Source organism: Dipodomys spectabilis, unplaced genomic scaffold (genome assembly GCF_019054845.1).
Source record: "Dipodomys spectabilis isolate Male_0828 unplaced genomic scaffold, ASM1905484v1 ptg000067l, whole genome shotgun sequence".
In the NCBI taxonomy this organism is placed as follows: Eukaryota; Metazoa; Chordata; class Mammalia; order Rodentia; family Heteromyidae; genus Dipodomys; species Dipodomys spectabilis.
The window spans coordinates 4,801,025-5,081,870 of NW_024870744.1; the positions used below are offsets into that span (position 1 = coordinate 4,801,025).

The 280,846-nt window shown below is 49.6% G+C and overlaps 1 protein-coding gene across 1 annotated transcript; it reads right to left on the reverse strand.

The window, feature by feature from the left end:
• Positions 1–24,683: 24,683 nt before the first annotated feature.
• Positions 24,684–212,505, reverse strand: Med27 (mediator complex subunit 27). The gene is made up of 8 exons (XM_042681271.1): positions 212,280–212,505; positions 209,378–209,522; positions 146,955–147,085; positions 86,977–87,070; positions 47,901–48,008; positions 42,009–42,050; positions 26,515–26,592; positions 24,684–25,084 (listed from the first exon to the last, which is right to left on the reverse strand). The coding sequence occupies exons 1-8, from the start codon at positions 212,480–212,482 to the stop codon at positions 24,950–24,952; spliced, it is 936 nt and encodes a 311-aa protein (XP_042537205.1). The 5' UTR covers positions 212,483–212,505; the 3' UTR covers positions 24,684–24,949.
• Between the last annotated feature and the right edge of the window lie 68,341 nt (positions 212,506–280,846).

Here is a 280,846-nt window from a genome sequence, read left to right on the forward strand (position 1 = left end):
AGCACTGGGCAGGGGAGCCCTCTGCACACCCAGCAACCTAGGACTGTGGGAGGAGTGGAATTTTCCAGGCCCTGCAGGAGCCATGACCCTGGCCAATCTGTCACTCTGCAGGACACCCTTGCGCTGGCCCAATGGCGGCCTCCACACGGTCTTGGGCAGAGGCCCCGGTGCCAGCGGGGCTCCCCGGCCTCTGAGCTCCAGCTTCCCCACTCCGGCCTCCCCGACAAGGAATAGGGGGCTCAGGGCCCCCCAAGGCCACCAGAACCCCGCAAGGCAGAGCCTGACCTCGTGGCTAAAGAGGACGGGGAGGGGAGAGGCAGAGATGGAGAGAGAGACAGAGACAGATTCCGGAACAGAGACTGAGGGACACAGAGGCAGAGAGACAGAAACAGAGACTGACACAAGAAGAGACGAGACCAAGAGCTAGCTCGTGCTGCCCTGGCCGGGCTGAGGCTTTGTCCCCTGAAGTTCACCATGTGCCACCATGACCCAGGGAAGCCGCTTTCCCGGGGAAGCCTGGGCCTCCTCTCACTCCCTCAGCATCTCCCCTCCTCCCAGCCCTTCTTGGTGATTTGCTCCCTGACACTGATGACCGGGCAGGGAGAGGGCGGGCGGGATGAGGCCCGGATTCTCCCCTCCTCCCCAGCAGCCTACTCTTCATACCTCTCTCTGTGTGCCAGAGAGTTTGTGACCCAAGTTAGAACGGAGCCTGCGCTCCCCTCATTTACACACAGAACCGAGTTCAGAGCGAGCTCAACAACCCCAAGGAGCCATGGGTAATCAGGGGCAGAGCTGGGCCTGGAGCCCAGTGTGTGCTGGGAAATCCAGGGTTCCTCTGCCAGCCCAGGAGCCAGCTCCCACCAGTGGGTCTGCTGCCTGGAGCTCAGGGCTAGGAAGGATTTGGAAGCGGCACTGGGGCTCAGGGGAAGGAGCGGGATTGATTAGCAATGTCTACCCAGGGTGCAGGCGGAAAGCATCAGTGTCCCTCCATGTCTTGCTATCCTGCCCAACTGACTGAGGTTTCCTTCCAGAATCAAGGGTCTGGCAGCCAATCCACCCAGCACCAAGAATAATGCCCCCTCTGCCCCAGCCTGTCTCCATATGATGGGGCTCAGGCTGAGAGAAGCAGAGGTTGCTGGGATTTTAATAAGCTTTCCAGAGACCCTCGAGGAGCTGGTCCACCTTATCCTGGGAGATGTGGGAATGCACCGAGCCCTGACTGCAGGCGTCGGGACACTTTCCAGAGCCCTTGTCCCAAGAGCCACGTGGCCAGCATCCCTGCCCTGTGGTGTCCATGAGAGTACTGCAGGTCAGCCGTGGGAGGGACCGCGGCTCACCTTCAGAAACACCTTAAGAAAAAAAACCAAAGCTTGGGCCGGGAAGATGGCTCAGTGGTAGAGCGCCTGCCTTGCATGCATGAGGCCCTGGGTTTGATTCCTCAGCACCACATAAAACAGAAAAAGCCGAAAGTGGTGCTGTGGCTCAAGCGCTAGAGCGCTAGCCTTGAGCTGAAGAGCTGAGGGACAGCGCCTAGCAGCGCCCAGGCCCAGGATGCAGGCTGGCATGGCACCAGCTAAGTTCTCACTGGGGCCTCAGCCATGGCCAGGTCAGAAGAGAGGCGGGGAGTGCAGGCAAGGCCCAGCCACACCCCCGCCCCCCAGATTTACATTTTCTGTTCTTCAAATACAACTGTGACTAACAAGACCTAAGAATTTGGGGCCTGGTGTTGGTGGCTCACACCTGGAGGCCTGCTGTCCTCCCTCGGGAGGCTGAGATCTGAGAATCAGGGTTCAAAGCCAGCCTGGGCAGACAACTGGGGAGACATCTCCAAAGCTGGAAGCAGGGTATGACTCAAGAGGTAGAGCAGCAGCTGTGAGAGTGCAAGGCCCCGAGTTCAAGTCCCCTGCTTTGGGCGCAGCCCCTCTAGTCTAAACCCTTGTGGTTTGGGGGCAGGAGACCTGTAGTTAGTGACCTGGGTTTCACGGAGGCCCTGAGCCCTGTGGGGAGCCCAGGGCTGGGGAGCCCCTTCCTGGCGCTGATGGGGTGGCTGGGCCTGCTGCCTTCAGTCCCGGGGTGGGCGTGGGGGCAGGCTGGGGGCAGCAGGTTAATCAGGCCTTGTTAGGCCTGAGCCAGTCGGCCTGGCCTGGGTGCATGGGGCACGGGGATGGGGGGAGGGGACGGGGGCGTGGGGGGGAAGGTGGCGTGCGGGACCGACAGGAACCAGGACCAGGAAGTGGGAGCTGGAGGGGGAGCGGGAATGGAGGCGCACGAGGGGACAGGAGGGGGGGAGGGGAGCACAGGGGACCGGCACGCGTGGGGGCGGGACGGGTGGGGGCCAGACGGGTGGCGCGCGGGGAGGCGGGGGGGGGGGGGGGACGGGGGCGCGCGGGGGGGGACGGGGTGCTGGGCGGTGGGGGGGGAGACAGGCACGCGGGGGAGTCGGGGCGTGCATCAGGATGGACCGCGGGGAGGGGGGGGACGCGGGAGGGGGACGGGGGCGCGGGGGGGCGTGGACGGACCCGCGGGGACGGGCGCGGGGGGGGGGGACGGGGGCGCGGGGACGGGCGCGGGGGGGGGGGACGGGGGCGCGGGGGGGCGTGGACGGACCCGCGGGGACGGGCGCGGGGGGGGGGACGGGGGCGCGGGGACGGGCGCGGGGGGGGGGACGGGGGCGCGGGGACGGGCGCGGGGGGGGGGACGGGGGCGCGGGGGGGCGTGGACGGACCCGCGGGGACGGGCGCGGGGGGGGGGACGGGGGCGCGGGGACGGGCGCGGGGGGGGGGACGGGGGCGCGGGGACGGGCGCGGGGGGGGGACGGGGGCGCGGGGACGGGCGCGGGGGGGGGGGACGGGGGCGCGGGGACGGGCGCGGGGGGGGGGGGACGGGGGCGCGGGGGGGCGTGGAGGGACCCGCGGGGACGGGCGCGGGGGGGGGACGGGGGCGCGGGGACGGGCGCGGGGGGGGGGGACGGGGGTGCGGGGGGGCGTGGACGGACCCGCGGGGACGGGCGCGGGGGGGGGGAGACGGGGGCGCGAGGGGGGCGGGGACGGACCCGCGGGGCCGGGCGCGGGGGGGGGGGACGGGGGCGCGGGGGCGGGGACGGACCCGCGGGGATGGGGGCGCGGGGGGGGGACGGGGGCGAGGGGGGCGGGGACGGACCCGCGGGGCCGGGCGCGGGGGGGGGGGGGGGCGGGGACGGACCCGCGGGGCCGGGCGCGGGGGGGGGGGGGGCGGGGACGGACCCGCGGGGCCGGGCGCGGGGGGGGGGGGGGAGACGGGGGCGCGAGGGGGGCGGGGACGGACCCGCGGGGCCGGGCGCGGGGGGGGGGGCGGGGACGGACCCGCGGGGCCGGGCGCGGGGGGGGGGGCGGGAGGGCGGGTCGAGGGGCGGGAGGAGGTGATTGGCGGGGAGGCGGTGACGTCACGGGCCCGGCCCCGGCCCTTGGTCCCGCTGGCGCCCGGCCGGAGGCCCCAGGCCCTGGCCGGGGGTCCGGGCGGCGTCGCCGGTGACCCGCGTCAGGGCGACGGGAGCCGGTGCTGAGCGGCGGCCTGGAGGACGGGGAGGACGGCGGCTCGGCGTTGGCCGGCGCACAAGGCCTCGGGTTCGAGCCCCAGCGCCTTAAGCATGGGGGGATCAGGGCAAGGAGCTAAAAGCGGGCGCTTCGGGCGCAGCAGGGCTCCCGCGGGGCTGGGGCCGGGTGTGCGAACGGCTGTGCCCGGCCGCCCCGTGCAGCCCCGCCGGCCGCTTCCCCAGAACCCTGGGAACGGCCCTTCCAGGAGGGTCGGCAGCCACACCACCACCACGTTACACCCGCGAGGCGCGGCTGCGGAACCCCACACCCCAGTGCTGGGCCACACACACACCCCAGTGCTGGGCCGCACACACACCCCAGTGCTGGGACACACACACACACACACACACCCCAGTGCTGGGCCACACACACACACACACACCCCAGTGCTGGGCCACACACACACCCCAGTGCTGGGCCACACACACACCCCAGTGCTGGGCCGCACACACACCCCAGTGCTGGGCCGCACACACACACACACAAGTACTGGGACACACACACACACACACACACACACACAAGTACTGGTACACACACACACACACACACATCAGTGCTGGGACACACACACACACACACAAGTACTAGTACACACACACACACATCGGTACTGGGACACACACACACACTCACACACACACACACAAGTACTGGTACACACACACACACACACATCAGTGCTGGGACTTGAACTCAGGGCTCACGCACTGTCCCTTAGCATTTTTGCTCATGGCTGGTGCTCTACCGTCTGAGCCATAGTCCCACTTCAGGCTTTTTACTGTTTAAGTAGAGATGAAAGTCTGACAGACTTTCCTCCCTGGGCTGGCTACAAACCATGGTCCTCAGATTTCAGCCTCCCGAGCAGCTGGGATTACAGGCATGAGCCACCAGCACCCATCTTATACATATTTTTAAATGTTGAAAACATTCATATAGAGCAAAGCATGGGAAATAAGAAAACATTGATATATGTATTATTTTCGCAATTTGACAAAAATCTATACTATGAAGGAAAAAAAAAAAATCAATGTTCCAAGCCAAACAGAAATGTTGGAAAAAAGGAACAATCTAATTATTTGCAAAAATACCTCCAGCTGTGCTGTAGTTGGAAAAGCCCACAAACGGCAGCCTCCTGCCCCCCTCAGGACTGGATGGACCCCTGGCCCACATAGACCCCCGAATGCAAATTCTTGGGGAGCCCCAGGTGATGTCATTTTAAAGCTGTGGTTGGCAGGGTGCCACAGCATTACCCTGTAATCCCAGCTGTGTGGGAGACTGAGGTAGAATTGCTTGCACCCAAGGTTGAAGACTAGTTTGGACAATATAGTGAGATGTTGACTTAAAACAAACATGAAGAACAGAAGAAGCCACGTTACACCCGCGAGGCGCGGCTGCGGAACCCCACACCCCAGTACTGGGCCACACACACACACACCCCAGTGCTGGGCCACACACACACACACACACCAGTGCTGGGCCACACACACACACACACACACACCAGTGCTGGGCCACACACACACACACACACACACACACACACACACACACACACACCAGTGCTGGGACACACACACAAGTAATGGTACACACACCAGTGCTGGGACACACACACACAAGTACTGATACACACACACACCAGTGCTGGGACACACACACACACACACACACCAGTGTAACCCTATAATCCTAGGAACATGGGAGGCTGAAAATGGAGGGATTGTTGTTTGAAGCCAGTCTGGGCCAGAAAAATGTGAGAGACCTGGTCTCAACCCATGGCTGGCACAGCAACAGAGACCACGCATTCCACGCTTTGTGCAAGGCTGAGATTGGAGCTTCGTGGGCCGGGCTGGTCTGGCAGAAAGGTCCAGGGACGCTGGATGTCCTATGATGGTAGTGACAGAGGGAAGCCTGGCTAGGCGGATGGTGGCGCCCATTTGAGAAACCCGACCCTAAAAATAACCCGTGAAAAACAGGGCTGGAGGTGCAGCTAGAGTTACCATGCCCCACAGCAAACAGGAGGCATCAAGTTCAAATTGCAGTATTGCCAAGAAATAAAAAATAAAAGAAAGCCAATGAGGGAGGGATGGAGGAGGGAAGGGAAAGGAAAGAAGAAGGAAAGAGAAAAGGAAAGAAGTATGAAGGAAGAAAGAACTTATCTCAATGTTTATGTTTGCTTTAAATATGAGAACATGCTGGGGTCAGGGTGATTTGATTTCCTAATTGACAGCTCTCAGATCCTTTTTGGGTAAACAGTTTTTCTTTTTAATGCCAGTCCTGGGGCTTGAACTCAGGGCCAGAGCTCTACCACTTGAACCACAGCTCCACTTCTGGCTTTTTTGGTGGTTAATTGGCAACAAGAGTCTCATGGACTTTCCTGCTTAGCCTCGCTTCAAACCATGATCCTTAGATACCAGTCTCCTGAGTAGCTGGGATTACAGGCATGAGCCATCAGGGCCTGGCTCTGGGTAAACTCTCGAGGACCCTACAGCCATGAGCCCCTTGGCCAGTTTTCCTCTGGCAATGTAGTGGAAGCCTGAGATTGAAGATTGGTGAGGTCAGCCTGGCCACACCTAGGTAAGCTAAGTAAGCAATGGCCGGTTGGCTCTCTCTGTAGTCAGCTGGGAGCCGCCCTCTAGTGCTGCTCCCCACCCCTGTATTGTAACACTAGGCCGTAAAGTTTATCATTCATAGTGAGGCTGGGCTGGGTCCCAAAGAGGAGGGAGAGGCGGCAGCCAGAGCTATGAGGCGGCAGCCAGAGACGCCTAGAGAGTGTCTGGGGCAGGGTGAAGAGGAGCAGAGTAGAGCTGAAGGTGAGAAACTGGGCCTGTCAGCACGGGAGTTACCAGGAGCTGCCAAGCCTCAAGGGCTGAGCATCTTGGAGCCCCAAGAGCCGTGACACCAGGGGCTACAGGGAGCTGAGGGTTCTGCTGACTCAGGCTGGTACAGGAGGTGTCAGCTGCCGCCGCCGCCCATCTTCACCGCTGCTGTGGTGCGGGACGCTGCTGCCCCGTACCGAGGCTGCCGCCAGTTAGAGCCAAGACCAGCCAGCTTGTGACCCCCCTTCCTACAGCTACGTGTTCCTGGCTTCTGAAGTTCCTTGCTCTCAGTGGTGGGAGCTGTAAGTCTGCCCGTCCTCTGGCCTTGCGCACCCGAAGGCTTGGACTTTCTAGCACTGGGTGGATGGGGAGACTTCCCTTTGCCTAGCTGTGATTTCTATCCAGGCAGAGCAGAAAACCCCCATCAGCTGCTGTGTAGCCGAGAGCGGGCTTGGAGAGCCCAGGTGCCAGGCTGTCCTTACACTCTGCTGTTCTTTTTGGTTGCTCTGGGTCAGCCAGGGTTAGTGGGATGCAAGCAACAAGTGACTCGGGCTCACTGCAGAACTCGGGAGAAAAGCCTGGGCCTGCCAGCCGTGGGCACTGGCTCCAGGTTTTGGAGTCTAGCATCAGCCCCACACGAGGCTCAGCGTCAATGTCGGTCCAAGTTGGGGAACATGAGCAACACCTAGTTACCATGGCAACAGTGCCAGGGCTGCACATGGACTGAGGACTTACCGGTGCTTTAGACAGGAAGTTACAAGGGAAGATGGCGGACTGTGGTGGTCCCGGGGTGCGGTGAGGTGGGCCCAGCTTTCTGAGAGCGTAGAGGGCCTCAGGGTCCACTGCAGAGCACGGTCTCAGGCCCCAAGCCTCGGTGGCACTTTTCACCCTGTGCCAGGGTGGCCCCACCCCCAGCTGGGATGACCCAGCCTTGAGTTCCCACTGGCTGCTTTTGATGATCCCAGCTCGTCATGCTAAGTGACATTGGCTCCCAGACACGGCGATGGCTCCCCAGCCAAGCCATCCATCATCGCAGGCACGCGGCCAGCCTCTTAAAGGCCATGTTATGAGGAGATGTCGATACCTGCATCTACATCTGCCTGTCGCCCTGGCCGCCACTCCCGAGCAAGCTGCTGAACCCAGACTTTGTCCCCCCTCCCCCCCCCCCACGTCCGCTCCTCCGCCCATTCCTCCATGCTTTCTCCTTGCCGGCGCTCAGGCCAGCTTTGGGAGCCAGTCACTGGTGGGTATTTTTCCTAGTTTTCTGTATCAGGTTTAAGTAACCCAAGGTATGCATGACCCCTGTCAAATCACATCAAAATCGGCCTCTCTGCTGCATGAGGATACACGTCGGCATACATTATTGATTCGTCTTCATTCAGACTAATCTATCAATGACTTTGCCTGGCTGGGGGACCCGGGGGGGGGGGGGGGGAGCTTAGAGGCTTCAGTGCAAACAGCATTTCAAAGCTGTGCTTCCAAGTGAAGTGAGAGCCTTCAAAGGCATTCAGCAGCCAGTATGGGGCTGGACCTGAATCCTGAAAGCTTTCCTCTTTTCTCTAGCCCCAGCCCCACAGGGCCTACTCTGTGTCCTGTCTGGGTAGCAAGTTCCATCTGATCTCTACTTCTGGGGTCTATACAACGCAAGGCAGGGAGTAACAAAGACACACACAGACACACACACACACAGGACACGCAGAGATGAGTTAGGGCTGTGGTGCAGGTTCTGTAGAGAGAGTATTCCTGTAGTCATGGACTTCTCAGAATCATGCAGAGGTGTAAGGTTTAGGGGAATGAAAAGAAGATGGCAGCAGCAGCTTTAAACTGATCAACTTGAGAATTAGTTGGAAAATTTGAAAGAATATTTCATACAAAGCAGTCTATCTATAAAAGGAATTGAATCCCAAATCACAAAGTATATGACAAGGAGAGTTTCAGGCGTGTGATGTCACTGGTGAACCCTGCTGTACTGTGAGGAAGGAATCACCCTACTTGTGTGCTGCCTTTCCAGAGGTTACAGAAAGCAGACACTCCCAGAGCATTTTATGAGGTCAGTATGACCAGATGAAGAAGACCACGGGTCCACTGTTCTTGCAAGAGCAGATGTGAAAATTTGTAGCAAAATATTAGCAAATCAAATGAAGCAACATTACAACCAGGTAGGGTTATTACAGGAATGCAAGGATGGTTTCATGTTCAGATGCAATCAACCTAAAAGAGAAAAACGTGATTGTCTCCATAGATGCAGAAAAATGATTGGATAGAATTCAACACCATTCATGAAAAGATGACCTTAGGAAACCAGAAGTAGTGGGGGCTTTCTAAACGTGATAAGCAATATTGACTGGAGGTGTAGCTTAAGTGGTAGAGCAACCTGCCTAGTAAGTTAAAGGTCCTGGACTCAATTCCCTAGTACTGCTCCCACAAAAATGCATTTTCTCACAGTCCTAGAGGCTGAAGTCCGAGGTTCAAGGTGGGAGCAGACCAGTGTCCTCTGACGCTTCTCTCCTGAGCTTGCAGAGACCCAGATTCTCCCTGCATCCTTGCTGACCTATGTATTTATGTACCTGTCTACCCACCTGCCTGTCTACCCACCTGACTATCTATCTATCTCTCTAGCTGTCATCTTCATCTATCTATGCATCTACTCTCTATTCTCTCTGTATATTTATGTATCTATTATTTATGTATCTATCATATCTATGTGTCCATGTAGCTATGTATGCATCTATACACTTATATATCTATGTATCTACTTATGTAAGTTTATAGGTACATATGAATGTATGTATTTATTGATCTATCTATAGACATACCCTGTTTTTTTAAATAAGTGAATCTGTAGCTGTGCCAGGAAGGATTTGAATCATGATAATGTTTGTGCTTATCTTTGGGTGCTGTGATACTGAGGAATTTTTATTTTTTCCCTGTGTTATTCTTTATCTCTTGCTTTTTTAAAATCATGAACATGTATTATTGATGCAGTGATTTTTCATGAAAACCTATTAGAAGAAATTTTCAAGCACATTTTATAGCCCTGGGAATTCACTGGAGAACGCCACGATGAGCAGTTCCAGGCTCTGTCCTGACTCCTTATTTGTACACAGTGTGGTGCTTCCAGCTGACCTCAGCAGAAAAGGAGTTCGTTCCAAGGATGTTTGGGTGACCAGAGACCTGAGGCCCAGGGTCCAGCTCAAAGTGTGAGGCCCTGAGGCTGGAGGGAAGGGCCCAGACTGACAGGTGCTTTGCTGAGGTCACACCTTTGCTGCTGGACACTGCCACTGTCACTGCCGTGCCCGGCACTGGGTGGCCATCCTGTGGGTGGGTAGGACTGAGGTTTGAACTCCAGGCCCTCTGCCTCTTCAGTCACACTTCAACCCCTTCTATGCCTCCATTAGTCTTTAGTTATTGCTCAAATTTTCCCGGGGCTGACCTCACACCAAATTCCTTCTAACGCTACCTTCTGTGTAGCTGGGATCATGGGCGTGTGGCTCCACACCTGGCATGTTGTTGATTGAGATGGGGTCTTGTTCACTTTTTACCTATAATGACCTGGAACTTCCATCCTCCTGATTTTGCTTCCTGAGTGGCTGGAATTACAAGTGTGACCCACTGTGCTCAGCCCCTATTTTTTTTTTTTGTCAGTCATGGGGCTTGAACTCTGGGCCTGGGCACTGTCCCTGACCTCTTCAGCTCAAGGCGAGCGCTCTACCACTGAAGCCACAGCACCACTTCTGGTTTTCTGGTGATTTATTGGAGATAAGAGTCTCACGGACTTTCCTCCCCCCAGGGGAAGTGGGGAGGAGCCCCGGGAAGGCTTGAAAAGCCGCCTCTGGACACCTCCCCACCCGTGGGCGCTGCCCCCCTGAGCTGTGGGAACGGGAACCAGCCAGGCGTTGTGTTCCCAGGCACTGCAGCCTTGCTCACTCACCAGTGTGTAAAAGAACTTTCTGGGGAACAGCTGTGCCCTAGCTGGGAGCTGACTCAGGGTTCCCCAGGCCGTTCTCCCAGACTCCAGGCCCAGGCCTCCTCCCTCTCCCTCTCAGCCTTGCCCCTCCCCACTTTTCCTGCCTTGGTGTGTGTGTGTGTGTATATGTGTGTGTGTGTGTGTGTGTGTGTGTGCCAGTAATGGGGCTTGAACTCAGGGCCTGGGCACTGTTCCTTCATCTCTTTTGCTCAAGGCTGGTGCTTGAGCCGCCCCTCCACTTTTAGTGTTTTGGTGGTTAATTGAAGATAAGAGTCCCATGGACTTTCTTACCTGGGCTGGCTTTGAACCCCGATCTTCAGATCTCAGACTCTGGAGTAGCTAGGATTACAGATGTGAGCCACTGACATCTTTTTGGGGGGAGAGGGTGCAGTACTGGGATTTGAACTCAGGGACTTGTGCTTGCGAAGCAGGTACTTGGCCACTTGGACCACACGCTTTGTGTGGTGCTTATTTTCAAGATAGAGTCTGGCTGTGTGTCTGGCCTGGAAGGTCCTGTGATTCTCCATCTGTGTTTCTCTTTCTCACCAGGATGATGGACGGGCCTGGGGCCACTGATTCTTGCCATTGATTGAGACGGGCTCCTCCTAGTTTTTATTTCTGGGCTGGCCTTGAGCCACAGTCTCCCGATCTCTACCTCCCAAGTTAAATATCTAGAATTACAGGTACTGCCACCTTGCCCAGCTCCTGTCTTTGGTTTTTGAGGCAGAGTCTCACTGTGCAGCCCAGGCTGGTTCCAGAGTTCAATCCTCCTGCCTCTGCTTCCTGAGTGCTGGGATCACAGGCGAGTGCTACCACGCCTGGCTTGAACACTTTTTTTTTTGTTGTTGTTGGTGGTGGTCATGGGGCCTGAACTCTGGGCCTGGGCACTATCCCTCAGCTTTTCAGCTCAAGGATAGCGCTCTACCACTTGAGCCGCGGCACCGCTTCCAGATTTTTCTGCTTATGTGGTGCTGAGGAATTGAACCCAGGGCCTCATGCATGCAAGGCAAGTGCTCTACCACTGAGCCACCTTCCCAGCCCAGGGCATGCCCTTTTTCCTTTCCTAACAGAGAGCTCACCTGGCCAGCACCTTCCTGGGGGCCCAATCAGGGCTACCAGGGCCCCAGCCCCCTCCACCCCTGGCTCTGGCATCTTATGTGGAAAAGCGGGGAGTGGAGGTACGCAGGAAGAGCTTGGAATCTTTAGGAGAAGATGGCGGTGCCCAGGCTTGGCAGGGAAGCTGGGGTCACAGCCAGGCCTCCCCAGGAACCGCGGGGCATCTTGGGCTGGTGCTGTGGCTCCTGATCGTGTCAACTTGCTGGGGATCCCAAAGCCAGGTGGGGGTCCCCGACTGGTTAGGGGCGGGAGGAGGGCTGGGAGCCCTGTGCAGGTGTGCTCACATCCAGGCCACGTCCACACTGGTGACTGCTCGCCATGGTCCAGGCCAGCGGCCAATGTGGCCGAGTTTCCCGCACGCCCTCTCCCATCTCCAGAGCAACCGGCATCCCATGGCGAGCAGCGGGCGTTCTGCGGCGGTGGGAAAGCCGGGGCAGGGAGAGGCCTTTGCCAGTGCCGCCCCTCCATCATGGACTTCCAGTCTCGGGAGCCGCAGACTTCGGCCGATCGTAAGTGACGCGGTCCGTGCTGCTGTTACAGCAGCACCAAAGGACCGTGGCACCTCTGGACTTGGGCTCTGGGAGGACGGTGCTGTGTGGGCGCTTGGCCTGCCCAGCCTGAGCAGCGTCCGTCAGCCTTGACCATCGCCCCGCTGGCCCCCTGCCCGTCCCCGCGCACTGTCATCAGGCTGGAAGGCCAGATCAAGGGGACAGGCTTGGAGCCCGGTCCGCAGGCCTGTTGTGAGGGCCAGGGATCATCTCTCTCCAAGGCTGAACCTCCAAACGGGCCAGACTCATGGCGTGTGAGGCGCTGGCATCCAGGGAGCCAAGAAAAGCAAGAGTCACGGTCCCCACGTTCACGGCTCCAGCTCAGCACTGGGGGGGGGGGGGGCGGGGGACATTTGTGATGCTCACACGCCAGCTTCTTGCCTGGCACGTGTGTCCATGTCCCCTCCCAGCTCCCGGGGGGCAGGGTTTGGCCCCCGCATGAGTCAGGGCTGGCGGGAGGAGTCAGGCTGGGAGCAGAAGATCTTGGTATTTGGGTGTGATGAGGAAAGAAGAAGAGTTTGCAGCTAAAAGCCTGGTGAATGCTATTTAAAGGGGAGCAGCGGGAGGGCATGTGGGGGTAAAGTCTGCCCTGCGCCCCGTGAACCCCTTCAAATGGGCCTGGAAACCTTGCTGGACGATGATCAGAGCACACCGGCCCGGGTGTCGGGAGCAGGGAGGGCGGGGCTCAGGGAATGTGTTCAGATGGGAACCGTGGTCCTGGGGTGTCCCTGTGGGTGTGGGGGGGTCACCTGCGGAGGCTGATTTCCAGCTGTCTGGGGGGGCCGGCAGGCGTGTCCCTCTCGGTGTGAGCAGAGGCCTGCAGCCGGGCTCTGCCCCCCATGCTCAGCGAGTGGACGGCGGTCATCGAAAGCCGCTGGGCGACGGCGGGCAGGGGCCTGGGAGAGGACAGGGCAGCGACCTCCTGGCAGAAGCCGGAAGTGCTGGGCCTGCTGTGGCTCCTCATCTCCTCCGAGAGGGGGCTGGCCTCGCCCACAGACGCAGCATCCCACGGCATAGGGCACTTCCCTCCTGCCAGGCCCTGGAGGCTCCCATAGGTCCCCTGGAGCCCCCTTTCTCTGCCCTCCACTGTCTCCCCAGAGCCCGCAGGAGAGGGGGCTAGGCCGGACTCTGTAGTGTCTGCTCCTCTCCATGCTTCATCCAGAGACATTTCTGACTAGAGGCCTCTAGTTCTCACACTGCGACGGTTCCGAGTTTCTCACACCTGTGTGGGGACCCGCTCTCACCCTCCTGCACCCCAACACTGGAAGGGAGTTGGGGATGTCATACCCCTGCCCCCAGTGCCCGCCTGCCTCTCATTTATTACACCGAGGACAAGGCCCTTATCACGTGATCTGATGCAGGGCTCTCCAGCAGCTGCCCCCTCTTCCCCCCAGCACCCAGGGGCTGCTCCCCTTCTCCTCCCCTACAGACACCCGCTGGGGCTTTTCACCTGCTAAGGCCTCATCTGTCCTCATAGGACATACAGAGCCTGACAAGCCAGGCCCTGCCTCCACCCCGCCCCCTGCAGAGAAGCACTGGAGTCGTTCAGGGGATTGTGGGCAGTGAGCTGTGTTCTTACACACACACACACACACACACACACACACACACACACACACGCTACCACGTTCAAGAGTGACATATAGCTGGTGGCTCACACCTGTCATCCTAGCTACTTAAGAGCTTGAGATCTGAGGATCACAGTTCAAAGCCAACCCTGGGCAAAAAGTTTGTGAGATTTATTTCCAATTAACCACCAAAAAAGCCAGGTGCCGGTATCTCACACCTGTCATCCTAGCTACTCAGGAGGCTGAGATCTGAGGATCGCAGCTCAAAGCCAGCCCAGGCAGGAAAGTCCATGACACTCTTATCTCCAGTAAACCACTAGAAAACCAGAAGTGGCGCTGTGGCTCAAGTGGTAGAGCACTAGACTTGAGCTGAAGAGCTGAGGGACAGCGCCCAGACCCAGAGTTCAAGCCCCATGACCGACAAAAAAAAAAAAAAAAAAAGCCAGAAGCGGTGCTGTGAGTTGGGTGGTACAGCGCTAGCTTTGAGCAAAAAGAAGCGTAAGGACATCCCCCAGGTCCTGAGTTCAAGTCACTGGACTGCAAAACAAAAAATAGTGACATATACATATATATGTGTGTACGTTAATATATATCCACTCACATTTATGCATCTACACACCACACACACACGCACATTCATTCATCGCTCACGGGTACTTGGTCAATGTGGAGTGGTGTGGTGGGGATGGGAAGGCTGACGTTCCGTCTTCTGATCCCTCCACACTGACTTCCACAGTGCATTCCCGTCAGCAGCGTGCGAGCTCACATTTCCTGGGCCTGGCCAGTGTTCGGGGGGCAGGAGGGGGGCGTGGGGGGTGGCGAAGGCGGGGGGTGGCTTCACCAGTGGCTGCCATTCTGACTGGGGTGGGGTGAAATGCTTGTGTGGTGTCGACTTGCGTTTCCGTTATGGCTCAGGTGTTGACCTCACGTGTGTTAGCCGTTTGTATTTCTTCTGAGACGCATGCAATTTGCTTTCATTGGATTTTCTTCTCTTGCTGTTTAATGTGTTTGAGCTCCTGGTATATTCTCAATTCGAATCCTTATCTGTTGAAGAGTTGGCGGAGATCCCTCCTATTCCCTGGGTTGTCTTTGGTTCTGGAGACTGGTTCTTTCATCATGAAGATTATTTAATTTGACGTAGTCCCATTTGTCTTTTTTTCTTTTTTCTTTTTGTCAGTTCTAGGGCTTGAACTCAGGGCCTGGGCACTGTCCCTGAGCTTCTTTTGCTCAAGGCTAGCACTCTACCACTTGAGCACAGTGCCACCTCCGGCTTTTTCTGTTCATGGGTACTGAGCACTCAAACCCAGGGTTTCAAGCATGCTAGGCAAGCACTCTACCTCTAAGCCACCTTCCCAGCCTTCATTTGTCAATGTTTGCTTGCACCCTCTGAGTATCTGGAGTCCTACACAGAAGAATTCACCCATGTCAATGAGCTCTGGGGGTCCCCACTGTTTCCTGCAGTAGACTGCGTTCTTTTTTTTTTTTTTTATTTATTTATTTATTTTTATTGTAAAGCTACTATACAGAGGGTTACAGTTACATGAGTGAGGTTATGAGTACACTTCCTCTTGAACATTGTTACCCCCTCCATTGTTTTCCCCCTACCATCCCCTCCCTCCCTCCCTTCCCCGAGGTTCTTTTTTTTTTTTTTTTTTTGATTGTGATTAAGTGATTACATAATTTCAAAGTCACAAGTTCATTCTAACTTCCCTGGAGCAAATTGTCTACCACAGTCTGTAATATATAACAGTGTTCACATGTTATATACCATATTTGTGATCAGCAGCATGAGGATATTTAGTAGTGGTTCAACCAGATGAGCGGGAGTTCTTTGTTTCTTAAGTCCTGTTAGTTTTGTCGTATCACCTAACCTTTTGGATTTAGCATCCACTTATGAGGGAGACCATGTACCGTTTGTCTCTTCGTTCTTGGCTTACCTCGCTCAACATGATTCCTTCTAGCTCCATCCATTTCCCTGCAAATGCCATTATTTTGTCATTTCTAATGGCTGCATAATATTCCATTGTGTATAGATACCACAATTTTTGGATCCATTCATCTGTGGTGGGGCACCTAGGTTGTTTCCATATCCTAGCTATTGCGAACAGTGCTGCAATAAACATGGAGGTGCACGTGTCCTTGTATATTGGTTCCTGTTGTTCAGGGTAGATGCCTAGAAGTGGTATGACTGGGTCGTAAGGGAGGTCAATCTTTAGCTTTCTAAGGACCCTCCAGACTGCTTTCCAAAGTGGTTGTATAAGTGTACATTCCCACCAGCAGTGTAATAGGGTTCCTCTTTCTCCACATCCCCTCCAGCATTTGTCGTTGGCTGATTTGTGGATGTGGGACATTCTGACTGGGGTAAGGTGGTATCTCAGGGTTGTCTTTATTTGCATTTCCTTCACCACCAGGGATGATGAACATTTCCTCATGTGTTTCTTTGCCATTTTTATTTCTTCATTTGAGAAGTCCCTCTTTAGTTCCCTTGCCCATTTAGTAATTGGTTTGTTAGGTTTGGGAGGGATTAGTTTCTTGAGTTCCCTGTATATACAGGATGTTAACCCCTTGTCTGATATATTGCTGGTAAATATTTTTTCCCAATTAGTTGGTTGTCTTTCTAGCTTATTTGCGATAGATTTAGCTGTGCAGAAGCTTTTTATTTTAAGGTAGTCCCATTTGTCGAGTCTCTCTCCAACTTGTTGTGACCCTGGGACTCTGTTCAGGAAGTTCCTTCCTGTGCCTATTAGTTCAAGTGTCTCTCCTACTCTGTCCTGCAGTAGTTTCAGAGATTCAGGTTTAATGTTAAGGTCTTTAATCCATTTTGAGTTGATGTTGGTGCATGGTGATAGGCTGGGGTCCACTTTTAGTTTTCTGCATGTGGCTGCCCAGTTTTCCCAGCACCAGCGGTTGAAGAGGCTGTGTTTCTTCCATTGTATGTCTTTGGCTCCTTTGTCGAATATCAGCTGGCTGTAGGCCTGTGGATTTATATCTGGATCTTCTATTCTGTTCCATTGTAGACTGCGTTCTTACTTTTGAGTTCTTTGATTGAGGTAGAGCTGACTTTTGAACAAGGACTGATCGAATCCACTTCAGCCTCCTGCAGGGAGGAACTCAGTTTCCCCAGCATCATTTGTTGAAGCAGCTGACTTTTCTTTAGTGTATATTTTTGACTCATTTGTCAAAGATTAACTGGCTGTTACTGTGTGGTTTTATTCTAGCATCTTCCATACTGTTCCATTGGTCATCGGGTCTACTTTCGAGCTGGTACCATGCTGTTTTATTACTATGGTTTTGTATTTTAACTTGAAGTTTGATATTCAGAAACCTCCAACGTTGCTCTTTTTACTTGCTTTTGCTGATCAGGTCTTTTATGCTTCTGTGTGAAGTTTTGGATTGATTTTCCTATTTCTGTGAAGAATGACACTGGGACTGTGATGGGTATTTGCTTTTGGCCATTTCCCTGCTATTAATGAGATGCACATCTGGTGGTGGCCACGTGGGTGCCATTTAAGATGAGGTCCTGTGGCCAGTGAGATTTGGATGGCTCAAGTGACATCTGACAAGGACTTCGTGAGAGACTGAGGCCCGAGCTCCCCCCCCCCCCCCCCCACGCTGAACCCTGGTCAGCTTGTTGTGGTAGAGTGCTAAGTGCTGGCAGACTTGTTATGCAGCCACAGAGAACAAATCCTGAGTTTGATTTCATTCAGGTCTTTCAAAGAAGGGAAATTCTTGAAGTTGGATGTAGAAAGAAAACAAAACAAGAAGCCCCAGGGCGTCCTTCCTCGTCTGAGCCTGGCGGACAGCATGGAAATCAAGGACGCTGTTTCTCACCTTCTGATTTCCCAAACATTCGCAGGACAGGAGGGTGGGTGGAGAGGTTCGTGGGGGATTGTGGGAAACTCCCCTGCAGGCTGCAGCGCAAGCCAGGGAGCCGGCTCACTCAGAGGAGGGGAGCGAGGACCTGGGAGTTGATGCTTTAATCAGCAGGTCAATACTGTGCCATGGGCAGGCATGGTGGAGTGGTGATTGGAGATAAAAAACACAGGTGGGGGCAGGAAGATTTGGGAGGAGAAAGGAGAAAGCCGGATCAGCTATCTGCCCCGCCCCAGCGCCAGAGGAGAAGGGGAGCCCAGAGCAGATAGCACAGGCCACGGCGCAGCCGCAGAAACGCGCTCATGTCATTGCTTTCCTTGACTAAAGACGCATTCACTAACCTTCAGGAGGAACTGAAGTTCTGTGACTCTCAAAGGAGCTGGTGCGATTGGGGTGCTCCTGGCTGGGGAAGGCAGTCAGTGTGGCACAAGTAGTGGGGAGCTCCCAGCGCTGGCTGGGCCTGGGGTATAACAGGCAGAAGAATGAAACCAGGCATGGTGGTGCATGCCTGTAATCTCAGCTCTGGGGGGACTGAGACAGGAGGAGCGCAGGTTCAAGGCCAGCCTGGGTTACATACGGAGACCAAAGAACAAAAAGAGCAATTAGTTGGAATTGGGATCTATAGGAGTGTGAGCTCATGGTGGTCAAAAAGCCAACTGCCAGGGAACATCCTCGAGTGTATCAGGATCAGATGGGCTGAGTGAGAAAACCCTGAGAACGAGGGCGGCTTGAACAGGATAGTGTAGCTCCTCCCACAGGACAAGGAGGAAAGGGATGGGTGTCAAGCCTGTCAAACAGCGGGGCTCCTCGATCTCGCTGCCCTGCCTCCCTCCTGGAACAAAGCCTCAAGGTTCAGGATGGCTGCTGGAGTGCCACACTTCAGCCAGCACAATGCTTCCCTCCTCCACTCAGCCTTCCACAAGTCACGTAAAACCCAAGCCATACTTTGCGTGCTACTCCTTGCTGTAAAGGAGCTGGAAGTCTGGAGCCTGGAAGCTCTGTCAAGGACAAGACGGGCTGGGAGTGGGGCTCAGGGGTGGAGTGCTCTTGCCTAGCATACATGAGGGCCTGGGTTCGATTCCTTGATACCACATAAGCCAAAGATAAATTAATTTAAAAATAAGGTCAACAGGAAGTGTGGACGCTGGGAAGGGAGGCCGGCAGCTCTGCCTTGTCCTGCAGCTAGAATACAGGATGGAGTCTTAACTTAAAGTCAGGCATGGCTGCTCAGGCCTGTAATCCTAGCTACTTAGGAGGCTGAGATCTGAGAATCAGGGTTTGGAGCCAGCCTGGGCAGACCAAACTGAGACTCTTTATTGCCAATTAATCAGAAAAAAAACCCCGAGAAGTGGAGCTATGGCTCAAGTGGCAGAGCACCAGCTTTGAGCAAAGAAGTCAAGCAATGCCTTAAGTTTATGCCCCAGGATTCTCTCTCTCCCCCCTCCCTCCCTCCCTCTCTCTCTCTCTCTCTCTCTCTCTCTCTCTCTCTCTCTCTCTCACACACACACACACACACACACACAGGCACTGTTTGGCAAGCAGCAGTTGATGGTGAAAGAACATTAATGTTAATGCCCAGAGTGGGGAAGAGGAGGAGGGGTCAGAGCACATGGAGTTGCTGTGTCAATCGTGACCTTTAAATCAGGAAGTGAAGTAGGCACACATCCCAGTGACCACATCTGTGGTTGGCGTACCACCTGTCAGTCTGTGGGCCCCACCTCCCTGGGGGACCCTGGGAAGAGCCACAGAACCTACCACCTTCACCTCAGATCACTGTGGGAACGTCTCAAAGACCCGAGACCCTACCTGCAGCCGGCTCCAAGGCTGGGTCGCGAAAGACAAGACAGCTTCTCTCTGGCTCTCTGGAGGTGCCTGCCCAGGGCCAGCGCCATACAGTGAGGAAGCTCAAGCTGTCTGAGGAGGGGTTCAGGGGAGGAGCCAAGGCTGCCCCTCCAGCCTGTCAGAGCTCCTGGCTGAGGCCAGAGCCTGGGACTCAAATGGAGGGGATCCCCAGCCCCAAGCAAGCAGCCCCTTAGCTGATGCCATGGCAGAGGTGCCAGGGCTGGCCCTGGTCAGTCCTGCCGCACTGGAGGTTGGTGAGCAAAATACACGTGTGCTGTGATTTTCAGCCACAAAGTTCAACACGCATGTACACACATACACACCATTTTTAAATTTAGGAGTCTTTTTAGATTTACCAAAAAAATGGGGCAAAGATATTACCTAGACTTTCCATACAATATTGTGTCATTGTGTCTTGTAACGATTGTGATACATTTACTTTATTTAAGATAGCTCAGGGTGTGGTTTTCAAGAAACATCTATTAAAAGCAAGATATTAGAAGGGCAAAAGTCAAATAAGAAAAATAAAAATTAAAAAAAGAACACCAAAAGTAAGAAATGAGAAGTGCCACATTGCTATTAACTAGACCGGTGACTGATGGAACTTCTCCTGTTTCTCCCGGTGGCTGTGTTCTGCTCCAGGTCCCTTGCAGGGCCTGGGGCCCCGCTGGGTGGCGTCCTTGGTTCTCTCCACTCATCTGTGTCCTCCCTGGGCCTCCCTGGACCTGGGCACTTGGTGTGTTGTCCTGCAGGCATGCGCACGTTCTCCAGCCCAGATGGGATACAGATGTGGCAGGAGGTTCCCGTGCATCCCCGGCCACTTAGGTAAGGTGCAGGCAAGCAAGGTGGGGTCTCTGTCAGTGACTGTCTCCCCGTACACTTTCTCCAGCTGCAGGTAATGCAATGCCGACTGTGGCCAAAATCAAGGGCCCAGGATAGGGGACTGGAGACAGCTTAGCCACCCAGCCCACACTGGACCTGGACAGCAGTCACACGGGCTACTTGTGCCGGTATACTCCTACATCTCCGGATTATGGCTCCAGATCTTTCAAGAAAGCTGGGACGTTCCTGCCTGCCTCCTCTTTTATGCTCCAGAGTTTTCTTGAACTTTGCAGGTTAGCAAATGAGTGGAAAGAAACAGGAACGAGAACAAATTAACTGTGGCCTTTCGGCGATCATTAATTTGACCAACTACCCTTTGGAAATGAAAGGCCACAGCCAAGTCAAATACCAAACGCTTCAGCCGAAGGCAGTGGCGCTAATCAAGGCAGGAAGTCCCAGTTTGCTGGAAGACTAAATCTCAGGAAGGAGGAGCGGGAGTGAGGCTGTGACCATCGTCCTGAGGGCACGTCCTAACGCCCCACACTTTTTTTGTACCTGTACTGGTACTCAGGGCCTCACACCCTTTCTTGGCTTTTTCATGTAAGCTTGGTGCTCTGCCACTTGAGCCACAGCTCCACCTCCAGCTTTTTTTTTGCTGGTTCATGGAGATAAGAGTGTCATGGACTTTCCTGTGATCCTCAGGTCTCTCCCCCCTGAGCAGCGAGGATGGCAGTACCAGCAGCGGTCCATGCGGTGCGATGTCATGTTCTGGACAATGGCTGACACCAAACTGGCTCATAATGATCTCCAGCTTCTGAGAACCACGGGCAGGATTTGCTCTGTCTTGCTTAGTCACATGACCAAATTTTCTACAAAAAGGAAGATATGGGTCCCCTGCGCCCTGCCTCCGATTTCCCCTGAGACACAGCACAGTGGGGCCGCCCCGCCTGGGAGAGGCAGGGTGCAGATGAAGGCCCAACTCACCGGCCCCGAGTAGCCAAATGCAGCCTGTGTGGCTGGGGCGGTCTGTCCTGGCCGGAGCTCCCAGCCCACTTGGCTGAGGCCCCAGGGCCGGTTCCCAGGCAATGAATGGAAGGAAGGCTCCGAGACCCAGCTCTGCCCGGGAGATGCCTGTGAACTTGAAGCCACTGCAATTTATTTTTAGTTTTTAAAAATTTGTTGGTCGTGGGGCTTGAACTCTGGGCCTGGGCGCTGTCCCTCAGCTCTTCAGCTCAAGGCGAGCGCTCTACCACTTCTGGCTTTTTCTGCTTCTGTGGTGCTGAGGAATTGAACCCAGGGCCTCATGCATGCAAGGCAGGCACTCTACCACTGAGCCATCTTCCCAGCCCCAACCTGCAATTTAAAATTGGACTAGATGGGGGTTTCTGGGTGCTGGGGAGGGGGCGTGAGGACATGGGGGGAGGGGATGATGGCAGAGGCTGGGCCGTGTCCTTCCCGGTCCTGACGGCCGACCCCGCTCCGGAGGTGTGGACAGAGACCTGCTGGCTGGAGCCGTCCTTGCTTTCCTCACCAGCGATGACCTTCAAAGCGTCCCGATTTAGCACCAGGCCCACTCCCTGACACTCGAAACGCCAGGGTGCGTGTGCACATTCACACCCAAAGATCAGCATCCTGTGCCGTCCGAGGTGTGAAGTGTGGAAACATCACTCGATAACCAAAAGGCCAGTTCCCCATTTAGTTCAGGAAAAAAAAAATCCGGACAACCTTTCCCGGGCGCGCGGCTCCATCCTGTCAGCTCCTCACAGTGACAACGCCCTGGCGAGCTGGAAGCCCGGGGTGCAGACCAGGCCACAGGAGCCCGGCCGAGTCGCCCTCCACAGCCCTCCATGGCGCCCCTCCCCTGGTCCCCATCTGTAAAAACGGGGGGGGGGCACACCTCCACATGGGTGCAGTCAGATGACACAAGTCAACACTTGGCAGGGTGCTGATGCCCAGCCCTGCAGCCCCCCTGGGGCTGTGGACAGAAGACCCTTGGTCGGCCATGCCATGCTCTGAACAGACGCCACCCCCACAGGGCCAAGTTCCTTAGTGACAGGCATCAAAAAATGGCAACTGTCCAAAATCCACCCCCTTAGCACACCGATCCCTCCCCACTCCTACGGCCACACACACACACACACACACACACACACACACACACACACACACACACACGTCAGACTTTTACAGGCTATCCTTAGGCACAAGCAGCCAGGGGTTTTGGTGAGCAAGCCTGGCACAATCTGGGACTTCACTTCCTTCCAGTGATGCCTTGAAGTCTCCTCACACTCCCCTCCCTTCTCCCCCTTTTTTCTTTGCCAGTCCTAGGGCTTCAACTCTGGGCCTAGGCACTGTCCTTGAGCGTCTTTTGCTCAAGACTAGTGCTCTACCATTTGAGCCGTAGTACCTTTTCTGGTGGTTTATTGGAGATATCCCTGCCTGGGCTGACTTGGAACCACGATCTTCAGATCTCAGCCTCTGACTAGCCAGGATTACAGGCGTGAGCCACCCGCGCCTGGCATCTTTACTCCCTTTTAATTTTTGTTTACTTATTTTTACTTTTGCCAGTCCTGGGGCTTGAACTCAGCTCTGAGCACTGTCCCTGAGCTGCTTTTGCTCAAGGCTACTCTACCACTTGAGCCACAGCACCACTCCCAGCCTTTTCTGTGTATGCGGTGCTGAGGAATGGAACCCAGGGCTTCATGCATGCTAGGTGAGCACTCACTCTACCACTGAGCCACATCCCCAGTCCTCACTCCCTTTTAAAATAGGGAACGTTAGTCAGGTGCTGGTGGCTCCTGCCTGTAGCTCCTCAAGGGCAGAGTACCAGCCTTAAGTGAAAAAGGTAAGGCTCAGACCCTGGCTCTGAGTTCAAGCCTCAGTATTGGCACAAAAAAATAGAAAAGCAAAAGGGAAATGTTAAAAGACAGAAAAACAGGCATCACGTGTCTCCATCGTGGGCAGCTCCCCTCTGTCTCAAGTCACATCTGAGGGTCCCTCCCTCCCTCCCCGGGGAGCCTCAGCCCCGCCCCTCCCCCAAGATAATGTCTAAGCTCCCCTCACTGTCAGCAGATGGCGGGAGGGCAGGTCTTGGCTGTCACACAGGGTACTGAGCCCCCTCTCTCTACCTGTGCTATTCTGTCTGTGATGCCAAAGAAACCTGTTTCACAGGACTTTCCTAGCACCTTTGTAGATGAGAACCAGGCGGCACTTGCATCAACAGAAGGCATCTTGAAAAATGACTCAGAAACATCTCCATTAATTCTATGTAGGAAGTGAGGCCTGCCTTGGCTCCTGCCTGCTGGCTCTCTCTCTCACCCCTGCCGGGGCCCCTCGCCCTCTGTGGGGTGGGGGCGGTCAGAGCCTCAGCCCTGCTGGTTGCATTGGACTGGCTGCAATGCGGGGAGTCCAGCAGCTGAGACCCCCCCCTCCCGCAGCAGTGCTCTGGAGTGCCGGCTGCCCGGCTGGTCCAGTGTGAGCGTGTCTGAAGTCACCTTGTGCTGGTGGCAGTCAAGAAGTGCTTGTCATTCTTGGCACGTGCTCCACTTTGTCACCCTTCCTCAGTGTGTCGTGTGAGCCACTGGCACCGTGCGTCAGCCTGCACGCCATTTAAATGTCTTTGCAAAGCTGCGTGGCACTCACAGCAAATGTGAGCCCAGCCCCGCGGCCTCCGCCGGGCAGCTTGCAACGCAACCCACAGGCTCTCAGGGGAAGCCAAAAAAGGCAGTCGATGGGGCTGTGTCAGTCTGTGACCAGAAGTTGGGGCCAGGGTCTCTTACCACAGGCTGAACAAGACTTAGAACAGGAGAATTATCTACACCCCACCCTGAACAGAGGGAACAATGTTCAAAGCAAGGTGGGCTGCAGTGACACTGGCAGTGGATGCTGTTCTCTTCTGGGCTCACTAATGACGGTGTGCACCTGTAGGTGAGGACGACAGTGCATAACAGGAAATGTCCCGCTCTGGGCAGGGGCTGGAGCCTGCCTCATTGCTTCCTGGTCTGTTGGTGGCCCTGGGGTGGCCTGATATGTGCCAGTGGACTCCCAGGGCTGAAGATGTCGGAGGCCATGTGGAGTAGTGTCCTGTGCCCCCCCCACCCCTTTCACTGTGAAGGGGGACGGGCAGGACCAGGGAAGCACCCTGCCCACCCATCCTGGCCACAGTGAGAACTGCGGTGGATGGGAACGCCCCTCTTTCAGCCCTTCACAGAAGGCTGGTGGCTTTAGAAGCCGTTGGGGGTTGGGAGGGAGGGGGATGGGGAAGGTCTAGGCACCACTAGACCCAGCAGACGGGGCTGGAGGGGACTCAGCACACACCCAGGACCTGACATGGCCAATAGCTGCTGTGGGCTCCTGGTTTAGTGCAGAGACCCCTGCGTGCCTTTTCCCTCAGAACAAGCCAGTCCTCCTGTGACCAACACCTCTGAAGCCTGGAGTCCGCTCAGAGACGCCACCCTCCTCTCTCCGAGGGAAGGCATCCCTAGGAAGAACGCTTCAAGCCCAGTCCCTGCTTGTATGGCCACGGAGCGGAAGGCAGGAGGTGAGGCTGTGGCCTGGGTAGAAAAGGTTTAATGCTTACAAAAATAAGTTACAAAAACAAACACGTGAACACAAGGGGAATTTCAGCCCCAGTGCACAACCAACCAATCCTTCCTTCCCTTTCCTTCCTTCCTTCCTTCTTCCTCCCTCCCTCCCGCTCTGTCAAATGCCTGGTACCGCTCCAGAGTGGAGAGCCAGAGCAGCTGCAGACACCCGTGCGGGACTGGAGGTGCTGGCTGCGCATGCGTGCTGGGTGGGGGCGCGGGCTGGCCTGGGCTGGTCACTGCCGGCAGGTGTCGTGAAAGGCTTCCAGGGTCCGGAAGTCCCTCCACGTGGGGGGAAGGCCGTCTTGCAGAAACTTCCCACAGCGCTGGCACGGGGCCTGGAACAGCTTTATGTAGCTCCTCAACCAGGTCTGAAGGGAAGCGTAGAGACATGGGAGTGGGACAAGGGCACTTCCCAAATCACCCAAACGCAGTGCTCCCCACGATACCCGATCATCTCAAGAGGCTGCCAGCCTACGTGGCTCCCCGACTTCCGGTCTGCTTGTCTAGACCGGCCTGGCCCGCCGAGGGCGCGGCGGCGGTCATCTCCCAGAGCCTGTCCCAGGCCAGGCGGCTGGGGACAGCCGTGTCACCCACTAACCAAATAAGCAGCACGCGCTCGCTCGCCAGGTTCAGAGGGCAGCGCGCTGCGGATCATCCATAAGGATGAGGCTCGGGTAACTCAATTCTCAAAGTCAAGGAGGTTCGGTCGGCGGTGGCGGAGGGAGGGGGAGCCGGCGGGGCGCTGCACGTTCCGCGCCCTTCCGCCCTCACCCACGGCTCTGCCGCGAGCGGGGCGCGGCGGCCAGCGGGGCCCCCCACGGCGGGCCGGGGCGCGGCCCCCAGCGGGACCCCCCACGGCGGGCCGGGGCGCGGCGGCCTCCCTGGGCACGAGGCAGCACCCCCAGGACAGCTCCGACACCCGCCTGGCGTGGCGTGGCGTGGCGTGGCTGACTCTCCCAACACCACAGCCCATCAGCGAGCTGGGCCTCCATCTTCTGAGAACCACTGGCGAAGCTCCTCTGAGGGCGGGCTGGCCAGGCGACTGCGCATGCGAGCAGGTGGGCAGGCGCGCCGGCGGGTGACTGCGCATGCGGGCAGGCGGGCCGGGGTACAGGCAGGTGACTGCGCATGCGGGCAGGCGGGCCGGCGGGTGAGCCTGCAGCAGGGTTCCTCATGGCGGCCAGCTGGCTGCCTTCCTAGCACGAAGCTGAACGCTTCGCTGCCAGTGGAGGATGGCGCCCGGTGACGCCACAGCAGGCAGCTGTCGGGCCGAGGTCAGACGGCTAGCGGGCGTGTCCGGGAGGCCGCAGGCACGCCGGGGCGGGGCAGAGGTCCTGACGCAGAGCGCATGCCGATTTCCATGGTGCAGACACCCCTGCTAGGTTCCGCTTCAAGCTACCCATGGCTGAGCAACCTGCGAACAGCTCTCAAGAGCTGGCAGGTGCCGGGCCGCTCACCACTGAACAGCGGCGCGATGCCCCCACCTTGCGCTCAATCTGGGAATCTAAAGAAACATCTTGGGGAACTGCAAGCCGTTTCTTCACTTGCAAGATGACTTCTAGCTCTACACGACACAGGATTCACGATGGCAAGCTCAGCTAAGTATCTGCTCAATGCCAGGAACTTCTGGAGGATCTCCATCTCTGAATGCTTCCCATTCCCCCCCCCCCCACCCCAACCCCAGGGAAGCCCCGAAGCCGGAGGCACAGAGCTGCGCTGCGGACGTGCTCCCTGTGGACGTGCTCGCGTAATGCGTGCTGCAGCTTGGACGGGAGGCCTGGCTCCTGAAGCCACTTACCATGAAGGATCTGACCACGACATCTGGCATCTGGGGCAGCTGGTAGTGCAGCAGGGCCGTGGTGGCATGGTCTGTCACCTGGGGATGAAGGACAGTGACAGTGATCCAGGAAAGCCAGCAGGAAGAACACATGTCACTGTCAACAGCTCTGCTGTGGGCCCCGCCCTGCTGCCAGTCTCCGAGGAAAGGACATCTGAAATCAAATCTCAAGTAGGAAAATGAGTAGAGTTGGGGCCAAGAGGGGAGGAGGCATGCAGTAGCTGGGAAGGACAGAGGCAAGTGGAGTGCGGGAACATTCCAGCAACTGACCACCGCCCCCTCCCTCCCTTCCTTGGCTGGAGCCCTGTGGGAGAGGAGGGAACAGAGGAGGGCACACCCCCAAGAGCTTCCAGGCCTGAAGGGGGAGGGGTGGGGGGGGTGCTGAAATGGGTCTCCCACCTGTAATCCACCTCGGTGGTGGCCAGAACCATTCATTCTCCCAGCTGCAGAGTGGGTCCCCTCCTGCTTCTAACTCTCACTTCTGTCTCCTACTTTGTAGCTCCTGGCTTCATCAGGAGCTGGTCTTTCGATTTCACAGCTGCTACAATGCCTCTCTGAGGAGCCCCCTCCAGAAGGACCACCCTGTGACCAGCCCCCTCCAGAAGGACCACCCTGTGACCAGCTCTTGGGAGCACCAGCGTCTATCTGGCAGGCCACACCTGACTCCATGGGAGATCAGCCTCTCTGAGGCTCGAGGGCAGCTAGGCGACAGTGGCCCTGGGCTCAAGCCAGTGCTGTCCCCTGCCTCAGATTTGCTAGATCCCTGCAGTTCTGAAATGTGATGACACGAGATCCACTGATGCCTGCCATCCATCAGCAAATTAATAGATTATACTAATTTGATAGCTGTGTTCAAACTAATGGTTTATTTGATTGCACTCATTAGGGATTCTTGGCATTACAAATGTGGTGGTTTAAAAACAAAATAGAATACTCCAGATAAAATCATTAACTTGAGGACAGGAATCAGCACAGGTCTGACTTGTTCAGACCTGTTGGTGTTCTAGCCCCTACCAGCACGCAGCATGACATGCTGAACAGCCGGTGTGTGCGGGCTGCAGCTGCAGGCCCACGCTGCAGCGGCGTCGGAGGCTGTGTCACCCTGGAGGGCAGGTTCCACGGCCAGGGAAGCTGGTCCTGGCCCTAGCTGGATCCTCAGTTTCCCCTGGGCCAAATGGAGGCTGGAGTGATACCTACTGCTTCCTGAGGCTGCAATGGGCTGGGCTGAAGGCAGGCGCTCAGTGCAGTTCTGGCTCTCCAGCCCAGCTGCCTGCCCCATCTGCTGGAAACCCCATTACCACAGCTCTGCGGGGCGGGTGGTCGGGCTCAGCTGTGTCCAGAGGCCTAGCCTTGGTGTGTGTTTAGCTGAGAGCAACTCATCAAACGTGCACGCCGGAGCATGGTGAGGCTCTCCTGCAGAGGCGCCAACAGTGCACGGATCCCACACGGCTGAGGAATTCTTACTCGGGTGACTTTCAAGATAAACGGCACTTCTCTAAGTGCCAAGCGAGACTGCGTATATTTTAAGCATTTTGACAGATAGCTTTCTAAAATGAGCAATGAATTTCTTTTTTTTTTTTAAACAGTAGTAATGCTAACTTTGCATCATGGCTGGTGTTGTGGGCTGGGGTGAGGAACAGAGGCTGCCACTTTTCAAATGCCCGCCGGGCAGCTGCGTGTTCAGTATCTGCTGTTTTCCAGTTTTGGCAAACCCTCATTCTTAAAACAGGCACCGCCCATCTGCACACCTGCCCTGGGAGGAGGATGGGAGGGGTCGGGCAGGTGCGGTCCAGAGGCCGGGGCAGGGACACACGGCGGACAGTTGTAGCCGGTGCACGGGAAAGCGGACGTGGTATGTGCTGTCCAACACTAAGGAGGTGGCACTGGAGGCCCAGCCTGGGCGCCTGAGCTCTCCCAGTGACAGCATGTGTAGGGTGTCCTGTGCAGTCTGCATGGCACTTCACAGCAGTGCCTGGTCACCTAAGAATTCGCTTATAATCTGCCTTGTTGGCCCTCAGGGTGGGCTGGACTTCAGCTAGCTTCTTTTTTTGTCTGTCATGGGGCTTGAACTCTGGGCCTAGACACTGTCCTTGAGCTCTTCAGCTCAAGGTGAATGCTCTACCACTTGAGCTACAGCGCCACTTTGGTAGTGAACTGGAGATAAGAGTCTCACAGATTTTCTTTTCTTCTTTTTTTTTTTGTTTTGGGTCCGGTCGTGGGGCCTGAACTCTGGGCCTGGGCACTGTCCCTCAGCTCTTCAGCTCAAGGCTAGCACTCTACCACTTGAGCCACAGCGCCACTTCCGGCTTTTTTCCTTTTTGCTTATGTGGTGCTGAGGAATCGAACCCAGGGTCTCATGTATGCAAGGCAAGCGCTCTACCACTGAGCCACCTTCCCAGCCCCTCTCACAGATTTTCTTGCCTGGGCTGGCTTTGAACCATGATCCTCAGATCTCAGCCTCCTGAGTAGCTAGATGACAGACTTGAGCCACCAGCACCCGGCTTCAGCTAGCCTCTTCTTCGGGGCCTGCTAGCAACAATAAGAGAATGTGGTGAAGGACTCAAGGCCCCAGCGGCGAGCATCAAGGCTGGAGCACCTTCCGGGCCTGAGAGACAAGGGCAGACACTGATTGGGGCACAAAACCAGGGAGTCTAAACCAGGCAGTTTGTCTTTCTCGTGAATTCAAACACACGGAAGCCCCAGGATTTCAATTGGGTGCTGGGAGTGGTGGGGTCTTCAGTGTTGTGAGAGGCTGGAAGATGCCGACAGTGGCTAGGAGCAGCGGTGGCGGTGCCCGCATCCTGGAAGATAGCTTCTTCCGTCCAGGTGCACACAGGGGCCCGGGGCAGCATCTGCCCAGCCTCCCAGAGTGCTGAGCTCGGTCTCTGGAAAGCTGGAGTGTGTGCCAGGCACTGAGCAGAACTGTGAGCACGGGTGCCTAGTGTGGAACCGGCTTAGGTAACTAGAAATTGTCCTCTGGAGCGTCACCGTGCCAGGCCCCCTGATTTGGCACCCGGCTCTCAGCCGTCTCTAATTAGTCTTTCCATTGCCGAGCAATCTGGTCAGATCCGGCTCCCTTTCCACAGGGCTTGGTAGAAAGCATTTCCTTTACTTGGCAAATGCCTAGCACTGAGGTAATCATTTAGCTTCTCCAATTCTCCACCTCCAATCCCAGGAATCTTAACAGAAGACAACCAGCTAGCAGACGTGCTGACGGCTCTCCCTTCTTCCTACTTCCTCCACGGCTGGCTTTTGGACTGCCAGGCTAAATCCCAAGCATCAAGCAAGATGAGGCCATTGAGCACGGGAGACGTTTACCTACGATGATCTTTCTTTTTTTTTGTCAAAGCATTCCACCTTCAATACTTTTTGTTTTATACCTTGCAACAACAAAGTTGCTTTATGCTCAGCATCTAAGATGTGGCAAAAACAGACCTTGGGCAAAGAAAGACTGCTATTAACTAATTGAGTGGCAGCCCAGGTTCGGGTGCCATTGTGCAGTAAGCTAATGAGGCTCTGCTGGGAGATGAAAGCAGCCCTCCCGGGCACAGGAGGCCAGGGAAGGGCACTAATGCTCCCGAGAGAGGAGCTACAGGCAGGGGCAGCCACTAGTCGAGTGCTGGTGGGAAACAAAGCTTGTAAAAAGATCAAAGTGGACGGGGAGTCCGTGGGGTAATGGGAGGAGGTGATACAAGTAAGGGCACCGAGATGGGGGAGCAAAGGGGTTCATCTCACAGCGGAGGAGCGCTCAGGCGCCGGCCCAGCCCGGGACAGAGGGGGCAGCAGTGCAGGCCGTAGCTCACATGAGGTGGCAACGCCTGCACCATGGTGACAGAGCCCCGTGGCACAGGACCGCACCAAGCTGGCCATACCCAGGCTCCTGACCTTCAGCTCCGCACACTCCCAACCACTCAGGAAGCAGGGACCTTTCAGGAGACCTTGAAGCAGCTGCCAGTCAAGGCTGGAGAAGGAGCTGCCAGTCACAACAGTCTCCCCAGCGCAGATGGGCTCTGGAGCTATTTTCACTCCATCAGAAGTGAGAGCAGCGCTTTGTACCGGGCCACATGGCCCGGGGCTGGGCTGGGGAGGTCAGGTGCAGGAGCTGGGGACCCTGGCTGGGTTCCGCAGGCCAGAGGAGCCACAGAACCTGACAAAAGGTGCATGTCACCCAGGAGCCACTGAGGCTTACCTCACCAGCCACACCCACCTGGCGATGGAGGGCCAGGACAGCTACCTGCCCAAGCCAAGGAGATGCTGCAGGGTGGGGCGAGGCCCGCCGTGACCCCAGACCTGGGGTTCAGGACTCATCTGTCCCGGGAACAGCAGGGTCTCCCAGCTCCTCTCACCCCTTGGCCCTGCACTGCTTTCCCTCCGTTGATGTGAAAGTGCATGCCCCCAGCCAATGCCTCATTTAAATGAATGCATTGAGCTCCTGCCAAGGCTTTGTACACAGGGTCCCTGCTTGTGCAAGCCACACTGGGCTCCTCAGACCCCAGAGCTGTTGGCACCACTGTGCCAGAACTGTCTCCCAATGTCTAGAAGGCCCGTCTAGACGTGTTGTGCAAAAGCTCCCTGAGGCGGTTCTGATGTGCAGCCAGCCTTGTTAGGAACCACAGACCACCGTGCTCCACTGCCTGCTTCCTACCACCAGGGGGCAGGACTGCAGCTGAGCTGGACCAAGGACTCTAGCAATTGTGCGATGTTCTTCCTGATGTAATATGTACCGGCCGTGTTATCTGCCACCACACTGCCCACGGGGCCCACGGCCCCCGCAGTTAATCCAGGAGAGCTAGGCCCTGACTATTAAAATAATTCCCCCACAAGACCAACAGATAGCCAACACTAAGTATCCAGTGTTTACCGGTTGCTTGTTTAAGAGAAGCCAGGTAGAGACCCAGCTTCTGGCTAGCTTCCTTGCAAGAGGAAGAGGAGGATGCCCTCAGGTGCCTTGCGGAGGGCAAGGGTACTGGAATGGGGTCTGTGTGTGTGTTCAGTCCTGGGATCACTACCACTGGGAGACTTGGCCACATCACTGCCTCTGGCCCTCAGCGACGGGGGCGGGTGGGGGTGGCAGGACCAGGTCCCGCTGGAACTGGGTGCCACAGCCGCCCTATCACACCAGTCGGCAGTCGGCAGTGGAGGTATATATGGGACAAGCTCTACCCTCCGTTCTCTGGGATCAAACAAGGGCCTCCCATCCTCTAGAAAGGAAAGTCCAGGTGAGGGCAGAGGTGCCAGACTCCTTGCTGTATAGCTGTGATGCTACCTTTATAAGGTCCTCCAGTGTGGGCTGAGAGGAAAGAACTTGGAGAGTCAGGCCCAGGAGCAAGGAGGGGTCCGCAGTGCACTGCTCTCCAGGATGAAAATCTGCATGGCTCGGCAGGGACACGCAGCCCGTGGGTGCTAGCTGTGTGCAGGAGTAAGCCCTTTCAGGGAGTCCACTGTGTTAAATATTTAAAGAGACAGCAATCCTTGCCAGCAACACTGGTCCAAGGATGCCTGGAAGAACATGTAACCAGCCCCAGGAGCCCTGGGTCCACGAAAAGAGGAGCCATTGTGATTTCAAAACCAGAACACTACGAAGTCAGTCCTGAAAGTGGTGTTGGGGTGTATGATGGGGAGTGATGCCAAGAAGCTTCTAAAATAGAGATCAAAGTAGAGGGAGGGGCAGACTAGTCTCTACGTAATCTGCACTGGATTTATGTGCCACAGGCTCAGCAGGTCTGAAGGCCTGAAGAGGAAGGCCTGCAACCCACAGGGAGCGGGGCTTACCCAGGCAAGATCGACCTTCTTCTGCTCGATGAGGAGGTCATGTACTAGCCTCTGCAGGATCATCCCTGTCCTAGGCCGGCCATGCCGGCGGGTGGGAAAGGAGAGGGGAGATGGGCAATGTGCACCTCCCAAGGCCACCTTCTGTGTTGGAGAAGGATGAGCCAAGTGTGTGCAGCACTGAGCTTGGTCTCTAATGTAAGGCAGGTGGTGGAGTCATCCCTGTCTGGTCTGCTCTTCTCCCCTGTGCTGTTCCAAGACTTGGGGCTCAGCCTACCCCCTTGAAAGGGGTGGAGGGCCTCTTGCGTGCACTCTCTGCAGGACCTCCAGACACCTCACTGAGAAAGTTAGACCTGTGCCCATCCCGGGGCTGCACTCTGAGCGTGAGGCTAGTCTGTAGTGTATCTCTTTCCTGGGCTGGGCTCTCCCAGTAGGACACAGAGTGATGGAGACAAGGCAGGCAGGAATAGATTCAATTCTAGCTAGTGAGAGGGCGTGGCAGGAGAGGGCGGGAGGAGGCCGGCCTGGGGGGGGCAGGGAAAGCCCTCTAAGCCAGGGAACTCTCCAGGGTGCTGATCGCCCTTCCACTTGGGCTAAAGGCCTTGTCCAGGCAGGGTGGTGAGGAGATAAGCGTGAAAGGTCCTTGACATTTCTCAGGATTAGGGAATTAAGGCTCTTCATTTAGATAAAAAGAAAAAAGAGTTTTGGCTTTTGCTGCTGGTAACTTGCCAGATTCGGTTCCAGGAAAGTCCTAGCCAGAGGCACCTGCTTGAGTGACAAGCCAACCTACAGGAACGGAGAACAAAGCCTGCAAAGACATCGGGGCTCTGGGACCACAGACAGCACAGACCTGCCTTGGAGGGAGCAGCTCACTTACACTTCCCACCTAGGACCCTGGCTCACCTCCTGGTGTGGTCCTGTAGCTTTTATTTTACAGATGAGGAAAGCAAGGCAAGTTAGGCCATGTAGGGAGTAAGTGGTGGAGCTGAGTGTCTGGCTCTGGGCCTGTGCTGAAGTGGCCTCCTTTGGGGATAGTCACCATGGGGAGCATGGTGCCCATGGCCTGTGCCCTCGGTCTGTGCTCCAGAGCGATGGGCTGAGGGCTGGGAAGGGGAGGGGCGGGTCTTCCCAGAAGCAGCTGCTCTGCCCTGGTGTGTACCATGTCCTATGCAGCCCTCCAGGAAGAGACAGTTGTGGAGATGACAAACGGACAGCCTGGGATTCCTCTAATGGCAGGAAACCACGGGACCATTTCTTGGGCAACTTAACATGTGTGGAGACCGAGGCGGCCAGGCCATTTTCTCTACACACTGGGTGGGTATGAGTCCTGGGGCGCTGGCTATGCTGGCTGCAGCTCAGTGCCTTTGGAGGGAACAGACTAAGGTTTACACAATCGAGTCTTTAAGCCAGTCTTGGGTGTACCGTACATGTGCATGCCGGCCCTGCAGGGACAATGGTGGGAGGGGCTTTTGGATGCTGGGTGGGCCCTTCCTTGCCACTCTGTGTCCATTCTGCCCAGAGAAGCTGCCACATAAGTATCCTTTCTACGTCTTCCCTGCAGGATGTCTGGGGACTGCTCACTTTCCTCCTGAGGCTGGTGCATGGCTGGCTTCTAGGTAGTGGAGGGGGCCACTGGCCTCCCTGGGGCTGCCCATCTGCCCTGGCACTGTGAAAGCCATCTCCTTTAGCTCCCTGGTACATGCACACGAGGCAGTGTCAGCAGGAAAATGACACCAGCTCTCCTCATTGGCAAATGTTCATCAGCAGGGGACAGGCCCAATTTGGGTTCCTCGGGGGAAGCATTCTGGGCACAGAGTACTGCATGTGTGCAGCATAAGCTCTGGCTATGGTCTTGTGACCCCTTGGCCTCTCCTGGCCTCCAACTGGTGGAGGAGTTCTGCTAACATTTTTGAGGAGGGATTTTTGGAAGGAAATGTGAAAGGCTGGCAGGAAGAGATTTACAGTGACCTGGTGATCACTTCCTGAGTCTCCTGGGTGGCATGAGATGCTCTAGCAAGCACATGAGCTCAGGCGGCCCGCAGAGAGCGCAACTCCAGGAGAAAGAGGGCTCTGGTCCTTTGGGACTCTGCTGTGTAGGGTCAGTTTCCTTTCAAGGACACAGGCAGTGGATCGGTGTATGGTGCATGACCTGGGATTTGATTTAGGCAGGGTACTCTTGTGCTCTGCCTCATGGATGGGAACTGTGAGTCTGGGGCTGACAGCTTCGTCCACCAGGAGCCGTTAGGGGCCATTCAGCAGGTGTCTTCAGATAGGGCCCTGCCTTTCAAGTCCAAGAATGGCTGAAGGACACTGATAGGAATGCAGGGGCGGTGGCACCCTGTGGGCAACCCACCCGTCTACAGCCACGTCGGGAGAGCACGCTGACAGGTTACCCGCCCTCTGCAGTGGGCCAGGCGACAAGGTGTCTCCGTTCTGTCCATTCCCTCCACGTGGAGACGCTGTAGAGCATGTACTGTCTGTCCTTCCGCACCTCTGCCTCCTTCTCCACCTGCCCACCTGGGGCTGTGCGTGCACCCGGCTCCCCCAGCCAGCCTGCTAGGGCTGAACGCAGGCGACAGCTGCACACTGGCGCTTACTCCTCCCAAGTTAATGGATGAAAATGCACTGCTTTGAAACGAGGGGGTTAAAGATCAAAACAGTGACTGCCCTGCAGAGTTTAAATGTCAGAAGAATAAGAACGCGCTTGAAACCTTTCCTGGCTCTTTGTGATTCTGCCCTTTCAGAGGGTCCCCCTATTTCTAAGTCCCATTCTCTGAATCCCCTCGGCTGGAGGCTTGCTGGCTATAAAAAGCCGCTTTGCCCTGGGATGGAGTGGAAGGCGTCCCCAGGGGAGAGTGGTAAATGACAGGCACCTGTTAGCAGCCAAGGACCCACAGCAAGCTATCCCCAGCGGCCCGCCGCCACATCCTCACACTTGGGTATGGGGTCTAATGAGCAAGACAGAAAAGGGCTTGCCGACAGTCAGCATCTGCAGACAAAAGGAAGGCCGAATCTCATTTCCTGCAGCCAGATTTGTTGCAGAACCTCAGGTGCTGTGGCTTTTACCCCAGGAGTTAGGCGTGGGCCCCAGCGGTTGATAGGGGCCTGCTTCCATGCTCCTGCCTTGACATTTTCAGAGGTAAAAAAGAGAGAGTGAGCTTGGTTTGGCTTAGCAAGGCACTGCCGAAGGACCTGCATAAACTGGATCCTCTCCAGGCTGTACTCCACACACCTAAGCCTTCTGTACAACTATTTAAGGATTAAAAATACTTCTGCCCGAGCTGACCTTGAACTTTGATTCTCAGATCTCAGCCTCCAGAATAACTAGGATTTTATGCATGAGCCATCAGCACTCAACTTCTTAGTCTTTTTTTTTTTTGGTCAGTTGTGGGGCTTGAACTCTGGGCCTGGGCACTGTCCCTGACCGCTTCAGCTCAAGGCTAGCACTTTACCACTTGAGCCACAGCGCCACTTCCAGCCTTTTCTGTGTATGTGGTGCTGAGGAATCAAACCCAGGGCCTCATGCATGTGAGGCAAGCACTCTACCACTGAGCCACCTGTCCAGCCCCATCTCTTTTGCTTCTTTATAACAGGAAAACAGGTCCCATCCACAGTGACTGAAACCACAGAGCAAACACAGCCAGGGAGTCCTCAGCATTCCCTCCAGGGTAGCCAGGGGAGGAGCTTCCGACAGGAGCAGTGCCGGGCTAGGAACTCCCACTTGCAGGGGAGGAGCTTCCGACAGGAACAGTGCCGGGCTAGGAACTCCCACGTTGCAAGTGGGTCCTCAGGTGTGTGAGGACCCAGACCTATGCCTCCTTTGCCATGAATCATGGCCCTTCGCATTGGGCTGATGCCTGACCCTGCCTGGCCCAGCTACCTGTGGGAGAAGCAGGTGGGTGAGGGACGCCGGGAGGGAAGATTACCTTGTGCTCCAACAGTGTCTTTCAGGAAAGACCACACACAGCATCAATATGGACATCCCACATACAAATGGGCAGACAGGAGGGAAAGAGGTTGCGGAGAGAGAGCTGATCCTAGAGAGCAGGGTTTAGACTTGTCACCAACTCAGTCCTCCTTTGGTATTTTGAGTATCCAGCGCTAGTCTCCACTGGAGGTGGCCTACAGAATCTGCCAGGGACAAAGTACCCTCCCCCCCCCAACTAGGTTTCACATGGGGTCTGGCTGTTGCACAGGAAGTGCTCCCTTGGCCACCTGGCCACCAGCCCAGCCCCTGAGTGCCACACAGTCCCCCTCAGTGTGTCCTGCCCTCAGGCGGACCGCCTGCTCTCCACCAGCACCTCTACACAAAGGGCGTGGGCTTAGACAAAATGTCACACCCCTCCCACATGGAGCTTTATTGAGAAAGAATTAAGTGTAATGCTCTACGTTATTTTCTAATGTGTCCTTTCATTTGGGAGCAAACAGACAAGGTTCTAGTAGAAGAGAGAGACCTTATGAGTCTTCGCATTCTCACCTGCCTCTTCCTGCCCTTATTCTGAGAAAGCACACTGACATCTGTCTCCTTGTGGCTCCTGCACAGAGCGTAGGCCGGCGGCAGTGGTTAGACGTGGGAAAGGTAGGGAGGAGAAGGGATAGTAGGAGGGTGCTAGTAAATACAGAGGTGTCGCCCTGCGGAGGCCAATCCTCATCACTCACAATTCATCCATTTTTTTTCTTGCTTCAAACATGCTACAAAAACTACAAGCGAAAAAACTGGCAGGTGCTCTTAAATCTCTCCAACTAGACTAATATCAAATTTAAACACTGTTTCTGTGTGTTTGTAGTTTGAAACAAATAAGGAGTGCTTGGCAGGTGATTTCCAGGGGTGGTAGGATAAAAGCATAGCACTGTCTCTCTAAATCTGCCTTCCACATATTTCCCAAGTTCATGATAAACTTCTGTGTGTATTCAAAAACACTACATGCCACATAGCGTGTGCCAGCCCCTGCCCCTGCTCCAGCCTGGGAAGTCTGGGCACTGTCCCAGGCCTTTTGCCAGAGGCAGAGAAATCACTCACACTACAACAAAGGGCACAAGAGAAGGAAACACCAACACCAGCCTCAAAGCTTCCCACTATTCCAGCAGAGCCAGACCCCACCAATGATCACTGTCCTTCCTCCCTGAATGGACTTGGGCTAATGGCCAGGGGGAAATGACAAGAACAGGCAGGAAGAAGTTAGCGTCTGAGGCTGCCATGTGCAGTGGGCATGCTGACTCTGTGAGCACTCCTGGCTGGATAAGAACACCTAGAGGGCAGATGTCCCAGCCCAGGCTGGGCAGGGCGACCATGGCCTTTTTCTTTTTGACTTTTGATTGGGAAGGAGGTGGAGTCTGTTTCCAGGGAGTGCTAGGGGTTGGGGCATGTTTAAATAACCTTTTTATTCTGAAACAGTTTTAGATTAGAAACGAATTCCAAGGACGGTACAGCCAGCCCCGCTGGAACACCTGCAGCTGCGGCCACCACGCGTGGTGTACTTGGTCAGAACACCTGAGGCCTTGGCCTCACCACTGAGGCTGCACGCTGTTCTTGTAGGCCTCTCGCCCGGCCCCCAGTGCCCTGCCCCCACCCCTGCTCCCACCTGCATTGTCACCGAGCCTCTGTCATAAGGAAAGGACCACACTGGATGCTATGTCCAGCTGGATGTGGATTTCACTGGTTTTTCCATTTTCCTTCTTTAGAGTGAACATGTTGCATGTTGCATTTGTGACAGATTCTAGTTTTTATTTATTTTTTAAGTACTGAGGTTTAAGCTCAAGAACTCAGCCATGCTAGGCTAGTGCTCTACCACTTGAGTCACAGCCTTTATGTCGGTATTTTTTTTTGAGATGGGGTCTCAGTGTTAACTTTGCCCAAGCTGGCCTCAAACTCTTGAATCTCCTGACACAGACTTTCCAGTAGCTAGGATTACAAGTGTGTGCTACCATGTCTAGCTAAGATCATACATTTTTTTTGTTATTGCTGTCGTTCGTGGGGCTTGAACTCTGGGCCTGGGAGTTCTCCTTGAGAACCAGCTCTTTAACTCAAGGAGAGTGCTCTACTACCTGAGCCACAGTGCCACTTCCAAAGATCATAAACCTTAATACTAAGGCTTTCAGAACGTTCTTGTACTATTCTGACCTGTCCTTTGCTGACCTATCATCACAAAAGGACCACAGGTAAGATGAATTGATGCAGCATGAACACCACTTGAAGTTTTTGCAAGGCCTCTGATCACCATGTCACAGACGCCCAATCACCATGTCACAGGCCTTTGGTTACTATGTCACAGACCCTCTGATCACCATGTCACAGACGCCCAATCACCATGTCACAGGCCTTTGGTTACTATGTCACAGACCCTCTGATCACCATGTCACAGACGCCCAATCACCATGTCACAGGCCTTTGGTTACTATGTCACAGACCCTCTGATCACCATGTCACAGACGCCCAATCACCATGTCACAGGCCTTTGGTTACTATGTCACAGACCCTCTGATCACCATGTCACAGACCCTCTGATCACCATGTCAGAGGCCTCTGCTCACTATGTCACAGACACACTGATCAAAATGTCACAGGCCTCTGATCACCATGTCATAGACCCTCTGATCACCATGTCACAGACCCTCTGATCACCATGTCACAGTCCTCTGATCACCATGTCACAGACATTCTGATCACCATGTCACAGATACTCTGTTCACCATGTCACAGACACCCTGATCACCATGTCACAGACATTCTGATCACCATGTCACAGACACTCTGATCACCATGTCTCAGACCCCCTGATCACCATGTCATAGTCCTCTGATCACCATGTCACAGACATTCTGATCACCATGTCACAGACACCCTGATCACCATGTCACAGTCCTCTGATCACCATGTCACAGACATTCTGATCACCATGTCACAGATATTCTGATCACCATGTCACAGACACTCTGATCACCATGTCACAGATACTCTGTTCACCATGTCACAGACACCCTGATCACTATGTCACAGACATTCTGATCACCATGTCACAGACACTCTGATCACCATGTCACAGATACTCTGTTCACCATGTCACAGACACCCTGATCACTATGTCACAGACATTCTGATCACCATGTCACAGACCATCTGATCACCATGTCACAGACCCTCTGATCACCATGTCACAGGCCTCTGGTTACTCTGTCACAGACCCTCTGATCACCATGTCATAGGCCTCTGATCACCATGTCACAGACACTGATCACATGTCACAGTCCTCTGATCACCATATCACAGGCCTCTGATCACCACATCATAGGCCTCTGATCACCATGTCACAGATCATCTGATTACCATGTCACAGACATCCTATCACCATGTCACAGGCCTCTGATCACTATGTCACAGACACTCTGATCACCATGTCACAGACACTCTGATCACCATGTCATAGACCCTCTGATCACCATGTCACAGACACTCTGATCACCATGTCATAGACCCTCTGATCACCATGTCATAGACCCTCTGATCACCATGTCACAGGCCTCTGATCACCACGTCACAGACATTCTGATCACCATGTCACAGACACTGATCACATGTCACAGTCCTCTGATCACCATATCACAGGCCTCCAATCACCACTTCATAGGCCTCTGATCACCATGTCACAGATCATCTGATCACCATGTCACAGACCCTCTGATCACCATGTCACAGACCCTCTGATCACCATGGCACAGACACCCTGATCACCATGTCACAGACACCCTGATCACCATGTCACAGACACTCTGATCATTATGTCACAGACACCCTGATCACCATGTCACAGACATTCTGATCACTATGTCAGACACCCTGATCACCATGTCACAGACCATCTGATCACGTCACAGACCCTCTGATCACCATATCACTCTCTGATCACCATGTCACAGGATCCTCTGATCACCATGTCACAGACACTCTGATCACCATGTCACAGATCCTCTGATCACCATGTCACAGACACTGATCACTATGTCAGACACCCTGATCACCATGTCACAGACCATCTGATCACCATGTCACAGACCCTCTGATCACCATGTCACAGACATTCTGATCACCATGTCACAGATACTCTGATCACCATGTCACAGACACTCTGATCACCATGTCACAGATACTCTGTTCACCATGTCACAGACACCCTGATCACTATGTCACAGACATTCTGATCACCATGTCACAGACACCCTGATCACTATGTCACAGACACCCTGATCACCATGTCACAGGCCTCTGATCACCATGTCACAGACACTCTAATCTCCATGTCACAGGCCTCTGATCACCATGTCACAGACACTCTGATCACCATGTCACGGATACTCTGATCACCATGTCACAGACACTCTGATCTCTATGTCATAGACACTCTGATCACCACATCACAGACACTCTGATCACCATGTCATAGGCTCTGACCACCATGTCACAAGCCTCTGATCATGGTGTTACAGGCCTCTGATCACCATGTTACAGACCCTCTGATCACCACATCACAGGCCTGGGCTTTCTCTTGGGGAGATGAAATGTAAAACAAGACAGAGGTAGTGGCTGCACCACCAATAGTAAATGGACTAAATGTAGAGTAAATCTTCACTTTCAAATAGTGATGTTATGCTGTATGAATTTCACCCTCTGCCCCTTGCACACCTAGAGTCCTCTGTGCCAATCTCCCAGGGCTTCTCACTGAACTGGAACACAAGCCAAATTCTGCACCATGCATGCCTCCCGACACCTGCCTGACCAGGGCCTGTGCCAATCCCCACTGTCCCCCACCCCCCCAGCGCTCTCCCTCCACTGGCTCCTCCCATTCTTGGGCCATGCCTCAGTTTACATCTCCACACAGCGGCCTCCTTGACTTCCCTAAGCTGAGAGTTGTGTCTTTGTGGCCCTTGGGCACAGACTCCCTTGTCTTACCCCTGGTACCTCTGGACTCGGTACAGTGCCTGGTCAACAGCAGAAGGTGCCAGAGAACGGCTGTTGAGTTTGATGGGGGAATGAAGGAAACAGTGGCCACTCCCCATGGGGTGGACAGTCCAGCGCTACGGGAGCCACAGGACTTGGAGTGGTGTCTCCAGTCCTGTGCACGTTTCTAGCACTCCCTCCCTTCTAGGTTTTCATGGGCAAGTCTCACATCTGCAAAGGTTGTCCAGAGAGCAGGAAATGGCACTGGGTAGGTGGGGCAAGTGCTGGCTTCCTTCACACATTCCGAAGGGACCTGCGCAAACCACAGAGCTCTGAGACGGCAAGCTTCAAAGCTTGGTAGAGCTTGGAACAACTCAAAAGCCTCTGGTTTTAGTCTAAGCCCCATAGAGTAAACTCCACGTCCTGTAGACCGAACCCATGTACCAAGGCCTCACTGCCACCACTTAAGACAGAATACCTCCATCATTCAACACATTGGCACCTGTTCCTATGGGCCGGTCCCCTGCCCTCATAGGGCCAAATCCTCTGCTCTGCTCATGGGGCCCAATCCCAGTTGTCCCCTCCCCCCAGGTAACCAGCAATCTGTCTGTCCCTAAGGTGCCCCACTTCAGAATGTCATACAAGGAATCATACAGGAACACTGGTTATGTCTGGCTCTTCGTCACTCTGATTAGAGAACAATGTACCTGTACTCTTCTAAGGCCCTCAAGCAGACACAGAAAGTGAGACTTACCTTTTGGAACACCTGGAAGCTGGACTTGGACCATATATCAAGCTGGAAGGAGAGAGAATGATAACATCAGTTTTTACCATTCTGGTCAAGAGACCATACTGCAATGATTGCTATTCTTATTATAAACTCGGATCCAGGACAGGATCCTGGGGTTGCAAAGAATCTTACACATCCTGCTCAAGTTTCTTCTTTCTCCATCTGTGGTTGGCTCCAGGAAATGAAGTGAAGGCACACCGGGAAGTAACCAGAGGCCCTGCTCCAGCCCTTGACTGACCTTGGCTCCTGACCTTGACTCCTCTCAAGACTCCCTTCGTGCGAGCCCGGTCTCAGCCTCTGTACCCAGGGCTTCTCTTATACCTCCTTTAGGCCGAATGCTATTCAATCAGAGGTTTTTTTTTCCCAGTTACCTATCATATTAGTTCTACATCTTGATTCTCTTTGCCTTTTCAAAATTAAGTTGTCTTAACAACTGGCCAGAAGCACCAGTATCTCAGTTTGCTTGTTTTCTGTCTAATTCGCCTATACAGAGTGGAGGCGCAGTGAGGGCAGGAGGCCTCTGCCCTCCCCACCGGATCCGCTCTCCAGGTCCTGAAGGAGGGAGAAGCAGGGGACACATCAGGTCTTTGTGAGCGCAGGAAACCCAGCAGTGTCCAGCTAGCGCTGCTCCTGCCCGCACGGCCCAGGCCCCTTCTCTCTACACTCACTCCTCAAGACGACGACTATGATGACGACAATGACAGTTCAGAGCCCTTCACAGCCCAAGCACACTAATGAGGCCTCTTTCAGGCATCTCACTAGGTTGTACTTAAGCTTAACTGTGCATCAGAAGCTCCTGTTTTGTTTTTTTTGGTCGGTCGTGGGGCTTGAACTCTGGGCACTGTCCCTCAAGGCTTGCAGTCTACCACTTGAGCCAGAGCACCATTTCCGGTTTTCTGAGTGGTCTATTGGAGATAAGAGTCTTACGGAAATTTTCCTGCCGAGGCTGGCTTTGAACCATGATCCTCAGATCTCAGCCTCCTCAGTAACTAGGATTATGGGCGTGAACCACTGGCGCCCAGCGCTCCTAGGGGTTAAAAAAAATTATTTTAAATGGACAGATTCCTTGTTCCCTGCCCTGAGTGTCTCAGCTAGGAGGCCTGGAGCAGGATCCGGATCCTGGTACTGTTTGACTTTAGCGGCAATTGTCTCTGATGCCAGGCTGGTCAGGAGCTCTGGTCTAGAGGGCCTCAACTTGACAAACAAGTAAGCTGAGGCCCCGCTGCGATGTGGGTGGGCCTGTTGCAAACCAGTCCTCCAGACACACTGGGACACTCACAGCACCTAACTTGTTCTCACCGTTCTGGGTTCCCCAGGTGCCACAATACACCAAGTTAGTGCCTTGTGGCTGTTTTGAAGTGTGTCGGGAGCCGTTCTGGCTTGGTGCCCGCATGCGGCTCATGGAGGGTGTAAGGCCAGGGAGCCCTGTGTGTCCGCTTTAATATAGGAGGTCAGGAGCTGAGCAAATTGAAGGGCCTGTGAATGGGCCTCTTGGGGCGGCCTCTGGGGTTGGCCAGTGGTCAAGGCAGAAAGTGGACCACGGTCACTCAGCGTGTGCGTGCCATTATTGACTCGGCATAACGGGAGCGGGAGGGCAGTCCCCGCGTGGCTGTGACATACCACAGGAACAGAAGTGCCCCACCTGACCCGGCCACCTCATAGCTCTGCTTCTACTCTGAGGAAAATACCCACACATGGCTTTCAGGAGAGACCTTGGGAAAGGAGGGGCTGATGCCAACACTTATTAGAGAAATCAGATTCAAGCTTCCCCCAGCCCTCGCGACCCCAACACACACACACACACCCAACTTTGAAGTGGGAAGAACACTGGATCAGAAATGACCCTGGAGACAGTTCGGCTGTCTTTGAAGGCTCCCTTTGATAGCTCCACTCTTTCCCTCTCTTCCGCTTGGAGGCTAAAAGCTGCCTTTCTTATTGATATGGGGTAATTAATGAAGCTATAGCATTAACATAACCTAAATCCCCTAATAAGATAGATTCAACTGAGGCCCTTCTGTTTCCTCACTGCAGTCCGACTGGCATAGAATCAGGACAACGGCCAGGTCTTTCTCTGAACCCTGCCTTTTAGCATGCTGAGTCACGGCTCTCTCTGATTACAATGAGTAGTGCTCGGTAAGTCTGAACAGCATTTTCATTCTTTATTCGAAGAATCAGTGCTTGGGACCCAAAGCTGGCATCCCAGGTAACCATCCGGGCATAGCGCATTACTGCTACTGCCCGCGCAGCCTTGCTGGCTGGCACGGCTTCTGAGGGGAAAATCCTGCTGCGGCTGGGAAAGAGGGGGGGTGGGGGTGGAGGGATAGGAATGGGGGGGTGTGGGCCACCCCACAGCTCTGAGGATAGTAAGTCCTTTCAGAGAGTCTGGCTTCACGGCAGTGTTGGGGGACAGAGGTAAAGGCCGCGGCAACTTTCAGAGCCACACCCCGTGTCCCAGCTGTGCTCCACAAACTTAGCAAACTACAGGACTGTGACTTTGCAACAGCCAAACTGCCAATGACGATTTGTTACGGTTGACCACACCTTCAGCTGCCACAGCACCTTCCAAAGGCTAGCTTGATGGGATGTGTGACACTGTAAGCCACAGAGTGCACTAATGGCCCCTGCATGCAAATGCCCCAAGGGCCTGCACTCCCGGGGAGGGGGGCGAGGCATTTAGCTGCACTCCACGTCTTCTTCTGGTGACTTGTCAAGGGCCAACTGGAGCAAGCCAGTTTGCTTTCCCGAATGTGACCATGTTCCCTGGGAATGTAAAGGGGCCCGCCTCCTCAGTCTTGCTCTGGCCAGTTGGGAGAACCCTGTGTGGCCCTGTGCATGTGGCTACAAAAGGGACCAAGAGGCTGCCTGTCCCACCACACTTCCAACCAGGTTCCCAGCTCACAATCTGAGAGGCCACACCCACCTCTCACCAGAAGCCAGCATGGGAGCTCGTGTGCTGCCTTCAGCCTTGCTCACGACTTCCATTCCTGCTGCTGCTTTTAGTCCCATTTCTCATTTTTTGAGTCTAGCTAAACATTTTCACATCCTAAGCAGGCTATTTCAGCATCCTCTCCCGCACACAACTAGGCTTCTGTTCTGGGACACAGAGTGACAGGAGGGGGTCTGGGCCTGGAGAAGCTCCAGCAGCCCACCCAGCCTTGGGCTGGCCCTGCGTGGCTGTGGGCGGGACACTGCCTCACCAGGGCACGAGTGACAGCAGCAGCACCCAGTTACGATTTATTTCTGAGGACTCGCTAATGCTGTAGTAAGTGTGAGCCGCACACCTGCCGAGGCCATAAATGTCTTATCCTTAGTGTTTTTGTTAATTGCAAGACAGAAGTGTACACAAACACCCATGATGTGCTAATTGTAGTGCCGGTAAAAACTTCACAACTCACTGGCTGTGTCCCAAGTGAAGACGACGTCTGTTGTAAGTAGAGGCAAAGGGGTGGTGGCCCCCTCCAGAGCCCATGATCCCAGGGAAGCAAGGAAAGGGGCCAGAGAGAGAGAGTGGATGTGTGCATGTTGGGTAGACTGGCAGGGCAGCTCTCACAGGGGGAGGCAGCTAGTGGGTGCCAAGGTGCCACCCGAGACCAGAAAGCAAGGCCAATAATTAGGCGTTTGCACACTGGAAAGGAGCTAGGGTTCTCAGATGTGTTCTGCAAGATGCCAGTGTCCTAATACATTCTAAGAAGAAAGGGGAAAACCCAACCAACTCGGTGACCTTGAAGAACAATACCACATGCTCACTCCTTTAGCAACTAAAGGCTCTGAGACGTACTCCAGTAAAGATACTGAACTTGAACTTGGGGCTGGAGATAAAGCTGCCTAAGTATGTGTGAGGCCTTGGGATTTGATCTCCAGCACTGCCTAAAAACAAAAACAAAAAGGAGCTTGCTGCCTTTTTTTTTTTTTTTCACTCAAGGCTAGCCCTGTACTACTTGAGCCATGCCTCCAATTGCAAACTGAGCTTTCTGTAATTCATTGTTGCTCAACCTTTGACAAGTTCCACACCTGACCCTTCCTCCTTGGAAAGGCAAGGGGACAGTCCTGTGGCTATGTATTTTAGGGGTCAGCCTGGGGAGCCAAGTGTGGAGCAAGTTAAGACTGGAGACCAGACGTGAAGTGGTAAGAACAGAGATTCTGTCAGAGTTCAAGTGAGGATGTGGACAGGAGGGGCTGAATGGGAGGGCTTCGGGAGGGGAGAGCCAGCACCTGCTGACAGACTAGCTACAAGGGGCGATGAGAAAAAAGCCCAGTACTTTGTAGAGAGATGGATAACAGGAAAAGGAATGCGGAAGAGACGGTGCAGGGGTGGAGCTGCATCTGGGCAAGGCCTGCAGGAGAGGCAGGGACGAGTGATCTCTGTGTGGTTGTCAGATGAGGATGGGGTGAAAGTCTCTGAAGCAGCTGGGAGAGGGCACACAGACATTTTCCACCCCCCTAGTTCTAGCTGCACAATGAAGACAGTGCTAGCTAGCGAGTACTCCTCAGGTAGTTAAGTGCCTATGTCACTTACTTTGGAGATTTTCAGCATGGGGAACTTCCAGTGACGGGATGTTAACGGTAACTGCAAAGTAGGCAGTCTCCACTCCTTACTAAATCGAGGGTGCTTCATTTGCACCCTGACTTTGTGTATTTGTTGTGATTTACCCTCCCCCAGCTACTTGCAAACAGGCCAGGGCTGTTTCCTCCAGGTGTGACTGCGGCATGGAACCCTTTGAGGTGAAGGCACACAGCAACCCCGTGTGGGGACCATTCTGGAAACCGGAGCTCAGAGTCACGGGAGGCCATGCTGCCTCATCTCCCACTGGGCTCTCCTTGCTTGCTCTGGGGATAGTTTGGTTCCTGAAGGTGAGACCAAAGGCAGACTCTCCCTATTCACACTTGGCCATCACTAAGGAAACTGGGGAAAGCGGGACGAAGTTCCTGGTCTGAAGCTTCCCCTGAGCCAGCACTCTGGAGGCTGTGGACTGCCGGTCGGCTGATGGCTCTCACGCCGGTGAGTGGCGGCAGGACCGCTCTGCCCAGCGCCGCTCGGTGCCTAGCCGCACTCATCACCTGTTTTTGAAGAACACTATTCTCACTGTAATGAGGCCATGGATGCTAAGTACTAGTACTAACAGACTTCAAACACTTTTAATTGGAAACGAGGGTGAAGGGAAAGTTCCTGAGGCAGGGAGGAAGCCCAGGCGGGGAGGTGGTGGGCAGAAGCCAGGTGGGTCTCCCAGGCAGGGTGCTCATTACACTAGGGAGCAGACACAAATGAAGGCTGTCAGATCCCATTAGCATCCCCCGATGCTCTTCACAGAGCCATATGGAGTGTGTGGCCTGAAGAAATTAGGGGTCCACATGGGTGAACTTCCCAAGAAACAGATCTCCCAGGGGAAGGAGTCTTTCAGTAGCAGAAGTGACTTCCTGAGGGTGACTTGTGAGTTTCCCAGAAAAAAAAAAGAAAAAAAAGAAATGTCATTGGGTTGTGACAAACCAACTTGAATTTTCCTCATGGTTCTGGGAAAGCAAAGTGCTGAACCCTGGGCTATTGATGTGCCAGTTGACTTGGAAAATAAAATATCCATTTCCTCAGAAGACACATTTAATGAGGCAACCGGGGTCTAAGGTGATAAATTAGAAATTCAAGTAAGGGCATCAGGTTTAGAGCAAGCAGCAGAAGCAGATGAAAACGGCGAGCAGAGAGGATGAGATGCTGTTTGTACAGTGTTCATCTTCACACTGACAAATCTGTTTGTGGATCATGTTGGCTACGATTGCTAGTATTTAATGTCATTCACCATGGACTTGGTTTGGGATACTGAAAATTAATAATAATAATAATACCCCAGGCTCCAGGAAGCTTACCTTGCCGCCCTCGGTGTAGACGTTCTCATTGTAACCCCTCACTATGGTTCGATCAATGAACAGGCTCCTCATGACGACGATCACTTTCAACACCTTCCCCAAGGTCACCTGTCAAAACACGAGCACACATGACAGCTCCCACCTGAACAGCCAGCTCCCATGAAGTTGGGCGGGCCTGAGGGGAGCAGAGGTGGCCACCTCTCTGTCTCCTGGGGGAAGGCTTGCTCCTTTTCCTCGAAGCACCTGCGAACAGCCTCACCAGCAGATGCTCTGCCTGTACTCTCTGAAGGACGCTGAGGGGCCCGACTCATCTGACCACCGTTCATTTTGCCTTAGAAACTCTCAGGATAGGTTTCACGTGCCTTTACTATCTGCTGGGTCAAGGACCCCTCCTGCAGTTAGGTTTTCCAAAGGCTATGACCCTCTAATTCTGGCATCTGGGATTTTGAGCAGTTGTTTTTCACACTGTACAGTGAGTAAGAGTATCTCCAGTAGCCCCTGGCTGAACTACCTATTTATAGGGACTGATGAAAAGTGGGAGAAAATAATACCAAAATAAAGTCTGAAGGTAAAAGCAAAATAGCTGAATTTTCTTTCCAGAAAAGAAACATGATCCTGGAAATGCATTTAAGTGCTTTTATTCTCTTAGAACCAAAGCATGTATTATAGATTAAAAATCACCTGAAAAAAAAAGTACAGTTTCAGTTTCCCAGATGCCAGGCAAAAAGAAGAAAGAAGCCCCTTGTGCACACGGAACAGACTCCGCCCAGCAACAGAAGCACACCTTTCTTCTTCTTCTTCTTTTTTTTTTGTCAGTCGTGGGGCTTGAATTCTGGCCCTGGGCGCTGTCCCTCAGCAACTCAGCTCAAGGCGAGTGCTCTACCACTTGAGCCACAGCACCACTTCCAGTCTTTTCTGTGTATGTGGTGCTGAGGAATGGAACCCAAGGGCCTCATGCATGTCAGGTAAGTAGTAGTACTGAGTCACCTTCCCAGCCCCCAGAAGCGTGCCTTTCTACAGGGGTTCCCATGTGATGCTCAGGAGGCAGACCTGGCCTGGGACCCACCCGAGGCCCACAGTGTGTCTGGGCTGCTTGGCTGGGGCTGGGCCTCACAGAATCTGCCAGAATGAAGTCTATCTGATAACAGCCCCGGAGCACCTAATCCTTTGGTTTGCAGCCAACCGGCTGCCGGCCTCTGGAGACTCCGCCTTTGGCCATCTCTTCCTTTACTTCCCTGTCCTTGTTGCTTCCTGACTACCTTCAACAATCAGCATCCCCTTTCCTTATCAGTCCTTGGCACCAACGACATCCCGACGTTAATTCTGAGCACTGGAGGGTGTCTCTAAATTGGGGAAGAATATAAACTGGGTAAAGAGTCCGCAACACAGATTTGTCTACATTTAAGGAAATGCTAATAAATAGATCTTGCTTTTGTACTTTTAAATACTATCACACCAGGTTTCATTCAGTGGGTCTTCGTCTGTGTAACTGGAACCATTACTTAAGGATGCCAAGAAACCACCAAGGTTGTATCAGCAACTCTGCCTTCAGCCAAGAGAAGCCTGCTAGAAGCGAAGTCAGCCGAACAGCTTGTAATTACAAGCCCTGAATCAATCAATGGCCTCTCACATAACATGGAGGCGGGCCTGAGAGGACTCCTACAAAAGGGCCACTGCACTTAACTCTCCTTGCTAGGAAGCTTGGGCCACTAAGCAAGTATTTTTGAAAAATTACCAACATCTAGCTCACTTTATTATTACTTGATAACCTGCCTCAGTAAAGTAATTATTTAAGTTTCTGAAGATGGATGTCAGAAATATATACTAAAGACATCACAAATTATTTAATTAATTAATGCTGCAGAACTGGATTTGAACTACAGGCCTTATGTTTGATTGGCAGATGTTCTACTGCTAGTTATACCTCCAGCTGTTTTTTGCTTTATTTTGTTTTTGTTTTTGGTTGTGTGCTTGAACTCAGGGCCTAAGTGCCCTCTCCCAGAGCTCTTTTGCTCAAGGCTAGAGCTTTACCACTTTGAGCCATTGTACCACTTCCAGTTTTCTGGTAGTTAACTGGAGATAATAGTCTCTCGGACTTTCCTGCGTGAGACGGCTTGGCTTTTATCCGTGATCCTCAGGTCTCAGCCTCCCAAGTATCTAGGATTACAGGTGTGAACCACCAGAGGCTTTGTTTTCCTTATCTTTTTTTTTTTTTTTTAAAGGATAGGGCCTCACTTTCTGCCTGGGAGTGTGTGGTTGAACTCTGACCTACCTGTTTGAAGCTTTCCTTCAGAGTTGGGGTGACAGGCATGCACCACCACACTCAGCTTCCCACTGTTGAGATTGAGTTTCAAGATCTGCAATACTCTCAATTTCAATGTCACTCTCCTAAACAACTAGGATGACATGTATAAACCACCAGTATCTAGTTAGTCTTCTTGTTTTACTAGTTAACTTTGGTATTTCGAACTTAATACTAAAATGTTAAAAATAGATGCGCAAGCCAGGCGCCTGGTGGCTCACACCTAAAATCCTAGCTATTCAGGAGGCTGAGATCTGAGGATCGTGGTTCAAAGCCAGCCCGGGCAAGAAAGTCTGAGATGCTTATCTCCAATAAACCACTAGAAAACCGGAAGTGGCCCTGTGGTGCAAGTGGTAGAGTGCTCGCCTTGAGCTGAAGAGCACAGGGACAGCGTCCAGGCCCAGAGTTCAAGCCCCAAAACCAACCAAAAAACAACAACAAAAGATGCTCATTATACAAAAATCATTCCATCCAAAGATAATGACCATCCATTCTTGGAGATTTCCTTTAAATATTTTTATTACTCAAGATTTGTATTTTCTGGGCTGGTGTGACTCAGTGGTAGTGTACTTGCCTATCAAAGTGTTAGGCAAGCCCCGTACCACCAAAAAATATAAAGAAAAAGGTGTGCACCTTATGAATTCCTAACATAGCGACAAATAAAATACAGGTATATCAAGTCCCAAATACACAGGTATATCGGATATATATCAAGTCCCAAATCAAATTTTTACCTCAAATGATGACACAACAGTTGCATGTGCTATGTAGTCTTCAAAAATAGTGCTAGAGGCGACAGGATATGGTACGCGATATACTATTGTTTCTTTGGCTGGACTCCTATTCTTAGATATTTATAGAGCTTTCTAGCTTCCCCTAATACTACTATGTACACCTCTGCCAACAGAGCTTTCAGAGTTAGGGGTTATTTCTTACTTGAGGACAGATTTGCAGAACTGCTAATCACTGCTAATTCTACAAGTACTCCAGGTTTGGGTATGGCCTGCCATACCCTGCTAATTTCACTTTGCATGTCAGCAACGGAGCTGTGACTCAAATGAAAATAAAACAAAACCAAACCTAATAACCTTCCAATGCCAGCTTACTTTAAACTCTTTTTCTTTTTTTTTTTGACAGTCATGAGGCTTGAACACTGGGCCTGGGTGCTGTCCCTGAGCTACTTTTTCTCAAGGCTAACACTCTACCACTTGAGCCACAGCACCACATCTGTATATGTGGTACTGAGGAATTGACCTCAGGGCTTCATGCAAGCTAGGCAAGCACTCTACTGCTAAGCCATGTTCCCAACCCCACTTTAAAACTTTATTAGCATAAATTAACTGTACAAAGGAGTACTAGCTTACCTTTTAGAAACCTTTTATTATGGAAGACTCAGACAAAGGGACCTGAGCCAGCACGAAGGAGCCCCAAGGGCTGGCCTCCACTGCAATGACCTGCCGGGCTAGCCAGTGTCCTCTCCTCGCCCCTGCGTGGCTCTGGCACAGTAAGAGTCAGGGTGGCATGGCTCTGCAGAGTTTCAGCGCATGTCTCTGATAAGGGCTCTAAAAACAACTCCAAACTTGTGACACGATCCCATATTGAAACAACAGTAATTCTCAGTTTCACCAAGCATCCAGTGTAGTCAGTGCTCAAGTCTCATAAGGCCACTTCTGGAACCATTTTTCTCAGTCCAGTCCACAGAAGCAACCGCTCGCTCCAATGACAGCCAACTCCCTTCCTACCACGCCACACTCTCTGGACATCTCGGCGGTTGGGGTTGCCCCAAATTAGTAGACGATGAGATTCACGGTGTTTTAGAGTTTTTTTGGTAAGACTTGTGGGGCTGTAGTGGTGTGTGGAGCCAAGTTGAATGGCTTTCAGATCCCCGAGGCTCTTTGAACTTTGTCATTTCTTATTTTTCACAAAGCCACAAAGGACCTGGTGCTTGTATAAGTTGGCTGAGAGGGATTCATGGCCTTTCTGAATTTTTACCACAGTCAAGAAAGCACTATGTAAATGGGGAGGGGGGGAGGGACACAGAAATGGAGGGACAAAGGGTGAGCAAGTGCAGCAGTGGTACTCACTGGACACTATGTTGAAAATGAATCATTACAACTTGTAGCCGGGTGCAGGTGGCTCACGCCTGTCATCCTAGCTACTCAGGAGGCTGAGATCTGAGGATCAAGGTTCAAAGCCAGGCTGGGCAGGAAAGTCTGTGAGACTCTTTTTTTTTTAATTTAATTTAATTTTTTTGTGAACATACTGTACAGAGGGGTTACAATTACATGGGCAGGATAATGCGTACATTTCTTATCAAGCATTGCAGCCTCCTCCTGTCTGTAAGACTCTTATCTCCAATAAACCACTAGAATCCAGAAGTGGCGCTGTGGCTCAAGGGGTAGAGCACTCGCCTTGAGACGAAGAGCACACAGACAGCGCCCAAGCCCAGAGTTCAAACCCCACGACGGACAAAAAAACCCAAAAAACAAAAAAACCAAACTTGTGAGTGGGGATGGGAGGGAAAAACCAGGAGAGAGCGAGGGAAGGGTGACAAAAAGAAATGTACTCATTGCCTGACTTATATGACTGTAACCCCCGTGTACATCACCTTTGTAATAACAATAAAAATAAAAAAGAAAGAAGGCACTATGTCCCCAATTTCCAAGGCTTCTGAATCAGGAGCAGGAGGAATCATGGCTTGGCATCGCTGCCGGGAAGACCCTGTTCCTATGTCTCTGAATGTGCCCCTCACGCCTTCCGCTCTAGGTTGAGACAATGCTACCTCTGATGCAGGCGGGCACAAGACCCACACAGAGGAAGCTCGTGGTGACACTCAGCTGCTCCTCAGCTGAACAATGTTGAGTTTGCCAGGGTGGAATGATCTGAAGCCAGTTAGCATCGAAGCTGGTACCTGAGCTGCTGCTCTTCCCAGGCCCTGAGCTTGAATCCTGCTGCCACACCCGAAGCTATAGGAAAGCTGCAGTGGATGACAGTGGGCCTCGGCCCAGAGAGGTGGACACCTGAGCATCACCGGTGGCTCCCACCTGTAGCCCTAGCTACTCAGGAGGCTGAGAGCATCTGGTTCAAAGCCACCCTGGATGGGAAAGTTTGTGAGACTCTTATCTTCAATGAACCGTTAAAAAGCTGGAAGTGGAGCTGTGGCTCAAGTGGTAGTGTCAGCCTTGAGCAAAAAAGCTCTGGGATAGTGCACAGGCCCTGAGTTCAAGCCCTAGAACAGGCACAAAACAACAAATAGAAAGGGCTAGAGTGTGGCTAATTGGAGAGTGCCTTCTTTCTTTCTTTTTTTTAAATTAAGTTTTTTTAATCGCGAAAATACGTTACAATTACATGAGCAAGGTAATAAATACATTTCTTATCAAGCATGGTTGCCTCCTCCTTTTTGTTTTCCCCCTACCATTCCTGCCCTTGGAGAGTAAGCTTCCTTAGCAAGTACAAAGCTGAGTTCAAATTCCAGTATCACCACAATAACAACAACAACAAAAAGAAGATCCACCTTGAGGTGGGAGAAGACAATCGCCCCCCCCTCCCCTGTACCCCTGGGGAGTCTCAATAAGATTTTATTACTTAAGCTGGAGAACAAAAGAGGATGCACAGACGACACAGTGTACAACAAAGCTTCTGAGCATGGCTGGCAGAGCCTGACCATCCTCTGTTCTGAGCGGTGCTAGGCTACCCCCACCCCCTTCCATCATGATGAAGCTTGGTGCTCATCCCACTCCACCACTCCAGGCACTCTGGAGCCTCACATATCCAGGGTGTGACATTCTGTAGCAGATCTGCACGTACCAGGTTGTAGTAACCTTGGGCTTTTGATAGACAGATCTGTCCACGCATCACAGATGGGCCATGAGCCTCCTTACACAAACTAGCCCATGTCGCCATGGTCACAAGCAAGATGCCCACTGACAGGGTTTATGGGTTGGTTCTTGGCAATGGCTATGGGATGCCACAGATAAAAGCCAATGCCATCTGGTAGTGGAGTGTGCTTGTTGCCAGGGTAACACTTTTCTATACTGAACAGCGCAGTTCCTAAGAGCTCACTCGCCACTCTTCCTGTGCGTTGGCTTGTGAACGTCACGTGGCACACAGCACAAGGTCAAGGCTAGCAGGCTGCATCCTGAGCAGGGGCAGGCTCGGGGAGAGGCAGCGGGAGGGTTAGCGCTGCAGGGAGTGAGTGGGTGCGGACTTGGCCAGCCCCCGCTGCAGCACCGCGCTCGGGGCTGGTGGTGGCATTCTCTGCATGCTCCCTAGCTGCTAAGCAGCAGTCTCCTAAGAGTTTTAGCCCACTGTGGCAAGGTGGGCTAAAGGTGGGACAAGAAAGGAAGGGGAGGAAAGTCAAGGAGAACTGCTACCAGTGAGAACCTTAACAGGTCGGGTGGTTGGAATTTTCTCCTGCTGGAAGGCCAGCAGCTGAGAGGAGCTGTCACTCCAACTCTCTGTCCTCCGGGGCTGTGTGGCAGACACACCTCTCTGTCCTCCGGGGCTGTGTGGCTAATGCACTTCGGAGCACATTTGCAGCTAGGATCCTGAGATATGCATTGACCAAACCCCAAGGAGCCAGGCCAGATGACAACCCTGCGGGCACAGGGCACGGTGCAGGGGTGAAGGGTACGACAGGACCTGCCAGCCGCATGGCCAAGCCCTGCTTTGGGGAGGGGGCATTTTATTTGTAAAAAGAAGCCAATGAGTCATAAAAGGCCACCTGTAAGTGTTCTTTTCTACATATATAAGCCACAAGCCGAACATGCAGGCATCCTCAGGGATGTAGTTGGAGAGGAGGGGGGTGGGAAAGGCTGGCAAGGCTTCCCGAGGGGTAGGAGCTGCAAGTCAGCGCTAAGAAGGTGAGGTGCTCACCGTGGAGAGGTGAGTGCATGACGTGCGACACTGCTCCAGAGGCTGCCAGAGCTATCTAGTGAGCATTGTGCTGAGAGCCAGTGGCGCATACCTGTAATCCTAGCTACTCAGGAGGCTGAGATCCAAGGGCTGTGATTCAAGCCAGCCTGGTCAGAAAGGTCAATGAGACTTTTATCCCTATTTACCCAGCAAAGAGCTGAAAGTACAGGTGTGGTCGAGTGCTAGCCTTGTGTGAAAAAAAACTCAGTTCAAGCCCAATATGGGCATAAAAACAGGACTTAAACAATCATTTTCTCCAACTTTCCCATTTTAAATAAGGGTTTTGTAAACTAAGGCCTGTGGAGTTGGTTGGAGTGACATACACCTGCCACTAACTGAGGACACTAAGAGCCACGCCGCGTGAGCTGTCCTGGGCACTTGAGCTTCGGGGAAGGACAGTGCTGCAACCCAAGCATCTCGTGCAATCAAAAACACTCAGGGTGGAGGGAAGGGGCTCAACCATGAGCCGTCCCTGGGAGTGTCACGGATGGTCCCCCAGAATGTTCTTAGTACAGCCTGAGCAAAGGGCCACCCAGGCTCTCCCACTCCCGGTCCTCCCCCAATTGTGTGCTTTCTGTTTCTGTGTTCCTAGGGATGGGCATGCTCTCCGGGCTGCAGGCGAGGATGGAGTGTCTCCTGTCACCACTGGGTACAGCCCAGGTGTGTCTTAGTTCTTAACAAGCAGGAGGTCCAAACTTCCAAAGACTTGAGTCCAAGTCACTGCTTTTCTGGGCAGGGCCAGAAGCTTCCTCTTGCTGCTTCCCTAGCTCCTGCCTGGCCCCATCTTCCCAAACACCAGCAAAAATGCCCATTAATCTCAGTGCTTTGCTAAAACGACTCAAACTCCTACTCTGTAGGATACCTGGCTCCCTCACCAATGGCTCTCTATACACTCCTGACCTCAGCATGCGATGTGCTAAGAATGCACCTGCTTCATCTGTTTAGTGGCTCTTTAAAGAGCGAGTGCTCTGAATCCCACACAGCTGCGCTAAGGGCAGCCCTGCGCAGCCCTGCCGGAACCATGCTGGCTGGAATTGTCCTCAGAATGGTGGCCTCGGGCAGCTGCAGCAGCAAGGGGCCTGAGCACGAGAGCCCGGAGGAAACTGCCGGGCTTCTTTCTAGGAAAGCTCGAGACTGGTTGAGATGGACTCGCTCTGAAACTCTGAGAGGCCAAAGCCCTGGCAGGACTCGGGCTGGGAGCGCTGGGAAGAGGGGGCCCCCGGGAACTGCAGGGCAGGGCAGTGAGCACCACAGAGGGAAAATGGGCCGTGTACGTGGGAAGCCACGCAAGTGCGTGGAGGGCTGGTCGGGGAAACACAAGTTGTTCCACTCACTTAGGCTGCTTTTGCTCCCCAGAGGGGTGAGTGAGCTTCAGACAGCAAGAGGCAGGTGACAACACACGACATGACCGACATGACCAGCCTGGCCTGAGACAGGAAGTTTTCATAGCCCTCAGGGGTGAAGTCTATTTTTCCTTTTGAGGCAAGGCAGAAAAAACAAGGCAGGCAGGCAGGCTGGCTTTGGGTTCTGTCTACCAAGTCAGAAAATGCACTGGCCAGAGAGGCAGAGGGCGGGGTCTGGCCACGGCCCCTCTGGCTAGACAGGCTGCGCAAGCCCCCAGCCTCTCCCCTGTCCTCCTCGCACCTGGGAGTGGAGAGTGCTCACCTCAAACGCAGCCAGGGCTCTGCCAGCCTTCCTGCAGGGCCACTGCCCTGGGTCCCTATCACAGGTCGGGGGTGGGGGAAGACTGGGACAAGCTTCCTCATCTCCCAGGGAGCCCTCTCTCAGGCCGCGGCCTGGCTGGTGCCAGCAGCATCACGAGGCCCTCGCTGCATGGTAGCGATTATTAATATCACTGTTGTCATTACTTTAACAATTACTAAACACCCTGCCTAATAAGGTTTATTTTTCATTAGGTGGCTTATTCCACTGATGAGTAAATTGGAGCCATTTGCTAATGAGCAATTTGGGCTCATTCCTCTTCTAAGTTCCTAAGTGCTCTGGTGGCAGGGAATTTGATCACAGGGGACTCGCCCACTTGCCAAGTTGCACTAAAAGGTTTCATGAGATAATCTTCCATTTGGAAGTATATAGAATCTCACCATCTTGTCTGCTTCCTCCTCCTCAACAACAAAAATCCAGAGTGGAGAACTCTGCCTCCTAAGCTTGGATCCTGCTACCTCTGGACTGCCCTCTCAGGGTCTGACAGCCCACCCAGACTGCTCAACTAAGACTCCACCTATCTTCACACACACACATGTGCATGCGTGTGCAAGCGTACTATAAGGCCCTCATAGAGAGAAGCAGAGTACAGAACTGAAGCCAATGTCTGCATACAATGAGAACAGCAGTCTCCAAAGCTCTATGAATGAGATAGGACAGGGCTGATGGAATGAGGGCTGCCTGTTTTTTTTCAGTGGGTCCTGGGGCTTGAACTCTCGGCCTGGGCATGTTCTCTGTGCTCAAGGCGAGTGTTCTACCGCTTGAGCTACAGAGCCACTTCCGGTTTTCTAGTGGCTTATTGGAGATAAGGGTCTCATGGACTTTCCTGCCCAGGCTGGCTTTGAACCACAATCCTCAGATCTCAGGCTCCTGAGTAGCTAGGATGACAGGCATGAGCCACCAATGCCTGTTTTTTTTTGTTTGGGTCCAGTCGTGGGGCCTGAACTCTGGGCCTGGGGGCTGTCCCTCAGCTCTTCAGCTCAAGGCTAGCGCTCTACCACTTGAGCCACAGTGCCACTTCCAGCTTTTTTCTTTTTGCTTATGTGGTGTTGAGGAATCGAACCCAGGGCCTCAGGCATGCAAGGCAAGCACTCTACCACTGAGCCACCTTCCCAGCCCCAAGAATTTCTTGTTTATTTTTATTTTTTGATCACTCATGGGGCTTGAACTCTGGGCTTGGGCGCTGTCCCTGCGCTCTTCAGCTCAAGGCTAGCGTTCTACCGCTTGAGCCACAGCGCCACTTCCTATTTTTTTTTTTAACCATACTGAATATACTGAGTTTCTCCTAATGGATTTGAAGAGGAATCTACCCTACAGACATGTCACACAATGTCACTTGATGTCCTCTTCTGGCTGTTCTGTCCAGGAAAGCTGCTCCCTTCTGTGCTAGGGCAGAGGCAACCGAACCAGGGGTAGATACTGGGCCCAGGGCTGACTACACACAGTGGCCTGGTGGAAAAGGCTCTGTCTCTATGGGTTAGGTCCGTTAATCTGCCTCTTCCCGGCATCTGGCTAGGAAAGCATGGGGTAAATACGGCACAGAGAGGAGGAGGCCATCTAGCAAGACAGGAAAGAAGGGATGGGGGAAGGAGGAAGGGAGACAGAGAGAAGCACACCAGAACCTACAGCTGCTTGGAATGCAAATGGCTTGCCCTTCCAGGTTCTCATTCCTTCCATCTACCCAACAAAATACTAAATTCCAAAGTGCAGGCTAGGCCTTAGGCACTCAGAGATAAATGAAGAGACATTCATAGAGCAAACAGGAGAGAGGCCAACAGCAAATGCAAAAACCAGGATCACAGAGGAAATGAGCAACAGGGGAGACCTTTGAAGAGATTACTCAGGTGATAACTGCATGCGAAAGCAGATCACTCAGGTTCGCTTGTTCATCCCCTCCCCCCCTTCCCCTCCCCCCTAGTAGTTACTGAGCACTCCCTGTTGTGTCAGCACTGCTTTGAGGATAGGAGTCAGAACAGTGAATGACCAAGTGCACTCCTGTGCTTGGACAGTCTTGAGGAAAGATGGGGTCTAAGTCTGGGTGAACCCTCTGCGTGAGGCTGGCCAGGTCACATGAAGGAGAAACAGGTGTGAGGGGCAAGGAAAGGAGGCTCCACTGTCCCAGAAGCAGGGACACCAGGGGCACCAGGGGCCAAGGTGGACCAGCTGGTGCAGAAGGGCTCTGAGGCGCAGAAGCTCTGAGGCCGTCTCTTTTGTCTGGTGTCATGGTGGCACTGTGGGGATTGGTAAAGACAGGACATGCCTGAGGTGCTTCAAGAGAGCTCTGGCTGCTTCATGGAGAGAGGAACAGAACCAAAGGGGCAGGCGCGCAGGTGTGAGGTTGAGGTGCTTCCAGAGAGCTCTGGCTACTCATGGAGAGACAAAGAGCCAAACGGGGAGGCACGCAAGGGTGAGGGAGCTGCAGGAGAGCCAGCCGCAGGGGGGAGGAGAAGTGGCAAGATTGGCTGATGGCTTGAATACCAGGGTGAAGAAGGGCTAAGGATTCTTCCGGGCTTCCAGTGAATGGTTCTGACATTTAGTGAGATGAGGAAGAAAGAGAGAAAAACCAGGGATGGGCAAACAACTTGCTTTTGACTAGGATTAAGATATGTTTGGAACATCCAAGTTGAGGAGATGCGAGGTGGAGCTCAGGCTATGGAGAGTTCCAGTTAATGAAGGCCCCTTTCCCAGGGTGGCTGCCGTTGGACTCAGTGGCGATGAAGGCTCATTTTAAGTCCATCTGGGATGGGAAGGTTCAAGGATGCCTTTCCCTGAGAGAGTCAGCCAGCTGTCTCTGTGATGGGACAAATTCAGATTCAGGCAAAGGTGTTCTCACACAGACCTGCCACTTGGGTTAGCAAGGTGGCACGACACCGCTGGGGCAAGCATGGCCTGTTAAATCTTTATTTCTTCTGTCAATACCCTGTTAGGCAGCACTTGGCTTTTTAATATTTTGTCTGTAGGATGTATGCCAACTTGACCTTGATGTAGGAAATTTTAATTCGAATCAATACATGGACAAGGTCACTTTAAAATCCAATTAATATGAATGGAAAAATATGCCCCACAGTCCTGTGTGCTGAAAATGGAAGTGTTGCAAGTTAACAACTACAAAAGAGACGTCCACACAGCCCTGTGCGGCTCTGCCGTGTGATAATGTAGCTCTGTGTCCTTAAGTGCAAGTGGTAGTTACAATCTTGGAAAACTTGCTTTGCTTCTATTTAGGGGAGTTTAAAATTAAACTGAGTTTGTTTAAAGAAAAACATAAAATGTACTGAAAACTGTGAATTCCTATAACCTGATTTTAAATGAATTAAACCCTGGACTTCACCTCACCCAGAAATCCCGAGAGAAATCTAAGGTTTTAATATAGTTTGAGCACAAGGGATTTGCATTTATATAGAATGCAGTAACAAAACAGTCTGCAATACTAACCACAGCATAAGAGAAACTGAGGTACTGTATTTTAGGTTTCTGTTTATTCCTATAACCTTCTCCAATGTACCCTTTTACCCCTATATTTAAAATCAGGTTCTGCCTCCCTCCCTCCCTCCCTTTCTCCCTCTCTTTCTCCCTCCCTCCCTCCCTCCCCTCTCCTCCAAGCCAGGAGCGATGGAGATTTTGCAAATATGAGGAGCCACACCCCCCTTCTTAAAGCTAATCAGTGATAGAATTTTACTTTATCACCACTGTTTTGGTGCAAGGGATTAAAACTAGGTGTTAGTGTGTGTCCTGACCCTCAGCTATGCCCCTGGCACTAGAAGATGTTCTTTTACACGAGGGACCAGAAATGATGTAACAAATGATGGGATGAGCTGTCATTACTGGGTTCCAGGTACACTGATATTCCATTTGGAATCTTAGCCTGTGTGCTAAATCAGATTACAACAGAAGGATGAAGCATCACCTAAAGACCACAATGCTGCCCGTAGCTTCAAGGAACAACTGGGAAGTATGTATGGAATTTGTCATTAGGGATGCTGGTAAAATGTCATGAACCTATTTCTCAGTGTATCTTAGATTTTTTCAAAAGGCTGGAACTGCACTTTAGCGCACAATGAGAACCCCTTGTTTCATAAGGTATGGGTGTGGTCCTTTGTAAAGTGGGCCAGCATTCGGAGAGCTCCCACCTGAGAATGGCTGACAATAGTCACACGATAACTGCTCAAGCTGCTGGATCACCTCTACAGATCACACTGCTGTAACCAATTAGAAGCAGCCCAACTCTTTGCAGCCAAAGGATGACCTGATCCCTCGCACAATGCCTGCTCTACTGTCCCTCCCTCCCGGCTTAGACCAGTCTGCATTTGAAGATAATACAAACAGCCTTCCCACGGCCCGCCCCCATGCCAACTACCTCATCTGCTGCTAGCATTAGTGCTCTTCATGCACTCATTATTCTTTAATGATGCCTGTTTGTAAATAGCAAGACGGGATGCAATTAAGCCATGAGAGGCTAAATAAACACACATTCTAATTAGGATCTTTACAAGATTTTTTTCCCCATGTATAGACTGGAATTTACCTTTCATTAATCTAACTTAATTGCAATAGTGCACCGATAAAGAGGCAACCCAAATTAAGTGCTCTAAATGATTTCCCCATGTTCAGGGTGAGCAAGCGATCCTGCCTCTGGGTAACAAGCCATAGTCGGCAGAAGGGGACTGAAGGGAGAGCAGCCTGAGCATTTGAGGAAGGGCTCCGGCGAGGATGACACAGGGACGGTGCCATTATCGAGCCGCTGTGCTTCAGATGGCTGAAGTTAACGAGGTCGAGGCCAGAGGTGGAAGCTGTGTGAGTCAACCAGCTTTGCTTGTTCCCTTCCAGGGCAGCAGATATGTCACTTCTTACAGCTGGCAGCGCTGCCACCATTTCCCGGACAGAGAGGGTCGGGGTCCAATCCCTCCCCTCTCCTAGAATAACAGAGCCCGGGAAGGAGTGCTCTGCAGTGAGGCACTAGCTGGTTGGTGGGAAGAGGACATCTGCCATTTTCAGGACAAGCAAGTTCTGGCATTTTAATGTTTGATTCTAGAGGTGTAAAGGAGAATACACACATGGGCAACGAACTCGACACAGACAATGATGGCAGATCAATATCAGCCAGGGGTAGTCTCTCACCGAAGACCTCAGAGCCCCAGCATCCTCCCAGGTGGCAGGTATCCTGTCTAGGTCACCGTTTCCACACTTCCATGTCTGTCCCTAATCTCTGGGAATCATCTTCCATGCTCCTGTCTGTCCCCCAGCTGAGCGGTGACGACACACTGTCTGGGTGCCAGCAGCTCCCAGTATGCAGGTGTCACAGGTCCTGAGGAAGTAGGCTGCTCGAAGCCACTGAACCTCTACAGTACTGGAGTGCCCAGGAAGCACCACGTGCTGTGACCCCTGACTTTAAAGTGTCTGGGGTGTTCTCCTTGCGCGCCTGGAGCACACTCCACGGAAAGGGCCTTGAGATGCGTGGGGACACCGCGTAGAACGTACTCTCCCCTCGAAGGCTGTCTGAGCGGGTATACCGAAGGCGCTGAGGGCAGCTGCAGTCAGGAAGCAGGCTGTCGTTAGGCAGCATGCCGCCCTCTGTTCCAGCTTCTCAGGCAGGAGGACTGCAGACGTCCACTTTGGGAAGCACTGCTGTTTTCATCCGGTGAAGAAGTCACCACCAGCTCCAGCCCTGTTTCCATTACCTGATCCATACCTGACCTCAGTCTGTCCCCCATCTCACGCTCTGGCCGATGCTGCACCCCTTTCCCTTCCTCCAGGGTCTGGATCCCACTGAGCCTGAATTCCCTGTGCAACAGACCAACCAGGGCTCCAAGAACAGATCCTTGGATCTGTCAGGCTGCTCTCTGACAGACTGGATGTTTAACTGCTCCCAGCTCAAGAACTTGCAAAGACTGGCTCTTAGGTTCATTTTTATGGGTACATTACGAGTCTCTTGTAGCAGCATTATCGGCAGTTCTCACTTAATCACTCTGGTAGATCATACATAAAAACAAAACAGCTAAAAAAAATTCTTCCATGTTAGCGAGCAGATGTCGCCCATTTGCAATTAATACGACCTACTTCCATACAATCAGACTGCTTAAAATTCCTGGAACAAGATGGAAAAGTTAAGATGCAAATGTTCTGATTTTAATGAGAATGAATGGAAACTATAAAATATTCTCTCCTCAGAGGGTAGGTACAATCTACATGTGAGTCCCAACTGCACACTAAATTTATCAACAACACAATCACTTGATAAGCCTGTGTGGAAGAGGAAAATCGAACTGGGAAAGTCTCAAGTATTTTCAGAAAGCCCTTCCTACCAAAATCTCCCCAGTCACCTACATGTTGTGAGAGCTTCTTGTTTGTGTATTTGAATCCACGTGGTCTTCTCATGAACGGAGGCAGAGGGTGGTGTTCATGGAACCCACTTGTGCAACCTTGAGGCCGGTGAACGCAGGAGTCTCAGTGTTCTCATCTATAAAGTGGTGGTAAATCTCTTGTTGAGGGTTGGAGTGAAATGAAACAAAGCAGCACACAGTCGAGGCCAGATGGAGTTCAGGGGTAAGAGCAGATGTGTAAGTGTCAGGGATCACTGTGGGACACCCATGGGAGCAAGCTACACTCTAGGACAGAAGGGCAAAGCTCAGGGCCCATTTTGCTTCTCCCTGCATGTGAGGTTCTTCTTTCATCTTGCTCAATGGTGCTGTGAGGTCTCTCCCAGGTCGGTCTGCTCTAGGTGACGTGTCTTTCTCAAGGTGTAGGCCCCAGCCCAACCTCATCTGAATGGAATTCTCCAACATACCCTTTCCCCCGACTAGCTCTGAGGTCAAACCAATGCTTCTAACAGGCACCATGACTGGGGGTATAGCTTAGTGACAGAATGCTTACCTAGTGTGTGCAAGAAATTATCTTTTTGTTGGGGAGAGTTCCCAGTTGGGCTCTCAGTTGGGGAGGTAGAAAAAGGACATGCTCAAAGATGAAGAACAGAGGCCCCCTAAAAGGGCTGGGACCAGGGACTATCACTGCCTTTTATTGTTTATGGCTGGTTCAAGTCCTGGACAAATCAGACACTCAGTAAGTATTATAAGTTGCTCTCCACTACACACACACATGGTCTAGACCTTGGGATGACTGCTGAGCCAGATCACCCAGCCCTGTGGTGCTCACGGTATTTGATGAAACATGTAAAAATGAAGACGGGGACTGGGAGGTGGCTCAGCAGTAAAGTGCTTGCCTAGCCACTGCAACGTCCTGGGTTTGATCACTAGTACATAAAAAAAAAAAGACAAAAAATACAGTTAAAATATCCTCCCACCCTCCATCAACATGGTAAGGCTCCAAAATTCTTAAGAGACTTGGATTGTTCTCAGACATCCCAAGTGGGAGCCATGCATTGGAGCAGAAGCACAGCGCCTTCCCTACCCTGACTGAGGCTGCACTGCCACTGTGCTGAGCCGTTCCCAGCCCGAAGGCCACTGTGAGACGGCACTGTGGAATCGCACGTGCTTTCGCCTGCTAGATGCAGCGGGGCCAGGCTGCCCATTCCAGTGGGGGACCACGAGCTGAGAAGCAGGTGGCATGGGAGGGGTGGGTCAGGTAGGGTCTTAAGAGAACACAGCAAGGCTATTTCTCTGTGCAACGGGATATTGGTGTGCTCTGGGCAGAACAATGACACTTCCAAAGCAGCACTCCAAGCCAGGTGCTGGTGACTCACGCCTGTAATCTCAGCTACTCAGGAAGTTGAGATCTTAGGATCTAGGTTTGAAGCAAGCCTGGGTAGGAACACCAAGTTCAAGCCCCAGTATGGAAACCAAAAAAAGAAAGACAAAATAAGTCAGTGTTCCAGTGGCAGTGTAGATTTCAGGAATGTGAAGGCAGAGGCCAAAAGATCAGAGGAGTTTGGGGTTGGTGGCAACTGAATGGATTCTTGAGATTTCCAAAGAAGAACCCAGAGAATATAGAATGGGTTGACTGCTTAGTGTGAAAGAAAGAGGCAGAGGAGACTCCCACAATTCTGGCCCTGGCAACAGGACAAATGTTTGGACAGCAAGTGTGAGTTGGCAGTGATACCAAGCCAGGCAGGTAGACCTGGGTCAGCAGCCCAGGGAGAGACCTGGACTAAGGATGTAAATGCATTGCCCGCAAACAGAAGGCATTGAAGGCCTCAAGATCGATGACATCACCCAGGGAGGGCAAATGAGCTGAGCCTCTGGATAAATCAATGTTTTGGGAGCACGCAGAGGTACCTGTAAGGGAGTCACGAGGAATAACCAGCAAAGAGAGGAGATCTGGAAATATCACAGCTGATATTATGATAGTTAGCTGGGAGGGCAAATCCAAAGCTCTGAGATGAGCCTCACATGCCTCTAAAGGAAAGAACCTGCAGGTCAAGCACGAGCCACGGGGGAGGCAGATGCAGGCTGTTACCGGGTGATTTTCACTACACATATAACTGAAGGATGGGCAAGAAGAAAAGACTTTTCATTCTGTGCTTGATAAAAGTTAGAGCCGGGTGCCGGTGGCTCACGCCTGTAATCCTAGCTACTCAGAAGGCTGAGATCTGAGAATCACAGTTCAAAGCCAGTCCAGGCAGGAAAGTCTGTGAGACACTTATCTCCAATAAACCACCAAAAAACTGGAAGTGGTGCTGTGGCTCAAGCGGTAGAGCACTCGCCTTGAGCTGAAGAGCGCAGGGAAAGTGCCCAGGCTCAGAGTTCAAGCCCCATGATGGGAGAAAAAAAAAAAAAGTTACTGTATTAGTTGGCTGCTGGTGGCTCACGCTTGTATAACCTTAGCTACAGGAGGCTGAGGTCTGAGGCTTGAGGTTCAAAGCCAGCCCTGGCAGATTGGAGAGATGCTTACCTTCACTCAGCCAGCAAAATGCCAGAAGTGGCAGTGTGGTGCAAGTGGTATAGCACCAGTTTTGAGCAAAGAAGCAAGAGTATAAGGTCCTGAGTTGAAGCCCCAGTACTGGCAAACACATGCACAAATATACACAAAGTGTATTTGAAAAGAAGCAAAGGAACTTTGTTTTTTTTGGTAGGGCTTGAACTCTGGGCCTCAGCTCTTCAGCACAAGGCTAGTGCGCTACCACTAGAGCCACAGCACCACTTCTGGTTTTCTGGTGGTTTTACTGGAGATGAAAATCTCACAAACTTTCCTGCCTGGGCTGGCTTTGAACTGTGATCCTGAGATCTTAGCCTCCTGACTAGCTAGGATTACAGGCATGAGCCACTGGTGCCTGGCTGCAACGGAACTTTTTTTGTACACGGTATCTGAGTTTGGCATGACAATTAAGTGCACGAGGCCAACACAACATCAGCATCTTCAGAAAGGGCCATCTGAGTGCATCCCACCCCATGACTCAGCCCACAGCAGCCCTCTGCAGCACCACTCCCTGTTCCCAGACACACCAGCGGCCTGCTCGGCTGTGAGTGTGTTACCTAGTTAGCCAGGCAGCTGCCAAAACAAGACAGAGAGGGAGGAATGAGCTCAGCTCCACCTCAAAGAGGACGTGATGGCACTGAGAGTAAGCGACCAGGGTCACATGGCAAGAAAGGACAAGCACGAATTCAAACCCAGGTGGTCTGGCTCCCCAGAGCTGGCATGCTTTTTACTACAGTCTGCTTACGAGTCAGGTTAATTATGATGAGGAGGAGAATGATGACAACTGCTACTCCCATAACTATACAGAGCACAATTAGCGTGATTAATTTTAATTAAAATTCAATATGATGTCCTTTATATAATTACTAACACCACAGACCATATCAGTATAAACTCATACTCAGCTTTTAATTCAATTGCCAACAGAAATAGACTGTGTGTCACTTCTATTAAAATCGAGCAACCGTTTTATCTCAATCCACAGATACAATGAAGATTAAACATAGGAAAAATCAACTATGTAGATTGGGATTAAGGAATGAAGTAAAACATCGAGATAAACTATAGATTTAACATAGCTCTGGAAGGTCTTGATTATTACGCTTGGTCTACAGAGTGTAAATCCATGCTAATGAGATTCAATTGCTGTGTATAAATCTGAGTCAGGACAAGCCAAATGTCTAAAGACAAGAGCTGCTCTGGTTCCCGTTAGTCGTTCTACACAGGAAAGCTTATGATTCAGGGGTCTTTTGCACAGCACATTACTAACTGCAGTGAGCTGAGACGTGGCTCCACTGGTCCAATACAAACCCCGAGACAGACAGTTGCAAGGGACCGAGTCTACTGATCAGTGCCACTCACTGTTCATCCACTAAGACGGCTGATGACACCACCTTACACCGTCTCTTTGTTCTGTGGAGATCATGGTGTCCCAAGAAAACTCTTCTTTGTAGTCTTCCACGCAGGCCAGGCTAAGTACAGATGCTACTGGCTGGCAGACTCCAGCATTTCCCTTTAGGATCAACATGAAGGCTTTGTGCACATCAGCATGTTATATTGTAGATATTATAATTTTTTTGTTTATTAGCTTGTATTAGTATTGGGGGGGATGTCACTGTCAAATGGCACTTTTGAGCGAGGCAATCTGTTCAAGATCTGTGACACTCTTGTACACAGTATATATACTCTGTTGCTTCAGGCATAAACAGGGCTTTCAGATCACAAGGGAAGGAGGGCCCTCCCCGGCCTGAGGAGGAAATGTGGGCCTCGGGAAAGGCTGCAAGAGCGCTCCACCTAAAAGAGAGCACAGCAGCTCTGCGGGAAGAGGCAGCAGGTGGAAAAGGGAGCCATGGGCAGGCGGATCTGGGCATGAAGCTCAGAAGCAGGCAGAAACAGAGCATGGGAGAAATGTTGAGGTGCCCCAGAAACTCTGGGAGTGAGGTATTCCTGCTTGCTGCTGGGACCAGGGATGTTAAACTGCAAGACATGGCTGGTTCAACAAGGAGAAACAGCCCTGTTTGAAATGCAGTAGCACTTCCAGAGCACTAGGGATGGGCAGGCAAAGGAGAGGGGTAGGAGGAGATGAATATGGAGCAGTAAACCAAGGCAGGTTGTAATGACCACATGAGCTTCCCCAAGGAGGGAGCCTTCTGCAAACGGGCCAGCAAAGGAGTGATTACTCTAGTGGAAGATAGAGAGAAGGCAGTGTCTAGAGCAAGGACAGCAGGAGACAAAGGTGAGGGCAGAGGTGAGAGTTCACATACTCTCTATACCTGCGTGTGTGTGTATGTGTGTGCGCGCGTGCGTGCGCATGCATTTGGGTGGTGTGGCTCATGCCCAGCTACTCAGGAGGCTGAGATCTGAGGATCCTGGTTTGAAACCAGCCCCAGGCAGACAAATCTCATCTTCAAGTAATCAGCAAAAAGCTGTAAGTGGAGGTATAGCTTAAGTGGTAGAGCATCAGCCTTGAGTGAAAAAGAGCTTAGTAAGAGAGGCTCTAAGTTTAAGCTCTAGTGCTTGCATGCACACACACACACACAAATAAATTAAAATAAAAATTTAGGAGACGAGCGCAGGAAGACAGGCAGAGAGCTCGTGTGCAGGCCTGGGCAGGACAGCACAGCAGTGCACTGCACTGGGGAGTGGCTGGGCTTGAGGACTGGGATGGGAGGCCCGGTCGCCAGTGAGGGCCATCTTTCACAAGGCTTTTGATCAGCAGCATTTGTTACAGGCATGAAGATAAATACTGGAACAGAAAGAGGTCAAGTGGGGGGTAGAGTGTTAGACGAGTAGTCTGGCCTTGGAACAGACCCCACATGGATCAAAGCAGCCAGGTATGTCCCCGTGTGTCCATCAGTCCACCTTTCTGAAGATGAAACCAGGCAACGGCCCATTCCTGCCAGACACCAACTGCATGTAACGGACCCAAAATGTGAAAGCAAAACCCAGAACACGAGGCGAGGCCTGTGGGGAGCCCGGCGTCGGGCACGCCGCGGACGCGACAGGCATCCTTCAAGGGCACCGCTGTGCTGAGGGTTGGCACAGAGGAAAGGATAGTGTTTTTAAGAACAATGCATGATTATAGTAAGTAAGGTAAGTGTCTGGAGGAAGGGCCCCCACAGAAGGCTTGCGGGCAGTTCACACACGTGTCCTCCCTGAGGCACGTGTTAGCTACCCTGGTCTTCACTCCAGCCTTACAAGTAACAGTGCTTCATTCCCTAATCAGTCATCTAAGTATTTAAGAAAGTAATTTCAAGTGGTTTTGTGTGTGTCCATGTGGGTTAAGGTACTAGGATAGGAACTCAGGGCTCACACTTGCTAGGTAGGCATTCTAATGTTTAAACCATGTCTCCAGCCCTTTTTTTTGCTTGTAGTTATTTTTCAGATAGGGTCTAACATGTTTTTGCCTAGGGTTGGCCTCTACCACAATACTCCTTCCTACCCATGCTTCCCTGAGCTGGTATCACAGGTGGGCACCACCCTGTCTGGCTTGTTGGCTGAACTGGAGGAGGGGGAAGTATCTCACCGTGTCAGGTTAGCCTTAAACCACATCCTTCCAATCTCCACTGCTGGAGGAGCTGGGATTATAGGAGCAAGCCACTAATTTTGGCCTTAATTTTAGTTACATTCATGAATATTAATTATCTGTCTTCAAAAGATAAAGCCAATTACTCAACAAATAATTACCGAGCACCTAATAAGCTTCAGGCACCAGGGACTTATCAATGAACAGCAGTCTTGGGATGTGGAACTTAGGATCTTTCTGGAGGACTCAGACACAAAGCAATAGATTAACAGATAAGAAAATCACACACTAGGGGCTGGGAACGTGGCTTAGTGGTACAGTGCTTGCCTACCTTGCATGAGGCCCTAGGTTTGATTTTTGATTCCTTACTACCACATACACAGAAAAAGCCGGAAGTGGTGCTGTGGCTCAAGTGGTAGAGTACTAGCCTTGAGCAAAAGAAGCTCAGGGACAGTGCTCAGGCCCTGAGTTCAAGCCCAAGAATGGCAAAAAAAAAAAAAAAAAGAAAATCACATACCATATTAGACTGTGGTAAGCACTGGTTTTTGCTTTTTGTTTTGGTGCTAGTCCTGGGGCCTGAAGTCAGGACCTGGGTGCTGTCCATGAGCTTTCTTACTCAAGGCTAGCACTCTACTACTTGAGCCACAGCTCTACTTCTGTATTTTTGGTAATAACTGGAGATAAGTCTCACATGATTCTCAAATCTCAGCCTCCTGGGTAGCTAGGATTACAATTGTTAACCAACAGTACCAGCAAGGACTTTTTTTTAAAGGCCACTCAAGATGTGTGTGTGCATGTGTGTTCACACACATATGGGAGTGAGTGGGCTCTTTATGATCTTGAGGAAAAGAGGAGGGGGGAAATCCAAGAGCCAAAGCTGCTGTGGGTAGCAGGGCTTGCCAGTGAAGGGAGGTGGAGGGGTGGAGTCAGAGGGGCAGAGGGGAGGTGGAGGGGTGGAGTCAGAGGGGCAGAGGGGTGGTGGAGGGGTGGAGTCAGAGGGGCAGAGGGGAGATGGAGGGGTGGAGTCAGAGGGGTAGAGGGGAGATGGAGGGATGGAGTCAGAGGGGCAGAGGGGAGATGGAGGGGTGGAGTCAGAGGGGCAGAAGGGAGGTGGAGGGGTGGAGTCAGAGGGGCAGAGGGGAGATGGAGGGGTGGAGTCAGAGGGGCAGAGGGGAGGTGGAGGGGTGGAGTCAGAGGGGCAGAGGGGTGGTGGAGGGGTGGAGTCAGAGGGGCAGAGGGGTGGTGGAGGGGTGGAGTCAGAGGGGCAGAGGGGAGGTGGAGGGGTGGAGTCAGAGGGGCAGAGGGGAGATGGAGGGGTGGAGTCAGAGGGGCAGAGGGGAGGTGAGGGGTGGAGGGGTGGAGTCAGAGGGGCAGAGGGGAGGTGGAGGGGTGGAGTCAGAGGGGCAGACGGGAGATGGAGGGGTGGAGTCAGAGGGGCAGAGGGGTGGTGGAGGGGTGGAGTCAGAGGGGCAGAGGGGAGGTGGAGGGGTGGAGTCAGAGGGGCAGAGGGGAGGTGGAGGGGTGGAGTCAGAGGGGCAGAGGGGTGGTGGAGGGGTGGAGTCAGAGGGGCAGAGGGGTGGTGGAGGGGTGGAGTCAGAGGGGCAGAGGGGAGATGGAGGGGTGGAGTCAGAGGGGCAGAGGGGTGGTGGAGGGGTGGAGTCAGAGGGGCAGAGGGGAGGTGAAGGGTGGAGGGGTGGAGTCAGAGGGGCAGAGGGGAGATGGAGGGGTGGAGTCAGAGGGGCAGAGGGGAGGTGCAGGGGTGGAGTCAGAGGGGCAGACGGGAGGTGGAGGGGTGGAGTCAGAGGGGCAGAGGGGAGATGGAGGGGTGGAGTCAGAGGGGCAGAGGGGAGGTGGAGGGGTGGAGTCAGAGGGGCAGAGGGGAGATGGAGGGGTGGAGTCAGAGGGGGAGAGGGGAGATGGAGGGATGGAGTCAGAGGGGCAGAGGGGTGGAGTCAGAGGGGCAGAGGGGAGGTGGAGGGGTGGAGTCAGAGGGGCAGAGGGGAGATGGAGGGGTGGAGTCAGAGGGGCAGAGGGGTGGTGGAGGGGTGGAGTCAGAGGGGCAGAGGGGAGATGGAGGGGTGGAGTCAGAGGGGCAGAGGGGAGGTGGAGGGGTGGAGTCAGAGGGGCAGACGGGAGATGGAGGGGTGGAGTCAGAGGGGCAGAGGGGTGGTGGAGGGGTGGAGTCAGAGGGGCAGACGGGAGATGGAGGGTGGAGGGGTGGAGTCAGAGGGGCAGAGGGGAGGTGGAGGGGTGGAGTCAGAGGGGCAGACGGGAGATGGAGGGGTGGAGTCAGAGGGGCAGAGGGGAGATGGAGGGGGGGAGTCAGAGGGGCAGAGGGGAGGTGGAGGGGTGGAGTCAGAGGGGTAGAGGGGAGATGGAGGGGTGGAGTCAGAGGGGCAGACGGGAGGTGGAGGGGGGGGGCAGAGGGGCAGAGGGGAGGTGGAGGGGTGGAGTCAGAGGGGCAGAGGGGAGATGGAGGGGTGGAGTCAGAGGGGCAGAGGGGAGATGGAGGGGTGGAGTCAGAGGGGTAGAGGGGAGATGGAGGGGTGGAGTCAGAGGGGCAGAGGGGTGGTGGGGGGGGCAGAGGGGCAGAGGGGAGGTGGAGGGGTGGAGTCAGAGGGGCAGAGGGGAGGTGGAGGGGTGGAGTCAGAGGGGCAGAGGGGAGGTGGAGGGGTGGAGTCAGAGGGGCAGAGGGGTGATGGAGGGGTGGAGTCAGAGGGGCAGATGGGAAATGGAGGGGTGGAGTCAGAGGGGCAGAGGGGAGATGGAGGGGTGGAGTCAGAGGGGCAGAGGGGAGGTGGAGGGGTGGAGTCAGAGGGGCAGAGGGGTGGTGGAGGGGTGGAGTCAGAGGGGCAGACGGGAGATGGAGGGGTGGAGTCAGAGGGGCAGAGGGGTGGTGGAGGGGTGGAGTCAGAGGGGCAGAGGGGAGGTGGAGGGGTGGAGTCAGAGGGGCAGAGGGGAGGTGAGGGGTGGAGTCAGAGGGGCAGAGGGGAGGTGAGGGGTGGAGTCAGAGGGGCAGAGGGGAGGTGGAGGGGTGGAGTCAGAGGGGCAGAGGGGAGGTGAGGGGTGGAGTCAGAGGGGCAGAGGGGAGGTGAGGGGTGGAGGGTTGGAGTCAGAGGGGCAGAGGGGAGGTGGAGGGGTGGAGTCAGAGGGGCAGAGGGGAGATGGAGGGGGGGAGTCAGAGGGGCAGAGGGGAGATGGAGGGGTGGAGTCAGAGGGGCAGAGGGGAGATGGAGGGGTGGAGTCAGAGGGGCAGAGGGGAGGTGGAGGGGTGGAGTCAGAGGGGCAGATGGGAGGTGGAGGGGTGGAGTCAGAGGGGCAGAGGGGAGATGGAGGGGTGGAGTCAGAGGGGCAGAGGGGTGATGGAGGGGTGGAGTCAGAGGGGCAGAGGGGAGGTGGAAGGGTGGAGTCAGAGGGGCAGAGGGGAGATGGAGGGGTGGAGTCAGAGGGGCAGAGGGGTGGTGGAGGGGGGGAGTCAGAGGGGCAGAGGGGTGGTGGATGGGGGGGCAGAGGGGCAGAGGGGAGATGGAGGGGTGGAGTCAGAGGGGCAGAGGGGAGGTGGAGGGGTGGAGTCAGAGGGGCAGAGGGGAGATGGAGGGGTGGAGTCAGAGGGGCAGAGGGGAGATGGAGGGGTGGAGTCAGAGGGGCAGAGGGGAGGTGGAGGGGTGGAGTCAGAGGGGCAGAGGGGAGATGGAGGGGGGGAGTCAGAGGGGCAGAGGGGAGATGGAGGGGTGGAGTCAGAGGGGCAGACGGGAGGTGGAGGGGTGGAGTCAGAGGGGCAGAGGGGAGATGGAGGGGGGGAGTCAGAGGGGCAGAGGGGAGGTGGAGGGGTGGAGTCAGAGGGGCAGAGGGGTGGTGGAGGGGGGGGGCAGAGGGGCAGAGGGGAGATGGAGGGGTGGAGTCAGAGGGGCAGAGGGGAGATGGAGGGGTGGAGTCAGAGGGGCAGAGGGGAGATGGAGGGGTGGAGTCAGAGGGGCAGAGGGGTGGTGGAGGGGTGGAGTCAGAGGGGCAGAGGGGAGATGGAGGGGTGGAGTCAGAGGGGCAGACGGGAGGTGGAGGGGTGGAGTCAGAGGGGCAGAGGGGAGATGGAGGGGGGGAGTCAGAGGGGCAGAGGGGAGATGGAGGGGTGGAGTCAGAGGGGCAGAGGGGTGGTGGAGGGGGGGGGCAGAGGGGCAGAGGGAAGATGGAGGGGTGGAGTCAGAGGGGCAGAGGGGAGATGGAGGGGTGGAGTCAGAGGGGCAGAGGGGAGGTGAGGGGTGGAGTCAGAGGGGCAGAGGGGAGATGGAGGGGTGGAGTCAGAGGGGTAGAGGGGAGGTGGAGGGGGGGAGTCAGAGGGGCAGAGGGGTGGTGGAGGGGGGGCAGAGGGGCAGAGGGGAGGTGGAGGGGTGGAGTCAGAGGGGCAGAGGGGTGATGGAGGGGTGGAGTCAGAGGGGCAGAGGGGAGGTGAGGGGTGGAGTCAGAGGGGCAGAGGGGAGATGGAGGGGTGGAGACAGAGGGGCAGAGGGGTGGTGGAGGGGTGGAGTCAGAGGGGCAGAGGGGAGGTGGAGGGGTGGAGTCAGAGGGGCAGAGGGGAGGTGGAGGGGTGGAGTCAGAGGGGCAGAGGGGAGATGGAGGGGGGGGGCAGAGGGGCAGAGGGGTGGTGGAGGGGGGGGCAGAGGGGCAGAGGGGAGATGGAGGGGTGGAGTCAGAGGGGCAGAGGGGAGATGGAGGGGTGGAGTCAGAGGGGCAGAGGGGAGATGGAGGGGTGGAGTCAGAGGGGCAGAGGGGAGGTGGAGGGGTGGAGTCAGAGGGGCAGAGGGGAGGTGGAGGGGGGGGGCAGAGGGGCAGAGGGGAGGTGGAGGGTTGGAGTCAGAGGGGCAGAGGGGAGGTGGAGGGGTGGAGTCAGAGGGGCAGAGGGGAGATGGAGGGGTGGAGTCAGAGGGGCAGAGGGGAGATGGAGGGGTGGAGTCAGAGGGGTAGAGGGGAGATGGAGGGGTGGAGTCAGAGGGGCAGAGGGGTGGTGGGGGGGGCAGAGGGGCAGAGGGGAGGTGGAGGGGTGGAGTCAGAGGGGCAGAGGGGAGGTGGAGGGGTGGAGTCAGAGGGGCAGAGGGGAGGTGGAGGGGTGGAGTCAGAGGGGCAGAGGGGTGATGGAGGGGTGGAGTCAGAGGGGCAGATGGGAAATGGAGGGGTGGAGTCAGAGGGGCAGTGGGGAGATGGAGGGGTGGAGTCAGAGGGGCAGAGGGGAGGTGGAGGGGTGGAGTCAGAGGGGCAGAGGGGTGGTGGAGGGGTGGAGTCAGAGGGGCAGACGGGAGATGGAGGGGTGGAGTCAGAGGGGCAGAGGGGTGGTGGAGGGGTGGAGTCAGAGGGGCAGAGGGGAGGTGGAGGGGTGGAGTCAGAGGGGCAGAGGGGAGGTGAGGGGTGGAGTCAGAGGGGCAGAGGGGAGGTGAGGGGTGGAGTCAGAGGGGCAGAGGGGAGGTGGAGGGGTGGAGTCAGAGGGGCAGAGGGGAGGTGAGGGGTGGAGTCAGAGGGGCAGAGGGGAGGTGAGGGGTGGAGGGTTGGAGTCAGAGGGGCAGAGGGGAGGTGGAGGGGTGGAGTCAGAGGGGCAGAGGGGAGATGGAGGGGGGGAGTCAGAGGGGCAGAGGGGAGATGGAGGGGTGGAGTCAGAGGGGCAGAGGGGAGATGGAGGGGTGGAGTCAGAGGGGCAGACGGGAGGTGGAGGGGTGGAGTCAGAGGGGCAGACGGGAGGTGGAGGGGTGGAGTCAGAGGGGCAGAGGGGAGATGGAGGGGTGGAGTCAGAGGGGCAGAGGGGTGATGGAGGGGTGGAGTCAGAGGGGCAGAGGGGAGGTGGAGGGGTGGAGTCAGAGGGGCAGAGGGGAGATGGAGGGGTGGAGTCAGAGGGGCAGAGGGGTGGTGGAGGGGGGGAGTCAGAGGGGCAGAGGGGTGGTGGATGGGGGGGCAGAGGGGCAGAGGGGAGATGGAGGGGTGGAGTCAGAGGGGCAGAGGGGAGGTGGAGGGGTGGAGTCAGAGGGGCAGAGGGGAGATGGAGGGGTGGAGTCAGAGGGGCAGAGGGGAGATGGAGGGGTGGAGTCAGAGGGGCAGAGGGGAGGTGGAGGGGTGGAGTCAGAGGGGCAGAGGGGACATGGAGGGGGGGAGTCAGAGGGGCAGAGGGGAGATGGAGGGGTGGAGTCAGAGGGGCAGACGGGAGGTGGAGGGGTGGAGTCAGAGGGGCAGAGGGGAGATGGAGGGGGGGAGTCAGAGGGGCAGAGGGGAGGTGGAGGGGTGGAGTCAGAGGGGCAGAGGGGTGGTGGAGGGGGGGGGCAGAGGGGCAGAGGGGAGATGGAGGGGTGGAGTCAGAGGGGCAGAGGGGAGATGGAGGGGTGGAGTCAGAGGGGCAGAGGGGAGATGGAGGGGTGGAGTCAGAGGGGCAGAGGGGTGGTGGAGGGGTGGAGTCAGAGGGGCAGAGGGGAGATGGAGGGGTGGAGTCAGAGGGGCAGACGGGAGGTGGAGGGGTGGAGTCAGAGGGGCAGAGGGGAGATGGAGGGGGGGAGTCAGAGGGGCAGAGGGGAGATGGAGGGGTGGAGTCAGAGGGGCAGAGGGGTGGTGGAGGGGGGGGGCAGAGGGGCAGAGGGAAGATGGAGGGGTGGAGTCAGAGGGGCAGAGGGGAGATGGAGGGGTGGAGTCAGAGGGGCAGAGGGGAGGTGAGGGGTGGAGTCAGAGGGGCAGAGGGGAGATGGAGGGGTGGAGTCAGAGGGGTAGAGGGGAGGTGGAGGGGGGGAGTCAGAGGGGCAGAGGGGTGGTGGAGGGGGGGCAGAGGGGCAGAGGTGAGGTGGAGGGGTGGAGTCAGAGGGGCAGAGGGGTGATGGAGGGGTGGAGTCAGAGGGGCAGAGGGGAGGTGAGGGGTGGAGTCAGAGGGGCAGAGGGGAGATGGAGGGGTGGAGACAGAGGGGCAGAGGGGTGGTGGAGGGGTGGAGTCAGAGGGGCAGAGGGGAGGTGGAGGGGTGGAGTCAGAGGGGCAGAGGGGAGGTGGAGGGGTGGAGTCAGAGGGGCAGAGGGGAGATGGAGGGGGGGGGGCAGAGGGGCAGAGGGGTGGTGGAGGGGGGGGCAGAGGGGCAGAGGGGAGATGGAGGGGTGGAGTCAGAGGGGCAGAGGGGAGATGGAGGGGTGGAGTCAGAGGGGAGATGGAGGGGTGGAGTCAGAGGGGCAGAGGGGAGGTGGAGGGGTGGAGTCAGAGGGGCAGAGGGGAGGTGGAGGGGGGGGGCAGAGGGGCAGAGGGGAGGTGGAGGGTTGGAGTCAGAGGGGCAGAGGGGAGGTGGAGGGGTGGAGTCAGAGGGGCAGAGGGGTGGTGGAGGGGTGGAGTCAGAGGGGCAGAGGGGAGATGGAGGGGTGGAGTCAGAGGGGCAGAGGGGAGGTGGAGGGGTGGAGTCAGAGGGGCAGAGGGGAGGTGGAGGGGTGGAGTCAGAGGGGCAGAGGGGAGGTGGAGGGGGGGAGTCAGAGGGGCAGAGGGGAGGTGGAGGGGTGGAGTGAGGGGCAGAGGGGAGGTGGAGGGGTGGAGTCAGAGGGGCAGAGGGGTGATGGAGGGGGGGAGTCAGAGGGGCAGAGGGGAGATGGAGGGGTGGAGTCAGAGGGGCAGAGGGGAGGTGGAGGGGTGGAGTCAGAGGGGCAGAGGGGAGGTGCAGGGGTGGAGTCAGAGGGGCAGAGGGGAGGTGGAGGGGTGGAGTCAGAGGGGCAGAGGGGAGATGGAGGGGTGGAGTCAGAGGGGCAGAGGGGAGGGCAGGGGTGGAGTCAGAGGGGCAGAGGGGAGGTGGAGGGGTGGAGTCAGAGGGGCAGAGGGGAGATGGAGGGGTGGAGTCAGAGGGGCAGAGGGGTGGTAGAGGGGTGGAGTCAGAGGGGCAGAGGGGTGGTGGAGGGGTGGAGTCAGAGGGGCAGAGGGGAGGTGGAGGGGTGGAGTCAGAGGGGCAGAAGGGAGATGGGAGGTGAGGCCATTACCAGGACCTGGCTTCCACTGGTGGGACCTGGGAGCCACTGCAGGTTCTGAGTAGACAGAGGCGTGAGTTGCCTTCCCTTTGAAGGCTGGCTGTGCGTGTGGAGAACAGACTGCTCAGGAGGCTGTTAGCATAACCAGTGGGGAGGTGACACAGGCTGGGGCAGGGTGGTGGCAGCGGCCAGACTCTGGACTGAGAGTACACAATTTCACCTAATGTTTACACCTAAACATGCTTAACAATGGTTTGAAAAGGTGAGCCTCACATCTTGAAATTATTCTGAACACTTTCAGAAGTACAGAAAAGTTGAAACAACAGTGCAAAGAATTCCTATGCACCTGTCACCTGGACGCCCTCCGGGCGTCACACTGCACGAGCTGTGAGCGGCCTCTGCTCACACCTGGCCCTCCCTACACCCCCCCCCCCACCTCCTCCGTCACATTTTTACCCTTATACCTTCATACCCATGAATGAGCCTTGATTCATGTCTGAACAAAATGATGACAAGAGGCACTGTCTCCCTGTAGCTACTGTGCAGTTATGCACCTCCCTGCCCAGTTTATCATTTAACTAGGCTGGCCACCCAGGAAGCCCTCCAGCGGGCCCATCCTCTGACTGGCCTGCATCGTTCTCTGGCCGGGCTAGAAGGCGCAGCCCTGCTGCCTGTCAGCCTCTTCCCCAGTGAATTCCTGCAGCACGAATGATAAGTCAGACTCTGAGACGTGGGCAGCCGAGGCGCTCACTGCTCCTGGGTCTCACTGCCTTGACACGTTCTCAACAGATGGAGTTGGGACATGTACACATGCATGTGCAGACACACTTAGTCTACATCTCCATAGCCAAACACTTAATTCAGAGATCGTTCCATTTGCAATCCAACACAAAGTTTATTTCAGCAATCCTTCTCCAAAATGAAGAAACCTGGTTCCACTACCTACGCCTGATTCCTATGACACACAAACTACTTTTGGAATCAGCAACCAAAGCTCTTCAACAGCTCACTTATTGTAGTCCTTAGCCTACAGGTCTCAAGTCAATATGCCAGGTTCAGAGGTCACCTGGGTTAGTTTCTCTCTGTCCACCTCTTCTAAGGTTCTTTAATGGACACAGAGTTAGGTTCACTTGGATTCCTGTAATGCTGTTTGCATTTGTGTTGGGGGAGGGGGACCCTTCTGGTCATTAACGTGTTTCTAGAAGGCAGTTACCCGGCCACCTCGGCACCCCATCTCTGCTAGTTCCAGCGCCTCAGTTTCAGGTTTCTCTTTCTTGTGTGCTTCCCCCTTGCAAATGCACAGGTAACTGACAGCTTCTGTCTCAAGAGGAACCGGATTAGGCGCACTCTTGCACTTTTTCTCTTTAATATGCCCCGGAGGTGACTTCACAGGAGGCACAGAGGCCTTTCCCCTATCTTACAAGATGAAATGGGATGATTCCATCGTCTGGCTGTTCCATAATTTATTCAATCATTCTCTACTGCAGACTTAGGTCATCTCAATGTTTTGCAGTTACAAACAAGCTGCAATTGATAATCGTGCATATATACTTTCTTATTGTTGGAAGGGAACTGCTGGCCAAAGGCAAATGGCCTTTTTAAGACATTGCCAAAGCCCTTCCGAAACAGCTGGGCCCGTTGGATTGCATTAGCAGTGTGAAAGGCCCGTTTCTCATCGCCACACTGACAGGATGTGGTGTGCCATATATATATTTAACGTTTGCCAATCTGGTAGGTGAGAATGGTGCCTCACTGTGGTTTTAATTTGCATTTCTCAAATTATGGGTGAGAACGAACATCTTACCATTTTTAAATACTTGGTGAACTGCTTCTTTTCCTCATTTCCTATTTGATTGTACCCCTTTAAAGATTAAAATATGATTTTAGGGATACTAGCTCTGTATCTATAATATATTACACATATTTTCCCCTGGCACATCAAGTGTCATTCGTTTATCCATCCATTCCTTCATTTATTTATTGGACAATACTGGGAATGAACTTAGGGTCTCATCCTTGCTAGGTAAGTACTCCACCACATTGGCTCTCAGGTGTTTTTTTGGCTTATAGGTTTTCAGATAGGGTCTTATGCTTTTGGCCAGCTGTACTTAAGAGTACAATTCTCCTAGCTCTGCCTTTCAAGTAGCTGGAACTATGCATGTGTACCATCACATGTGGCTAACTTATCCAGGGTGGCCTTGAACCATAACCCTCCCATCTCTCTGTGCCTCCCAGGTAGCCAGTATAATAGATGTGGACCACAACAGTTGGTCCTATTTTTTGATTTTTTGAATGATCATTTTGATCATCTAAAAGTATTCTCCTTCTCACGACTGTGGCCTTATTGAATCGATAGGGATACCACCTATATCAGCTAGATTTCCACATGTACTTGGGTTTATTTCTAGTCTATTTTATTCCTCCTTCATTCTACCTATGTATGGCCAGGGCCATATGGTGTGAATCCTGGAGGCCTTCAAGTATGTGTGGATGGCTTTACTCCCCCAATAGGTTTCTTTTTTGCTGTTCTCCTATACATTCATATTACTTCTTTTTCCACATGAACTTTTATGGCACATGTTAGAAAAATCTTTGATATATGACTGGAATGGTATGGGTTTAATTTGATCACATAATTTCATAGTTCTATAATTACAATAAACACACTATTTTGTGCTGGTTCTAGGCACAACTCCCCTCCCCCGCCAAATCCCCAAAAAACACTATCTCTGGGCTTTGGTGCTGTCTCTGATCTCTTGTACTCATAGTTAGCAATCTACCAGTTGGGCCAAAAATTCACTTCTGGCTTTTTGTTAACTGGAGAAAATTCACAGACTTTTCTTGCCTGGGCTTTGAACTACAGTCCTCAGATCTCAGCCTCCCAAGTAGCTGGGATTACAGGTGTGAGCCACCAGCACCCAGCTCTAGTGCTCTTTAGTAAAATTCATTTTCATTTCCTTGAACATCTTGAATGTTAAGTCTTAAATTTGAGTAAATTTCTTAAATTTACCCAGTCTTCAATTTCTGAGTAAATTTCGTCTGGAGTATAATAATGTTCCATTTTTCATACTTTGTCTATTTGTTCTATTTCCTGACTTTATGACCCAAGAACCTGGTCCTTTTCTTAGTGCTGTGGAAACATGAAAGCTAATGTGGAGTGCTGTGTCAGAGTCTTCTTTGTGGAGTCTGCTTTCTGTGAGGATGGAGGAGTTTCCTCAGCAGAAGCTTTTATCTTTAGTATGAAAAATTTCAAGCATCTAAAAAAAAAGTTAAGAGAACTGTAGAGTGGACACTTACGTTTCCAGGGGCTAAGTGTCCTACCTGCCTTAACACACACACACACACACACACACACACACACACACACACACGCACGCACGCACACACACACCTGCCATCTACCACAGGTCCATCTTACATGCAGACACATTCTCAAAGTTGAAAATATTAGTATACTTTTACTCTTTACTTTCAGGTAGCATAATGCTAAATGGATTTCAATGTTTTGTTTTTAAACTGTTTTATTTATTTATTTGTTTTTGTCTTCTCTTTTGTGGTACTGGGGATTGGGTACTCGTCAGAGTATATGCCTGTGTGTTTGACATATGGTCTAGTTCAGTTGTTCAGGCAGAACTTTTGAGCTCAAGAAATCCTCCTGCCTCCGAAATCTGGATAGCTGGGCAGATGGTATGTGCCACTGGGCCTGGTGAGGAAACAGCTGAGCGCATCTCTCCTGAAAGCAGTAGTTCTCAGACTATCCACCCCAGGCCCACTGTACTGTCTTGAAAATTATTGAGGACCCTGAGGAGCCTTGCTTCTATGGAATATAGCTATCAGTGTTTATTATATTAAAAAGAACTAAGACATGTTTAAGCATAACAATACATAGGCCTGTAGGAGCTGGTGTGATGTCATCATCTCATATAGCCTCTGGAAAATTCCACCAACAATTAATGAGAACGGGAAGAAGGTGGGGCCTCCATACGGCCATGCTAGGTGGTTTTGTCTCAGGGACAAAAGAGAGAACTATACAGACCAATTTGTCTTATAAAGACGTTGTAAAATGACACTTTTTGAAAACATTTAACAAAAAATTTTGGTAATATTCCATATAGTGACAAAATTGTTCCCACCGATTCCCAAGGTGACCGCTGTCGCATCGGCAAGCTTTAGCACAGGGCAGCTTTTAGGAAGGTGTGAGTGAAGTTACTGTCTAACTTTTTGCATGCTTGGAGAAAACTGCTTTTCAAAACAGCTGGTGGTGTAAACTAGCACGACTGCTTAGGAACTATGCCAACAGCATCATGGGAAGTCGAGTGTTTCTCAACATGGCATTCCATTTTGGGCTGGATTCTTCACTGGGCGAGGTTCCCTGTTCATCATCACACATGTGGCAGACCCCTGGTCTCTACCCACCACACGCTAGTAGTTTTCCCCCAAGCAGAGACAATAAATGTCTCTTAGCCTTGCCACAAGCCCAGTGGGAGGCAACCATCACCCCCAGACCAACACTGCCTGACTGCCTTTCTCCCATGTCTTGACTCCCGGTGTGCTGCTCTGATCCCGCAAGCAGCCCTGCCCCGCTCAGCTCTTCTGCTTAGTTCTGCCTCCTCCATCAGCCGACACAGGCAGCAGGGCTGGTCTCATCGCCTTTCCACACTCCAGTGATGCCACAGGAGCGCAGGGACCATGTTCCGTCCTTCCTGGGAAATGCCTAGGCCTGCACTCTCCTCCACAGTGCTTCACAAGAGATACTTATGAGTGGGAAAAATGCTCCAGCGGGTTAGCTCACATGCCAGTGCCACCCTAGTGCTGGGACTTGGCAGGAGGCCAGCCTCCGGCAGAATCTGAAGAGCACCATGGGTTTAACTCATGTTCCTTCAGATACACCCCACAGATTGCCTGTGCTCCCCCAGGATACCGGGCACTGAGGCTCAGGGCTCTCTAGAGCCGGCACTTGGTTTCTGGGCACCCACTAGGAGAGACACTTTCCACTGTTAAGCCACAGCAAGTAGGAGAACTACTGAGTCCAGTGCAGGTCACAAATAGTGAATGAAAAGTCGTCCCCGCTTCAAGCAACTTAAAGGAGAATAAGTTGGGATAAAGCACCCGACCGACCGCGTGAGGAAAGGCCTGGCATCAGGCAAGCCATGGGTGTGTTAAAGAAAACAAGGGCTAGTTAAAAGGTGGCATTAGGGAGATGGGCAAATGAACTTTGCTCTTTTTGCAAATTACATAACATCTCAACACAGGTTATAAAACAGCAGGGTATGCTTCAGATACCACAGAAGCTCCTTTTTCTTCTTTTCCCCCACTTTTATACCTAGCGGATCAGTAAAAGTTTGTAGAACAGTGTTTTAAATGCTGAGAGAAGCCAGCAGCTTGTTCCAGTCTCTGACTCAGTTAAGCTCTTACAATATTTTGACTGTTGGAAGAAAATTAATAATGGGATGCTAGGCGGTTAGATTAACTGAAACTAAATATCAACATGGCTAGATTTATTTTTGGATGACTGAGCTCATCCCTTCAAAGAACAGAAACAGGACTCATAATATCATGAGTTATTAACTTACACAACACCAGAACAGCCCCGAAAGCAGCAGAGAGAACCACATGCATTTAACGATTACGTAAGAGATGGAAGTTGAGATGTCCCATTAGTGAAGATTTAGAGTGTGGGGCTAGCTGATTCCCAAGGCCACAGACACCAGAGGACACTAAGCCAGGAGCTTGTCCTGCTGGTTTCAGCATCCAATTGGTTCCAGATGCCCCAGTCCTTCCCTCCTGCAGAGTCCGAGGGCTCCCTCCCGATTCTAGCCAGTGTGGACAAGTCAAGACGCTTTTCCTTCTGCCAGTCAGCTAACACTTACTGTGCCACTGTCTGTCCTTGTAGCCTACCTCCCTTCTACGCATGTGCTACTTGTGGGTGTCTGATCACAAGAAAACTTGACTGTGTCAGATATGACCAGGGCTGACAGTGACAGCTCCTACTGAGGAGGGACCTGAAGCCCCGGGCTTCTATGACCCACAAGGAAGCACTGGTTTGGTTTAAATGAACCAAACTGACCTTAATTGCTGAAAATAGAAGCCTCAAAAACTGTCAAGCCTCTTATTCTCCTTACCCCTTCTGCAGGGTGGAGAGACTGCTGAGAGCAGCCTTTGGCTCCCCTGGGCCATTGATTGGTGAGTGGGGACACCCACACCAACACGGGATCCCTGAAACCTGCCTTCTGTCCATGGGCTGCCTGCAGCTTTTCTAGGCAGACGCACGCGCAATCCAAAGAAGCCATCTACATTCACATACCAAAGGCTGAAGACATTCCTGACAGGAAAACCTGAGGAACCAGAGCCACCTTCAGGAGCCATTTCTGGACCCCTCTGCATAGCGGTCACAGTGTGGAAGACACCACCGCTCCCCCAGCCCCCACCCCAGGGAGGGCCTGAACTCTTCTGAGGCCTGGACAGAGTTTAAAATTTTATCCTGGTGTGTGTGTGTGTGTGTGTGTGTGTGTGTGTGTGTGTGTGTGTGTGTGTGTGCATGTGTGTGTACATGTGTATGTGTGTACGTGTGTACGTGTGTGTGTACATACATTATTTAAAATACAAGTGTGGAAGTCACAGAAGGACCATAACATAACGAAGATGATGACAGAATGACCAGACAGGCTGTAAGACCCATCTCAGAGCAGCCCACACAGTAGGATATTGTTTTTATAATGCTCAAGACATCTTATCATTTAGGTATATCTGAAGGTAGCAGACTAAGCTTTAAAAGGACAGGGAAGTGCAGGGTGGAGGGGTTCTGGGCGCGCACTGGCTCTGTGATACTTCTCTCATCTTTGTGAGCTCCAGGGTTTATCACTGCTTTACCACTTACATGTATATTACTTATTTTTTGTATCTATCAAATTACATAGAGAAGTTTTTTAAAGTAAAAATTACCACATTACTGAGGCACTGGTGGCCCATGCCTGTAATCCTAGCTACTTAGGAAGCTGAGATCTGAGGATCAAGTTTGAAACCAGCCAGGCATGAAAGTCTGTGGGACTTAGCTCCAATTAACCACCAAAAAGCTGGAAGTGGAGCTGTGGCACTCAGTGAGCACAAAAAGCTCAAGGGACTACCATCCCAAGGCCTGCCAGACCCCAGATCATCCCTGCCACCAGGAGGACTGCATGCGGGGGCTGGGGGAGGGGGTTGGAACACAGCTGGAGTGGGAGGGCAGATAAGGGCCATAGAAGCCACAACCCGGTTCAGGCTGCTGTTCGTCTTGCAGTCTGCTGCTTTCTCCATCTCTGCCTCTTCCTTTTGGGAAATACTCCTTTCCCCTCCATGCACGTTGGGTGCAGCTGAGGCCTGACCCCCTTAGCACCCAACAGGGGGCTGGGGAGAACGCAACCCTGGCAGAGCAGCTTCCATAAAACAGCACTAGGTACAACAAAGCCGGCCCGCCCTTCCTCAGTGGAGCACAGGGGTCCCTGTCGGCTGCTTCAGGAGGAACACAGGCCTAGCTCTGCTCCAGCAAGGAGGGAAGGGGAGCTGGCACAGCAGCAGAGCTGCCTCAAGCCTGTTCTGCCCTGCTTCAGCAGCCGCCCAGCTGCCTCTCCCTGTCCATCCCACTTGCTCCCAAGCTTTCGAGAACTCACTTCTAGACTCATCTCCAGGGGACACTTCCACCTCTGGCCTGCGCTCCTGTGGCGGTACCACCCCCTTCAGACTCCAGCCTCTGCTGCTGAAGCAGAGGAAGAGGCAGCTAGCAAAGCGTGGCCCCAGGAGTTGACCTGATCTCCCTCCCAGGTGACAATCCTCTCTCACTCCTATCACAGGAGATGGTGTAAAAGACCTAGAGGGTTACAGCTTCATAGTGTGCATGCGCATGTGCCTGTGTGTACTCTGGTACTGGGGCTTGGCTTAAACTCAGAGCCTGGCACTTCTGCTTAGTTTGTTTGCTCCAGGCTGGTACACTACCACATCAGCCATATCCTCACGTCAAGCTTTTTGCTTGTTAGTTAGACATAAAGAGTTTTTCAGACTTTTCTTTGTGGGCTGGCTTTGAACCAGAATCCTCAGATCTCAGCCTCCTAAGTAGCTAGGATTATAGATCTGGGCCACCAGCACTGGTCAATAAAGACCATCTTTTAAAGTCAACTGAAGCAATTATGTTACAAGTGTGATTACCCACCTGACCATGAGCTGTAACTCCTCCAGCCACCTTTCCTCCTAGAGGCAAGCACATTGGCTGTGAATTTCCGTGCCAATGCACACAGTAACCACCAGCCAGATGTGAATTAGCCATGTGCAGAGGTAAAGCGGGGTACGTAACACGGACTCTTCATTTTGTGGCGCCCCCACATTCTCATGAGCTTGTTAGAGCAGAAGTTTCAAGAGAAAGTGGCCGAGGCCGACAAGTCAGTGGGACACAGAGCCTGCTTCTGCGTCCTCAGGTGCATGGGACGGGTCTGAGGCCTGCCTGCCTGAACGCCTGCACTCTCTGCTCGCTCCCGTCAATGCCAAGTCCCTACCTTCCTCACGAAATGGAAGCTCAATGACCCAGAAATAATTGAACAAACCTATTTCACTGGGGACATTTTCATTTTTATCTTCATTAACTCTTTGGCTCCTGCCAAGCAGACTGAGAGGAGGATTTATGTTTCCACGGTGGCCTTGGAGGATCTTTACATAGACAATTTGTACATTGAACAGAGACAGAAAACACTGCATATCTTGCAGACAGTCACCTCTTACACAAAGAAAATTGCTTTCTTTTTCTATCAAAAGAATACTGTGTTATCTCATTATCTTTATGTTTTAGCTGAAAGAATTTTGCAGAAAAGTAGCCTGTTACCCAAATGAACTTCACTAATGTTTTTCTCAAAAATGAAATATTACACACTTAAGAAACCCACGTCCTTTCTGTTGTTAGGAAAAACAAGTGTGTGCACACAACCAGCCTATTCTCCTAGAATGAATGAAGAGCGGCCTACCTGCGTGGCTGGCTATTTGCAGGGTTTACACAAGGAAAATGCAAAAGTAGGGGCGTTCACACTAAGTGCCCAGACAGGGCAGCAGCTACAGACTAGACAGATGCGGAGTGCCCTGCCTCCCTGACACCATCCTGATGGGGTCCTTCTTGCTCTATAAACTATGTGGCTTTGGCATGTGTGTCCGGGGCCCTTGCACTGGGCCCTATCCAGACATTAGGACACTTTTCTCATGGCCAAAGCCAGCTCTCTTTAAGGAGTAACATGATCTTACATCCTTAGCTCACTGGATTTCCAAAACATACTATCTTTGGTGAATTCATAAAAATACTAACATCATAGATGAGATTACAAGGCTGACTTTCTGAGAACGACAAAACTAGGAATAAAAAAAACAAACTAGGAATCACTGGTGACGAGGGCTCAGATACTTTCCCCCAACACATTAAGGATCTCATGTATGATTCCTACGAAGCTGGTCCTGTGGTTCTCTTTAGCTGAGCACTATCTTGCCAAATATACTTTGGATAATTTTAAAAAGAGATTTGTAAAAATGATGCTAGGGAGGTTTGCACAAGACCTGACTTGTATGAAATGACCTTAGCTTTCCTCTCTTGTTAACTCTCATGGGAGATTGCAATTTGCTCAAAAGAAAGGGTTCGGGTACAGAATTTTTAATGTCAGTAAAGAAACATGTTTGTCACCATAGAACTGGGATTTAATCTCCAGTCTATAGAACCCAGCACAGGGCCAAGAAAGGTAACTCTGAAGACAACTTCCTTCTGTATCCCCCAAAAGGTAAGTAGATCTTACCAGAAGCATTGCTGACGTCCCATTAGGTCTGGATAAGTGGATGGACATTTCAGGAAACATCCTGTCGATGCGGCTGATGACATCATCCACATATCTAGGTGGAAAGGAACACACACGTATGAATGTGAGCAGCACAAAGGCACAGCTGGAGTCAAAGGGCTGCCCATTGACAGTGCAGCATACTGAGGCTTCGGTTTTACTGTTCTTCATTGTTGTGCTCCATTTTTAAGAATATGCTCAAATCCTCTCCTCTCTTGCCTTCTCACAGTAAAAAGAAGTGATTTCTTTTGATATTTACTTCCACATTCTAAAGAAGAGTATTTTAGATGCTACTTAAGTTTTCACTTCAATTATGTAGGCTCCTGTAAGTAATTTCTTTTTTTTTTTTTTTGGGTCCGGTCGTGGGGTCCGAACTCTGGGTCTGGGCGCTGTCCCTCAGCTCTTCAGCTCAACTCTCGTGCCCTACCACTTGAGCCACAGTGCCACTTCCAGCTTTTTTCTGCTTATGTGGTGCTGATGAATTGAACCCAGGGCCTCATGCATGCGAGGCAAGCGCTCTACTACTGAGCCACCTTCTCAGCCCTCCTGTAAGTAATTTCTATGGAAACTGGCTGTGGTGTGTGGGGGGGGGGGGTGGGGAGGGAGAGCACTGAGGTTTAAACTTAAGGACCTCCTGCTTGCTAGACTGGGCCTCTACCACTTAAGCCTTACCTCAAGCACTGTGTGGTAAAGAGGCTTGAACTTAAAAGGGGTCATGTTTTTTGCTAAGCTTTGTTTTCCTCAAGGCAAGCTTGGTTTTTGTTGCTTATTTTCAAGATAAGAGTCTCTCAAACTTTTCTGTGTGGGCTGGCCTTGAACTGTGACACTTCTGTTTTCAGTTCCCCCAGTAGGTAGGATTATAGGTGTGAGCCACAGGCGCCCAGTCATTGTTCCTTTCTTCCCCTTTTTAGAATTTTTGTTTGTTGTGAGGTTTGAACTCAGGGCCTTGGTTGCTGTCCATAAGCTTTTTTGCTCAAGGTTAGCACTCTACCACTTTGAACAACAGCACCACTTCCGGTTTTCTGGTTGTTAATTGGAGATAAAAGTCTTATGGATTGTCCTGCCCAGGCTGGGGTGCGTGGGGGCACACACACGCGCGCGCGCGCACACACACACACACACACACACACACACACACATACACCCATTTGTTTTAAGTAGGACCTCATAGCTCTGAGCTGTCTTCTGGGAATTGTTTTTCCTTAGTCCCTTGATTTTTATTTGATTAGCTGCCCTTGATTTTAATTTTTATTAGCCTTATTGCCTTCTCTTTTCTCTCTTCCTCCTCCTCCGGTCTTCCTATACAGCCCAGGCTAGCCTTGAACTCATAACACTCCTATGTCAGCAACCCCCCCTCCCCCCCTCCCCCATGCTGGGATTATAGGTATGCACCTATAATGTACCCAGTGCTTACCCGATTGGTTTTCTGGAAGTCTATTATGACTTTATTCCTATGCTCTAACTCTAGAGATTCTTTACTACAATTAATGTATCAAGTGAGCTAGCAAGGCCATTTTTATGCTTCCAAAAGTGGGTGTTCTCTGTTTTCCCGGCCCCAGTGGAAACCTCTAGCTCTTAACATTTAGTCGTCACTGAGGCCACTGTCATTAGCACTTGGCACAATGTCTGGCACGTACTGAAGATGGCAAGGTTACACGCTGCTTATGGGTAGTCCTAACACTCCATAGGACAGTCTGCCAAAGTGCCCTCTCTCAGCGGATGTGCCTTTCCTGCAATGAAGGCCCACTGTGTAGACGTCCGCCCACAGTGAGGAGAGCTGGGTCTGCCTCGGCTCCCTGGAGAGGAAATTATAAGAGTATTTGTGCTCACCAACCAATCGCACTGGACACAAAAGGATATACAATGTAATAGCCAAGAGGCAAAACTATCTATTAAAGGTCTTACATTGGATTTCATATCTGTTGGATATGACAAATTGCATTACATGTCCATTAAACCAGACACGCATCCTCTCTGGAGGATGGAGGGACATAAGCACTTGGTTCACAGCATGGGAAGATTTCAGTTGGAAACATGGGCCTCCCGAGAGACAGCAGGCAGCAGCATGTTGCCATCTGTTAAAAAGTGAGCACCGGGGCTGGGAAGGTGGCTCAGTGGTAGAGTGCTTGCCTTGTATGCCTGAGGCCCTGGGTTCGATTCCTCAGCACCACATAATTAAAAAGAAAAAAAAGCTGGAAGTGGCGCTGTGGCTCAAGTGGTAGAGCGCTAGCCTTGAGCTGAAGAGCTGAGGGACAGTGCCCAGGCCCAGAGTTCAGGCCCCACGACCGGACCCCCCCAAAAAAAGCGAGCACCAACACAGCCACCCTGGAAGTCAGAAGGTAATCCTACAGATGAACTCAGGAGGATCTCCTTAGAGAATGCTAAGGACAGTTTCAAGCTTTGTGTTGGAAAAGATGCCACAGCAGGCCTGGTGCAAACCAGGAGGACAGGAAGCAGATAGGAGAGGGCTGAGGTGGAGGTACTGAGGAGAATCAGCCAGCACTGACACCATCTTCCCCTCTCCAAAGGACTATAGGTGGGAAGACAGCACTGGAAGGTGAACTGGCTCAGCAGGAACACACTGTTTCTTAAAGGCAAAGCTTCATCCTCTTAAGATTCTAATAGTTGCTCATGAAGAGCTAAGAAACAGATTGACCAAGACATGGCCTTCTGTGGTCCTCTTCTTGATCTCTGGGTTGAATTTTCTACAGTCTAGGATCTAAGCTTAAATGCTATCATTTCCTCCTTTACCTGGTGTCTCAGAGATGGCAGAAGACACTTTACACCAGGAGTTTACACCCCAGTCCTGGAAAGCTTTCTACATTTACATACTTCTCTTCTAAATCTATGTTGTGTGGTTTTAAACCCAGTTTCTTCAGAATCAGCAGGATGCAAAACCTGGCATCCTGTGTGATTGGAGGTCACCACTAAGTATATGCTAACAGGGAGGGGGCAGGCAGTCTTCTGCATGGATCCCCAATCAATAGCATCACAGCGCTGGCAGCTCAGAGTGAATGAATATGCAGGGCCTCAGAACAAAGGTAATATCATAATTTGCTCTCCCTGTATCTTTCACCTCAAAGCCTTCAAAGAACCTTCTGGAAACCTAGTGTCATCAGTAGGTTAGGAAAGCAAGGGAGTAAGTAGGTTATATGATGGCCCCAGGTCACAAAAAGGTAGAAGCAAGTACAGAGAGCAACTCCCCAGAACTCCATGCTAGGTACCTGATCTTGCTTGCTTTCAGTGAGTGAGGGTCAGAGTTCTAAATATTCAGAGAACACGTGTTCCTGGCCGTTGCTGATTTCTTTCTTTATGAGACTTTTATTTAAAGGGAAGACCTTTTCGACAGTGGAGCAGAAAAGCAGTTCCTAGGAAGGACGCCTACTGCTGCTACACAAGCCAAGAGAGCTGGGGTAACTGGGCTTTGTCGGTGTTTTTTTCCACACCGACTGAGCTTAACTAAAGCTCAGCAAACTCAATTCAGTTATTTTACGAAACAAGAGAATCTTAAGGAAGACTGTTTTCCATTCACATGCCTACCATAAAGGAGATGCAAATTTCTTTGTTCCAGATGACATTATGTAGTTGCCAAAAAAAGAAAAGGGAGAAAGTCAGCTGCACCTTTAGTTGAGGAAAACAATGTCTCAATTCTAGAAGCAAAAACCAAAACACTTCATCTTTAGACAGTCTCAGCCTTGGACCCCAAATCAACTGCCAGTGACGATGACTTGACAGAGGAGAGCTTGGATGGGCAAACTCCAGGTGTGGCAGCTTTGCTTTGCTGGGGCAGGGCTGGTACAGGAGGTGGTCTCGCCAGGCTTGGTGCTGGTACAGGAGGTGGTCTCGCCAGGCTTGGTGCTGGTACAGGAGGTGGTCTCACCAGGCTTGGTGCTTGTATGAGGAGGTGGTCTCGCCAGGCTTGGTGCTTGTATGAGGAGGTGGTTTTGCCAGGCCCACCCCCAGGTAGGCAGGCCAAGGACAGGTAGGAACGGCCTGCTCAACTCCCACACGTCACCATATGTTACTCTACCTTTAATTACTTTAATTTTTACCTTTGGAATATAGGCAAACAAGCAGCAGCGCAGCAGTGGTGACTAGTTTACACTGGAGCAGACGCGAGGCGGAAAGACATTAATTGAGTGCCAAATTGAGCAGTGAGTCACCATTTGCACATATCTGTCAACCTGCTAACAGGGTAATAACTTGGAAAGATCGCAGTTCCTATTTACATTACCAGAGCCTTTCGAAAACTGAGGTTCTGCATGGTTCTCCTTTATTCAAGCACTCGGCTGATAAGCCATCTTGATAGTCCAAGAAGCCATCTAGAAACACAAACTTCTAGAAATCTCAGGTTCTGATTAAGGCATGAATCATAACTTCAGTGTTTCCAGGCAGAAGCTAACTTTCAAGTCAGCAGGGAGTCGCGTTTCCCTGTCCTGCTCCTAATGAGAGTCATATGCTCAATGGTGTCTGACCCTATCTTGTCCAGGACAAAGCAAGTTAACTCATCACTCTACTATGGGGCTTCACATGCCACCTCAGCATCTGCAGCATCAGGAAGACCCACTCCATTCTTAGATGTGTGTATGTGTGTGTGTGTGTGTACGTGCACACGCACGTGCACGTGAGCATGCATACTAGGCTTGAACACTGGGCCTGGGCACTGTCTCTTAGCCTTTTCTGCTCAAGGCTGGTGTTCTACTTGAGCCACAGCTTCACTTCTGGCTTTTTGGTGGTTAACTGGAGATAAAAGCCTCACAGACATTCCTGCCTAGGCTGGCTTTGAGCCTGAATCCTCAGATCTCAGCCTCCTGGGTGGCTATGATGGCAGGCACCAGTGCCCAGGCCTGCCTTTTGTTTTTCTTCAAGAAGCTTATTTGCTTCTTTAAATGGCCTTAATAGGTGATCCAAAGCACAGCGGCACTCCAGAGTCCCCTCCGATCAACATCCCTGGGGATCCAGAGCTCCCACGGTCACGGTGCCTGCACCAGGTGGTCTGCAAGGACACCCCAGGCCCAGGCTTGGCAATCCTCTCACAACCCCCAAAGGCATCTTGTAAATATGTAGATTATTGGATTTTCCTGTTTCTTTCACTGGTGCTTTTTAATCTTTCTTGGGTAACACATCACTTGGAGAAGGTATTAAAAAACTAAAAATCATGCCTACACAGCATTTTACATACATTTTCCTGCAATTTGTATTCTCTTAAAGTCCACTCATGGGCCTCAAGTCAAGTATCTCTGTCTAGACTCCGGAACTTTCTCCCTCTGTCTTGGTTGCAGTGTAGAAGGAAAAAGCCTGAAGTGGTGCAGGGCAAAGTGAAGCCCTGTTGATCTTAAGATCATGATTCCAAGACCGAGCCCTAAGGTTAGTTTTTGTTTACTTACTGCTTAATTGACAAATAAAATTAGCATGTATTTATCTAGTACAACATGTGTTTTGAAATCTGTATAGATGTTGAGGTGGCTAAATCAAGCTAATTAGCACGTGCTTTATCTCATTACCATTTTTTCCTGTGGTGAGAACAATTAGAACCTACTTTCTCAGCAATTTAAGGATGTGACACTCTGTTATTTACTACAACTACTATGTTGTACAATAGGCTTCATAAACTGACTGTTGGTACCATCCACAAGCATCTCCCAGCCTGCTCCCTTTCCCACCCTGGTAACCACTGTCTGACTTTATACTTCCATGACTTCAGTTGTTTTTGGAGTCTTCACAGAAGGGAGAGTGCCTGACTTATTTCACTTAACATCATATCCACCAGCTCCGTCCATGCACCATGAATGACAGTGCTTCTTCTTAAACACATATCACGCTTTGTTTACCCATTAGTCTACCGATGGACACTTGGGCTGATTTTCTGCCTTGACAACTGTGGCAGTTACACTCTCTTGAACATATGGATATCAACTCCTGTGACTATTCCCTGTAGTGTGAGGGAAATCACATGGTCTATTTGAGCTTTCTGAGGAATCTCCACATTGTTCTCCATACTGCCTGCATTGTCAGCTTTTTTGTCTCCAGGTTGGCACTCTACCACTTAACCCAGAGCTCCACTTTCCAGATTTTTTTAGTTGGAGATAAAATTCTCACAGAGGGGCTGGGAAGGTGGCTCAGTGGTAGAGCGCTTGCCTTGCATGCATGAGGTCCTGGGTTCGATTCCTCAGCACCACATAAGCAAAAAGAAAAAAGCCGGAAGTGGCGCTGTGGCTCAAGTGGTAGAACGCTAGCCTTGAGCTGAAGAGCTGAGGGACAGTGCCCAGGCCCAGAGTTCAGGCCCCACGACCAGACCCCCCCCCCAAAAAAAAAAAAAGTCTCATAGACTTTTCTGCTTGGGCTGGCCTTGAACCTCGATCCTCAGATCTCAGTCTCCCGAGGAGTTAGGATTACAGGCGTGAGCCACCAGCGCCCGGCTGAAGGGCTGATGAGAGAGATGACAACTAGTGGAGATAACACCCCTTGCTCTATCTTGCAACCCTGGAAAACCAAGGTAAGCCCCGATGGAACAATGCCCCTGCTGACCCTGGAGCCCTGAGTCGACCTTTACAGGGGACAGCATCTCTCCTTTTGGGGTGAGGTAGATAGTGACCCAACCCGATGTCACACAGCTGACACACATCCAAAGGGACACAAAAGGGAGACCACTAATTCCAGGCTCCACTTCTTGCTCATCACTGTCATCCTTCTCCCCACGCAGCTCCAGGAAGCAGGTAGACAAGACTGCACCCCTTGAGCAGCTCTCCCAGATGAGAGTCTGGTTGGGGATTTGTATAAACCCGCTAGTAGCCAAAGGTTTTCTTCACTTTGCCCTGGCACCTTACTCTCACTTTCAAATAAACTCTGCCCCTGCTCCCAATCTCCCTGTCTCCTAATTCTTTATTTGGTGGGGAAAAAGGACCCGAGACCTCTAGATGGTATTACCCCTGCTTTCCATGATAAACTCAAGTCTAATTCTTAGGCAGCCATAAACACGCTTCAGTCCAACTGCTGCTATATCCCAGCCTCATCAGGCCTTCTGCTCACGTCACAGGCCCGCCTAGAAGACCGCCATCCCACCCCCGTGCTGTGAAAACCTCCCCTCCTCAGGAAAGCCTCCCAGCATCCTACATCCCACTCATCAGCACACCTTACCTAGCACAGCACATATACAAACTCTGACATTCCCACACTTTTGTCCTTCCCCAATCTTTGAAGGATTCTTTAATGTCTTAGATTACATGACGCAGAATCCCGGCACTAGCCACAGTGCCTGGTGCTCCACAGTTCACGGAGCCCCAAGTGAGGCCACTCTGGACTCAGTGCAGTGCACGAAGACTCAGGTGTGGGAGCGCTCATTACATCGGCCGTCATAAGGCAGGACAACAGCAGCCAGGAAGCTTCAAAGCAGGCGGCAGAGACCCTTTAGAGTCAAGGCTTCCGATGTATCCGCAGACTGCCCGCATCTGTTCTAGTAGAAGCTCAGTGCTTCTGAAAGCAAGCGCCTTCAAAAAAAAGTGCACTGTATTGACATGCCAGTTTTAAAATGCTGCTTCGAATGAACTAATTAATTCTGCAAAACATTAGTACAAAGCTGTGGGCTTCCAAATTGGGATTACAATACCAAAGTGGTAACAACATGGAAGTAGAAGACATCTCCAAAGATAGGGGCTTTGCAAAACATTCATTTTCTATCTATGTGGTAAGATACATTGCAAGCTATTTGTTATTAAAGCCTTAAAATAATTGATGGACAGATGGCTTAGTTCTCTAAATTCTGACCCTTCCTCAAAAGAAAATAACAAAAAATAAGCCCTACAACAAATCTGGCCCTGGGCCAGAGCTCTCATGTGCTGCCATGCTTAGCCACTCCAGCCAGATTGAAAAAGCATTCACCCCACACAGTGTGTACCATACAGGCTGTTCATTTTTGCCACCCATACCAGGTTGAAGAGTTAGGGATGCATATATTAATAAACCCCATTTTGGGGGAGAGAGAAATAGCCAGTAGTCACCACGAAGGCAATTACTTGTATGATCTGAAGGTGATTTAAGACATTCCACTGCACCTGTCCACAATGATGAGCTGGCAAGGCCTAGGCCTGGCTAGGAACAGATGGGGGTGTGTTTAATCACTCCATGTGAGTGAAGCTGGCTGAAACGACAACCACTAGGCTCATGTGATTGAAGAAGGAGACTGGAAACAGGTCAAACATTCACAGGCAGATTTGTACAATGGCTCCACTTCCCCTCCCTCTCCCTTCCCTTTTCTTCTTCCCTCCTTCTGGGTGGGAACACCCACCTACTGGGTGTTCTCTTTCAATGAAAGTTACTTGAGAACTTCAAAAATCTCCTTGTGAAACTCCACACCTAGACAGGCACCAGGGCTGATAAGAGTGAAAGGGGCCCACATTCCCGGCCCTGTTATGTCTATTAATAACAGTCCCCAACAAACCAGTAGCGCGTTTCAGGCAGCAGCTGGCCCCTGACCCTCCCTCCCACCACAGTACACCGCGCAGGCTGGGGAACCCCGGGGAGAGGGCAGTTCCCCAGACTTCTCACTGACAGTGGGAACACGTGTGGTAGCATAGAAGTAACATGAAATCAACGATAATATTCTCTCAGGAAAGATCCACTCCCTGCCTGAGCAAGCCAGGGACCAAGTGACGTTTATGGAGTCTCTGCCCTCATAGGCTGCAGCTCATTTGCTAATAAGCCATCCAGGCTTGACCGCAGAGCCATGGGACAACCTAGTGAAATTACCGTAGGTGCTCCTGCTGGGTTTTTGTTTTTGTAAGGCTCAATTAGCATGCAGAGTTGGTAGGCAACGGGAAGGGGTGAAATAGTGACCGCTCGCTTTGCATCTCATTTTGTATTAGTAACTCAAATGCACAGGTTTTTCTAAAGTTCTGTTCTTGCCTTCAGGGATCCTGTGCAACTCAGTTTTCTCTAAACACTTAGGAGATGTATTAAGCTTGGGAATTGTAATTTCAATACCTTATTCTGAGAGATAGAGAGAGAGAGAGAGAAAGAGATAGAGAGAGAGACAGAGACAGACAGAAACAGAGAGAGACAGAGAGAGATAGAGAGACAGAGAGAGAGAGAGGAGAATCAGGAGGGCGCGGCCACCCAGCAGGGCCCCACACCAAGGCCTCTAAGTGTGGTATGCAGGATGAGGGTTAGCTTTCTCTCACTATGCAGCAGGGGTGCAGGGCAAGGGCCGTGACGGTTTAGAGAAGAAGGGGATGATGATTACTGACTGGGGCTTTGTCATCAGCTGCAGCAGGGGCAGTAGCTACGTTTCAAGTTTGACACCACTGTATACAGTACACTGGGTGGAGGTACACAGGCCTTCCCCAAACAACCCTCTCCTCTAGTAACTGCCCTGAGATGGACCCACATGGATGGAGCACATCCCGGGCTCCTGTGCCACTGCTTCTGGATGACACGTGGGAGGTGGAAGGAGCGAGGTCAGGTATTTATGCAGGAAGTGGTATCAATGGTATCCATCCTTCTCCACACAGTGCTGTCTGCCTCCCCCAGGCTTTCACCTCCCAGATCCTTCTCACTCTGGGGAGGGCAGAAAAGACTCTGCCCACTGGATCTTGCAGGGGTACTGCTGAGGCCCTGGGGCTCCCCATAATTTGCCCATACTATTGAGATAGCCCCTTACCAAAGTCTCCACTGTCTATAGAGTCAGGACCTGGTCACAGTTAACTTCCAGAAAAACACTCCTTTCAAGTAAAACTACTACATTAAAACAACACTGAGATTCCACCTGCTAGAATAAAAAATACAGGGAACTGGAAAATGTGTAAACTGATGGACACTGGGATGTGAGTATTCCTGATTGGCAATGGAAGAAAAACTTATGATACACACCACTTACTTAGCTGAACAGCATTGGTTTAACAATTTTTTTCCTAGAGAATTTTAACTGTGGATGTGAATTGTTTAGAAATTCATGTCATTCAAACAGAGTAACAGAATTATAATGAGAGGATCTGCCTTACTGAGAATAAATAGCATCTCGATCTGGTTTGGTTTCCTTTCTTATCCCCACCCCGCTGTTTATTTGTGGCACTGGGGACTGAACCTGGAGCTTTGTGCTTGCCAAGTGTCCTGGCACCTCCAAGCTATAGTACAAGGAAATCTCTCAAATCAATGCCAAGAGCTGGCTTGCTCTCCTCCTAAGTTCACTGTCAAGCTCACGTTTGCCCTGGACTATCAGGCCTCAAAATGTGACACCTGTCCATGAAGTGGCACAGGAGTGATTTTAGGTGGTTTGGGGTGGAAAATTTTAATTTGCATACATGCGTGTATAGAAAAATATATCACTTGTAAATAAATAGTAAATAAATGTGTGATTTCCTAAATACCAGTGTGGCTCCCTGAGCCTAAGACAACCTTTCAGCTCTTTCCTGATTGATGATACTGTGCTCCTGAATTTTATCACAATCTCATGTGTTTAGACATTTTCCTTAAAACATTAGCTAAATAAAAATCCTTCCTATGTTGATAGGAAACCATGAACCAATTGGAAAGTCATTGTGGAAGGTCATGAGATCCCAGCAGTGTCACGTGAGACAAGCCACTGGGCCTCAGCTTGCTCTGAAAGTTCTCATGCTGCAATGAGAGGAACAGTAGTATCTCCTTCCAAAGGGCAGTTCTGAAGACTAGATAATATATTCAACGGACCTACCACCTCACTGTCTCTTGGTCTCTGTCTCTTTTACACACACACACACACACACACACACACACACACGCACACAATAAATTGGTTGTGAGATGATAATGAGCCAATGCATTAAATTACCTAGAATCCAAGCGGCAAGGTGTTTTGTTTTATTTTCTCCATCACCCATTAACTCAAAGCACAGGGCAACGTGTCCTGCTGAGAAATCCCAGAGTAGGGCTGGGAAGGTGGCTCAGTGGTAGAGCGCTTACCTTGCATGTATGAGGCCCTGGGTTTGATTCCTCAGCACCACATAAGCAGAAAAAAGTCAGAAGTGGCGCTGTGGCTCAAGTGGTAGAGCGCTAGCCTTGAGCTGAAGAGCTGAGGGACAGCGCCCAGGCCCAGAGTTCAGGCCCCATGACCGGACCCTCCCCCCCCCCCCCCAAAAAAAAATCCCAGAGTAGCTGTGGAAAATCTGGGTTCCACCCCAATGTTCTATGCTCATGGCTACAGTGGGCTTTAGTCTCCTCTTCTCTGAGTCCTTCTAGTCCTTGCTGACTCAATACTGTGAGTTTACTATATTCACCAAGAAGCAATTACACAATTCTAAAGACTGCCCATCATATGGTAATTATTCTAGAAAATCCAATTAATCAAAACATCCCCTGCCTGAACTTTTGGGAATAGCTGGAATCTATTATACTTGATGGATTTTAGTCAAATCAATCAGCATTTTTAACAGTAGCATTATTCCAAGTACAGATAGGCATATAATGCACTGCCTTTGCCTTTGCTTTTATCTAAGGGGCCCATGACTAGAAGTGTCTGAAGAAACTTGTTGCAAGAACACACTATGGCAATCAAGCCTAGGGACTAAAGATGAGCATCTTAACTGGAACCCCAGAAATAGAAGTTTGGCAATTACAGAAACTTCCAAGAGGGTTCTGCTCACCGGAGGGCATGAATGCACATCGAGTGCAGGTGTGTAGGCTGCCCTAATGAGCCCGAGTAGGATGCCGGGAGGGTGCATGTGGTTAAATAGCACCTGCCTGATGCATCTTCCATGTCACAGAATGAAGACATAAATAGGATTATTTACTTAAATGTCAAGGGTGTTACACAGAAGTCAGGAGTGTAATAGCCCGGTGCAACACCCCACACACACCCGATTCAGTTGTGTCCCATCAACCATTTCATCCATCACCCCAAACATCCCACAGGCCCCAGGGCCAGGAGGGCTAAGGCCTGCGCTGTGACCTGTGAAGTGCAGCGGGCAACAGTGGGCGGAGCAGGCTCTGTGGAGTTAGGGGTGCTGCTCACAGTGACGGAGCACAGCCAACCCGGATCCCACAGTCGTCCTGACAGGGATCACAGTGACTCCCAGCGAGTGAGTCAGTAAGTCAACCACATGGAACTGTGTTAACATGGACAGTTACACGTAAAACGGAGATAACAATTCCAAATAAACAGGAGCTGTAGCAAGGTGACCGTGGTAAGGGGATGACAAATGGGGGATGCAAGCAGCAATCCCTTCAACTGTGCGTCACGAAGCTTTCCTTCTCAATGTGTGAGAGGCTGTCTACAACAGGACGGGTTCTGGCAGCTATTCCAAAATGTGCGACAGACACAGATCAATTATTCCTGGCTGATGAGAGTAAGAAGAGAGAGTGACAACGGAGAACACTAAGGTTAAATGCTAGGCAAACTTTTATAACCAGAAGATGGGTGGCCGAGTGGAAAGGCTGCCAGGAGGCCCCAGGAATGAGCACCTGCAGAGGCGACTGGACGTCACGTCCACACCTGTCCACACGTGCACGGAAACACTTGCGCTGCAGTCAGGGGAAGGGAAGTGTGCCGTTAGAGAGGTTTCTGTCTGTCAAGATGAGCGCAGAAGCACAGAGTTTATCAACTCCTGCTTCTTACGGTTTTAACCCTGCCTGCCGCACAAGTGAGGTTTTTGCCCACCGGGCCAAACTTGACATTTAAAGTCTATCATGTGCCTGTGGCAGCGGGGAGGTGCTGGCCCACAGAATGGAAACACGAGGCTGTCTGGGCGTGGCTGTGGAGGAGCTCATCGCCCACAGAACAGTATTTCTTCCCTGCCTGAGACATTCTCTGATGTTCCAGCCTTAATTTAAAGGTTTCTTTCTCCATGGGGTTCTGACCAGTAGGGCAGATTACTTGTTGATTAAAAAAAAAAAGTAAAGCATTTATGCTTGATGAGCATGACTCCAACTTTTCATCCTTTCCAATAAGTTCTAAAGGCCCGATGGCTCTGGGAAATAGGGCTTCTTCCAGATCTCCACTGTAAATAATTATGGATCACTTCAAGGCCTAATGAAAGTGGCAGGGTACATGAGAGAACTTCCACTTTCATTAACTAGCTACAGTGTCTCGTGCTGGGGAAGCTGTGCTTGCTGTAGTCCGCACACACCCTAAGCCAGCAAAGCCCTTTCACATCCACTGGGGCCCACACGTGCTCCAGCAAAAGGTCTGCTCTTTCTCTGAAAGACGGCAGCAAGCGGTGTGCCGCCACCTTTAGCACCTTCCTCCACGAGGCCAGGCACTTGAGTGAATCACTCTCAGAAATACATTCCAAGAGCTGGCAGATTTAAGAATTTTGACTCTAGTCCCAAGGAATCACACAGTTCCAGATCTGGGAGGCAGCAGAGCGGCTCTCTGGCCCCACAGCCTTCACTCTGTGGGGAGCCTGGCTGGCCTGTGTAAAGCTTTCTGGCTGGTTGCGGGGTCGCAGGGGGATTGGAGAGCCTGGCTGACCTGTGTAAAGCTTTCTGGCTGGTTGCGGGGTCGCAGGGGGATTGGGGAGCCTGGCTGACCTGTGTAAAGCTTTCTGGCTGGTTGCGGGGTCGCAGGGGGATTGGGGAGCCTGGCTGGCCTGTGTAAAGCTTTCTGGCTGGCTGCGGGGTCGCAGGGGGATTGGAGAGCCTGGCTGGCCTGTGTAAAGCTTTCTGGCTGGTTGCGGGGTCGCAGGGGGATTGGGGAGCCTGGCTGGCCTGTGTAAAGCTTTCTGGCTGGTTGCGGGGTCGCAGGGGGATTGGAGAGCCTGGCTGGCCTGTGTAAAGCTTTCTGGCTGGTTGCGGGGTCGCAGGGGGATTGGAACCCAGTCCCTTCTGAATACATCAGTCTGAAACACGGACCTTTAAAGCATGGCTACCATAAGCATTATAAACCAATAAACTCTTCCTAAGGATAGGTTTAAGAGCCATTGCTACAAACATGTACAAGGTTTCTACTGTCATTTTTTAAAAAAGAAAACAGTAGTGCTATGTTCTTATCTACTTTATATTTCACCAATGAATTCTGGCCATAGTTTAAGTGTCACTGAAATTATACCAGAGTTTTGAGAAAGAGGGATCTATTTTCAAGCACCTACCTCTGGGGAAGTGATGAGTTTGTATTTAAAGTACATGCTTGGACATACTCAAATCAACCCATGCTTGGTGGGGGTGGGGAGGGGGTGATAGTCCACGCTCAATATCTGCTTTGGTGTTTTCTGAAAAACTTTTAAGAATAAATAGATCTTGTTAAATGATTTATAAAGGCTCTCACCATTTTTACAGAGAAGGGGAAAAGCTGGATGAAGTTCATAGTTAGAGGGTTTCATTTTATCTAGATTCAAGTTAACTAATGATTTTTATTCTGTAGATGTGTGTGACATTTCAGCATTGATCCAAACACACTTGATTCATCTATTTTGGTTTGCAAGGAAGTTTCCAATCCAAAAATAAACTTCAAAAAAGCCAAAGCTTGATTTCTAAAACCTGTGCCACAACGACCAGTACAATACTGAAGCACAATGTTCAAGCAAACCATTTCCAAGCCATACATCATTTTCTGTTTGGGTCCGACCCAACTGTTTCAAAGTTCATTTTTACAGTGTTCAGGGATAATAGCAACCGTATCATTCACAGGAACCATGGCCAGTCAATTTCTACAGAGAGTAAATGGAATTTTTCCAAATAGATTAAGTTTTAGTATAGAGAACAAACACCCCCTGAGGTTAGTATTTCTGAAACAAAATGGCCAGAAATTAAGTTCGGATAATTTCAAGGGATACTTTTCAAGTGTGACTGGCTCAAAATGGGAGGCCCACTATCTTAAACATGAAATTGTTTAAAGTCCCCAAAAGCAGAAAGTAGAGAAAGAAGATGGGAACACTGGAGATTCCTATGTCACCGTAAAGGTTTTTATAACACCACTAGACTGCAGGAGCAACCATCCCCATTGCCCCCCATCCCTCGCCCCCCCCCCTCCACTGGAGAATGCACATCTCTTTAACTAAGGGTTTCTCAGATACCACCTCCTGGCTTTGTGGATGACTCCCCGTTTACTTTTAGCCACTCAAATGCATGTCTTTTTAAAGACAGATAGACTTGCATTTATTCCTAACAAGAAGACAACTTCATTCTGTTTAGAAATGCTCAGAACACCCCCTCAAGCCCAGGGCTCTGCATTCACAGCTCCTTCTCTTGTGTTGTTATGTAAGCACTGGCTGCTGACTGTTGTTGGTATGTGTGTGGCATGTTTCCCAGTGCGTCACCCTGACAACCCGGAGAAAAGGGGCTGTGAGTGAGGCTTTGGCAGTCTGGGAAACCGACAGCGACAGTTTCGGTGGGCCTGCCAGCGAACTTCCTGCTTCTTGACTGTGTACCACTTTGTTATGGGGGTCAAAGATGGATAGTGGGTGAGTGTGTCGTCCTAACACCATGTGGATAGCCCACCAGCTAGGTACTTGCTGTTGGCGGCAGGAATGTGAAGGCGGCATGGGTGCTGAAGGAGTTATGGGGTGTGGGGGCGGGACTTGGGCTCCGCTGTACAATGAAGAACGTGCTGAGTCCACCTTGGGTTGTTTACAGAAGGTAAACAAGGACTGAGTAAGGCATTCTGTGTTCAGTGTTACAGGAGGGCCTGCTGGAGGACTCCATAACCAAGTTACTGCTGTGCGACGGCTGGGAAACAGCATCCTCGCTCCTCTGTGCTTCTGTTAATTCCTACAAGGTCAAGAAGGTCAAACAAAGTGGCATCCACAGGGGCAAATCACTGCAGCCCCACCTCAGACAGGACCACAGATACAGAAATGTGTCTTTCCAGGGCCTAAGAACAGGAAAGAGAAGCGATGGGCTAGGTAGTTTGACGTTGGGATCTGATACTGAACGCCCACTAAACTCCCGTTTAAACCTTGAAGCAAGGACGTGCAATTCTTACAAGACGGTGGTCCGTTTAGAAAGAGGAAAGCATAATGTTGAAGCACAAGGGATCAAACTGGTCTGCTTTGATGGAGTCCTTTTCGATACAAGGACACATTACCCATACTTCAAGCTTTCCCATGGCACTATGCTAATGTATGTTCAATGTTACATCTAAAACCCCGCAACCCTTCCAGCAATTCAGTACCCAGCTCTTATTTTCAACTCTTATTTACATGCCTATCTATCCCTTTCTCAATCAAGGTTTTTAAAAAGTGAAATATAGAAAGATGCACATCCTGAGTTTTGTTTATCTGGGTCCAGAGCATTTGTAGGTATTTCCACTTAATTCAAAAAGGTTTGGGAAAGTGAAAAGTTCAGATCCCTTAATCTTTTTCTTTTGACAATAAATTATTCATGAAGCTCTCCCCCTCATTCCCAAATGGTGAGGTTTAAACAATTGCTTAAAGTGCTGTTTTTAACTGCAGCACACATTATTCATGAAGCCTCCAGCCCAGGAAGCACTCACTTGCTAACTGGTCATTTTTACCTGATCAATGACTCCTCGTGCGGAGTACCCCCCACGTTGGGACGTGGTACCACAGAGGGTCAGGGGCACTAAGTGCTGGCTCTCACACATAAAGCAGGGTGGTTAATGGTCATTTTAAGGTCCACATATCACCCTGAAAATCTATTAGTGTGTGGCCTAGTCAAAGTCATCCGAGATGATCTGGGGGAGGCGGGCACAGTGGGAACCTTCCTGTAACAGGTTGAGGGATCAATTTATTTATTTCAGATTTGTTCTTTTCCAGTTGAAAAACCACTAAAGACTTTGCAAGCAATCAGTTCAATAGCCACAAGGTACAGCAGTGGTGCATGGCTGACCCTGTGCAGCCCGGGCCACCTCTGTCCCAGGTGGACTCTGAGGCAGTACTGCTGGCTGCTGATTGGCTGCGGAATGGCGAAGTCAAGAAGACGCACAGCCCAGGGGTCTACATGGCCCGGACTACCTCAGCCAAAGATGTTACCTCACTTTTTCCTAAATACAAGCCTGAAGGTAAGAGGCCGCTGAAGTAACAAAAATTAAAGAATTCCATTTAAGTACCAAGTCCTCAGGCCACTCCTACAAACACCACTCACAGCCCTGTGCCCCACGCTGCCCCTGGAGGTCTCTTTAAATGAAGGCCTTCCCAGGGTACACTTTGGCAAACCACAAAGCACAGTACCCACTGCCCAGAAAGTCATCAGAGCTAGAGGACTCTAGAGTTCCTTGGGGGCCAGGGTCCCCGGAGGGAATATCTGCTGACAGAGTTGGGACGCTTGAAATCGGGAGGGCATTCCCACAAATGGAAATTCCAGATTCCCCAGATTTTCGTGAGCTAAACAAGAAGAAATTTTATTTTGCTGTATTTCAGGTCACATGCAGCATATAACCAAAAATTTAATGTTTCCCCTAATGAACAGAAGAATGAGTTTACAGTTATTTTTTCTTTACCTGGATCCTGTTTACTCCTCTGATGTTACTGCTAGTAAAATGTCTCAGAGAACTCTGGGTACTCTGGTCAGCTATGATTCTGATACTGGGCCACATAATATAGTAGAAAAGAATTTGGACTCAGATACCATCTTTCCAAGTTCAAATCTCTGCTCTCACAGGATTTGAACTACATAGATCACATACATACTCTGTTCCTTTTAAAAGACAAGCACCTGCCAGGGCTTATCCCCACTATATGGGGACTCTGTCCTTAGAAAATACAGAGTCCTCAGTGAAAACAATCTGAGGGCCACCAGGGCTGGGTATCTTTGCTGTGGATACTGTTCAACTTTCTTGCATCTCAGTTTCTCCATCTGTGCACCAGGAATAAATGACAATATTGTCACCATCACGGGAAGTATGTGAGGTGCTTTAGCACATGGTACGCACTCGATATGGGGTAGCTCTCATCATTATTGTATTGGTAATGAAATACTTTCTCACGTAGCTCTTTTACTCTGTATAGCAATCACCGTGCTTGCATATACAATATGCCAAAAGCTTATTCAAAGTACAAACCCTGGGCCATTCTAATTTGTGGGTGTTAATTCAAAATTTTCAGAAATACATGGTACTATTTTCAGAACCATACTTCTCCAAGAAATTTCTCAAGTGTAACCCTCATGACACTACTGCTGTGAATCAACCACAAAGCACTCAATGGCGACTTGTAAATAGATAATTGTAAATTAAACCGAAGTGTATGATTTAAAGTATTACTTCTGCTTTCATTATCACATTGAATTTATACCAGACTCCGTCTCAAAAAAATTCTTGTCTCAAAACTCTTGTACCTGGATTAGAATTTGTCTTAAGCTAGCAGATGTTTTTATGCTTTACAAGAATCCTAGTACTTTGAGCCAAAAGGGACCAACCTCCTTACTTTACCAATGGGAAGAAGCCCAGTGCACCAAGTGGCAGCTTAGGGCGGGACAACTACTAAAGGGCAGAGACAGGGCAAGGAGTGTGCTTTGTTTTTAGCTCCAAGCCCGCCTTTCTCTCTACAACCCCAGAGGGCTCCTAAATGGAAACACTGTGTTTGTGACTCTAGAGATCATAATGTCTTGGATACAGGTACTATTCTGTCTTTAACCACAGTATATGTATGCATGTGTACACATGTGTGCAAGTGCATGTGCATACAATTTACGTGGTGTGTACACACCACACACACACACACACACACACACACACACACACACACACACACACACACACACAATGAAGGCCTCCATGACAGAAAGACAGAGATCAAGACATGCCATTTTGTAGGAACAAGTACTCAGAAGTGAAAGGATATGATGTCAGGGATTTTCTTTGAAACATTATAGCCAACAACACAAGTAAAAAGGCAATGAAAGGCAGAGAAAGAAGACATGGCCAAATGTTGGCCTGTGATCTGAGAGTCTGTCTCTGGGAAATGTTCACTATTCCACTGTGGCTGCTATTTGAAAGGTTAATGGTGGGATGGGGAGCATCTCTGACATGGAGACTGGGGAAGGCCCAGTAGATAGGCCAAGGACAGGCAGTACTTAGGGCCAGAGAAGGGGTAGGCTGAGAAAGTTCCAGAAAATAGAGAAAGCTCTGTAGCTAGAACAGAGGAAGGACTGGCAGATATCGAGCAGGAGCCAGGAGGGGCCAGAAATCTGTAGAACTTTGTGAGAGGCTTGGGATGCACCCTAAACTGAAGGGAAGCTTCCGGATTTGTGCTTAATCACGAGGGGCAAATTAAACGCATGCTGTGGAGGGTTCTGGCTGCCGTGCGGGAGGCAGAGAGAAAGCAGAGCCCGGCGAGGGTCAGGGTGCAGAGGAGACCTGGGTGGCCGGGCAGTGGATGCAGTGCGTCCTGGGAGTCTCCACGGTGAGTGAGGTGACTGAGTGGGCCACTCGGCATGTGGGGGCCGGGCAGATGAAAAAGGGAGACCTTCACTCTTGGATTTTGGTCATGTCATAATTACCTGTCTGAACTTACTCTTTTTCCCAGAAATGAGAGGAAAACTTGACAGTTCTCTGTGGTTCGCCTCTATGGTGCCTGAAGGAAAGGAGCTGAGGCTCAAAAAGAACACTTAATAAGCATTCTCCACACAGGGAACAAAGCCGACAGATGAGTGGTATGGTCTGTGCAGCTAACCTTCTGAAGAGATTATACTGCACGGCTAACAAGAAATGGAAGAAATGTGGAAGACGAAATTTCAGAAGGAGGGGGTGGGGGGAGGAAGAGGAGGACAGTGGGGCTCAAGTTCCACCATGGCAGTCTCCCGATTTGTTTCCAATATGAAGGGTTGAACCAATGAACATTTCTGATATGTTTGGAGAGAGAAATACTAGCGCTGTCTGTCCCTTCTCCTGGTATGGAAAGGGAGGTCAAATTTCATGTCCCAACTTACAAGTGGAGCACATCCTCATTGCCTAATGCTATCTTTCATATTTACCAAACTTTACTGAGGAGACTTTGTCCAGTTATTCCTATACTAACTGCTGGTTTCTGAGGTACTGCACTGCAAATACTGTTAAGAAATGTATATTTTAATAGACAAAACAAATACGCTGAGGTGGCAAAGAGCACCCCAGTCTGGGGTGTTGGGGTCCCAGCGCCCTGGCTTCTAGCCCTGGGTGGTGGTGCACAGATCTAGGTTTAGTAAACGACACCAAAGGAATGCCAGGCCGCTGAATGCAGCATCTTGCGTCCCCTGAAAGTTTCCAGGCTCTAGGGCTCACTGCTAGGTCTCTAGGAGGGGTAACACTCTTAGGGGACAAGGTCAAGAAGACTAAATCGTCTGCAGGAAGAACTGCTGTTGGGCAAAGGTCCAGCACGCCCTCAGTTTGCCCCTCCAGATCTTTCAGGAAAACCTTCCAGAGGAAGGGCCAGGAAATACAGAACTAAGTGGGAGAAGCTTTCTGGGGGCTGGGGGAAGTCCCGGAGCTCCCTGGGAAGGAAGAGAAGCCCTATGGGAATTCAGGGGAACGCTGGGCTAGGTGAGCACCTCACTACGCAGGAGCAAGCTGATTCTCCCAGATCTTCATCAGAAACTGGGTAAGCAGGAAAAAAAAAGTGGGAACACTGAGAACACTGACTTCCTTTGTGGTGAAGCATTTAAAAATTAAAAGATTAAGTTTAAATATATGCAGGGAGAAAGATACGCAATGTTCAAACACCACTAATCTAGAGCCACTCTTGCAGGAATTTTAAGAACATCACGACAAATATATAATCAATCAGCTAGCACTCAGAATGAAATGCAAGGCTAAAAAATATTGCGATTTCTTTTTCAAAACTGAAAGTAGTATTACAGAATTTATCAACAAGGGAAATAATTTAATACAGCAATAAAATGTCAAACAAATGCTCAGAGCAAGAAGACAAGTGAAATGATTCCCACACCATCTTCCTGTCACTGATTCCACCCTAGGAAGTTCTAAACTCTCCCGGTGTTTTCTTGCTTAGCAGTCATGCACCCATTGTGAATGAACAAGGCCTTCCTGTGAACCAACTCCCAGTGGGACAGGTACCCCTCAGGGAGGAGCCTCACCTCCAGCTGGAGGACAGTCCTGCCTGGTCTCAGGATAGCTCTGGAGGACGGAGGTCAACTCCAGGTCCCTTGGCAACCACTGAGATGCCAGTGGGCCAGTGAGACGCGGGGAGACAGACTGCTAGCCTTCACAAAGGTGAACGGAAGGCACCAGAAGAGGCAGTGCTGACGAGATCAGCTTGACTTGCCATGAGTGGACAGGCTACTACTACTGCCATCTTGCAACACTGGGGAGCGACCCTGAGGCAGACTGAACGGCTGCTTCCCTGGGGCCTAAATATATTTACTCATTGCTGAAATCATGTGTTTGATTAAATACAGTAAAAAGCTCCACCACAGAACTCGTGTTACAAGCGAATTGTTTCAGTTCAGTTAATTTAAATTTGCTCATCACAGAAGTTAGATGCTAAGCTCAAGACAGGTGAAGAAACTGGACTAACCAAGGCTTCTGCGTCCTGCTGACCACATTCCTGTAGCCATTCTTAATGCACACTGTAACGTCAGTGGGTGGAGCTGGCAATGGCCCCAGACACTGGAGATTTGTGCGTGGTCCTATCCAAACCACGTAGATAGCTTTTACAGAGAAGAGACCTGGGAGATGGAAGGCGGTGGCCCACTTAAAGTTGAGGACTGAGCCATGACAGAGGCAGGACAGAATTCAAGACCCCTAACTCCCACATGTGGGCATCGGTCAAATTACTGGGTAAGTCCGGAAGAGAAGATGTGATTAAAGGGCTAAACCAACATCTTGCTGCTGAGTCTCACATCCCCTCTTAGGCACTGTTCTGTACTGGATGGCAGCTGAGCTAAGTCCACGAACTTCACCATAGTTCCTTTCATGGGTTACGCATCTGCAAACACTGCCTCTCCCTCATTGCCCTTTAGATCTTAAGAGCGTACAGCTTTTCTCAGGAGCAGCAAACCTAAAGGTGTTGGGAGACAGTTGCAGGTGCTAAGATGCGGTGGCAGTAGGTGTTCAATGGAACCTCGGTGATTTTCTATCTGCTGTGCCTGATGCTAAGCTTAGTCTCATTTATTTTCATGCTGACCTTTAAGACAATGTAAAAAAGAACTTAATTACTTTGCAGTCATTTGTGAAACTAGTTTTGGTTATTGCTATGTATTTTTTCCCTCTCAATATGTGATTCAGAGAAGGTGTGTGGAGTAATACTCAAGTGTTTAGGATACTGCAGATCTAATTTCCAAAGGAATGCATCTCCAATTTTATCTAAGTGGCAGCTTGGTACTGTGCCTCTACCAGGAATCTGGTGAGTGGGCTTCCCAGAGCATGGCCCCTTCCCATAATCTTGCTGGCCCTTCCCACTGCTAATTAATTATCTCCAGCAGTTGGCAGGATGGAGCAGACAGTGGTGCTGCTACCTACAGGAAAAGAAGGAGAGAATTAACCACAAGGAGAGGAGGCCAAAATCAGTTGTTACAGGGAAGCACTTTGATAAAGTCCTGGGGTCTGTTTTGGTTTCTACTTCTAAACAAACAAGTTTCACAGCTGAACAAGTATTATCGCTCCAACTTTCAATTTCCTTGGTTTAAGTGGAAAAGAAAGAGGTGTTGGCAGGAGTCTGGCTATTTAATCTTTCTTTGCAGGTACTGGGGTTTGAACTCAGGCTTTGCACTTGCTTGCTCAGCTAGCGCTCTGCCAGTTAAGCCACACCTCCAAACCTTTTCTCCCCTGTTGATTATGTTGGAGATAAGTCTTGTAGACTTACGTGTCCGGGCAAACTTCAAGCCTCAATCCTCTGGATCTCAGCTAGGATTACAGGTATCTAGTCTACTCATTCTTTTAACTACAGTCTTGTCATAGATACTGGGCAAGCAAAGTCAACCAAGATATAATCCTTCTCTTCAAACAATTCTCAGCAGAGGCAGGTAGGGCAGGAAACTTGAGCATATAATAACCAGCAAGGTGAGGAACGATAGCTGTTAGAAACACATGGGCACTGTGAGAATAGAGATGTTTTGGGGGATCACTTGTCTATACAAACAGGAAGCCATGAAAGCTACACTGAAGAAAAACAGGGAGTTCATTGGCAGAATACTCAGGTATCTCTCCAAGACCCCTGAACCGGGAAATTTTCAGCCATATAAGGGGCTCTCCCTCCCACTCCCTCTCGGCCAGCTCTGGGGAAGCAGGGCCCCTGCACGATTGCCTCTGGGGCATCCTGGTCTAACTGCATTTCCAAGCCAGCCTGGGCAGGAAAGTCTGTGAAACTCTCACCTCCAAAAAACTACTCAAAGAGCCAGAGGTGGAGTTGTGACTCAAGCGGCAGAGCCTTGAGCAAAATGCAGTGTAGGATTAGCGTCTAGGCCTGAGTTCAGGCCCAGGATGGGAGTGCAGAGATGAACCTACGTGAACTGCACCCAGAATCCAGCCATCCGTGTCTCTCTATCCTGAAATCCAAGATGTTCACTCCAGCTCTGAAATGCTGTAATGCTAGAGACCAAATTGTCCTTCTATTAGTTGACAGTAAGTTTCACTCTTTTGTTCTCTATTTTATTTTTAATTAGTTGTAGAAGGGGTTTTGGCAGATCAGGCTAGTTTAAGAGTACAAAGCAGCTTGATCAATGTCAGCCTCTTCCATCATTTCCCCGCCCTGTCCCAGTCCCACCCAGCCACAGTCAAGTTAGCTATTACATTCTTAAGAACATAGGCCAGGAGAAAAAGAGAAACCCAGAGTGTCTTTATTACTGAGATGCATAATAAGATTATTCTCAGTTCTGAGCATTAGTCCCCCAGGAAAATGAAAAACAAATGTTAGCAGTAATCTAACCTTCCATTACAAATGAACAGGCCTTGTTGAAAAATTAAAACCAATCCTGACCTGAGTCAGGCAAAATAGGGAAGTTAGCAAAGAACTAGCAGCAAAGACCTTTTCCTTCTTTGCCAAGCTAAACTTTGCACCATTTGCTTCATATTTGCTTTTACTTTTTTTAAGATCTGTAAATATAAACTGTTTACAGAGATTAGGAGTGAGCTACCAAAAGACCTTCAAGCAAAATAACCACTGAGCACAGTATCAACCAAGCTGGTTCTGCCTCTAACCTACAATGCTATTATCTAATCAGAAAAGACTGAAAACCAGATCATTATGCTTGAGGAACACATAATTATAAGAGGAGGCCTCACCCCTTCCTGCTCTCCCAAACCCTGATCACAACAGTTGCCTTGAGACCGCACTTGCAGGAAAAGCACTAATTGGGACTCTAGTAGCAGCTGTAGTGCTTTGATGTCAGCTACAAGACTGAACTTGAGCAGAATTTCTATGGCCTAGCCAAGCGGGCCTGTCCTCAAGGTCCACCCTCCAGCCACTCGCTATTCCCTGGAACCTCACTCAGAAGTTGCCACTTACAAGCTACTGTCACAGAGCAGTCAAGGGCAGCTGTAAGCCAAGCAGGGAAGTAGCAACTTCCTTTTGGTGCAACTGGCAGATGGAGGCAAAGCGGGGTCACGGGCAATAGCACTAGCCCACAAGTTAGGAATTTAAAGTTCCACTTAACCCTTACTCTGAAACACTGGACAATCTTGGTGGTCTCATTTTCTTTAAAGTAAGTTGGTCTAGATGATTGTGAAGCAGCAACGTTGCCTAGCATGCATGAAGCCCCGGGTTCAATTCCTCAGTACCAAATAGACAGAAAAAGCTGGAAGTGGTGCTGTGGCTCAAGTGGTAGAGTGCTAGCCTTGAGCAAAAGAAGCCCAGGGACAGTGCCCACGCCCTGAATTCAAGCCCCAGGACTGGCAGAAAAAGAAAAAGAAATATTCTCACTCTTTGAAAACCAGGGTTAAGGCAACTGGATTTATCCAATTCAGCCTCAGGCCCTCATCAGCTCCCAGGGGCAGTGTGGACCATTTCTGCTTGCTGACTAGCCTTGAATGAGAGCTTTGTCCCAGTCAGTGTTTGTCTCTCTTTCTCTCAGGTTCTGGGACACAGTACACAAGCAGGGATGCTCTAGTCCAAGTCATTGCAAAAATGAATGTTCTCTAAAATAGTAACAGAAATTTCATTTTCACAACACTTAGGAATAAAAGGCACACTAGTCATGATTGAAAGATACCAGAGTCCCAACTAGTTTGAAAACCAGTACTCAAAAGGAAAGAGTGCAGTGTTTGCGCTCACTGTCCTATGGAGCTTCCACAAGGAAGTTTCTCCTTACAGAGGCATTCCAGCTGCTAGATGAGCAGGAGGTGGCATTTATCACCTCTGCGCCCGAAGGAATCCAGATATAGCTGCCATCACCATCAAACAGAGAGAGCAGACATCCTGATAGCACAAAATCCCACTGATGAAATAACCACGTGCAGATGTGACCAGTGGGCTTCTTGAACCAACCACCCATTCACAGCACACACCAGTTCATGCATAGTACACGGAGAACAGCCTTCTGTGTTCAATGACACGATGGGGGAGGGGCTGGTGACATCCAGCCTGCAGCAAACAACGTGACTTCTTTAACCACAAAATCTCAAGGAAAAGAACAAAGAGAAAAGGAGGGATAGAGGGAAGGGAGGACTGAAGAAACAAAAATGTCATATTGATGTAGATTCTATTTGGAAACCACTTCAAACTGTTAAAACTTATGACACCTATGAGACAAGTGAAAATTTGAAACTGACAAGAAAACTGATGTTATGAAATTATTATTTGCTTTATTTTAGGTGAGATACTATATTGAAGGTCTTTACAGCTGCTGGGCATAGTGGTTCACACCTGCAGTCCTAGCTACTCAGAAGACAGTCTGAAGCCAGCACAGGCACAAGGCTTGAGACCCTCATCTCAACCAATAAGAATCTGGACATGGTGACACATGCCTGTCTCTCAGCTATGAGGGTAGCATAACTAAGAGGATCAAATCCCAGGCTGAATGGGACACGCATGCAAGACTATCCAAAACATAACTCAAACAAAAGGGATGGAGCATGGCTCAAATAGCAGGGGCCTGCCTACTGCGTACAAGGTCCCGAGTTCAAATCACATTACTGTCTGCCCCCCAAAAGAATTTATACTTTATATATTATTTCATATACTTTTACACCTTAGAGAGCCAGAGTGAAAGACCTCTGTACTAAACAATTATGATGTCTCAGATTTGCTTCAAAATAAGTGACAAGGCCACTGGTTAGTGGAGCTCACTACAATATTGTCTACTTTTGTCTCTATTCAAGGTTCTCTATTTTAATGATTAAAAGCCCATTTAAGAAAGAGTGGGGAGGAGGACTGGTTAAGGGACTGGCACAGAGGAGGTGAACTTGTCCAAAGGACACTGCACTCACAACACAGAACTTACTTAGCACATCAAAACTCTCTTGTGCTATCGATGTATGCTAACAAAAAAGTGTTTTAAAAGTATCCCATGCTACACGTGCACCTCCATGTTTATTACAGCACTGTTCACAATAGCTAGGATATGGAAACAACCCAGATGCCCCACCACAGATGAATGGATCCAAAAATTGTGGTATCTATACACAGTGGAATATTATGCAGCCATTAGAAATGACAAAATAATGGCATTTGCAGGGAAATGGATGGAGCTAGAAGGAATCATGTTGAGCGAGGTAAGCCAAGAACAAAGAGACAAACAGTACATGGTCTCCCTGATAAGTGGATGCTAAATCCAAAATGTTAGGTGATACGACAAAACTAACAGGACTTAAGAAACAAAGAACTCACACTCATCTGGTTGAACCACTACTAAATATCCCCATGCTGCTGATCACATATATGGTATATAACATGTGAACACCGTTATATGTTACAGACTGTGATAGACAATTTGCTCCAGGAAAGTTAGAATGAACTTGTGACTTTAAATGAGCATCATTATTCCACAATACTGTGAAATTCCGGAAATTATGTAATCACTTAATCACAATAAAAAAAAAAGAACCTGGGGAAGGTAGGGAGGGAGGGGATGGTAGGGGGAAAACAATGGAGGGGTAACAATGTTCAAGAGGAAGTGTACTCATTACCTCACTCATGTAACTGTAACCCTCTGTATAGTATCTTTACAATAAAAAAAAAATATGAAGAAAAAAAAGTATCCCATGCTCAAAGGGTGGACAAACGCAGCGGCGATGCTCACGAGACGCTAGGTTGAAATGAGCTACACAGCTTGTGGGGGAGCAGGTCGGGAGGGAAAAACGGAGAAAATGAGGGAAGAGGTGATGCTTTTCAAAAAGAAATGTACTCATTAGCTGACTTTCGTAATTCTAACCCCTCCGTGTACCACTTTTACAATGACAATTAATTCTTTTTTCAAGTGTTGCATGCAGGGTACAGTGTTAGACATGGCATATATACCACTCTGCACTGGAGGCACGCAGGCTCAGACACACGGCTTCTAAGCAATGGCCAGGTCTGGAAGAGACACGGGGTGGGGGTCTTTTAGGCACAGTCATAAATCATAAAAGTATGACTTTTAGCAAAGAACTATTTCTTGCTAGATCCTCTCTAACCTGCTTTTCACAATCACTCACTCTTCTTTTTCATTATAAGACTCTAAAAATAAAGCCAGAGAGGAGTCCTTTATAGAGAGACAAGCTAGCACTGCACGCTGTCCAGTGTGAGGTCTGTAATGAGTTAGCACTGTGATGTCAAGAAGAGCCCTTTATAGAGAGATGTAGCATCGTACACTGCTAAGCAAGCTCCAGCTCTGGCCCGCCATGTGGTGGCAATCTGGAGCTCAGGCTTCCACGGCCGAGACGAAGGCTGTCACTGCATCCCATGCCCACTTCCTCTGCCTCCACCCAGGCCTCAGACCTTGGGAGCTTCCTCCACTGACTGGCTCTCCTGAAACAGGACTGGAGGCTGTGGATACTCAATCTAGGCCTAATATGGGACCTAGTATCTTCTTGGCCTCACCATTAAAAAACACCCCAAAACACACAGCTGGCTAACCAACGAATTTTAAAAGGTAAGAGACAAGAGTGTTTTAGTGATTTCATCTTAAGAAGATTAGAGAACTTAACCTGAATTAGAAACATGAAAAATGATGACACAATTGTGTTTTTCCAACTAAGTTGTGTTACTTACTTGCTACTAAATATTACAAACTACTTAAAAAAAATCTGCTTTTCAGTACTGAAACCAGATCACAGAGGAACCCGGTCCTGCTGCCCGCGCGATGCCCCTGCAGTGTCCGCTCAGTGGGGATGTGGAAGGGTGGCAGGAATGAACATCCCTGCTCTGAAATGGGGACTGCATACAATGCCTCCACGGAGACCCCTGCTCAGCAGCAAAGCCACTCACTACAATATTCCTTACCGTGGAGTGGGTCCTTCTCACTAGATTACACTAACTCCTTATAGAGTAGCACCTGGGACCAGATGGATGGATGGGATGCTAAGTGGGAGGAAAGAGGGGAAGGGAAGGAAAGGGAGAGGAAGGGAGGGAAGGGGAGGAGAAGGGAGAGGAGACTATGTTAACTTCTTGTAGAGTAGCACCTGGTACCAGACGGATGGATGAGATGGAAGGTGTGAGGAAAGAGGAGGGGGAGGGAAGGAGAGAAGGGAAGGGAGAAGAGGGGAAGGGAGAGGGAGAGGAGGAGGGGGGAGGTAGAGGAAGGGAGGAGGGTGAATAAGGGAGGAGAGGGGACAGAAGAGGGAAAGGGAGAGGAAAGTCGGAGGGGAGAGGGGGGAGAGAAAGGGGAAGAGGAGTGGAGGAGAGGGAAGGGGGGAAGGAAGGAGGAAGAGAAGGAAATTTTTAGGCTACTTCTGGGCTGAGAAGGTGGCTCAGCAGTAGAGCAGTAGAGCGCTTGCCTTGCATGTCTGAGGCCCTGGGTTCGATTCCTCAGCACCACATAAGCAAAAAGTAAAAAAGCCGGAAGTGGCGCTGTGGCTCAAGTGGTAGAGCGTTAGCCTTGAGCTGAAGAGCTGAGGGACAGCGCCCAGGCCCAGAGTTCAGGCCCCACGACCAGACCCCCCCCCCCCAAAATTTTTAGGCTACTTGGTCTGTCCAAACTACCATTTTAATCTTCTACTTAAAATATAACATAACCAGCCATGAGAGTGCACACCTGTAATCTCATTACTCTGGAGGCAGAGGCAGAGGATCAGAGTTGAAGGCCAGCCTGGACAAAGTTAATGAGACTGACCCAAGAACAAGACAAAAGGACTGGGAACGTAGTTCCTGTGGTGGTGTCTGCCTACCATGTACAAGGACCAGGATTCAATCCTGAGTACCACACACAAAATACAACAACAAAGCAAAAGTCAACTCAAACCCACACAACCTAATGTAACTGTACACATTTTCAATACCGAACTGCAACCTCAAACTTTAACTCTTTCTTAAATGGCTTTTAGTCTGATTTGCCAAAAACTACAAATACATTGTTAACAAGAAAACAGCTGGTTGATAGGAGAGAATGTATACACACATACACAAGTGTGTGCACGTGTTTGTGCATATGCCGTGTGTGCACGCACACACACGCACACATCACAGAAGCCCACGGTATGAAAATGGCCTTTAAAGAGGGAGGTGGGTGGAAGGGAGATGAGAGAAAACGAGGGTCGATTAACACAAAGTGCTTCAGAAGGAGACCAGCCACCCAGTTCATTAGACAGCCACTGCTGGCCCCGGCATGTTCTTCCTACTTTGTGCACACCTGGTTCTGCCCCCAAACCTGAATTACTGCGATCAGCAGAAGGTTCCTGCAATTAAGAGATTCTCGTGTGCAGGAGGGCTGCAGAGGCCGGCAGGCACTCAGCCTGCTGCTTCATGTGTCTGCACTTTGTCTTCCCATAAAACAAACAGGACCTTAGGGCAAAAGGGCGAGGGGGACGAGAGCACATCTCACTCTCCGCACATCACTGACAGTCAGCGGGGCCTGCTTCCCCATTAGTTCTCAGTCTGTTTGTGAACGGTGCTCTTCTTGGAAGTCTGTTGTAAATCGGGCTTTGACTGTGAAAACCTGGGGAGAAACATTAGCCTGCCTGATCCCCTTTAAACACAAAAGGCACAGAACATGGAGCTTTAACCTCTTCACTGCCACAGAGTGCCTTCTCCGTTCAGGGATCGCAGACACAGGGAATATCTTATTAGAAGAAATGCTCCAGTGGGGCAGATTAGGGAATGAAACCTGGAGGGAGAGTTTCAATCACCCCAAATATTTGACAGCCTTAAAAAGTAAGGATGAAGGAAGCTCCAGGTCCTTACGAGGACTCAGCCTGGTTCTCTCTACCCCAAGCTCCAACTGGATGAGGGCATCGCGCCTCTACGCAGCAGGACTCCTAATTGCAACAAAGCACGCTGCTGAAATTGTTACCCAAAATATAAATATGATTTCAGAGCTGCTGGCGACAACTCACATTCTGTGACTGTATGAAACTTAATTTCACACCTTCCATAAACATTTGCTCATTCACAGCAATTGTTGCACGGTTGAAGGAAAACCACTATTTGTCTTGGCTAAATTACAATAAATCATATTCTCCTGATTCGTGCACAGGACAATGGCTAAAGATGTTTTCCTTCAGAACTGGCATGGAACCCAGGCCCCTGTGCTGCAGTGAAACTACACCACCGCATCTGTAACGAAGAAGTCAAACCACACTAGAGATCGCACAGAAGACCCCAAGGGCCTCTCCTGGGCTTATCTGACAAGGTGGCCTCTGCGAGCACCGCCCTTGTGGGCACAGCTACACAGCTCTGCTTCCTTCACTGCCCCCAGGAGAAGGAAGCACGGGAGGGGCTCCATCTAACAGGCTGAGGGGCTGTAGCTGACCTGTTTCCTTCCACAGTGGGAGAAGGTAGCTGACCAGACAGACATAATGATGGAGCATAGGAAGAAAAGGAAGCCAGGTCCGGTCAGCTCTGTGGGCCCCAGGCATCAGGTTAGCACAAATGGCAGTCAGAGATACACAGCGGGGTTCAATGCCAGGTAAGGGACTCGTGCTTTCTAGCAAAGATTTCTAACCAAATTAAACTGACCCATTTTCTTTCTACTTGATTTTGAAGTGGTAGAGAGAGTGAGGACAGGGATTCTAATCAGGAGGAAAGCATCTGGACACAGGCCCCACCTACCCAGAGCCCTCACCCCACGCGTATATGTACACATGGATCTGTCGGTGGAGACACTCGTGGCCCGTTCTCCCACTGCTCCTAACAGGACACTTCTCCACCCCTATTCCCACTCTGGGATGGTCCGTAACCTGCTTTAACTAATGCAATGCAGAATCTCAAACAGGCACCAGTTCCAGGCCTGACCACTGAAATTAGGCTTGGCAGTTCTTCCCGCTCTTGGGAGCCTGAACTGTGTGAAAGTGTAGCTTCACAGCCCACAAACATGTGCACAGCCACAAAGGGTAGGAAAGAAGACACAGGAAGAGCAGCAGGATACAGAAAAAGAGACCTCAACCGCAACCAACCACCCCGTCAACAGTGGCTCTTTAAGTGACCAGAGGCAAGTCCAGCAAAAGAAGTGTCCAGCTGCACCCAGACCAGGCTGAAAAATATGTTGTTCTGAATCACACATTTTGGTATGGTTTGTAATGAAGAAGTGATTCAATGTGTGCTATTTCAATGATTATTCCAACATCCCATGGATGACAGAGCGGATACAAGGACTTCATCTACAGATGCTGAAGGAGAGATCTAGAGCCAGATCTAGGTGAGATCAGGTGTCAGATCCAGTGTGAGATGATCTAGGGGATGCTAGTGTAAAATCTAAGGGAGATCTGGTGTGAGATGTAGGGGAGGTCTGATGTGAGGTCTAGAGGAAGGTCTAGGGAAGGTCCTGTGTGAGACCTAGAAGAGGTCTAGCATGAGATCTAGGGGAGGTCTGGGAGAGGTCTGGTGTGAGATCTAGGGGAGGTCTAGGAGAGGTCTGGTGTGAGATCTAGGGGAGGTCTAGGGGTGATCTAGTGTGAGATCTAGGGGAGGTCTAGGGGTGATCTAGTGTGAGATCTAGGGGAGGTCTAGGAGAGGTCTGGTGTGAGATCTAGGGGAGATCTGGTGTGAGATCTAGGGGAGATCTAGTGTGAGATCTAGGGGAGGTCTAGCAGAGGTCTGGTGTGAAATCTAGGGGAGGTCTGGTGGGAGATCATCTGGATTTGAAGCCCAATGGACTTTTTCTTACAGGTCCATAGAGTAAGCACTTGGGCTTTGCCAGCCATGTTGCGTCTGTGGCAGCAGCGGGCCTTTTTGCCCTAGAGGTGGAGTGCCAGGGCAGTCATAGATGATGCATAAATAAATAAATAAATGGTCAGGCTCAGATAAAATTTTGTTTACAGAAATAGGGAGCCCATGCTCCTTAGTGTGCTCCAATTCCTCCCCTCTCCCCAATTTTGAAGTTCATAATAAATACCTGGGTCTCATTTGGGGGATCGGAGTTCCTGGCATCTAGTAAATTGCCAAGAGATGGCAGAACTGATCCAGTGAATAGGCTGCCTGGTGGGCACTGAGGCTTCACAGGAGTGAGTGCTTCTGGGGCCCAGGTGTGAAGCCCAACCCTGTGCCCTCTCTTGCTCTAAATTTAACAGCCCTATGAGGAAAAGGCAGAAAGGATGAAAGAACCCAGGTCAGTTCTTTCCATACACAACCGTCTGCACAGATTTCTTCCTCCTACATCTCTAGAACAGCAAACTTGAAGGAGAATTTCAAGACATGTAGCTAAGACCCAGATAAATAATGACCAACTCTGCCAAATAAACTTTCTCAAGAGTTCTCGGCCATTCTGCAAACTTTCCTCTCACAAAATAGGTACCGTTAATTGCTTGGAGGAGAATCTCCTTTTATTTTCAGCAGTAGTCTCTATTTCAAAGGCTGCCTGCAAATCTTTACCAAATTGGCTTTGACTTTGGTGTGAGACAAATATGTGGAAGTTTATTACTACATTAAACCTAGCCTTCCCTTCCAGTCATTAACAATGAATATTTTTAGCATCTAAAAATATGCATCTCAGACAGATATGTAAATATTTAGCACCATCCTTTTGAGACTGTTAAGCTTTCAGTTTCAATCACACAGAGGTATGTAAGCGTTTTCATTAATAGTCTAATTATATCATATATTTCCATTCCACACAATATTTTGCTTCTATATTTGAAATAACTGAACTCATTTGTGCTAATAAATGTTCTAAATGGACATTTTAATAATTGAAATTAGCACAGATTGTACCTCTCAAAACAATTTATAAAACAAGAACTATTGTTTATATTATGCCAAGGCAAAACTGTCCGTGATCAGAGTATGGCTCAAGGTCACTTACCAGATGAAATTCTCCCTGATGCTCTGGCTAGTTCAACTACACTGACCAGGGCCAACTCGTGACCCTCCCTCTTCAGGAACAAGCCTGGTACCTCTGTATACCGTTCTACTAACTCTCCTCTTCATGTTCCTCTGTCTGCGATACCTTACCCTGGGCACCTTTGTGGCCAGCACCCTGTTTGTTCTACCTTAACTACTCAAAGATCTCTTCTGCCTGCCTGCCTGCCTTTTTCTTTCTTTTTGTGCCAATCCTGAAGCTTCAACTCAAGGCCTTAGTGCTGTCCCTGAGCTTCTATGCTCAGGGCTAGCCATCTACCACTCAGGTCACAGCCTCACTTGCAGCTGCAGAGTAGCTGGGATTACAGGAGTGGGCCACTGGCACCCAGCTTCCCCTGGCTATTCTTGTCCCAAATGCAGCCCAGCCTCCCAGCTTGACGGAGTGCCCCATTCCTCATGGCACTACCCTCCCTCCTGCACAATGCTTCTCTTTCTGTTAGGATGTGTGAGCTCATGGGTAGGGGTCAGGCTTGCCCCAGGCATGAACTCTGAGATCCCAGAGTCGAACCTGGCACTCAGCAAGTATCTGCTAAGGCACTGTGGCTACAGTGGTGAGTGAGACAAACAAGGTTCCTATTTTGCAAGAGCATTGTAGAACAGAGGACTCCAGAGCGCCTCGGGAGGCTACTTCAGGCTAGTCAGTCAGGGAGGCTTCTCTGAGGAGGTGACATTTCAGCTGTGAACTGGAATGAAGCAGGAGACAGTCCTTAAATCTTCCTTCTTCCACATGCGATTCTGTGCTTCCTCGAGTGCTGTGGGCTCCTACAGTGAATCCCAAACTCTGTTTCCCTGGCACTTCCTGAGGATGGCACCACAGGTTGTCTTCGCCCCGTTCACCTGTTTACGGCCTCCACAACAGCTCCCATTCCACCCTGATAGTCTCCCTTTGCAGCCTCAGACATCGGTTGCCTGGTTTTCTTAGTTAGAAATATATTATCTATCTTTATCCAAGATCCCTGTATAGTTTGCGTCATAAGGTCTTACCTTAAGGTTCTGTCATAGGTATTTATTCCATTGGTATTTACTGGTATTACACGTGTGTGGCTTACTTTGAGTCATCTTACTTTTATTTTTTTGCTGTGTGGAGTGTCTTTACTATTGTCTTGGGGAATCAGATTATATCTCTGTAATTCTCTCTAGTTGTATGTAATATACTAAAAGCCTTATTTATTGATGTTTAGACATAATCTCTTGCTCTTCAAAAAGATGATGAACCTTACCAAGTCCACGTCCTGGTCTGATGTGTTCTGTGAGCAGTTTTACAGCCTCTTGTTTTATTGTATTTACCTTTTTTTTTTTTTTTGGTGGGGGAGGGAGGTTGCTTTTGGTGCTTGAACTCAGAGCCTGAGAGCTGACCCTGAGTTGCTTTGTGCTGAAGGCTAGCAGTCTATCACTTGAGCCTTAGTACCACTTAGGACTTTTTCTGAATAGTTTATTGAAGATAAGTCTCACAGATTTTCCTGCCTGGGCTGGCTTTGAACCACGATCTCAGCTCTCAGCCTGCTGAACTAGGATTACAGGCATGAGCTACTGGCACCCAGCCATATTTATCTTTTGAAATATTACTTCTGACAAGTATTCGGCCTTGGTCATATATTTAAACATACTGACGACTTCACCATTTCTCACCAGAATGTAGACTAATGAACTGTTACATTCCCACTGCCTCTCACAAGCCTTGTGGCTTTGAATGAGTGAATGAGTTGGTCCCCTGACTTTGTCACTGAGTAGTTTTCTCTAAAAAGTCTCGCAGACCTTTTCTGGCGTTCATTTTTTTTTTTTTTTGTTATTTTGTTAATGTTGTTTTGAGTAGGGTTTGGCTATGCAGTCTAGACTAGTCTCAATCCTGTCTCAGCTTCCCTAGTGCTGGGATTACAGGCTCATGTCACCATGCTCAGCTGAGTCCGTGAACTTACAAAAACACTACATAATAAAAATTGTCCAAACACACCATTCTTGGATCAACCCCTCCCCCACCCCCACAGCCCATGCACTGCTCCACTGTCTCCGGCATTAAATGAGTGCCATGGAGAGAACTGGAGGCGATACCCTGTGATCTTCCATGTCGCCGTTCCTAGCTGCCACTTTCAGACAGTGCTGCACTGCATGGGTACATCTTCCACTGGTTTGTTAGTGATCCTGGGAGTTGAATCCGGGGTGAGCATTCTAAGCAGACCCTCTATCACAAGTCATACTCAGCCATTTTTGTTCTGTGTATTGTTTTTGAGATAGGGTCACTCTAACTTGGCCCAGGATGGCCTTGAACCTGAGATTCTTCTGTCTTCTCCCACATAGCTATGATTACAGGTGTGCACCACCGGGCCTGGTTGATTTTTGTTTCTTTATGAAGTGTTTGAGCAGAGGAAGTCTAAGGTGTTGGAAAAAGCATCCAGGATGTCTGTATTTTTCAAATGCTACATAGGGCAAGTCTGCTGCTTGGTCAGCTATATGAACCAGAGGCCTGAACAGAAAACCAATTTTTCAGTGAGTTTCTTGAACAGAAGAGAGGCGTGGAGTTGAGGATGGGCAGAGGAAGTGGGGATGAGCCAGTCGGAGTCGGGTGTGACTGTTCTCCACGCAGCAGAGGCCTGTGCTCAGGGCACATGGACGCGTGGAGCAGGAGCTCTCTCCAAGGCTGCCTTACACTCAGTGTGTCACTGAGTCACCGCAAACAGGTTCTGCCTTAAAAAACAAATCACTGCCACCTCCGAAAGATCATGCCTGACAGTGCAACGTGTCAAAGTGCTTTCCTGATGGTACTGGGTCAGCCTTTTAGGAATTCTTATTTTCTTGCAAATTTACTCAATTTTCTCCCTCCTCTTGTTTTCTGTTTATATTACCCCAACTGTCAGGAGGACAATATTTTGACACAATAACAAGCAATTAAAATGAGACCTGCAGTCATGGCCAATTCTGTGTAGAATTGGGCATCTTCTACTGGACCTGGTGTAAGGACACCACAGGAGATGCTCTGGCTCCTACCCAAGTCTCAAGCTCTCCAAGGTCCTGTGCAACAAAAAAGCTGTCTGTAAAGGGTGGAGATTGAGCCCAGGATTGGTAACTTCCAGGGTTGTGATCTTTAAAAATTAAACTAGAAGGCTGGGAAGGTGGCTCAGTGATAGAGTGCTTGCCTCACATGCATGAGGCCCTGGGTTTGATTCCTCAGCACCACATAAGCAGAAAAAAGCTAGAAGTGGCACTGTGGCTCAAGTAGTAGGGTGCTTAGCTTTGAGCTGAAGAACAGCGCCCAGGCCCAGAGTTCAGCTCCCACAACCAACGAAAAAGAAAACCAAAACTTAAACTAGAAAAATTATTTCTGCAAATATAGCAGTAAAAACCACAATGTTTAAAACAAAAAAGTCTAATTATGCTGGGAGTATTGGCATCTACCTGGAATCCCATCTCTGAGGAGGCTGAGGCAGGACGACCTGGAGATTGAGGGTATGGCTACAAGGAAGTTTAAGGCCAACTTGGGGAAATAGGGAGATCTTGCCTCAAAAGGAAGACAGCAGGAGAGGGGAAAAGGAGGGTGGAAAAGGAGGGCAGGGAAGGAAAGGACAGGAAAGGGGAGGGAAGGAGAGAAGAGAGAGAGGAAAAAAGGGGGGAGAGGAAATTGGGATGATTATAGTGTGAAGCCACCTCAGGCAAAAAGTTAGTGAGACCCCAGCTCAATCAAAAGCTGGGTGCGGTGGTATTAATCTGTCATTGAGCTACATAGGAGATACAGGCAGAAGGTTTAGCTCCAAGGCAGCTCAAGCAAAAAGCATCGAACCCTACCAGAAAAATAACTAAATACTGGCACTAATAACTGGCACTGTGATGGAGCACATGCCCAGCAAGCATGAGGTTCTGAGTTCAAACCCCAGTACCACAAAAAGGGGAAGGTGTTAAATTATGAGATGTTTTGCTTCTTAATAAATATTTTTCCAGCATTGCAGTTATGCCTTTTTGGTTGCAGGACTGACAGAGAGCAGACACTGAGAAATAGTCTTTGTTGGCTACTTAATAGGAATAATGATTGACATGCCACCGTTACCAGTGTACTAAAGATGCAATCTGCTCATCAGGTCCAGTTCTGAACGGAGACATTCTGAAGTGTGGCAATGGAAACAGAGCTAGAAAACCAAGACGTAAAGCAGGGCCTTCGGTTCTGCTGGAACTTGCTCTCAGGATGGAGCATGGGCTCCCCTCTGACCTTCGCCCACTCCAAAACCACTCCAAAATCAGCATGGAGATTCTGGGGGGCCAGTCTCATGCTGCCCCTCTGTAGCTAAGACAGATGCAAAGTAAAATTTACCCTTCTGACCATTTTTTAAAATCACAGTTAAAAACCCCACATCAAATCCTCCTCACCCTCCTCACCCTTTTACATGTATTGCTCAGCAGCACTGAGTCCCTTCGTATTGTATGGTGTTTTAACTTATTATGTTCAAGCATACCCAAGAGGAAAGAGAACTGTGTAAGAAACGCAACAGTCACGGCTAACAATTATCCACATCATGACATCTATTTCATTCATCCTTCCCCCATGTAACATACTTAAAAAAACTAAACTAAAACCCTCAACTCCCAGACATCATTACTAACTCACCTTCAATGTACTTGAGTAGGACACTGTGGTGTTCTAACATCTGCCACAGTGACTGAACTGGCAGAGCCTTGCAACTTACTATACTGCTGACTACTTATTGGTGAAGATCAACCACAGTCTACCACCAGAGCCCTCCAAATGAGGGCACTGTCCCGCCTGTGCACACACTGGATCTACCCCCACCCTTCACTCTGTACACACTGGCTCTACCCCCACCCCCCACTACATACACACTGGATCTACCCCCACCCCCCACTGTGCACATACTGGATCTACCCCCACCCCCCACTGTGCACACACTGGATCTACCCCCACCCCCCACTACACACACACTGGATCTACCCCCACCCCCCACTGTGCACACACTGGATCTACCCCCACCCTTCACTGTGCACACACTGGATCTACCCCCACCCCCCACTGTGCACACACTGGATCTACCCCCACCCCCCACTGTGCACACACTGGATCTACCCCCACCCCCCACTACACACACACTGGATCTACCCCCAGCCCCCACTGTGCACACACTGTCTCTACCCCCACCCTTCACTGTGCACACACTGGATCTACCCCCACCCCCCACTACACACACACTGGATCTACCCCCACCCCCCACTACACACACACTGGATCTACCCCCACCCCCCACTACACACACACTGGATCTACCCCCACCCCCCACTACACACACACTGGATCTACCCCCACCCCCTACTACACACACACTGGATCTACCCCCACCCCCCACTGTGCACACACTGGATCTACCCCCACCCCCCACTGTGCACACACTGGCTCTACCCCCACCCCCCACTACACACACACTGGATCTACCCCCAGCCCCCACTGTGCACACACTGGATCTACCCCCACCCCCTACTACACACACACACTGGCTCTACCCCCACCCCCTACTACACACACACTGGCTCTACCCCCACCCCCCACTGTGCACACACTGGATCTACCCCCACCCTTCACTGTGCACACACTGGATCTACCCCCACCCCCCACTGTGCACACACTGGATCTACCCCCACCCCCCACTGTGCACACACTGGATCTACCCCCACCCCCCACTACACACACACTGGATCTACCCCCAGCCCCCACTGTGCACACACTGTCTCTACCCCCACCCTTCACTGTGCACACACTGGATCTACCCCCACCCCCCACTACACACACACTGGATCTACCCCCACCCCCCACTACACACACACTGGATCTACCCCCACCCCCCACTACACACACACTGGATCTACCCCCACCCCCCACTACACACACACTGGATCTACCCCCACCCCCCACTACACACACACTGGATCTACCCCCACCCCCTACTACACACACACTGGATCTACCCCCACCCCCCACTGTGCACACACTGGATCTACCCCCACCCCCCACTGTGCACACACTGGCTCTACCCCCACCCCCCACTACACACACACTGGATCTACCCCCAGCCCCCACTGTGCACACACTGGATCTACCCCCACCCCCTACTACACACACACTGGCTCTACCCCCACCCCCCACTGTGCACACACTGGATCTACCCCCACCCCCCACTGTGCACACACTGGCTCTAACCCCACCCCCCACTGTGCACACACTGGATCTACCCCCACCCTTCACTGTGCACACACTGGATCTACCCCCACCCCCCACTGTGCACACACTGGATCTACACCCACCCCCCACTGTGCACACACTGGATCTACCCCCACCCCCCACTACACACACACTGGATCTACCCCCACCCCCCACTGTGCACACACTGGCTCTACCCCCACCCCCCACTGTGCACACACTGGATCTACCCCCACCCCCCACTGTGCACACACTGTCTCTACCCCCACCCTTCACTCTGTACACACTGGATCTACCCCCACCCCCCACTACACACACACTGGATCTACCCCCACCCCCCACTACACACACACTGTCTCTACCCCCACCCCCCACTACACACACACTGGATCTACCCCCACCCCCCACTACACACACACTGGATCTACCCCCACCCCCCACTGTGCACACACTGGCTCTACCCCCACCCCCCACTGTGCACACACTGGATCTACCCCCACCCCCCACTGTGCACACACTGGATCTACCCCCACCCCCCACTGTGCACACACTGGAACTACCCCCACCCCCCACTGTGCACACACTGGATCTACCCCCACCCCCCACTACACACACACTGGCTCTACCCCCACCCCCCACTGTGCACACACTGGATCTACCCCCACCCCCCACTGTGCACACACTGGCTCTAACCCCACCCCCCACTGTGCACACACTGGCTCTACCCCCACCCCCCACTGTGCACACACTGGATCTACCCCCACCCTTCACTGTGCACACACTGGATCTACCCCCACCCCCCACTGTGCACACACTGGATCTACCCCCACCCCCCACTGTGCACACACTGGATCTACCCCCACCCCCCACTACACACACACTGGATCTACCCCCACCCCCCACTGTGCACACACTGGCTCTACCCCCACCCCCCACTACACACACACTGGCTCTACCCCCACCCCCCACTGTGCACACACTGGCTCTACCCCCACCCCCCACTGTGCACACACTGGATCTACCCCCACCCCCCACTACACACACACTGGATCTACCCCCACCCCCTACTACACACACACTGGCTCTACCCCCACCCCCCACTACACACACACTGGATCTACCCCCACCCCCCACTGTGCACACACTGGCTCTACCCCCACCCCCCACTACACACACACTGGATCTACCCCCACCCCCCACTGTGCACACACTGGATCTACCCCCACCCCCCACTACACACACACTGGCTCTACCCCCACCCCCCACTACACACACACTGGATCTACCCCCACCCCCCACTACACACACACTGGATCTACCCCCACCCCCCACTGTGCACACACTGGATCTACCCCCACCCCCCACTGTGCACACAATGGCTCTACCCCCACCCCCCACTACACACACACTGGCTCTACCCCCACCCCCCACTACACACACACTGGATCTACCCCCACCCTTCACTACACACACACTGGCTCTACCCCCCACTACACACACACTGGATCTACCCCCAGCCCCCACTGTGCACACACTGGATCTACCCCCACCCCCCACTGTGCACACACTGGCTCTACCCCCACCCTTCACTACACACACACTGTCTCTACCCCCCACCCCCCACTACACACACACTGGATCTACCCCCACCCCCCACTGTGCACACACTGGATCTACCCCCACCCTTCACTACACACACACTGTCTCTACCCCCACCCCCCACTACATACACACTGGATCTACCCCCACCCCCCACTGTGCACACACTGGATCTACCCCCACCCCCCACTGTGCACACACTGGATCTACCCCCACCCCCCACTGTGCACACACTGGATCTACCCCCACCCCCCACTGTGCACACACTGGATCTACCCCCACCCCCCACTGTGCACACACTGGATCTACCCCCACCCCCCACTACACACACACTGGATCTACCCCCCCCCACTACACACACACTGTCTCTACCCCCACCCCCCACTGTGCACACACTGGCTCTACCCCCACCCCCCACTGTGCACACACTGGATCTACCCCCACCCCCCACTACACACACACTGGATCTACCCCCCCCCACTACACACACACTGTCTCTACCCCCACCCCCCACTACACACACACTGGATCTACCCCCACCCCCCACTGTGCACACACTGGCTCTACCCCCACCCCCCACTACACACACACTGGCTCTACCCCCACCCCCCACTACACACACACTGTCTCTACCCCCACCCCCCACTGTGCACACACTGGCTCTACCCCCACCCCCCACTACACACACACTGGCTCTACCCCCACCCCCACTATGATCCGTACCCATTGGATCATTCTTGGTCTTTCTTTTCTTACACAGAAGGAGGCCCACCTCTGATCTCCCTCAGACTGTTCTTCCAGTCCAGCCTAACATTCCTTTCCTGCACCTCCTTTTTCACAAGAAGGTGTGGTTTCCTTCTAGCCCAACTCCTCTTGTCTATGAAGGTCTGGGGCCCTTAACAATGCTGAGCCCACAGATACCTTGTAATGCAACACCTATAAACTCACTGATGCTCGAAGTCCACCATTCTCGAATCTTCCTGTAGCTGATTTGGTTCATGAGCCTCTGCAGGGCCGAGCTAAGGCCTGGCTGGGCCCTGAAGGGGCATGTGCTTATTTTGTGATGTGCCCATGTCCCTAGCACATGCATATTACTCCACAATCATGCCATCAGTGTTCATTAAGCTTCCTGCTAATTGTCCAAAGGGGAAGGAAGCCTATGTTCTACGCTCTGCTCACATGACCCACAAGGCTACTCATCTCAGCATTGCTGAGAAGGGAGAGTATCATCTTGGTTCACCCTGGCTCCCAGCCCTGCTCGAGGCATGTGGATGTCCACCAGAGCAGGAATGCCGGCCACTGTCCCTCTCAGAGGACTTCCCTCTCAGAGGACTTCAGCTCCCAAGAATCTCGGCACTGGTAGTCTGTGCACATCATCAGAAATTGATATTCTCTTTCCTGCCTCTGAACACAATTTTGCCCTTCAATTGGATTACAATTCCTTATAGTCAAGGGCACATAACTATGTGCTAATCAGACATGGATGGGAAATCCATAAACACTTGTGGTCAATTCATTAATCAGCGTAATTGCCAGTGCAGTACAGTGGCGGGGCAGAGGAGGAGCGGGTGTGAGGTACGGGCAAGTGAAGGAGCCCTGCATTTTACATCATAGTCCAGATCACCGCAGGAAGAGCCTGTTTTGCCTTCCACGGCAACCAACTTGTGACAGTTTCTCCTAACTGCTACTTGTACCCAAATATCTTAGAGGCAGCCACACAAAACAACAGATGCCTGCTATATTAAAGTACAGCTGTGCTTCAAAAAAGACAGGTGCCATCAGAGACCTAACTCTGCACCTGTTGACGGAGAACTCCCCCCACCTCGCCCCCCACCATCCCCTCCCGCTACAACCATGCATAACTGACATTTCAAAGCAGAGATGTTACTTCCACATTCACTAACCTAGCCAGGAACATCTTAGAAAACAGAGAGAACATGTTACCGCAGAAATTCTCAGAGGACTATTTTCTAACTTAATATTGGAAGCACACACCTTTCACAATGATCTCTGCCCACACTGTGTGAAGACCTGAACGAAGCACAGTAAAGGCAACCAATCTCACGAGAGCAGGCCAGTGACCTGGCCTCACTGAACACGTGCACACACAAATCATTTCAAAACTAAATTTAAGATATACTTAACATCAAAATACAAAAAATGGAATTTCTTCACTGCTCAATATCTGTGACATTATTTGGAAAGGGACAAGGTCCTCCCATGTGTGTGCATTAAATGTGCGAATCCAGTTGAAAACACACAGGTGCTGAGGAGCCGCAGCTCTACCTGACTGACAGAGGGTGAGAAGGGAAAGCCTGGTTACCACTGTCATTTGCATTAACACATCCATATATATATATACACACACACACACACAGTCAGGGGGCTGGGAAGGTGGCTCAGTGGTAGAGCACTTGCCTTGCATGCCTGAGGCCCTGGGTTCGATTCCTCAGCACCACATAAGAAAAAAGAAAAAAGCCAGAAGGGGCACTGTGGCTCAAGTGGTAGAGCGCTAGCCTTGAGCTGAAGAGCTGAGGGACAGCGCCCAGACCCAGAGTTCAGGCCCCACACCGGACGCCCCCCCCCCCCAAAAAATATATATATTATATATACATACAGTCAGTACCACATCTCTTTTCATACCTACTTGCAAAAGGAAATTCACATATTAATAAAAAATATAAAAGATAGCCCAGAAGAGCCTGCTGCCTCCACTGGGACAGCCTCCATGGGGTAGCCTCCACTGGGACAGCCTCCACAGGGGCAGCCTCCACAGGGGTAGCCTCCACTGGGACAGCCTCCATGGGGTAGCCTCCACTGGGACAGCCTCCACAGGGGCAGCCTCCACTGGGACAGCCTCCACAGGGACAGCCTCCACAGGGGTAGCCTCCACTGGGACAGCCTCCATGGGGTAGCCTCCACTGGGACAGCCTCCACAGGGGCAGCCTCCACAGGGGTAGCCTCCACTGGGACAGCCTCCATGGGGTAGCCTCCACTGGGACAGCCTCCACAGGGGCAGCCTCCACTGGGACAGCCTCCACAGGGACAGCCTCCACAGGGGTAGCCTCCACTGGGACAGCCTCCACTGGGACAGCCTCCATGGGGTAGCCTCCACTGGGACAGCCTCCACAGGGGCAGCTTCCACAGGGACAGCCTCCACTGGGACAGCCTCCACAGGGACAGCCTCCACAGGGGCAGCTTCCACAGGGACAGCCTCCACAGGGACAGCCTCCACAGGGGCAGCTTCCACAGGGACAGCCTCCACAGGGGCAGCCTCCACAGGGGCAGCCTCCACTGGGACAGCCTCCACAGGGGTAGCCTCCATGGGGCAGCTTCCACCGCCTGCATTCCCCTCGCTGCCCCTTGCTGGAATCCTAAGAAACTCACTGCCCACAGGACTCATCTGGGACCTGCTACTGTCACCTAAGTAGCAGAACTGTGACATCCGAGTGGCTAACCCTTCCTAAGTAACTACCTTGCGGTAGATAGGCTCTACTGCTCCATTACTGTTAGCCCTGTTCGACAAATGAGGAGACCACAAGGGAGAGGGGTTGAATAACACACCCACGGTCACGCGCAGTAATGGGAGGCCCCAGCTCAAACCCACACAGTCTCTTGCTCCAGGGCTGTAAGTTTGGCCTGAGCTTGTTTATTTTCCTGTCTACTAGCTGGATGATGAATTCACAAGAACAAGGGCTTTTCCCACTCTGAGGTGTCATCCTAAGCTGGCTGATGATAATACAACAGTTAAACATCAGTAGGTATTCACATTTAAAGAATTATAAAAACAAGATTTTTCCATTATAAATCCTTGTTTGCTATGTTTAACGGTTATACAAAAAACAAATAAACAATCAACAAAACCTATTCCCAGGGAAGGGAAGAATTAACACCACTGCTGTGAACAAGGACAGGTGTGGTAGCAGGCAGTGTGGACAGCACACAGCCTCCTGCTGTCAGTCATTCTGGGTCCAGGAGTTCACCTTTGAGTTGACATTGGTTGTCAAGAGACCCAAAGCATCATCATGTTCTTTGTTAAGAGTAGGGGCCGCCAGGCGCTGGTGGCTCACGCCTCTATTCCTAGCTACTCAGGAGGCTGAGATCTGAGGATTGAGGTTCAAAGCTAGCCTGGGCAGGGGAGTACATGAGACTTTTATCTCCAATTAACCACCAGAAAACCAGAAGTGGCACTGTGGCTCAAGTGGTAGAGAGCTAGCCTTGAGCTGAAGAGGTAAAGGGACAGCGCCCAGGCCCAGAGTTCAAGCCCCACCACCGACCAAAAGAGAGGGGAAGGGGGCGCGGGGGGTATGAGTGACTTGGGAGGCAGAGATAGGAGGATCATAATCCAATGCCAGCCCAGACCAAAATCAAAAACAAAAAACTTAGTGAGACTCTCAAAGGATAAGCTAGAGGTGGTGGCATTCATCTGTAACCCCAACTACATGGGAGACATAGGTAAGAGTATCATCAAATCTTGAGGCTGGCCCTGGGCAAAAGGCACAACACCACAGTAAATCAAAGAACCCACTTTACATCTTGGCCCAAGACCTTGGGATCTGAGCACATCAAACTTGCTGGTGGCACAGTCAGCGAAAACAGGGTGCTATCCACTTGGATACAAGTGCATGCATCCTATCAGAGACCTCTATATGGAGTTGGGTGCTGGGGAGAAAGAATGCATGGGTCTAGGAGCCAAGGGGAGGAAGATCTTCTATTTTCTAACTCCCCAAGACCTACAGGGGACTTTGGGCACCTCTTTTCTCCGACTTTGGGCTCTGAAGTCAGCCATCTTGGTCTCCAAAGGGAACACAAACTTTACCAGGGGATGTAAGAATCCCAGTGATTATTGGGCATGGCTCCACCTGGTACTTGCACACACGAGCAAACAGAAGAGGTACCCTCTTGCCAGAACAACTGGCTCTGACCTAAGAGGCAGAGCTGCTATTGTTACACAGGGAAGACAGGAATCCATGCAAAGTCTCTTGATCTGCCCCATTCCCCCTGGGTACGCCCCAGCTCACTTGTGAATGTCAGTGGGGACACGGCAACCAGGACTGAAGATGAGCCTGATGCTTGGGGAGCCAGGCCTGGTAGAGATGAGGCTCTGTGTTTCCTCACTAGGAGATCTGCAGGGTGAGCAGAATCCAGGGTGAGCAGGTTGCTAAGGGTGAGCAGAATCCAGAATAGATATCAAGGAGAAAGGAAGTGACTAGCAACAGCGGCTCCTGGAGCAATGGCAGCAGTCGGGCGACCATGGGTGCCTCTTAGAAAGGAAAGCCCTCAAAGCCTGTGGGAGCAGATCCCTAGAAGCACAAGGGGAGGCTGAGCGGGGCCCCATGGTGGGAGATGCACCACACAATCGCCTGTTGGCAGAACAAAACACAGCAATTTAACCTCAGTTGGTATTCACTGTGCATGTGGAAAGGTTGTACAAGTGTGCCACTTCTAGAAAAAAAATAAGTTACTCCAACTCTGGAACATAGGCACACAGTAATAGTATCATAGTTGATGAAGATAAGGAGATAAGAAGAACTCATTGCTTGACTATGTAGCCGTCAGCACGTGGCCTCCAGTGGTTCAGCCCATTCAGGGTTAGCCCAGCTGCAGTGCTGTCTCCTGGCCAGGCACCAGTGGCTCACACCTATAATCCTACCCACTCAAGAGGCTGAGATCTAAGGACTGAGGATCAAAGCCAGCCTGGGCAAACAAATCCCAGAGACTCTTATCTCTAATTAACCAGCAAAAAGCCAGAAATGGAAGCAGAGCTCAGTGCCAGCCTTAAGCAAAAACATTCAAGCCCTAGTACTGGCACACATGCAGGAGTGTATGTGCTCACGTGCATGCACACATACACACATATACACACACACAAGTAATAATAAAGTGCAGCCTCTTGTAACTAAGGCCTCTCTGGAGCTACCTACATCTGTGACAGAGTGAGGAGGCAGGCGTATAAAGGCCTGCTTTTGTACTCTGGTCAACACAGGACACTTCTCACTGGTTGTTTTGGCTTAGAGATTTCCCATGAGGCCAAGGCTCTGTGAGGCCCACACACTATAGTCTACCTCCCTCTTGTCTGTTTCCTCCCCTCCCCCTCATAGGTGCTGAACCCTAATAAACACACGACACCCCAACTCTACCTCAGCACCACTGCCTGTACAGCAGTGCCCAGGTCTGTGTCCCTGGCCCACCTCCTCTGGGCTGGGAGACTCTGCGCAAGATGTAGGCCCAGTGTGGACCTATGTGAGAGCTGGAGGGACACGGGGCCTGCGGGAGGATTTTCATGGTGAACCGGCCCTGCTGTGGTTCTTCCCGGTGGCTCTTCCCTGGCTTGAAGACTTGCTTTGGCTGGTGATCTCGCATCTCATTTCTTTGAACTCTCGTAAATCTGGGCTCATTTGTAACACAGAAGTATCTGTTCCCACTGGCTGATGAAGTATTGCTTCTGCCAAAAAGCAGTGTTCAAGGGCAGAGTTCCGGGCCAGCAGAGCACGCAGGCAGCAAGCTTTGGTTCTTAACTCACATTTCTGAAACAATGCCCTCCACCTGCAAGCAACCAGAAGCAATGGGCTTGGGGGCTCCTGCTCGGTTGGTAGGGCATCTCAAAAAAAAAGACCACGGGCAAACATCACCCAAGCGAAGACAGATTCAGGAGAGTTCCATATCCTGGATGTTTTGCCCTTTTCCTGTTCATCCGACAGAAAGGAGAAAGGGCATCAGTAGAAGTATTAGGGGACAGAAGAAGAGGTTCCAGCCCTGACGCTCTTGGTTCCTCAAAAATCTTAAAATTCCTGCACTCTTAGCTTTCTTAACCATGAGATAGGGGTTCGGAGGAAATGCTCCCTGGCTCCTCCAGGTCTGGGATTTTATGGTAGCCTGGATCTGGTACCTCAACATTATCAGAAGGTGCTGTGGGGTGAGGACAATTCAACATGTGAACATGTGGTTTACATGTCTCCTCAATGACTGCGTTGAAGTAATTGGTCATAGGGGATCTTTAACTTCTAAGTGCTCCTCTGTTAAAAAAAAAATGTGCTCCCCCCCCCCCCAAAAAGGAGGGAAGGTTAATTTGCAAGAGCCTATGTACCCACACATGAGGTGTGGTCAGGGCTGGATAGACCTGTGGGGGGAAGGGTCCATTCTCACTGCCAGGAAGGTTGGAAGAGGAGGAAAGCGAAATTGGTAGCTTTAATGTACTTAATGTTAATGAATTTTTTAATTCCAATTGCTTTATTTTTGCAAAACTGCCCAAGTCCCCCTCCCAATCAAAATGTATCTTGATTGGGGGCTGGGAAGTTGGCTCAGTGGTAGAGCGGTTGCCTTGCATGCATGAGGCCCTGGGTTCGATTCCTCAGAACCACATAAGCAAAAAGAAAAAATCTGTAAGTGGCGCTGTGGCTCAAGTGGTAGAGTGCTAGCCTTGAGCTGAAGAGCTGAGGGACAGCGTTCAGGCCCAGAGTTCAGGCCCCATGACCGGACCAAAAAAAAAAAAAATGTATTTTGATTTATGTCAGGCAGGAAGAGAAGAGCTTTCCCTGTGCTTGACATTCGTGCTGGCTTAATGATATGATAAAATGAGATGGGAAAGTTTTACAAGCCTGGGAAAGGCTTACAAGTTTGTCTTGTTGGAGCACATGATGCTCTCTGGTTTTCTTCTTCGGGGACAGAGAGGCTGTGAAGAGCTGGAGATGCCTGAACCCAAAGTCCCTGGAGCCATTCCTTTAGGATACACCTGGAAATGCCTTTACTGGAGCCCCAAAACATGGCAGGTAAGAGAGATGGAGGGACATGCAAGGTTCATGCAACAATTCCCAATGGAGCCTTGGGCTGGGCCACAGGAAATGCCACATCTGTCCTGTCCTATTATGATATGTCTTCTGAAGGTGGAGACAAAGCTGTCCTTAAATTTAATCTGAGACCCAAGAATGGTTAGTGAAGGGTTAAAAAAGAGGTTCCTAAGACACCAAGATGAGGAGGGGAAGGGCATCTCCCAGGGGTGGATTCAGCGCCTCTCTACCAGCCTCCAGGCACACAGGTAGCTAGCTCCCCATGGAAAGCTGATTCACTGCCAAATAACCAGAACCTAGCAGCATGGAATCAGATTTTATCTGCTGAGCCATAAATGTGAATAAAAAACAGGGTACAATGCAAATAAGAGTGAGTAGCATCTATTTCCACCCAATGGTCCCTAGATGAATACCTCTACCATTTTCTTCAGTCAAAACAGATAACCACCTTTAGACTCTCAGCAATCACATATGTATCGCACAAGGTACATGATAACCAAACTGAAAAACCACCATAAAACATTCAGGCAAGACCACAATTTCCTCTGAATTTTTCATGGTAGATAACTGCTGGAGTGCTGAGCACATAGTAGGCACGTCACAGACAATCCAATCATCAATAGAGCCACTGATTTATGCCAGTCCTACATGAAGGCATCTGTAAGGAGAACCTGAAAACCTACATTTTTCAAACATAATTTCTCATTTAGTCAGCTGCAACCTTTTTATTTTCTGCATTTCACCAAAAAAAATTTAGGGATGGTCAATCAGCACACACAAGACACATGCCAAGCACATTTTGGAGGTGCTATAAAAGCCAGCCGAGTGCTGGTGGCTCACACTTGTAATCTTAGCTACTCAGGAGTTTGAGATCTGAGGATCGCTGTTCAAAGCCAGTCTGGACAGGAAAGGCCATGAGACTCTTATCTCCAATTAACCACCAGAAAACCAGAAGTGGCTCCGTGGCTCAAGTGGTAGAGCGGCTTTGCCTTGAGCTGAAGAGGTGAGAGACAATGCCCAGGCCCAGAGTTCAAGCCCTACAACCAACAAAAAAAAAAAATAAAAGCCAGCACGAACCTCCGCACCTACCTGCTAGGACACCTGACCATACCAAGAGTTGATAGGGACGTGGAGCAGCTAAGACACTCCTGGCTCCCCTGGGGGAGTGGAGGACACATGCTCTTTGGCAATTCTTTTCTTTTTTAAAGAAATTTTGTTTTATAGGAAAGACGATGTACAGAGAGATTAGTTACATAAGTAATGAGTACACTTCTTTGTCAAACGTTGTTACCCTCTCCCTCCCTCTTTTTCCTCCTGTCCTCCCTCCCTCATGCTTCCCTCCCCAAGCTGTAAAGTTCATTTCCAACACAGTCTCTTGTGAGGATCGCTGTTGTGCTGGTTCACCCTCCGTCCATTGTCTCACCATTTTGTTATTCCTGTTCTCTTCCCCAAATCAGATAAATAAATGTATATACAAGACACAGGGTGCCAAAATAAAAAACAGTAACAACAGGGATAAAGCAAAGGGGAAAAAAATAAAAGGAAGAAATAACTTCACACAGTACATTAAAAAGAAAAACCAAAACCAAAACATAAAAACAAAAAATTTCTTAGAAGAGGATCTAGATCTGTACTCCTCAAAGAGAGCAATGGGAACTCATGTCCACACACAGACACCTGCATTTGTATTCACACTAACTTCACTGACAATAGCCAAGCAACTCAAATGTCTACCCACAGATGCAGGGATAAACAAAATGTGGGATATCTAGTCAGTGGAATCCTACAAAGCAGTAAAAGAAATAATCTACCGATACATAAACATATATGATGAATCTCAAAATGAATGTGCTGAGTATAAAGGCTAGTTTTGTTTTTGCTTTTGTTTTTTAAAGGGAGGTATAGCTGGGCACCAGTGGCCCAAGCCTGTAATCCTAGCTACTCAGGAAGCTGAGATCTGAGGATCGCAGTGCAAAGCCAGCCTAGGCAGGAAAGTACATGACACTCTTATCTCCAATTAACCACTAGAAAATCAGAAATGGTGCTATGGCTCAAGTGATAGAGTGCTCACCTTGAGCTGAAAAGCTGAGGAATAGTGCCCAGGTCCAGAGTTCAAGTACCACGTACTTGAACCAAGTACCAAAATAAATAAATAAACAAATAAAATAGAAATAAAAAGGGGGGTAGATGCCACATTATTCCACTTATATAAACTTCTACAGCGACAAAAACCAGACCAGTGGTTGTCTGGGATGGGGTGAGGAGGACAACAAAGGGGCAAGAGACAACACCGGGGTGATGAAAGTGCTCCTGAACGAGGCTTGTTTCGCAGGTATGCACGCATGCCACTTTAAATACATGCAATTGATTCTAGTCTCATAACCTCCAATGAAGCTGGTAAACTTACAGCTTTGAAGAAAAACGAACGCACATCAGATCTGCAATAAACTCTTTACTTCAGTACATAAATACATTTTAAAGTAGCCATGTGACAACTCAAATTGCTTAGTTACAGATTCTAATTCAACTAGAGGGACCTAGCCATAAATATATGTATTGGAAGAGAAAGAGGCCCACCAGATTTTTCCTGTGGTCATGAAACCTAACACTAACCAGAAAGATGACAGTCAGGGATGGGGGTTACAGGAGGCTGATAAGTTCTTAAGTTCTAACAGGTTCCCATCTGCAGTCTTGAACCAACAAGCTCTGCCAAATTTTCCCAACAATCATGTCCCTGAATGGATGTTCTGACCACAGTTTTTCCAAAGCATTCATCTCTGCAGCCCCTGTAGAGCAATGCTTCTGAATTTCAGGTGGAGATAAGATAGCTCCTGCTACCCAGGAACTACTACACAATATGGCATGCTTCTGGGCCTCTCCCTCAAACAGCTCCCCATGTGGTTCCCGTGTGTAGTTAGAGCTAGGACTCCAAAGATGTGCTCCCTTATCTGGCCAATCCCTCTATGCAGAAGAACTCTCTGTGGGCCTCAGCTGAGAGTCCCTTACAGTAAAGACGGGGCCCTGTCTGCTCACCCTTAAGGACCAATGGGCCCTGAACTCAGAGCTGCAGCTCTGCTTAGCCATGCCATGACCCTCACCCCTGCTTCCAGACGAAAGGAAAAGGACCAGTTTTTTCCACATTAACCAAAACTGAAGAGATTTAATGCCCTAGCAAGCTAGAAGTACAATCTAGGCTGAAAATAGGTTTCTTCTATTTTATTAAGAACTCCTGTGTATTTACTAGAAATGAGTGCTCTAAATGACTGGTACCACCAGACCAACATCTACTCTGCCCCAAAATACTTGAGCTAAGAGCCAAGTCACTTCCTGCTATGCTGTTCTCACATTACTGAGGTCACAGAGCTGCCGGAGCTTCTGGAATCTGTACCGCAAGAGAACAGAGACCCCGGTTCATGACTTCTTGATCACTTATAACACTAAATGAGGGCTTTCTGGGTGACTAAGAGCCTACAAAGCAGAGGAAGAGAGAGAACACATTATCAGGAGACTCCATGATTTTCCATTCCAGCAAAGAACAGAAAGATTAAAAGAGTTTTGCTTGCAATCAGCGGAGGCCGAGGATGTCATGATGTGAAATATGAACAGTCTTGAAGCTCCGACTCTTTGTTATGCAAAAAGAGATTTTCAAAAAAGATCCAGCTTCTAGTTGATGGGCTGCACTACACAAACACCCAGCTTTTCTTCCTTTGCCCAGTAATGGCCAGAGTGATGTAATAACCACACCAGGCAGCTGCCTTCCTGGACAAAATCACCTTGTAAAGGAGAAAGGCAATTACGAGGTGCGATGGAACATCATTTTTAAACTGATTCTTCAGGCTGCCACACTCAACTCAGTACCAAATAGTTGGGGTTCTTTATTATACTTTTCTACTTTATGTAACTTCTCTTTGATTCAGTAACTACAGAAAGCACTGACTTTTAAGTTTCAGTCTGTGTCACAATGGGTCGGAGACCAATATAAGTCAGGGTGGCTGAGAGCAAGGTTAGGACCAGAGCCAGATGCTGAGCGCGGCAGGTGTGAGGTGGGTAGCCAGGGCACGGAGGCAGGGCAGCTGGCCGGTCACCAGAGCCTCCTCTATCTTGCTCTGGATCCCTGGCACAATTAACTATATACGGGACTTCTAGAAACACTACACGGCTGATTAACAAAGTCTGAGTTCTTCAACTATAACCTGAGCTCCATTTTACCATGAAAGTGTTCTGACGATTTTACCCTGCCCCGACTTGTGGTTTTGCATTCTGCTGGGTCAGTCACAGGCAGTCAGTGTTGGTGGATGACTGTTGTGGTATCTCAGGGCTCGTGTTTAAGCTACCCTTATTTTATTAACTAATGGCCCCAAGGTGCACACTGAGGCTGACAAAGCAGATGCACCACAGAGAGGCTTAAAGTGCTTCCTCCAAGAGGAATCACGAGGTTCTCAACTTAATAAGGGAAGAAAAAAAAAAAAAAGTAAGCTGAGGTTGCTAACACCCATGGCAAGAACATATCTTCTGTGAAACCAAAGGAAAACCAAAGTCATGCTAATCTTGTTGTTCATCCATTGTTAGTCCATTACTGTGGGTAACTTATGAATTAAGCTTTATCACAGATGTGTAGATACAGAAAAAGCATGGTACATATAAGATTTGGTGCTATTTGTGGTTTCAGCCATTCGCATTTCCACAGACAGAGAAATAATGCATACACAATCATAAGCACTGTATTACTATATATCCATATTAGTACCACAGCACAGCCCCACCAAGAGTGTAACGTCCTCATTACCCAGCTCCAACAATTAACGACGATTTTAACCAGACCCCACCTTGCACACAGGAAGGAAAGATCGAATATTTCTTTGGTGAATCTGGTCTGTACACATACGCGCTCTCTCTTTCTCTCTCTCTCTCTCTCTCTCTCTCTCTCTCAGATGCAACTAGGAAGCCTAAGGATCAAATGACTTCTGGCTTCCTGCCACAGGCCAGCAGCTCTAAGCAAGGGGGAAGGCAGGAGCCCCCAGGCTGAAGCAGGGGAGCAACATTCTGCTGTCCATCTGAAGGATTACAACCCCAAAAAGCTACAGATTTTTGTCTGTAGCTATTAGCTGAACAGAACATGTTTCTCTCAAGGGGAGAAAAGTAGTGTTCACAACATATATGCTAATGAAGCACACGATATAGAGCATTTAAAACAAAATGTCCCTATATTTATTCTCCATAGACAGATTTTTGCATTAATATTGATGAGGGATTCCTCGTTTATTTCTCTCAAAGACTTTCCTCCTGCCCAAAGAAAGGGGATAAAGGATAAGTAACATGAACCAATTATCTTTTAAACAGCTACAAAATGCCATCTTATTTATCTGCAACTGCGACTGATTAATCTTCCTAATATACCACCTTCCACACTTGCAGACCCACTCACGAGCCCCCCGGGCCTGCTCTCCCTACAGCAGTTTACTGCCAGGGCTCGGCCTGCCTTCCAGGCCCTGCCTCTGTGAAGGTCCCACAGCCGACTCTCCCTCCATTCCCACTGGGCAGGTAGGCAGACCAGCAAAGAGATGCCGGCAGCCACAAGTCTCATCAGTTGCTCACTATAGCTACTTAAAAACCCGATGCTAATACTCCGCAGCCACTATGTGCCCCCAGCCCGTGAACACCTGTCTAGAACATCTTGTGAAAAGATGCTCTGGGCCTTGTCAGCCAGGGAAGCACACAGAAAGGAGCTGACCTTCTAGACTTGCTTGTTCAACCACCAGCAGTAAAGGTGCTGCAGAACCCCGACACTTGCAGAAAGGGGCAAATGCCACAGCAGGGTAAGAGCGAAGCCTTGCACGAGTGGGGGTGAGGAGCCAGAAGGAAGCATTCCTTCTGCCCGGGCCCAAGCACAGTTTTCCTCCTTCATCAATGACAGGCTCAGACAGTCTCTCTTCCTCTACCTGCCAACGCCATGAGGACATAAACACATAAAACAGGACATTTCAGCCAGTATTATAGGTATGTCTTCTGCGGGCCCTCAAATGAGAAGCAAAAGAGCAATGCAGAGAAAGCAGCATTGGAAAAAGGTGGGTCACAGAAGGTCTCTTTCAGATGCTTGGCCTCAAATGCTTTTCAAGTCCATTTCATGGCCAGTGAGAAACGAGCCAGCATCCACAGCAACCAAAAGCAGAGAGGAAAGGTATGAGCAGTTAAACTTTTACAACTCAATCAGGCCGGGCCCTGGACTCTTCCCGTCTGGCAGGAGGCTGGGCGCCCAGGCTGGCTTCAAGCTCAGGCTGCCGAATGCTGACCTCACAGGTTTGTCCAGATGGCCCTTTACCAGCCACAACTGAAAGCTCAAAACAGTTAGGTATGGTGTACGTCTTACCAGTCTTTTAACTTTTTCACACACGTGCACTGACACTGATACACTGAAAATGACTGTAGCCAAAAGAGGCTAATAGGAAACAGCAGGGTTTAAGGCCCTGTCCAGGTAAGCTCTTGCCACTGAACTTCCCTGTACAAACTCCAGGCACCATGTAGGTAAGGACAAGTTGTTTTAGGATCCAGCTGGTGTTCCTCCAGTCCTGGAGACAATGTCAGTTTTGGGAGAAGAAAGGTAAAGAAGCACTGAGTCAGAAGCTTGCACGTGACACTATTAATAATGAGCTGCGCAGGGCCAGTTATTGGAAACTGATCTCCTCCTTATTAATGTGGTCCCGCAATGCAGAGGAAAGATTTCTCCATGTTCTAGAATGCAAACAATGTTTTAATCTTTAATTATATTCTCAATTTCGGCTCTTCTGGAGAGCTACAGCCACCTAGGCTGAGGATTATTTCTTTATTACATAGCCTCTCTGTGGTATTTAATGAATATTGTTACTTAATACTTGCCAGTAGGGGAAAGAAAGAGTCAGTGAATTTCCACCCAAAGTCTGGATGACTTTTTCCAAAACTCAGGAAGCGTGGAGACACACAGTCCATCTCTTGTGTGGGACAGGGGGAGAGGAGAAGCACGTGCTCAGAGTGAGCCACGGTGCTTGTCCTCATGAGCTCACAGACCTGCATTCCTACCCAAGAAACCTGGCTTACGCCGAACTCAGCTCCAGTCAATGGAGCTGACATTCAGACTTCCTACCATTATATGCATTAACAACTGTATAATCAAATTCTGCTCTCAGCAAAAGATCAACAATTCCAGAGGCAAAAAAGCAAGGCCAAGTAACCAAGAAAACCAAGGCCGTGCCGAGGCTGTGTGTACACAGTTATGCAAATAAGTTTTTGCAATAAAACTGCAAAAACCTGGAGTTTCACATCTGGATGATTTGGGGGACAGGGTAAGGGCTCAAAAATGAGCAACAAAGGAAGAGGTGATGATGTCCTGGCCAGCTGGGAAGGTAAGGGAGGGGCCTCTCAGCTCCCTGAGCACTGGCAGGCAAGCATCTGCCTCACCTGGTGAGACATCAATGGCAGGCCCCACTCATTGGCCACTTCACAAAGGACGGAGGTGTGGCTGCCTTGCTCCTGTGATTCCTGGGGGTCCTTACTTCAAGTCAAAGATAATAGGAGCCTCTGCCTTTCAAGTGGCATTCGCCCACATCTTAGGAAGGAGCCAGCTGTCCAGACAAACGCCGCGAGCCCAGTGATCTTGTGGGGACCAGTACCACAAGCCCTGTGAGTTCACGGCTTCTCAGGAGCCAGCGTGCAGGGCAGTAGCAGGAACAAAACCTCTTTCAGAAACCCCCAAATCAAGTCAGCGGCCCTGCTGACTTGTCATCCAGACCCCAAAACCCCAGAGGAGTGAGTGCGACAGGAAGTGTGGTCCCCCTCATGCAAAGGCCGCGGTGAGTGACGGTCTTTGACACATCTCCCTCAAAACAGAGTTCATCCCTCTGTGCCATGGAGACTCATCCCAAAGAACACAAGGGGTGAATGAAGCCCTGTGGCTTTTTGTTCTGGCTTGGCTGTTTGGCAGTACTGGGGATTGAATTCAGGACCTCTGGCTTACTAGGCAAGTACTCTACCACCAGCCCTTTTCCTATATTGATTATTCTCAAGATAGGGTCTCACTTGATCCCCAGACTAGCCTGGACTTGGAACCTCCTATTTGTGCTTCCCCTTGTCACTGGGATGGCAGGCACGTGCCACTGTATCCATCATTGTGCATCCCTCCCTTAACTTAGAATAAAGATATGTACCATCACACTCAGACATTAGTTGAGATCAAATTTCACAAACTTTTAGGCCCAGACTGGCCTCAAACCACAATTCTGGATCTCCACTTCTCAAATACCTAGGATTACAGGTGTGAGTCACAGTGCCGGGCTGGGATACTTTTCTCAGGGTAGGTCATAAAGAGAAAAGCTTCCACCTGGCTCTCATTCTCTTAGCTCACCAGCTACCATGTACTGAGGATACTCGTGCTCATGTAGCCTGTAAAGAGGCCAGTGGGAGGAGGACCCACAGCCCCCTGTCGACAGCTCCACCAGCTGGCCTGCAGGGCAGTGAGTAGCCTAGCAGCAAGTGTGGCTTCCGAGCCCAGCCAAACCTTCAGCTGATCATGACCCTGGACAGTCACTGAAGCCTCACGAGAGACACTGAGGCAGAACGGTCCACACAAGCCACTCCCAGACGCCATGGGAGAAGGATAATACTTGCTGTTGCAAAAACACTAAGTTTGGGGATAATTATTATGCAGTAATAGCTCATTAACACAGCAACCTAGAGGATCTGGGTGTTTCACTAGGAAGGCCAAAGGATTTCCTTATGACAGAGTTAACCGTGGTCATGTGCTTATAATAAAGATTCTATAGTTAGGAATCTTCAGGAGAATACAACCATAGCATCGGTATTAAAACACAAGATCAATATTCCATAGATCAAATTATGCTGCCTTACATTATGAGCTATATTCAATAATACATTAGGATAGAACATAAAACAACATTACAATACAATGTGGAAATACTTTGTGGAAAGTCTGGTTGTTAAAAATTACATATTAATGGGAAAAGGTGTAGAACAATATCCAACAATGTGTTCATAGTAACTTTCTCAGGATTATTTATCTTTTAAAATTTTTTAAATCTACGTTATACATACATTACCAGTATTCCATTTCCTTACCTAAAAAAATAATAACCTAAGTAGACTTGCAGCTCTGTCATAACCAATATCAAATCCAGTGTGATACATACTAGGAGCTCAAAAAACACGCCCTGGTAGGCTTCTGGCTACAGACCCTGTACACTAAGGAGTGCCCCGAAGGCTCAGTGAGTTAAGAAAGCAGCAGTCAATGGTCTGCTAGGTATAGGAAGTGATCTCATTAGTGTATTCTGCAGATACAGTGTCCACTTTTCTCTTTGAAAGACTTTAAGTGCTCTGAGTGATCTATATAAATTTCTAATGACAGTTGTGAACACCTCTCTCTCTCAGAACAGTGACTGTTGGTTGTATGGTGCTTAAAATAGTTTCTAAATGTCCTCGTAATAGCATGTCACCTGTAAACAGGTTTCAAGCCAATGCAAATTAACAAATGGTGAACAGATGGACTGAGAACTGACTTTTGTCAAGAGAGAGTTAGCAACAAACACTTTTGGCTCCAGTCTTATGGGACTGTTCGAAAGTCTTTCTCTTCTCGCCAAACAACGACTCAGAAGACAACCCATGCAGGGAAAATGACAGGTTACAAGGCCTGCCAGACTTCAGAGAGCTGAGCGCTGATGTGCAGAAGCACCAGATCAACATGTAAGCCTAAGCCACGACAGAGCGTAAGGCCTCATGAAGCTCTGTGCCCCTCACCTCAGCTTCAATAACATAAAATACAGCCCCTGGGCATGCACACGGAGGATGAGTCCACCAGTGGGCGGGCAGCCTGTTCAGGAAGCAAACACAAAATGCGCAAGAAATGTAAGAACCACAGAAAGGGTGGCAGATGAGTGGCCACCAGCTGGAGAAGGGGCCCTGCTCTTCCCCTCTTCTCCCTCCCCAACTTTCTGCTCAGAGAGGCGTTCTTTGGCCATGCTTCTTAAACAGGATGCCTTCCCACACTGTATTCCTATGATTCCCTTCCTGGCATTAATACTAACTGGAAGTTATGGTACTAGGGACCATGTCCATCTAGCTCATGTCCCACAACCATGCCTGACATACAGTAGGTACCATAAGTATTTGTCAACCAAAAAAGCTAAAAGAGATCTGGAGGGAAGGCAATCAAATCTTACATGCAGATAATCCCTTGGACCAAAGATGTAAACCCAGTTTGTAACTACGGACATGAGCAAAAGAAAATACAAGAAGAAAACAGTACAGGCTAGGATTATGTCCAACGTCCAAGCCCAGCCTTTAGAGTGTGTGGTCTCTCTGGGAAGTATGGATGCTGACAGAAAAACTACCAGCAAGAAGTGACTGCACTGTAATGAAAAGAAAGAATTAGACTAGATGAATCTAATAGATACTCTGTTGAGTTAACAAATTAAAAAGCTGCTATGCTGGTCTAGAAGTATAGCTCCATGGTATAGTATGAGCTTAGCAGGAACAAAGCCCTGAGCTGTACTCAATCCCAAGTATATGTACACACACGTACACATGTGCACACACTCAGGTATAAAAGATGACGCATGTTGTCATTTTTATGAAGTTCAAGGATAGGCAAAATTAATTTTGTGGTCTCACTATGTAGCCCAAGACTTGACCTCTCAATGCTAGGTTAGAGGCACGCACCCTCATGCCTAGCAAAAATGAACTGCTTACAGAAGGATGGCAGGGTTGGATGTGGGGAGAGACTGGGTAAGTGAGGACGAGTTTCGGGGTTCTGGCAGCGTGATGCGCACACCTGTGAGAGGTCAGCAAGCAGCTGGACCTCACTGTATCTGCCATCCCAGCCATGCAGAAGAGAAGGGCTCCCTGACTCTCCTTGGAGGCGGCCCCCAGCCCCAGTCAATCCTTAGAGGCTCTGCAGCCACATCCTTGGTAACGAAGGACAAGCTAGGGACTAGTACAGAAACTGCCCTGGACAATAAATCAACTATGAACTGCAGCTCCCTAAGTTATATTTTCCAAAAGAAACGAACATTTTTGTAAAAGCATCACTTTTGACAGGCCTAAAACAAGTGTAAACAGAGTTCATCAGGACCAAGACCCCTTCTGAAGCCCCTCACTCACTGTGGTGGGAGGACCAGCGTGGTGGGCTGAGACTTTGGTCGGCGCTTGGCAGACACACCCATCTGATTGGCAGAACGCTTCAAGGACTGCTGATTCAGGAGGCCGGATGCTAGACCTGCGTGGTACTGCAACTACAGGGAAGAAAAAGGAGGATAAGAGCGGGACAGAGACAGGATTGGTCAATACTTGATGGCCTTGCCCCCTTACCACACTCCAGGTTATTTCAAATGGCTCACATGCTCCTTCAAGGAATTTCTTCTTAAAGAGATAACTGATGATGAGGATAAATGAGGTGTACATGACAACATCACAGATGAGATGTGCATCTCATCACAACTTAGGAGAACTGGACACAATCATAACACCTAACCATGAACCTGGCAAATGGCTAAAACAGCAAAAGAACCTTACAACAGCACATGGTTAACAACAAAAGAAGCTGTGCTATAGGCAGACAGACTAAAAAAAGACACTCCAGAGAACACTAACAGTGTATTTCTAAATACTAGTTCAAATTTGGGTGTTTTTTTTTCTTTCTTCTTTACTTTTCACTCTTATTCACATAGGTCTTACACTAATGTTTTTAAAGTCTATGCCATTTTGTTAATAAGATCCAGAAGCTTTCCTTGGAGATAGAGATGATTCGGGGGACTCCTGCTATTACCATGTCTTACTTGTAATAAAACTGTGGAACTCACAGTCCACTACTGTACACCAGGACGCCTCAACACACCGTGAGTGAGCACCCAAACCCTTCTGCAGGGCTGAATTACTGGATGGGTAAGGTGCAATGCAAGTTCAGTCACAGGAAGGAGCTCATGAATATACCTGACAACAAAGTACAATGGCTTATGGGCTCACTGGAGAGTGTGATGGAGGAGTCCACTTGGTTTCCACTTCATGTGGCTAGACAGAGGCACAGGTGGGAAGAAGCCGCATCCTTTACACAGGCTCAGTGCCAGCATCCTTCCCTTTATTCCTAGACAGACTGCTGAGCACGGAGGTTACTCGGGACACATCATTCAACTCTGCAGCATTTCCACTTCTCCACTGGAGAAGTTCTAAACCAAATTAGCCTTTAAAAGATACACTATATTGACATACAGTTTGTATAAAATATAACACATATTTGAAAAGAGTTTTGACAAAGGGAGGTGTCTGTGTGAGCAAGACCTTAATAAAGATCTAGAAATTTTCTATCACTACAGAACCCTTGTGTCCCAACCCCTACCACAGGTATCTTTTGATTTAAAAAACAGCTATTCTCACTCATTGTCAAACAAGGCATCTATCTAATTTGATATGTGACAATGACTTTTACCTTCTTTTTTCAAACTCATGCTTTTGTATTTCAGGTCCTAAAAGTTGCCATCAATCTCTCTAAAATAAAATTAGCTTTGAAAGGTATCCCAAGTTTGAACAGATGTAAATAAAACATTCAAACATGCAAATGCCAAGCTAAGAATTTGGATTGAGACCATTTGTAACATCCAATATGTTTCCTCTTCTCTTCTCAAATTAAGTAAGGTCTTTCAAACACATATTTAGAATTAACTAAATATACAAATAGTAATTCATTCTCAAGCTCTGAGTCAATTTCTTCTCAAAATGCTCTTCCAAGGCATACATTTTCTTTGCCGAGTCAGCTACATTACAGCTCATGGCAATGAAAGTGGTGACCACCATATATAAAGGGCCGAGCCCTGAATGCAAAGGGTAATAACAATCTGAAAAACAAATGGTCTCACTCAAAGCCATGGAGCTGCACACGAATAGAGAGTGAGAAAACAAAGCCAATCGAAATGATGCACTCCTTCCAAGTGGCTATAAAAATGAAGCTACTCAGTGACCCAGCAAGACTCGAATGGCTGTGTCTGGAGCATCCATATTGCTTCTGAGCAGGCTCCTGATTTACTTGGCTGGTTATTGTGGGAGCCTATGGCTGTCTAATACAAGACAGAGATGTATCACCTTCATAATAAAAACAGAGGACTTCTTGTGGGGGGGGGGGAAAAGGGGGGCATAATCTGGTTCTAACAACTCATCTTAGACCAATGAATTTTGCTCAAATTTGGTTTTCTTGTACAGATTCCTCAAATGGGAAATCAATGGAAGCAAGGGACAGTACAAGTTTGAAAGACAATGTTTCAAAATGTCAGCGGCTTGGTTTCGATCTCCCCCCAGAATGTGCAATGAGTGCAATATGCACAGGGCTTTCTGGAATTAAAGGGAAAGACAGCTTGGCAGGACCCTCCTGCTCGAGCTACCCCCTCTCCCTTCGGCTCTCCTCCTTCCTTGTCCGTGCAAGCTCAGCCCTTCCAGTCCTGCTGACTGAGAGGTGGAGTCTGCTAACGATGCAAGGGAGGGAGGTTGCCCACCTGGCATCACATGGATCTCTGCTCAAACAAAAACACAGCAGCAGCAGTGTGCACTGACTGGCGTCCATCCCTCTCACGGGGGTCCTCAGAAGCTCTGCCACACTGCTCCAAGAGCACATGTGGTGGGAGAGCTCCTCTTCCCCCAACAGTCTGCCTTTACATGCTGACTCATAATGATTAAGTGGCATTTGTTAATCATATATACGGATCCCAGCTTCCAGGAACAGGGCTCCGACTGTCAAGATCTATAAGGGGCCCATTAAATATTAACAGAACCACCTTTGTAATGGGAGAAGAGGTCAAAGTTAATAAAACTGACAGGCAGCTCCTGTCTAACTAGATTTCTACGTTATTTAAGCAGCAAATACTCCAACTCATGCAATACCATTTAGAGCTGAAAAGACTTTTGGAAAATGTTCCTTCAGCCAATGGTTCGAAAACAGCAGAAGGGAGTTCAGAGCAAATCCACAAATTAACATTAAGAACACATCACGCCACAGAACTCTGCCATAAGCTTTCAATTACAGGTTCTGTAATATTTTCTATAAAAGTGTATTTCAATAAACACACTCCTCGCCAAATGTCTGTGCCATAGAAACAACTCCATTTCAAAAAAAGCAACTTATCAAAGCTCCAATGTGATTTCTCTCTCCAACAGCATTTTCCCCACTAACCAGCGAGAAGAAGCAAGTGGGAGAGGAAGAAGGCAAGTGCTTTTTTTGGCTTTCGCATCTACTACCCTGGTGGTGGGTGCGCCTGTGGGGCAGGGGTCTTCATTTGCCTGGAGCTCCCAGTGCACTGGAAAAGCCGCTCAGGGGCTCAGTCTTTTCTGAGTGTAGAGAACTGTTTATTTCAGCCCTCTATCTAATTTAATGAGTGGCCCAAGATTTTTCTATCAGTTTTCAACGTAAGACAATAATCAATTCTATCTGCTAATCTCTATATCTGGGGAGATACAACAACTCATGATGATCTGAAGCAAAGACCAATGAGTACTGGTCTAATATTTTTAAAGTAATGCTCAGTGACACACTCAACATGTTTGGGGTAGGGTCCTGACAAGCTAATGTGCAGACTGAAGTCTCTGGAAGCTTCCTCTTGGGAAATGGGTTCTGGGCTGTGTTACTAATGAGAGCTATGTGATTTCACACATGCCACCTTTGGTTCTAGAAAATACGCACAAAGCCGGGTGCCAGTGGCTCAAGCCTGTCATCCTGGCTGCTCCGGAGGTTGCGATCTGCGGATCATGGTTCAAAGCCAGCCCAGGCAGGAAAGGCTGTAAGACTCTTATCTCCCATAAACCACTAGAAAACCGGAAGTGGTGCTGTGGCTCACGTGGTAGAGCACTCGCCTTGAGCTGAAGAGTGCAAGGACAGAACCCAAGCCCAGAGTTCAAGCCCCACAACCGGAAAAAAAAAAAAAAAGAGAAAAAATGCACAAGTTCTAGGATTGGATTCCGTCATGTTCTAAAGATTAGAGGGCACAAAGCTCTGTGGTAAAGAGGAGATGTAATGAGGCTAGGAATGTGGCTCAGTGGTAGAGCACTTGCCTCACATGCATGAGGCCCTGGGTTCAATTCCTCAGCACCACATAAACAGAAAAAGCCGGAAGTGGCACTGTGGCTCAAGTGGTAGAGCGCTAGCCTTGAGCTGAAGAGCTGAGGGACAGCACCCAGGCCCAGAGTTCAAGCTCCACGATCAACAACAAAAACAAAAAAAAAAAAAAAGAGAGAGAGAGAGAGAGAGAGAGAAGTAATGGCTTCACAGTATTCAAACTGTCTCCCTTGGAAAGCCTTAAGTTTTTATGGAATCTCCAAAGAGTTGAAATTACTGAGGTCAAAATTTGTTTTAACATGTTTTGAATGATAAATAATACCATATAAGGGAAGAAAACTACATGAAAGTAATAAAAACAGGATTAAAATGCAGAAAATCAAATGAGCCACCATTCCCCAGCTATGAGAGGTCTCTGCTTGCTTTATGCTTCCACACTTGCTCCAAAACAGACATTTAAGGAAATGTTCCATAACGGAACAAAGCAGGGCCTGCTGGAAACTGCCCACCCTTCCCATGTCCATGCACTGATTAGGCCGGTGAAGCAGGCTTGTCAAAGCTGCAGATATGCACCAGCTTCCTGGGGTCCGTGTCAGCATCTCACCACACGCAAACTCTTTCTACCCATGCCATATGGCTTGAATCACACTTTAAGATAATCTGACATTCAAAATTCTCAAAACTTACAAGCAAGATCAATCAAGATTTGCTTCCTCCTACAGTAAAAATCCTTCCAAAGAATTCATCAAAGTTGTCTTTTTGTTTGGGGTGGAGGAAGCCCTCCTAACCCTAAGGTATGATTCGCTTCATTTTTAAAATCACTTTACATGTAAGTTTCTAAGAACACTGGCAGAACACACTGGCACCACTAATGAGCAAAGCCTACGCACAAACAACAGCATACAGCTTAAAACAGAGGGCACGGGACAAGCAACAGAGGGCAGGAGGGCAGGGAGCCTGTCCTCTAGGAATTCCCACGTTACTATGCTGGTTCTTGGTCAGAGTCCCAGGAGGCTCATCTCAAAGGTGAAGACCTGGTTATCAATTCTCTGTGTTCTTCAACATCCAGTCTCTGTGCACAGAGACTCCTAACCGTGTCAACTGGCAGACATACTGGCAGGTTAGTGCAGCTGCAGGCCCTGGCCTGGCACAGACACCAACCTAGAGTGCAAACTGGCTCTGTTCAGCAGTCCTATAAGCTAGCTTCTTTCGAAAGAAAACACACTGCTCATCAGAATCTCACTGCTGTGACAAAGCCATGACGAAATTGTTTTCCCTATTCCAATTGTTCAAACATGGCAAGGTAAGGCAGTATGGAGTTTAGGACAGGATGGCCCTGCCACTACATTGGAACTACTTCAGCAGTTCAGATTGCAAGCTTCTAACTTCAGAAAGGTCTTAAGGGCTGGCACTGGAGGGTGGCTCCCCTGTAATCCCAACTACTCAAGAGAATTCAGACATGGAGGATTACAGTTCAAAGCTAGCCTATGTGGAAAAGTCCATGAGACTTCATCTCCAGCAGCAAAATGCCAGATGGAAGTATGGCTCATGTGGTAGCACACCAGCCATAAGCAAAAGAGCTGAGTGAGTACTGGCCTTACAGACACCTCACCTCCATATTACATGAGGAGTCTTTGGCCCTTAAGAGGTCTCGGACCCAAGGTCACACGTGTGGTGAGAGGGAGCTGGGGACCCAGGGTCCACCTCCCATAAGAGGAACGGGCCACTGGGTATGTCTGCTGCGGCAGTAAAACATGGTGCTGTCCTGGACAGGGACGCAGGCCACATTTCCATCTGGTCTGAACATCACCGGCACTTGCAGCTTCTTTCTGCCCGCCATCAGGCCTCTTTCAGGCCTAGAAATGCCACATGCTCTCCCTCTTGCTGACCCCAGGCCTGCGTGAGGTGGTGAACTAAGAGAAGGTTTAAACCTCATCATTTTGAGGTTCTAATATCAAGCATTAAAGACCTTAGAGAAAAGAAGTCATGAAACCACAGAAACTTCAATATTGCCCCAAAATCTAAATTCTGTGCTTAGCTGTGCAACATATTTAACCTTTTGAACAGGTCAGAAGCTGCTTCCTAGCTATTGTCTTAAGATGGGTAATCATGGCCTGCCTAAAAGATAATGTGGATTTTACTGAAGAATTCCCTTTGAAATTTTGCACTAGACATGATGACAGCCACGGCAAGGACCCCGGGGCCACTTTCTCCTCCGGATCGCTGAGCCACCCTCACAAGGCCCATAGACCATGTCAGGATGCACCGCCACGATCTGGAGACATGGGACACCCAGACTGCCCCAGGCCACACCCTCGTACCCTGGGCTCTGTCTACACAGCACTGGGGAACAGGACATGGTGCTCAGCTCAGCTTCTCACACAGTCAATAGTTCCCCAAATCATTATAGATTTCAGTTGGAACCAAGACTTGTGCAAAACCAGGAACATTTTGTCACCACTTTGAGGCACAGAGACCTTTGCCCCTCATTATTGAAATGTATTTTGTTTCCAACTAATGAGAAAGGGCAACATATTACAATGAAGCTCTAGTTCTTTTTCTGAGCATAAATCTGAGTAAAAAAAAAAACAACAACAAGCAAGCAAGCCTGTCCAGGATTATCTGTGTCAAGGAAAACAGTTACAGAAAAACACCATAAACCTAATTGTTTTGCTTGGGTTTTAATCTAAATATCACACAACGATATTAGCTTTTTTCCTTCTTTTATCTCTTAACATTTCTTTCCAATAGCCAACTTCTTTAAAAGCAAAACAAAACGCCTTAGATGTGAGCTTTTATGGTAAGTAATCTTTTTACTTGGTCAAAGCAGCATCAATAAACCATAAGAAGGAAGGTCCAATTTATTTGCCTATTTGTTCTCTACTGGGAAGCTGAGTTTCAGGCCCTTCAATTACCATGAAAGCAGGACCCAAATCAGGGCTGAGCTTCCTGCTCGACTGAGGCAGTGTTTACATGTGAAATGCCATTTGGGCTTCTTTGCTATCTACTTAGGAATCCTCCAATGTCCAGACTTCAAAAGCTATCAAAGAGGTAAACAGACAGGAAGACAGCATCAGTTTTCCTTCTAAGTAGGTGAAATGTTTGGGGTTGAATAGAATTGTCTCACTGAACTTCCCAGAGTTCACACCTTTATTAACAGGCCTTCCTCCACAACTGCTCCTAGTTACACTACAGCTGTATGCAGGCTGTCAGACTTCAAAAATGCCAATCAGCTAGAAGACATATCACTCATATATCTGAACAAATTCACAGACAAAGCAAACTGTGAAGGTGGCTAAAAATGGAGGCACAACCATTCTAGGGCCATTTGCAAAGGGAGAAAGAAAGAAGACCAAAGAAAGCAAAGGAAGGGATGAACAGCAATCAGGAAACGAAGACAGAACAGCCCCCAAGGACTCACACCAAGGACTCAGAGCCCCAAAGAAAGATCACTGGGCAGTCAGGTCACACACTGCTGCAGGCTGAACATTTTGTCTCTCTGAATTCCTCCCCGAAGGCCCCAGTCTCAATGCCACAGTATTTGGAGGTAGGATCTTTGGGGGAGAAACTAGGCTTAGATGAGGTCACAAGGGTAACCCCCATCCTTAAAGAGTCACTGCCATTATGAGAGGAGAAAGAGAGCCAGGAGTCACCCCCACTCCTCCCCACAGGGTGAGGACACAGCAGAATGGCAGCCTGCTGCAAATGTGGAAGAAGGCCTCGGCAGACACCAGATCTGCTGGGACCTTGATGTTCAACTTCTCAGCCTCTAAAATCTTGAGAAATAAATGTTTGTGGTGGAAGCCATTCATTCTGCTAATTATAGCAGCCCCAACCAAGACACCTGGCCATTCACTTAACACGACACAGGCAAAGCCGGTTGCTGGTGGCTCATGCCTGCAATCCTTGCCACTCAGGAGGATGAGATCTGAAGACTGTGGTTCAAATCCATTCTGGGCAGAAAAGTCTGTGAGAATCTCTTTGTTTTTTGGTTTTTTTTTTTGGGTTTTTTGGTGTTTTTTTTTTTGCCATTCTTGGGGCTTGAACTCAAGATCTGGGCACTGTCCCTGAGCCTCTTTTTGTTCAAGGCTAGTACCCTACCACTTGAGCCACAGCGCCACTTCCTACTTTTTCAATTTATGTGGTACTGAGGAATTGAACCCAGGGCTCCAAGCATGCCAGGAAAGCATTCTACCACTGAGCCACGTTCCTAGCCCTGTGAGATTCTTATCTTCAATTAACAAGCAAAAAGCCCAAAGTGCATAAAGGTACAACGCTTATGTGCCTCTGATCACATAAAATAACATTTATCAAAATGAACTCCAGGAAGTGGAAATAGGCTTTTTCTTTGTTGTTGTTGTTTTCTTTGTTCATTTATCTGTCTTTGAAAGAGTAAGGGGGGCACAGAAATAGAGGGACAAAGGGTGGACAAATCAGCAGTGGTACTCACCAGACACTATGTTGAAAACAAACTACACAGCTTGTGGGTGGGAACTGAAGGATAAAACTGGGAGAGAGTGAGGGAAGGGGTGACATTGTCCAAAAAGAAATGTACTCTTTACCTGATTTATGTAACTGTAACCCCTCTGTCCATCACCTTTATAATAACAATTTTTTTTTAAAGCCCAAAGTGGAAGTGTGGTTCAAGTGTTAAGTATCAGCCTTGAGCGAAAAAACTAAGGGATAGCACTCAGGCCCTGAGTTGAAGCCCTAAATTAAAAATTTTTTAAAGCCCTAAATAAAAAACAAAGATATATGGAGAAACATAGAGAGGACCAAGGCAAAATTTAACAATGCAGAAATGAGGAAGCATCAAAAGAGACACCCATGTCGTTGCCTGAGTTAGAATGCACACTCCCAAGGAGAGCAACACGGCGGCCCGTCTGGGTGTGCTAAGAGGAAAAGGCCCAGTTTCTTGCTCTGATCACCAGCTACACCTGGTAACTATGCACTGACACCAGACATCCCTGTACCTAGAATGCAGTGTGTACCTGAATTTTCTCTGTCAGCCAATGACAGAAGCTGCAGGAAGAGGAAGCACCCAGAATTGCCTGGACACTATTATCCAGGCAATAGAGTACTATTTTCAAAATGAATACTTACAAAGTCTGGGTCAACTGTCTACAAAGCAAGGCTAGAATTATGTCTGAGGTCCCTCCAACACTGAAATGCTGTAATACAATAAAGATTACATAACACAGATTGGGCTTGACTTCCTGCTGTAAAAAAATCAACAAGGAAAACTTTTTTTTTTTTTGGTCATCTGTCATGGGGCCTGAACTCTGGGCCTGGGCACTGTCCCTGAGTGCTTTAGCTCAAGGCGAGCACTCTATCACTTGAGCCATAGCACCACTTCTGTTTTTTTCTGCTTATGTGGTGCTAAGGAATCGAATCCAGGGCCTCATGCATGCAAAGTAAGCACTCTACCACTGAGCCACCTTCCCAGCCTTGAAAGGCAAACTTTTGTCTGCTCACCAAAGCCCCCAGTTAAAGGCCATTGGTTGGGGCTCTGGGAAGAGCTCCTTGTAACACCTTGGGCGTGATGTTAGAACCAAACACTCTTCTAGCACCCTGGCCCATGCTCAAATGCTGACTGACACCTAGAACCTCATTCATTATTCTCACCCAATACTCAAGGGAGGGCTGGGGGGAGACTAAGATTCCCATACAACACAGTATCCCTGGGTACCGTTTCCCCCAGAGAAAACAGAGGTTCTCAATGAGAAATGATTACAAGGAGAAACACAGACACTTCCACATCTTGACTGAAGACAGTCCAAACACTGGTCAGTTGCAAAGTCACATAAACTAGTAAAAGATTTTCTAAAAATTATCAGCCTAATGAAACTAAAATGATGGTTGGGTTATGACCATAACCTACAGACAGTGTAAAGAAGGGGTGGCGCCTCTCTGCCTCACATAGGTGTAGACTGGGTAAGGAACGTACTGAACCCCTCCTCCTCCCTGGGCATGAAAAGCCCTTTGCTGCTTGATGCGCTACCTTAGCCACCTTCAGATCGGTCCCACTGGCTTCCTGCCTTTCCTCAGAAGACAACAGTCTACTAGACAAATGGCTGCAAAGCAGGGACTTGATCCACCTTCTTCAATCCTTGCTTACCAGGAAGAAGGAAAGGCAGCCCAGAGAAAACTTGGATGGAAGGCCGAAGCCACACAACCACTGACTTGCAAAACCACCTCACTCTGGTGTCAGGAACAAAGAGACGCAGGCGTCAGGGTATATACAGCTGCTCAGTTAGTTCAGGCCAGCAACTGGGCACGGGAGCATTAGACAGCATTCTTGTACTCTGTTCTATCTCCTTGGGAAGGGGGAGAATGAGGTGCTGGCTGAGGACTACCAGGAGGCAAAGGTCAAGGCAGCCACTGCTTTCCTCTGCCCTCTGCCCCAGAGCAGCGAAGGCTCAACTCTGCACTATGGCCTTGTGGGCAGAAGGGTGAGCTTTGTAGCCAGCTGCCTATTCCCACCAGTGATTCTGGGCTTCGTCTCCCTTCTGAACATGGCTCTTCCTCAGCCCACACTCATCCAGAAGGGTCGTTTTTTACGTTTACCAAGCACACTTTCGATGGCAGGCTGGAATTTCGAGGGTCTTATCACAATGCAGTTTTCAGGAGGGAGGCACTGTCAGTCTGTGCTACAAGGCAGAGAGCCAAGAACCTTGCTGAAATGAAATGATACACTATGCACAAAGCCTCAAGCACAGAGCCAGCACAACTGCAGCTGCTCTGGTTCTCAGAAGCGACCCTACCCAGAAATCCCTCTTCTTACAAAGCTGATTAGAGTAATCAAATATTGTCACCCTAAGCATGTCAGATAACAAATTGATTAAGGGTAATGGAAAAAAGGGGAAAAAAATGCAGCTCTGCCCTGTTCTAAAGGAATGGCTATAGTGGGAAGAAAGACTTGGAACAGTTCTCCAACAACTAAGACAATTCATCACACAATTCATCACAGCTGCCTCTCAGCCGATCCTGAGTAAACCTTCAATATACTAAGGACAACTGCACGGGGCTCAGAGGCCTGGTGAGCACACTAAAGGAGAGGCAACCTGAGGATCTGCCAGGAAACACATGATGTGTGTTTCAACTGACACGAACCCAAACACCCAGAAAGTTGGCTCAATCTTTTGGTGCCAGTGCTGGGGATTAACTCAGGGCCAGGTGTTGTTCCTGAGCTTTTGTACTCAACACTATTGCTCTATCACTTGAGGTACAGCTCTACTTCCAGTTTTTTGGTAGTTTATTGGAGATAAGAATCTCACAGACTTTCCTGCCCAAGTTGGCTTGAATCACAGATCTCAACCTCCTAAGAAGTTAGGATTACAAGCATGAGCCACCAGCACTCAGCAAGAGTCCTTCTTAAGCGCCTAACACTGGAAGACCAAGGTCTCTAGACAGCTAGGACAGTGCCTTTGTAGGACTACTGAAGGCTTCACTTGTGTGGTAGGTTACATGGACCAAGGCAGGTCAATGGGACAGGTTTGGGAAAATTGTGTGAATACAGTAATGGTCAATGTGCCCATGTAACTTGAGGGGATGGGCAAAGTCGAGATAGATGGGAGAGAGAATGATCTCAGAGATGATATTAGGATGCATTATACTCATAAATTAGAATGGAAATCCCTTTGTACAACTACTAAGAGATAATTAAAAATAAAAGTAACAAAATAAACAACAGATTGGAGCCAATGTCCTACTGATCAATCACTCTGACCCAGGCAGAGCAAGACTTCTATTCTTGATTAAGAACACAGCTGTGCAGGCAGCAGCCTGGATACAAACCAGAGGCCTCTCTTGAGCAACAGTGTGACCTTGGGGTGGTTATTCACCATCCCAAAGCCTCAGTTGTCTTGTGGGGATAGCACTGCTACTTAATACCAAAGAGATCTAAAGAGCACTGAGCAAAGTATCTACCACAAAAGCTGAACCCTTGATTCAAGGGCCACCTCCCCACCCTCTTCCCACAGTGCTAGGGGAACCCAGGACCTCCTGCATGCAAGGTAAGGGCTCTGCCACTGAGCCACAGCCCAGCTCAGAGAGTTACCCAGTGATGCTTTAAAGCCCTACTCAACTTTACTAAACTCTGCTGATGGAACCAACCAAGCAAACAAAATCAGCAATTGCTGCTGCCACTGCTACCACCACCACGACCACCACCAGTAAGGAATGTCCCAAGGGGAGTATCACCAAATGTCAATTGCCAACCATATCCATCTGGAGAAGGATCTCTACTGTCAGAGGAAGGAGTAGCAATAGGTACCCGATGATACCTAAAGAAGTTTAGGACCTGTCACCATGGGGAGCTGAGAAGACCTGAAGCTTGCTCAAGCGAGTCCCAGCCTGGCCTTTTGGAGACACCTCTCACAGGGCTGATCATTGCTCATGACAGCATGGGTGAGGGTGGAAGGGGTTGTATATATATTTACCCTTCTAAACTGTAGACCACAAGAACACCACGGGTCCACAGTCCTGGCACAGAGGCTATGTGGGTGCTCAATAACTCTTGCTGAGAACGGAATGGCTTGATGAATATGGAACACAGTGCTACGTGTAGATGATACATGAAGAAATGTCTCCTGCTTTGAGAAGAGAAGATCCCAGAGCAGATATTTCCCCTAGTCTTCAGTGCTGTATCTCTCCCCAGTGTCTAGAACAGGGCTCAGCCTAATAATAAAAATAATAACACTGGCTGGTGCACACATGAGGCTATGTTGGATTTTTCATGGCCATGACAAATACCTGGGAAAATAACTCAGGGGAGGATTTATTGTGGCACAGGTTCCAGAGATTCCAGTCCAGCTGACTGAAAGCGATCGTTACTGTGGGCCCAAGGCTGGCAGAACAACCCCATGGGTGCATGTGAAGGAGGAGGCTGTTTACCTCATGGCAGCCAGGAAGCAAAGAGCAAGGGAGGAAGGGAAGGAGACAAGACACAGCTCTTGAGAACACACTCCTGGGAACCTTCTTCACCTAGGCCCATCCTCACTGTGCCCACCTCCATTAATGCCATCATGGTAATAAACCCACCATTAGATCAGACCCCTTCAGCTGGTCAGAGCATTCACGTCCTATCACTTCCCAAAAGCACACCCAAACCACATTACACGAGCCTGTGAGGAACAATTCTTGTTTTGGAGGGTGGGGGGAGGGGATCAGTCGTGGGGCCTGAACTCTGGGCCTGGAGCTGTCCTTCTACTCTTCAGCTCAAGTAACATTCTACCACTTGAGCCACAGCTCTACTTCCAGCTTTTCCTGCTTACGTGGTGCTGAGTAATCGAACCCAGGGCCTCATGCATGCAAAGCAAGCACTCTACCACTGAGCCACCTTCCCAGTCCTGTGAGAAACAATTCTAAAACCACAACAAGAGCACTACTGTTATCTCTTTGCAGCTAAGGAAACTGAGGCACGGGGTCAGGGTCTAGATAGCCTGACTACAGGGATCCCTTCTCTCTAACCACTACACTAAAGAACTTCGTATCTTTCAATAAGCACATTTTAAATAATGAATAAGTTGGTGGGAAACAGCCACAAAAGGTGTGACAGCTTTAACGTACAGTAGGAACTTGAACGTTGAATCACGTTGAGAGTAAGGGAAAAGGCGAGGGAGTGGGGACCTGCTGCCGCCTTGAGAGGCACTCCGCTTACCCAGCAAGGATTTGTCAGGACACTCCATGGAAGAGGAAACAGGCCACTTGGAAATGACAACATGGCTTACTGCAACCCAGCCAACAGCTCCCAGGGTCCCATCTATCATCCCTACTCAGCTCCTGGACCCCAAACCCCTCTCCACTGGCTGCCTTAAACTTGCAGCACAGACCCTGCTGTGCTGCTGGGTGACTGTGCGACTGCACACACACACCTTTTCACCCACTCACTGCCTTCTGGTGTCTCGCACCCAGAACAGAGGGCGGGATGTGATCTGCCAGTACAAAGTCAGAATCTTTTCAGCACATAAAAATGCAAAAGAGTTCTGAAAGTCAAAAGCTTTCTCATCGATGTAAGCACCAGGACTCATGTGGCAACAAAACCTGACACAAACTGACGTAAGTCTATTTAAATCTTAATTTAATCTCAGTGTGAAGAACCAGACTTCTTCTTCCTTTCTCCTCTTCTTCTTCCTCCTTCTCCTTTTCCTTTTTCCTTCTTCCTCTTCCTTCTCTTCCTTCTCTTCCTCCTCTTCCTCCTCCTCCTCTTCTTTTCCTTTTTCTTCTTCTCTCCCTCCTCCTTCTTTGCAGCACTACATTTGATTATAGGGTACCACCCCAGACCCTACTGGGGAAATTAACATAAAATGAGGTGATGAACCTGCTACCATTCTGTAATCTGAAATAGTCTAAAATCCAAACGCATTCCCCTTTGCAAAGCTTTGGTAAGGGAGCTGTAAAACTCCCTCACATAGTGCGGGGCGGGTGAGCTGGGCACAGCGCCCGGGCTGGCTGGGTGTCATCAGAATCATCCACAGTGTGCTCACCGAAAAGGCAGATCTTGGTCTCACCTCCACATCTGGACCCTGGGAATCGGCAGATTAACAAGTTCTGCCATGTGGCTCTTAGACACACTGAAATCTGAGCAGCAGCATAATAGAATCTCAGGCAATATTTGCTGACTCACTGACTGGTTCAGGAAGTCAGTGCCTCCCTGGAAGACATCAAAAAGACTTAACCGAGGGACACCTTGGACCATGGAAACTGGCGATTTTGAAGACATAGCTCTTACTGGCCCACCAGCTGGATTCAGGGTTCAAGCGTGGATGCAGCACTCTTCCAGCATGGAGAGGCTTCCAACTTTCAACCTCTACCAGAAACCTGACCTTTTCGTCCATTCCGCATCCAAGAGTGCTGGGAGCAGGACAGGAACAAATAAGAGGCTGCAAGAGCTTTCGAATTTCTGATACCCTGCACCAGCTAAGCTGCACCTGATTAAGCAAATACAGGACATGCCTTGCAAGAGTCTTTAAATAGTTAAATTTTCAATCTTTATAAAAAAGAAAATCCATCAGATGTGATTGATAAGTGTACTTTTTTAAACTAAGGGTAGAAAAAGGGAAGATTGGCAACATTTTTCGCCATATAATTTGCTTTCTTTGCCTTTTTCTACTGCACTGCACATAAATCAAAGAAATGTTAAAGAGACCCATATATCACCAACTGGCATTTCAAAACTATTTACAAAGTCTTTAACAGACACAGGACAGAATCTGGAAAACCATGAGCAAGGAGGCTGAAATTAAAGGGAGAAAATTAACTCAAACACTGACAGAGAGTTAATTAAGTTTACAAATAATTCTCCAATGAGCAAATTATGATATTTAATAAGTCCTGCCTCAGTGAAGCTGGGTTACAGAATATGGAGTGTGGAGGGGGTGGGAAGGGAGACAAGCCAACAGAGTTTTCCAAACAAGAATAATGTATATTTGAACAAGCTGCCTTTCTATGATTAAGCACAGAAATCTGGGAACAAGGCAGGGGAAATGATGTTTTAATAAGGTCTGAAATAGGCTGTGAGCTGCATTTTACATTACCCTTGCAGAGGGAGGGAGACCTGAGAGTCCAGGTACACAGGCCAGTACGTGTGAGCCACTGCCCAGGTAGCAGAGCGGGAGGGGCAGCAAAAAGAAAACTGGTGTGGACCACATTTCTCCACACAGACAATGGAAGGATTTCCCAAACGCAAAGGCAGACAACTCAAACTGGTGGCTAATGCCCTGGTTCTTACAGACAGGGAGACAGCAAGCTGGCCAGTGGGTGCAAGGGGAGCACCCCACCACCACATCTACAGCCACACTCTACCCTGCCCAGGAGAGGAATGGCATCTGTGCTTCCCTGTGGAGCTCAGCTTGTAAAATGGTTGTTGCCCATCAGGTGCTCCTTCCCTCAACTACCCGCAAAGAGAAAACTGCAACAGCCAGGGCTGCAGATAGATAACTAAGCGAGGGCTCACCCAGTGTGGGGAGAGGGAAAGGCTGGGCCTGTCTTCCCAGGAGCTCAGGATGGTTTCAACTTTCCCACCTGCTGCCTAAACAAACGAGACGTCAGAAAAAGCTCGGAAGCACGCTCAGGACCCAGAGACAGGACTCTATGACAAGTCAGCGACATGGAAGGCCCACGAACGTCTTAAAATCATGTGGAAAGGGGATCCTTCACGAAAAACAGAGGGTCATACCATCAAAACAAACCTGCTCTTCAAAATACAAAGTCAAGACTGGATCAACTGTGTGCAAAACAAAGCAAAATGTATCCAAACAAGAGCCCCAAACCCCCTTGTTGAATGTGGCAGAATGAGGAGATATTCAACTGTACCCCTCCTCCAACGTGCAAGGCCAAGTGGAGAAAAGGCACATTAGAAACAAGAGTGTGCCAACTGGCTACCAGAAGTCTGGAGAGAAACTGCCTTAAAGGCTTAAATATTTTAGCTCAGTCCATTGCTGGCTCCATTACCGTGTACCAAAGACACAGGAGAAAATCACTCCAGTGGGAGCGTGGGCAGAAGAGCGTGCTCATCTCATGCCAGCCATGAGAAGAGGACCCACCCCCGCCCCCCACCCAAGAACCCAGTCCCCTCAAGGAGATCCCACCTCAATGTTTCTGGGGCCTCTCAACAGCCCTTCCAAGTATAAGCCTACCAACGGACGGACACACTGGTGGACCGGTGGTCAGTCCTCCCACTTCACCTCTACACACTGCCGCCCCATTGACAGCCTGGGGCCAGGAGCCCTGGGGACATGTCAGATCCAACCACAGGGAGGTCCCATTTTAGGAAAGGGGAAGTTGTGGACCAGCATCACCTACCCAGAAAACTTGCCTTGTGAGAGCCAGCTCTCACAAAGGGAGAGCTGGGCTGGGAGGGTGGACAAAGTCCATGACCAGCAAGCTGAACTGCACTGCAGAATTGCCAAAGACTGAGGGAGCGGAGGCACCAGGAAGACTGTGATCAGGGCATGGATAGTGGCGAGTGGATTGCTTCGATCTTTCATCAACATGCAGATCCCTAATCCCATCAGATACCAGATGGGGTTGTCTCCAGAGATGCTCAGGGTCCAAGGACAACTGAAAAAAAGAGGGTGGCATCTGCACACTAGATGGTGAGATATCCCTGCACACCCAGATGTCACTCAAAGAACAGCAACCATAGCACACTACATGGCTTGGCTACAAACAACATCCACTAGTCCCAACCTTGTAAAAAGTGAGCACTAAATCAAGCCAAGCCATGGGAAGGAGGCAGTGTGTGAAAATTAAATCTCTACCTTCGGCAGCAGAGCCAGCAAAGAACATCTACAACAACAGTCTAGGCAAGTTTTTTGTTTTTGTTTTTTTTTTAACGTAGGCAAGAATCCAAAAGAAAACAGATAAAAGAATTGAAAGAGTTGCCTCCGAGAAGTGGCATAGGACAGTCAGGCAAGGGACCTATGCTTCTGTGTCAATCTTGTAGTATTTACTTGCCATTTAAACTATGTGCTTATATTCCCTGATGAGGGAAACAAAACTCCTCAAAGCTAACCAACCAGGTCCTGACCATGTACGGCCCCTGCCCACCACAAAATGGGCTTTATCACCTGGGGACCATTCATTTACTATAGTAACACTTAATTTTATTTCAAGCTTTACTGCCACCGTTAAAGGTTTTTACAATAGCAGATGCCTCCCCTCCTACACATCAATTAAATTTGCAAATCCGCTCAGGTTGTAGAGATAATGAGGTGTTGAGTTTTTTCCACCAGCCTGGTGAGTGCTGAGTGCCACCTTTATGGAAAGGTAGCCATGGTAGGCGAGGCACAGCTGCCAGCAGGGCAGGCACAGCCAAAGTGTTCTCACAAGCCACTAGCCCAGGCCCTCTTCTGGCTGATGGAGAAGGCGATGGAACCACAAGGGAAATGGAACAACAATGGAAAATTCTGGAGACACATTGTGATGGTCTCTATCTCAGAGAATAAAATCATGGCTTTAAAGTTCTTTTTTAAAATATACTTTTATTACTATTATAATTAGTATTATTATCAAGGTGCTGTACATGGGGGTTACTATTTCATAAGTCAGGTACTAAGTACATCACTTGTTTGAACGATGTCACCCTTCCTTCACTTCCCCCTAGCTTCCCCGCCCCCATCCCTGCCAACAAGTTACATAGTTCATTTTCCACATAATATATTCTGTTATTATAGGTTCACATTCAGTGTTTACTGAGAAAGTAAACTTTTCAGAAAGAAATGATGTAGCATCCAAATTCAACTTTGGTCTGTAATTTGGCAAACCATTTATCAAGCCCACACACTTGAGATTTTTTTTTCCTTCCATCTCAAAGAGCTGAACCGAAGTTACCAACGTTGTTTCAAAACACAGGAGTTGAAAATAGTTGTGCCATGTCTGCCCTGCCAAAGAACTGTCTTTTCTCCTTTCTACTTACATCTTTTTCTATGGCCTAAATTATAAGATGAGCAAGAAGACATATGTTCATGCTCACCTATACGAATGCAATCTGGTAATCACGTGCTAGTAGCTACACACCTAAGTACCTGAGGAGTCACCAAGACTCAGAGAGAAATGGCCACTGCCTATAACCAGGACAGGTCATCCCTTGGGCTCTCTTGCCTGCTTCCACACTCCCCCGCCCAACACCCTCACCCCCAACCAACCCTGCAGGCAGGCCGCCCTCTCCAAGGCAGCAGGCACAGTGCTCCATCAATGCCCTTTCCTCAGGCTGTAATAAATTGTCTGGGTGTGAGTAAGCATTTCAAAAGGCCTCCTGCTTTGAGAATTTGCCTTCCCAACAAATTAAATCGGCATCTCCAACAGCCTTGCCAGGGAGCAACAACTTATTTTCTTCCTTACAGCCAGTCCTGACTAGAAGTAAAATCTCACTTAAATATTTCCACTCCCCACCAACCTAAAGCAGGCTCACACGTGGGGCTATGTGTGTCTCCCAAATACATCACTCTATTAGGAACGTCTGTCATAGTCCCTGAATTTAGAAGACAACCATTTTCTTTACATGATTATGAAAGCAATCCCAAGTCCTCTAACATTTTCTGACCCTACATTGTCTGTGAAGGGCACAGGTTAACAATGTTTAAGAAAAGATCACACACAATATATAAATCATGAAGATCCCTGGGACACTGTTTGGTCCAAGGCCTTGGATTCAATATCACATCACCAAGAAAATAAACGGCCTTTCTTTTCACTTGTGCTCCATCCCAGGCTTACAAAACACCATTAAAATGTCAACAAAGGCATTCTGGGATCTGCAATCATTTGACATTTTTTTTTCCTCTAAGAAAATTCAAATCCAAAAAACTTTGGTAAATTTAGAGTCTTGTGAAGTTACCACCCGCCTTCCTGTCTACTCCCCTAAAAAGGGCAAGAATATTCATCATCAAAGGTTGCCCCCAATGAATGTCATCAGAGTGTGGTATTTCAGTGCGTCTACTGTGCGCACAAGCTTCCAACTGCGCTGAGCTCCCGCCGTGGCCACCAACGCTGCCACCACGGGCACACACTGGGGATTAACAGTACAACCCCTGCCTTTCTCAGCACCACTTTCTTCCTGTTCTGCCCACATAACTTAGGTCCCTGGTGTTCTAGATACCCTGGTACAGGTAAGTGAAAGACACTTCCCTTCCTTCACCCTCCCCCTCCCCCCCCCCAATCCAAGGACATTCAAATTTGGTGATTAAAAATACACTACTTTTATTTCAAACATTAAACCATAACACATTCCCTTCTTTAAAAATTTTATAGCACCCACACTTTCAATTTGAGATTTTTCATTCATGCTAGGTGAGCCTCTTATGTTCTATATTAAATGCAAGGCATGTGTGATCAGTACTATTAATAATATAACAGTGCCAATCTCAGAGGCGGCAACACAGCACCGGTGCGCAGCCCACGTGAATAGATGTGGAGTCGGAGGCAGCACAACAATCTTTATTAAATATATGGGAAAAGAAGACACGGCTCACTGCCCTGCCCATCCTGGGCTCAAGAATCAGGAGGAATGTTTCTTTTCTTCCCTAAAGACATACATATTATTAGTTCTCATAAATATAAACAGATTTGAAGCAGAAAACAAGTGATTATCTTTATTAGATTCAAGAGAAAAAGGAAAGAAAAGTTTACGTGTTCACGGACACGTTAAGAGTGTCGATTCACCCAAGCGCATCACACTCAAGGGTTTGAGGTCACAGACTGCACCGATGAAGACAGTGAAACCAACCCTGGTTGGTACTTTTCCAGGAACTACTTTCCTAAGGAAGCCTCTCCTTGTCTCCGATGCCATCGCAAATGCCCAAGGACAAAGGGCAACTTGGGAAACATTCTCTAAAAGGTGTCTGCAGAAAAGTCACAAGGTCTAAAGATGGCTAAAAATGGGGCATTTGATGGGGAACTGAATCTCAGAGTGACAGCTTAGGTTTCTGACATGTTACATAAAGCCACTTAACTGTACCCTCCCTGTGTCCTCAATAATCTCATATACTAGTTAACTTCGAGAAGCTTCCTCCTTTGTCAAGCAGATTCAGGCAGAGGGCCTAACTACACACTGGCTGGCAGGCTGCATACACATAGGCCAACAAGGAAGAGGCTCAAGGTAGGAAGATGTGGCATGTTGGTCTTTGCCATAAAATACCAAATAGTCATGAGTAAGAAGGAGGCACTGATTGTTGTGAGACTTCAGCTCTTAAAGCTGTGACAATGGCTCAGTTCGTTCAGAGATAGTCAGTTCACCATAGCACATACACATCCAAATTTATTCACTCACTTCAAATGGGTAATGTATAAATGGATGAATCAAGACTTCTAGTCTGCATAACACTACCATGCTACGGTATCAACAATACCTGCCCATGTCTACTGCATGTTCCAGTCCAAAGAAAGGTGTCCTCATAATCCCACCTTACTCACCCAGGAAGCTTAACGGGGTTGTCACTTCCCAAAGTCACACAGCTAGTCCCAGGTCCAAATGAATGCATCGCTTGCAAAGATCTATGTTGCCTACCACATAGAATTTCACTCCTTCCATAACAAATGGTAATAGTAATACATATTATTAAGCTTGATAATAAATATGTACTTAATAACAAATAAATATGTACTTAATGATGCTCAATAATAAATAGGTACTATGAGTCTAATGTGCCTTGCCCTGCTCATCCTAGAGAAAGAATATTCCAGAAGAGGACTGGGACAGACGACAAACAAAGGAGGAGGAAAACGTGAAGATGCCAATGGGGGGCAGTGGTAAGGTGAGGGCTACCATGTTAAACAGGGTAGCAGGGGCTCCATATAGGACGCAAACACATCTTAGAGATAACCAAGAAAATGGACTCAAAGGAGGAGATGCAAATGAAGAAAATATTGACTCCTGTCAACATACCTCATTGGCAAAGCCCAGCCAGAGCATGGAGCCCTTGTGTGGGGCAGCTGCATGCTCTCCCTGACTGCGTTTCTTCCTCCCAGCCCCGCTGAGTGAGGTACACAATGGGTGATCCTGGCCGGTTCTAAGCATGAACCTCTGCTTCTCCAATTCTGTTTACTAAATCCATTCCACTGAGCACTGCTCCTTTGCACATGCTCCTTCCATACACCCTCCTTTTTCTGATCACACACAGGAGACAAACACGGTGATGTGTCTTTTTTAGATCAGCAAAGATCTAAAGAGCAGGTAATAAACAATATAAGGTAAATAAAAGAAAGCGTTCAATCTCTCCTAGTGGCACAGCTGGAAGGCAAACGGATGGTACACCTCAAAATGTTATGTGCAACTACCCTGGGGCAACAATTCTTCCTATAAAATGTGTATCTGGTATCTGGGAAAGAGTGACATACCAAGAGTTTCATGTTTATAATTATGAAAGACTAGAAACAACCTAAACTCACTCTACAGAACTGGTCATGGAACTACCAACAGCTGTTTAAAAAGCAATGAGTTGGACTGGGGCATAGCTTAGTGGTGGAGTGCTTGCCTCACACACACAACGCCCTGGGTTCTGTTCCCAGCACTGCAAAGTCGATCAAGAATGAGTTTAGAGGACAGACAGCACTGTTCTGTGGCTCTGGGTGAGCATGCTTTAGTTCCTCGAGTGAGAAGGACCAGGATGCAGGAGGCAGGCTATTGACTTCCCCAGTGGCTCAGGAGCATGAGCGTGAGGACAGGAGGAAGCAAATGCACTATTCTTGTCACATTTCTGAATGCTGGAAATATCTTCAAAATAAGAAGTTTAAGGAAACTGTGAAGACTACGGTGAGTCCCCAAGAAAGCAGTTTCACCATACTCAGTCCTCCTTAAGACCCAGCATTCTGCAGCGTTGGTAACCAGTGAGGAAGCAGCAGTGTACTCCTGCATGAGCGATGCCTAATCCAAAGATTTAGTGAGCCAAAACTAAATTTAGTAAGCCGGCCTCACCTGAGCAGCAGGCTCTGCCACAGGGACCATGTCTGTTCCATCCACCCTACCACCTGACCACCTATCTTCCCAGGCCAGCCTCATGAGCTGCCTCTGAGTGATAACTGTGGATTCCTCAAAAGAAACAAGAAAGAAAGAAAAAAAACTACACTGCATTTATATGAGGGTTTATTTACAGTAAAGTAACAGACATTTTGCAAAACATCTGAAAGAGCTAAAAAATAAAAATATCCTCTGGCTAATGTTTAATAAGGAAGAACATCTCATTTTCTTAAGCTGGCTGATACACTCAGAAGACAGACTTTTGTGATATGTGTTAGTTTTTCAACTGTCTTAGTAATTAGTACATTACTAACCAAGATTTTCTGCTTTTTAAGAAATAGCACAGCTGGATGCTAGCAGCTCACTCTGATAATCCTACTACTTAGAAGACTGACATCTAAGGATCAAGGTTTGAAGCCAGCCCAGGCAGAAAAGTCTGTAAGACTACCTCCAATTAACCAGCAAAAAGACTGGGCTGAAGGAGTGGCTCAAGTGACAGAGGGCTGCTGTGAGCAGGAAAGCCAAGCACTAAGAGAGCAAAGCCCTCAGTTAAAGCCCCGGTCCAGGGATTAAATCCAGGCTGTCATGCTTGCTGGGCAGGTATTCTACCACCTTGAGCTATGCCTCCAACCCTTTTGTTGTTAAGATAGGCTCTCACTAAGTTTGCATCAAACCCCAACCCTCCTGCTCCACCCAGGTGGATGGGATTCCATGTGCAAATACAGCTCAAAGTAAGTGCAATGACAATCCCCAAGCTTGCTGCACACAGGAACTTCTGGCTTGGCATTCTGTTGGATGGAAGCCTAAGCAGTGGGTTTCAAGCCCATGGTGGAGTTGAATACCTGGATACCACCACCACTGCCCAGAGTGCCTACACAAAACAAGTGGAAACAAGACTCCTCGAACAAACTGTGGTTCTAACAGTTGAAAGATGAGTCTCTGGCACGCAAAACAAACAGTAAGCCACTGAAACCCCAGAGTGGTTGGCAACCCATCTTTCAAAATCTAAAGCTTGGATGGTAAAGAGAACAGATGGCTAAGCAATATGCAAACAAATCCACAGCAACAATGGGCTAGGGCTGGTTTAGGTGGCACTGAGAGGGAGAGGAGCTGCCACGCTAGCAGTAGAAAATGACAACTGTATGGCAGTCTCCAAAAACACCACCAAATGAAAATGGGCAAAATAGGCAGGGCCTCCAGAGCGCAGCTACACTCAGGCAAAAGTGGTGGGATCCTTATACAGAAGCTCTGGCTACCACTGAGCCTGCTCCAGTCTGCTCCGTTCCCAGAAACAAGATGAAAACACTGAGCTCTGGATCTAGCACCAGATCTAGCTAGACATGTCACCTGCCTCAGCCATACCAGCTCCCTCCTGCCTGGCCCAAGAATCCCGAGTCTCTGGGAGGTGGACAGCATACAAACACATCTAAGATGTAGAGAATCAACACAAGTTACAGGTTGGGGAAATGGCACTCCTCTAGTACAAGCTGCTATTTTATTTAAAAGTTTCAAAAGGCACAAAAAGAAAGTGGTTTCACCATCCATCTATCCATCACTTAGGGAGCACTCCAGAAAATGCCCGGTGCCATTCCAAGCACTTGGGAAACATCAGTGAAATAAAAAAAGAACACTTTCCAGTAGAAGACGACAGACAAAAGGCTCTAGTTTCTCAAACAACGTTTATGTGCCTGAGAAAATGAAGCATGGATGGTTTTGAAAGTGTGGGGCTGCAGCTGTGGAGTAGAGGTGATGCAATATCAAACCATGCGCATGGACAAGATGAGGAGCAAACCTGGAGGTAAGGACACAGATCTGCCGGCCAGCACAGAGCCAAGGGTAGAGATGGGCGTGGCCACAGCAACAAGCCCAACTGCTGGCAAATCCTCAGGCACTGTTAGTGGAAGCAGAGAGACCACACAGAGAAGCAAAGAGCTAAGACATGGGGGTGGCCACTACTGCTGGTTTAGCTCTAGGCAAGGCAGAGTGGGGCTGAGGCAGAGGGATGGAGAGATTCACCTGTCCTTGCCAAAGGACACTACCTGCTGGCCAAAACTAGGTGGCAGAGCAGAGAGCCAGCAAGTCCATGCCAGGTACAGGACAAGAATGTGGAGGGCAATCTGTTTAGTAAAATCTTCAAATGTGATTAAGTTGGATGACTCTGGAGTCTTTGCCTTCAACTTGGATTTCCAATTTGCAAGGAATATCATGCACCAGAATGAGTTCTGAGGGAATAGTTAACCAGGTCTGGGTGGGGCCAGACTCCAAGCTTTACGACATCACAAGGGAGTGCCTTGTGTCGGGTGCTTTGTGGAAACAGTGGGGCTCAGGGGAAGGTGCTGGACCCAGCCCGCATCTTGAGCCTCCTCACCTTTAAACTGTGAACCATTATAACTCTAGCGCACACCTCCATGCTGGCAGAGGCCACATGTACTGCATCGCGCAAAGCCCTGGCACTGCCCAGTAAGCAGCACATGCCCAGCAAACATCAGCGCTGCCATTCCTGGCTTCAGCCATGCAGTTCTCATACTGACCCCATCCAAGAGTACAGAGAGAAGAAAATTGAGCCAGGTGACACAGTGTGTGGATGCTGAGCTGAATTCACCTCGATCTGTTTGATGTCAGAGGCTGCCTTTCAAAAGAGTCCACACAGGAGCTAACCGAGATGCCCATGTGCACCAGACAGCAGGTGGCAGGAATGACCTGCTCAATGATCTCACTGGTGCAGACCCCAGGCTGCACCCAGTGCCGACCAAGGGAGGAAAAGAGACACCCTTCATCACAGTGACCTCCTTTAGAAAGACAGAGCCTCCGTGGCCTCTCTTCTGGCTCTGGAGTTTCATGGTTCCATTTTTTATTTGTTTTGTTTCTAAGACCTTAGAAGGGTGAGAAGTGTCCATAAAGAATTAGGACATTTTGATAAAGAGAAAATATACAATAGTTCCTTTCACACAGACGTTGTGATACAATAAATCTTACTCATACTACCACACCAACATCAACCACTTACACATAGCTTTTCAAAATGCTGTCAAGCTACAAATTGATTGCTGGTGGGTTTCATCTGGTTTGTTCAGCATCTGTCCCCACAAGTGGGCCAAGCAAGAGCAAACACAGCCCGGGCCTTTCAAGCCACTAAAAGCCTCAGTCTCTTCTCTATGGTGGGGAAATGAATTATTAACGGGTGAAAAAACAAATGCCACCACCTTTTTGCTTTATTTCCCAGTGGGAGAATGATTTAAGCCAAAACCAGTGAGAAACTGCATGGCAGGTTACTTAAGAACACTTGTTTATAAGATATACAAATCCAGCTGCCAGGACTGGGAGGATTGGGAGCTATGAAGGGGCTAGCTGGGACAAGGCATCACCAACAGGAGGAGAGCCTGCCCATACAAACGTCACGAGAAGGCTATAAATAGGGCTGGAGATCTATACACAGGGCAAGGGTGGTGCAGAAGACAAATCCTAAAGCGTGCGACACTGCAGGAGCAGACTCGGAGCTTACAACAAGCCTACCTTTCAGCCCATCATCTGGAATCTGCGCCAAGGACACAGAGCACCCAATAAGGAGCCTTAGAGGTGACCAACTGCTATGCTCACTCAGCACATCTTTGGTTCTTCTGCCGGCAAACCCCACACATGTGCACATGCGCTCCTCGCTCACACACGAGTCTCACAGTTCCCCTCACCCCCTTCACTAATTTCAGACAAGTAGAGGTTTCTGTGACTTTCTCATGTTGAGGTTAGGAGATGGGAGAACCTAGAGAATTAAGCTGGTACCCAGCCAGAAGAATGAAAGTGAAGAAAGAAGAAAGAAAGCAGAAGAGGAGGGGGGAAAGAGGGAACAGGATTCTCTTAAAGGCCACAGAGAACTTTGCCCTTGCTCTAAGAAGCTAAGCTGGGCTACAGGCAAGAGAGGAGCACTGCAGGCAGGAAAGGAACACTGCAGGAAGGAGAGGAGCACTGCAGGCAGCCAAAGTGGGATTTGAGAGGAGGGCAGTGCTCCAGCCCTGGCCTTTGGAAGCACTGGGCACACTGACCTACAGCTCTGCTAACTGGACAGCAGTGGCATGAGCTCACTTGCTGCCTCTTACTATGTGTGGTTGGTTTCCATGAGAGCTCAGCTTAGTCATGGACAGGGCAATGCGGGAACCTAGTAGAGATCCTACTACAAGGCAGGGTCTAGTAGGAGGGCATCAGAAGCACTGACCTCAGGAAGGATTAAGACTGGTCTCCCAGAGAGGGCTGTTAGGAAGAAGCAGCCTGGCCACCCCCTAGACGTATGTCTGCTACTGCGGTGCCATCTTCAGGAGCAACGCAGTCAAGGGCCCTTGCCAGAGCTGGCATAAAACTGTTTTTTCACTTTCAGTCTTCAAAAATACAAACTAAACCATTGCCATTTTTTAATAATATTTTCATTATCTTTAAGTAGTTAAACTTGTATTTTTTTGGGGGGGTGAGGGGTGGTTGCTGGTCCTGGAGCTTGAACTCAGGGCCTGGACACTGTTCCTAAGCTGCTTTTTGCTCAAGGCTAGCGCTCTACCTTTTGAGCTTCAGTGCCACTTTTCGCTTTTTCTGAGCCATTTATTGAGATAAGAGACTCAAGGACTTTTTTGCCTTGGCACTGGCTTCAAACCACAATCCTCACATCACGGCCTCCTTGTGGATAAGACTACAGAGTGAGCCACCAGCACCCAGCTTCAACTGCTATTCTTGGTAAGTACTCAACCTCAGGTATTTTATTATGGTAACAAGAACAAAAAGACCACACCTCTTACCAACACAGTAGGCATGAGTGGGAGGAGTCAGTAGGCCTGCAGGGTCCGGGGCGAAAGCTTCCCCAAAGGGTGCGCAGCCAAAGGATTTGTGGACAAAAAAGAAAAGAGATTACTTTAAATTTTTTTAACTATTCAAAAATATTCTGCCTGGCTCAAAAACTTGTTCTTTTGGACCTAAGTCCAAATTAGTGCTGCGTGGCAGACAAGAAAAGGGGCCATTGAGTCTGAAGCAATTACAAGCAGGCACAATCCAGAGGCCTGGGCTACGCTGGCAGCTGCCACTGACTTTCTTCTTCTCAAGAATGCAAATGATTAAGATAGATTAAATACCTACTCTGCTTAAATACTCTTGATAATGAGTTTCTTTCCTTCTTTTAAGGGTGTTTGATGTTGGCAGTTGATGGATCTTGAGTTAAATTGTTTTAATTCAAAACAGCACCATCTGTTGTTAGGCTCTGCCGGCACTGTGGAGAACCAGAGGGGTGACGGGTACGTGATCAGGAGATGTGTGGAGACAGGCAGGTGGCGGGGTGCAAAGAGCGCGGGGCAGGAAGTCTGGAGTCTAGTGTTGTTGTCCTGCCTGACCACTAAGTGGTGGGACTGTTTCTCCCTCTACAAAATGAGGAGGCTGATTTAATGACGATGCCGATGACAACGACAACAGTGATCTTTTTTTCTTTCTTTTTTTTGGTCAGTCGTGGGGCTTGAACTCTGGGCCTGGGCGCTGTCCCTCAGCTCTTCAGCTCAAGGTTAGCACCCTACCACTTGAGGCACAGCGCCACTTCCAGTTTTCTGGTGGTTTATTGAAGATAAGAGTCTTACAGACTTTCCTGCCTGGGCTGGCTTTGAACTGTGATCCTCAGATCTCAGTCTCCTGAGTAGCTAGGATTACAGGCCTGAGCCACCAGTGCCTGGCTCTGGAGATCTTTATTAACAGTTATCGTCATTAATGCACACTGAGTGCCAGATGCTGAGGTAAGGGCTTTGTAGAAATCATCTCCTTTATCCGATTATGCCTTATTTAATGTCATGGACAAGTCTGTGCATACTAATGCTGGCCCCATTTTACAGGTGAGAAGGCACACTCCAAAGGCAGTCACTCACCCCAGGTCACACAACTAGCCAAGGCCTATGTGGCTCCACAACACCATGCTGCCCAGCGGCATCGGGGGCTGCGCCTGTCCAGGATCCACACAGTACAGAGACGGCAATCTGCAGTCATTGGGAGACTCACTAATGACCGAGGCAGGCCGAGCACAGCACGGCTGCACAACAAGCCTTCTTTCACTGAGATCTACTTTTAGGCTGCAATGGGAACGCAGATGTTGAGTTGTAAAAAGTAGCAAAGGCTGAACTGGATCCAGCAGAAAACCCCCAGCATTTGACTCCTTGAGAGGCTGGTTATCTCTGAAGATGCTTATTCACTTGGAACCACGGTATTGATTGTATAAGAGGAACGATCCTGTTCCCATTAAACCTTTACTGGCTCTAGCTATGCAACAAATTAGGAGGACCAACACACAGCCTTTCTGTACATCATCAGTCAGTTCCCGCCCCCTCCCCCCCCACTCCGGGGTGGGGAGCAAGGAAGTTTTCTATAACGTGTGGTATAATCAAAAGTAATGAAAGCATTGCTTCCAAACAACTTAAGTTTACCCTATAGAAACAGTCATAGCCAAAATTAGGAGAGCAAGGTCCGGGAAGACACCCTTGCACCCTAGTATGGAACAGGTGGTGATAGGCCAAGAGCAAGGGGCCAGCAGGACCGCTGTTTTCTAAATTGCTAGACCATGAGCAACTCAAGTCCATCTCCAAGGCCTTAATTTTCCCACTAAAACAAAAACAAGGAATACAGACGTCAGTAAACTGAGAAATATCACAAGTCTGGCGGGTACATGGAAGGGAGTAGAGTAAAGGCTCTGGGAAAAGCCCCAGCAGGTAGAGCAATGGGGGACAGTTACCTGGAGGCTGGCTTTACTGTTCTGCTACATGTCATGTGTGAGAAATGGGGCTCCATATATGAAGTGTTCCATAGTTAAAACAACCCAGTTCCCCTCTATACAGACCTAATGAAAGAAATGCTATATGGGAAGAGTAACAGAAAGAAACAATGTATTAAAATTGACAGGTGTAAAAAGCAATTCTATTGGTCATCCATAGAAAGACCTCTGGGTGAGGAATGCAGCAGTACAGGCACATGGATGTGGAAGGGAGGCAGGTCTTCACAAGCACCATGATAAACAGCCAGCTGAGAAAAGTGAAAACTCTGAGGTGGTGATACGCAAAGAGGGCATGCACATACCATTTTTCTGCTGGCGACCTGGCAAGAACAGCTTCTTCCTCTGATACCCACAGCTGACCAAAGGTAAGGGGAAGTGGAACTACACACTGCCAAGATTATCAACTGAAAAGCTGTATGCCAGCAGCTCACCCCATAATCCTAGCTGTGTTCCGGAGGATCAAAGTTTGAGTCCAGCCTAGGCTGATACATCTCTGAGATTCTATATCCAAAACAATTAGCAAAAGGCCAGGCTGAAGACATAGCTCAAGTAGTAGAGCACCAGCCAGGCAAGCAAGCTGAGCAGAGGAAGTATTCATAAGGCCCTGAGTTCAAATCCCAGTACTGACCAAAAAAAAGTGTCAACTGAGATTATCAGTGCTTCCTTATTCTCCAAAATTTCTATAATAAACTTGTCACTTTGATCATTTAGAATGCTATTTTTAAAGTGATTCATGGTGTAACTAAAATGAGAAAAGTCAACGACAAAAAGAGAATGGGAGAGGGGGAAGGAGGGAGGGAGGGAGGAGAGGAAAGGGAGAAAGAGGGAGGGAAAAAGGGAAGGAGGGAAGATGGCTAGGACAGGTTAGAAATGGACAAAAGCCTAGGTCCCCTGCTTGAAGTGCAGGGTCCTGGGCAGGTCATCTAGTTCTAGGTCTGGCTTCTCCTCAGGGAAAAAGAGACAGCCCAGCCCCCGGTGTGGAGCTACTTCCAGGTTTAGGAATAACAGAGAGCCCGGGCACTGTGTTGCTAGTTCATCAATGCACCACAAAGGCTACATTGTCTGTTGTTCCAATTCTTAATCCTCTATCATCCCCAGTTCCCTGGGGCAAGGTGCCTACCAAGCAGTCTGTCCTGAGTGGCCAGGGAAACAGAGGGTCGATGGGGCAGTGCAGGCCCCTCCTTGCTGTGCTCCACAGGACAAGGGGGGGGAACCCTCCCCAAGCTACTAACTTGCAGTCCTATCTGCTGACTTCACATCTCAAGAACCCCCAAGACCGCCTGAATGACCAAAAGCAGTGCCTGCTTCCCACAAACTCCACAGCCCCAGACTCACCTGCAGAAGAGAACTTTTTTCAGCTTTAGTCAGTTTCATTTAATATGTCTACTATTAGCAAGGCAAAAGGAAAGTTTACTTAATCCGATGGTAATGTGTTTAAAAGCAAGAAAAAGGTTTGATCTGGAAAACGCCCTCATATTACATGCTGAAAGTAACTTTAGGCACTATGGAGTTAACACAAGCAACCAAATCTCAGAATACATGCAAGGAAAAGTAATTGTGTCTCTTTACAAGTATGACACAAGCAACCAGAGTAGTTATGTCTCACAACTACTTCAAAGATTAAAGGAGACAAAGAAGGCCAAAAAATTTGACTAAATAAAATCATAAGAAAAGGAGGACACTCTTAGGGAGTAGGCAAAATGCCTCTGAATATGAAACAATATTTATAAAAATATGAAACAACATTTACCAAAATGAATTCCAGAGAAAAAACAACATAAAACTTGTGTATGGCCTAAAAAAGGAAAATATAGTCTCCCGAGGCAGACAACAAATTAGGAAGACAAATACAAGACTTAAAAACCCTCTAAAGTTAATAGTTTCAAAGAAAACAATGACAAATATTTACACCAAGTAAGCCAAAATATATATTCAAGAATGTTCCAGGCTGGGAAGGTGGTGGCTCAGTGGTAGAGTGCTTGCTTTGCATGCATGAGGCCCTGGGTTCGATTCCTCAGCACCACATAAGCAGAAAAAGCCGGAAGTGGCGCTGTGGCTCAAGCTGAAGGGCTCAGGGACAGCGCCCAGGCCCAGAGTTCAAGCCCCACGACTGATGAAAGGAAGGAAGAAGGAAGGGAGGGAGGGAGGAAGGGAAGGAGGGAGGGAGGGAGGGAGGGAGGGAGGGAAAGAAAGAAAGAAAGAAAGAAAGAAAGAAAGAAAGAAAGAAAGAAAGAAAGAAAGGAAGGAAGGAAGGAAGGAAGGAAGGAAGGAAGGAAGGAAGGAAGGAAGGAAGGAAGGAAGGAAGAAAAAGAGGGGGAGGGGGAGGGGGAGGGGGAGAGGGAGAGGGAGGGAGGGAGGGAGGGAGGGAGGGGGAAGGAGGGAGGGAGGGAGGGAGGGAGGGAGGAAGGAAGGAAGGAAGGAAGGAAGGAAGGAAGGAAGGAAGGAAGGAAGGAAGGAAGTCCATAGAAGACTGATCTGTGTTTGCAAGCTGAACCCCAACAGGTTCTGCTAAAACAAAAATACCCGTTTTCTACATAGAATTCAGAGTTCAGATCTTTAACACTATGTTAAAATGCCTATGATATTATCCAATATTCCTTGGTATATGAGGATCAGAAACAACTCAATCCACAAGATGGGAAAAGTGTTGGGATTTTCTGACACATTCAAAGACTATTATAAAAATATCTCCAAACTCATATGGGGGCAAACACTGTTCAAATGATTTTAAAAACAGAAAATCTCAATGAAGAGAAGACAGAAAGAGGATCCAAATTGAGTTTTTGGAAGATGGCGACAACTAAACAAATGCTTTCAATCTCCCTTGATGAGCTCAACAGAATGGAGATGGCAGAGAAACAATCAGTAACCTTCTGGGTAAAAATTACCAGTCAGAGTTACCAAGAGAAAGAAAAATGTCTGGAAGGAAGTGAGCAGGATCTGTGAACACGTGGGTATCAGAAGAAGACTCACATTTGTTCCCCTGAAGTTCCTGAGACAGAATGAGCAAAACTCCAGAAAAATTCTGGGTGAAATCATGAATGCAATTTCCTAAATTTCACGAAGATAAGCCTAAAAGTTATATAGAAATGCCAAGGACCAAGAACAGCAAAAGCAGTTTTATAAAGAACAATTTTAAAATAGTCTATAAAGCTAGAATAACTAAGACGACCTGCTCCTGGCATGAAGAAGACAGATCAATGGAAGAGATCTGCCTGGGATGGAATGGAGAATCCAGAAACATGCCCTTCCACATAGGGTTCACCAGAGGTGCCACGGCAAGGCAATGGGGGAAAAGACAATCTTCTCAACAAATGAGGCAGGGACAACTGGACTGGCTTATGTTAAAAGATGAATTTAGATCTTTTCTCATATACAGAACAAGAACTCAAAATGGATCACAGATCTAAATGTAAAATGAGTACTATAAAACTTATAGATAAAAACAAGAGAATTATCTTTGTGAGTAGGCAAAGATTTCTTAGACATGATACAAAAAAAAACATAATCCCAGGCTGGGAAGGTGGCTCAGTGGTAGAGTGCTTGCCTTGCATGCATGAAGCCCTGGGTTCGATTCCTCAGTACCACATAAGCAGAAAAAGCCGGAAGTGGTGCTGTGGCTCATGTGGTAGAGCACTAGCCTTGAGCTGAAGAGCTAAGGGACAGTGCCCAGGCCCAGAGTTCAGGCCCCATAACTGACAATAATCATCATCATCATCATCATCATCATCATCCCACCAAAACTCAAATAACTGTTCATAATATTACTATTTAGGATTGTGAAACACCTGGAAACAACCCAAGTGTCCTTCAATGGGTAATGGATAAACCCCCTGTGGCACACACACAAAACAGAATACTACTGCTGGCTAAAAAACGAGGAATCCATGGACCAACACCACCTGGGTGAATCTCAAGGGCCTGGTGCAGAGTGAAGGAAGCCGGGGGCAAAGGTCAAGTGCTGGAATGATTCCACCAGACAACATTTGCAAAGGTAACACTGCTCTGAGGAAGAGACCAGCGTTTCGGGAGTTGACTACCCAAGGAGAACAGGAAGGAATTTTCTGAGGTGGCAGAACTGTTTGTTCTGGATCCTGCCGTAGTGATGGTGGTTACATGAATCTATTCTTGTGCTCAAATCCACAGAACTGCACAAGGAAAGAAACGCCAAAGCAACTGTGTGTCAGCTTATTGAGTGGTAGCCACAGCCGTGTGGTGTGGAGCAGGTATGTGTGTGACAGTGAGAAGACAGGCGGCGGCCCCAGGTTTGCTGGTCCCCAGCGAAGGAGCAGCATCACTTGAGCTTCCTGAGTGCCATCTCCCAACAAGATCCATACTCCCCACTGATGCCTGCAAAGTGCCCAGGAAAAACCATCCCATCCACCCACCCCACTCTGGACACGGTTTTCATGTAGCTGAATCATTAAGAGACCAAACGCCACCTCCAAATATCATTTCAGAACATTCTTTTGAATGCATCAAGATTAAAATTACCACGAATAATAAGTGTGTTTCCTCGTAATGTACTTGTTGGGGGTGCCTGTGCCTCACAGCTTTGCACTCTGTCAGCAATCCCCAGAGAAAATGAAGGAAACAAACCTCTGTGTTGTGTGCATAAACATCAAGCTGCCACAAGGCTGAGCACAGAATGTGGAGAGAAGTAGCCAGAAAAGGGCATGAGGAGGAAGAGCACCAACACAGTGACAGAAGACAACCATTATACACAGGCGGCTTTATAGCTAAGGCCACACTGCTTGAACACGTGACAGTGCTTGAGTGTAGACATTTCAGCACACCACTACACCTAGATGTACTTGGCGTCTCTGCCATGGGTCAAGCAACATCTATGATTCTGTAATGAAGCTTATTTAAATCCTTTGGCCCAATAATTATTCTGGAATTCTATCTTGGGGAAATTCTCCTAAACAAAGATGTTTATCATATCAATATTTGTAACAGCAGTAAATAAAATTCCCAACAATGTATGGGAAATTATGGAACATGCTCTGAATGGAATATTATGAAATGTCTTAATTTTAAATTTTCTAGATACTATGAACTGCCATATAATATAAATGAGATGAGGGTAAATTTCATTGTATATAAAGAATGAACACAGCAAAGCTAAACACAACTACACTTACTTAGGAAAAAAGGCTATAAGGAAAGTATAAAAATGTTAGCAGTTTGGCCAGGCGCTGGTGGCTCACACCTGTAATCCTAGCTACTCAGGAAACTGAGATCTGAGGATCACAGTTCAAAGCCAGCCCAGGCAGGAAAGTCCGTGAGACTCTAATCTCCAATTAACCACCAGAAAACTAGAAGTGGCACTGTTGTAGCTCAAGTAGTAGAGCGCTCGCCTTGAGCTGAACAGCTGAGGGACAGCGCCCAGGCCCAGAGTTCAAGCTCTACAACTGACAAAAAAAAAAAAAATGTTAGCAGTGTTTAAGTGCTAAAAGTGTAGATGACTTTCTTCTTTCCACCTTTCAGGTTGGGATAATGAGCACAGATTACTTTATAAGCACTAGTTAGACTCTACGGCAAAAGAAATCATTTTTCTACCATGTAGACATTTTCAACATTATTTCTCAGGGTTCTAAGTAATGTTCTAGATTTTCCAATCAAAGTTTTCCTTGGGAATGGGAAAATAACAGGTCTCCTGCATACAGAAACTGCCATAACACTTGCTTCTAGTCTTCTAGCCAGCCCTACAGCAAAGCAAGATACTCCCATAGCTGACAACAAATAAGTAATGGGAAATTATTCTCAACTATTCAAACCAGACTATTCCTACTTACTGGGGGGGGGGGGGGGGGGGGGGCAGTGAAATTAATCAGACACATTGGCAAGAGCACCATTCCAAAGTAGCTTGGTCTCTGTGGACAATTACAGAACGTCAGCTGTCACCCAAAACACCACTAATAACTACACTGTTCTTTTGATTCCTCGTAACTTAGAAGTCCCCGCCTCCACACTGTCAAAGAGGCCTCCTCTCCTCCATCTGTTCCACAGCAGCACGCAACGCGAAAGGCCAACGGGAGAACCCTCTAGACCTGTCAGCCTGGTGCATGGAGCGCTCAGATGAGCCGGCTCACTCTGGACTCCTGTCCGTCCTTCTATAGCACGTGTGCCACAGGGTGGAGAGCAGAGCTTCGGCAACATGCTGGGATGTCATCCCATTCATGCTAGGATTGCCAGGAACGAACCAGACTATTTCTAAACCACAGCAGACTAGCTGTGACTCATTTTCGGGATAAAAAATGCACACTGGGCTTTTGCCCTTTAAGCACAGGTCTAACCGCTTAGTGAATTGGAGATGTGCCGTTAAAAGCAAATAGCAGCAAAGGAGAGCACAAAGTCAACTGCGGAGCCTGGGCAATTTGGTATCTTCTTCAATCTTCCTGAAGTGTGATTAAGCTTGACCTTTACGAGCAGTGGCTCAGCCAATCAATTTTGGGGAGGCTGCCTTGCACGTGCTGGGGGAGTGGACCATGTAGACAGAGGAGCTCACGGTGGCGGTGGGGTCTACCCCTCTCACGGTGCAGGAAAAGTTACTGAGCTTTATCTCCATTGATTTTACTTGCAAGAAAAACACATCAGAAAACTGCAACCTCAGCAGGACACTAAAGGTCGGTCTTGGCTTCTTGAGGGATGAACTGGATATCAATAGTTATTAGGACACATTCATACAAGATACACAAGAGAGACGAAGGGAAGATACTGGTAATCTCACTTAATCCTGGTGCGGCCCTAAATCAGGCTCTGCAGACTGTGGGAAAAATCAAGGAAAAACTTCAATATTCCTGAGGTAAGATTCTGTGCGCATGTGCTCGCATTTGGAAGCAGATGTAGAGCAAGAGCACAGGATGACCCTGAGCCCTGAAGGGAGGCAGTGAGCAAGCCGGGAGGAGAGAAGCAGCCCACTCGGTGCTACCAGCCCCACACAGGACTAAGGACAAGTGCTCAGGTCTAGCTGAACACCTAGCAAAGCACAAGGTCAGCCCAGAATGTCAAACCCTGCCATTACCTTCCGAGCAAAAAGGGCTGGGGAAGAAGCCAAGACTCTGTGACCAGTCTTGGCAGCATGTCTCATCTCTGGCCCTCCTATATCAAGACCGGTTCCCAGCACCCCACCCCCACCTCACCCTCCCCACAGGTCTCAGTCCAAGTAGAAAATTGAAAACACCGTCAGAAAGAAATAAAGGCAATCCAAAAAAAACCAAGAGAGGCAAATTTTCGATCTAGAATTGAGATTAGAGATATTGCATGTTTTACACATTTTACAGTAAAGTCTTTTTTCCCCCAATCTTAACTTTACAAAGAGTCCCAAGAAACTAGAGGAAGAAAACATCTCTTACACTGTAGAATAGGCCTCCACCAATAGCAGGGTATTATCTGTGACATAACACAAACACTGTCAACTAAGAATCAGAAAAGGTAAGTTCCAGTCACTAGGTGACATAGGACAGGGCCCCAGAACAGGTGGGGGCAAATAGGCCTTTAAGGATGGAAGGATCAGGAAAGGAGAGGGAGGCATTTGGGGAGAGGCACAATATCAGCAAAGGGGAATTGGCAAAATCCAAGCTATGTTTCAGCACAGAAAATGGAACGCTTTGACTAGAGTAGGCTCCGTCAAGAGATCAGCTGGGTGAGGAGAGGCTGGCAGAGTGCCAGGGTAAGCGGGGAGCTGCCAGTGGAGTCGCCGCTGATGTCCACACAGCTGACAGGAAGAAGGCCCCTGCAGGGGGCATGGGCCGCCTGATTTTGGCAGAAGATGCTCTCACCAAGCACGCTACTCTTTAGAAGGGATCCAGCCCTAGTGAAGTCACAAGCAAATAACAGTAGAAGTCAGCCTAGCCAATACATAAAGATGCTAGCCGCTACAACTCCCGCGGAATGTCTGCAAAACAGACCCCAAAGATGCTACAGCTCCTGGTGGCCCCCACAGGATGCAGCCTCTGCTCTTCAGCCAGGCGCACCCTCACCCCATCTAAACAACCCTCCCAGCCTCTCCCTAGCCTTTCAGCTCGCATGGTTTTGTCTTCACAGTACTCTTCATGACCTGATGTTACTTCCACATTTTTGTCCCCACTAGCTGAATACAGGCTCCATGATGGAGGGCAAGGACTCCAAGCCACTGATGTTTCATTACTATGTTGCTAACAGCTGAGAGTCAACAACAGCCTTCCTCAGTGTTTCTTCAATCATTACTGGTTCTTGGAAACTCTCAGCTCAGCACACATACATATATACAACCACACATATTCACACTCACACACACACATATATAACACAAGATGCATCCTGTAAATAATCTAATTGATCTTTTCAGCAGAAGTGTCAAAACATAGTGATTTTTATAATCAATTGTGAGGTACGTCCCAAATAACATGTTCCTGGTAACAGTTAAAGTACATGAGATTGTTGATTACTTACTAATAAATTAAATCTGATTCAAGGTTATCCCTAATAACATTTCTACTGCTCATTTGCATTTTAGTAAACTGTCTGGAAGAGGAAAGAAAAGGGAAGAATTACAGCTAGCTAGTACATGGATCTCTGGATTAACTCAAAGGCCAAATGTACTTTGTTCTAAAACTGTGTTTGGGAGAAAAGGGTTGTCTTAGCCAGAGAAGTCCAGACGCCTCTAGTAAAGGGTCTGCTTCCTTTCTCATCCTATTTCCTACAGCCAACACTTTCCTAAGGCCTATCTCATGCCCTGCTTCCATCCAAGCCAGATATGAGGACCATGGGACATTTGCCTGGCATGCATATATGTATAATAAGGGAATGGAAGGTTGGTACTAATCTAGATCTAATAATTATGGCTACATATGGCTATTTAGAACAATTAAAATTAAGTGGTTTTTTTTTTAAAAAAGACTATTTCCTCTATGGCCACATTCCTTGTGATCTAAGGTTCATTCAGCTAATGGCTGCCATACTGGACAAAGCAGACACAGAACAAAAGCCCCACTGGGCAGGAAATGAGTATGTCACACCAAGACCAGGAAGATCCCAATGAAGAGGACTAGGGTGTCAAAGCAAGGTCCTTTCCTTTGTCATTTTGATTACAATTTAGCTCTAATGATCAATTCACAGAAGACAGCAATAAAACAAACTGGGCCAGGGAAAAGGGCAGGAGAAAATGGCACGGATGCCCTCCCAATTTATTCCACACAGCCCAAGCCCAGCCTTGTGTGACACGAGCTGGCTACTGCACAGCCTTACAAGCAGAGATGGACCAGCCACATGGAAGTGGACATGGAGGAGGGCCCTCCAGACCTCGTGCCTCACAGCCCTGAGAGGACAGCCCTCAGACAATCTTATTCTTTGTGCTTCCTGGGAAAGAGGTCAGTTATTTATCCACACTTCAGTTTCAGAAGCAACAACAGAACACCTGGGAAAAGCACTGCCATCTAATCTGCAAAAAGAACCTACTTTAAGGTTTAATAATAAAGGAGATTCCACTCAGTGGTAGTAATACACTATGTACATTTTGAAATATACAACAGCTCTCAGCATAAAGCCTTACTAAGTCCTATAAAAGTCACATTCTGAAGATAAGATGTAAATATACACCTATAGGGAGACAAGAATCACTCTACACACAGCCCAGTGTGTAGATCCCCGTGTGTAGACAGTAAGATCTCCTACACACTTCCCAGGCCCGCTGCCATGACCAGTCTGTTCTATCCCTTCCATGTGCCCCTTATACCTTCTACACAGAGAACCAGGTAAGGACAGCAAAGGGACTGGATGGGGTATGGTTTGATCTGGTCTCATTCCATTTTTGGTACCAGGGTGTAAACTAGGGCCCTGTGCTTGATAGATGACATTTGAGCCACGCCCCTGCCCTGAAGGTGCTTATTACTTTAAGTTGAGCACCAAAGATCTGAATTTAATACACCAGACAAAGAGGCATTAGAGCATCTGGGAGAAATGCTCACTTCTTTAAAAGAAAATGTATTGAAGACTTACTATGTGTGGAACCCAGTAGTGAAATATTGCCTCAGTCCCCACAGCCACACTGCATGTGAGACAGTGTTTCTAACCTCACCTTACTAGAGACAATGGAAGCACAGAGACGTCAGCACACCTGAAGTCACACAGCTAGGAAATAAGAGGTAGGCCTACAGCAAGATCCAGCTGTTAACTCCAGGCCACACTCTCTACCTTCCTACTGTTCTGTTCTCCCACCTCTGCCTCTATTAAGTACCTGGATTTTGAAGGCCAAGTAAGTGAGTCTCAATGGCTGAATACCAAGGTCACCAAAGCAGGAGAGTGGTACCACCACAGTGTAGGGGGAACGTCTGGGGGGGGGGGGGTGCCATATTCTTCTTAATAGCTATGCATTTATTATAACATCTATTAGGGAAAAAATATGTAACTGACAGACTAAATGGCAAAGTGTCTGTTGATATGCAAATGTACCCAAAAAAGTTATTCTTTTTTTCTTTTTTGTCGGTCATGGGGCTTGAACTCTGGGCCTGAGCACTGTCCCTCAGCTCTTCAGCTCAAGGCTAGCGCTCTACCACTTGAGCTACAGTGCCACTTCCGGTTTTCTGATGGTTTATTGGAGGTAAGAGTTTCACAAGCCAGGCGTCAGTGGCTCACGTCTATAATCCTAGCTACTCAGGAGGCTAAGATCTGAGGATTGTGGTTCAAAGCCAGCCCGGGCAGGAAAGTCCATGAGACTCTTATCTCCAATAAAAACCACTGAAAAACCAGAAGTGGCACTGTGGCTCAAGTGGTAGAGCACTCATCTTGAGTGATGAGCTGAGGGACAGCGCCAAGGCCCACAGTTCCAGGCCCCACGACCAACAACAACACGAAAAAAGATTCTATAGAAGTATTGGAGGGGAGGGACAAAAAAAAAAACATCAAGAATATAGCAAATACAGCATGACACTGGGCATTTGGGCTCACACCTGTAATCCTAGCTACTCAGGAGGCCAAGATCTGAGGATCACAGTTTGAAGCAAGGCTGAGCAGGAAAGTCCATGAGATTCTTATCTCTAATTAACCACCAGAAAACCAAAAGTGGATTGGGGCTTAAGTGGTAGAGCACTAGCCTTGAGCAAAAAACCTCAGAGACAGCACGCGGCTCTGAGTCCAAGCCCCAGGACCAATGTTTAAAAAAAAAAAAAAAGTAGCATATGAGTCTAATTTCTCAGATGGAGAAGTTTAAGAATCTAGCATTTTCTTACGTGTTTTTTAAGCTCTGCTCAAACCTTCATCTCCATCTGGAATGTTCTCCCCACCTCTTCCTTATCCTCCACACTACCTGTCAGAGGCACATATATGCTCTGGGCTGCCAATTCCTCCCTGGTCTTGTTTAGAGTATGCACACCAGTGCTGTCTCCCATAAAACAGCCCTTCCTGTGACCTTCCCCGTGTCCTTCTACCTCCACCCTGTACCACACAGACCTGCCTTCCTCTCACTGTCTTGGAAGCAATGTGAGGAGAGATTCGAGCACACTGCCATGCAGAGTCGAGTCCCAAATGACTCTGCCCGGGCAGCCTCAAGAACCAAGAGCAGGCATCCCTCGCTTCTGCCAACCAATGGGAAAAGGTACAAAATGAAGGACTGAGGATCTGAAGCAGGAATTTTGTTAGCCAAGTCTCTAAGGAAATAGAAATTCTTTTTACACCAATGCTCACCAAGTTGTGCTGCCAGTCTGCAGGCCTAAATGGTAAAAGAGCTTCTGTAAGTCCTCCACAATGTGCCCAGCCTCCTGTGAGCACTTTACAAACAAAATACAGTAATTAACCTTGGGACCATTGAAAACCACATGTACAAACAGACTAAATTAATATTTACAAGATCAAACAGGATAGCAAAGACGATTAGATCAAGAAGGATTTAGATGTGGGTCAACTCATACTCCAAACCACAAATGAAATCTGCTATTAAGATGCCTTACACTCATTCCAAGCACTGATAAGCTGCTTCCAAGACAGAATCTTAGAAGGATAAAGCATTTGGACTAATACCAATGAGGTGCAGGCTCCCACCATCCACCCACCCCTCTGGAGCCAGCAGAGCAACCAAGACAGTTAGAGCCACGGAGAGTGCAAATACCTACCTCATTTTCCTCAAACCTTCACCACCTTCCAATTGTAATGACAAGTACTGCTGTCTACTGACACCAGTCCAAGTTCTCTAGGTCAACCCAAGGAGGCACTGCCACAGTTTGGCCCATGTTTCAGATGAGAACGCAAAGAGACTAAGTCATTTAGGCCAGAACACCAGGAAGGAGCATGTAGAAGCAGTGTTTGTACCTGGCTTCAGAGTACAATTGCTTAATCACTGTGCCACACTGCTGTGCACATACATGTGCAATTTTACTCAACAATATAACAAACAGACATCTGTTTGATATTCTAACTGTGGCATGCTGTCTATTCTGTGCCTTTGTTATGGCAATCTCATTAACAAGAACAAATATGACATTTTTCACATCTTATTTAGTGCAAAGGAGAGACTGCTCAGGTAGGAACAAAAAGATGAATCTTTCTACATCTGTACAGATTCCCAGTCGGTACAGGGAAATGAAAGAGCAGACCTCAAATGTGTAAGGTTGATGCTGGCGAACAATTAAACAGTAACCAATCTCCCATCCCAACAATGAGATAAGGATGGCCACCACCAACTCCCAAGCAGTTAGAAGTCATTCAAAAAAAGCAATCTGTGACTTTCACAGAGAAGAGAGATGCCAACTCCTAAGGAGGCCTCCTGAGCCTGTGGAGGAAGCCACAGATAACTTGGCATGGTGCTGAGAAGAGCCGCCCCAACTCCTACACACATGCAGTGGCCAGAACCCACAGCTGGCTCCAGAGTCCCTCTTGAGAAACACTGGGCCATACTGCTCACCTTCACCTTGGTGACACTCAAAGCCCAGGAAGCCACCTTGTGCCACCAAATATACCATCTGCAGTCAGAAAAGCCAGTGGAGATGCAGGAGGAGGCAGGACAAGGGATCATGGCAGGGCCCTCAAGTGCCAAGTCTCCTGGAAATCCTGGCTACATTGTTTGCCCTTTGGTTCCATAAAAGGTCCAATAAACATGTTCTATTTGCTAACATGCACTCAAGTGAGTGTCTTCCTTACATCCTAAAGAGCCTAGACAAAGGCCTTAGACTACATCACTCTAGGTAATCCTCAGCCAACTCTCTCAACAGGAAGAAAAGACTGGAGCTCATTAGGGTCTCCTCAATCTCTTCTGGGAGAGGGAAGGAATGTACTGAGAAGAAAGCAGAGAGCTCTTTGGGTTCAAGCAATCCACTGACTTCTCTGAGCCTTCTTCCCATCTTCATCTGGCAAACAATAAGGACCACAATGTTCACATGACTTGACTGGCAAGCCTCTGGGGGAGCAGAAAAGATAACGGATGAGGAGTCTAGGCTGTGACGTGCGGTGAGCAGTTATTTCTGTGGGGGCCCACACGTGTGAAAACGCTCAGTGCACCTTCAAGAAGGGCCCACAGCTGGACAGCACAGACCACAGACACACCCAGTGTGCACTGAAATAGTCTCCTATCTCTAGCCAGCTTCCTCCCCTATGAAATAGCCAGGAATAACTTGCAGGGGGCCTCATGATGGCATAAAAATAAGCCCATGAGTGGGCAAAACTTCCATTTCCCAGATACTCACTAAGCTAGTGACTAGAAAATTATGACTGTACCTAGGGATTTCTAGCAGGTGCCCTAAGCATCTTTCATGAAAGTAAACAGACTTCCTAAATTTGTCATTCCTTGAAACTCTCAAATTGTGAGTGTTCCCCTCTACTTTCTCAGCCCCTCCTTGATGATGTCATGGCTGTGACTCAAATGAAGTACAACAAACACTACAGAACGTTCTATCCCCAGGGAAAAAATTGCCCAACGGAAATCCTATTTTTCTTTTTCTTTTTTTTTTTTTTCCAAACTGGGATCCTCAGATTTCCACCTCCCAAGTAGCTAGGATTACAGGCATGAGCCACTAATGCCTGGTTACATTATGCTATTTGTAAATTTTTTTTTTTTTCTTGTCAGTCATGGGGCTTGAACTTGGAGCCTGGGCACTGTTCCAGAGCTTTCTGTGCTCAAGGTTAGTGTGCTACTTTGAGCCATAGCTTATGGTTTTCTGGCAATTAGTTGGAGACAAAAGTCTCATGGACTGTCTCCTGTCCAGGCTGACTTCAAACCACAATCCTCAGATCTCAGCCTCCTAAGTAGCTAGGATTACAGGTATGAGCCACTGACACCCAGTAAAATCCTATTTTTTTTCTGTTAAGAATTAATTATATGAAACTAGGTGACAGTGGCTCACTCCTATAATCTCAGCTATTCAGGAGGCTATATTCTACCTCCAAAATAACCAACAACAAGCAGGGCAGGAGATGTGGCACAAGTGATAGAAGTGTCAACCTAGGCCACAGAGCCTTGAGTTAAAACTCTTGTACTGCAAAATAAATAAATAAATAGGGACTTGGTCATCATTTCAAAAGTAAAAGCATCATGTTAAAGACAAGCAAAAATATATTGAATATAGTCATTTGAAAGGGCAACATCAAAAATTCATGAGGTAAGCTGGTCACCAGTGATTTATGCCTGTAATCCTAGCTACTCAGGGGGCTGAGATCTGAGGATCCTGTGTGAAGCCAGCTCCAGCATAAAAGTCCCCATGAGATTCTTATCTTCAATTAATCACTCAAGTGGTGTTGTGGCTCAAAGTGGTAGAGTATTAGCCGTGAGCAAAAAGAGTTTAGGTACAGCACCCAGGCCCTGAGTTCAAACCCCCACAACCAACAAAATAAATAAATTTAATGATACAATAGGAGCCTCCCATGATCTCCAATTTTTTTTCTCAGCCCTCTTCTTCATACTCATAGAGGGGATAAGGTACACTAACTACTTTTTGGTAAGTTGGAAGGCCATATGAAGGTCACTGGATGACAAAAAAAAAAAAAGCAATTCACATCTCTACAGCTTCAGTGAAACTGTCTGAAAAGCTCAGGATTTTATAGTCAAGCCTCATTATCAATACATCATATTTCACTTACTTAAATCCTTAAGTCATGATGCATCTTACAACCCTCGTAGGACAATTACCTTGACAGTGCACTTGTTTCCTTGACGGTTTCCCAGGGGTACAAGCAGGACGGTGCCTGACAATCTGTAGTATGTTAACGTTCAATAAAATAGAAGCAATTCTGTGTGTCTGCTCCCCTACCCATTCCACACACCTCCTTCTCATATCTCTAAGAACTCAGGTGCCCATCCCAGCCCCATCCTGAAAATCCCACGTGACTGGAAAGAATGAGGCGGCGGCAGCAGCAGCAGCTACAGGCACTCACAGCTTAGAGAAAATGAAATTTAACTCAAGGCAAAGATGAAAGAGGCCAGTTCTCCACCCAGGAGATGTGACAGACAGCTAAGAAGCCACGTCAGTGCTCTGTCTTTCTTAAAAGCTTTTAACTCAAACTCCTGCATTCGCTTTGGAGCTCTGGTGTCTCAGGGACTGTGAGAGGGAAAGAATAACTCTGAGAAAGACAGCGGTATAGAGCTGCGGACCAGCCCAGGGAACCATGAAAAGGGGAACATTGCAAGTTTAAACAGTAATTTGTGCATAATTATCCTCGCAGGTTGATACAAGATAGTTAGATTAAATAAATTAATCAAAGTACAAATTGTGCTGGCAAGCTCCAGTGCCGCCCTTCTCCTACAGCAAACCTGCCAACCACTCCAAGGCTCACAGACACCAAATGGGAGCTGGCAGGTGATGGCTGAAGAGAGGCAGCAAGCTGCGGGGCAGGTCCAGGGAGGGCTCAGCTGAGCAGTAACAAGGGAAGCCTTAAACACAAGATCCATTATAGCCTGAATACCCAGCCATTTGCACATCACCACTACAAATAAATCCTTGGGAGAGCAGTCATTAATGTGCTTTGCCCAGCACGGCTGGAGAGCCTTGTCTGCTGAGCGGTGCTGCGGGGGACACAGGTCTCCACACCGGACTGCTGCTTCTGGTCCTGTGGGGACGAGCAGCCGCTCTGGACATGGCCAGTACGGTGGGCACGGGTGCTCACTAGCACACCTAACTACCACGCCCCAAGAGCTGGCAGGTGTCCAGCCACATCATCACAAAAACCCTGGAAGGTACCATCTCTTTTCAACATCATTTTTTTGGGGGGGGTCCAGTGGTGGGGCCTGAACTCTGGGCCTGGGCGCTGTCCCTCAGCTCTTCAGCTCAAGGCTAGCGCTCTACCACTTGAGCCACAGCGCCACTTCCGGCTTTTTTCTTTTTGTTTATGTGGTGCTGAGGAATCGAACCCAGGGCCTCATGCATGCAAGGCAAGCACTCTACCACTGAGCCACCTTCCCAGTCCCCTCTCCAACATCATTTAAAGATACAGAAAGTGACACTCAAAAGAGGCAAAGTGACCTGCCCAAGGTCACACAGGAAACAGACTGACAGAGCCTGAATTTGATTTAGTGGCTACCCTGCCGAGGGAGAAGGAAGAAAGTTTGTTTCAAGCTGGAAAAAAAAAAAAAAAGATTTAACTTCCATTTCTTGTGAAAAGAATTGATCATCATAAATATGTGCCCAGTGCAGAGGTTCATGGCAGAATGCGTAAGCAGGCCTCTGCCATGAGGAAACACAAAAGTGACAATGACAATCCTGTCCCACTATAAACACAGCGCCACTGGCACGGGCACTGGAAGGGGCGGGGCCTCTCCAGCACATGGTGGGGAAGGGCGGCATGGGTCAGAGGAATAAGTAAGAGCTGACAAGAACAGCTGTGGACACAACACACCCCACATACAGACTCACCCATCACACAGCAAACTGGAGGCAGGCCAGCTCATAAGCCTTTCCACCCTGCAGCTGGCTGGTGAGCGAGCACACACAGTGACTGTCACTGTCCAGTGACAGGGACCACTGCACAGCCCAAGTTGATGGAATCTTCATTCCGGTGTCACCCCTTCCAAGTTTACACCCACCAATCAATCACTCTGTATTACTCAACTGCAAAATTCAACATTCCCCTTTATCTTCCCAGAAGATGTCCACAAGTGTTACCCTCCACCCCACCAATAATCACAAATCACCAATGGAAGGAAGGATGGACGGCTACAAGATGCTTTCTTCAAAGATAACCATTTCCTCCAAGCTAAGGACATTAGAAACACAGGCAGAGGGAGATGGGTGAAGCCTTGAGGGATGAGAACCGAACCTCATGCTCAAGGGGAAAGCAAGTCAGAGTTAAGTCCCCTTACCCAGGGCACACCCTTCCTGAAGGTCCTGCCAGGGCTATGACAGGTTCTCCAATCAAACCCAGTTAGAACTAGAGGTGATGCTGTGGCATAAAAATAACCATAGCCAACCGAGAACTGGTGGCTCACACCTGTAATCCTAGCTACTCAGGAGGCTAAGATCTGAGGCTCATGGTTCGAAGCCAGTTCAGGCAGAAAAGTCCATGAGACTCATCTCCAATCAACTACCAGAAAATTGGAAATGGAGCTGTGGTTCAAAGTGGCAGAGCACTAGCCTTGAGCACAAAAGCTCAGGGACAGCGCCTAAGCCCTGAGTTCAAGCCCCATGACTAACAAAAGTAAAAATAAAAATAAAAAATAACCACAGTCAACACCTATGGATTTTGCTTATAAAACTTTTCCTTTTATTTTATTTTACTTTTTTTTTTGGGGGGGGGGGTCCAGTCGTGGGACCTGAACTCTGGGTCTGGGCAATCTCCCTCGGCTCTTCAGCTCAAGGCTAGAGCTCTACCACTTGAGCCACAACGCCACTTCCAGCTAACTTTTTCTTTTTGCTTATGTGGTGCTGAGGAATCGAACCCAGGGCCTCAGGCATGCAAGGCAAGCACTCTACCACTGAGCCACCTTCCCAGCCCCCAAAACTTTTCCTTTTATACTTGAGCTACTAGAAGTTTGCACATGAAAATGATTTGGCATACTTTAAAAACTACATTGTTTTGGCTTATATATTCTATAATAAACTTTTTGGTGAGTGTGCCAGTCCAGGGCTTGAACTCAGGACTTCAGGCTCTTCTTTCTTGTTCAGGACTGGCAAGCTACTACTACTTGGGCCACACACCTAGTCCACCATTTTGCTGGTTAATTGGAGATGGAGTCTTACAGACTTTTCTGCCTGGGCAGGCTTTAAGCTTTAATCCTCCAGGTTTCAGCCTGTGGTGCCCAACTTCTCCAGTGAATTTCTATACAGTCTAACATGTTAATCACTGGGAAATGTGTTCCTAAGGTCTTGATGCACACGACAACCCTGAGGCAGATGTTGGCATCATCAGAGGAAGTTGTCTGAGGTCACAAGCCAGTAAAGAAAAGAATTTGAACCAAAGCACAGACCAGCAGCCCAAGCCCCTGACTTAATTGCACATGACATCACCTGTCCCCGGGCTGGGTGATGGCAGCACTCCATACTTTAGAAACTGCACCGTGCCATAAGTATAACTTCCATTGCATCCTTGCTCAAGATAATCAAGATAACTTGCCTTCTTTTTGAATCCCCAAACTAGTTTTAAAAAAATCTTAATATGTATTGATCAAGCTAAACCCCGAGCAGAATGCCTAACGGAAAAGCAGCTCTCCCTGCAGCTGTGCACACACTGAGTGAGGGGCCAACTCCTCCCCACCTGTGGCAACCCTACCGCTGCTCTCTACTCCACTTCCCAAAACAGCACACTGATTTCCATAGCAATACGGACTTGGAGCCAGTATTTCAAGGCACTGAAAGCGCTTTGTCGGCTGCTTTCTTCTGGCGAACCATGCTAGCCACTGGAAATGCAATGATGGAGAGGCTGGCATGTCCTGGGTCCAGGCAATCTGCACTTAGGCTTCAGTGAGATGCATGCCAAGATGCAGGCAACAGGAGATGGGAAGGGAGGAGGAGGAAAGGGAAGGGAGGGGAGAAAGGGGAGACTGGCAGAAGCACACAGAAGGGCTACTGCACCTTGGCTTGGGAGAGTTCAAGAAGACTTCCCCAAGTGTGTGACCATAAGCCAACATATGAAGTGAGGAAGCATCAGCCACACGAAAGGGAGGTGAGGCCCACTGAGGCAGGACAGCACCTTTGGTAGGGGCAAGAGGCACAGGGCTCATAAGACATGTCAAGGTGATCAGGTGCCAGGGTGGGCACTCAGGCACAGCCCATGGAGTTGGTCCTAACACTGAGTATGAGAAAGAGTCCTGAACACATTTTGGCAGGAGTTTCATGATCAAACTTATGTTTTAAAAGGTCAGTCTGAGGCTGTATGGGCAAAAGAACCAAGCAGGTAAGACAGGGAATCCACCCAGGCCGGCCAGAGGAGGTAGCTCCCTCACTGAGTGACAAACACAACTTGTATTCTGAGGGAGGGGCTGGAGAAGAGGCCTGCTGTCACCGGAAGTGCCCTTCTGACCACACCAGGCTGCAGGCAGGGTTAAGGTTCCTCTGGGACCAAAGCAACTTGCCCAGGCATTCACATCAGCCACTAAGAGCTTTGAAAACTTTCCTCGAAAGCAAGATATACCCATCACTCTGAGACTGAGAAGACAACGCTTTGGGAAGAAGTCTGAACAGGAAAAGTGACATTCCCCACAAGACATCTTGCTAGGAAATTGCTATGTTCCGGCTTTATAAGCTCAAGTCCCCAAGTATACTGTTTTGGCTGAGGATTGCAACAAACTGCCAGCGGGATAACGTGGCTGCGCTGTCTGAGCTACTGCGAGAATGCATTAAGATCCCAGGGTTTGAGCGCATCCAAGCAATTAAGATCAACATGAGCTGCTCTGCTTGAGACTGGGGAGAACAAGGGAATGGGGAGTGAGTGATGGCCTCTGTAATCCGATGCTGGGGGTTTTGAAAAACATTTTAGAGGCAATTAGAGCCGGCATTTTTGCTATCCATTCAAGCTTCAGGCAACCTGGTGAAGCAGGATGTCTCCACTGGACAGATCAAGTGTCTGCGGGAAGAGGCACAGGTTGGGAACATGGGGCAAGGACAGGCGAGTAAAGTCTTACCGAGGGCCTACCATATGCAGGCGAGGGCACCGGCCACTGGGAAAGAGAAGTCTTCAGACCCGTTTTGCAGGTAAAGAGGGCAAAGCCCAGAGGGGAGCTACAGCACTGACACAACCGCGGTGACGTTATCAGGAAGATGCACTTCCACCGTCACTACCAAACACTCTCCAATGGTCATGTCACCACTATTCATAAAAGAGTCAAGCATTCTATCTTGAGTTTAGGTCATTCTCTTACCTCACACACCATGATGGTGTACTAAAACAAATGCATTCAGTTTAGGGAAACATACAGTGTGGTGTTACACGGTGAGGCAGGCACATACAACCATGGCTGGATAACTGGCAAGCAGCCAGACCTCAACTCAGCTCCACGCAAGGTGCATAAGACACTCACACAAACGCAGTCTCTACTGGAAATGTAGCCACTGTTTCATCCGTGATTTCACTTTCCAGTCTACAGCAATACTAAGTATTACATAGAAAGTTCCAGAAATAAACAAGCTGAAATCAGATGCTGATTGAACAGCATGATAAAATCCCTGCCGCCGGGCACCGGTAGCTCACGCTTGTAATCCTAGCTACACAGGAGGCTGAGATCTGAGGATCACAGTTCAAAGCCAGCCCTGGCAGGAAAGTCCGTGAGACTCTTATCTCCAATAAATCACTAGAAAACCAGAAGTTGTGCTGTAGCTCAAGTGGTAGAGCGCTAGCCTTGAGCTGAAGAGCTGAGGGACAGCACTCAGGCCCAGAGTTCATGCCCCATGACCAACAACAACAACAACAAAAAATCCCAGCCATCCCACTCCACCCTACCCAGGATGTTAACGATCCCTCCATCTGATTACCCACACTGCATATGCTCCCCTCCCATGAGACAGACACAATACTTGTCCTGGGTATCAGTTCAATCAACCATCACAATACCTCCATGCTTAAGTTTAAGCCACCCTTATTTTACGTAAAAATAAATCAACACACCAAAGTTGGGATGCTGGCAATTTGGATATGAGCTATAAAAGGAGAAACACTCTTGGGCTAATAAGAAGAAAAAAATAATCTCATGCAGCAGTTACTAAAGTCTAGAGTAAGAAAAAATTCTACCCATGAAACCAGAGAGGAGCAAGAACCCCATGCTAGCTTTGCTGTTGCACCCCAGACCACAGTACAAAGCAAAGGTAAGTTAACACAGGAAAAAACAAACAAACAGCTAATTAGAGGGTTCCAGGAACCAGCGAATACACCCCAGGGATAAGCAGTGGCCACTAGAAAAAGAGTAACAAATACGAAGTTGGTGTCATTAATCTATACCACAAAAAAGATGCACCATGTTCTCCTGCAGCAGAAACAGACCAAGCAAGTAGGGTCTGGGGCGCTAGCACCATGAAAGTCAGTACCCTAAAGCTCATCCAGTGATTAGTTTTCCCCTCTGGACCCAAATATAAAATATATATTTATATGTATTCTCTTGAAATCAGTGAGAGCCCCATAAAACAATTACAGCCTTCAGCTGGAACAGCAGTGACATGCCAGGCCCAAATTAAAGTGGGACACCATATATCACTAGCAAGATATGTACATTTGCATTAAGCATTGATGGAGTTAAAATGCAGATAAATAGGACAGTCTTTGGCATACCCAGACAACAGGACACCATTGCCAGTTACTCGCCAGCCCTCTGAGAGTCCAAGGAATAGTAAGATGAGGCATTGAAGGCCAGGAAGTATTAAAACCAGGTACATGGGCACAGTACTCTTGACTAAGTTAGAAAAGTGAGGCCCAGGAAAGGGGGTACTTGCTGGCTTCATTCACTGCATCTAGAACAGTTCCTACACACAGTAGGTACCTGCACAGAGTGCTCATACAGACACACGGAGTGTGTCTATGCCTCCCAAAACCAGTTTGGAAATGATTATAACTGAGCATCTAATAATCAGTACCACCGTCGTCTCATGTGGGAACACACAAACACGAAGCGTGCACACTCACGCCCTTCCAATTCTAACACACAGAGGCGTGAGGAGGCAGCTTAGCTTGCAGTGCAGAGGGCTAGCCATTTTTGACAGGTGACCAATGATGAGAGACGCCCAATGACTGAAACTAACAAATGGCACAATGTAATTTCCTAGTCCTAAAAACACATAGGCATGCACAGATGGGGAAAAAAGAAGCAACTGATAGCTCAGGACACCAATAGAGCACTAAGTATGATTCCTAGTGAAAGGAAAAGCAAAGGGAGGTGATACTTATCTGACCCAGCATGCATTACTCGTGCTCCAGGAGCAGATGGGAGCCTCTGAGCAGTTTCTTTCATGAGACACCCAGCAAAGATGCTAGTTACTTGCTAAGACACCGCCTTAAGCAAGCAAGGGCACCCCCTCTCCAGAGCTGAGGAATATGGCTGCTTTGCTCATGAAGGTCAGGGCAGTTCCCCCGAGCCACATCCAAGTCTAAGCTGGGCCCATGTGGCAGCTGATGTGGATCCACCTGTCCCCGAGGATTCTCCTTGCCTGTGTGTGCACAGATCACTGCTCTGGCCGACTGACAGGGGCTCACCCAGGGGAAAGGGTAGGATTTTAACAGGCCTCAACCTGGGCTTGAAGTTTCAACAGAAGAAACCTCTGCTTTTCTGGACATCAGTTAGCATCCTTGTTTCCAGCTGCCAAGATACCACCAGTCTCATTAAAAGGGCTAGCGGTGTGGCCACAGGCAGTCACTCTCCAGAGAGTAAGGTGTGATCACTATCTGGCCAGTGAGGTACAATCCCTGAGTTGGTCTGGAAATAGGATGGGGTCATGCTCAGTTCCTGTGCCTAGCATGCAGCAGATGCCAGGGAAGGGAAGATGACCCCAAAGTCCTAGCCCTGGAGAAAGGGAACACAGCTAGACAGTACACAGCACAACATGGGCAGAGCATCACCAGAAGCTGAGGAGCAAAACTCACAAGAGGAGCTCAGCTCTGTTTGCTCTTTCACCAGAGCAGCACTTTCACAGGTACCCACAGAGCAAGCAGAAGAGGACGCCCCGTGAAGGTGCAGGGCCTCCCAGGCAGAGGGCTGGCTGGCAGGCAGCAGGGCACAGCTCAGCAGGGTGACCACCAAGGGGGCTGAAGAAGATTTTCCTGAGCATGTCTCCTGTTCACAGGGTCCAAATAGGCTTGGCTACAAGAGGGCAGGATGGGAAGGGGCAACACAAGTTGCAGACACACAGAGACAACCAAACTGTCCCCAGGGCCGAGAGAAGGTCTTGGGGAGTTCCATTCACTTGTCAAGTCAGCAAGGAAAGCAGAAGCTGAGCCAAGGCCCTGGCTGGCGGGGACTGGTCCCAGCAACAAGCTTCACCAAGCCCAGAAACTGCAGCCTGGGAGCTGTGCCTCCCAAAACCAATAAATGGCTGCAGCAGACAAACACCCACACCAAGGGGAACAAGAGCGTAGGCTCCAAAGCCCAAGGACAGTGCAGAGAACGGGAGCAAATCAGATGCCCAGCTTCCCCTCCCTAGAGCAGGTAGAAACCCTGACCCCAGCACAGAGGAGCCCTGGGAACAAGCCACGGAGTAAAACTCCTTGGCACCCACACCCACGCCTCCCTCCCTCTTAGCTCTCCTCACTTAATGAGCACCACAAGGAAATCTGACAAAGGTCAAGGTGAAGCAAAATGGAGCAGACTCAGAAGAAAAAAACACAAACAATTGAAAAAGGAAAGAGGAAGGGATTGGGGGCTTCAACTGGACTTGGTTCAAATACTGTGTCACCACACATACAGAAACAGCTCATCACAATAATTACTGTTCACTAAGTGCTGCTACATGTCTACTCTGAACCAGAAACTTAGCAGCACCCCTGAGATTCTATCCTGCCCACTGATCATCTAGTACACTGGGCACCAAGGTGCTGATCATGTCCGAAGTCTCAGTCCTCGCACAGGGCTAGGCTGAATCTTGTGAGGAAGACGGGCCAGCAGGCAGGCAGAGGGGGGAGGTGAGCAGCAATCGAGGTGAAATCTGGGGACACTTCATTCGGGTACATCTCATTCTTCCCAGAGGCTTCCCAGGAGAGAACAAGGTGGTTTTCCATGAAGGAAGGAGATGGAAGGACATGTGCAAAGGCCCAGAGCAAAAAGGTTATGACCCTCATGGTGACAAGTCTTCATTCTGAGATCTAGATTAGTGACAGGCAGGGTCATCCTGCATGGCTGTATGCACTGGTCCAGACAAGGCTGAGCAAAGGAGAGAAGCACTGATCTAAATGCTCTTTTCCCAGCCAATCACCACAAAGAAGACAAGCAAATGGGGTATGGCTGCAGTTCTTCCTGCTGTGCACAATGGATATACTTCCGCCTACCACCCTTGTGCAAACTCTCATGAGGAAAATTACTTGGGAACACTTCCCTTCTACTCAACACTCCTGGGAGAAAAGAGAAAGTACATTTCTTGCAATCTACCACAAACCTCATTGGTCTAGAGAAGCCTAACAGAAGACAGCCAAAGGAGGACTTGAGATGAGCTGCCGGGGCCAGCAGCCTTGCTACAGCCAGCCCAGGCCAGGCCAGGCTTGGCTTAGCTTGCCAAGAAAGCTGCTGTTCCCTCTCAGAGAAAGGAGTGTCATAAACCTGATTAGAGCAACAACAAAGTGACAATGCTCACAAACCACAACTAATAAGCAGAACATCCTGACTGGACTGGCCTAAAGCCTCAGGGTAGAAACCAAGTAAACCACTTGGCGTTCAGTAGCATTTAGGCTGGGGCACTGGCAGAGCCGGTGCTGTCCAAAGAACCTTTGCAAGGTAATTTTCCACTCAGGCTCCAGGCTGCTGTCTGTGCTGCTGGGGCTTAAGGCTCCAGAGCACCAGGGACAGCTCAGACATTTGAGATGCTACAAGAAGAGACACACAAAGAGCCTCTAGATCCCAGGTAGGCACAAAGAAAGGCCTTCCACATGAGAGCAGAAGGGCCTGGAAGGGTCACCCCGACCAACCCTCCCATCTGTCCCCACCCCACAGACACTGGAACCCAGAGGACAGCCACTGGCAAGAGGCAATGGGCAGTGAGGCAGTGGGCAGCCAAGACTAAATACCACTGTCTGGAGGGCTACAGGCACCTGAGGAAAGCTGCACTGAGTACTAAATACACAGAAGAACTAAGACCTAGTACACAGTCACCACACATGGGGACCTACCCTCATGGCAACCTGCCAGCCAGGAGCCATTAGCCACCATGGCTGTCAGGGAGGTGGGTGCTATAACCTAACCAAGTCATCCAGCTGGCAGAGGAGCAGGGACTCAAGCCCAGGAGGGTCCAACTGCACAGCCCTGATGGGAGCAGGAGCCCAACTAGCAAACTGGACATCACCCACAGGCTTATATGATTTCAAACTGGCCTTTGTGTGCAAACCTTTTTCTAAAGAAACAATGCTGAGAGTCCCAGACGGGCCCATAACACTTTCTCATTAGGTCAGAGAAGCGATGAGCACTCCAAGTCCTGGAAGAAAGCTCTGTCTTCCTCAGTGTGGTCCATCTCAGGCAGAACGGACCCTTCCTGCATCCTTTTCTGCATGCCTGCTCATCCCTCCCTGCAGTTTCTCCCCTGAATCCTCCCCTGCCTTTACTGCTCATCAATTTCCAACCCTTCCATCAAATTTCCAACTCCTCACCTCCACCAACAGGCAAACTGATTCATACTAACATGTGATGTGTTACCACCGTGTTCAGGCTTCCCAGGGGGACGAGTACACTGATGTACACAAGGTACATCTTCAGGGATCTCATTTGAGGAAATTGAAGAAAACAGCAAAGGCAAGGAAGGCAGGTCTGGAGATGGAGTGGAGGTCACAGGGAGACCCCCCCAGGCCCCCCAGAGTCTGTCCGCGTCGCTGCTGTATGAGGTAATGTGCCAGATGCTACAGGGTGCCAGGTACGTCTTTTGCTTGTTACTTCACTCTGTCCTAGCACCTTTCTGCCCAGAGAACAGAACCGGAGACACAGCAGAGCTGGGATATGAACCAAGGTGGCCTGGCTCTGGAACTTACACACTCTTGTGTGTATAAGCCTAGTACCATGGCTCAGGGTCTTGAGTTCTCTTGTTCAGGTTATTCACTCAGCTTGTTCACTTGTCTAGCTAAGAGATGCGTAGAGCATCTGGGAAGGTGGCACTTGAGTTATGCCTCCAATCCAGAATGTTTTTTAATCAGTCATGGGGCTTGAACTCTGGGCTTGGACTCTGTCTCTGAGCTCTTCAGCTCAAGGCTAGTGCTCTACCACTTGAGCCACAGCGCCACTTCCAGTTTTCTGGTGGTTAATTGGAGATAAGAGTCTCAGACTTTCCTACCCAGTGACTTTGAACCACAATCCTCAGATCTCAGCTTCCTGAGTAGCTAGGATTACAGGTGTGAGCCGGTGCCTGGCCAATCCAGAATTTTTAATTGAAGATTGAGTTTCACAGACTTTTCTGCCCAAGATGGCTTCAAATCATAATCCTCTGGGTCTAAGCTTCCTGAGCAGCTAGGACACAAGCTGAGCCACTGGAACCTGGCTAGAGCCTATACTCTTCACCACTGTGTGATACTGCTGCTCCAGAATTGAGTGTACATAAGTGTGTGGTAATCACAATCAACATTACTCAGCACGTACTAGGTGTCAGTTAGCCTAAGGACTTCTTCCTCAGTGGTGAAGATGGACCCAAGGGCTTTGTACACCCTTAGCAGATGCTGGGCCGCTGACCTGTACCGCCAGCCCCCCTCAGACATTTTACATGTGCACCTACAACCCATGACACAGATACTAGTACCACTGACCTCATTTTACAGATGAGGAAACAATGCAGACTTAGAATTTTGTCTCTTGGGGGCTGGGAAGGTGGCTCAGTGGTAGAGCGCATGCCTTGCATGCCTGAGGCCCTGGGTTCCATTCCTCAGCACCACATAAGCAAAAAGAAAAAAAAGCCGGAAGTGGCGCTGTGGCTCAAGTGGTAGAGCGCTAGCCTTGAGCTGAAGAGCTGAGAGACAGCGCCCAGGCCCAGAGTTCAGGCCCCACGACCCGACCCAAAAAAAAAAAAAAAAAAAAAAAGAATTTTGTCACTTGGCCAAGATAGTAAGGGAAGAGCTAGATGAGAACTCCAGATTCTAGAATTCACATCTCAGCCTTTACATTCCGAATCGAGTCTAAAAATCCATGAAACTGGTTTCATTTAAGTGTTTGCTGGCTGGTTGTGTTGTGACCCTTTCTTTTTTATGCAATGGTTCTCATGACATCAGGGTTTGGGGGTGAGACAGAAGACGATGTAGGTTCAACGCTTATCAGAGCAGTCAATATGACAGTCAAGCCACTCAGCTTGGCTAGTCCACTCTGAGTGGGGGTGCTGTGAACACTGGACTTGGGAGAAGGACCACGCAGGAATGGCATCTAGGAGCTTTGCTAATGGTAAGCACAATGGAGGACGGTGCCCTATCCTAAAGTCGGGATGAATAAGAGACTTCCCTTCCTATCATCTTCTCAAGGAACATGAGTTCCCTGTACACCTGTCAGCGCTGCACAAAGGAGACTGGGAGGGGCCAGTGGCAAGGAAGAGACTAGGAATAGCAATGACTGACAATTTACCAAATGGGATAAATCCCCAGGAGGCTGGCAGAGGTGACTCTGCTCTTCCCAGCATTTCCCCACCGTTGTCAAGTGCCAGCAGCCACAGAACTCCTGACCCTGGGTGCAGAGTTCAAATGAGGGCAACTTGGTCAACTCGAAGAGACTTCCAAAGTCCCCCCGCTCCCTCACAAGGGCATGCTGGGTGGCCAACAACACGGATGCAATCTGCTCTCCTTGGCCCTCACAGAGCTTCGTTATCGTCAGTTCAGCAACTGACCTCACTCTGTCCTTCCTAATTACCCTTGGGAATCCAGCCCTGGCCGCCAACACAGGCAAGACTGCAGAACTCTCCCTCTCATCTCCAAGGAGCACACCTACATTTCTCAGTGATGGCTGGAAATGGATAAGCCCTCATTGGACCTCATCAAAAAGACAAGCAAGCAAACCATGAAGGGGGCTGGGAATTAAAATTCAACTCAAAAAGCTTTTAGTTACTCCTCTATTCATTCAGTGAATTTTACTTACAGATGCCCCACAGGGTTGTGGGGATGTCCAACCAAGACAAGGTGGACAAGGGACCTGTCCTCTAGGGCTTCCCCACAGGGAAGGCTGGGCTGAAAAGCAGTTCCAGCCCAGGATGCAGTTTTCAGCTCCAGGACACAAAGCAGAACAGGCACCTTCAAAGATGAACATGGCAGACAAATGCCATGCAGTGACCAGATGAGAATCGAGAAAATGTCTTCACTCTTCAAGTATTATTGGAATAAAACCTTGCTTTTTAAAAAATTTAACTTTGGTTTGGTTGTTTTGCCAGTAGTAAGAGCTTGAGCTCAGTGCCTCATCCTCAGCCTTTCTACTCACAGCTGGTGCTCTACCCCTTGAGCCATGCCTCCAGTCCTAAACATGTCTTTAAAAAAAAAAAGCAGCAACATCTGCTCTACTCCAATGGAAAGACCCTCTGGAGTCTGCAATTCCTCCAACATCCCCAAGGAAAGAAAGTCCTTGGCAGGCACAGGTGGCTCACGCCTGTAATCCTAGCTCCTCAGGAAGCTAAGATCTGAGAATCACAGTTCAAAGCAAAGTCAATGAGATTCTTATCTCCAATTAACCACCAGAAAACCAACAAAGTGGCACTGTTGCTCAAGTGGTAAAATGCTTGCCTTGAGCTGAAGAGCTAGGGATGGCGCCCAGGCCCAGAATTCAAGCACCACAACAGACAAAAAAAAAAAATTCTAGTCTGCTTCTCCAGTCAGCCCTCCATATCTGCGGCGTGAACATCCACAAAAATTCAACAACACTGCCTGGAAAGAGAGTATCCACACTCAACACAGATTTTTCCTTGTACCCTAAATAACATTTTGTACAACAAACTACTTATATAGTGTTTTGATTGTATTAGGTATTGTTAAGTTATCTAGAGACTTAAAAAGTATAGAGGAGGAGAACTGAGCAAAACAGTATGCCTGTAGTCTCAGCTACATAGGAGACTAAGATGGAAGGATCACTGAGGCTCACAAGTTGGAGAGCAGCCTAGACAACACAATGAGACACTATCTCAAAATGAAAGGCTGGGAGGGGTGGTATGTGCGTACATGCAAATACTGCACCATTTGGATTCCTACAGGACTGAGGGCTCCAGGAACCAGTCCTCCAGGGGAACTGAGGGATAACTTCACACAAAGTAGCCTTCTGCCACAAATGAAGAGAGTCAAAGGCGGAAATGAAAGCCTGGTGACAGGACGCTGGAACCTTCTAAAGGGACCTTCAGGATGAATTCGGTCTAGCTCACAGCATGTGAGAACATGACAAGTGACAAAGTCTGCAACATTTCACAGAAGGACAGCGTTGATGCCAATTATTTTTGCCCTCATCAAGAAGGCCTGCCATTCTTCCACAGAACAATTATCTATAGGTGCAAAATAGTTAAAAGCTCAATTCTTTCTCCAGATTAGCACAGGAAAAGCGCTGCTCACAGCAATTTGACATCATTTCATTAAATTAGATTAATTTTCAAATGTGTAATTCTACCAATTATACCAACTACCATGTAATTAATATTCCAACTGACTTTACAAAAATTGCAAAAATCCCCTCAAGACAGTAATTAGTCATTAGCATGTCCAAGACTTTCCTACGGCCAACAGCACATTGCATGGAAAGTTCAACACATAATGGGCAGTGGTGAAGCACTCCCCACACTTCTCCATTCTTAGCCAATAGTGTGGAAAGCTGACATTGGCAAGTTACCCCAAACTTCACTTCACATATTAATGCACTTGCCGGTTTAAACTCTCAGGGTGAAATGATGAATGGTGAGAGCACCACAATTAAAAGGCTCTCTTCATTTGCAGGAGAAGTAAACGGGCACAATTAATGGCTTGCTTTGTCCACACTGCCAGCTGGAAATTGTAATACTGGCTTATTACTTCTCAAAGCTGCTCTTGAGTTTTATTAAAGAAATATATAGAGGGCACTCTTTTTTTTTGGTTGGTCGTGGGGCTTGAACTCTGTCCCTGAGCTCTTCAGCTCAAGGTGAGCGCTTTACTGCTTGAGCCACAGGGCCACTTCCAGTTTTCTAGTGGTTTATTGGAGATAAAAGTCTCATGGACTTTCCTGCCCAGGCTGGCTTTGAACAGCGATCCTCAGATCTCAGCCTCCTGAGTAGCTAGGATTACAGGCATGAGCCACCGGCACCTGGCGGAGGGCAATCTTTTTTGTGAGCTGGTGCTAGTGTTTGAACTCAAGGCCTTATGCTCTTGCTTAGGTTTTTGTTTTTTGCTTTTGTGTTTTTGTTTTTTGTGTGTGTTTTTTTGTTTTGATTTTTGCTATGCTTAGCTTAGCTTTTTAAAATTGGAAATAATATACTTTTCTGCCTGGGCTGGCTTCAAACTACAATCCTCAGATCTCAGCCCCTGAGTAGCTAGGGTTACAAGTGCGAGATACTGGTATCTACATCCTAACCCTGATTTTCTTCTTTCCTCTCTGGATTTTAAGAATCATTATAATCGACCTTAAATCCTTCCCACAGTAAGGTAAGGTAAAAAACAAGAGTCACACAGGACATTACCCACTGTAACAAAAAATACAAACATACTTTCCCTACATTCCTCTCTGTGTAACTGGCAGTGGCTTCCTGGCTTTAGAACTGAAAAGATACGAACAAAGAGCTCAGTTCCCTGGGCCTGTTTGTTTGGCTCTAGCACAGGAGGTGGAGTCTCTTCTGCTAGTGGCATAAGGCAACCAGTCAGAGAACACAGTGATGCCTAAAACCTGCCATCTCCTCACTCTGGCTTATGGGATTTATAATCAGTGATCGATTTCTGGCACCTATCTTCAAGCTGTAGCATCTCCAAAGCAAAAACAAGTTTCATACACATACCAGTTCTTTTCCTTAATACAATTTCTTTCCTATCTTGGAGCCTAGGCCTTCTACTTTAATAGTTGAACAATTAAATTCAGTGAGCAATTAAACTAGTTCCATTCAAATGTCATTCACTCCACTGTCAGACCACACACTTCCCTTAAGAGTCCTCGTCACTCATGGTTCTGAAATCAGCCTGAATCTTCCCACCTAAAAAGCAGTCACTTGTAACTGTAGTTTGTTTCAAGAACAATTTTATCCATGTGACAAGCACATGATTTCCTTGTCTAAACACCAAAGAAAAAGAAAAAGAAAGTGAGACACGTGTCTGTGGCTCACATCTATAATTGCAGCTACTCAGGAGGCTAAGATCTGAAGGATGATGGTTAAAGCAAGGCTGGGCAGAAAAGTTTGCAGGACTCCATTCCCAAGTGACTAGAAAAGACCAGACTAAAGGCATAGCTGAAGCAGAAGAGCACCAGCAAAACAAGCTGAGCAAGTCCAGCAGCAAGAGGTCCTGAGTTCAAATTCCTTAACCCCAACACCCAGCCTTTAGCATTTTTTGCCAGTCATGGGACTTGAACTCAGGGTCTGAGAACTGTCCCTGAGCTTCTTTCTGCTCAGGGCTAGCACTCTACCAGCCACAGCACCACTTCCAACTTTTCCTGTTTATGTGGTGCTGAAAAATTGAACCCATGGCTTTGTGAGTGCTAGGCAAGCACTCTAACACTAAGCCACATTCCCAGCCCACATTTTTTTTTATTTTTGTATTTTACTTTTTGCTTAATCTAGACCAAACTGAGTTTCTGTAACCAGTAGCCCAGAAATTGGGGAAAAGGCCTTACAGGCTAAATGTACGAATGCAAGGTTTAAGTTCTTTCTTTCAGACCCAGTGACAAATCTCCATCTTCTCTGAGTCTCAGATTCAGCTCTGAGACTCTACTTCAACTCCAAGCCTGACAAAATACCCTCCACAGAGAAAGTCAAAGAAAAAAATCTGCATACCAGAAATATGGTCAAGGCTCATTCAGCATCTAAAACCTAAGGGGTAAAGGAGCAGAAACAAGAGGATGGCTGGAGGCAACAGAATAGAAGACAGTCAGTAACAGCAAGAACAGTATCTCTAGGGAAGTAGCAGCGTCCACTGGTAAATGCTTTCAAAAGTGTGTCTAAAGTATGTTCTAGTTCCCTTCAGTATGAAAATACAGAACCATTATAGGCTCATGCCTGTAATCCTAGCTACTCAGGAGGCAGGCAGCCTCAGCCCAGGCAGGAGAATCCATGAGACTCTTATCTCCAATAAACCACCAGAAAACTGAAATGGAGCTGTGGCTCAAAGTGGTAGAGCACTAGTCTTGAATGAAAAAGCTCAAGAAAAGTGCCTAAGCCCTGAGTTCAAGCCCCACGACAAAAAAAGAAAGAAAAGAAAATGAATATATACAGCACAGAACACATAGCAGACAAATGAAAGGTACTCATTCCAGGCTTGAGTCTAAATGTTCCTGTTTCTTGTAACTACCATTTAGTTTCCTTCCATCACTGTGTTAAGGTCTATGCCACAGGCCTGCCTACTGGCGGAAGCCATGAATGCCAAATTCTATAGAGCACATTGAGAGCACTCTCCCTGCTGGGCCTGTAGTTCCTCAGTACTGCCCCTGCCTAATAGGTACAAAGCAATAAGGACTAATCTAACAGAAAGCACCATAGTGACACTTCCACCAATAGCAGGGAAGAGACAATACAAGAACAAACAATGTGAATGGCTGAACACTCAGACTATCAGCTTTTAACCTCCTAGGCATCATGAACTGCTCTGAGTCCGATGAGGTCACTTTGCCCTGGCAAAAGTGCACATACCACAACATACTGCTCCCTGCACCCCACCTAGATCAGGTTCAAGTGCAATAAACCCTGACTTAGAATTCTTTTTTTTTTTTTTCCAGTTCTGGGGTTTGAACTCAGGGCCTGGGCAGTGTCCCTGACCTAGTGTTCTCCTACTTGAGCCACAGCTCTACTTCTGGCTTTTTTGGTAGTTTACTGGACATATGGGTCTCATGGACTTTCTTGCCCAAGGATTAAAGGTGTGACCCACCAGAGCCCGGCTTACAATTCTTTTTAAATCTAATTACCTAGAATAATTACTAATCCTCAAAGAACTTAAAGAACTATAAAAATAACATAAAGGGAAATTCTAGAACTTACAGCTCTATAACCCCATGCCAAATCTAAACTAAAAACTAAATGCTTATCCTCATCTTCTAAATATGGAAGAGCCTCTGCCCTCTTACCTCCATGTGACGGCTCCCTTACCTTGTTGGACCATTTGTAGGCCTGCAGGAGTTGACTATAGAGTGGAGTTTTGTCCTGCACAGGATCCAGGCTCAACAGACCGCTGTTATGAAGAGGGTGATTCTCAGAGGGCTTGCCGACCAAGTTGCTCAGACGTTCTAGCTCACTGAAAAGAAAGAAGGCAAATAAACTTTAGTGAACTTAAAACTCTAGCAAAGCCAACCACATTGGTCAAAGGCTAGATGCCATCAGATATCCCGTAAACAGAAAATACTTTTTGGAAAGTAAAAAAGATTAGAGACAACCAAGAAAACCCCTGGTTGGGAAACCATCTTTCTTTAGACAGAACCTGATCCCTGATGCTGTTCAGAAGGAGAGAAAAGGAGTGCAGAAGCAGTAAGGCTCCTAAAACCAGTATTTAACAACTTGGATTAGTCTCTGTAGGGGGTGGAAACTTTCTGGGATTTTTGCAATATGGTGTAACACTGCCTCTCACTAAGGGCTTTCAGACCCACGTGCAGATCACTACATTTGGCAGAACAGCAAGTACCTGAATAAATGATTATTTATCATTCACATAGGGCTAGATTTGTACATGATGCTTCACAGATGGTAAAACTTAGCAAAACAAAGAAGAGATAAAATAAACAAATGGAATGGGAAGACACCACCGAGGGGGCTGTGTCAAACAAACAGGCTTCAGTCTAGCAGGAAAACTCTGGAGAAGCTGAGGAAAGTGAGCCAACAGCAAAAGCACATTCCGGGAGTGTATGCTGAGGGGCCAGTCCCCCAACTGCCAGCACAAGACTGCGAACAGCTTCTCATGCTACATTCATTCCAGAATCTTCAGCCACCTTCTCCCTGGCACCACTGTTCAAAGATTTAAGGAGCCAAAGAGTGCTGAGAGCCAGTGGCTCATGCTGTAATCCTAGCTACTCAGAAGGCTGAGATCTAAGGATCCCGGTACAAAGCAAGCCTGGAAGGAAAGACTGTGAGAGACTTACCTCCAATTCACCAATAAAAAAATTTTTTTAAGCCAGAAATAGAACTATGGCTCATAGTGATAAGACTGCCAGCTTTGAGCAAAAAAGCTAAAAGACAGCAACCAGGCCCTAAGTTCAAAACCTAGTAGTAGCACAAAAAACAGAAAGCCAAAGCAATCATATTGACACACTGAGTTTGTGAAGTGTGAAGAGTTTCAACAGCTTGAACACTAGGAAGAGAAATGAGAGAGAAAATGGAAAAGGAACGACCACCCGTGCATCCCTTCAACCAGGTGACTGCTGCCTGTCTCTGGGCACTCACCCAAAAGCATCAAAAGATGTAAGAATTGAGAAGAGGTGTGGGAGTCTCAACAACTAGAGGGGGAGGGGAAATCCATCATTTGGCTATGATCTCCTCCATCCTAACTCCTCTGGTTACTCCTCTCATTACCTGGTTACTAAGAAGACCAAGATTTTTTTTTTTACTTAAGAAAAATAAAGTTGAAATATAGCTCAGCAGTGGAGCACTTGCTTGGCATGTCCAAGGCCCTGGGTTCAAACCTCAGCACTGCTAAGAGGAGGCAGGGATCCAACCAGTCCATCAGAGAATGACAAGCTACCAAGGCCACTTCTGAGATGATTTTTTTTTAAAAAAAATCTTGGCATTCTAACCTTCCTGGAGAGACCTGACTGTCTTAAGGAAGAGCAGGCCAAGTTCAGGACCATGAAATCACACAGTGCCTACTATGTGCTAGGCATTCAACAACCTTCTCATTTAATCCTTTTTTTTTTTTTGGTGCGGTCCTGGGCTTGAACTCAGAGCCTGGGTGCTGTCCCTGAGCTTTCATGCTCAAGGCTAATGCTCTATCACTTGAGCTACAGCTCCAATTCTGGCTTTTGGTGGTTACTGGAGGTAAAGTCTCATAGGCATTCCTGAACTGGCTGGCTTTAAACTGCAATCCTCAGATCTCAGCCTCCTAAGTAGCTAGGATTACAGGTGTGAGCCACTGACACCAGGCTCATTTAATGCTTACAATACTTACCAAGTAAAAGAAGATGAGTTGTAAGAAAGAAGGAAATATACAATCTTTAACCCTAAAGGACTACAAATTAAGAACTGTTGGGAGCCAGGCGCCGATGGCTCACACCTATAATCCTAGCTATTCCGGAGGCGAAGATCACAGTTCAAAGCCAGCCCGGGTAGGAAAGTCCATGAGACTTTTATCTCCAACAAACCACCAGAAAACCGGAAGTAGTGCTCTGGTTCAATCGGTAGAGCACTGGCCTTGAGCTGAAGAGCTGAGGGACAGCGCTCAGGCCGAGTTCAAGATCCATGACTGACCAAAAAAAAAAAGAAGAATTGTTGGGGTTGAGGGTGGAGATGGGCCTAAGTTGTGAGACTAGTTAACAACTTAGCAATTGGGTCTCTAGTGAGGAAAAACTGAGCGAAATGATAGTTCTGAGCAGGTAACTTTGAAGGGGGTGGGAGACAAGGACCTATTTGGTTGTGTCTGGGAGAGAGGTGAGGGCGCGCAGATGAATTCCAGGGTGGGGGCGGCGGCTGGCCTCTCCCACTAGGGCAGGAGGTGGTCTGAGCAGACGCGGCGGGGCACAGCGGGCCTACAGGTGACAGACCTGCTAAGCTCCAAGGCGACGACGTCGAGGGAGGGGCCGGCCTCCTCGCCAAGAATGGCGAAGGCCAGCGAGGACGAGGCCCGAGGGTGGTGAAGGCCAGACGGAACGAGGCCGGGAAACGGAGGGGAGAAGGCGGGGACGGGGATGCGTGCTCCCGACGAGGCCAGTGGGACCCTGGAGAGGCCGGAAAGCCGGTGGGGGACGAGGAAAGATGGAGACCAGCCCCTGGCCGGGAAGACTGGCCCGAGTCGAGGCAAGGAGCGACAGGCAGGTCCTCGAACCCGGCCCCTTTAGCCGGTACCTACTTGAGGTCCCGGTTGACCGAATGCAGGTTGTCCTGGAATTGCGCAATGAAGGCCTTCTCCCGGCCCTCTAGAGTCTCCTTGTTCCTCATGCCGTCCTTCAGGCAGTCGAACACTCTGCTCACGCTGGAACGCAACGCCTGGATAGCATTGATAGCCTGGGCAAAGGCCTCCAGGTTCACGCCGACACTCAGTACGTCCGCCATATTGCTGCCGCCAACTGCCGGCTCTCCCCAGCCGCTCTCCCGAGCGGCGCGCCGCGCTCTTTAATGACGTAGTTCCTAGGGACCTCTGGGAAATGTAGTTTTGGCGCGAGCGTTTGCGCTCTGAGTATTGGGAAAGCGCTTTCTTTATCTGGGCAAGTCGGGCAGCAATCTCTATTTGTTTTGTGATGACCAAAAAAGAAATAACCACTTCCTGTTGGAGTGGCATGGAAAAGAACTGCTCAGAGTAATAAAGCATCCCTGGAATGAAGAATTATCACCCATTGAATAAAATTAGTGCACATTTGTAAATAAAAGACGGGAAGGAAATCTTTCCCCTACAGTATGATGCCAGCTAATAAATGCAGAAGGATGATACTAGAAAGCTCGCACTTGCCAATTAGTAGACGATATGAAGTAATGGATATTTAAACTAGCATAAGGAGAAGAGTAGAATATTTACATAATCTTACAAAGTGCTCTCCCCTAAAATACTTGGTAAAAAGGAGAACATAACGTTTCCACAATTTCGTTTCTGGGTATAAGCCCAAAAAAGACAGAAATCAGTCTCAGGCTGGGAATGTGGCTTAGTGGTAAAGTGCTTGCTTAGCATAAACCAAGCCCTAGGTTCTATTCCTCAGTACTACATAAACAGAAAAGGCAGAAAGTGGTGCCGTGGCTCAAGTGGTAGAGTGCTAGCCTTGAGCAAAAGAAGCTCAGGGACAGTGCCAAGGCCCTGAGTTCAAGCCTGAGGACTGGCAAAATAAATTAATAAATAAATAAACTTCCTTTGGCTGGAAATGTGGCTTAGTGATAGAGTACTTGCCTAGCATGCATGAAGCCCTGGGTTCCATTCCTCAGTATCACATAAACAGAAAAAGCCAGAAGTGGCGCTGTGGCTCAAGTGGTAGAGTGCTAGCCTTTAGCAAAAGAAGCTCAGAGAGAGTGACCAGGCCCCAAGGTTCAAGCCCCAGAACTGGAGGGAGAAAGGAAGGAAGGAAGGAAGGAAGGAAGGAAGGAAGGAAGGAAGGAAGGAAGGAAGGAAGGAAGGAAGGAAGGAAGGAAGGAAGGAAGGAGGAAGGAGAAAGGAAGGAAGGGAAGAAGAAAGATGGAGGGAGAAAGAGAGAAAGGAAGGAAGGAAGGAAAGAAAGAAGGGGGAAGGAAGGGAGGAAGGGAAGGAAGGAGAAAGAAAGAGAAAGAGGAAAGAAAGGAAGAGGGAGGGGAGGGGAGGAAAAGGAGGGGAGAAAGAAAGAAAGAAAGGGAAATCAGTCTCAAAGAAATGTTTATACATCTGTGTTCTGCCGCAGCATCATTTAGAATAGGCAAGAGGTGAGGTTAATGTGGGTACCATAACAGAGGAACAAAATGCAGTGTATACATCCAATACAAGTGTGTGTTCTTTCTTTTCAAGCAAGGATATTCTGACATGTTGCTGCTCAGTGAACATCTGAGTAAGATCTGAAGATTAGTTAATCCTGTCTTACCAGTGATCATTTCCCAGGTGAAATTGAAGGATATTATGGTAGGTGAAAAACACACATTCATAAAAAGAGAAATAATGTGGGATTCCATTTCCATAAAGTATGTAGAGCAGTCATAATCATATTGACAGTAAATTAATGGTAGCTGATGGGCTTATTTCCAGTAAATTTCACACTGTATTGGGGGTGGGGGAGGGAACAGATCTAACTTAAAATGAGAGAAGGCTTTGGATTTAAACAAAACCAGCACAATATTGGCTGAATCTGGCATGGTAAAGGTTCAAGATACCTTCTCCTGTTTCTCTGTCCTGTCCACTATGGACAGGTTTCTGAGGATTTTATTATCTTTGTTACTGACAAACACCTGCCAGGTCTTCATGTTCTTTCCCTTGGAACAGAGAAAATTGCAACTGGAGGAAGATCATAAGAATGATCTTCAATTTACCTCCATATCAATCAGAGAGAAGAGTCCTTCTGGGTTTCCTATGGGCAATAACAAGAAACAGTTGTAGATGAACTAAGGGAGGAAGATTTCACCTACCATTTCAAAACACTTTAATAGGTATAGAGACATTCTGTGGATGGATGGTGGTGTGACTGCACAACAATGTGAGTGTCATTAATCCCATAGAACTAGCATCTGCTTACAATGGTCAAGTTTACACATGTGTATGACTACAGTTTTTTTAGTTTGGCAATGTAGAAATCAGTGGGGGGATGAAAGAGAGACAATAATATCTTCACAGTGGAAAAACCTGGTAGGCATCAGCTGACCCAAGAGGTCACAGTCAACATCACCATGTTGGACACATTGTGTACCTCCTGAGGCAAGAAGAACACAATATGATGCAGTGATATTACTGGCAAAAATATGAAATTAGGGCACAAACTCAAATGGAAAGACACTGAATAAAATAGCTGACCTGTTGTTTTTTTTTTCTTTAATCTGTAATCATAAAAGTCAAAGGAGGCTGAGGAACTGTTTCCCAATAAAAGAGACTCAAGAGACAAAACAAGCAAGCAATCTGGGATTTTATTTTGCTGATCTGATTGAGACAATGAATGAAATCTGAGTAGGGCATGTCGGTTATTTAATAGTGCTTTATCAGTGATAATTTCATTATTTTATTCTCTGCTTTGTGGTTATGGAAGAAGACATCTCTGCTTTGAGGAAATAAATACACCCTGATGTGGTAAAAGAGCATCATTGTGTCTGCATAAAAATGTAACAATATTATTGTGTTTATTCAGAGAGAGAAAGAGAAGCAAATGTGGTTTAAAAAAATGTGACCAGATATGGAATCTGGGTGGTGCTTATACAGGAATTCTTTGTACTATTTTTGCCACTGTAAATTCGAAATAATGTGACAATAGTTCTTTCAGGTTAACTTAATATTTTAACGAGTAGAGGAAGTAAAAAAAAACAGTCCAGATGGCTAGGAAAAACCTTCAATTCAGCTGGGCTAGACTCACCAGGATTTAGAAATTGAGTAATTCTCTTCTTAATCCCACTCCTTAATAATCCCTTACCCAGGATACCATCTCAATTCAAATCTATTGGTTCTGGAACCACAAAGATAAATTGTGCACAAAAATCTAGGCCCTGATTTTACTTTCTATAAGACAAACAATTCTTAAACCATGTTTAAAGTAACACATAGTTCTTGAGGAAGAAAGCTGTGGTGTTAACTTTGTTTTATCCAATGGCTTTTGTTTCCTGGCAGACCTCACCTTTATAGCCTGCTATTTATAGGTTTTTTTAAGGGAAGGGAGTGGAGATTACAGAAAACTTGTGGCTATGGAGCTCCCCCCACCTCCTGCTCCGGTTGTGGGGCCTGAACTCTAGGCCTGGGCACTGTCCCTCAGCTTTTCAGCTCAAGGCTAGCGCTCTACCACTTGAGCCACAGCGCCACTTCTGTTTTTTTTCTGCTTATGTGGTGCTGAGGAATTGAACCCAGAGCCATATGCATGCAAAGCAAGCACTCTACCACTGAGCCACCTTCCCAGCCCGGCTATGGAGCTTTAGCTAAGCTATCCTTCCCTAAGCCTCCCACATTCCTTATTTGTAAAACACAACTAGTAACAAGACCAGGCTTCATAAAATAACCATGAGCTTTTAACAACACCTTGCATGTAAAGCCTCTGAAATGGTGCTTAGTACCTCATAAACACCAGGAGAAGGTGCCCATGCCTTATCCACTAGAAGATTCTTTATACAGAATCAAACAAGGGTTCGTAATGGATCTATTCATCTGCTTCTCTCTAATGGCATGACCCTATGGCTAAAAGCTTGTCAATTAACTGTGTCCTTTAATTCTCTCTTTTGGGTGGCCTTTTTTTTAAAAAATCACTTTTTGGATGTCAGGTGCTTTATAGGGTTTTTTTTAAAATATATTTTCAACTTCACAAAGGTAGAAGAAAAGAAAAATATTCAGAAATGGAGCTGTGACTCAAGTGGTAGAGCACTAGACTTGAACAACAAAAAAAAAGATCTAAGGGAGAAAACCCAGGACTCAATTCTTTAACTGTATTTACCAAGTACTGGTTAAAAAAAAAATTCCAATTCATCACCTTTGGTTATGGGTTTGGTTGACTCATTCTTTCTCAGAAAAAGACTAGAGAAAGCAAATTCTATTATTGTGTGTATTGATCTTTTGGAAGTCCTTGAAGTATTAGAAAATGTGGTTCCCATTGTGTAATTACCAATCCTGGAGTTGCCAAGGGGGAGAGGAGGTGGAGAGAAAGGAACGTACCCGTAAGGTTTGCCAAAAAGAGACTACCATATGGTTCAGGCAGAAAAGTTTATTGGGGGGAGAACAAATCCCAGCCTGAATGAGATGGAGGTGTGCAGAGAAAGAAGAGAAGAAAAAAAGAGGGTGGGAACTTGTGGTTGAGAGGGATTATACTGGGAGAAGTGGGGAGGTGTGACCACTGGGGATGCGGAAGTGATCTTAAGAGCCCGGGAACCTCTCACTGTCCGAAGGAGGTGTGACCAGGGCTGTTCAGGAAGTGACCTCAGTGGATGAGGAAGTGATCTCAGCATCTTTACTGACTTACAGACAGGTGATTGACTGGTTTCAGGAAGGTGATTTTTGGTGAGTCTACATGCTGTCGTTCACAAAGGGGTGGATTCTTCTGGGCAGACCTAACAGTACCAATCTGTTTCTTCCCTCGTGCACCCCAAAACATGATATTTTGGCATGTAGTTTCAGGGCATTTACAGATTCTGTAAAACCCAAGCATGCTTTAACCTATTAAAGACCTACTATGGGCCCACTGAATCCCCAGTGCCTGAGACGTAATAGATGTTCAGTGTAAATTGGTAGAAGCAATGAATTAATTCAATATGGTATATTTGTGTCTTGGAGGCTCTCTCCAAATTATTCCATCTCTTTGTATCCTCAAAGCTCATCAACTCCTTCCCACTCGGTTCCCCCTCCTGCCCACACTCCCCACCACACACATTTTCCTTTGTCTCATTCTCTGATACAGTGGTTTCGACTTTGATTGGTGCAATAAAGTACAAATAGACTCAGCTCCTACAGTCATTAGTTTTCAGAATTTCTCTGTGGCTCCCCTCTTCTGGGAAACTCAGAAATTGATCAGTGGCAATACACATTTCCCCTGAACCTAGTAAGGAGTCTTTTATCACGTCAACAGAAAACTTTTCATTTTGGAAAGGAATGGACAGGGGGATCTCTGAGGTACTGTAAATTCTTGAGATGGTTGGCACACACAGGCCTGCATCTGTGTGTGAGTGTTTGTGGGATATAAATTATTTTAAAGGAGTTCATTTTGAGCAGTATCAGATTTTAATTATTATGATCTTATGTTTGGGTAAAAGGCAACACCCTGCTGCTAACATCTTCCGAAATGAGTAAACCATTAGCTTGATGCTTTCAGCTCAGGAGTATTAGAACAAACAATCAGAATTAAAGTTGTCAGTATTTAATTAAAATATGCTGCAACTCCCATCATATTAGAGATCATGTGGTTTAAGCATTCAGGCTGAGAAAGCATCCTCATCAATTAGTAATTACTAAGGATTCACTCTAGATGCAGAACAATGTGCTGGATGGTTGGACAGAATGTCACCAGACAGATTTAACCAAGTCTGTCTTGGATAAACCACTGTTGGATAGCTAGACACCAAGTAGCTCACACCTGTAATCCTAGCTTCTGGGGAGGCTGAGATCTAACCATCACAGCTAGAAGCCAGCCTGGACAGGAAAATCTGTAAGACTCTTATGTCCACTAAACTAACAAAAAACCTGGAAGTGGAGCTGTAGCTCAAGTGGTAGAGTGCCAGTCTTTAGGGAGTAAAAAAAAAGGCTATATGAGAGTGTAAGACCCTGAATTTAAGCCTCAGTTCTGGGACAAAAACAAAAACACTGCAGAACTAAGCTACCAGTCCTAATCTGCACACCACAATACTTAAGACATTGTGAATTGGACTGAGGGTTAATTGACACAATGTAGGATCTGGACCTAGAAAGCGTTCATATGAGTCATTCAGTAAAATTGGCTCTGAATGGGCCCAGTGTTTTGCAACAGCTGAGGGCCAAATCCAATAAATCTACCCAAAAATATCTGAGGTAGACCAGATGTTTCTCTACCCTTACCTGGTTAAGGCTCAAAGCACTGGTCATGTTTAGAATGCTTGGAGTCAGGTTTGTCATAATCCAAAGCTTCCTCTTTTGCTCTTTCCTGAACCTTTTCCTCTTGCTTCCTACCCATGGTGAAGTTGACAGTGATGATCATGACACAAAGAGCTAATTGATCCCAAAGGCAAAGGAAGGTCCTGGAAATAAAGAAATTAGCCTAAACAGGGGACTTCTGTTCCTCACTGTTCCAAAGCTATAGTATCTAGAACATAAGAAAGTAGACTCCTTGCACAGCTTACAATCCCAGAGTGTAAGATTAAGAGAAATTCATTAGACCAAGAAAGATAAAAGGAAGAGACTTGTCAACCATTAACAGTGATCACAACCACTAAGCCAGGATTCTTCTACTCTCAAATTTGTTCTCCAACATCTACCCCCCAAAAAAGGATTCACTATAAATCTTAACAGTATATGCTCACACACAGCTCAACAAGGGAGACAACAGAACTGAACTGAAAAATAAAGTTCAAGTACAAGATAAGAGACATGCATGGAGAGGTCTTGAGCACCTAGAGAGAGTAATAGAGCTCCCCCTAAAGAGGAGTAGCCTGGTAGGCACTGGTGGCTCACACCTGTACTCCTAGCTATTCATAAAGCTAAGATCTGAGGATTGCAGTTTCAAAGCCAGCCTAGGCAAGACAGTCCATGGGACTTTTATCTCTAATTAACTACCAGAAAACCCGAAGTGGAGCTGTGGCTGAAAGCACAAAAAGCCCAGGAACAGTGCCCAGGTCCTGAGCTGACACCCTATGACCTACAAAGAAACAAAAAGAGAGACCTGAGTCAGGCTCTGGTGACCAATGCCTATATTCCTAGCTATTCAGTTAGTTGAAATCGGAGGATCGCAGTTCAAAGCCAGCCTCACAGGAAAGTCTGTAAGACTATTTTTGATTAATCACCAGAAAGCTAGAAGTGAGCTAGAAGTGGAGCTGTGGCTCAAGTCATAGAGTGCTATCCTTGGGCAAAAAAGCTATAGTATCCAGGCCCTGAGTTCAAGCCCCAAAACCAACACACACACACACACACACACACACACACACACACACAGGCCTGAGTATGAGCCACCAAGGTAAGCAGGAGTTACAACCAGGTGAAGGGGAAGGGAGGACTTACGGACACAAGCAGTTCCCCAGGATAGAAGCAGCATGGCAGACCAAGCATCAGACCTGGAGAAGAGACGCCAGAAGGACCTAGACAGCGTTTGTGCCGGTCAGCTTTTCATCCCTCTGATCAAAGACCTGAGAAAATCGACTTTAAAAAGGGAAAAGTTTATTTTGGCTCATGGCTTCATAGGTTCTGGTCCATGGTCAGGTGACAGTGCAGATTGGGGGCCTACAGCAGAACAGCGCCATGGAGGGAGCGCGCGGTGGAGCAGCTGCTCACCTCATGGCGCCTGAGAAGCCGAGAGCGCAAAGGAGCCAATACCTCATTAAAGGACACGCCCCCAGTGACCTCACTTGCTCCCACTGGGCCCGGTCCCCCCAATGACCTCACTTCCTCTCCCCAAGTCCCAGCCCCAGGATTCTACCTCCTCCTCCCGAGCAGCGCAGGCTGGAGTGCTAACACAGGAGCCCTTGAGGAACATTCCAGATCCAAGCTACAGAGGCATTAAACCAGCCTGTGGTGTCTGTCCTGTGGCCTGGGGTCGGAGTGGATGGAGCCGGGCGAGCGGGGTAGTTGAGAGTGGGTGCGTGTGGCCAGAGCGGACGCCGGGCCAGGCGGGGAGGTGCGCCCGGCCAGGCGGGCCGCCCAGGGCCGGGCCGGGCCCGGCCAGGCGGGGAGGTGCGCCCGGCCAGGCGGGCCGCCCAGGGCCGGGCCGGGCCGGGCCAGGCGGGGAGGTGCGCCCGGCCAGGCGGGCCGCCCAGGGCCGGGCCGGGCCGGGCCGCACTCCAGCCCAGGAAGCCGGGAGGGTTTCAATATTTTAGTAATTATTGATCGCCCGCTTGGATGCTCACTTAATCACCCCGCGTGCGTGGGAGCCCCGCGCCGCGCCGGGCGTAATTAAGTACACAGCCACTCCGGACCCTTTTACCAACACATTAGGCTGAAACGGAGTGGAACAAAACACAGTTTGAGCAGCTTCGACCACAGCCCATTTGAGGGAGGAACTGCCCTCTAATTCTATTACTGAGCTACGTGGATGGTGCATTTTAATCAACGGGAACCCTGAGCTGTCAGCCTCAGAAACTAGAACGCTGAAGGGCTCGCCCAGAGCTGGGAGCCCAGGACCAATGAAGGCCCGGCTTCCTAGTGCCCAGGGGACGCCCGGGGGACGTGGGGCAGCAGTGCTCTGGACTCAGGAACTCCTTCCCGTTCAGCAGCACCTTCTCCTCCAACCATTCGTGGAGATTTCCCCAGCCCAACTCTCACTAAAAGAAAAAGAAATAAAAAAGCACAAAAGATTTTCAGCACAGAAATGAACCACTCACCTTAAAGCTGAAGTCTTATTGTTTTGAATATGCACTTCTATTCTTGCTAATTAAAAAATGCATGCTTATTTTGAAATTTTGGAAACTAGAGAAAAAGCTTACCTAAGGAAATAAAGTCACGCAAAATGCTACCGCTCAGCATTTGGGTTATTAACACAGACACATTTTCCCCCCACAAAATGGGACTTGTACTATTTTCTTTCTTGTTTTCATTATATAGCCTAAAAACTTTTCCGTATTATAAAAGAACCTTTTGGATGTCGGGGTGCTGGTCCTGGGGGCTGAAATCAGGGCCTAGTGCTGTCCCTTGGCTTCTTCTACTCAAGGCTGGTGCCCTACACTTGAGCCATAGCTCCACTTCCCGCTTTTGCTGGTTCCTTGAAGATAAAAGTCCCATAGACTCTTTCTTACTCCTGCTTAGAACCACAGTAATCAGATCTTAGTCTTCTGTAGCTAGGTATAGGCCACCAGGCCTGGATGGCCTGTGAACTTCCTAATAGGTTTCAGGATAAGGAGTCCCTCACTCATTACAATGGCTACTAAAAAAAAATCTTGACATGGCGGCTTCTCTGTGCCTATTATCCTAGCTACCCAGGAAATGTAAATAAGAGGGTCAAGGTTCAAGCTAACCTGGGCATTAAAAAACACAAGATGGGGCTGGGAAGGTGGCTCAGTGGTAGAATGCTTGCCTTGCATGCATGAGGCCCTGGGTTCAATTCCTCAGCACCACATAAGCAGAAAAACCAGAAGTGGCACTGTGGCTCAAGTGGTAGAGTGCTAGCCTTGAGCTGAAGAGCTGAGGGACAGTGTCCAGGCCCACAGTTCAGGCCCCAAGACCAACAACAACAACAAAAAAAACCACAAGACACTATTCCCAGCTGGGCACCAATGGCTCACATCTATAATTCTAGCTACAGAGGAGGCTGAGATCTTAAGAGCACAGTTCAAAGCTAGCCTGGCAAGAAAGTCAGGCATTGATCCTTTTACCAACACATTAGGCTGAAACAAAGTGGAACAAAACTCAAATTGTTTGTGCAGCTTTGACCACCAATTATCTTCAATTAACCACCAAAAAAACAAAAGACAAAGTGGTAGAACACCAGCCTTACACACAAAAAATATAGGGACGGTGCCTAGGCCCTGAATTCAAGTTCAGGACTGGAACCAAGAAGAATAAAAAGGACACTATTTAAAACATAACAAAAGCAAAATTTACTAGAGACATGACTTGATTAGTAGAGCACCTTGTTTGCAAATGTAAGGCATTGGATTGAGTTCAAACCCCAGCACCGCCAAAAACAAAAGCACCAGTGGTTACTTCCAGAAGATATTTTATGTAATTCAATATAGCCAAAATGTGATCATTTCCACATGCAATCACTATAAAAACCCTCAATGAGATAGCCTATGTTTTTATAGCACATTGTCCAGGCTGGGCATGGTAGCTTATGTCTGATTTCCTCCTTACTTGGGAAGTGTAGAGTAGGAGGACTGTAGATTGAGGCCAACCTGAGAAAAGTTTCTGAGACCCCCATCTTAACTAATCAAAGCTAGATATGGTTGTTTATGTCTGTCATTCCAAATATTCAGAAAGCAAAAACAGGAGGATTGTGACTCAGCCCACCCCAGACATAAATGCAAGAACCTACTCAAAAAATAACCCAAGGAAAGGGCCAGAGGTGTGCCTCAAATGGTAGAGCATCTGCCTCACAAGCATGAGGCCCTGAATTCAAATCTCAGCAGTGCCAAAGATAAGTAGATTATGCACGCTTAACAAAACAAAGTTTATGAGACAGAAAGGGAAATTTGAATTTGTCTGTGGGTTTTTAACAGTATATATTGAGATCTTTGTTGCTGGACGAAATAGTACAGGACAGGTACAGGGTAGGTACAGGAAAGGTAAAGTAAGACTAGCTTCTTTTTTTTTGTCAGTCATGGGGCCTGAACTTTAGGCCTGGGCACTGTTCCTCAGCTCTTCAGCTCAAGGCCAGCGCTCTACCACTTGAGCCACAGAGCCACTTCTGGCTTTTTCTGCTTATGTGGTGCTGAGGAATCAAACCCAGGGCCTCATGCATGCGAGGCAAGCATTCTACCACTGAGCCACCTTCTCAGGCCAGTAAGACTAGCTTCTTAGCCCATAACTGGAAACTAATTATAACATTCATTCCATATATTCAATACTCACATATTCAATAATTCACATATTCATTCCACATATTCAATAACTCCAAGTTTACTATCTTTTCTTTTGTCAATCATGGTGCTTGAACTCAGGGCCTAGGTACCCGGTCCTTGAGCTTTTTTGCTCAAGGCCATTGCTCTACCACTTTGAGATACAGCTCTATTTGCTGTTTTGGGGTGTTTAATTGGAGATAAGAATTTCACGGACTTTCCTGCCTGGGCTGGCTTGGAACCGTGATCCTGAGATCTCAGCCTCCTGAGTAGCTAGGATTACAGGTGTGAGCCACCAGCACCTGGCTTCAGTAATACTTTTTTATTTAAGAATATTATGTGGATATTCAATATTAGGTTCTGTTAATAAAAGAGAGATGAACCAGCTTTAAGTCTCCAGATTCCAGGTTATGAATCAGGAAATTAGTTGGTTTCAGGTGACTATGGTCACAGCCTGAACCATGTGAATTCCGATTTTCCACTCAGATATGTAAGAGCTGACTATGGATATCTCTTCATATTTTTTTTACTGGCTCTGAGATTTGAAGTCAGGACCTCATGCTTTTGCTTGGCTTTTTTACTCAAGTCTGGTACTCTACCACCTGAGCCACAGCTCCACTTCTGGCTTTTTGCTAGTTAATTGGTAGTTAAGAGTCTCACACACTTTGTTGCCTGGGCTGGCTTTGAACTTTGATCCTTAGATCTCAGTTTCCTGAGTAGCTAGGATTCCAGGCATGAGCCATTATACCCAGCCTTTTATTAAGTGTTTAATCATTTGAAGATAAGGATTGTTTGATTTTTTTAAATAAAAATAACCATGTTGAGATATAATTCCCAACCATAAAATTCACCTCTTAAAAAGTATACAAGTCAGTGCTTTAGATACAGTTGGCTTTCTCCGTGGCTTCAAGCTCCAGGGATTTTATTCTAGAACATTTTCTCCTTTCAGTCCCTGGAAACCACTACTTTCTGCCTTGTTGTGCAGATTTCATGTAAATGGAGTCATACAATCTGTGGTCTTGGTGTAAAAGCAAGATGTACGACATGTTTTTCCATGCTCAATGGCTGGCGGACCTCGGATGAATTCCAGTTTTTTGGCTATTATGAGTAATATTGTTATAGACATTTCTGTACAAGTTACTTTGTGGGCAGATATCTTCGATTCTCTCAAATATGTATCTAGAAGCAGAATTGCTGAGTCAGATGGCAACTCTGCATTTTTGAGAACCTCCCTGACTGAGTTCCACAGAGCCTGTACCATTTACATTTCCACCAGCAACACATGAGGTGACTTTCCTCCATCCTTGCCAAGGCATTTTGTCGTCTAGTTTTATTCTGATTAGAGCCATGTTAGTGGGTATGAGCTGAAAGCTCATTGTGGTTCCAATTTGCCTTTCTGTAATGACTAGAGATGCTTAGCAGCTTTTCTTGTGTTTATACTTTCTTGACATAGCTTCTTTGGAGACATGGCTTTTGCCATGGGGCATGGTAGCACACACCTCTAATCCCAGCACTCCTCAGGAGGCTGAGCTAGGAGAATCATGAGCTGGGGGCCAGTAGCCTAAGCAAGACCTCATCTCAAAGACCCCAAATAAATTGTCAACTGGCCCCTTTGTCTACTTTCAATTAGATTTTTTTTTTGTTCTTTACTGTTGCATTCCAAAGGGATTTCTTCTCTTATGAGTTTTAATTGACACCCAATGTTCTAATGAGCCTAATTGAGGAGATGGTAAAAGTTGTCTGAATCATTAATTGTGTTTCACCTCACTAACTGCTCACCGGACTGCAATTGTACTAGACAGGAAGCTTTGCATCAGGACAACGAGCTTTTCAAGCCGAGTGTCTCCAACCCTCCTCCCAGTACCTGCGGGGAGCTGGCTCCTAACAGGAGAGAAAGAAATGACTGCAAGTCAACTCGGATGCCGGCTGCTGTGCCTCGGGGTGGTTGGACGGGTGACCAGGCTGCTGTGCCACCAGGGTGGTTGGAAAGGTGACTGTCTGGGTGGAGACCAGCTGGAAGGGAGGGGTCGCTCACACAAGGGCCTCAGACAACTGCCGGACGGAGTCACGTGACCTCCAGGCCAGTCATTCTCAAGTCTGTCCACAGCACGGCCAAAGGATCCACAGAGTGACTCGGATAATGACTGACTCACTGAATTCCCAATGCCAAGCCCGAGCCAGGCCCAGGGACTCAGCAGGTACCTCATCAGAACAACAAGCCAGCAGGGAGCGAGGGGCAGCAGACGACCCTCCGTGTGTCAGATGCCATGTCAGGAGCTGCATCAGGAGGAGGAGAAGCCGGGACGGATGAGAGAGAAGGGACCCGCCATTCTGCTAAGTCAGTCCCCTCTGCTAAGTCAGGGGATGCGTGAGGGAAGGGCATTCTGGGCAGAGGAACAGCAGCGTGTGAGGCAGAGGGAGGAGAGCAGGCTCTGGAACCCAGAAGGGAGAAGGCGGACGGACGCTGAGGTCAGGGGCGAGGATGGCCAGGACCTGGGGAACTTTCACGCTGACCTCCACCTCAGGACCAAACAGCCCCGATGCAGCCACGCATCAATGTATTCTACATCCCATGAAGTCACCACGGGACATCAGCACAGAAGGCCACTGCCCATGAATGTGTCCGTTTGCCTTACCCCAGTGGCGAGGGAGACGGTGCAGCAGGGGTGTGCGGGCTTGCTGGGGTGGGTGGGGTGGGGTGGAGTGGGGGCGTGGGGGGTGAGGGTAGGGGATGGAGAGGCCTGCCTGCTGTTCAAAACCTCTCCACACGTTTGAATCTGATTCCAACCCAATCCTTACCACTGAGGGTGCACAGCATGTTGGGGAAGAAAGAGAAGACTTGAGAGTGAAACAAAACCAGCGGAACACTGGCTGAATCTGGCTTTATGGAGGCTCAAGCCATTTCCTCTCTCATCCCCTGGTCCTTCACCATGGACAGGCTTTAATGGTGTGTGTGTGTGTGTGTGTGTGTGTGTGTGTCTATCTGTATGTACATATATGTATATATATGTGTGTGTGTACATACCTACCTACTTATTCATTTCTCCATCCATCTACCTATCATCTATATTCTGTCTATTATCTATCATCCATCCATCTATCATGTGCCTATCAATTCATCTATCTACTATTGGTTATCTATCATCTACATTCTGTCTATCATCTATCTATTTACATATCTACCATCTATCCATTAATCATCTATTTATCATCTATGTATCATCTTCTATCTACCTGTCCATTCGTCACTTATCTACCTGCTAATCTATCCATCATCTATCATGTATGTATGTGTCTATCTAGCTATCATGTATGTATATATCTATCATCTGTGCATGCATATGTGTATCTATGTATGCATGTATCTATCTATATATCCATTTATCATCTATGTCTTCTAGCTACTATCTGCTCTCTATCATCTGTTTATCTTCTATCATCTATCAATATCTTCTATCCGTCTATCTCTATTTATTTCTATCTAACATCTATCTATCTATCTTATTGGAGCACACCTGCTGAGGTCCCTATACTCCTTAAAGGAATTGAGCATACAAGCTAGGAGTAGAGAAGATGAGAAAGAAAAAAGCCACAGTGATGACCTTCAACTCACCTTGACATCAGCCAGATATGGTCCCCTGGATTAGCTAGGGGCTGCAACAATAGCAAGAACTGGCTGCAGGGAAGCTAAAGGGAGAAGGCTGGGGTTGTAAAGGGCCGACCGCCACAAGGGTAGTGAGTCCCCCAGCACTGCAGGCATTCAAGTCGAAGAGGCATGAATATGCATCTCTGCAGAAGTGCACTGCACTGTCTGCAAGGTTGGCCAGGGCCCTCTCTGAGATTCTATAATCATCTTGCGCTGTCTTTCTTCTAGGTAAAAACCAAGATCGTTTGCCATGAGAACCTAGTAGAACAACTTGAAGGTTATTTTCAGTACACCCTGAGTCTTTTTCCTCGAGTTGATGCAGTTAAGGGGGCTTTAATTAAGCTTTCCCCTCCGGGCACAACCAGCTTGTTTTTGGTGAGTGCAATATGCCATCCCAGAATATGTCAAACTTCATTTGCAAAATATCAGACTGCTGTTTTTCTCCCAGCGCCAGTCTGCAGAGTAATACGTTCAATAACTTTTGCTCTTTTTTGCTCTCAAAGATAGGTCTCTTTTTAGAGTCGATAGCGTAAGAAATGCGGAATCTGGTGCAAATTCCAATGGAAAGAAAAGATATTGTTATTTAAAGCCCAAATAACGGGTTAAAATTAGAGTTGTGAAAGCATTGAAAACACCAGACTCCCCAGATGGCTGGGAGATAATTCATTTGCACTCCGTCCACTTGCACACTAAAAAAAAATCTTTCTGACTCTGTTTCTCCCCAGATTGAAAGTTGGGGCCCGCTTGCAACATATGTGATTCTCTCTATAAATTTAGCTCTGAGTCATGTTGTATTACATTAGAGATTCAGAAGGCAGGCACTTGGAAAATGTACATCAATGCATTTATTTTTAAATTATATAAAAATAAAAATATATATATGTATGTTTAAATATATTAGGCTGTATTTTTTCCCCTAATTTCAAAATGGCTCTTCTGGAGAAGATTAGATAAACCAATAATCATGATGCTACACGATGATTCTGGAATGTAGCCCACTTTTGAGGATCCCTCCCAGAGACTTGGCAAACCCCATACTCGTAGCCCCCAGCCTAGCTAAGCCTCCGCCTCCACAGGGGACCAGGCAGCTCCCCTGACAGCTGTGCGGCAGGCCTAATTAAGATCTGCCTGTCCTCCAGAGGGTCAGGTCTCAGGGCAGAAGTCACCAAGATCCGGGGACAGGCAGGCAGGCAGAGGCCAGAGGCAGACAGCCTGGAGAGCCATCTTTAGCTTAGTGGCTGGCATAGTTGCTATATAAGAGGATCACCAAGAGTGGGAAATGCAGCAAGAACAGAGAAGTATTCTCTCCCATTTCTGGAGGCTGAGAAGTCTGAGATCTAAGGGCTAGCATGTGGCGAGTCTTGTCGCATGCTCTCAAAGTAGAAGGCAGAAGGGCAACAGAGAGAGAGAGAGAGAGAGAGAGAGTGGGGGGGCAGACAGACATACAGAACACATAGATAAGATCAAAGTCCTCTTTTTCCTTTATTAATTTGTGTAGGTACTAAGTCTTGAACACAGGGCCTGAGTGCTGCTCCTTAGTTGTTTTGTTTTGTTTCTGTTTTACCTTTGTTTTTGTTTTGCTCAAAGCTAGCACTCAACCACTTGAGCCACAACTCCACCTCCAGCTTTCTGCTGGTTAATTGGGGATAAAAGTCTCACAGGCCAGCGCCAGTGGCTCACGCCTGTAATCCTAGCTACTTAGGAGGCTGAGATCTGAGGATTGTGGTTCAAAGCCAGCCCAGGCAGGAAATCTGTGAGACTCTTATCTCCAATAAGCCACTAAAAAAACGAGAAGTGGCACCGTGGCTCAAGCAGTAGAGCACTTGCCTGGCCTTGAGCTGAAGAGTGCAGGGACAGTGCCCAAGCCCAGAGTTCAAGCCCCCAACCAGCAAAAAAAAAAAAGTCTCACAGACTTTCCTGCCCAGGCTAGCTTTGAACCATGATCCTCAGATCTCAGCCTCCCGAGTAGCCAGGATTACAAGTGTGGGCCATGGGTACCCAGTTCAAACTCACTTTTTAGATAAACCAGCTCTTTCAGTAATGACATTAACTCAGTCATGAGATTAGAACCCTCAAGATTTGAGCACCTCCTCAATGGGGCTGCTCTGAGCATTAACTTTATCACACGTGAGCTTTGGTTTCTTTTTTTTTGAGGGGGAGGGTGTCCAGTCGTGGGGCCTGAACTCTGGGCCTGGGTGTTGTCCCTCAGCTCTTCAGCTCAAGGCTAGCACTCTACCACTTGAGCCACAGTGCCACTTTCGGCGTTTTTTCTCTTTGCTTATGTGGTGCTGAGGAATCAAACCCAGGGCCTCATGCATGCAAGGCAAGCACTCTACCACTGAGCCATCTTCCCAGCCCCACACGTGAGCTTTGGGAGACATGTTCAGACCATAGCGGAGGCTAAATTCGTGAGGGCTTTAAGGCCCAGCCACATACTGCTGGCTTGGGTGGTGCTGGCTCGGCCCCTTTGAATCCACATGCTCTATGTGACGGGGCCTCCTTTGTGCTTTAGTTCCTGTCCTGACTATTTTGCAGGGTTGCTGGGTGGACTGTCCAGGAAAGCTCGTGCCATCCAGGCCCTCGCTCAACACAGGTCATTTACATGCAGGACCGCACCAAGCCTGGACAATCCCAGCCCTTATGGAGGCTGCAGTTGAGTGCACAGAGAGACAGGAATGAAGACTTAAGCAGAGTGGTGGAAAACGCAGCAAGGGAGAAAGTTCACAAGGTAGGGCCCTCGGTCCACATGGCTCAGAAGACCCTCAGCAAAGATGCTCACAAACACATGCCCTGGACAGTGCCTGGCACTTAGGAGGTGCTTGTTACACGCCTATGCATTTTTCTCTGGCTGCTGCTACACCCTTAGAGACTTAAAAGTCACCCACAAACACATACAAGGCCATATACATATATACACCAACAGATGGACGCATGATATGTGCAGGGGTGAATCCAGCTGGGCAACTCCTTTGAACAACTACAAAATGAATACCAGGAAGCTGGAACGTGTGTTGTCAGGATGGAGGGAGGTGGCAGAGGGGGGGAGGAGGGAGGGAGAGACAGATGCACAGAGGAAGGGTGGATGAATGCAGACATCTTATTCCATGTGCATATGTGAAAATGGAACCAGGTAACTTGCAGGGATGCGTGGGGTGGGGAGAAATGGGGAGAAGGATGCAAGAGGTAACACTGTTCAAGATGCACTGTACTCACAAACTGAGAAGTTGAGGGGCTGGGAAGGTGGCTCAGTGGTAGTGCTTGCCTTGCATGCCTGAGGCCCTGGGTTCGATTCCTCAGCACCACATGAGCAGAAAAAAAAAAGCCAGAAGTGGTGCTGTGGCTCAAGTGGTAGAGCGCTAGCCTTGAGCTGAAGAGCTGAGGGACAGCGCCCAGGCCCAGAGTTCAGGCCCACGATCGGGCCCAAAAAAACCCAAAAAACAAAAAGCTGAGAAGTTGAATTGAAACCCCTTTGTACAACTACTTGTAAAAGTTAATTAAAATATTTTTCAAAAAAATAAAATAAAATCCCACACATTTACCATCTTACAGTTCCAGATGCCATATGTCTGAAATAAGACCCATTGGGTTAAAAGCAAGAGCCTGGCAGAGCTGTGCTCCTTTTGGAGGCTAGGCAAGACTCTACTCCCTGCCTTTCCCAGGCCACCTACAATTCCTTGGCTCGTGGCCCCTTCCCCATCTTCAGATTGGCCACTCCCAGTTCTGCTTCCCTTGACACACCTCCTTTCTCTGACTTTGTCAGCCCTACCTCATTCTCACCAAGGATCCCAGTGAGTCCGTTGGGCCTGCCCAGATCATCAGTGATGAGATGTCAGAATTGTTCATGTAATCTCCTCTGGGAAATCTCAGTTCCCAGGCCAGACAACTTGTCCATGGGGGATGGGCTGTGGATCTCTACGAGGCCATTTTCCTATCACAATCCAGGAATATCCAAAAACAAAAACACTGACAACAGAAGTTCCAGAGGAAATTCTAAAAGACATCATACATGACATTTTCCCCAAACTGTAGAAAACTGCAAGAGTCTTCTGAATACTTAAAGGCACAGAGGCGTACCAAAAGTTTCCCACAGAGGGAATGGCAAACACAAAGGACCAGGGATCAGGCGCTGCTGCTTGGCCTCAGAAGCCATGGCGTGGTATCTTCATACTCCCAGGGGAAAATATCGCCAACCTAGAACTCATGGGTGATTTTATTCACCTGGTGTGAGTGTGGACTGCATGTTTTTCAGACATGCTGTGAGTTCACGACACTTCCTTCCCCAGCATCCTCCCTCCAGAAACCCCTAGAGGATGTGCAAAATGAGGAAGTCAGTCAAGAAAGCGGAAAGCTGAGACTCCAGAAGACAGGATAGCACCCTGCAGAGGCAAACTTAACCTTGGAAGCTGGGACCTCAGGTGGGCCTCAGGCCTGGGCACAGACCTCAGGCCTCACTGGGCTCAGGGAGAACTCAGAGCAAAGCACAGGAGCAATATGTTCTCCTTGTAGTAACACGGGCTTCACAACTCTGACAGAGCTTGAAGATAATTAGAGAGAGCTGAATAGAAAACAAAGGACATCCCCAAATTACTGAGAATTGTGCCAACAAATGTAATTGTAGTGCATTGAGTGGCTAGAAGCAAACATTATATGCAGAAGGCATATTATGGCAAACACTGACTATTGATTTAGCTACACTCTGAGACAGTGGGAAGGTGACTACAGGAGAAATCTAGTGCTGCTCATGAGTTTTTGTGAGTTCAATCTCCATTTCCTTTTTCTCTTTTTTATTATTTATTTATTTTTTGGTTATGGGGCTTGAACTCTGGGCCTAGGCGCTGTCCCTCAGCTCCTTCCCTTCAAGGCTAGCACTCTACCATTTGAGCCACAGCACCACTTAATGGGAAGTCTCAAGGACTTTCCTGCTTGGACTGGTTTTGAACTGTGATCCTCAGATCTCAGCCTCCAGAGTAGCTAGGATTACAGGCATGAGCCACCAGCACCTGGCTTCCTTTTTCTCTTATATCCTTCCTTCCTTCCTTCTTTCCTTTCCTTCCTTCCTTCCTCTCTCCCTCCCTCCCTTCCTTCCTCCCTTCCTTCTTTCCACCCTTCCTTTCTCCTTGTGTGTGCCAGTACTAGGGCTTGAACTCAGGGCCTTATATTCTTGATTGTCTTTTTCACTCAGGACTGGTACTCACTTGAGCCACATCTTCACTTCTGGCTTTTGGATGGCTAATTGGAGATAAAAGTCACACAGACTTTCCTGCCTGGGCTGGCTTTGAACCATGATCCTCAGATCTCAGCCTCCTGAGGAGCCAGGATTACAGGCGTGCCCTCTGACTTTTTAAACCATGTGCATGTATCGCTTTAACCAGGTTTTTCTTTTTTGAATTTCAGGGAGAAGGAATGGAAGGATGCTAGCTAGCATTCCCGGGGAACGAAGGCAGGTGGTGGCTTCTGCAAAGAGGCTGCCCCGCCAGCGTCGGCAGACTTTTCTCTGCCTTCAGCCTCATTAAGTCACAGGAGGGAGCTGACGCCAGCAAAGGCCAGCAAACCTGTGGCTGGTCCTGTGGCCGGTCCTGAGGGGCTGCACAGCAATGGCAGCGATGCTGTGGGAGAGCAGGCCGGCAGCCTCAGGGCCCCGCGGGCAGCGTCATCTGTCACTGAGGCCTTCTAGCAGGCCTGGAGGCTTTGGGAGGAAGGGGGGGGGGGGCGGGGACAGAGCTTCTTGGGACAGGCCTCTGTGGAAGAAGGGGAGAGGGAGAGGCCATTTTCTTGCATGTGGACCTGATAACATATCTGAAGACACCCCCGCCCCCACTCTCCACTCTAGCCTCTGAAGGTCTCAAGAGCTCAGCTCCTGGTAGAGAGATGTGAGGTTTGGGGCAAAAAGAAACTTCCCCATTGATAGCAAGGTCTAAGAAGGCTAGCACTGGCACACCACTGCATCCGGTGTAATGAGCCGTCCAGAGGACGGAGGCTCAGCACTGCTGCAAAGAAAAGCAGGCTGAAAGAGCCTGGTCACTCTTGAACTGGGGATGGCAGAAGGGCAGGTGGCCCTAGATGGCTTCCTTTATCCCTCTTTTATTATGGGGGGGTGGTGGCGCGCTGGGACTTGAACTCAGAGCCTGGCACTGACCCTGAGCTTCATGTCTTCAAGGTTAGTGCTCTATCAATTTGAGCCATAGTTCAACTTCCCTGTTTTGTTTTTTTGTTTGGGGGGGGCGGTCCATCCTGGGACTTGAACTCCAGGCCTGGGCACTGCCTCTGAGCTTCATTTTGCTCAAGGCTAGTGCTCCACCACTTGAGCCACAGTGGCCACTTCTGGCTTTTTCTGTTTAGTGGTGCTGAGGAATCGAACCCAGGGCTTCATGAATGTTAGGCAAGCACTCTACCACTAAACCACATTCCCAGCCCCTACTTCCTGCCTTTTTTTTTTTTTGGTAGTATTTTGGAGATAAGAGTCTCAGGGACTTTCCTGCCAGACTGGCCTCAAACCATGATCCTCAGATCTCAGCCTCCTGCATAGCTAGGATTACAGATATGAGCTGCTACTACCGCACAGGTTTCACTAACTTTTTGCAAGCTAGCCACAAACTCACAGTCCTCAGCTGATTGTAGCTGGAATTCACCTGAGTAGCTAGAATTACAGGTGTGGGCCATCATGCCCAGCTTCTTCTGGTTTTTGTTTATGTGGATTTTTTTTTTTTTTTTGCTTGAATTTATCTTCAGCTCTCCAAAAACATAAGTTCCTGAGAACTTTGGGGCCATTCTGCCCTAGAAATAAGAGTGGTGTCTAAGCCTTCATGCCAAGAGCCATTTGTCATAACCTTCTCTTTTCTTTTCTTTTTTCTTGTTGGTCATGGGGCTTGAACTCGGGGCCTGGGCACTGTCCCTGAGTTCTTTTGGTCTTTTCCTCTACCACTTTGAATCCAGTTTCCTAGTGCTTAATTGGAGATAAGAATGTCACGGACTTTCCTGCCCAGGCTTATCATATCTTCAATGATGTATTTATTAAGAAAAGCCTTAAGGCAAAAGCTTCAACTAAAGCCCTTTCACCTTTGTAAAAGGTTCAGTTCCAGGGTCCACATGCAGCAGGGCTTTTCCCATGGTCTCTGTCTTCATGGTAGAAGAAGCTACAGGTAATGAGGGGAATCTCATAAGCACCGCCCCCCCCCATTCTGCATACCCATTGGCTGTGCACACCCAGGCCTGTGAGTCCTTCATTTGTCCCCTCCTCCTTCACTTAATTCATCAGCTGAGTCAGGCATGGAGCTAGACATTTAGATGCAGTGGTGATCAGGACAGATGCCACCTCTGTCCTTATGGAGGTGACACTTCAACATCACACCTGATCGTAAGTGACCGCTGGCCGTCAGGCCCTCAGGACGGTCACTGGACACGGGCTGAAACCCACCCCAGGCCATTCAACAAATGTCTTAGTCTATTAGCACCGCTCTGTAACAACATCCCGTGAGCTGGGAGGCTTAGAAGTAGCAGAAGTTTCTATTCTCACCCTTCCGGAGGCTGAGGAGTCTGACGGAGGCACAGGCCGGCTCTGGGTCAGGTGAGGGCTGCTTCTGCTTCTGCTTCCAATGTCTGACCACAGGGAAGCCTGGGGGGGGGGGGGGGGGGAAGCTGGGAGGAGCCTCCAAGCCTCCTCACATCTTTTCTTTTTCCCTTTTTTCTCTTGTGCCATTCCTGGGGTTTGAACACTGTCCCTCCCTTAGTTTTTTCACTCAAGGCTGGTGCTCTACCACGTAGCCACAGCTCCACATCCAGGTTTTTGCTGGTTAATTGAAGAGTCTCACAGAGTTTCCTACTGGGGCTGGCTTTGATCCACAATCCTCAGATCCCAGCCTCCTAAGTAGCTAGGATTCCAGGCTCTCATTGCCTCTTAGAGGACCTACTTGTTACTAACACCACACTGCAGCATCTGCCTGTGGGAGCAGGTAGAGCCAAACCACAAGGCCCAGTCCAAGAAGGTGGTGCGGGCCCCGCACCCTGGCATGGCACACAAGGCCGGCTGGCAGCAGGCTTTGCTTCCTGGATCTCCAAGTGCCCACACTGAGCTGAACGCTGGCTGGGTAGAGTCAAGGAAAGGCCACAGGCCCGCACTACCTCCTCTGCAAAAAGAGGAGGGATGGCAGCCATTGACTCCCCCCAGCTTTGTAAATCAGCAGTGCCCCTCCCCCGTCCCTGCCCCCCCCAACTGCCAGTCCACCTGAAATCACCAGGGACAGCCCGGCCCGTGCCAAGGAGCGCAGCTGCAGAGGCAGAAGGTGGCGCCATGTCCCTCACGTGCAACACGTCCTCACTCTAGCGGTGGCGGATGGGATTGCGGGGTGCAGTGACATTTAAGAAATCTCTGTGGCTGGGGGCGTGGCTCAAGTGGTAGAGAGCCTACCTAGCAAGCACAAGGTCATGAGTTCAAATCCAGTATCCCCAGAAAGCAAGGGATGGAGGGAGGGAAGGAAGGAGAAATGAATCTTTTTGATTTCAAGGTAAGTCTTTAGCTGAGATGAGTCCGTGTGTAAACTCTGACTCAAGGCTTCTCAAATTTTAATATGCAAATGAATCACCTAGATACCCACTCAAACGCCCACCATAAACCTAAGGGGCAAGGAGGGCTGAGTGAGGCCACTTCAGCTGCAGGAATGGAACCCTGTGCTGTGGAATTGGCCACACCTGCGTAAGACCCCGCTGGCCCCCCACTCACTCTGTGTGGCCTGGGGTAAGCCCCGCCCCTTTGTTTCCCCTTTTGTTTCTGACAAACAGAAACAAATACCCACCTCTGGACAGTGTCATTCACTGTCGGTGAGTTCTGAAACCTTGTGCAGCCTTAGTATTTTTCCTCTGCCTTTTTTTTTTTTTAAGAAAGAAATTAGGAAGAAGGAGAAAAATTAGGTAGAACCTCAGTTGTTCCTGGCTCAGCCTATCATCCCAGCTGCTCAGGAGGCTGAGATCTAGAGGATGATAGTTCAGCCCGCCAGAAGAGTCCATGAGACCTTTTCTTTTTCTTTGTTCGTAGTTGTACAAAGGGATTTCAACCCACAAGTCAGGAGGGCAGTACATCTTGACCAGTGCCACCTCTTCTATCATTTTCCCCATTTCCATCTCTACCCTCAAGTTATATAGTTCAACTTTTGCATTATGTATGTGGAATGCAATAACCGTGTGCCCATCCTCCTCCCTCCATTCATTGTCCCCAATCTTCTTGCCCCTCTGCCAACAAAATGCATTTCAGCTTCCTGGTATTCATTTTGTTAAATGGTTCGTTGACATACTTTTTCTAGGTCCATCCATTTCCCTGAAAATGACATACTATTATTTTTTTCTAATAGACAAGTAAAATTCCATTGTATGTATCGGCCATATTTTCCTGCTCCACTCCCCCATTGTAGGGCATCTGGGCTGTTTCCACAACTTGGCTACCATCAGCTTTTTTTCTCTCCAATTAACCAGCAGAAAGCTGAAAGTGGAGCTATGGCTCAAGTGGTAGAGTGCTAGCCTTGAGCAAAATGCCAAGTGAGAGCACCCAGGCCCTGAGTTCAAGCCCCGGGACACACACACACCCTTGTTATTTGCCTGGCTTTTCTTCCAACTCTAACCTGCAGAGCTCAGATGCGGCGTGAGGGCTGCGGCCGAGCCCACGCGTGGCCCCGGCTCCACCAATGGCTGAATGAACGTGCAAGGGAGGCGGTGATAGAAAGGAGATGAGGAAGTCTCTCTGGAAGACGCTGGTATCTCCCCCTGGGGACTGGGGGAGGGGCCCTCCCTCCTTCCCACTAGGAATCAGTAGTCCAGAGAAACTTCCAGAAAACTCTATCCTGTCCTTGGAAATCACCCAGCATTCAGTCTTCCCGCCTCATGTGTGTCCTGAGAGAGGAAGAGCACAGATGGCCGAGGAGCCATTGTGCTTGGTGCTAGCGGGTCCCTCTCTGGGTCCCCACACTTGCAGGGCCACGCCATGGCAGGGACGCTGTCCCCTGGCAGGGCCTGAGCAAGGACTCACAAGCTGTCACCAGCTCAGTCTGTCACCACCATGAGAGTCAGGCTGGCTGTGGCCCTGCCTAGCACAGTGCCCGGCCCCTCTGCCCTGGTCTAGAGCCTGCCCAGCCTCCTCTGCCCATCTCCCCGCCAAAGGGAGGTGCAGGCCCCGTCTCTCCCCAAAACCATCACTGCTCCATCTCTAATGGGATAGGGCTGGAGTTCTTATTTTGTCTATTTTCTTCTTTTTTTTTCTAATGATAAGAATTATAGTTACTTCTTAAAGACAAATTAGGAAATACAACAGCTGAACATTGCAGCACACACTTAGAATCCCAGCTACTTGGGAGGGGAGACAGGGAAAGTTCAATCTGAGGCCAATGTTGGGGAAAAAATAGTGAAACCCTATCTCAGAAACAAGCTGGGTGGGCCAAGTATGGTGGTTCAGGTCTATAATCCAAGCTACTTTGGAAGGTAGACATTGAGAGGATCATGATTCAAAGCCAGCCTGGGCAAAAAGTTCAAGAGACTTCATCTCAATCAATCAACAGCTCAGTGTGGTGGCACATGCCTGTCATCCCAGCTAAGAGGTAAGTGTAAATATGAGTACCCCAGGCCGGACTGGGAAAGAATACAAGAACATACTTGAAAAATAATGAAAGTGGCTGGGAAGGTGGCTTAGTGGTAGAGTGCTTGCCTTGCATGCCTGAGGCCCTGGGTTCCATTCCTCAGCACCACAGAAGCAGAAAAAGCCAGAAGTAGTGCTGTGGCTCAAGTGGTAGAGCGCTCGCCTTGAGCTGAAGAGCTGAGGGACAGCGCCCAGGCCCAGAGTTCAGGCCCCACTACTGGCAAAAAAAAGTGAAAGGCCTGGATGTATGGCTTCAATGGTAGAGCACCTACCTAACAAACACAAGATCCTGAATTCACACCTAGTATTGCAAAAATAAGGAGGAGGAGAAGGCTAGGAGGGAGGAGGGTGGGAGGGGGAGTAGTCAGGCATGGAGGTGCATGCCACCACTGCAGCTGCTCAGGAGGCAGAGACAGAAGGATCCACATACGAGGACAACCAGGAGCATGCACACGGCCGAATTTGAAAAACCCAAAGTCAACTGGACATTGATGGCTCATACCTGTAATCCTAGCTACTCAGGAAGCTGAGAGCTGAGGAGCAAGGTTCAAAGCCAGCCTGAGCAGGCAAGTCCATGAGACTCTGATCTCCAATTAATCCCCAAAAAGCCCAACTGGAGTTATGGCTCAAGTAGTAGAGCACCAACCCTGAATGAAAAAACTTGGGAGAAAGACAACAAAGCCAAAGGCTTTAGATTTTTCTAGTTATATCTTCATTGATTTTCTTTAAACAATTATGAAAGAGAAAGAGAAATTGTACATTAAATATGCATTGTATTCACAAATTGCTTTATTAAATGGCAACTCCTTTCTACAACTACTTAAAGACAATAAAATAAAATTTAAAAAAGAAAAAGCTTGGGAAGAGCACCCAGGCTCTGAGTTCAAGCCCCAGAATTGGCCACAAAAAATAAAAAAATAAAAGCAAAAGTCCTGAGGTGTGATTCAAGTGGTAGTGTGCTTGCCTAAGAAGTGCAAAGCCCCGAGTTCACTCCCCATTACTGGGAAGAAGGAGGAGAATAGGAAGGAAGAGAAGGAGGAGCATGAGGAGCAGAAGGAGGAGAAGGAGGAGCAGGAGGAGGAAAGAAGGAAGAAGGAAAAGAGGAAGATGAGCAGGAGAAAGAAGAGTGGGAGGAGGAAGAAGAAGGAGGGGAGAAAGAAAAAGAGATAGCTAAGACCATCAGGTTCAGAACTACAGTCTCTGTTTGGGTGCCATGGCTCACACCTGTTATCCTAGCTACTCAGGAGGATGAGATCTGGTTCAAAGCCAGCCAGGGTGGGCAATTTTGTGACTCTTACCTCCAATGAACCACCAAAGAACTGCAAGTGGAGCTGTGGTTCAAATGGTAAAACACTAGCCTTGAAAACAAGAGCTAAGGGACAATGCCCAGGCCCTGTGTTCAAGCCCCAGGACTGGCATGCACATATGCACATACACACACACATACACACACACACACACACACACACACACACACACACGTGTCAGCATTGATCTAAGGCTGAATCTCAACTGGATGCTGGTGGCTTGTAATCCTAACTACTACTCAGGAGGCTGGGATTTGGAGGACTGAAGTTCAAAACCAGTCTGAGTAGGAAAGTCTCAAACCAGCAAAATGTCTGACTGGAGGCATGGCTCAAGTGGTAGAGCCCAGCTTAGGAAGCACAGGGCCCTGAGGTCCATCCCCAGTACTGAATAAGGAAATGAGAAGAGTCAAAGTGAATCGTGCCGAATACTGTGCACAGGTGTTTGTCTACTTCCGGTTGTGCAGCTCCCACCCTCGCCACCACACCCAGGACAGTGCCCAACCCACACGGCCCTCAGCACCGTGGCCAGCGGCCAGCAGAGCGCTGGAGGATGGAGGGAAGGCCAGGCAGCCAGCACCATAGGAAGCTGACCAGGTGGGTCGGAAATACCTAGAATGAGCCCAAGGGAAGAGAATATTCCAAGCACAAACTCTGACTATCTGGGCAGACAATGGCCAGTCAGGAGCTCCGGGATCTGGATTTTACCCCAGTGAAGACGTTGATAACGCACAAGGACTGTTTCTTTGTCAGTACTGAGACTTGAACGCAAGACCTCAAGCTCTTGCTCAGCTTCTTGCTCACACTGAGCCATGCCTCCAGCCCAGCTTTTTGCTAGTTAATTGAAAATAAGAGGTTCCAGGCTTTTCTGCCCAGGCTGACTTTGAACTCTGAGCTTCCAGATCTCAGCCTACTGAGTGACTCGGACTACAGTCCTGAGCCTCAGCACCCAGCTGAGCAATGACTCTTAGTAATACCCACTTTCAAAATTCTTCCACTTTAGCAATATCAATGTGCTACATGAACATTTTTGGAGTTTTTATCATTTTTATTAGCTTGCATTAGCTAGATTGAGGGGGATTTCATCGTTACATTTGCACACATATTGACAATGGATCTTTATTTTACTTTTTAATAGGCGATGCTTTTATGTGGTTTAAAATCGAAAGGAGCCAATGCAAAACCCATCTCTCCTTGCTCTCTCTCCTTGAAGCCCTCAGGGAATGCGTTCGCAATTTCATGTTCATATGTCCCTGGGGTCTGTACTTATAAACCAAATGTCTATCTATTATTATATATGTTTGTATATCGTGTAAGCTTATAGGAAAACATTTTACACCCTTTTTGTTAAAAATAAAGAACACAACTGGGTATGGTAGTGCACGCCTGCCATCCCAGCACTTGGGAGACTGGGACAGGAGGATCTTAGTCCAAGGCAGGCCTAGGCTCGACAGCAACACTCTGTCTTCAAAAAATAGAAGTGAAAATAAAGAACACAAACTTTGCACCATCTTCCGCGCCTAGATTTTTTTACTCTAATAAGATATGTCTGAGGGAATTTTTTTCTAATGGCTATTTTCAGTTATCATTTAAGACATCTCTCCAAAACCGTGTCCTGCTATTTCTCATTCTTTTTTTTTCCTGTGAGGCCAATTCTTACATGCAGTATAAATCTTTAGGGCATTTTTTTTTCTAAATTATCATCTTCACAGACATTTCTCTTCTCACTTGCATGAGTCAGGGTTTTCCAGAAAGACAGAACCAATAGAGCAGATGATACATTTGATTGCTAGATAGATAGATAGATCGATAGATCGATAGATAGATAGATAGATCGATAGATAGATACATACATACATACATACAAACATACATACATAATAGATACATACATGATTGATAAATGATGGATACTTTAGTAGGTAGATAGATAGGCGATGAATGGGTAAGTAGGTAATAGGTAATAGGTGATTGATAAATAATAGTATGTAGATAGGTGAAGGGTAGATAGGTATGTAGATGATAGCCTAGAGCTGAGGGAAGCGCCCAGGCCCAGAGTTCAGGCCTCACGACTGGACCCCCCCCCAAAAAAAGAAAAGTTGATTGATTGATAGACAATAGGTAGGTAGATGGGGGTGATGAATAGATAGGTAAATAGATTATAGATAATAAATAGATGATATAGATAATAAGTAGATAAGTATTAGATAGATGAATTGATAGATAATAGGTAAGTAGGTAGATAGACAGACAGACAGATAGATGGATGGATGGTGGATATAGGTAGGCAGATAGACAGATGATAGGTAGGAAGGTAGATAAGCAATAGATCAATAGATAGTAGATAGATGCCAGATGGGAGGGGGGGGTGGGAGGGAGAGAGAGAGAGAGGATAGATATAGGTAAGTCTATAGATATAGAGATAACAGATAGATAGATGGATAGGCAGACATGCCACTGCCAGGCAGGAAGGTAGATTGGTGATGGACAGGTGAGGAGGTGGGCAGATGGGCAAATGGCCTCAGCTTGCTGCCCCATGCTGGCAGTCTGTAAGCTGGAGACTCCAGGAAGCCCACAGTCCAAGTCTGAAGACCTGGAAAACAAGAATGCTGGTGGGGTCCAGCGCCAAATGCCCCTCACCTAAAATCCCAGGCCCAAACCTCCAGTGCTGATGCCCAGCCACAAGAGCAGACTCTCCCAGCTCCCGCTGCTGCCCAGCCACAGAGCAGACTCTCCCAGCTCCCGCTGCTGCCCAGCCACAAGCAGACTCTCCCAGCTCCCCAGGCGAGAATCGGCATTGTGCTTATTGTCCTGTCTGGGCCCCAGCTCACCCTCCGCCTCCTGTGGAGATAGAAACACCCAGAAGTGACCCCCATCCCCGCCCTCCAGGCCAGGCTTAACCAGTCTAGTTGACATCAACAATTAACCAGCACCCCTCATCCTTGTCTGAGTTCAGGGCGTCCACTCAAATTTCAGGAACACGGTGTGCCAGCTTTCCCTTGGGTTTGGCAGGCAAATGCACTCTGAGGGGAGCCGGAAACGCATTGCTTTGGCCAGTAAGCCTCCCTTGGGGAGGACTTGATGAAGACTGACCAGCTCCTGCTATCCAGCTCCCTGTCATTCATGCATCATGCTGACCAACACTTTCTGTTAATAGTTCCTCCCCAGCCATGCTAGAGCACCATCAGTCAGGAGACCAGGCCTGGCCCCTCCCCAGGCTAGACCTGGCTCACCTTGGTCGGATGGGAGGTTCTCCCAAGCCAGCAGGGCCTGAGGCCCGAGCCAGGCTGAACAAGCAAATGTCTGAGTTCCCCAGCTTACTTGTGATTAGGTCTGCATTGTGGGAGGGGCCTCTGCCCAGGCCCTCAAGGACAGACGGAGAGGCAGGGGGCTTTGAACCCCCCTCCTGTGCCCGCTGTATCTTCAGCTCCGGCCGCATGCCCTGTCCCCATGTCCCGTCCCCATGCCCGACCCTGTGGGCGTTACTCTGACCGCCAGCCTCCTCTCCAGCTTCAGTGCAAAATCTTTCAAGGTAGAAACTGAGTTTCCTTCTTTATCAACCCCCTCCCCTCCCCATGGACTCATGAGCTATTTTTAAAGTAACTATGGGAAAGGACAGGTATTCTTCCCCATGCCCATCCCCTATCCCCCCATCTCCCGACCCCCACCTCCCCACCCCCACCCCCGCTCTCACTCAATGGCAGGTTTGCAAACCAGCGTGCCCATGGGTGGAGGTGTGCTGCCTCTGCACCTGGCACCTGGCACCTGGCAGGCAGCAGGCACCTAATGAGTGCATTTTGCCCATCTATATTTGAACATTTACAGACCAATGAAGATCAAAGCTGTGGTCCCCCCAGATCATAGACTCTGTCCCTTGCCTCCATGCTACGTACGAGACAGCTATTAGGCTCACTTCAGGTCACCAAGAGCTGGGACTGGAGCTGGTTTGCTACCATGCTAAGTAGAGTTAATGAGCAGGTACCATGGCTCATGCCTGTAATCCTAGCTACCTAGGAGGCTGGGATCTGAGGATTGCAGTTCAAAGCCAGCCCAGGTGGGAAAGTCTGTGGGACTCTTATCTCCAATTAACCACCAGAAAACCAGAAGTGGGTTTATGGCTCAAAGTGTTAGAGCACTCACCTTGAGCAGAAGAGTTCAGGGACAGCTCCCAGGCCCCAAGTTCAAGCCCAGTGACTGACAACAACAACAACTAAAGACAGTATTTGTTGACTCAAGGCAAAAACTGAGTTCCTGTGTGACTTCAGTAAAATGAGAGTCAAAATTTCCCCCTGCCTTGATTTCCCCTTTTGGCTCCCTTGTGCTTGGTCAGAGAAAGATGATACAGGAAGGCTTGATGGATGGACTCATTAGGTCTTGGAAAGGGCCTCTGGTCCTCAGAGCCAACCACTGTTATTTAAAGAACGCTGATGGAGAGTGAACTTAGATATTCAAATTGTCCTCGGCGGACCAAAAGGCAGCCAGTCAGGGCAGGCACGGAGAGCTAATTCCTTGCTTCAGTATTTAAGGCTTCCAGAAAAGCTACATCCATCTTCTACAAAGAAAAAAAAATGTTCTTGCCTCTTCCTGCTATCTAGAGATTATTTAGTGCTCTGATATTGACACCACTTCTGGAGGAAGATTTAAAGATGAAAACGCAGCGTGTTCAAGTGCTGGTCATTTTTCTTTGTCATTGAGTGGCAGAGAAGCCTGAAGTCCACAGCAGCGGGTTGGTCTTCTGCGATATTGATTGTTGGGATCTGCACAGATGTTTGCAAATACCTGGCTCTGTCTACCAGGAACAGGGTGAGGGAGGCAGTGGGCCAAGATGGGGGGCCAGGGGCTCCCCACTCTATGTCCTGTTCCAGCAGAGGGTCTGGGTGGCCACTGCTGGGAAAGCCAGGCCAGCGCCTTCATACAAGAATGAGCATGAAGAGTTCAGTATCCCAAGTTGGGGCAGCAAGTTGTCCGCAGTCTTCTGCATCCCGAGGTTTATTAAAAATCTACACAAGCCGGATCATCCTAGCTACTCAGAAGACTGAGATCTGAGGATCGCAGTTCAAAGCCAGCCCTGACAGGCAAGTTCGTGAGACTCTTATCTCCAATAGACCACCAGAAAACCAAAAGTGGTGCTGTGGCTCAAGTGGTAGAGCACTAGCCTTGATCTGAAGCTGAGGGACAGCACCCAGACCCAGAGTTCAAGCCCCACAACCCACACACACACACAAATCTGCACAAGCTGGGGACCCATGGCTCATGACTATAAACCCAGCTACTCAGAAGGCTTAGATCTGAGGATTGAGAATCAAAGCCAGCCCAGGCAGGAAAGTCTGTGAGACTCTTTTCTCCAATTACCCACCAAAATGTTGGAAACACGGCTATGGATCAAGTGGTAGAACACTTGCTAGCTGTAAGCAAGCAAGCTCAGGGACAGTTCAAGAGCCTGAGTTCAAGCCCCCAGGACCAACACACCACACACATACACACACACACACACACACACACCACAAATGTCAACTGGTTTGATTGTTCTGTTTTCCTATGTATTACTTCTACCATACACATGCTCTCCACTGCCCCTCCTCCACCTGCTACTACTACCCCCACCAGCTCAGCCTGTTTTATTCTTCTGTCATTCATTTTTTAGCGCATACTATTATTTTGTATAATTAATGCATATTCACAAATATAAAGCCCTATCCCTTTATTCATTCATGTAATTAACACACATTGGAGCGGGAGGAGGGTATATAGATGTATTTCACACGGCAGTGGGGAGCTCTGGGCGTCAGAGATAGAACACTGGGGTTTGATCTCACCCCGTCTCAGGAAGGCATTGAACTCCAGGCTCCCACCTCCTTATCTGTGCCCTTGGGGTGGTCACCTCTGCCCCACAGGGCAGGATCTGGGTACAAAGAGGGTGAGCAGCCCAAGAGGGCTTACGTTAGAAATACAACCAGTACCAGAGGGACTCAAAAGAGCTTTGTCGCAAGTTCGGGGTGCTGGCTCTCTGTCGGCCAATGCTTAGCCACCTGCTGATAGAAGCAGAACTTTCCAAGTACTCCCTTTCCCCAATCCCTTCCCACCCCAAAAGCTGTCATGGTCTTTCAGTACCATGGGCCACAGAAGGCAGGGTGGCTGAGCGTCCTGGTTGTAAATGCTAAGAATTTCTAAGAAGGCCCATCTCTCACTGTCTGGCAGCCTCCTTGGCATTTAGTCTCCAGCCACGATGCCTACGTTCCATCAATCAAGCCTCCCAGCCCAGATAAGTCATCCCTCCCCTCCTCCCCCTGCCTCATCCTCCACCCTGCTCACGACCCTTTTCAACTCTGTCTGATTCTCTCCATATCACACTCAACTCAACACCGCAAACATTCAGGAAAAACAGGGTGCCGTTCCCTATCCCACCCCGTCCACAGATAGCCCTAGCAGGAGGGGGACTTGGAGATGATTGCATCTCCTGTCATCTTGTTTAAAAAATCAGAAAAATGAGGTCTGGAGAGGGCATGGCCTCATAGGTCAATCAAGGTGAGGTTTTGGAGTGAGTTTAGCCTTTTTGGAAACAAGGAAATTTAAAAGTAAACAGCAAGCTGGGTGCCAGTGGCTCACGCCTGTAATCCTAGCTCCTGAGGAGGCTGAGATCTGAGGATCTTATCTCCAATTAACCACCAGAAAACCAGAAGTGGCACTGTGGTTCAAGTAGTAGAGCGCTAGCCTTGAGCTGAAGAGCTGAGGGACAGCGCCCAGGCCCAGAGTTCAAGCCCCACGACCGACAAAAATAAAAAGTAAACAGCATAAATGAAGGCTTTGGTGTCCCTGTCACGGTTAAGGGCACTTGCCTAGCACTGTTAGCTTAGTGGTGGTTCTGTGCTGTCTGGTCAGCACTTCCCAGGGCAGGAAGCAGGTTCCCCCAGGCAGAAGGTACCTCCGTCCTTGCCATGATCCTTGATGGTAGGCACTGTCATTTCCCAGCCAGGAAGACTGGGGCTTAGAAAAGCAAAGGATCAGCTCAGTGGTCTCAGAGCCAAGCTTCAAATCTAGCTCCAAATCCTCCCTCTTGATGACTGTCAGGAAAATGGCAATAAAGTGCCAAGAAGGTCCAGTTCCCAAGCCGGGGCCAGGAAAGCTAAAGTGCTGTCTTTAGGAATCAAGTCCATGCACCCAGGTGCCAGGAAATAAAGCACATTGTTCTCTGGGCAGAAGGAAGGAAGGGAAGGGAAGGGAAGGGAAAAGGGAAGGGAAGGGAAGGGAAGGGAAGGGAAGGGAAGGGAAGGGAAGGGAAGGGAAAGGAAGGGAAGGGAAGGTGGCTGAAATGCTACCCCAAGATATCCAGAAAACACTTGGGGAAAAAAAACAACAACAAAGAGAAACTCAGATGAACCCTCTAGAATACACACATTTCATCTGCTTTGCCGAACTCAATGTCCCTTCCCACCTCAGCCCGTGACTATCTCGGCAAGCCCACCCTGGGGGAGGTGGACTGGAGCCTGGGCCTCGGGTGTCTTCAGGCTCGGCTGCCTCCTGAGTCAGCTCTTCCCCTTCAGTAAGTCTTGTGGCTTCAGACATTGGCATACGTGTGGGTCTGGTTCAGAATCCCTGGTGGTCCCAAGTGCCATGCTGGGGTGTGGCTCAGTGGTGGATATAGACCAATCACTGTGCTGAGACATGGCTCAGAGGTGGATGTAGACCAATCACTGCACTGGGGCATGCCTCAGTGGTAGACATAGACCAATCACCGCACCGGGGCATGGCTCAGTGGTGAACATAGACCAATCGCCGCACCGGGGCATGGCTCAGTGGTGAACACAGACCAATCACTGCACTGGGGCATGGCTAAAAGTTTTCAACTAGTTTTCCATCTTTTGCCTAACAGCAGACTTGGGTCCCCACATGGCTGTCACCTGGGAGACACCACTTGAAAAATGTTGTCTAGCTTCCATAAGTGTGTCAGGGCATCACAGGCCCCGTGCAAGGTTCACGCGTGTAAACTGCAGGCACAGGTGGCTTGTGAGCTCTAGGGGCTCCTCACAAAGTATCTCTTGAGTAAATCCATTTCCTGAGGAGCAAAGCATTTCCTGTGCGACAGCAGCTCCAAGCCAGGCAAAACACCTTTTGGTTTTTGCAGCTCAGGGAACCCCCCCCCCCCCCACCCCCCCACCCCACCCCCCCCCCCCCCACCCCCCCCCCCCCCCCGCCTACCTTCTCGCTCTCCGAGAACCATTGCCAAAGACTGCTGCTTCTCTTTCTTGGGTCCAGAAAACCATAAAGATCCTCCTGATTGGGCCGACCCCACTGGCCTCAGTCCAGGGCTTCCCAGGGACCATTCTGTCCTGGCCACGGGCTCTTCCCCAGGACACAGTTTCTGGGAACTGGACATCCAACCTCTTAAGGGGCCAAGATGAGCTCACAAAGGAAATCCCCGTCATAGAAATTTTCCAGGCAGAAGCTCCGGTGGCCCTAGTGGCCCAAGGTGGAGTCTCTGTGGCTTCCCATGGGGGCCTGGGTGTGTGTGGGGTGGGGGGTCCTCACATTGGCCTCCTCCCCCAGCTTGGCCTGTTCCCCTCATCAGACCTCCAACTAAGATCATTCTCTGCCTGAACCTCTTTTAGCATTATTTGTGCATCCGTCTTCTCTGCAGGGAATAGCCTGTTTTAGACTTTCCTCCTGATTGAATCTGCCTTTCTTCTGAGCCAAAACCTTTGGTTTGTGACTTTCCAGCTATGTCTTGAACCCCCTTTAAGGCATTTACGTAACCCCCTCTGTCCCTTCTTGGCCACCACAGCAGCACCTTCTTGTTAAGAATCTTATGCAAATTTCATTAGTGCATTGTTGACTGACTTTCTAGCTTGTCATTAATGATGTTAAATGAGAGCGGTACCCACGCTGGTTCCAGGGATCTTAGGTAGAGCCTTGCTCTGTCCTCTGTCTACAGTCAGTGTGTGCTGTGCCTTTCCACTGGCAAAAAAAAAATGTACTTGTCCATCCTGGTCTGAAATGGTTTCATAAGGAAAGTTGCATAATGCAAAATGGTAAATGTCTTAATGAAATCTAATCTTATCACTGTCCATACCACCCCTGCATATGAAGTCTCAGCAGAATGAGTAAGTAGAAACTGGAGAGTCCACAGTCTTTAGGGTACTGTAAGAATTTCCATGGGTAGTTCCGTATTCTTTGGTTGACCCACCTAAAATGTATATTAACTCTGTCCTGGCTTCAGACTTTAGTTGTGTCAGGAATGGATGCCAAGATGGGAAAATGCAGTTGAAACAGTCCATTTTCCATTACAATGACACATTTTTCAGGGTGAGATACTTTATACAGAGAAGGGATTCTGCAGCTCCCGTGTTGGAAGATGAGAAGCCATGACAGGCAGGCTGGGACAGCCTCGTGGGAGATGGCATCATGGCGGGAATGTGGACAAGAGGACAGGCAGGAGCCACAAGGTGAGTCAGGGCTCAGACTTCATGGGAACTAACCAAGGATCCATGAGAAAGACCTCCATCCCTTCTGAGACCCATGAACCAGTGAGCCAGCCCCTCCCACGTGACTCCTCCTCCTCCAGTCTCCAGCACCTCAGTCCGGCTAGGCTGGAGACCAAGCCTTCCATAGTCCATCCACAGTAGTGATCCCGGTCCTCATGGATCTTACAATCCAACAGGCTTGGCAGCGCACCATGCTAATCTCGGCTACTAGAGAGGTGGAGACAGGAAAATCTCCACTCAAGTCCAGTCCTAGAACCATGATCAAAGTTAGCATAAGACTACCTGAATAAACAAAGCTAAAGCACATTGGGGTTGGAGTACAGCTCAAATAATTGGACACTGAAGCAAGCCCTGTGTTCAATTCCCACTAGTGCCAAAACCAAAACAATTTACAGTCCAACCAAGCAGAGAAAGCATTCCCACCTGCCTTCCCGCTGCACAGAGGAGGAGCAGAGGAGGAGATGCTAGCCAGTCAGGTTTAGACTAGAGCTTTGAGTTCACAATTGTGGCAAGCACTCAAAACCATTAACTTTTTGTTTTGTTATTCTAAAGGTGATGTACCGGGGGGTTACAGTTACATCCGTCAGGTAAAGATGCATTTCTTTTTGGACCGTGACACCCTGTCCCTTGTATTCAGTTTTTCCCTCCCATCCCCCCCATCCCCACCTACAAGTTGTAGAGTTCATTTCCAACATAGTGTCAAGTGAGTACCATTGCTGCATTAACTTCTTTTTTTTTTCTTTCTTTCTTTTTTTGCCAGCCTTGGGGCTTGAACTCAAGCCTGGGTACTGTCCCTTTGCCCAAATTTAGCACTCTACCACTTGAGCCACAGTACCACCTCTGGCTTTTTCTGTGTATGTGGGACTGAGGAATGGAACCCAGGGCTTCAATGCATGCTAGGCAAGCACTCTACCACTGAGCTACCTTCCCAGCCTGCATTAACTTTTATTATGGAAAGTTTCTAACACACACACACAGAAATGAGTCTCCCTGCCTGTTCTCAGGACCCATTGCTTCTCCTGCCTCCCCACACCTCCCTTTCCCCCACACCTCCCCCTCCCCCACATCTCCCCCTCCCCCACACCTCCCTTCCCCCATACCACCCCCTCCCCCACAACCCCCCCTCCCCCACACCTGGACTTTGCTGTGACACCAGTACAAAGCACAGCCATCATACCACTGCACCCTGCCCTACTTCAGAACGCACCCTAACCAACAGAGACATCCTTTCTTAACATAACCACACTGCTATCAATACACCTAACACAATTAAAAAGAACTCTTTACTATAAGGTAAGTTAAAGGTAGCTGATGAACGAGAGCACCACGTGGAATTCAGACAGGAGACACATTTTATTTCCGAACAGCCTGCCCCACCAAGCATGGTGGAGGCGCACAAGGCCAAAAAGGGGTGGCTGCCCCCGGGGCCAGGACTTATGGGGGGCAGGGATAAAGTGTGGCCTAGGACCCCCCACAGTCCCATGAGAGGTGTGACCAGGACCGTCCAAGATGTGACCTCGGAAGAGGGGGAGGTGACTGCTTCCGGTGTGCCAGTTACCTAGGTGACACAGGTACTGGAGGAAACTTAGCCAAGAGGAGGGAGGAGTCTACCCGCTCTCCCCAGGGGACCTTACACTCACCACAGCGCCTGTTAACTAGTCCGTGTTTAACTTTCCCCCAGTTGTGTTTTGTTTCATCAAAAAATTTAAATTAGGGAAAGAAGGAGAGAGATATCCTGTTTGCATAGGTTGGTGTTTGTTTATATATATATATATATATATATATATGTATATATAATGATATATATGTGTATATATATATATGAAATGATATATATGTATATATATGTATGTCTATATATATATATATATATATATATGAAAAGGCGCATAGACTTTGCACCTTTTTGTTTCTCTCCTAAGCCAATTGTGTTTTTACAGTTGGTGCATTTGAGTCAAGGCTTAGTGTACTGGGTGACTTTTCTTCTTTAGTCTTCAACCTATAGCACCTCCCTTTGAAAATGGCATTAAGTCACTTACCCTGTAGAGCCCATATTAAAAAGAATTTGTTCTATTATTCAGGGTCACGGAAGGATGACAGAGGAGATAAGGATCAGCTAAGAATGTCCAGATGTCCAAACCACAGCACCGGAGAATGGGAAGACAGGCTAGAAGTTACTCTATAAACCCCAGCCTTGGGCTGGGAAGGTGGCTCAGTGGTAAAGCCCTTGCCTTGCACGCATGAGGCCCTGGGTTCGATTCTTCAGCACCACATAAGCAGAAAATAAAAAAGCCAGAAGTAGTGCTATGGCTCAAGTGGTAGAACGTTAGCCTTAAGCTGAAGAGCTGAGGGACAGCGCCCAGGCCCAGAGTTCAGGCCCCACGACCGGACCCAAAAAAACCCAAAAAAAAACAAAAAAGAAAAAAGCCAGAAGTGGCGCTGTGGCTCAAGTGGTAGAGCGCTAGCCTTGAGCTGAAGAGCTGAGGGACAGTGCCCAGGCCCAGAGTTCAGGCCCCATGACCAGACCCCCCCCCAAAAGAGTATTTTTCCAGCTTAGTGACAATTATAAAATATATTCATATAGGCCAGGCGTTGGTGGCTCACGCCTGTCATCCTAGCTACTCAGGAGGCTGAGATCTGAGGATCATGGTTCAAAGCCAGCCCAGGCAGGAGAGTCCATGAGACTCATCTCCAATAAACCACTAGAAAACCAGAAATGGCACTGTGGCTCAAGTGGTAGAGCTCTCACCTTGAGCTGAAGAACGCAGGGACAGCGCCCAAGCCCAGAGTTCAAGCCCTACGACCAACTCTGTGTGTGTGTGTGTGTGTGTGTGTGTGTGTGTGTGTGTGTGTGTGTGTGTGTGTGTGCATTCATAGCAAGAAGTCCTGAGTTTGTTAGGCCAGTGAAGAGCCCTAAGGTTGAAAAGAGAAGAGAAAAAGAAAAGGAAGGGGCAGGGAAAGGGAGGAGCAGAGGAGGGGAAGGAAGGAAGGAGAGCCTGGCTAGACAGGACAGCTCCGTCAGCATCAGATGCATCTGGTGTTTGGGGCTCAGGTCTTACTTTCTGAGCCACCGTCTTCTTTCCGGGATGGTGGTCGTACCGCCAGGGTGCCCATGATGTCGGCTGGCACGGCAGGAGGACAGGCTGCCCGGCGTGGCACATGGGTACAAGCCCAGGCAGCACGGGCAAGGGAGCCTGTTAGTCTGATCCATATCAGCTGACCCCTGTCTACAACGTGTCAGACAGACAACCAGTTAGATCCTGCCACACAATAGATCCCTGAGACAGGAAAATCCATCGAACTGATTGACTCCTGTCTCAGGTGGATCAGGAATAGGAGACCCAAAGCGTTTGAGTCAGCAGAAGGGGTCACGCCAGGCTGTCGCCCCACGGGAAGGTGGTCTCATGGCTGGCTCTCCAGGTCTTGGGGAAGGAATTCAAGAATAACACTTCTGGGGCTGGGAAGGTGGCTCAGTGGTAGAGCACTTGCCTTGCATGCCTGAGGCCCTGGGTTCAATTCCTCAGCACCACATAAGCAAAAAGAAAAAAGCCGGAAGTGGCGTTGTGGCTCAAGTGGTAGAGCGCTAGCCTTGAGCTGAAGAGCTGAGGGACAGCGCCCAGGCCCAGAGTTCAGGCCCCACGACCAGACCCAAAAAAAAAAAAAAAAAGAATAATGCTTCTGCTCTTTGGAAGATATTTGCACCCTTCTTGGATCATTTTACATTTCCGGTCTTAGCTTTATCCCTTATAATTTTCCCAAAATACTAAGTAGGTTAGGTACCTCCCCCAGGGCCTGGGAAACTTCACCCCAATGTGCTGATGTTGCATCTGTTTACCCAGAGGAATCTAGAGGGGGGCCAGGCTGGGTCCGGTCCCTCCTTGGCCAGCCCAAGCTCCCAGCATCCCCTGGGACACCATGTACCTCCTTCTACTTAGGGTACACCAAGTCCAGAGAGAGACCCTAACTCGCTCCATGGGTCCGGAGGCCCCTTCCCTGGTAGACCTTGAGCATGCCCTAGAAAGCTGAGAAAGGATTTGGATCTCAAGAGGAACACAAGCTGTTACTGGCATAGTCGCAGGATTAAGCAGAGTTCATAGCTACTTAAATCTTCAGGGGCTCTTTTTCTTTGTGTATTGTTTTTAATTTGTGCCAGTACTGGGATTTGAACTCAGCCCCCCACACCCCCCCATGCACACACATTCACTTGGCTTTTTTTTCTGAAGGCTGATGCTCTATCACTTGGGTCACACTTCCGTTTCTATTTTTTTGCTGGTTAATTAGAAATAAGAGTCCCACAGGGGGCTGGGAAGGTGGGTCAGTGGTAGAGCGCTTGCCTTGCATGCATGAGGCCCTGGGTTCAATTCCTCAACACCACATAAGCAGAAAAAGCCAGAAGTGGTGCTGTGGCTCAAGTGGTAGAGTACTAGCCTTGAGGTGAAGAGTTGAGGGACAGCGCCCAGGCCCAGAGTTCAAGCCCCCAGGACTGACAAAAAAAAAAAAGAGTCTCACAGATTTTTCTGCCTGAGCTGCTTTCAAACCATGATCTTTAGATCTCAGTCTCCAGAATTATCTAGGATGACCGGCCTGAGTCATCAGCACTGGGCTAATTCTTGGTGGGGAAGGGGGAGGGGTTGGTTGGTTGGTTGGGTGTGTGTGTGTGTGTGTGTGTGTGTGTGTGTGTGTGTGTGTGTGCGTGCACCAGTCCTTGGGCTTAATAAACTCAAGGCCTGAGCACTGTCCCTGAGCTGTTTTGTTCAAGATTAGTGCCACAACTCCACTTCCAGCTTTTTTTTTTTTGAGTTCTTTATTAGAGATGAAGCCTGCTGCCCTGGCTGGCCTCAATCTCCATCCTCAGATCTCCGCCTCCTCAGTAGCTAGTCAGGTCTTTCAGGTAGCTCGCACGGGGGCTTCCTGCTGAGATGAGGCGGCTGCCGGGTCACTTCCACCTGGGATTTTTCAGTCTCCATTGTCAGATGCCCAACCCCTCCAGTCTTCTCTCCTCCACTGTTTTCAGAGACAAAGCTTTTCCAAGGCCATTAGAAGCCCATTATTTAGGGCCGCCATCCCCACTTCCTCCTGACCACAAAGATCCTTCATTAGGAAAGTTGGGGTCAGGGTTCCTGAGGGGAGAGGGCCCCTCGGTACACAGAACACACCTCCGTTCCATCAGACGAGGGGATGCGGGCCCTCCTGTCCAGGTGCTGGAAAGCGAGATCACCCGAGCCTCCGTGGAGGCTGTCAGCTCACCTGTTTGAAGAGAGCGCTTCCAAATCCTGGCAGGGGAAGAAAGGAGAAAGGAAGCGAGTCTGAGTCCTTCAAAGCCAGGGGTTCAGACAGAGCTCTTTACTGCTATTGATTTCCAGCAATCAATATCTGCTTTCCAATAAACAAGCCTCACATTTCACCCTCCTCTCCACAAGCCCCCAAAATAAACTCAGCCAGGCATTGTGTTCCTCTTCACCTGCACACACGTGCGCATGCACACGCATGTGCGCACGCACACGCGCATACATATCCCACCTTCACGGTGTATATCCTCTCAAAACTGACCCGGCTTCTTTTTCCAAACCTGGATTCCCTCCATTCTTGCTGGTGCCACTGAACCCAGGGCAGCAGGCAGTGATGGAGATCCCATGTCTTTGCCATGAATGCAAGCTGGGGGGGAGGGGCAGGGGAGGGGTGGCTCGGGGTCCACTGACCTCTTCCTAGCCTCCATGAGGACTCTTGGGTTTCTCCTGTCACAGTTATTTTATTGATCATTTTGCCATGGGTGGAGCTGTTTCTGCTGGTCACTGGCTTTGTGGTCATCAAAATACTACCAATTTATTGGCCCTCACCGATGAAATGTCAGAATTTTCTGGAAGTTGCATGGGAGGTGAACCTATCCCAACAGAGGAAATGTTGGCCAGATAGGAATCTGTGTGTGTGTGTGTGTGTGTGTGTGTGTGTGTGTGTGTGTGTGTGTGTTGGTACAGGGCTTGAACTCAAGGCCTGAACTCTGTCTCTTAGCTTTTTCTGCTCTTCCACTTGAGCCACACATCTGGCTTGTTGAGGGCTACTTGGCAATGAGAGTCTCACAGATTTTCCTGCCCAGGCTAGGTTCAAACCGTGATCCTCAGATCTCAGCCTCTTGAGTAGGATTACAGGCGTGAGCCATTGTGCCCAGCTGACCTCAGGCTCCAGTGGGAGTTGCACTCTCAAAGTCAATAGTCTTGGGCTGGGAAGGTGGCTCAGTGGTAGAGCGCTTGCCTTCCATGCCTGAGGCCCTGGGTTCAATTCCTCAGCACCACATAAGCAAAAAAGAAAAAAGCCGGAAGTGGCGCTGTGGCTCAAGTGGTAGAGCGCTAGCCTTGAGCTGAAGAGCTGAGGGACAGCGCCCAGGCCCAGAGTTCAGGCCCCACGACCGGACCCCCCCCCAAAAAAGCAAAAAGATGATCAACATTGTTAGTCACCAGGGAAATGCATGGAACCCCCCACGAGGGACCATTGCGACCCCCACCAGGAGGACGAGTCAAAACTGCAGACAGCAGCAAGTGTTGGCAAGACATAGAGGCACTAGAATCTTCACGCTGCCGAAGGGGATGTAAATGGTATAGCTATTTTGTAAAACAATCTGGCAGTTTCACAAAATGTAAAACACAGTGATCATCAGATCCAACAATTCTCAATATATGCCCAAGAGAAAGGAAAACATAGACAAAAATGTGTACGTTCATGATGGTATTATGTGGAATATCCAAAACCCACCCAAACGGGCCTGTCCGTTGAGTGGGTAACACAAGGTGCTATGTGGTGAAGGACAGAATCCCTTTCGGAGATAAAAAGGGATGAAGAGCTGATGTGTGCTACGTGGGTGAACTGGAAAAATTATGTCGTAGGGGAGGTAGGTTTGTCGCAGAAATCTTCTACTGCGCAGTTCCAGGTCTTGTCAGGAATAGGTAAATCTGTAGAGACAGGAAGTAGACTAATGGCTGCCAGAGATAATGGGGGGTTCGTTTGAGAGTGGCGGGGTGGGGGGTGGCAGTGATCTTCTTTTTAGGATAATGAAAATGTTCTCAAATTGATGAACGACCGACACTGGGGATCTGCTAAAAGCGATGGCGTGCCACGATTTGAATGGATGAATTGCCCAGCTTGTGAATTATGTTGCTACAAAAGAGCTTTGACTAATAGAGTGGGCGTGGGTGTTTTAGAAGAAGCTTCAGGAAAAAAAAACAAAAACAGTGTTGTCTGGAAGTGTATTAAATCAGTGTGCTACACTAGCCGGGTGCCAGTACCTCTGCCTGTCATCCTAGCTACTCAGGAGGCTGAGATCTGAGTAACACAATTCAAAGTCAGCCAGGGCAGTCCATGAGACTCTTATCTCTAACTAACCACCAGAATACTGGAAGTGCTGCTGTGGCTCAAGTGGTAGAGCGCTCACCCTGAGCTGAAGAGCTGAGGGACAGCGCCCAGGCCCAGAGTTCAAGCCCCATGACCAACCAAAAAAAACAAAAAAATTAACTCCAGTCTTGGCAGAGGCTGGACTCGGGCCCCTGAGCAGTGGCTGGCCATCGAGTCTTTCTGAAGAGCATCATGCATCCTCCTGTCCTTAGGTACTCCTCTCTCACCCCAGCTACTCCTCCCCACAAACAGCCCCTCCTGGAACATGAGCTGCGCATCCTGCTCTGGCCTTTGCCTGTCCGTTCCCTGCCTTGGAGTCCTTCCCCCCTTCCTCCTAACCTAGGAGACCAAATAGAAGATCCAGGCCACATAGAAGACGTAGGCCCAAGGGTGGCAGCCACCAAATCCACCCCTATAAAACATGGCCTGTGGTCTCTGGGGTCCATGGAAGTGGAGCAGAGCCTGAGGTACACCCCAGTCCAGACAGAAGCAACACACTACTTACTTTTCTTTTTCTCCCTCCCTCCCTCCCTTCCTTCCTCCTTCCCTTCCTTCCTTCCTTCCTTCCTTCTTCTTTCCTTCCTTCTTCCTTTCTTCTTTCCTTCCCTTCTCCCTTTCTCCCTTTCTTCCTCCCTCCTCTCTTTCTTTCTTTCTCTCTTTCTCTTTCTTTCTTTCTCTCCCTCTCTCTTTCTTTCTTTCTTTCTTTCTTTCTGCCAGTTCTGGGCCTTGAACTTGGCCTAGGTGCTGTTCCTAAACCCCTTTTGCTCAAGGCTAGCACACTACCACTTGAGCTACAGCACTACTTCCAGATCTTTCTGTGATTTATTGGAGATAAGTCTTACAGACTTTCCTGCCTGGTCTGGCTTCGAACTGCAATCCTCAGACCTTAGCCTCCTGAGTAGCTAGGATGACAGGTGAGAGCCACCGGAGCCCAGCTTGGTTTGCTTTGCTTTAAGTTGGCTTTTCTTCTTGCTTGGCTTTTTGGCTCAAGGTTGGCGCTGAGGGTAATGTTTTCTTCTATGACTTTTGGATAAATGGAGCTGAGTTGGCTGTCTCATGAATGATGCCAGTGATCACTGGAAACACTTTTTGGTGCTTCACCAGGTACAGGCTCTGTGCCTGGCACCCACACAGGCCTTCCCTTGGGACCCCTGGCAGTGGCCCACTGTATAGCATGTAAAGCGACTCGTCCATTGCTGAGGTGTTGCCTGATCCATTTTTCCCAGGTGGTCTGCCTATGAGCCACTTGCGGGCAGATTAAATCAAATACCGGTGATTGCCACCATTCATTGCCAGATCTCTGCGTCTCGTGAAAAACGGCAAGTGAACCATACTCGTGTCCCCCACTGCCTGCTCTGCCCGTGGGACACCAACTCCCCACACCCCCTGCTCCGGGCTCCTCCTTTCATTCTACTCTGTGTCTCCTGAGCCTCACGCCTGCCTGCAGGAATCGCACACTAGTGGAACCCCGCCGCGTGCGTCTTTTGATGTCTGGCTTCTTTCTCTGAGCTGAAGGTCGGCCAGGTTCAGCCACAGCCAGCATTCTTCGGAAACTCCTTTCTATGGCTGAACAATATTCTATTGTACGTGCTTACAACCGGGTGCTCGGGCAGGTGCCCGATTCTTGGGCTCCTTCCACGTTTGATCGACTGTGAATAATGCTGCTGTGAATATTTGCTGTGACTATTGGCAGGTGCCACTCTGAGAGCCTGCTTTTCAGTTCTTTGGGGTGCATGTCCAGAAGTGGCATGCTGGAGCTTGGGGCTTTTCTGTGTTTAAAGTTTTGAGGGGCCGCCACACTGTTCCCCACCCCCAAGGGCTCCGGTTTCTCTGCTTCCTTGGCCACACTGGCTATTTCCTATGTTTGTGAGAACAGCCACCCCGATGGGTGTGTGTGATGAGTCTTGGAGGCACTGGCTGGGCAAGGGGGTGAGGGCGCACAGCCCTGCCACCGTTGGTAGAAGTCACAATGTCCACGAGGGCAGCTCCCACTGGAGGAAGGCAGGAGGGAGACAGACACGGGCGGGGGTGGGGGGAGCGTGTAGAAGCAGCCAGCAGCAGGCTAACCAAGGATGTCCACCATAGCCGGACACCAGTGGCTCATGCCTGTCATCCAAGCCCCTCAGGAGGCTGAGATCTGAGGATTGCAGTTCAAAGCCAGCCCAGGCAGGAAAGTCCATGAGACTCTTATCTCCAGTAAACCACCAGAAAACCGGAAGTGGTGCTGTGGTAGAGCACTGGCCTTGAGCTGAAGACCTGAGGGACAGCATGCAGGCCCAGAGTTGAAGTACACAATGGTGCTGGGGACCAGAGTGGATATCCCCGCCAGCCATAAAGCATGTGACCAGCAGTGACCAGCAGCTCTGAGCAGGATGAGATCAGGCTGCAACCTTGAGATGGACGGGGTCCAAGGGCTCTTGGGAAGAAGGAGACTCACAGGGGCTGAGGCCGGGAAAGAGAGGCCCCGGCCTCCCTCCCATGCACTGACAGTACTGCTGCAGACCTTGTGGCTTAGTGACCGTGGCTGCCACAGCAGTGGTTGTAGCACCAGAGGTTGGGGTACTCGTGGCCACAGAAGCCGCAGTGGCCACGGCTGTGGTGGTGGCTGTGTTGGGGGTGTCTGCAGTGATACTGGCTATAGTCATGGCAGGAGTGACTGCAGGAATCGTGCTGGGGTAATGGCGGCCATAGTCACCCCAGCTGCAGCAGCCCTGGCTTCAGCAGCAGTGGTTTGTGGTGACACCACTGGAGCACCAGCAGCCGTTGGGTGCTGGTGAGGAGGGTGGAGATATGGGTGAGAGAATCTCTCCAGGTCCTTCCAGCTCCAAGATCTGAACCTGCGAATTCTTTGGCCAGCATCAGCAGGTGCAGCCCAGCCCAGTGCAATCCAGCTCTCCCATAGCCCTTCTCCGACTGTGCCGACACGTGGGAAATGTTTGGGTCACCGGGAATTCTCTGAGGACCCCCCGGAGTGATGGCAGAGGCCATTGGGGTGCCAGGATTAAGAGGCCAGCATGTCCTGCTGCAACCTCCTGGCCCCCAAACACCCTCAAACAGGCCCAGGAAGGGGACAGTGTGAGGCTCAACTTGAGGGGCCCTTTGTCTTCTAGAAGCTCCTCCTCCCAGGCTGGAAGTCTGTCTCACCTCTGCCCAGTACCCCATGGCCTGAGATGGGGGCCCTGGAGACTTGGTTTTCCTACCCAGCTCCCAAAGGGACCTTTAGGGGACCCACATTGTTCCTGCCTGTCTCATGTTGGGGTCCCCAGTGTCTCCACCCTGTGGATTACACACACACACACACACACACACACACACACACACACACACACACACACACAGGCAAAGGCAGGTCAGGTTCTCACAGCTGAGCTGGGGGGGGGGGAGGCCACACCCCTGCACCTGTCCCTGGCTCCGCCTACCACCTGTACCAAGCTGGGGGGAGGGGAGGGGAGGGAGGGAGACAGAGGCAGGGGAGGTGGGGGAAGCTGTCCTGTAAGCAGCCAATTCCCCCCCCCCCCCGCTTTTTTTTCTGTTTGCTTAGGTTTCTGGTCAATTTCTGCATGGAGTTTTCATGTCTGTAGCTCCCCAGGCCCTTCTAGAATGTTCTCTCCTGCACTTAGCAGATCACCTTTCTTTTGGCAAATGGACTGCACCCCTCCCTTTGGACGGGGATTCCGCTGATTTGTGTAAATCCTGCGTCATGAAGTATTTATCAGGCTTGGCGCTGCCAGCGTGCTTTCTCCGCTGCCTGGCTCCGTTCCTCCCGCCAGGGCTGTGGACGCTGCCCGGGCACGCCTGCCCCTCGGCTCACCTGAACCCCCAGACCTCAAACAGGAGCAAGGTGGTCCCCATGTGGAGGTGCCAGCCTCCCAGGAGATTCTGCCACCCCATCGTCGGTGGTCACTGAGAGGCAGATAGAACCCCTCGCGTCCCGGCTTCTGGCAGGGAAAAGCGGGAGCATGGGGAGAGAGGGGAGGGTCAGGGCCAGGGAGCCAGCAGAAACAGAGGCTCAGAGACAGTGGGGGTGAGGGAGGACCCTGCAGAGCTGTGAGTTCAAATAAAGCCGTGAGCTGAGGCTGGCTGGGCAGGAGGCCCAGGCTGAAGCCCGTGGGCAGGGATGGGACTGGGTGAGATGAGACCAAAAGTGGCCAGATCTGGGGAGTAGATCTTTCTGGAAGGTATGAGAGAAGGAAGCCAGCTGCAACTGAGCATGGATTCTGGGCCTGTGTATTAGTCTCCTGTCACTGCGTAATAACTTACGGGTGCTTAATGCTGACGACGCCCGAGTTTCTTCTCTTTCCATCCTGGAGGTGTGGTAGGGACGTGAGCAGGGCCGTCCCCGGGCTCTGGGGGAAAGCTGGGGGGCTCGATGCTGGGGTGGAAGGACCCACCAAGGAGTTGCGGGGCTGAAAGTGAGCAGGGTGTGGTGGTGGAGGTGGTGGCTCGGGCCTGGCTGGGAGCCCAGAGGGAATGCCAGACACCCAGAGGAGGTTGGGAGATGGAGGCCAGGGAGGGGCAAGGGAAGGGGAGGAGGCCACAGGAGGCTCCAGGGAGCCCCGGGGCTAGAGGAGCAGAAGTTCAAGAGCAGTCAGTCTTTGATGCCACTCGGACTCTGGGCTGGGCCACTTGGGGTGACCAGCTCTCAGGTGAACAGCCTCTTCTAGGAGATGAGGGGAGGAAGGGAAGAAAAGGGGAGGGAAGGAGGAGAAGAAGATGAAGAAGAGGAGGGGAGGGAGAGGAGGAAGGGAAGGGGGAAGAGGAGAAGAAGAAGAGGAGGGGAAAGAGAGGGAAAAGGAGAAGGGAGAGGAGGAGGAGGGAGAGGAAGAGGAGGGAAAGAAAGAGAAGAGGGGAGGGGTGAAGAGGAGGGGGAGGAAGAGGAAGAGTAGGATCTAATGATTTGCTGCACTTTCCCATTGGCTGCATCTTGAGGTTGTTGCTGCCCTGAGTCTGTGGTGGCGCTGGGGGGGGGGGGGCACCGAGGGGAGTCTCTGTTTCCTTCCTGACTCCACCATCAGTGACCAGTGCTGCCCTGCTGGTGGGATCTGCCATTGAGAACGGTTACACCAGCAAGATTGCCAACCACACAGATCAGAGGGGCTGCAGTGCGTTCACCAGCCCCCGCCCCAACCCAGCCTCCACCCCAGCCCCTGCCTCCCCAGCCCCTGCCTCCACCCCAGCCCCTGCCTCCCCAGCCCCAGCCTCCACCCCAGCCCCTGCCTCCCCAGCCCCTGCCTCCACCCCAGCCCCTGCCTCCACCCCAGCCCCTGCCTCCCCAGCCCCTGCCTCCACCCCAGCCCCTGCCTCCCCAGCCCCTGCCTCCTCAGCCCCTGCCTCCCCAACCCAGCCTCCACCCCAGCCCCTGCCTCCCCAGCCCCTGCCTCCCCAGCCCCTGCCTCCACCCCAGCCCCTGCCTCCACCCCAGCCCCTGCCTCCACCCCAGCCCCTGCCTCCCCAGCCCCTGCCTCCACCCCAGCCCCTGCCTCCACCCCAGCCCCTGCCTCCACCCCAGCCCCTGCCTCCCCAGCCCCTGCCTCCACCCCAGCCCCTGCCTCCCCAGCCCCTGCCTCCCCAACCCCTGCCTCCCCAACCCAGCCTCCACCCCAGCCCCTGCCTCCCCAGCCCCTGCCTCCCCAGCCCCTGCCTCCACCCCAGCCCCTGCCTCCACCCCAGCCCCTGCCTCCACCCCAGCCCCTGCCTCCCCAGCCCCTGCCTCCACCCCAGCCCCTGCCTCCCCAGCCCCTGCCTCCACTCCACTTGTCCATGCTCCAGCCTGCCTCTGCACATGTGGAGCCATCAACCCTGCTGGTCCAGGCCTTCCGCCCCGCTGCCTCTCACCACTCCAGTCAGATGTCCTTGGCCCTTCCTGAGCTCTGTTTGGGAGATGGAGGAACAAAAAAGAAGTGAGAGCCAGGCACTAGCTACTCAGGAGGCTGAGATCTGAGAACTGTGGTTCAAAGCCAGCCCAGGTAGGAAAGTCTATGAGACTCTTATCTCCCATGAACCACCACAAAGCCAAAAGAAGAGCTGTGGCTCAAATGGCAGAGTACTAGACTTGAGCATAAAAGCTAAGAGTCAGCACCCGGGTTCTGAGTGCAAGCCCCAGGACCAACACACACGCACACACACACACACACACACACGCACGCGCGCACACACACACACACGCACGTACGCACACACGCACACACACGCACACACGCACACACACACACGCACACACACACGCACGCACACGCACACACGCACACACACACACACACACGCACGCACACACACACAGTGAGACAATGTGCAGGGATTAGCCTTGGTGGTTAACTTTCACATTTCTGTTCATTCACTTCGGGCTCTTTTGTGCTCAGGCCAACCTGAGCAAGTCCCCGGCTAATGTGGGCTTTATTTTATTTTATTTTTGGTTCATTTGTTTATTCTATTTTTAAATGGTATTCATTTAATTTTTATTTATGTGTGTATTTATTTTGAGACAGGATCTTGCCCTGCAGCCCAGATCCAATTGCTTTATCTACCTCATTCCTCCCCCACCCTCACCCCCACCCCCAATGCTAGTGCTGGGATTACAGGCAGGTATCACCATGCCTGGATCTTCTTGAACTCAGGGCCTGGGCACTGTCTGTGAGCTCTTTCACTCAAGGCTAGTGTTGTACCACTTTGAGCCACACAAACACTTCCAGTTTTCTGGTGGTTGATTGGACATGAGTCTCACAGACTGGCTTTGAACCTCGATCCTCAGATCTCAGCCTTCTGAGTAGCTAGGATCACAGGTATGAGCCACCAGCTCCTGGCTTGATGTAGGTTTAAATCAGTTCATTGCAGGTTTTTAAGATCCCTGAGATCACAGATAATAACAAAAAGAAAATGAGGGATTGTCTCTTTGTAAGCCTCGAAGGGGAAAGGCACCTGGGCCAGGAGGCAGGACCTGGGCATCTGTGGCCTTTCCCTGGAGGGTGGGGGCTCAGTAGAGTGAGAGGGAAGGGCCTTGGGACTGTGAGGATGCTCCCAGGAGCTCCCACACCTGTGTGGCCCCTGGGCCTGGCCCCGCCCCGTCCCACTCAGCCGCCCCGCCCCTCCCGCAAGGAGAGCAGATCCACAGAGCTTCACGCCACGGCCTCCGCTTTGTGCTGAGGCTTTTAAACCTCCCTGGTTCTCCAGTATTGATCAGTTTCTCCTTAATGGGTTTCTCCGGCACACTCCACCGCCCGGCCTCCTCCAGGCCCATTGTTCTGGCCCTCGCCTCAGGCCTGCTTCCCTCCCCCTGGCACCCATGGTACCACTCTCCTCCAAGCTCAGAGGGAAGGGAACAAAGATGCCACCAGTGTCGCCGGGCTGCTGGAGCTGAGCCGCCACCTTCACAGGGGGTGACAGATCCGGAGCTGTGTGCCCCAGAGACACCCCCCACAAATGCCCTAGGTGGTTAGCTTTGCTGGGGGTCTTAGGGTGACATGCTGGCCCTCATCCTGGGCCTGGCTGGACAGCCCATGGCCTGTCCCCCGCTTCCCACCTGGGTCCTGATTGGGGGTGGGGGTGGGGAAGGTTTTACTGCAGCCTCAAAGCCTTCCTCCTTTGGTTGTGGCCAGAGAACCCCAAAAAGTGTGGCTTAGATCCCCTTCCCATTCCTGAGCCTGGTCATGGCTGTGTCTGCTTGGCTGTATTCTGGCCGCTCTGTTGCTGTGGACTCGACTCCTAGCAACGGGTGGCCATGCGTCCGCCAGCAGCCGTCTGCGCCTCTCTGACTTTCTTTACAGTCAAGTCCATAAAAGTGCCATGCCACCCCGCCTCCTCTCTTCTAGTATTTATATTTCAGATCAATGTGAGGCCTGAAGTCCACAGATGACCCCCTGAAGAGATACAAAAGCCCGGTTCTAGAAAGGCTTGTCTGAGACAGGCCCAGGGAAGCGCTGGCCCTGCCGGTCACTCTCAGCTCCATACTGGCCCCAGAGCTGCCTGGCAGGGAACACGACTGTCTGGGGAGGGGGCTTGTGTGTCTACCACAGGGTGCAGGGCCAGGCCATAAACACACACCATAGAGCCTTCCAGCCCAGGGCTGCTCTTACCCAGCTCCTCTGGCTCAGTAAAAGGGACACCCTGGTTTTTGAAGCAGAAGAAAAGTATGATGATGGTGGTGGTGGTGGTGGTGGTGTGTGTGTGTGTGTTCTAGGACTTGCAATTAGGGCCTGGGCACTATTCCTGAGCCTTTTTTCTCATAAATCACATTTTTAGTAGTTTATAATTTAGCAGCAGGGTCCCAATGGCTCATGTCTATAGCCCTAGCTTCTTAAAGAGGGTAAGATCTGGAGGATCATGCTTCAAAAGTAGCTCAGATAGAAAAGTCCTCGAGACACCATCTCCCATGGCAAAAGCCAGGCTGATAGCATGGCTGAAGTAGAAGAGCACCAGCCGAGCAAGTGCAAAGTCATGAGTGGTAATATAAATCAAATCAAATGAAGTCATGGCTAATTTTGAAAGCAGGAGGGTATAGTCCAGGTGAGCAGGGACTTTGAGTCTGAGTGTACTCAGGGTTGAACTCAGGGCCTGTGGGCTTTCTTTGCTCAAGGCTGGTCCTCCAGGTGTTTTGTGTTTTGGTTTTGGTTTTTGTGGTGGTTGATTTGAGACAGGAATCTCTCAAACTTTTCTGCCTGAGCTGGCTTTGAATCACGCTCCTCAGATCTCAGCTTCCTGTCTAGCTAGGATTACAGGTGTGAGCCACCAGCATCTGGCTGATGTGTGACTTTTCTCAGTATCATGATTTCAGGTCCATCCACACCCTCACAGAGTCAATATTGCTTTTCTTTTTGAGGTGAGTAATATTCCACCATAGGGACACAGCACATTTTGTGTAACATGGATTCTTGGCTTTCTCCCTTCTTTGGGACTCTTGTAGGCATTTCTGCTGTGCACATAGTTGTGTAACAGGCGTGCTTTTGATTTGTACTGCAGTCAGACTTGCAGTTCTCAAACCTGTCATCTCTTCCTGCACACATGCCTGTCCGCCCCTTGCTCCGTCTTATTCCCATGTCAGACTCCTAGCTACTCTTCATGGCCCCGTTCCACACCACCTCCTCCAGGAAGCCTCCGTGGCACGAGTGGACGGGGCTGGGGGGTTGTCTCGGCACGTGTTCATCTCCAATCTAGGCCTGCGTGAGGACAGGGTTGTGCCTAATGCAGCATATTTGTTGAACGACTGGCCATCACCTCGGCCATCAGCCATATCTGTCACCGTGGTGTGTTTTCTGGAAGCATCCTGCCAATCCCAGGCTGCCCAGCCTTCCTTTGTGGGGAGGGGCACAGACTCATCCAGTGATTATTCCCAGAGGCAAAAGACCCCCAGGGGACTTGTTGATCAGACTGAGCACACGAATGAAGCTGCCACTAAAATGATCAATTAGCATCCTGCCCATCAGTCTATTAATATTAATGACCCTTAAAAACACTGTGCACACAGGCTCCTGCTCTTGATGGTTGTACTTAGTAGAATTTCATCCTTTTCTTCTTTTGCACTTTCCAGAACATGGATTCTTTCCCCCAAACTTGCCCTCCCCTCACTCCCCCACCCACCTGCCCTGCAATTCACTCGCTCAATGACCAGCACCATTGTTTACAGGCCTCCAGCCACGCGTGTGCCAGGCAGCTCAGAAAATGCAATCCTCCTCTCTCGCCAGCCAGGAAGCAGCGCTGTGCTTTTTTGGCAGCTGAACACCATGGTGGCTTCTGGAAAGAGCAGGACAATGCCGGACCCCAGGGGATAGGGCTCAGCTTTCCCTAATAAGCAGCAGCAGAGATGACACACATGTCACTCACAGGGCAGACCGAGCTGGATCCCGTAGGGCTGGCACCCCAGGGCAGCTCCTGCTGGGGACACTGACCACAAAGGGGGACAGCGCCAATTAAAATCATTAACCCTGGGCTGGGGTGCAGCTCTGTGGTGGATGTGCATCCAGAGGCCAGGGATCACACCCCTGGATTGAAATCAAATAAAAAGGAAAGTTAAAAAAAAAAAAAAGTGTATCTATTTCGTGCTCTATTTTGCCTAGCCTGGTAAGCAAACCACCCTCCCGTGCCTGCTTATTTCTTGTCCTTGAGACATACACGCCCGTTGCCTGCCACTCGGGGAGGCTGAGACCGCTGCCTTGCTCACTGGTGCCCAGCACAAGCCTGCACACAGCAGGCACTCGATAAATGCTTGCTGGATGATGATCAGGTTATGTATCACTAGTTATTTGTAAGTGACTCTTGATCATTTTTGAAAACAATCAGGAGAAGGGAAAGAGCACGTGGCAGCCTCAGTACAGCATTTGACCAGGTATTTTGCAGGATTTTTTTTTCTCCAAGTTCAAGATGAGTTAATTACTTAGTGTGAAGGATGCTGAAGGGGCCCTCGGCATGTGCCGGCCTGTCCTGAGGCCCTGCACCTCCAATGCCTTGGCAGAGGTGCAAGATGGCAGCCCTAGCCCCCAGCGGTCTCCACAGCCTGATTCAGTGTGGCCCAAACAGTGCACAACCATCCTCACTCCCTGGCACACATCATGTGTGGGCGCAGAGTTTGCACCCACTTTCAGTCATTGGGCAATAGGAAAATAGCTTTTGGTGGCACTGGAGTTTGAAGTCAGGACCTCAAGCTTGGAGAAAGCACTCTACCACTTAGGCCACCTCTCCACCCCTTTATACTGTGTTGTTTTTTGTTTTGTTTGTTTTGCAGGTCGTGGGGCCTGGACTCTGGGCCTGGGCGCTGTCCCTCAGCTCTTCAGCTCAAGGCTAGTGCTCTACCACTTGAGCCATAGCGCCACTTCTGACTTTTTTCTTTATGTGGTACTGAAGAATGGAACCCAGGGCCTCATGCATGCAAGGCAAGCACTCTATCACTGAGCCACCTTTAAAAAAATATTTACTTTGTCTTTATCTTCTGTTCAAATAGGTTTCCGCACATCCATCCATGTCTGCAAGGCATCTTGATCATCCTTCACCCTCCCCCCACCCCTGCTTTGGCTCTTTTTGAGACTGGGTCTCTCGTTTTGCCCAGGCAGACCTAGACCTCAAACCTCTTACTTATGATATCTACAACAGCAGATACTGGCAGGTGTACTCCATCATTCCTAGCTATTGGCTGAACAAACTTTTATCGGGGCTGGCCTGAAACTTTGACCCTCCAGTCGTTCTCTATCTCCCAAGTAGATAGGATTACAGTTGGGATCCACCTCTTGTAAACATGAAGTATTTCAAGGACATCAAATGCTGAGAGAACCGCACAAAGGCACAGTGGTACATGCCTGTAATCCCAGCTTCTCAGGAGGTGGAGATGGAGAGGATTGTAGTTTGAGGCTCAACTAGACAAAAAGTAGTGAGAAGCCGGGCGCTGGTGGCTCACGCCTGTAATCCTAACTACTCAGGAGGCTGAGATCTGAGGATCGCGGTTCAAAGCTAGCCCAGGCAGGAGAGACCGTGAGACTCCTATCTCCAATAAACCACCAGAAAACCGGAAGTGGCGCTGTAGCTCAAGTGGTAGAGCGCTCGCCTTGAGCTGAAGAGCTGAGGGACAGTGCCCAGGCCCAGAGTTCAAGCCCCACGACCGACAAAAAAAAAAAAGTAGTGAGACCACCTCAACCAATAAAGCTGGGCATGGTGGCACATGTCTGTCATCTCAGCTGCTCAGGAGGTGAAAATGGATGTTCACAGGTTGGGGCTGGCCTGGGCAAAAACATGATATTCTATTATTTTTAATAACTAAAGTAAAAAGCCACTGTGTGGCTCTAGCAGTACAGTTTTTGCCTCACAGATTGGAGGCCCTGGGTTCAAATCCCAAAGCAACAACAACAAAGTCCAACAGATTCGTTCTTTACTCCCTTGGCTAGGAAACCGAGTCACAGGAACTGCCTAGTCACACAGCTAGCCTGCAGAGTGAGATATGGCATTTGTTGTAAATGCAAATGTATTGGAAACCTTTTGCTACTGATGCCAGAAGTTTATTCAAGCAGATCCCATTATCTCCTTCCCATTTGCTAGAGTGCCCGCTGCTGTCCCTGCCCGCCGCGCGGGCTGTCTCCCCTCTCCCCAGAGGATCGGCGTCTTCCCCAGCCACCCAGCGCTGTCTCCTGTCCCCTTTAATTACACAGCAACTCTCCCAGGAAAGCCATTGAATTATCCAATTTAGCTCGCACGACTCAGAGCGAGGGACACTGCCTCTGCCTCCAGCCCGCCCAGGGCTCATCAGACTGGGCCGGGAATAACGAGAAGCGCAGGACCCCATGCAAGTCTCCTGCGGGTCTGCACTGCACCGGGCGGGGCGGGGAGGGCGCTGGTCCCGCCCACGGACCCCCTCTGGCCCCGCCCCTCCCGCCGACCCCAGCGTGCTGGCCACGCCCCTCCCGCTGGACCCCTCCCACCCCCGCGCTGGCCACGCCCCTCGGGCCCCCTCAGGCCCCTCCAGCAGCTGGCGCCAGTCCCTGCCCGGGTTTTGTGGATTCATCCTGCGGCTCTCCGGCCCTGTGTGCGGCGGGCACCCTGCCAGGATCTGGGCTTGGAAAATGAAGTCGTTGTCACCTGGCTACAAGCCTGGGACACAACCTCCACCCTGACCAAGGGTGGGAGCTGGCCACTCAGCTGCTCAAAGGCCCTCCTGGGGAAGGGCTCAAAGCACCTCTGTGAGCATTAATGATGGCGATTAAGATACCATTTCCTATTATATGCATAGATGGCGATGGCTGCATTTATTAAATGTACTTTCTATATAGCAAGCACTAATTTCAAAGAAATTGGGTGCAATTGTTTTTACTTTTTTTTTTTTTTTTGTCGGCCGTGGGGCTTGAACTCTGGGCCTGGGCGCTGTCCCTCACCTCTTCAGCTCAAGGCGAGTGCGCTACCACTTGAGCTACAGCGCCACTTCCGGTTTTCTGGTGGTTTATTGGAGATAGGAGTCTCACGGTCTCTCCTGCCCGGGCTGGCTTTGAACCGCTATCCTCAGATCTCAGCCTCCTGAGTAGCTAGGATTACAGGCGTGAGCCACCAGCGCCCGGCTTGTTTTTACTTTTTAACTTGAAAAAAAAATCCAGCCAGGGCGCCCTGGTGGCTCACACCTGGATCCTAGCTACACAGGAGGCTGGGATCTGAGGATCGCAGTTCAAAGCCTGCCTGGATAGAAAGGTCCATGAGACTATCTCCAATAAACCAGCAAAAATCAGGGAGTAGAGATGTGGCTCAAGTGGTAGAGTGCCAACCTAGAACACAAAAGCTAAGCGATGGCACCCAGGCCCTGAACTGGCACAAAAATGTTTTTCAAGCCCATTTGAGAATAGCAGTGTGAGCTCCTCTCTCCCTTCTTCCTGGATCAGCCTCTGCGAGGTCACATGACCTTCACTCTACCCTCTCTCCATCTGCCATCTTCACTCTTATTGAGATGGTTGTTTTGCTGAATCTGGGGACAGTCCATTGCTGGCCTTGTGCCCTGTCACCACAAATGACCTGCTGAGTGCAATTCCTGAGAACAGGACATTCTCTTGCCAGATTTTGGATGACCATTAGGCTTATAACGTACACACACACATACACGCCAGTCCTGGGCCTTGAACTCACAGCCTAGGTGCTGTCCATGAGATTTTTGCTCAAGGCTAGTGTTCTACCACATGAGCCGCAGCTCTACTTCCAGCGTTATGGTGATTATTTGGAGATAAGAGTCTCCTAGACTTTCCTGCCTGAATCTTGATCCTCAGATCTCAACCTCGTAAGTAGCTAAGATTATAGGCAAGAGCTACGGGCGCCCAGCAGACTCAGAAAATTGAATACCAGTGGAGAACCACCACCCTGTGTAGAAGGATCGCATGCTTGTGTGTCCCTCTCCCCCACCCTCCTTTTCAGCAATTTAACTTCCTCCACTGAGAGCTCAGTCCAAGACTCCACCTCTTTAGTCCATACCAGTTCCTCAACCTGTCCATCCAGCCACAGGTCACCGCTGGGCACCAGTAGCCCACGCCTGTAACCCTAGCTACTCAGGAGGCTGAGATGTGAGGATCACAGTTCATAGCCAGCCCAGGCAGGAAAGTCCATGAGACTCTAATCTGCAATTAACCACCAGAAAACCGAAAGTGGCGCTGTGGCTCAAATGGTAGATCACAAACCTTGAGTGAAAAGATCAGTGACAGCCATGACCAGGAAAAAAAAAATCACAAAGAAAGAAAGAAAAGAAAAATCCTGGCATTTGGGAGACTGAGACAGGACCTGGATCACAGGTCAAGGGTAGCCTGGGAAATATATAAAATATACAAAAATAAGACTTTATCTCAGCAAAATGAAACAAATTAAAAATAAATGAAAGAAAGAACAAAACAGAGAGAGAGGGAGACAGAGAGGAGAGAAAGAGAGAATTACATTTGGGCTTAAGAATAAGAGCATGACTTTTTGGAGGATGGATGCTCCTAAGTAAATTGGAATATATGTATCTCTTAGAATTCAACATGAGATCGAGCACATTTTATGTGAAATGGAACCAAAGTACAGAATTTTAAAAATGGTTAACCCCTCCCCCATAAAAAAAGAAAGAAAGAAAAGGAATCACCATTCAGCATCATTCAGTGCTGAATGAGAGAGTCTAGAGCAACTTCACACACAGTTTGAACTCAAAGTATCTGGGCACTGTGGCTCACACCTGTAATCCCAGTTACTCTGGAAGTGAGATCTGAGGATCACAGTTCAGAACCAGCCTGGCGGACAACTCTATCTCTAATCAACAAAGAAGATGAAAGTAGAATTGTGGCTCAAGTGGTAGAGCACCAGCCTGGAGTGAAAAAGCCCAGGTGTTGAGCACAAAAGAACTATGATAAACATGAGATGCGGGCACCTGTCATCCTAACTACGCAGGAGGCTGAGATCTGAGGATCATGGTACAAAGCCAGCCCAGACAGGAAACTCTGTGAGACTCTTATCTCCAATTAACAACCAAAAAAGCCATAGTGGCTCAAAGGGGTAGAATGCTAGTCTTGAACAAAAGAGTCAGGGACAGTTCTCGGGCCCTGAGTTCAAGTCCCACAACGACCACCACTACCACCGATAACAACAAAAACATGAGGTAGGGCTGGGAAGGTGGCTCAGTGGTAGAGCGCTTGCCTTGCATGCCAGAGGCCCTGGGTTCGATTCCTCAGCACCACATAAGCAAAAAGCAAAAAGCCGGAAGTGGCGCTGTGGCTCAAGTGGTAGAGCGCTAGCCTTGAGCTGAAGAGCTGAGGGACAGCGCCCAGGCCCAGAGTTCAGGCCCACGACCGGAAAAAAAAAAAACATGAGGTACAGGGGGCTGCTGCCGGTGCCACACAGCATCCCATTTTAAAGTAATTTTAAAAAATAAGTCAGGCCGAGTGCCAATGGCTCACGCCTGTAATCCTAGCTACTCAGGAGGCTGAGATCTGAGGATCGTGGTTCAAAGCCAGCCTGGGCAGGAAAGTCCATGAGACTCTTATCTCCAATAAACCATTCAGAAAAAGCCGCAAGTGGCACTGTGGCTCAAGTGGTAGAGCACTATCCTTGAGCTGAAGAGAAGAGGGACAGCACCCAGGCCCAGAATTCAAGCCCCATGACCGACCAAAAAAAAAAAGTAATATACTCTGAAATAACAACAGATAGAATGTTCTAGAGACTGCATAACCAGCACCCGGTCATTTAGTATCTATTATATCCCAGCCTGTGCCTGGCTGTGTGGCTGTTCTTGTGTAGGGTTGGCAGGACCGGGGCATCCCCAGCTATACCTCCAAACCACCAGTCACAGACATGTAACCACAGCTGTGACATCCTAGGCTGCTAGAACCTTCTGGAACCACTGTCTTACAGTGTGGTCCATTGTTGGACAAAATGATGTCTTAGACGCAGATCCACCTTTATTTTTGAAAAAACAAATTGGATTTCCCAGAAAATCCCGACAAGTATAGAGAGGTCCCCGCGCCTCTCCCCTGGCCTCTCCCCTGGCCTCTCCCCTGGCCTCTCCCCTGGCCTCCCTGCCTCCCTGCGGCCTGCAGTTCACAGCCAGGAACTGCAGCATTCACACGAGACCCCACGCTCTGGTGTCGCATTTCCCCACCAGTGTCTTCTTTCTGTCGCAGGGTCTCACTTGGCATTGGCGATGAGAGGCGGAGCCAGTGATCCTTTTGCCAGGCAGGTATCCTGTAAACGTCCAAAGAGGTGTCGCCATTCTAGAAAGAGGACCCTGTGGTCTCAGGGGGCAACGTGAGCGTACATATATATTGACAGTAGTGGGGCTGGAACCTGGGTCTCACTCCTCAGTGGGCTACTCTTTGAGCCACACTTTCAGTCCTTTTAGCTAATAGTTTTTCAAATAGGGTCTCACTAAGTTTTGCCCAGGCTGGCTTTGAATCTTGATCCTCCTATTTTCACCTCCCTGGTCGGGATTACAGGCATGAGCCACCATGCCCAGCCCTGCTTGTGTCTTCATTTGATCAGTGTACCACCCTCCATGGGATATGTCATTATACCCAGCTTAGACTCCAGCAAGAAGAGTTCACTTGTTTGAGATTGAACAGCCTATAATTCACTGGGCTGGGTGTTATTGAACCTGGCTCTTTTGTCCCCAGCCCCCAAGTCCAGCTACAAGCATCCACCAGACCTTCCCCATCCTCACACAGGAGGCTTTGGGTTTTGTCCAAAGCTGCTGGTTAATCTGCCTCCGGGGTGCCAGCTTCCCTGGCAGCCGGGTCAGCTGGCAGGGCAGCCGGTGCTCCTCTGCCACTCACGGGGAAGATCTTAGTCCTGGGGTTCCAGTTTAATAACGGGTCCAGCTGGTGGGAGCGTTTATTTTAGTGGAGTGTGAAGGCTGTTGCTATGGAACGCAGCCCTGCACCCGGGAGCAGCCGTCGCTGGGAGGAGAAGCCGCTTTGCATTGTGTTTTCCCCGTAGACACATTTCCTTTCCCGCTGCATGCTTCCCCACAGCTTTCCATGTCATCCTGCGTGGAAAACGGGCCCACGGGTGACAGTTTGAGTCAAGTTGCCCGTGCCCTCCCCCACCCATATGTTTATAGGCCCCGCCCCCTTTCTGGTAGGGAGAGAGAGGCAAGAGATGTATCCCCACCCAGAGAGAAAATAGCATTTGAGTAGAGAGAAAAACAGGATTGATCCAGCCTGCCAAATTGGCCCCTCTTTTTCAATAGTTTCCCAAACTGTTCCTTTGCTACCCTGGACTCCTGTTAAGAGTTGGTCAAGGAGCTGGGAAGGTGGCTTAGTGTAGAGTTCTTGCCTTGCATGCATGAGGCCCTGGGTTCGATTCCTCAGCACCACATAAGCAGAAAAAGCCGGAAGTGGCGCTGTGGCTCAAGTGGTAGAGTGCAAGTCTTGAGGTAAAGAGCTGAGGGAGAGCGCCCATGGCCCAGAGTTCAAGCCCCACAACCAACAACAACAACAACACAATTTGGTCTAGCTGGGCGCTGGCTCACACCTGTCATCCTAGCAACTCAAGAGGCTGAGATCTGAGGATCATGGTTCAAAGCCAGCCCAGCCAGGAAAGTCTGTGAGGGTCTTATCAACAATGAACCACCAGAAAACCAGAAGTGGAGCTGTGGCTCAAAGTGGTAGAACAATGTCCTTGAGCAAAAGAGCTCAGGGACAGCGCCCAGACCCTGAGTTCAAGCCTCACAACTGACCAGGAAAAAAAAGTATCTTAAATGAACACATAAACATTGTACATGTATGTGGTACTCTGAGACATTGTGTAATATAATATATATTGTATATGATTTATACCATTGTGCACTGCTCAAATCAGAGCAAGCACATCTATGTCCTCCAACATTTATTAATCTAGTCTTTACCTTATTCTATTGTTATTTATTATGAACTTATGGTGGACAAATTTAAAGTTCTTTCTTCCAGCTTTGGGGTGGGGGTTGCTAAAGTACTGGGGATTGAACTCATGGCTTTGTGCTTGCTACAAATTGAGCCAAATCTTGGGCCATTTTGTCAAGTTTTTAATTTTGTCCTTTCTTTCTTTTTTCTTTTCTTTTGGTCAGTCATGGGGCTTGAATCTGAAGCCTGGATGCTGTCCCTGAGCTCTTTTTGCTCAAGGTTAGTGCTCTACTACTCTGATCCACAGTATCACTTCCTAGGAATCTCATGATGTTCCTGCCTGGGCTGGCTTTGAACTGTGGATCCTCATGTCAACCTCCAGAGTAGCTAAGATTACAGGTGTGAGCCACCGTCACCTGGCAATTTTTTATTTTTTTATTCAGATAGACTCTCCTACATTTCTCCAGGCCAATCTCAGATCTTGACCCTCCTAGCTCCACCTCCCAAGTGGCTGGGAATACAGGGGTGCACCACCATGCCTGGCCTCTTGCACATTTTGGAATCTGTGGTCCATTGATGTCTGCAGCTGTCCTGTACGTACTCACACCTTCTCTTCCTGTTACTCTTGCGACTCCCTTCTTCTTCTCTTCTTCCCTCTCTGCCTCCTCCAGCCCCCTCGGGCAGGTGAGACCCCAAGTAGATATTCAGGGATAGCTCCGGATAATGGTGCTCGCACACCCACATGGTCTCCTGTGTCCTCACAGAAGGCTGCGATGTACTCAGAGCTGTGATGACGAGTGGGTTCCGTGTGCACCTGGGAGTAGCTGACAACCCAGACATCTCTATTCAGGAGAGAGATAAGCGTGTGTGATGGTGAGAACTAGCGGGAAATGGGATTGCAAATATTCCAATTAGCATCTATGCTGAGCCTATGAATCCCTGAATGATGTGTTTTACCTGAGCACACGGGAGGCATGCAAAATTCACAGCGTCCTACAGACCCTTCTTCCTGAGCGCCTCTCATTCAGCTCATTTGCATTTAATGAGTACCTACTATGTGCTGGGCCTGGCAGCCAGGCTGAGCCCTTCCACAAGGGGCTTCAGGCTCCCTGGCACATGGAGAAGGGGAATCAGCAGCCAGGACCCCACCATCCGGGGTGGGCAGGGACGCTGTGAGGGACAGGGAAGATCGGAAGACCCTGGGGTCCCCTGCCAGGGTCTCAACTGTCCACATTTCCCGACTCCTGAGACTCATGACCAGCCTGTTCTGGGCCGCTGTGCTGAATCTTTGCTGTGGAGAGCTGGCCATCATTGGATAGAGTGCTTAGTACTGCTTGACTGTTGTTTTCTCTGTGTGTGCCATTGTGGGACTTGAACTCAGGTCCTCAAGGCCGGTACTCTGCCACTTAAGCCACACCTCCACTTCCAGCGTTTTGCTGGTTAACTGGAGATAAGAATTTTTCTGCCCTGGTTGGCTTCTAATGGTGATCCTCAGATCTCAGCCTCCTGAGCAGGCGTGGACTCAGGTTTTCTTACCTCGTTTTGTAGATGGGAGGACCACTGAGGTGAAGTTACTCACGGTGAGCCACCCAGCGCGGGGGATTCGGGTCTCTTTTCTCCCAAGCTCTCAGTACCCCTCCCTTCTTCAACACCTGCTGCCTTCTGACAGGCGGAGGCAGGTAGAGCTGGGCAGAGTGGGGACAGGCAGGCCGGAAGGGGGGAAGGGCAGGCAGGGGTCAAAAGTATCTCACATGCTCCAGCTCTGCATCTCGTGATGCTGAAACTCAAGAGCCCCCTGACTCAGCAGGGCATTGACCCTGGCGGGTCCTGGGAGGGCAGCCATGCCTGGAGGAGAACAGCAGGGCACCACAGCCCCCCTGTGCCCCGCAGCTCACCTGTGCCTACCTTATCTCTCCCTCCACACAGGGCAGCTCCCAGTAGCTCCTTGGAACAGATGCTGGTCTCTATCTCCACCTCCAATACAGAGCCTGGTATACAACAGACACTCAATCAGCACCTGGAGGGGATGGATGAATGGATGCATGGATGGATGATGGGTGGATGGATGGACAGATGGATGATGGATACATGGATGGATGGATAGTTAATGTGCGATGGATGGATGATGGATAGATGGAGGGATGATGGTTGGACAGATGATGGATGGATGGATAGACAGATGTTGGGTGATGGGCGGGTGGATGGACAGATGGATGAGGGATGGATGGATGATGGGTGGATGATAGATGGATTGATGGATAAGGAGTAAGTAATGGATGGATGGATAATGGATGGATGATGGATGGATGGATTGATGATGGATAGATATGTGGATGGATAGACAGATGTGCATGGGGCTGGCTGACAGAATGGCTCAAGTGGTGCTGCGCCTGCCTAGCAAGCATGAGGAACAGGTTCAATCCTCAGTACTACAGTCAATCAACCCATCAGTCAAACCATCCATAGCAGTGGGGTGGGTACATCACCTCAGACTTGTGTGTGTACATGTGTGTGGGGGCATGCATGAGAGAGAGAGGGGGAAGAGAGAGAGAGAGAGAGAGAGAGATCAGCAGAACTGTGTACGTAGCAACCTGCAGGCCACAGGTACTGACTGACGAATGCACGAGCCAGGTGCATTCTACACTGTGGCCTGGAAGTTCCTGCTGCTATCCAGCTGCTAGCCCAGATAGCTGTTGGGTTTGGGGCAGGTCTAGAGATCTAGAAGATTCCAAGGAAGGATTGTGGGTCTCCTCAGCAGCGGAGGGGTGGGGACTCCCCCTGGGTCTCAGGCAGAGGCCTTTCACCAACTCCTGAACGCAAGAAGCGTGTCTACATTTTGGCCTGTGGGCATGGTGGACACGTGTGGACCAATCAGAATCCTCCCCTGCCCCCTCTCCTACCTCCCCCCCCCCCCCCCCCTGTGGACAACTGTGCCAAGAGGTCAAAGAGTTCAAGTCTCGCCTCTGATGCCAAACCCCTGCAGTATCTGGGTGCCTGCTAGACCATTCAGCTACAAAGGCAATGCTAGGAGAGTATTTCTAGAACCCACATGGGCCAAAATAAAAACGGCTCTGGAGTCTGGGAGCGTTGCCTGCCCCCCCCCCCAGCCCCACCTTCCTGCCCCGCCCCTGCGTCTACACCAAGCTCGCTACTCAGGTCTTGCCTGGCCCGTGCTTCTCTGTGTTCATGTCAGGCCTCTAACAAGCCTGCTGGCCAAGCCTGCCTCTCCTCTCCTGGGGGAGTTGTCATTCTGTTGATCGTTCAGAGAAACATTTGTTCTGGGCGAGCTCAGACTTCTGCATCAATTCGGAGGGGACCTGGGAGACCGTGGATCATCTGGAAATGTCTGCGCTGGGGCAGGGGAGTGCTCTGCCTCTTTCTCACCCAGACAGGGCCTGGCCAGAGACTCAGCAGGGGCCCTAGAGCTGCAGGGAGCAAGTGTGGCTGGGGGTTGGTGGCAGGGTAGGTAGCAGAGATGGGGGTCCCAGGCCTGGGCTTGAATCCGGAGCCTCACTTTCCCCGGTGGGCAAGCTCTGTGCCTCCCTCCCTTATGTGGGGTGGTGACAGGAGGAGGGAGGAGCCTGCCTCTGACGCCACAGTGGAGAACCAGCTAAGGCTCAGGGCTGGGCCTCTCTGGGTCAGGAAACAATATCTGCTTCCTTTGCCTCAGCGTGTGCTCTGATTCTTTGTCCAGGGGTTAAAAGTCAGGCCTGGCTGTCCCTCCTATTACCCCTTCCTAGAAATTTTCCAGGGTCAAGGGTCAGCCTGCCTCCCCCTCCCCCGTCTACCACTCCTCCTCTCCCCCCCAGCACTGGCAGATGGAATTCACTGTAAAGCCCTCCCAGTAGGTGGCGCTATGGGTCCCACGGTACAGATGGAAAACTGAGGCGCGGGGGTTGCCCAAGGACACGAGAAGGGGGTGCAGGAACGCTAACTCAAGCTATCAGGCTCTCCTCTGCAATCCTCACATATGCCTTCTGAGGACTCTCTGGGGTACCTCGGCCTCGCCAGCAGCGCCCCACGGCCGGCCGCAGTGCTCTGGGGGACCTGCAGGGACCTTCCAAAGTGCTGTGGGGAGACCAGGGGCTCCCAGAGTAATGAGCGCATCCCAGGTGAGCCCCAGGCTGTGGCAGGCAGGGACAAGAGAAGCCGCACAATTGAAGCACGCTGGCAACGCTGGATTTGGGAACTGGCAGAGCAACAAGAGGGAAATCTGGTCCACAAATCTGGGGTTCCCAGATGAAAAAGAAAAAAATGTCTGCAAGTCTTCCATCAAGTAGGAAGTTAGGAGCCTTGTGCTAGGCTGGGCAGCAGTGACTCATGCCTTTCATCCTAACTACTCAAGAGGCTGAGATCTGAAGATGGAGGTTCAAAGCCAGCCCAGGGAGATAAACCCAAGAGACTTATCTCCAATCAACTAGCAAAAAGCTGGACATGGAAGTATAGCTCAAGTGGTAGAGGACCAGCCTTGAACAATAAAACTAAGAGCTAGCATTTAGGCCCGGAGGTCAAGCCCCAATACACACACACACACACACACACACACACACACACACACACACACACCACTTGCTTCCAACTCAGATGCCACGGAAAGCAGAGCATTTGGTCACATGACCACATGGCTGCTCTCTTCCAGGCTCACGTCTACACTTCCTCCAAGGTGACAGAGCAAAGAATGAGAACAAGACACAAAAGAGCCAACAATCAACCCCATCATGAAGACAGAGACCTATTAGGACCCTAGGGGCAGGAGGAGCCCCCCCCCCAAGCAGAGACAGTATGAGTTGGGTGGACTCCTGCAGGTCACCAGGAATGGCTAGCAAGGCCACCAGGAAGGAGGAGGAGCCAGTGGCATCAGGGGCTGGCCCCATCCATTAGCCGTGTGCCATTACATGAGAAATTGAGATCAAAGATCAGAGTTGAGGCTGGTGCTTACGCCATTCCGGACAGCACCAGGGGACAGACAGGCTGGATGTGTGTGATGGCCAAGACTGTGTCTACGATGGGTTTTAGGGAAGCGCCACCCTGCACCCTGTTACCAGTACTCAGAACGACAGCAAGGGCCGAGGACCCCAGCTGTGACAATCGCTGGCTTTGATACCGCGGGAGTTTGTAAGCCAGTCGTGGCTTCGCAGTGGCCAATTTAATGAGGAAATTTGCTGCATGCAACCCAGCATGCAGGAGTGTGTTTAAGACCAGCAAGGATTTCTCTCCCTGTGGCTGTCTTTCAGGATTTTCACCGCCTTTTGTTCAGGGACTTTCTCCCAGCTTGCCCACCGTACTCGGCATTTTGTCTGCACAGGACTCTGCACTTGCACGTAGCATTGCTGAGTTGAGGCCTACCTGGGGCTCTTGTTTCAATGACACCAATGACCCAGAAACCTAGGGACCAGCATGTCAAGGGGAGGGATGGTACTCTAAGACCTCCAAGACCATGCCAGGGTCTGTGGGCTCGCTCGGGGGGCAGGAGGGAGAGGGCTGGGGTGCCAGAGCAGGTATTTCTATAACTGGGTCAATTATTTTGTGATCAGCACGTCTGCGAGGAAGGCCACATCTGCTGTGCCATCCTGGCCCACATCACCTGCCTCGGTAAGGAAGAAAAACGTTTGCCTCTAGGTGAGGAGGGGGAAGGAGAGGAGGAGGCAGCGTCCTCCTGCTGCCCATGCAGTTTTTCTTCTGCTTTCCTCCTTGCCTTGTTGGAAGCACCTCTGCCTGCACGTTTATCTGTAAACCCCCTGCCCCCCCCCCCCCCGCCTGCCAGACAGCCCCAGGAGAAGCCTGCACACCTGGCGGGGGGTGCTCGCTGGGCCTGTGGTGCCTTCTATGCAGAGCCAGCTCCGGCTTGCTCTCCAGGCTGAGAATCTGCAAAAATGTCCCCCAAGGACATGGGTGGTGGAGGGCTGGTGGGGCGTCGGAGGCAGCTCTGTGAGCAGGCTTTCGATCCTGGCTGGATATGAAGTTGAGAGCTCCAGAGCAGAGCCTGGCCCTGAGACCTCAGCCAGAGCAGTGGTCCCTGAGCCCATGAGATCCTCCCGCCAAGCCCCGCTTGACAGATGGGGAAACTGAGGCTGGGTTTCCTCCCAGCCTGGCTGGTGGTATACTTGGTGCTCCATTTGAGCTTCCCTCTGGAGTTGACTTTGGGTGGTCTGGCACACGCACACAAATACACACGGGTGTGCACACTCACACTCAAACTGCACCACCGTTAAGGCTCGATCCATGTCTAGCTCATAGTAGGTACTTAGTAAACCTTTGTGAGGGGCCTGGCCAGCTTGGTCACTTGGACCTGGAGTCTCACCAACAAGGCAGGAGAACCTGGCCAGGTACATAAAGGAGACATTTGAGGGTAGCTGAGAATTGTCTGAGGATTTGCTTTCTGAGATCCAAGCTTCTACTATGGAAAAGGGGAGGGGCTCTGGGCTCCTTTGCAGGCTCTCTGAAGTACCTAAGGAGTCCCCAGACTCTCCTGGTCACCCCCAGTTCACTGCTGGCTCCTAGAGCTGGAGGGGAGAGATTTCTCCTTGACCCCACCCCCACCCCCAGCAGCTTGGGCCGGGCTCTTCCTTCTTCTGCCATCCCACCTACCTACACTTCTAATAGAGGCATTGCAAGGCTGCCGTGCCCACTTCCTGCCCAGGTCACTGAGAAAAAATTCTTGGAATAACAGCTTTGGTGTCCAGACCACACATCAGTGAACCCAGGGTTCAGGCCCTGCCCTGCCTGGGTGGAAAACCCACCACGGAGTTCACAGCCGCATCTAAGGTGAGCAAAAGTAGCGACTCTTACAGAATGGATGTGGATGAGAAATGGGGCCAGTCAACAAAGTACTACCTGCTCCTCCCCCCTCCTCGCCCCCCCCCCCCCCCCCGTGAGCAATACCAGAGCTGCCACCTTGTGGGAATTGCTTTCTAGAAGTCCAAGAGGTTGTAAGCATTTGCTCATTAAATCCATAATACCAAGCTTACTGACGTCACTGGGTGCCATGATAATCTCTTTGCAGATGAGGCAGCCAAAGCTCAGCCAGGTCAGTCAAGGCCACAAAACTAGAAACCGGTGCGCAGGAATGTGAGCCCAGCCTACTTGACTCTAAAGCCATTCGTCTAGTCAGAGTTCATTTCAGACCCAGAATGAACCCTCTGTGTGGACCCATCAGTCCATTTCAGGGCCAAGAAAACTGAGGCCCAAAGAAAGGAAGAGACGAGTCTAGTTATAGAGCAGCCACCAGCAGGAGCAGGCCTCGGGCCATATTTATCCATATTTACTGAGCACTTATCAAATCTTAGGTTCTAAGTACTTAATGTCCCTCTTTTTGTTTAATTTTTATAATAACTCTAGGGAGAAAGAAAGTATTAGGAATCCCACTTGAGTAAAATGAGGCAGAGAGAGAAAGTCATAGCTTGCTCAAGGT

Excerpts from the sequence above, each read along its gene's own strand:
- Med27 (XM_042681271.1), bottom strand. The coding sequence starts at position 212,482 with ATGGCGGACGTACTGAGTGTCGGCGTGAACCTGGAGGCCTTTGCCCAG. Across the intron at positions 147,086-209,377 it reads CCTACAAATGGTCCAACAAG|TTGCAGTACCACGCAGGTCT; the intron begins GTAAGGGAGCCG and ends TCTTCCCTGTAG. Across the intron at positions 87,071-146,954 it reads ACGCTGGTCCTCCCACCACA|ATATGTGGATGATGTCATCA; the intron begins GTGAGTGAGGGG and ends CTTTCCACCTAG.